General features: G+C 41.7%; 4 protein-coding genes across 6 annotated transcripts; 3 read left to right on the forward strand and 1 right to left on the reverse strand.

Moving 5' to 3' along the window:
• Positions 1–17954: 17954 nt before the first annotated feature.
• Positions 17955–78605, forward strand: VSNL1 (visinin like 1; the record flags this gene model as incomplete). Of its 2 annotated transcripts, XM_082672265.1 has the most annotated exons (3): positions 17955–18116; positions 73687–73902; positions 78408–78605. In XM_082672265.1, 3 exons carry the CDS (start codon positions 17955–17957, stop codon positions 78603–78605), a joined length of 576 nt encoding a protein of 191 aa, XP_082528391.1. The 2 variants fall into 2 exon arrangements, with proteins under 2 accessions (XP_082528391.1, XP_082528392.1); XM_082672266.1 differs by lacking the exon at positions 73687–73902.
• Positions 78606–83853: 5248 nt separating this feature from the next.
• Positions 83854–155373, reverse strand: SMC6 (structural maintenance of chromosomes 6). Of its 2 annotated transcripts, XM_082672350.1 has the most exons (27): positions 155214–155373; positions 146506–146648; positions 143512–143629; positions 141379–141484; positions 135978–136114; positions 135268–135329; positions 132091–132171; positions 130738–130839; positions 127211–127330; positions 127010–127108; positions 123635–123781; positions 123285–123373; positions 122725–122889; positions 122139–122317; positions 120876–121080; positions 117257–117371; positions 110082–110242; positions 106538–106673; positions 105231–105311; positions 103951–104121; positions 99050–99187; positions 97918–98063; positions 96375–96500; positions 93399–93504; positions 89853–90005; positions 86606–86703; positions 83854–85749 (listed from the first exon to the last, which is right to left on the reverse strand). In XM_082672350.1, the coding sequence occupies exons 2-27, from the start codon at positions 146641–146643 to the stop codon at positions 85635–85637; spliced, it is 3294 nt and encodes a 1097-aa protein (XP_082528476.1). In that variant the 5' UTR covers positions 146644–146648; positions 155214–155373; the 3' UTR covers positions 83854–85634. The 2 variants fall into 2 exon arrangements, with proteins under 2 accessions (XP_082528476.1, XP_082528477.1); XM_082672351.1 differs by lacking the exon at positions 89853–90005.
• Positions 155374–155772: 399 nt separating this feature from the next.
• On the forward strand, positions 155773–190578 carry GEN1 (GEN1 Holliday junction 5' flap endonuclease). The gene is made up of 14 exons (XM_082672645.1): positions 155773–155952; positions 164690–164882; positions 165566–165752; positions 176652–176828; positions 177938–178048; positions 180359–180432; positions 181771–181862; positions 183198–183348; positions 183652–183688; positions 183779–183859; positions 184829–184959; positions 186456–186517; positions 188414–188554; positions 189115–190578. Exons 2-14 carry the CDS (start codon positions 164722–164724, stop codon positions 190431–190433), a joined length of 2724 nt encoding a protein of 907 aa, XP_082528771.1. The 5' UTR covers positions 155773–155952; positions 164690–164721; the 3' UTR covers positions 190434–190578.
• Positions 190579–224967: 34389 nt separating this feature from the next.
• Positions 224968–225534, forward strand: MSGN1 (mesogenin 1; the record flags this gene model as incomplete). The annotated part of the gene is made up of 1 exon (XM_082671972.1): positions 224968–225534. The coding sequence occupies one exon, from the start codon at positions 224968–224970 to the stop codon at positions 225532–225534; it is 567 nt and encodes a 188-aa protein (XP_082528098.1).
• Positions 225535–252905: the final 27371 nt, after the last annotated feature.

Raw genomic sequence — 252905 nt, forward strand, 5'->3', positions numbered from 1 at the left:
ACCCTCATCGGCTGGCCTGTGCTATGCCAACTTTGCTTGGATTTTTTTTTTCTATAAATTTATTTATTTTTGGCTGCGTTGGATGTTCGTTGCTGCGCGCGGGCTTTCTCTAGTTGTAGCGAGCGGTTAGTGGTGCGCGGGCTTCTCATTGCGGTGGCTTCTCTTGTTGTGGAGCATGGGCTCTAGGCGCACAGGCTCAGTAGTTGTGGCTCACAGGCTTAGTTGCTCTGTGGCATGTGCGATCTTCCTGGACCAGGGCTCGAACCTGTGTCCCCTGCATTGGCAGGTGGATTCTTAACCATTGCGCCACCAGGGAAGCCCTGATTGGATTTTTAGGTCATCTCTGCCTAAGAAAACCTTAACAATACTTCCCTGAATATGAAATACAGATAAGACCATCTCAGCTAAAAGAAGAGATGGGACATATTAATACCGATGTGTCCAGTATATCTGGCAAGGAATAACCAGGAAGGTGAGATGAAGAGGGAAGGGAACTATGTTGTGACAAAAGTAATTCAGGCACTTCACATACGTCTGTAACACCACACATTATCTTCAGAGCAAAACCAGTGAGTTCATAAAATTTCTCCATTTAATAAAAGACAGTGGGGCGTTGAGGGAGTGAACACTGTGCTTTGTCATCCAGCAGATCCGGGCCTTTATGACTCCAGCTCTTGAGCTGTTTGCAAACTCATTCTAACCAGGAGTGTTTAGCTGTCCCTGGCATCAGTCAGTACTTAATTCTAGGGAGAACACTGATTAATCAGTCAACTTGGTTAAGTTTAGGTCAGTCAAGACAGTTTTTAAGATGCTAAGCAAATATGTAATTGCTAAACATTTGAGAATTGCCTGTGTACTGTCTAAATGTGTAAGTCCTTTAAAAGTAAGGTATATGGGCTTCCCTGGTGGCGCAGTGGTTGGGAGTCCGCCTGCCGATGCAGGGGACACGGCTTCGTGCCCTGGTTCGGGAGGATCCCGCGTGCCGCGGGGCAGCTGGGCCCGTGAGCCATGGCCGCTGGGCCTGCGTGTCTGGAGCCTGTGCTCCGCAACTGGAGGGGTCACAGCAGTGAGAGGCCCGTGTACTGCAAAAAAATAAAAAATAAGGTATAGTTTCATTATAAAGATAGTCTTTGACAATCTGAAAACATTAAAGTAGAAAGAAATTTAAATCATCATCCTAATGTTCAAAGTTAATTATTGTGATAATTTGACATATTTCGTTCTGATCTTTTTCCTGTATGCCTACTTTCTTACATAGTTGTGGTGTAGCTACAATTTACCCTTTTACTTCTAAGTATTCCTTTTTAAAACCAATTCTTTTAACTATATATATCATGTGTTTTTCTAAAGTCATACTCCTCTCTGTTTTCTTTTATCTAGGCTTCTGCCATGCTTCAGAAGGGATTTCAGTTAGGTTTAGGAAATATATCAAGTACAGTAAAATAAAACAGAAAAAAAAAGTGAATTAGAAAAGAGATTTCAAAAAAGGAATACAAGGAAGTTTTTCTATGTGGCTTGGCAACCTCTCCTCTGTACCTTCCTTGAGTTCTTCTGGCCCAAAATATGTTTCTAGAGCCTGTAAGCTGAAAGAAACTATGCCTAGATAGTTGGCCAAGGATTGTGTTCTATTTTGGCAGTGAAATGCATATTTATCATTAAGTGGACTTTACTACACCGTTCCATGAGGCTGTTCAGAGTGACCTTTACAAAATTATCCCAATACTCGTGCTTACAGTTCTGGAAAAACAACCACAGCAACTACAAGCAACTCCATACTCATTTTATGTGCTTAGTACAATGGCAGGAAACCAGATGACTCAAAGAGTTACTATCATTCCAACTTCATTGATTCAGAGCCTCAAAAGATCAGAATCTATCAAGATTCCTTGCAAATGTTTTGTTAAACTGTTGTATCTAATATCCCCATTCACAGATGAAAATTGAAATTTTATAAAATCATTTTAAAAACACTTACTGCATGTCCATGTGGTAAAGGTGTTGATGAGCAAGACAGGGTTCCCATCTTCAAAGTGTTCCAAGGGTCTAGCAGAGACAGGCAAGTAGACAAGTAATTGCAATGCACAAAACTACCTTGAAAGTGCTAACTGCAGATGCAATTGTAGCACCAACAAAGCAGTTATAAGACTACGGAAATTAACTTGATTTCCATTTTGCTTTATGATACCAATTTGTGTATCACAAAAATGAAACCACTTGAGAATTACCAACGGAGAATAAGAGAAATGTATTTTTTTCCTAAACTTAAAATGGACATGCTTTAAATTATTCAGTAAACTTCTTAGAGTCTGGCACGATTTTCTCCTCAGTTTTCTGCCACATGTTTTCTTTGAAATGAACATGATTACTCTGTATAAGAGCTGGAAGAAAACATCATTATCCAAAATCATAATGGCGCCCAAGCCATTTGATTAGTTAATCTTCAGCAACGAAGTATACCTAGGAAAAAGTCAGTTGGGATTAGAGAGAAATCTAAATTACCAGCTGCTTTAAAGGAAAATATATTAATTTTTTATTGTGAAAAATTTCAAACGTACAGAAAAAATTTAGAGAATAGTATAATTATCCATTGACCTACTACCTAGCATTCAAAAATATTAATGCCATCTCATTTTGATATTATCATCATTTTTCTTCTCAGTCCCACTCACCTCCCTTCTTCCTCAGAAAAATCATTCTGTTGAACTTGGTATGCATTTTCTTCATGAATACATTTATTCTTTTCACTAAATATGTATATCTCTATAGTATCATTTTGGCTTTGTGATATTTAAGTAGATGACGTCATATTGTATGTGTCATTCTCCAACTCACTTCTCTCAAAAATATTTTTAAAGCACTGTTTTTATTCATATATCATTCATTCGTTTTGACTACCATATAGTGTTTCATCATGTGACTATACTTCAAATTAAATTACTCATTCCCTATTCGATGAACATTTAGATTTTTGTAACTTTTTTTTTTTAATTTGCTATTGTAAACTTGTAGTGTACATCTTTTTCACATGTCCCCTTGTGTGTTTGTGTGAGTTTCTCTAGGATATATATGTCGAAATGGAATTGCTGGATTATGTTCTATATGCATCTTCTGCTATATTAAATATTGCCAAACTATTCTCCAAAGAAGATGTACCAATAAATAGTCCCATGAGCAATATATTAGAAAGAATTCATATTTTTTCTACATCTTTGAAGACACTTGATATCAGCATATTTTCAAAAAATATTTTTACCAAACTGATAATAAAAAAAATGGTCCTTTGTAATTTTCTATTTTCTTATTTTTTTATTGGCCATTTATGTTTTCTTCTCTGTAAATTATCTATTCATATGCTTTACCTATGTTTCAGTAGGATTATCTTTTCCTCATCCATTATTTGGAATTCTTTATATAATCTGAATACAAATCCTTTGTTATATACATTGCAGATATCTTCTCCTTGCCTGTCACTTATTTAACTTTATCCACGGTTACTTTTGTCTTAAAAACAGTTATTAATTTTGATATAGTCATATTTATCAACCTTTTACCATGATTTGTGCATTTTGTTTAGTTTTGGTTTTAATCCATCTGAAATATAATTTTGTGATTGGTGTGAGGTTGGGATCTAGTTTTATTTTTGCCCTTTAGACAATATTTTCCTAACACAATTTTGTTGAATATACTTTTGCCAGAATTTCAGATTAACTGGAACTAGGTAGGGTGGAAGGAATGATGAAGCATATACAGACATCTAAGTTTCTGACTTGGACTTGCAAACTCACGGCTCTTCCCTGAATTATTGAGACAGAGATGAGGTCCTGCCCCCTCTATTCTCCATTGCCTTATGCTTCTCTAGAAGATAAGTAGCTCATTTCTTCTGTCAGCTACTTCATGCTTTTGTTGATGGAATCTAGGTGTAAGTTTCATTCGAAGAGAACATTAGATTTGCAATCAGGAGATGAGGCTCTGGAACTACATCTTCCATAGATATTCTCTACACGCTTAGAAAAAGCTTGTGTCTTCTCTAGGCCTCAGTTTCTCATCTGGAAAAGAAAAGCATTCATCTAAACTAGGATCTATTTATTTACACTCTCTGGATCTCAGCCTTCTCAACTTTATAAGTGGGAGGATTAATTAGATTTTACAAAGATCTTTTCAAGTTCTCATATTTTAATGTAAGTTAAAATGGTAACTTATAGATCTCTCACCATTAACATTAATGTGCTACCATAGAATCTTGTACATTATAGAAATGTGTTATCACTCCATATTATAAATTGTAATTAAATTTTTTATATATTATTTATATCTTCCACTGGGTCATTGGTTTCTACAGGAGTTAAGAAGCTTCTTATTCATCTCCATATCCTGATAAATAACAAGGTTTCTGCACGTAGTCTGTTTTGTAAATCAATCTAACATTTTGTAAGTCAAAAAATAGTAATAATAAACAAATTGTTTTTGATAATTTCTTAGATAATTCCCCTCAATATTTTCTCTTCTCACTCTTTCTGAAACTCAGACTAGTAATATGTTTGATTTTGTGGAATAGTCTCTATTTTTCTATTTTTTCCTCACCATTGCCTGTCCTTTTGTCTGCACTTTTTATTGATGTGTAAGGAGGAAGACGGGAAAACAACTGACTTCATTTTTTCAGTAAATAGTTGTAATTATAATGTGTATTTAATATTGTATGTCTGCTTTTTCCACTTAACATATCATAAGTAATTTGCCATGTTTCAACATTGTATTCACAACTTTATATTCCATTGAGTAAACATGCCATAATTTACTATACATTTCCCAAGTGGGACATGGTTATAGTTCTAGAGTTTTTACCATTATTAAATAAAGCTGCAATAATTATATCCCTATATGCAACTTTTTTCTCTTGGATTATTTCTTTAAGATAGCTTCCTCTGGAATCAAAAGTGTTGATATTTAATGCTTCTTGATTTCTAGTACTTTCTAGTGGGTTGTACCAACATACAGTTTTACCATGTTAGGTTATTTGAACGATTGAAATTGGCCATTGATACTGTGTCTTTTGTTCTGTTCATGTTCATTGCCCAGCCTTCTGTCATATTCTCTTCCCATTTATTTTTAAGCACCTTTAATCCATAAATGACATTTATGTGACATATTTTTCACATTTTGATATTTGCCTTTTTTTCTGGTGTTTTTAGACTCTCTAAACTTTGAATTTATATAGTTATATATATCAATCATATACTTGATAGTTTCTGCCACTGCTTTTATGTTTAGAAAGTTTAATTTAACCATCATAAATAGGTTAAATATGTTTCTCTGGTTTTGTTAACTATTTGTGTTTACTCTGGCATGAATAATCTTTTCACATTCTCATCATTCCTCTTTTCTGATTCAAATGGTTTCCTTAATCACTGGTATTTGCTTTATATGTAAAGCTATATGTATATAATAGCTATTAACATTTTGTCTAGCATATTTTCAGTTTCTAATAGTTTGCTTTGACTTAATTTTATATTAAACTGTTTATTCCAAATGTTAGTGATGTTTTAAAAGATGTACATGGTGTGGTTCTGACTTACATTTTTCACTTAACTGCTATCAAGTGGTGATGATGGCATCCCTTACAAAATTACATTTCCTTTCCTCCTTGTTCTAAAAATCTTCCTTGATCATACATTAAGTAATTATGTGTAGCCAGATCTATTTCTAGACTCTCCGTTCTGTTATGCTGATCTATAAGTCTGTTTTTGTGCCAGTAAATCCTTCACTTATTTGAAGAGAGCTCAAATTTCCTCTCTTGAGTCTTTGCTGCTGTAGCCTAGACATTCCCAGCTTCTTCAATTGCTGCCCTTGTATTTAGCAACCAACCCCTGCCCCAACACCCTGGGGGCCAGGAGATAACCGACCAGGACTCTCACTACCCTTAATTTGCCTCACTTGGGTAAAGAAATGCATAGATCAGGGCAGCACCCAGGCCAGAAAGGAGAGTAATGAACCCTTACATTGAAATAACAGTTTCTGCCCTGGAAAGCACTTTCTTGTTTCTCATCTCCTTTAATAAGGCGGAATAGCTAACAGTGGATAAGCGCCTTCCAGGATTCAAATCCCACTGTTTTCTTACTGTGTGACCTTGGGCAAGTTTGTTAAATTCTCTGAGCCTTATTTTCCTTGACTGTAAAATGAAGACATACATGGTGGCTACTTCATTAAATTATTGTAAACATGAAGAGCATAATCCATGAACACATGGTAAGTACTTACTAATATAAGCCGTGATCATTACTGCTAAAATATTGATTATGTAAATTTATTATTTCATTTAACATTTTGAGATAGTTATTAACATACACAATTTAAAGTTGAATGAATGGGATAAGGAAGGTTCAGTAACTTTCCTAGAGGCACCAGCTAATAGAAGTGCCAGAGCTGGGGATCTCACCTCATCTGACTCCAAGGTCCGTGCTCTTTTCTGTAGATGACACTACTGCTCATCATGATGTAAAGTACTTAGAACTAGTTCTCTGAGTTCTGCAACAGTTATGTAAGTGAAGCTGTAAATTCTTAGGTAAAGGTGAATGTAAGGTTCAACTATATGATCATCTTGAGATTTCCTTTTGGTTTCAACATGGAAGGGCATTAGATTAATGGGAAGGATAGATATGGTTTTATCTTAATCTACAAATTAGCTGACGTGGAAACAGATTCCTTCAAACTAAGTATTACTCAACCTACTGCTCCAAGTGGCAGTGACATAGGCCCAGAAGCATTTGTCATCCCCACGGGGTGCCAGAGGAAGCAGCACTTCCTTTCCTTCAGCACATGTTACCTGTGCTCTCAGAAGGCCCACGGCCGGGAGGGAGGCGTGTGGAGGATGCCACGTTAGCAGCCTGTGCACACAACGGCAAAGTCAAACAGAACCGGAAGGTCTAATTTTAGCCCTCTCAGCCTTGGCATTGTTCCTTTTAGCCAAGATATTTTTCATGCACCACAATAAAGTGCTTTGTTCCAGCCTCACTGGGTACTTCACAAAGGCCCAGCAAGGACGGGTTGAGCATGATTCAGAGCCGGAAATACATCAAAGCCAGGAACCTCAATGTTGAGGGCCAGCTCTCCTCTGGCAAGTTTTGGTAAATACGCTCTTTCCAGCTACCTCCCAAAGCCCCAAGAAGGAGTGTGCGGTCGCCTCTGCTTCTCTAGCTTCTTTGTGAAACTTCAGTGCTGCTCATCAGCAGGTGTCTTTGCTCCGTCGAGCCTGGGATTTGCACGTCACTCTCTCTCTTCATTCCTGCTTAACAAAGCCCACTTCTTTCCACACGTCTGGGTCTTGTTTTCTTTCCTGAGGTGTCCTGGAGAGCGCTCTAGATGAAGAACTAGAAACACTTCCACAAGTTACAAGCTGCTTCTATGGTTTGTTCCTTACAGTGACCCGGTGAATTAGGTGAGGCAGAAACTTTCATAAAACTTTTGGAGATGAGAAAAATGGAAGCTCGAAGAAGAAGCCAACTGTTGCCAAGGTCACACAGGAAAACATGGGCAGAGTTGGGACTGTACACCGGCTCTTGTGTTTTAGGAAAAGGCATGGTCACATTAACCTGTCAAAGCACAGAAAATCCACACAGGTCGTTTGGCAGGGCCCTGGGAAACTTTTCCCGAGGATGTCAGTGGGTTTCATGGCCCAAAGTTCCAGGCTGAGAACCCAGGACGGTGGTCTTTACCTTCAGGCAAATCACCGTTTCCTATTTCCTGGGAAAATGGCAGGGAAGCTTGATCCCAGACACATCCAGAGATACCATTGTTTCCAAAGCCTTTGTAAGGGAGGAAAAGTAATTTTCCTTCTACCCTCTAGGTTCTTGGTTAAGACAGATTAACTGGAGAAAAACATAAGTTTAATAACATGTATAACTTCTTATACAAGTGAAATATCCAAAAAAATGAGTAACTCTCTGAAATGGTCCAAGCTATCCCCTTAAATACTAACTTCAGCTAAAGATTAAAGAAGATGTTGATGGGAAGGAGAGCCAGATGTGAGACCCTATCAGGCAAAGCACAGTAAGCAAGGGTATGGTTGTTATGCAGATTTAAGTCAGTTACCTTCTCCATTGATAAGAGTTCCTGGAGATTTAGTCATCCTCCTAAATTCTGTTCAGAGAGGGAGACACCTTACAAATGGAGATTTCCCTCATAAATGTAGATGTCTCCTTCAGAAGGGTAACTTCTCAGTTTTCAGAGATTCTCCTATGTTTGCTGTTTATTAAAAATAATCAGCCTAAAATAATCCTTATGCGAAAGAGACATGTTCTGAAGTGGCTAATTCTGCGCCCCTTCACCTTCTGAGGTCTTTCCTTTGACCTTCAAATAGATCCCTCTCTGGACCTCATTGGACAATCCGAGATCTGACCTTAGGCACCCAGAAGTTATGATCTATGGCATTATCATCTTTCTCTATCTTTGAATTTTCCATCTTTTGAGTTTCAGTTTCAGTCATTATAATGAACACTGGATAGTGTGTTGACATTGACAAAGCTCTTTCCTATCTTACACCTTGTGGTAACACATCTGAGATTGGGATTGTTATCATCAATCTCACAGATGGTAGAATTGAGCCTCAGAGGGGTTTCCCAACAGGGTAGATGCTGAGGGTCAGAGGCTCTGACACACAGGGCTCCCCTCCCAACACTGTGTCTCCTCATCACTGCTTCTCCATGTGCCAAGATGGGGGAGGAGGCAGCAGACCCGAGTGTCTCCTGAGCTTCTCCCCCGTATTCATCCTTTCATCCAGAGCTAACCAGGGTGGGCTTGAGAACTAAAGGTCTTTGGCCTACAGGTGAACCCTGAAATACTGCTGTGAATTAACTGTTTGAAAAAAACGTGGCTTTAGTTGAAAGCACCACAAAAGTTCTCTTTCCAGGATTCCTGAGACTGTTTGTGGACCAAAGACATTTTGTTTGTTTGTTTGTTGAAATTATTTATGTACATTTTTTTCTGATTACAATGTTATATGTGCACATTATAAAAATTCCAAAATGATACGGGGGGGAGTGAAATATTACCATTATACTGCCAGCAGTTACAACCACTATTAATACTTTGATGTACATTATGTACTTTCCCAAATTTCTGTGCACACTAACTTGAGCTTGTGTGCATATAAAGTAAAAGCAGGGCGATACTACGTGTACTGTTTTGTGACTTGCTTTTTTACTTAACAGTTTATTGCAATTTCTTCTCTCCTTTCTTCTTTCTTTTTTTGGACCTCAAGGGTACACTTACGTTAATCATATTCTTCCGTTCGTGGCACACAATCATCATTGTTTATATAAAGCCCCTCTTATGTTTTATTATGTTTTTTATCTTCTGCACTCACTTCCATTCTCCTCCGTTCTATTGTATTTAGTATATGTTCTCAGGTGTTTATCCTTGAGAATATACAGTTATTTTATGTTTGTGTGTTTTAATTTAAATAAATGACATTGACCCAATACTAGTTCATACCAGTCAATGTAGATCTACATTACCACTTCTAATGGCTTCATCATCTCCGTTGTATAGTTCTACCAAAATCTATCTAACCAGTTTCCTTTGATGGACAGTTAGGTTATTTTTTGAAAAGGTTTTGCTTTTAATTGTTTTAAACAATGCTGAAGTAAACATTCTTATATATATATGTCTCTGCAGGTTTGTGATTATTTCCTTGTGATAATTTTGAAGGACCACTTTGTGAAAAATCCTTCATCCAATTTTTCATTTTTCAGTTCCTAAGGTAGTTTTGTTACTGATTCCTGGAGCTCCCCCCTCCCCACATCCTCTTTCTCTCTCTGTCTCTGTCTCTCTTTCAACACTTTGCTGGTCTCTCCCTAATGGCATTTAGCACAGTCAGCTTTGATCTCTGTTTCATAGGTTCTTGCTTATCACTCAGCTGATAAGCTCTAGCTCGTTGTTGACTGAGATCACATCATAATTGATTCAACAGCGTTTCCTGTGCACCTGTTCAATGGTAGGCTCTGAACTGGATGCCAAGGTGAACGTGACAATCACGTTCCCCTTGAGGAAACCCAGGTCTGGTGAGACAGCAGACATGCCTTATGGTGACCGTGCCATGGCAGGTGGCATGGTGACAGCAGTGTGTACAAGAGTCAAGGTGAGAAAGAGGAAGCCAGACAAGAAAGTCACAGGAGATGATCCCCGTCCGTATCTGGAGTGTGGATTGGAGTTTACTGGAAGATCAAAGTGGACCTGATGGGAACTGCCCTCACAGCAAAAGGAACAGCTAGTAAACAACCAGAGAGGTTTGCGATGATACAGGAAGTTGAAGCATAGGGTGGGAGCATGGGGAGGGTGGACAAAAGGTGGGGTGGGGACAGAGTAGGTCCTGGTGAGGATTGGATTCAGAGTAAGGATAATGGGAGGCCACTGAGGGGTTAGGCAGAGCAGTGATGTGATTGGATTTTGTGGTTTAAAAAGGTCATTTTGGCTGTAGTGTGGAAGATGGAGGGCAACACCGTAGAGGGGAAAGCAAGCGAGTTAGGAGGCTATTGCAGTCATCGATCATGTCCTGCACTAAAGTGGTGGCCACAGAGAGAGGTAGATGAAATTTGAGAGAGAGTCAGGCAGTAGAATCTACAAACTACTTAACTGGATAATTGATTAGATATAACCCCCAGGCTTATAAGGGACCCTGGGCAGGTGGTGGGGCCATTTACCCAGAGAGGAGCACAGGAGGATATGCTGAGTTTGATACGGTTGTAGGATAGAAAAGTAGAAATGTCTAGCAGGTAGACGGATATATTCTCTACTATTCAGGAAAGGCCTACCATAGAGATTTGGGAACCACATTTATCTTTGTAATAGATGATAATATTGAGTAAAAGTTTGTTACATAAGTGAACAAATTAATTTTTAGTATCATACTTCCTTCAGATAGAGCATTTTACTTCTATCAAGTCACCTTTATCTGAGAATGTCAAAGTTCTTTGTCCTTAAGGCCCACCAACGTGAGTTAAAGTCTTTTTTAGAATTACTGTACAGATAAGCATTTAGGAACATGGTAAGAGCAGATGGTTCTCAGAGGGGAAAGACCACCAGCCTAAGAGTCAGAAGACTTGAGTGACTGTGCCACTACTGGTAGACACTTGAACATGTCACTTGCCCCTTGGGATATCCAAGTCCTTACTCTGGGGGCAAGGAGAGAGCTTGCACCACTGATGCTCCAGGCTGCTCCTAGCCCTGGGACTTATCTTGAATCCCCAAGGATGTAGTCGGTGCCCCCTGCCTGTTTTATGCTTGTAGGGTAGGATCTCCACTGTCATCCCAGGAGGTTCCCAGTTGGAGGGAAAGTCATCAGAGAATGCCACGAGAAAGCCCATCTCCCCTTTTCTGAAGCTGTTCTAGTCCCCAGAGGTGGCATGAAAGGCCAGCCTGTGATCCACACTCTCCCTGCCCCCTGGGAAGAGCTGCTGGGGACTTGTGAGCCCTCGGCTTTAGGGGGATGAAGAAGAGAAGAGCAGAAAGAACCAGAGGGCCAGATATTTGCCTTTATTAGAAAAGAAAACCCCACGCAGTGTGCTGGGGAACTTTGAGGCTTAATTTTCACGGTTGTTTTAACAGTCTCTGGAAACTAGCAACCTAATGTCATGTGTTTAAGGGATCCAAGAGGGTTGGTGATGGGGATCATTTCAGCATCCTGGCACAGAGGTAAACATGCCTCCTGGCTTACGGGCTATGTGTGTTTGGCGTGGGGACAGCACACTGTGAGGGTGGGAGGGTGGGACCGCCCAGTTAGGTCAGGAGACTGGGGTTCTCATCCTGGCTGTACCATCAGTTGCCTGTGTGATATTGGAAGACCTCAGACTCCCCAACTGAAACCAAGGGGCTTAAAACAGAAGAACCCAGAGTCAGATCTTTACAATCTTTCGTCTTCCCTAGTTGTGTGATTTTTAAAATCTTAATGCTAGACCCCAGACAGGATCTTGAAACCATGTCGAGGATGCCAGATGGAAGGAGTGAGGAATCGGAGACAACTTGGGTTATGTTTGTGCTGCTTTGGGTGTTTTCTCTTTAGACCATCTACCTTGATTTTTATTCATGTTTTTCATCGGTGACTCCCAAGTTGACTGAGAATCATATTCACCTGAGCTGCTTGTTAAAAGTACCGACTTCCCCCTAAGGGAGGGTCTCATGAAGCTGTTTTTTTTTTTTTTACGTACGCGGGCCTCTCACTGTTGTGGCCTGTCCTGTTGCGGAGCACAGGCTCCGGACGCGCAGGCTCAGCGGCCATGGCTCACGGGCCCAGCCGCTCCGCGGCATGTGGGATCTTCCCGGACCGGGGCGCGAACCTGTGTCCCCTGCATCGGCAAGCGGACTCTCAACCACTGCGCCACCAGGGAAGCCCCAATGAAGCTGTATTTTTAACACAATAACCAAGGATGATTCTTGCACTTAGGCAAGTTTGGGACACAACTGCTTAAGGGTTTTCACCTGGGGACCAGCCACAGTTGAAGTTGCCTGATGCAGGTGGGAATTTGTCTCTCTGTCCCTTGTGCTCCCCAGCTCTTTCTTGGCTGTGAACATTCATCTCTCCAGGCCCCATATTCCAAGAGGTGAATGTCTCCTGCATCCACTTCTGAGCCCTTCAAGGCTGGAACCATGTCTTCTCTTTACACCCCACCGTGCCCAGCACAGGGCCTTTCTCATAGACGATGCCTATAAATGTCCACTGAACTGAGTTGCCCAGAGAGTTTCTATCTGCCTCAGTTAACCAGACCGTCAACCATCATTGGTACAAATCCATGCCTTTAAGGACAGGAGGAGAGGAGATTAGTGAGAATTTGTAGAAACGTGTCACAGAGAAGACAGCATTGGAACTGAGCCTTGCAGAGGGAGTAAGATTTGGGCCAGTGGTAAGGAAAAGAAAGGGGGATCCAGGCAGAAGTCTAAGCACAAGCAAAGCCAGGCTCTTCCAGTTATTCTCATGTTCAGGTGAGAATCCCAGAGCCCAGAGAGAAGACCTGATATATTCAAGGCTGGCCCAGGTAACTTGACACTAGAACCAGATCAACTCCATTCAAGACTCCTTCCATACCTGGCACTGTTGTGTGTTCCATAGGCCTCCCACCTGAGCCCCTAAAGCTCTTTCAACCTCTGCTCTGAGCCCTATTTCCGGGACTGTTTCCCCATCACTGTGCTCATCCTGCTGTGTGTCTGCATGTGTGGTGGTGCCACCCCAACCCAGCCCCTAAGTCTTTCCATGAATCTCACCCAGATTCAGCCAGGCTGATGGTCCAATTACCTAGGAGAAGCCAGGTGTGCTGTTCTGTGTGCCTCATCGCAGGCAGCAAGCCTTGGTGTGTCCTGAGAAGCTGGGCTTAGGTATCAGAGTAGGCAAAGGACAGGCTCAGGGCAACTCACACACACACACACACACACACACACACCCCACATATATATTTTATTTGAATCCTCTTTAAGGCCAAAAGGGTCTGTGGAGGAAAGAGCTTCTCGGACCTCCTGGTGGGTCTTTTCTCCCTTCCAGGAAGTTTCCCAGTTCTCAGAGCATTCTTACATGTTTTGCCTCTTCTGCTCTAGAATCCTGTTATCAAGACAGGGTAGGAAATGGATGAGAAGTGGCCAAACCCAAGGCAGGAAGACAAGTTAAGTGGTGGTTGAAGAATCCAGGCAAGAGATAAGAGCCTTTATCAGGAAACCAAGGAGGTTTGAGACATCTTGTTCTCTCTGTACTAAGCTTTTTACTAGCTAGCTGAGCTAGGGTAAATTATGTATTCTTTCTGAGCTTCAAACTCCTCGTCAATAAAAGAGATGATAATGATCTCTTTCTTACAGCATTGTTATACGGGTAAATATTGTTACACAAAGGCCTTCTGTGAACTGCAGTGTATAAAAATGTGGTCTTCTCTTGCCCATCAGAACCCTTCTACCAGTCCCATTTTGTGCCTAGCGCTGAGTCTCTATGACAACTCAAAGCATGAGAAATTATTTGATTTGGGGCTGGGCTGGCCTTTATCTCACAGCCTGGAACCCTAGCATAACAATAATACATTCTGGTATCTTTCCCCTCCCTTAGGTAACACATGCTCAAGTACCACCGGTTTTCAGTTAAAGAATGCAGAGCCAGCATGCACCGACTCTTTTGAGACAAGCCAGGTTGACATCTGTGACTCATGTTTTCATACTTAGAAAACTTATGCTGCCAATCAATGAGTGGCGGGGGCACAAGGACCTTAAAGATCATCTTGTCCAACTCATTTTTCAGTTGGGGAAACTGAGCAACAGGAAAGGAAAGGATCTTGCCCAAGATCACAGATTTAACTAGAAATAGAGTGGGCATAAATCCTTCCCATTATGTCATGAAATCTTTTGGGGAACATGTTAAGCTTTACTGTCATTTTACCCTTTCTTTCATCCCAGTCTCATAATGAAAGAAACTACTTGGCCCATGTCACTGCAGCCCCAGTACGGGGAGGACATCAATTCATTTATCAGACATAACTAAGAATCACCTTTATGCCAAGTACTGAGGATGCTGAAACAAAGGCACAGGCCCTGACTTCAAGCTATTTAGAATTTAATGATGAAGACAGACAAGGAAACAATCTCTAGAAGGTCAGGCTATTTTCTATACAGTTACATGAAACATTCCTCCCATCTGCTGTCTGCACTTTATACTTACGATTGCATTGACTCTCCTCATGTATAGATTATTATGAGGCTGATTTTCCCAGAAAGAAACATACCAAATCCCATAATGGGTCTAATGAAGACCAGTGACAAGGTCCTTCGTAGTGGCTCACGTCCCATTCATTCATTTCCTCAAAAAATATTTGTTGAGCATCTAGTATGAGGTACCAGGGTGCAAAGATAAATAAAAGCAGTCCTCTCAAGCAACTAACAATCCAGTAGAGAAATCAGTAAAGATCATGGAAGCTTTTATAAGGGAAGGGAGAGGCCGAGGACAAAGGATGCCTAAGTCAGCCTTGGAAAGTCTGCAGAGATTTCACAGAGGAGCTGGCACGTGAGCTGAGACTACTTAAAGAAGGAGAAGAAGTGTGCTGAGCAGATAAAGGGGGGTGACATTCCAGGAAAAGAAACAGCACATGCAAAGCATGAATGTGTGGAAGCATGCAAGCCCTGGGACCTGTAACAGTTGATTATTACTGGCATATGAAGTGAAAAGACAGGTTGGCAGAAAATGAGGCTATGAGTCGGCAAGACTGTGGCATGCTAGCAAGCCGGGGCTACATCCTGTAGACAACGGTGAGCTGTTGAGCGTTTTTGGGAGAAGATCACATGCTGAGGTTTGCATTTCAGAAATTCATTCAAGCAGCCATGCAGGTGGCAGGTTGGAGTAGAGAGCCCAGGCAGGTTGGAGTAGAGAGCCCAGGGAGGATTATTAATCCAGGCAAAACCTGATGAGGGCGGTGGCAGTGCCACTCTGAGCCAGGTCAGAACTTGATTTTGTACATGATTCATTTCCAGGCATACCTGAGTGATGGTGCTGACCATGACCTGTAACCAAGATGCATGAAGTTATGCATTTGAGTCCCCCAAACTGTGATTCATGGTGCTGACAATGTTCCCCTTGTGTAAGAGACCATCCTCTCCCGGGTCAACTGAACAGTTTAAGGCATCGCAATGATGTGCAGAGAATCCAAGCTCCCTTGCTTAAGAGAGAAGCTGACACGTTGACCTTCTAAAGGCTCTTGGGGGAGGTGGTTTTTAATAACCCTTAACCCCTTTTCCCATCATTCATACAAACTCACTTCTGAGCTTGTGGTTTTGGTAAATCTAACAGGCTTTTCCAAACAAGAGCTTGGCAAAGTGATCCCTCTCTCATCCCTCTTGCAGCGCCAGGAAACGCTAATTCAGCCTCTCAAACCTTCCTGCTTTCGCGGTTCCTGTTCCTTCTCCTGCAATGCCTTCCAACCACCTGTCTGTCGGTGACTGTGCACTAGAGTCTCGCAGATCCACGTTCAAATTTTAGCTCCGCCACTGGTTAGTTGTATGATTTTGTACAAGAGAGCTGCCCTAATTATTTTGCTGAGTTGTCACAGGGTTAGAGGTCAAGGTTGTGAAGTGTCCATCCTAGTGCCTCCCCCGCAGCCACTCAGGGTTCAGTAGCTATTATTATTAGGTGAGAGTCTAGTTCAATAATGAAAATTTGTAATTCTCCACTGAAAAGAACAAAGAGAAGTACTGAAAGGTTGGTAATACATCTTTTGATTATCAAGATAACCATGAATTACCATTTTCTTACCCAGATTAATTAAACCTGACACCTGAGTACCCACTTGATTTCCATATCCAGCTGTGGAATCCCACAGTAACTTATAATTAAGAGATGGTTTTTAATCAGAGACTTGAAACTTGAAATTAAGAGCAAAAATATGTAGAGAAACTCCATGAGAAAGGGCATAGTTGCAGATCCTCAGGCCCTTTTATCAAGCAGAAGAGTTTGGAAGCAAATGACCATCTAAACAGCATCTTTTCACCACGCTGTGTGCTTCCGAAGAAGCAGCTCCCCCTGAAAGCAGCAATAGTGGTTTGGTTTCATTATTTGGAAAGAATTGTTCAGTGTTAGGGCAGGTTACTGACAATGGGTGTGGAATCTGTTTTAGAAGAAGGTAAAAAAATAATAACAGGGTATGTGGTTAGATTACCCCTTCTGGGCTATTGCAAGTATAGACCAGCTGAGAGCCTAGCAGAGAATTTGTCTCAAGCACACTGAAGGACTAGGTCCACTTGGGTAAATTCTCCAAAACCTAACTCTGTCTCCTCTAACAGGACTTTACAGATCTTGCGATACTTTCCTTGTTCTGTTAGTAAAATCACTAACTTGACTTTTTTAATTACTCTGTGGTTAATTTGTTTTGTTTTAATTCTTTTTTGTCACAAAAACAACAACATTAAAGGCAAATTTTTAAAAATCATCTTTAATTTTCCTGCAGTAATAAAACTGTTTTAATTTTGGACTTTTTTTGGTCTTTGTTTACCTACGTATTTCTTAATTAGCCATTACAGTAAATCTGAAAGAGTTTTTTTTTTTATGTGTGCTTTATCGAGAAAGAAATTGACGCTAAAGCAGTTAATTAATATTGCTGTAAGCAACACATAAGGTCAATGGCCAAATCAGGGATAACTCTAAACCTATGCTCTGTCCACCTACTGTGGGACTGTGATGTTGGCCACACAACCTGGCATATAATCAATGTATTTTATATTTTATTTTATGCACTATTATTTTGACTTCCTGGCAGTAATAAGAATAGAATGGAATTATGTCAACTGAAATTCACTAACCAATCTTTTTAAAAAAGCCATCCAGAAGTTGTCAACACTGAAGGCAATGTTGTAGGAAGTTTCTGAAGATGAGAAGAGAGATAGAGAATTAATGAGACTAGTAAAAATGATCTGTTGGCATTTGAAAAAGAAAAAAACAGCAGAAACTTTGGAACTAGAACAACGCATTCCCTACCATTGCTGATCAGATTTCCAAAGCCACTTTTCCATCATTTGGCTATAAGTCCTTCTTACCGTTCTTGTCAATAATCCCACTATATATCCCTGCAAACTACATGTAGAATTAGGCACCTGTGCAGTAAGTGCTAATGAATCATAATTTGTAAAATGAGAATACAAACATCTTCCATGTACTTTACATGAATAGCATAAAAAGGGATGTTGGCTTTCCATGTGGGAGTCAGTGCTGTTAAAAGATGACACATGATGGAGGAGGATGAACTCTACAGCCTTTTGAGAAGTCTTTTCTGATCATCTCTTTTCTAGAATATCAAATAGAAGGAAACAGACTTGGGGAGACTTTGATCAGACACACTGGAGGGACTTCTAACCACAAGGGACTGCTCAGAACTCTAGCTTGGTTCTTAATCAAGCTTGAAATGATCACAGCCACAGCGCTAATTGCATTAATTCGCTTTTCATCAGGCAGAATGGGGAAACAGAATAGCAAACTGGCCCCCGAAGTGATGGAGGACCTGGTGAAGAGCACAGAGTTTAATGAGCATGAACTCAAGCAGTGGTACAAAGGATTTCTCAAGGACTGTCCAAGTGGGAGGCTGAATCTCGAGGAATTTCAGCAGCTCTACGTGAAGGTAAGTTGTTTTTCAACGTATTTTTAATCTTCAGGCCAGAAAACATTGTCTTCATCACATGTAGCTTCACATGGAATTATAACTCGAAGTAGCCAATTTGTTTCAACTCTGGTGGTTTTCCACCCAAAAAGAAAAATGGTCATTTTTAAAAATGCAAAGGGATGTGTTTTGTTCCAGACATAAGTCAAGCAATTTCTGAACAAGAGTAACTGTTCAGTCAAAACACCAAACAGTTCAGAGGATGATAGCATCTGGTAAAGCACAGTAAAAATCTCAGATAATAGCATTTGCTGATGATTATTGACAGGCGGCTAATTGCACCATTGTTTGGCTTGTTAAAGGTATCTGTACCTCTCTCAGTTAGCGAGAAAGTATGTGGGAGGGCTTTTGCACCCAGAAAGTCCCCTTATTTGCAGGTAAGAAAAATATACAGATCTCCACAGCTTTGCATTTAGAAGGAAGTAGGGAGTTCTGGTATACATCAAGGTCTACCAGGATGGACTTCTATCATTCTATCAAGGTCTAAAATATGGACTTTCCCCAGGATTTTGTACTGTTTAGAAGTTAACATTCCCCTGGACATTAGATAAAACTGTTCCGTGTAAGGTATAATTTGTACTGCAGTGGTATTGCTTCGGTTTGTCTGAGTTTATCATTTGTAGTTGTTCTAGATTTGGCGTGATCTAAGACATTCCATTTTGTTTATACTTCGATAATGTGAGGCTTGTGGAAAAAGTGTTTCTCTTTTAATTACTCTGTTTGTAATTGTTTCTCTTTTAACTTTTGCTGACTAAAATACCAAATAGATAATAGTGCTCTTATCATTCAAGTGCAGCAAGTATCAATTGGAGCAATATGAACCATCCACAGGCATAGTATGTGCATGGGATGATTATATAAAACATTAAACAGTGTCGTTCTCTCTTGAAGTTGAACATCTCATATAGCCTTTGCTCCAGCAATTCCATCCTTGCATATGTACAAGAAGGAACATGTATAAGAATGCTCATAGCCGCACTGCTCACAATACCAAAACTGGGAAACAACCCAAACACCCATCAAAGGGAGAGTGGAAAATAAACTGTGGTGTACTCACGTGGCAGTCAAAACCGTTGAACTGCAGCAAAACTGAAACATTAAGTGCAAAAAGTAAGTCTCAAAATACTTTAAATTAAACACAGATAAGATAAAAATATGTTTTATAGAACTACAAATAAAAGCCATAACATCACACGAAAAAGAAAGCAAGAGAGTGATGAACACAGGATTCAAACTGCATTACCCAGCCTGCAGTTACGATGGTTACATCCAGTGCATAAGAGGCAAGGGATGAGACGGAAGTTTAGCCACATGGTTAGATAGATGGACGGATTGTGTCAAAGTCTTAGCTATGGCTTTGGGTGCTCGGTTTGCAGGTGGTTATTGCATTAACAAAAGCTTGCTAATCCTGCATGAACCACTAATGAATGTCAAGAATCCGTGATTGTCATTAATCCAGTGCTGACCACCTGAGGGCTCAAGGTATTTATAACTATCTTTTTAAATGTGTGTAGAAACGTACACAAAAAGGGGTACGTGTGCATGTTATAAGATTACTGTGACACTTCTAAGAATATCTGAGTAATTCGTTTTTAGATATTTTACATGGAAGCACTGAGAAACGCATTTACCATTCAATTGACAGAAATTGCTTTTGCTGAGAAGTGGGATGGTATGCATTTTCCTAGATTTTTATACAACTCACCATAGTTTTCAAAGTCACATCTTCTACCATCTTAACACCCAGAAGTTAGCCTCTGCCTCAGAACTGTCTTCCCTCAGCCCCAAGGGAAGTACAGACAAATGAGATTTGTCAAAGCCACTTTCCTATCAGTAAAAGCCATGCAAGCTGTCACTCTGTGTTTAAGAGAGCTCTATGTGCCATGCTTCTCACTATTTGTTCAAAGTGAGAGTGGTTTTGCCTTTGAAGAAATAGTTCAAATGCAGGAAAGGAAGTATTTTATTTACATGCTGGAAGTACTCAGCACTGAAAATAAAATCCACCTCAAGCTAAGGGAGGGGTGTGTGTAAGCATCAAACATCCCTCAGTGTTTTATGGTACAACTGAGGTATATGTACCAGTATCAACCCCTACTCCCCCCTCCCCCCAGAGTGGATTTTTTTTTTCCAGGAAGGGGATATATAACTTTGTGGATGAAGGTTAGATTCTTAGCAGCCTCTTAACAGCCATATTTAAACTCAGCCTGTGCTCTTGTATCAAATAGAAAGTAGGCAAAGTCCTCCTCTCCTTCCAGAGTTGTCCAAGGACAAAATACAAAAGAGAATCGCAGAGGAAATATGCCACATCCACAGGAAAAAAAAAAAAAGAAAGAAAGAAAGACAGGTCTGTTAGGTTAGAAGGGAGAATAACAGAGAAAGATGTGTATTATGTAATAAGGCCCAGGAGAAGGGCTGAGAAGAAAAATCTTCCTTTAATGCAGCTTAAAAGTACAAATGTTCAGCAAGACACAGTCTTTGTCTTGGTGAATAGGCACTTTTCAGTAGTTCCTTCTATCTCAGTGTGGACATTGAGACATCCTGGAATCCAGCTGAGTGAGCAAAGCCACCGGTGGCCTCTGCCCTCCCGCCTGTGTGGTCAGCCTGACACATCTACTGTCACTGACCTGATCCATTTTAGGCTCTGGGAGAGTCACCTCACTGCGTGGAGTCCGTTCTGATGAGGGTATGGGGCGACAGGATAACGGGAGAGGCCCCCCCTGCAAGGCCAGGGGCCACAAACCCTCAACTTCAGAAGCCTTTGTATCCAAAATATAAAGGAATTCCATTAAGTCTACATGTAAAACTGTCTAAAACTAAGGTTCAGAAAAATGAGGTAATTTGCTCAGTGCCGCAAAATGAGTGAAGTTCAGGACAGACATTAAAGACGGGTATGCTGACGTGCACTGCAGCACATGGCCCTGCCTCTCGACTGGATTCCCCTGGCAGCCCCTCATCAACCTCCCTCCAAGCCCCTCCACCATACAGCTGCTGGAGTGGGATTTGAAAAACACAGTTCTGGGCATGGACCTTCCTAGTTTGTTACAGGTGTTACCGAACCAGGCTCCTTTGCCCAACACGCAGCAAGCCGTACGCTGAGATGCTGAGGTTTGTAGCAGAGAGTTTGTTCACAAGGCAGCCAAGCAAGGAGACAGGAGAAGAAGCCTCAGATCCACCTCCCTGAAGGCAAAAGGCTTGAGATATTTATGGGATAAAGAAGCAGGGTGGTCTTAGGTGTGGGGAAGGGTGATTGGAGGTGGGGAAAGTGTGAGGTAATCGGCGTTCTGAGCAGGAATCTTGGGTTACATGCTTCTTCATGGGATGCGTGTTCCGGAATGGAGGCTCTTAGCATGGTCTGAGGGTAGAGTTTTTGGCCCTCTGACATCAAAAGGTCATTCATCAGACAACCGTGCAGGCCCAGTTTTAGGCTCAGTGGTCCCATCCAGCTTTTGTCAGCTTGACTAGACAGGAGTTGACTCCAGGTTTCTGGAAAACAGCTTAAGTGCCTGTTACTCTAGTGACCCATATGTCAGAGGCATTATCTATAAGGGTGGTTAAGACATCTTGTGATATATTACCTAGCTACGTGAAGCTTGGAGGGTATGCAATTAAAGAAGGAAAAAGAAATAAGCAAGCTTAATCAGTAAAGGCAGGTTACAAGCAGAGGGGTTTTTAACAAGCTGTTCTCTTATCTGCTGTTCCGTAAGTCAAGGATTTCTGTTAACCCTATGGGGCACGGTTTCACAGGTTTCATTCTTTAGTCATGTAGAGAATCGTCACCTCACTTAAATCAACATACGACCCAGTGGCTAAGACAGGGCCTGCCACAGAGCAAGCATCAGTGTTGGTGAGTGAATTGTATTGAATGCTGGCTGTGTGTATCCTTCTCAGGAAGCCCTGTGGTGGAGGCATATAGAAGTGACTATATAGACAGTGATCCTGCCTGCTCTCCAGGATCTCACAGGCTAATTGGAGAGACACAGTTAACCACAACACAAGGCAGAATGACATAAATGCTTGTTGGTGGGGCACGAGTGGAAAATAGAGGTTATTTCAAAATGGGATATTAAAGTAAGAAGTTAATTAATGCAGTGATGAAAGGAAGACTTTTCTCCTGGTCTTTTAGAAGATAAAACGTCTCTGAGGGGCTTCCCTGGTGGTGCAGTGGTTGAGAGTCCGCCTGCCGATGCAGGGGACGCGGGTTCGTGCCCTGGTCCGGGAGGATGCCACGTGCCGCGGAGCGGCTGGGCCCGTGAGCCGTGGCCACTGAGCCTGCGCGTCCGGAGCCTGTGCTCCACAACGGGAGAGGCCACAGCAGTGAGAGGCCCGCGTAGCGCAAAAAACAACCAAAAACGTCCCTGAGTAGATAGCTTTTACCTTTGACAAACTTGGTACCTGTGAAAGGTGCCCACCCACCCCCAAATTCATGTGTTGAAATTTTCATCTCCAGTATGTCAGAATCTGACTGTATTTGGAGAGAGGGCCTTTAAAGAGGTAATTAAGTTAAAATGAGGTCATTAGTGTGGGCCCCAATCCAGTATGACAGGTGTCCTATAAGAAGAGGCAATTTGGACACAGACATGTACAGAAGAAAGGCCATGTGAAGACACAGGGAAATGATGGTCGCTACAAATCAAAGAGAAGCCTCGGAAGAAACCAGTCTTACCAACACCTTGATCTTGGACTTCTACCCTTCAGACCTTTTATTGTTTAAACCACACAGTCTGTGGTACTTTGTTATGGCAGCCTTGACAAACTAAAAACAGTACTCGTTCCTTCTCTGTTACAAACTTCTCATGGGCAAACCCAGAGCCCTCTGTATCTGGTATAAGCACGCCTTCTGTCAGGAATGTTCTAACACTCCTGGCACACAGAGAATGTCCACGTTACTGCAGACGTTTCATCATCCCAACCACAGTACCACTGCTGAGAGGTTGGGGAGAGAGATTTTGCATTTTGTCACCAAGAACCAAGTACCTGATTTTTTCCCCCATGAGAATTTCCTGTTTCCAATAATTATAAGGATTGCCAAGTTGAGATCACAAATTAAGATTGAGAGTTTGCAATTTGAACTGTATTTTCAGGGAATTTTTAAATTTAATCTTAAAAGAAAACCAGCCCTGCGGAAGAGCAAGCAGCTGCACGAGGGAGGAGGTGTCCCTATCCCAGGTCCTCTTCCTTGGAAGGCTGATACCATTCCTGCTTCGTTTAGTCTCTGTGACATCAAAGCCAAAGAAACCAAGTGACAAACCGGGCGGAGTCCTGCAAAGCACTAAACGCATTTTATTTATTTATTTATTTTTTTTTTTGCGGTACGCGGGCCTCTCACTGTTGTGGCCTCTCCCGTTGCGGAGCGCAGGCTCCGGACGCGCAGGCTCCGGACGCGCAGGCTCAGCGGCCATGGCTCACGGGCCCAGCCGCTCCGCGGCACGTGGGATCCTCCCGGACCGGGGCACGAACCCGCATCCCCTGCATTGGCAGGCGGACTCTCAACCACTGCGCCACCAGGGAAGCCCCAGCTATTGTGTTTGAGAGCTCCTCTGCATAGTGTTGGCAGGAGGCCCACCAGATTGAGCATATTAGGTTGAAACAAAAGTACAATGAAACAAAACAAAACAAAACAAACAAACAAACCAAAACCTCTTGGCAGACCTGCTGAGATAATCTGGAAAACCACCTGTTGAAGATAAAGCTCATACCCCCAGGGCTCCTGCCACAGGTCTCCTGTCTCATTTCTCCTTCTCTTCTCTCTCCCTCCCTTTCGTCCCTTCCTTTGTGATCATTCTGAAAGTGCTTTAATCTGACAGCTCACTTGATTCTCACCATGGCCAAGGAACCAGACTTTGGAGGTAGCATTTCCTTACTCCAAGCTGTATGGGTTGGGAAGTCAGCAGACTTGACCAGGGCTGCAGAGGGGCCAGCAGTTGAACACCTGGCCCACCTTGCAAGCAGCATTCTTCCCTCCTGCTGTGCTTCCTGTGGCCTCTGGGTCACATGCAGGAACAGGCATCTGGGAGCTTCTCTGATCTACTTTGCTGTGGAGCAGATGCATCAAAAGCTCTCTTGTTGCTCCATTTCAGCCATCCTTCTAGGACCAGCTCAAAAGCTTCTCCCTGGAAGAGCCGCCTTTGATCTTCCGACTCTCAAAGCCAGAAGAATCTCTTTCTCCTCTGAGTTCCTAAGACTTTGGTTCCCCACTTCCCCTCACCTCTGTTAACAAGGACATCATAGTTTTGCAACACAATTCTGTAAGCTTTTCTCACCTCCTCTCTAGGTAGAGCCCTTCTTCATTCCCCAGAGCCCACACTGCTATGAGTGTTTTGCCAGAATACACTTAAATGGGATGTGGTTTAATCAGAAGGCTGGATGTGTACCTGGCTCTACCATACACTGGTCGTGTGAACTTGGGAAAGTCTTACGCTTGAAGGTTGTTAAATAAATCAACAAACCACTCTGACCCTCAGATTCCTCATCTGTCAGATGGAGAGAATATTCTGAGCCCTGCTTCATCATGCTTGATCTTAGGCACCTGGGCATGGAAAGTCTTCCAGATGCCAGACAGCCCAGTCTCTTGTCTGTGGCATCAAGCGCTGGCTCCCTTATCAAATATTTTATCCAAAGAAAATGTGACAGAGGTGAGTATTATCGCTTCTCAACATCTGATTCAAATCAATTTTGAAAATGATACTCTTGGCTCAAGAAAAGATTTTTGGGTGATCGGTTTTCAGGGATTCAGATTCTGCTTGTTCATAAGAGGTAATTAGGAGTACGCCTTATTAAAAATTTGTTGGGCAGAGCTATATACAGAAGCATTTTAATTCCTTTGGGAAATAGACATTACATAAGACACAAAATGTTATCCAGATTGGGCTGGTGAAGACATTGCAATTTTTAGTGAGAACCTGGGAATTCATTTCCATTTGGAATGTTTGCCAACATGATCTAGGCTGCACTTCAAATTGAATTAATGTGGAAAACAAGAGCTGGGGTCTGAAATCTCAAGGAAGAGATGACAATAAAGTTACAGTTCTGGGGAAACAGTGTCCCATGTGAGGCTCCAAAGACATTTTATTACAGCGAGATTGTCTCAGGGAATAGCTAGCTACTACCCGCGTTAGGGCATTTATCCCAGAGGGGTGGAAGTGATAACCTTCTCCTGTCTCAACGGGTGTGAAATTATTTTGAATGGCTTCCACACCTTGGGATTTTGCTTTCCCATGATAGGGCAGGTGTCAGTTAGAGAGATATCAGTGGCCATTGCAGCCATGCCATCCAAAGGAATGCTCTTAGAGGATACCTCAGCTTCTGTGTCCTCAGGATAAGGTTAGAAAGAGCACTTTAAAGTCTCTCAGTCCACCCTGCCCCCATTTTACAAAAGAGGAAACAGATGCCCTGGAGCGGGGAAGGCTGTCTGAGAACCTGTTTCCTAATGGCTCCAATTAACATCCAAAAGGATGTGTCTCAACTCCAGCCTGATTATGAGGTTTTGAAGCCAGAAGGACCTGCTCTCCAGTTAGCTATTCTCTTCAGCTAATGATTAAAGGACAATACATTTCTAATTGGAAATACAGGGCTGGACTTGAAGATAAAAAAAATCATATCTGGATCTCTTCATGTAAAGCTGTTTTACATTATTGGATTTTTCTGACCCTTTGAAAGGGTGATAGGGCTTGGCTCGGGTATCATTGACCCACCTTGGTGGAAATCATTTCCTCCCTTCCTGTGGCCTATTTAGCACCTGCCGGAAGATAGCTCTCTGTCTTACTGATGATGCACTCCAGTGTCTCCACTTGGGATGGTTCTTGGACCCTCGTCTGTTTCTCTCCGAGACTGTTATGGAGCTTAGCGTCCCCTCCTTGTGACAGTGATGATGTTGCTGTGAATTGTGTCCTGCGCTGGGCTTTAAGACAGCTTCTCCCCTCGCAGATGCCATGTACTCCTCTCGTCACAGTGGAGAGATTGGGGGGGAGATGTGGTCAGCCACAAAATAGGCCTAAATCCATCTACGAAATGCCCAAGGACCTCCTTAGCTATTTTAGGGGAATCCTTTTGTAGATAATCGTCCATAGTAGCTCCTAGCAGCCACCCACCTTCAACAAACACTACCGAGCAGTATCTATAACAAGTCTGTAGCCAAGAGCGATGGAGGATGCAGAGTTGGAGTCAGACTCCCTCACTCCTTTAAAGAGCTTGCAGCCTAGTAGAACAATCCCTGTAGATAGCTAAAAGATCGTAGAGAAAGTGCTATCTGTCCCAAGACTCGTGTAAATATTCTAACGTAAGGAGTTTCTATATAAATATCTTCACTGAAGATTTCACGATGCCTTGAAATATAGGTCGGATTTGCCCCTGCAAGGATGACAGTCCTAAGAGGAGGGACAACCTAAGCAAGGGTGCAGGGCAGGGAGGCAGGGGAAGGTGTGGGAAATAGCAAGCCACTGTGTTGGCTAAAATGTCGGATCACCAAAGAGGTATCAGGGGAAAAGTGAGGTTGGAGATGTGAGTGGGCCCCGGTCACAGAGGGCCCAGACTGCCAGAAAAGCTTTTAAGTCCAGAATGTTGTAGACAAGGCAGAGAGATGGCTTCCTGCTGGGATTTGGTCGATGACCATGGAAATTCTGGTGACCTGGTATCGTCTTCCTCTTAAAACAGCATAATGACAGTACTAGGAGGGAAGAATTATTTTTCATTTCCCTTATAAATGGTCCCCGTGACTCAGTGGGTGAAGCTGCAGGAGCTCGCAATGTGCCCTTGGACGAATGACTTACATCAAAGTTGACTGAGTTATTCATCAAGTATTTACCAGCTGTACCTTGTCTGTGCTGCACTAAAGCCTGAGGGGAGCAGCAGGTAGGACACTAATGGAAGTGCAAGGCCTTGTGGGAAGATGCAGCCTTCCAAGCAGATAATTGCAGTGACAACCCAAGAGCTAAGTGAGGTTATGGGTCAATCAGAGCTTTGAGAGTTCAGGGGAGGGGAAGGAAGAGAAAAGGCCCGGGAGGGGCTGGCGAGGCTTCCTGGGCAGGGAGAACAGGGGCAGCACAGGAACTGGGGGCTGAGGCCCCAGGAGAGACTTAGACAAAGAGGGTAAAAACGTTTTGCCTCCACAGAGCTGGTGGTGAGCAGTAGGTGGGCAAGGCCCTGATCTTGGAATGGTTGGCACCTCCTGGAATGCTCAGGGGGACTTGGAATTTTCCTTCCCATAGTCCTTCTGCTGGGGCAGCCTCTCTGCCTCCCCACTTTAGCAGCAGAGGCTGACCCCCGCCCACAAGACTAGTCCTGTCCTGTTGTCCTGGCCCAGTTTCCAGCCAGAGCTGCCTGCTCTGAGCCCTCCACTCACTGAGAAAGAAGTGGATTAGTCAAAACTTTTGGGGTGAAAACAAAGACACTGGGTGATCCAGGAAGACCAGATGGGTCTGGCTGTTACAGGCAGCATCTGTGCCATCACACCCCACGGCCACATCTTCTGTAGATGAAATTCCTTCTCTCTGAAGTAAAGAAGCAAACTCAGTGTGTTCTGACTTGAAATGAAAAACAAATGGGTTGTTTTATCAGGGCAGTTCAGAGCGTGTTCAGGGAAAAGTGCAAGATGGATGTGGTCCTGTGTTTTTGTGTATTTTTTAAAATGAGTTTATTTATTTATTTGTTTGTTTTGTCTTTTTGGCTGCATTGGGTCTTGGTTGCTGCGCGCGGGCTTTCTCTAGTTGCGGCGAGCGGGAGCTACTCTTCCTTGCGGTGCGTGGGCTTCTCACCATCGTGGCTTCTCTTGTTGCGGAGCACGGGTTCCAGGCGCGCAGGCTTCAGTAGTTGTGGCTCGCGGGCTCTAGAGCGCAGCTTCAGTACTTGTGGCGCACGGGCTTGGTTGCTCTGTGGCATGTGGGATCTTCCGGGGCCAGGGACTGAACCCGTTTCCCCTGCATTGGCAGGCAGATTCTTAACCACTGTGCCACCAGGGAAGGCCCGTGTATGTATTTTTTACTAAAGGGCATAGAGATGTGAGCTGAAGTTATGTATATTATCATTTGGGGCTTGGATCCCTCTCTCCCTCTATCAGAGACCCAGAGAGCAGCTTAGAACACGTATTAAGTAAGAGCTGAAAAGGCAGCTGCTTCTGTGGAAGGAACGGCCCTGGAGCTGACTCTGCAGTTTGAACCCAGGGTCTGCTCCTAAGAGCTGCGAGCTCTTGGACGAGGTCCTCCACTTCCCTTATCTTCAGCTTCTGCCGCTCTTAGATAATTCTTCATATCTACCTTACAAGTGCTTCCACTGAAGGTGCTCAATTAATACTCAAGGTCACTTTCATTATTACTGGGGCCCTGGGGACTGATGAGAAGAGTGCAGGGGTGAGGAAGCTGGCCTCTGCGTGCCAGAGGGATCCTTCTGGGTCTCTTCGCCTCTCTGCAGCCTCAAGTCACCATTTGCCCCAGGACACTGTCCCTCCCTTGGGGGGAGAGCTGTCTTGGCTTCCATCGTGTGAACCAGTCTTCCCCAGCACGCCCTGCTGGCTGGCAAGGCATCCTGCCCCTGTGGAGAAAGAGGGGCGAAGGAGGAAGAGAAGAGATTGTCCCCGGGCGCGGGTGCCAGCGGAAATTCTCCCAGCGGTTGGGGAGGGAAGCCAGCAGACGGGAAATTCTCTCCCTCCCTGTGCTTCTCTGCTGCGGACAGTAACAGCCTCGAAGGTGCTACACTGACTCCAGAGCAGAGCTCTGGGAGAAGAACACGTGGTCCCCTGGACCGGGCACCCTGGTGGGGTGTTTGGGGTGCGTGTACAGCCCCCTCTGAGGGCTGAACTGGAGGAGGATCCCATTTGAGACAAAGCGAATTAACACTAGATATCGACGTAGGTGTCAGGGACGGTTTCTGTTGTCCCTGTGCAATCCACACATTTACTGCCTGCTCCGGGGGACTGTCACACCCTGGAGGTGAGTAGAGAAGGGGCACGTCGTCATTACAGCAAAAAATACAGTAGAAACCAGGCACTTATGTCCTTTCTAGAAAAAAAATCAAAGTGTGACTAGATGCATAGATGAACAATGGATAGATGACAATAGCCAACATTAACTGAATGCTTATCGAGTGTCAGGTACTGTTCCAAACACAGCATTTTGTGTATATTAACTCGTTTGATCCTCACAAGGGTGTATGAAGTAGACATTATTATTCCCCCCATCTTACAAATGAGGCACAAAATGGGTAATAACTCTCCCAGGGTCACATGACGTTCACACCCAAGCGGTTGGGCTCCATTGCCAGTACTCTTTACTAGGTAGATGGATCCCTGATGGAAATCTCAGGAGGAGACCTGATCCCTACTAAGAAGGGTAGTTTGTATAGTTTACCTTCCTATGGTCTTTAATTGAAAACATTCAAATAAACAACTGGTGTGGTTCCAGATGACTTCTAGGCAGAGTGAAGACAGGTGGAAGGAGCAAGGAGTCCAGGGGTCTGTCGGACGGAGGCAAGTTCTTCAGTCTCCGAGTCTGAGTTTCCTCGTCAGACAAGGGAAAAGGCCGGGGTACTTGTGAAGCCCAGCATGGCAGAGGGTCTGACGGTGCCTGCATTTCCGGTGCGAGAGCTCCTTTTCAGCAGTGTCAGAGTTGGGTCGGTGGAAAACCAGGGAGGACTGACTATGTATACGAGGGTAGAGAAGCCCACCCGCCACGAGGAATTACAGCTTCCTTCTCAAGCTGACTTAATGACTACAGATTATGGGACTGTGCCGCCTACTGCCTGGCACTGACCAGAGAAGACACAGGAGGGTGGCTGGATGAAATGAGGTGTCAGATGTTGTTGGTTATATACCCAGTGGCCATGGTCCTCTTCTTACCCTTTCCTCTCTGGCCGTGGCCTACTTCCCACTGCAGAGACCAAAAGTCCAGGTCCATCTTGTACCTGGGATGTGGACATGTCACCCAATCCTGGTCAAAGGGATCTGAGAAAAGCTCTGCTGAAAGCTGGGGAGGGTTCTGGAAAAGGATTTCTTCACTTGTAGAAAGACCAGCATGCTGGTGTTTGTATAGTGTCTGCATGGGATCCCTGGAATTGCTATAGCTAACTGTCAGAGGCGAAGGAAGATACTGATTCCAAGCTGAAGGTGGCAGAATGGAAAGATAGAAAGAACCTGAGCCCTCGGTGGTATCCCTGAGCTGCTGACTAAATCCTAAAACAGTATCTGGACCATGCGTTGTATGGGATAATTAACCCTCTGTGGTTTGGGCCATCTTTGGTTGGTCTTCTGTTCCTTGCAGAAGAAAGCATCGTACTTAATACAAAGGAGAATGGAGCTGAGAGCCAGGAGCCCCTGGTCCTGGTCAGGACTCTGCTGCTAATAAGTTGTGTGATTCTGGGCCAGTTACAAACCTCTCCGAGTCATAGGGTCTCAATTTATTTATTTTTATATTATACTGTTTTATTTTATTTCATTTTTTAATTTGTTTTGGACATGCATGAGGTACGTGGGATCTTAGTTCCCGGACCAGGGATCAAAGCCACGCCCCCTGCAGTGGGAGTGCTTAGTCTTAACCCCTGGACCACTTGGGGGAAGTCCCAATTTATTGAAGAGGCAAGTAATCCCTGCCTTACCTCCTTCTCAGAACATTTGTGAGACCACATGAAACATTTTTAGCCCCACTTCCTCCTTTGTTCTGAAGATATAGAAATGAATAAAATATGGTGTGGATAAAAATGAATGAATAAATAAAATGAAATAAAATAAATGGATAAAATGAATTTTAAAAGACAGATATGGGAACAAACTCCATGTTCTGTGGACAGAAGAAAGGAGTTCAATATGGCTGAGCAGAGAAGCTGAAGGGACCAGAGATAGAAGGTAAGAGGTAGACGAGCTAAGCACAGCCTCAGTTTCTACCTTTGAAAGATGATGGGGAGAACCATATGACCTCTTAAGTTCTCTTCCAATGCCAAGATTCTAGAAGCCAAACGGAGCTGTCACTAGATCTCTGCTAGATGTGAATGTCCCTGTACCACATGTCACATGGCATCATAGCAGTTTTCCTGCCCAACTACCCTCAGGGGCAGGGACTGTGTCTTACTCATCTCTGTATCCCCAGCAGCCAGTAACAAAAACTAATTGGCTAATAGAACAAGTTAATAAATGAATAAAAGACTCTGTCTTATAGATTCACTGAAATTCATTTTAAAGAATAAATGAAAGGAATGAAACATTTCCTAGCGTGTTATCCAGAATAATAAACCCACAGAGATTCATAATGAACCATTTTGATATAGTATGTTTAACTAAACAGGATGCAACATCATGTAACAGGGTAACATATCATCCCCATTCTCAGAGTCAAGTGGCTAATCTTCTTATGAATATGTGAGGCACTTTCCAGCAAGAGAGTCGTCATGAATTTCCTTAAATACTATTTTTCCCAAAGATGAAATGAAAGGCTAAAATGTAAAACTCAAGATGTCTAATATGAAAAAAGCTACGTGATGACTTGAAAAGTAGGCTGCTTACGTTTGAGTTTGTAGTGAGATTGTCAAAAACAAAACAACAAAACAAAACTGTGAGAACTGGAAGGATTTTCTTTTAGAAGAGGTGCGAGGGATACCATAAAAGACGTAGATGGTCTCTGAAAATAGATGGCTGTGTCTGCTTTCTAAGTAAACCTCACTGCATAGTCAAGGTAGGACTTATTTTTATCCATGTTCTTTTAAAAAACTGTGACATGTCTACCAAGGGCACGATAGATGATGACACTGTGTTAAAGCTAATGCATTGTGGCTTCACAGCTTGGCCCCAGTAAAATCTCTTGCAGACTCAGAAGCTGGTGCTTGGAGACATCTTTCAAGATGACACAGCTGGGTTGCCAGGGTAACTGGCTGGATGAGGCTCTGCCTGGCTTTGGGAGAGGTTACATAAGACAAGACCAACAGGGAAGAGTTAAGGGATGTCCTGGAGTCAAGGGATGAAAAGAGTTCAGGATGAGGACATAGGACCTGGTGGGGACATTTGGCAGGGGATAGCGTTAGACACCTGGATCAGCCACCTAAATGGAAAAAATCTTAGATTCCTGACTGATGAAGAATGCTCTGGGTAACTGAGGATTCCAGTTGATAGAGAATTCATATAATATATAAAAGCTAAGATCATTTCCCTAAGAATCAGTCTCACCATTTCTTTTTAAGATTTCAAAGATATTGAAGAAGATGCCCTGTTATTTCGTGTAAATGTATTTGTTTATATGGGTGCCTTTGTTAAGATAAAAGTTCAACTGAGTGTGACAGAGACTCACCTGGTTTCAACACGACTGAGGATTATTTTTCTCTCGTGGGAAGTCCAAGCTGGCCTGGCAGCTCTGCTCTGCAAGCCATCAGGGACTCAGTCCTCTCCTCTCCTGGTGCACCTTCCTAGGATGTTGCTCTGATTCACAGGACCCCAGGTGGCTCCCCACAGCGTCGCATTGCAGCTAGTGGAAGGAGAAGAGAAGAGATGGGGGAGTATACCCTTCCCGTCAAGGGCAAGACCCAGAAGTCGCATATATCACCTCAGCCATATCCAGAGCTTAGTCTCACGGCAACGCTTAGCCACAAGGGACACTGGGAAAGTAGCCTTAATTTTGGATGGCCGTATGCCCAGCTAAAAAGTCAATCATCCTGGAAGGAGAGAAGACCAGATATTGGGAAAAGCTGGCAGTCTCTGTCCAGAGGGTACAGTTTGGAGGCTCCTTTCTGTCATCAGCCTCTCTTCTAAGGTCAGGTGCAAGATGTGAAGCTATTTGAGCTTCTCTGTGGTTGAGATTTGAGGCCATGACAAGCAGAAGTGGACTCACTCTGTGTGTGCTTTGGTTTTACCAAAAGTGTGTGATGCCATTACCCTATTCTGCTGCCTGGGCTGGACCTCACTACCTCCCCAGGGCTTTGCTCTGTCTGATGCACCGGGACTTGATGGAAATATCATCCAAATAGAGTGTTAAATGTGGCCATAAAGGTACCAACGATTAGTCACTCTGTATGCTGCAGGCAGTGGGGTTCATTTTTTAAACATGAGAAACTGTTGTCCATAATTTGCTAACGCAAGAAGCCCCTGTCACCTCTACCCTTTTCCTGTGCCTGCTCCGCAAATCTTTATCCCCACTGGGGCGCCTCTGCAGGACGTTGCGCTGGACTAGTGGACCGTGATTAGTGCTTGTGTTTCTCTCCTTGTGTCAGTTTATTTGCCGGCTTGACTTGAATATCACGTGAACAGTAGGCCTCTGGTGGCATTAGGCAAATGCAGCATCGTGTGAAGGACAAACACCTAACAGTGGGTGAGAGATATTGAGACATAGGACCTGTAATCACATTCATTGTAAGATTTACTGATGCAGAATGACTGGTCTTTGTATTCCTCCCATCTATCCATTCATCCATCGGTCCATCCACCCATCCATCTAGTTATCCATCATCCATCCATCCATCTATTCATCCATCCATCCATCCATTTATTCATTAAAATGCCCTACAAAAGTACCAAATTAGGAACTTCCCTGGCAGTCCAGCAGTTAAGACTCCTCCCTTCCAATGCAGGGGGCGCGGGTTCTATCGCTGGTCGGGGAACTAATATCCCGCATGCTGCACAGCACGGCCAAAAAAAAAAAAAAAGTACCAAATTAAGAGCTGGGGATACTGAAATGAACCAAGAGCCATGGCTCCTATCCTCAGTGAGCTCAGTCAATGGGAGAGATTGTCAAGTAAACTGGTATTGATTAGACAATGAGGTAAATAGGCTAGAAGCAGTGAAAAATGGGTAGTGCTTGGAAGAGGATCTTGGGGGTCGGGGGTGGCTTCCCAGAAGAAAACTACTGGAGCCACATCTTAACATACTGAGCCGGTTGGCAATGAAAGGAAGGAGCTCCCGACAGCGGCGAGCGTCTGCAGTCTCTCTTTTTTCTTTTTTTTTTGTCTGAGATTTATTTCTCCCTAGTCCCAGGCCACAAAGCCAACATGCAAGGCAGGATCCTAGATACTTCTCAGCCACACTAAAAATACATACATAATCTAACGGAAACAAGCACGCTGGCAAAATGTTCCCCTTCCTGCCCATTAGTCAGCCTGTTATCAGAACAGCCCTGTCAAGGACCCAAGAACATGACGTTGGGTTGCAACGTGTCATTGATAGGGCAGTGGAAGCATCCGGGTGACAGGGCCTTGGCGCTCCGTCTCCACTGTGTGTGTCCAAGGAATCTTCCTCTGAACTCTAGCCAGGCAAGGGCCACAGCCCAAAGCCTGAGCTATGCTTGCTTTGATCCAGTAGTGCCCGCGATGGCTTTTTCTCCCGAGGAACATGAAAGTCTTTGTTTCATAAAACAAGCAGTTGTGTCTCTTTTCCGGTCCTGATGGCAGTTTTCAGAAGAGAAAAGGGAAGGGGGGAGGGAGCTAATATTTACCGAGTTCCTACTATGCGTCCAGTAGATGCTATGAGAGAAACCGAGGCGACAGAACCCCCTTGGAAGCAATAATGAATAGTAACAATAGCAAGGACGAGTACAATAATAATAGCAAACACTTACATAGCACTTACTATATGCCAGGCATTATTTTATGTATGTTCTGTATATTAATCCACTTAATTCCTACAACAGCCTTTTGTACTAGGTACCCTTACTGGCTCCATTTTACAGATGAGGCAACTGGGCACAAACAGAGAGTAGTAACGTGTCTACGGTCACACAAACAATGAACTGGCTAAGCTGTATACAGCCTTTAACTTTGGAACCCCCAGCTCTGGCTTTCACTGTGTGACATTGGACAAATTACATAAACTCTCTCAGCCTCAGTTTCTTCAATCTCAGTGTTGGAGGTAGCGATGCTCGGTCGTGTTCAATCATTATGCCGAGGGCCCAAGCTTGTGTGGAGATAGAATGAAGGGTGACCGTGCCTGTAACAAATATGCAGTGGAACGTTCATGTACGGCTGCTCTGGGGTTGGCTTTATCCAGGAAGTGGGGCGTGAACTGGACCAAAAAGTAGACTTTTTCAGGTTAGGATGAGGTTTGGAGGATTATTCTGACGAGGACAGGGGTGGCTCCAACTGTGAAATGAGCCAGTTTTGAGCCCAGCATCTCCCCTTCCGTTTCTCTGTGTCTTTTTCTCTCTCCCCACACTTATCTATCCATTCTTGCTATCCCCTCATCCTAACCTGATCCCCAAATGCTTCTAATCAATTTATTTATACCAACATATCAGATTAGTGTGTACATCATGCTAAGAGATTTATATCAATAATTTAGCAGGAAACTCAAAGTAATAATGGTGAGATTTCAGGCCCTGTAGAAGGAACCTTTTTTATGTGCTGGAATGCACAGCACATCACACAGGTGAGCATCACAAGGTAAGATGTTGTTGATCATCAGGGATGGGAATTGCCAAGCCTTGTGCTTCACAACAGAGGGGTGTGTGTGCGTGTGCGTGTGTGTGCGTGTGTGTGTGTTTGTTAGGGGCGAGAAAAGGGACGGGTGTTTTGAAAGTCTTTGCCTTCATTGACGTTGGCTCCCTTCAGCAAAAAAAAATCTTGTTGCAGCGCGGTTCTTTGCTGGGGCTGAAGCTCTCAACCCTGAGGAGGGAAGCAGAGGGTGGGAGGCCACAGAGGATGCCTGACACCCGTGTGATCCCTGTGGCTTGTGTGGGGGACTGATCAGCAAGGATCTCCCTTCTCAAAGTGTCCCCAGTATAAAGGCCCCCTTCTCCCTCCACAGATATCCCATCAGTCCTTCATCAGAGGACCCCGAGGGACAGGTGAGTGTGAAGGTGGGACTCAGATTAGTAGTTCCTGTGGTTGGGAAAATCCAAGTAGACATTCAGTCCTACCAAACCTTACCGAATGGATCACCCCAAATATGCCAGAGTGACGACCCTACAGCCATTGCAAGGGCATCTGCAAGAGGCCAGGGAAGCCAAAGAAACGAAATGCTTAGCTCCTAGCCTCAGGGGTGTGCATTCTTGATTACTGTGTGCCTGCTGGAGCCAGCCCCTCCCTCTTCTGATTCAGTATAAGGGAGGTGAGATCAACATCTCTACTGTGAAAAAGCTCCAAGATGACTCTGAAATGCATCCCACTGGGTTTTTTGTTTGTTTGGTTTTGGTTTTGGTTTTTTGCGTTCGCGGGCCTCTCACTGCTGTGGCCTCTCCCGTTGCGGAGCACAGGCTCCGGACGCGCAGGCTCAGCGGCCATGGCTCACGGGCCCAGCCACTCCGCGGCATGTGGGATCTTCCCAGACCGGGGCACGAACCCATGTCCTCTGCATCGGCAGGCGGACTCTCAACCACTGCGCTACCAGGGAAGCCCCCCACTGGGTTTTAATACAACACCGATTGGGGACAGATGACTCTGGGTGACAGCAGTTGTTTCATTTCCCAGAAGGTGGGTTTTCCCATGCTACAGTTCATTCATCCACTCAGCAAAGAGTTCCCAAAGCCCTTCTCGAAGCCAGGCCCAGGCTCAGTCCTCAGTGCTGAGGACACAGAGGTGACTGAGACACTCAGTGCTGCATCGGGGGCCTACGGTCTCTTCCCCGCCGCCCCTCAGCGCCCCACCTCCCCTTCCTTCCCTTTCCTCCCCAGGCCAATCCCCTTCTTTGTCCTCGCCCCCAAATCCACTACCTTCACTGTTTCCATCTTCCCCTCCCTTCTCTCGCTTTCGGGAGCTCAGCCTGTGCACGGCAGCATCCTTGCCCTGTGATCCATCACAGTCTACTAATGGCCAGGAAGGGCAGCCTAAGTGGAACAAGAAAGAACATGACCATGTGACAGTACCTGCTGCAGGAGTGACCTCTCCAGTCTTCAACAGGAGGTTATTCAGTGAGTGCACAGAAGATATTAACTGAGGCAGAAAACAGGAATTGTAAAAACCAAATTGGTTGAAGCATAGAGTGAAATTCCTGGAAAGCGTTTGATGAATTGGACGTTTGTCTACATTCCTCAGATCATTATGGCCAGATTCAGATGATGGCCACGGGATGGTAAACAGAAGCAGCCCAGGCAGCCGAGTGAAAACTGGGCTGAAGTTTAGCAGACCAGGGTTCTCGTTCCAGCCCGGCCACTGACCCCCCGAGACTGGAGACCAGACAGACCTCGTCTCTGGGTTTGTTCCCTCATCGTGAAAGGTGTCAGGACTAAATAACCTCTAAGGACTCTCCTTCTTGGGACAGTCACCCAGTGTTTCCTTTGGGTTGAACTCCCTTCTCGCTCATGGCAATGCCTAGGTGCCCCCCGCTCTGCCCCACCGCATGCAGAAGGTGGGGCCCTATGCAGGAGGATGCTCGGTTTTCCCCTGAGCAGGACAGAGCTGCTGGTCCACAGCTCATTGGCTCACTTCACTTTCCATCCTGTTGCCCAGAAGCAAAGGATACATCTTTCCCCCACCAGTTATTCATTCATTCATTCCACCCAAACTTAAGTAGCACATGTCATTTAAATGGCTCTTTGTGGGGTGATCAAGACAAAAATCAATCCAACAAGATCCTGCCCCAAAAGAGCTCCCAGTCCCTGGGGTAAGGGAGAAACTGTTAACTCTGTAAGGCAAAACCCACTCAGTTCCCTTCAACAGGGAAGTCACAAAGGTTTGGAAAGTAGGGTGGGAGCTAGGAAACATGATGAGGAGAGGCTGTCAGAAGAGATTTCATGGAAGAGGTTGCATTAGAGCTGAACCAGGGTAGAATTTCCCCAGGGTTCTGCTGGGGAGGGTATTGCACCAAGTATTCCTTTCATGTGGGCAAAGCCCCCTGGGGTATAGCTGAGGCCACGAGAAGACTTGGTGGCCTCTCTCACTACCTTTGCTTTTGTGGCAGCAGAGAAGGGGGCGCTGAAGCGGCACTTCCTGCTGTCAGTCTTCCTAGTTGGGGGAAGCACTGGCTTAACAATGTTCAGCAAATTACATAGTCACCATGAATCCTGTTGGCAGATTTTGCCAGCGCTGGGCACCAGAGAGTTCCTCTGACAGCATAATTACCCCTCACTATGAGTTTGCCAGTTGTCATTTTCCCAAAAGCTTTGCTTAACAGTCATCAGGGAAGCCAGGCTGATGGGCTCCACATGGCATTTCCTTTGGCTTTCTCATCCTGTCCTTCTTTTCCTCCAAACCCATGCCACTTTGGCCCTGCCTCACTTGCTCAGCTCTGGCCAGCACCCAAGGGGGCATTGACCCTCAGGATCAGGTCCAGAGCATTTTGCTTCCTAGCAGAACCCACCAGGAAGAGGCTCTCCGGGTGCTCACTTTGCGTGATGCCTCCCCATCAAGGCCATTCATATATTTGCATCTGGAAGCATGAAACATGTGGGCAGTTATGAAGGACCATCTCACGGAAAAATGCAAACCTGCTTATCGGTGAAACAGAGGAACCAGGCTCTTTAGGGTCAGATAGGACTGGGTTCCAGTTCTGAGTGAGCCTGTTTCTTCATCTGTAAAACAAGAATAACCTCACAGAGGAGTTGGGATTAAGTAAAAATGCCTAGCATAGCACTTGCATTTAGGAAGTTACCAATACAGCTCAGTTTCTCCTTTTTCTTTTCAGAGGGAGGAGAGATTTTGTGTAATTTTGTTTATGCCCTCTTTATAGATTACTGAGTACATACCAACTTCATCTTCCTTAAAGATATCCCATGATATCCTACCTTTCCTCAAAAGCCTCCTCTATCCATGCTATATCATTAAGTGAAAAGAGCCAGTTGCAAAACACTATACAGAGAGAGATGTGTAGCAGGATCCTAGTTTTGCAAAATGTACACATATCTCTCCTCACACCCCTCCTTCTTCATGGTGTTTACCTTCAAGAAGTGGGGCTGAGGGCTTCCCTGGTGGCGCAGTGGTTGAGAGTCCGCCTGCCGATGCGAGGGACACGGGTTCGTACCCTGGTCCAGGAAGATCCCACATGCCGCGGAGCGGCTGGGCCCGTGAGCCATGGCCGCTGAGCCTGCGCGTCCGGAGCCTGTGCTCCGCAATGGGAGAGGCCACAACAGTGAGAGGTCCGCGTACCGCCAAAAAAAAAAAAAAAGAAGTGGGGCTGGTGAGAGTGGGCCCTTCACTCCTTACTTTATATACTTTTTTATGGCCTGAAAGTTTTCACAACACACATGTATTTCTTTTCATTTTAAACTAATCTTCAAAACAGCAACATAAGCCCTTCTAAGGGGTCCCTTTGTGCACTGGAAAAAGTACCGATTCCATTTTCTTGCACCGGACCCATGTCTCAGTTACTTGGCTATGAGTAACCAAAAAGAAACAGAGGCTTAAATAGACAAGAGTTTATTTTTCTCACATAAAAAAATATATATATATCTCTCTGGGATTTTCTTGGCCTTGCCCTCATGGATGCAAGCTGAGTGCTGCCGTTCCAGGCATCACATCATTATTCAGATCTGCCAGAGAAAGGGAAAGGGTACCAGCTGCTTCAGTCCTTTTTTATCAGGAAATCGACAGGTTTCCAAGAAATGCCTCCTACCCACCCATCTTTAACAGACTTACCTTCTGTCTCTTTGGCCTAAACGCTGTCACATGGCGATGACGGTCACGATGACGGGATGACGCTGCCGATCATGATGATAAAGCAAGGAACAGGGTTGTCATGATTAGTGTTAGTCCAGGCGTCATCCAGTGCCTCAGGCTGGGAACACTGATGCTTTGAACAAAAGCCAAGTTAACAAAAACCCTGGGAAGGGAGAGTAGGAGGTGACTTAGACTATCTGCTGAAGGGCCCAATAACCTTCCTTTCTCACAGCATTGGTCCGTGCACCAGCCAACACAGGCAGCTTAGAGTCATGAAACAAGCTTCAATGTTGCACCTCCAGCCCTGCACTCAAGGTGTTCTCTTGGCCTGTGACACGCTCCCTGGGGAGGTCCTGGTGAAGGGAACAAGGCGCTCACATACTGTGAACATCATCACAGAATGAAATCCAGCAGCTACACACTGATTCTTGACTCCGGGTGGCCCTGCAGCCAGCCCTGTGGCTCCTGTCGGGCTCTCATGGTTAATTGATAAACTCCAATTTATTTATTATGAAGTGTTACGAAATGACATAGTGTAGCCTTGCCCCATCAACACTGCTAGCTCCCTGGACCCTCTCTGCAGCATTGTCCCACAAAGATGGGGAAGCACAGAGGGAACATCTCCAAACACCCCATGCTGATGAGTAGTGCAGTGCTAGGTGGCATGAGCTGACGGAGCGAAGTGAATTTGCTTTCTAAATGCACCCTTGGCCAAGGTGAGCTCCATGTAGACCCTGGATTGGATGACCGTTACTTGTGTGTATGTCTCAACTTCCCTGCCTGACTACAGCTCCCAGAAGTCAGGAGCTAGTTGAGCATCCTTAGAAAAGTTAACTGGTCCGTCAGGTTGGTTGGAGGAGTCTCTCCTGCTTTGTATTATCAGGGCCCCAGAGTCCATTCTGGCCAGGAGCAGGGCTTCAGAGCTATGACACGGTCCCCAAGGAATAAATAGCTCCATAAATTGCACAGGGAGTGAGGTCCTCGGAACTCAACAGCAGGGGGTCTTCCAATGGCTGGTGGCAGGAGGGTGGATTTATTGCCCATTCTTCTGCCTCATTCACTGTGGAATGGGACACTCCTCTGAGAAGAGCGGAGACTTGGAATAACACAGAGAGCAGCATCTTTTGACACCCAGCTGTCCCCTGGGGCCCCCCCTCCGAGTATAAAAGGGTACTTTTCAGGAACACTAAGAAATAGCCATCAACCTGACTGTTCTTTAGCTCCACCCCAGTCTTTAAGTTTATTGCCTCCTGGTGAATTTGATCTCACAGTTGTTCCAGGAGCTCTCAGGCACTCTCCTGGGCAACCCCCCTGTTCATCATACCAAAGAGGAAACGGGGGCTCAGAGGGAAAGGACTTAACGAGGAGATCTTGAATCCCGTGCTCTGCCCATTGTACCTTGCAGCCTCCTATCCCTGCTCTCAAACCAATTTCCTGGCTTCTAGAATCCATGCAGTTAATTTAGAAAGAGGGGAAATAGCAGAAGTGCTCCAGCCTCGTGGTAAGCTGGACCCTGTCATGATGAGGAACTGCCAAGCACCGGGAGATGACTGGATTGCACAGCACCAGAGCTGTGCTAAGGGGACAGTGAGCAGAAGCCAAAGGATGATGTTTCCATGGCAACTGCCGTTCATCCTCGGCTTGCCGGGGTTGGGCATTCTGGAGTCGAGCAGGGCTGAATTATCGCCCCATCATATAATATTTTTTTCAGTTTTGAAAATGCCTTTGTCTACACACACACACACACACACACACACGTGCACACACACACCTGCACCTCTTTCCTCTACCTTTGCTCTGGGAAGGAAAAGCTTGGTTCTCAGTGGTACATTTCAAGTACGAATGTAGCTTCCCAGCACCAGACAGCATTCAGCAACCTGGGGAAGAGATGTGGGGAGTGGGGGATGAGAGAAGTGTGAGGGGGACCAGCTATTGTTACGGTGCCTAGCGGTCAGAGTTTGGTGGTCATCGTTGCGGTCGCTGTTCAAGATTGTCGTCACCTGGTGTATCGGTCTCCTACTGTTGTGACAGCAAATTACTACAAACTGAGTGGCTTAAAACAATGCAGATTTATAATCTTACAGTTCTGGAGGTCAGAAGTCTGACACGGGGTTCACTAGTCTAAAATCAGAGTGTCTGCGAGTCTGTGTTTCTCCTGGAGGCTCTGGGAGAGAATCCTCTTCTTTGGTTTTTCTCCCTGCTAGGGGCTGTCTATATTCCTTGACTCATGGTCCTTCCTCCCTCTTCAAATCCAGAAGTGAAGCATCTTCAAGTCTCTGTCTGCTTTTGCTTATGTTCTCACATCTCCTTCTCTGACTCTTTTAAGGACCCTTGTGATTATATTAGGTCCATCCAATAATCCAGAAATAGTCTTCCCATTGCAAAATTCTTAACTTAATCATGTCTGCAAAGTCCCTTTTTCCATGTTTGTATAACATATTCACAGATTTCAAGAATTGGAGTATAGACATCTTTGGGGGAGGTATTATTCTGCCTGCTACATCCAGGCTCTGTGAACGTGGGTTTCAATAAGAGTGATCTTTCCCACATATAGAGTACCTAATCTGTGATAAGCATGCCGTGAAACGTTTATGCATATTAGCTCATTTAATCCTCAGTAAAGCTCCACAAGGATGGTGTAATTTTCCTAATTTACAAATGGGGAAGTGGGTTGTAAGAAACTCAGTGATACACGTAAGCACATGTCTGGAACTTAGTCGTCTTGTATACTTGTAATTTTTTTTTCTTTTTGGTCGCACTGTGCAGCCTGTGGGATCTTAGTTCCCTGACCAGGGATTGAACCTGTGGCCCCTGCATTGGAAGCATGGAGTCTTAACCACTGGACCACCAGGGAAGTCCCCGTATAACTGTTACTTCATACTTATTGAACAGCTCCCCGTTGCCCCCTCCCCCAACCCTGGCAACCACCATTCTACCTTCTGCTTCTATGAGTTTGACTATTTTAGATACCTCGTATCAGTGGGATCATTCAGTACATGTTCTTTTACTACTGACTTCTTTCACTTAGCATAATGTCTTCCAGGTCCATCCATGTTGCTGCATATGATAGGATTTCTTTCTTTTTGTAAGACTGAATAATATCCCATTGTTTGTATATACCACATTTTCTTTATCCATTCATCTGTCAATAGACGTCTGAGTTTCATGTTTCGATTTTTAGAAGGAGACATTTTAGGAAGTATAATGCATATTTCACATAAATAAATAAAATGTGAAAGTTCAAACTCAGCAGCCCCTGAGTCTGCTGAGGCCACAGGTATTCTCTACTCTTCAGTGTACACTGGAGCAAAATCTGAGCCTCAGACCTCAACATGCCCAGTCAGGATGATTTTCTCATATCTGCCTTTTTAGAAAAGGTAGGAAGTAGAGTAGCCCGGTCACGAACAATATTAGAACGTCTTGTCCTGACTCCCATCTGGTGCTCCTTTTATTTCATCAGCTGCACTTTCCCACCTGAAAAATGAGGGTGACTCATTCATTCACTGAGTAAAGATTTATTGGGCACCTGCTATGACCAGGAACTGTACTAGACACCAGGGCTTCAAAGACGAGTTAATGTCAGTCTTAACAAAAAATTAAAATTAGATGTAGCTTAGACTCTTGAAGAACCCAGGGATGTTACTGGGCTATTCTAGCACGCGGTGTGGCGCCATGTTGGAGTCCTGTTTGGGGTGTTAAGAAGGCGTGGAGGAAGGGCACCCCAGCTAGCTCGAGTTCAAGCTTCCTATGTGAGCCGAGTACTGGAAGTTCTGTAGGAAAATTCCAGCGGGTAGGAAGGCATCAGAATGGAAGCTTTCCATGTAATGGGAGAAGCATGGAGGCGACAAACCACCAGCCAGACATTGGGAGGCACACTGGGAAGTACAAAAGTATAGTTTACCAGAGCAGAAAGTGTTGATCAGTCAGGGAGGGCACTGCTGTATGAACGGGATAAACCCTGGAGAGGTGAACAGGCCCCTTTTGGAGTAGTTGGTTCTGGCAGCAGTGTGGACAATGGGTTGGCAAAATGAGAGGGCCAGACTGGAGGCTACAAGGCCAGCAGCCACTGGCCAGGTGACCCAGGTGGGAGGTGGGTGGGGCCTGTCTCCTCCCTGGGGGAAAGTCAGCTGAGCTCCCAGGGGATTTCCCTGCATGGAAGGTTTTCAGGATGGAGGACTGTCTCTGGTTCTGGCCTGGGATCCCTCACCCACAGATCAATCCTGTAATTAAAACCAAGGGGCCACCAAAAGAGTGCAGTCATCTCCGCTCTCCTGGAAAAGTGGGCGGCTAGGTGAGTAATATGCTAGTCATGATATTATCTTTTGAGGCAAAGATTTTCTCGCCCACCATTGTCTTTTATCTAGTGCCATTACAAATAGATTCCAAGCCTCAGAAATCAAAGAGAGTGTATAGTAAGAAATAGCAAAGGTCATACAACGTTTCCTTGCTTGTGTTATGAAAAAGCACAGAGAGTAACTTCCGATAAATTCAGGAAAAAAGAAGAGTGAAATCTCTCAATTTAAACTCACTGGGGAAGGCTCATTTGAATCTTACGTGGTCCCTAAGAAATGGAATTATAATCCTCTCACATCTAAGCATAAGAAAAGCGTAAGAGAGTATTTGTGTAATCAGATGCCAATGAGTAGAATAAGGCAAGTGAATATGAATATATAATAGACTGGGTTACATAATGGTGAGTCATGACAGTCTGGCCATTTTCATATACAGGAATGAACTTGATGAAGGATAGCTTTCTTAAAACAATATCCAGCATCTCAATTAATAGGGAATCTCACCTCCCAGGTAGCCCTATAAAAGTCAGCAGTTTCTGGGGAGGCTGCTGATTCCTAGGTTGGATTCTTCTGGACAGCTGGGAGGCCTGGGAGGAGTCACAGTGCAAGAGGGTAATCGGAACAGATGAAGTCTTCATGCAGTCTCCTCGCTTCTTCTGGGACCCTTTTTGCCTCCCCCTTCCCCCCACCCATGACAGAAGTCAAACCCAGAGGCATCAAAACCGTCAACCTCTTCCAGCTCATCTCTTAATCCAGCACCAATCTCACCTCTAAACATAGATAAAAAAACTTCCATGAATCCTAGTCAGCAATATTTAATGCATATTAAAACAATCATTCACCACTCAGTTCTTTCTTCCCCCAGGAGTTTAAGGATAGTTTGGCCTTAGAAAAAACTATAAATACTTTATAATTATACCATTTTTTAAAAAAAAAACCATGTAATTATTTGGATAGATTCATTTAAAAACAACATCATCTAAAAGAAACAATAACTAATAACTGAAGGAAATTCTTCAATTTGAGGAAGGTTCACTGTCATAAACCTACATTGGTATCATCATCTTTAATAATAAACAGTTATTAAAGTCAAGACTGAGGAAGAGACACTCATGATCTTTGACTACTGTTTTATTTTTGTTATGGAAATCCTCCTCCATCCAGTAAGACAGGAAGTCAGCACTAGTATCATAAATTAAGAGATATATTTATCATTATTGAGGGGCCATGCCCCCCCAAAATCCATGAGAATCAACAGAAAAATTTATATTAATAATGATTAATTTTAAACTAACTTAGACTGGATCTACGTTATAAATGTAGTCATTATATTTATAATTTTCCTATATACCATCAATAATTAATCAGAAAACCTATTATTGATAGAAAAAGATAACACTTATAATAGCAATAAAATAAAATACCTAGTGGCAACCTTTAGAAAAAAAGTGTGGGACTTGTATGAGGAGGGACATAAAAAAGAGTTAAGTAAATGGAGTTAAGTAAATTGTTTAAATTAAATAATAAGGAAATAGAAGTGGATGTTAATTGCCTGGATGAAGGGGTGATTTCTAAAAGTAAAAGTAATGGAAAATATCTGTTAGAAAATATCTGTTAGATTCACAGTTTGACTATATACAAATTAAAGATAGTGTAGCTCCAAAAACACCTCAGGCCAAATTAAAGGCCAAGAACCAACTTACTTAATTTAAACAATCAGCTCTTTAATTTATCTGGAATTTATTTAGTGTCTGATGGAGGGAGGGGATCTGAATTTCTTTTCTGCTCTCTCCCCACAAAATACCAAAACCAACAAAGGACCCAGCGGCCTTTAGTCTGTGATGGCGTCTGATCACATGCTACTTTCTTATGTAGGCGAGGGGTTGTTTCTGACTTAATTGTGCCATTTTTCTGTGGTGGGCACCAGTACCATACTGTTTTAAGTACTAAGGAAACTAAGGAAATAGAAGTGGCTGTTCATTGCCTGGATGAGGGGGTGATTTCTAAAAGCAAAAGTAGTGGAAAATATCTGTTAGAGTCGTAGTTTGACTATATACAGATTAAAAGTAGTGTAGATTCCAAAACACCACAGGCCAAATTAAAGGCCAAGAACCAACTGGAATTCTGCTGTAGAAACACCTTGTGCTGAGTTACCATAAGGACTAAAGGAGCTGATCAAAAATACCGATTTCTGCAAGGCAACTCTTAAGAAAGGAAGCGCTCAAGTCTCCCAGACTTGTTTCTGGGCTAAGGCCATGGTTGATTTAGCTGATACGTGGCACACCCAGTGCTTTGGGGAAGCCAAGGCTGTTCGTGGACGGATACCTCCAGTGTGTGGTTATCAACTGGTCTGTAGCTTGCTAACTGGGTAAACTTGGATGAGTCTCTCTGCCTCCCCTGTGCCTTTTGCCTCCTGTGGAAAATGACAAATGTGGTAGGCAAAATAATGCCCCCCAAAGATGTCCGCACCCTGATCCCTAGAGCCTGTGAGTACGCTACATTATGTGGCACAGGAGAATTAAAGTAGTGGGTGGAACTGAGGTTACTAATCAGCTGACCTTAAACTAGGGGGAGAATCCTGGATCATCCAGGTGGGCCCAATGGTATCACAAGGGGTCCTCAGAAGTAGAAGGGGGAAGCCGAAGAGGAGATCATAGACGTGATATAGGGATTCCACCAACCATTGCTGGCTTTGAAGATGGAGGAAGGGGCCCCAAGCCAAGGAAGGTGGGCAACCTCTAGAAGAAAAAAAAAACGGCAAGAGAATGGATTATCCCCTAGAGCTTCCAGAAGGGAATGCAGCTCTGTCAACACCTGGATATTAGCCCAGGGAGACCCATGTCACACTCCTGACCTCCAGAAGTGTAAGATAACATATTTGCATCGTTTTAGGACTACACGTTTGAGGTATTCGTTACAGCACCAGTAGGAAACCAGGGCAACAAATAACACTCAGATGTATAATTAAGATATTTTCAATGAAAGCACCTGTGTGAAATGCTGCTATGGTGATCAGCATCCGGACGCTCAGCTGAAACTACCCTGGTTACCGTAACAGTGGCAGCTGTAATGAGACTCAGTACTGGTAACCAGATTTCCTGAGGAGTCTTGAACTCCTTGACTTATAAACGTGAAGCCGTTTTTTCCCCTTATAATCCCACGTAGCAACCATGCTACTCTGTCCTCTCGTAGTTGCTCTGACAGCGTCTTGGCAAGATTCCCTAAGTTTGCAGTCACTTTCCGTTATTAGAACAGACTCATTTCAGGTATTTGGGACTCAGTCCTATTCATTTAAAAAAAATTCCATCTCCATCTCAAGTCTGGATCTCCTTCCTTCTCCTACGCTTCTCCGCAGCGTAGGCTGACCTGTCTGTGGCTGCAGCTTCTAGTGAGGGGGACGGGAATTTTCAATGATCAGCTCTCGGCAAAGCACTCCTCCTGCCTTTACGACTAACTAGCTCCTCCGCGTCGTCAGTACATTAGGGCGGGAGAACACAGAGAAAAGGTAGTCCCCTCCTTACTGCACCTGGCAGGTTACAGTCCTCTCCTGGGCTGATCTGATCTAGCCCATTGATTGACCCAGGCTCCTTGAAGGATGCCCATGACTCCAGTCGGCTTCCCCAACAAGAACGGAGCTTATGACTATGCGTGCGGTGCCCCTAAGCATTGGTTGCCCCTTGGGAGTCGTGGATTTCATGCTGCTTTCCTGTGGGGACTCAGGTCGTACTCCCCCTCAGCCACCGCAGGCCAGCTCTCACGCTAGTGGGCACGTGCCGGATCCATTGTCCAACCCCCCTAGGAACTAAGAACTGGAAAAGGGGGACCGGAGTGGGGAGCATGCAGCCTAGGCAGTCTCTACCACATCACGTGTCTGCAGTGCACAGGGGCCACTAAGGAACCGCCTACACGGCACTCACCCAGGGCACAAGATGTCAGTCTTTGCTTTACACGGAAACCACTGTTCTTTTGTATTAATTCCCTTGGAACCACCCACTTTATTTTAATTCAATTAATTTGTGTATTTTTTTCTTGAAACAGAAACTGCTTTATTTTTTTATCAATTTTTTTATTGAAGTGTAGTTGATTTACCATGTTGTGTTAATTTCTGCTTTACAGAAAAGTGATTCAGTTATATATACATTCTGTTTTAAAATATTCTTTTCCATTATGGCTTATCACAGGATATTGAATATAGTTCTCTGTGCCATATAGCAGGACCTTGTTGTTTATCCATCCTAGATATAAAACTTACATCTGCTGCCCCCAGCCTCCCACTCCATCCCTCCCCCAATCCCCTCTCCCTTGACAACCACCAGTCTGTTCTCTATGTCCATGATTCTGTTTCGGTTTCATAGATAGATTCATTTGTGTCATATTTTAGATTCCACATATAAGTGATATCACGTGGTATTTGTCTTCCTCTGTCTGACTTACTTAGTATGATGATATCTAGGTCCATCCATGTTGCTGCAAATGGCATTATTTCGTTCTTTTCTATAGAGTCAGCCACTTTGATGGAGAGGAGGGGAAGCATGGGAGGAAAGGGCTCAGACTCTCAGCTGACCTGGGAGACCGTGGTTGGATGCAGGACTGGTTCTTGGATTAGCCCCTTCTCTCATACACCCCTATCAGCATATGGCTGACCCCAACAGCCAGCAGCTCTCTGAAGTTAGAATGAGGAGTGCTTAGCACCTTTGATTCCCAGTTCGGGGCATTGGCCACAGTTCCAGGACACCAGGAAAAATCTGTCACTGGCTAGAAGCTTCATTGGATTCTCGGGAGAAGCCCCGGGAAGATTCATCAATGTATTCACATGATGAAGAACTACAGCACTCTTAAGCCAGCCCCACTTCCAACTGAGTCTGACCCTTGCCAGGGCCTGCTGGGTCCAACATCCCTGCCACAGAGACTCAGGATGGGGGTAAGCTCCAAGCAGCAATAAATCAATAAAGGGTTCTTTTGCCCAAGGCCTACTGTTTCTAGCCTATCCCAGCAACTCCACCCTCATTTTAACAACACTGCCTCCAAACAGCTTCGTGACCAGAGTTCAAACCCAGGTCCACGTGACTCCAGACTTGGCCCCCTTCTACTACGCCACTGCTGTGAACACACTGGTGTTACTTGAGGAGATTAGGGGAACATGCCTCAAACACTCAGACATATTTACACGCAGACAGGACTGTAATTGCTTCCAGGGCTCATTCAGTTATTCATTCTCTCGATGAGGCGCCTATCTCGGGCCCTGCTCTGTGCTTTGAGGGATACAAAGAGAGACAAGAAATGACCTTTTCCCCAAAACAGATACCTACCTGTAAACTAAGATACACTAGGCTAGGAACCCTAAGAGAAGTATAAATAAAAGGTTAAGAAAGCGCACATCCAGGATAGAGATTATAACCTGAGTCAGCAAAGGCACAAGAGTGTGAGCTGAGGGCAGCCCTGCATCTTCTCTCTGTCTCTATATTCGACTGAGTCTAGTACGGTGTCTGACACATATTGGATATCTAACCTCTGTTCAATTAACCTAGCATTGGAGGCATATGAAGAATATGAATAAAACAAATAATTCAGTACGTCTAGGGTACAGCATGGAGAGGAGAGAGCGTGTGATGAGAGATCGGTACCCCATTTTGAAGGCCTTGGAATGCCATGCTTGGGAGTCAACACTGTTTTCCTCTGGGCAAGAAGGGGCAGGAAAGATGTTAAAGAGATCCGAGAGGTTGTGAAATGTGTGTTATAGAAAACAGTGCCCTTGGGTGGTGATTAAAGGCAGGAGGTCTGGGAAAGTAGTTTTGTTCAAGGGAGAGAAGAGATTTGTGACGGCTGCAGTAATCTGTGTTCGGATATGGGTTTCAGTTTTCTGGAACATCTTTTAAACGGTGTTATCGACTGAAAGAAAAACACACAACATAAGAGTTGTGAGTTATGTTTTCTTCTTCAGCGTCTTGCCAAGGACTGTAATCCAGGAGACAGCCTCTCAGTAGCTCTGAGAAACTGCTCCAAAGAGGTAGGGAAGGAGCCAGTATATATATATATATATATATATATATATATATATGAATTGTTTTGGTTAGGAAATCCATGTAGTCAAGTGTACATCTTGATAAAAGATGCCTGCTAACCACAAAAACATATGTCTCAAGTTAATGATTTCAGTGCTTTTCTATGTATGGGAAGATGCAAGAATCTGGGGTCATTGAAATTCTTTCAGAGAGATACATCAAACTATCTATGGGCCCTTTTTCCAAAGCACAGAGAGCTCCCTCCTATTTTTTCCATCCTGAACTCCCCTCAGGGCACACTGTTCCTGGGTTGTGACTTAACCCTTTGTAGAACTGGATGATGAGTGACACTCTTTGTTCCTTTTTTGTTCACAGTGTTAAAAGAGAAATTCACAATCCCACAGCCCTGGAACAGGCTACCCACCTCTGGGGTGCGAGGGAGGTTACCATAATATCCAAAGTCGTTGAGTTTAGAAGGTCAGGGAAGGCCCTGGACCCTGAGCTGGATGCGAAGCTCGGCCTGCTGCCCGGTCTGTAGCCCCATCAGTGACTTGGGGGTGCCAGGGCTCAGGAGTCAGCTCTCTGCCGCCCGCCCCAGGCCTAGAGGACTCGACCCTTCTCTCTGGGTCCTCATGCTGCCCTCCTCCACAGACACGGAGCCTCAGCTCCATCTTGTCTGAACTTCAAAACTCCTGGCTCCCTCTGGACAAGGGGAATGGCTGCCTTCCACGCGGAGCTGAGAGCCAGGCGAGGCTTCAGAGTGCCGGTCCTTCCCCTGTCCCTGCATTTCTCTTGGGTATCTGCCCACCTGGCCCCTCTCCCAGGCATCCAGCCTGAGGCTCTGGAGCTGCCCCCTCCCCTCAGTCTCCATCCTCCCCCAGGCTGGGTTTTCAGACTGTTCTTAGGTCCCATGATGATCAGGGCGATTAAGTGACAGGCTCAGAGCCAGACAGATCTAGGATCCAATCCCAGAGCTTCAGCTACCAGGCCCTGGGCAGGTCACCAAACCCTCGGCTCTGTCCCTGTTATATGGGGCGACATCACCCACCTCCAGGGTCAATGAGAAGATGCAATGAGACGCTTACATAAAGCACCTGCCCTAGGAGGTGGGCTCAAATTAGCAACCCTTCTCCTCTTGTCTCAGAAAAGGCCGCCTGGGTCACCCCTGCTGAGATCTAGGCTGGGGCAGTCCTCCAGAGAAAGACATATTTAGTCCCGGGGCAGGATTCTCTAAATTCCTTCCCTATGTATGCCCTTCCAAGTCCAGCAGTATTGACTTACCTGGTAGTGGATTACAGCTACCCCTGGGACTTCCAACCCAGAGTCTCTCTTGGGTTGTTCCGAGAACTCAGTGCCTCCACTCCAAGCTTCAAGGCCTGGAGCTCTGTGAGAAAGGGAGCTGTCTGTTCACGGTCCAGGAGCCTGATCCATTGGGCAGGCGTAAATAAGCACAAATGGACGCTCTTAGTTCTTGGATAGGAAGATGCAGTACTGCAGAGATGCCAGCTCTCCCTAAATGAATGTAGCAGCGCAAAGCAAATCCCAATCAAAATCTCATTGGGTTTCGCTTTGTTTTGTTGTTTTGAAACTTGACCTAATTATTTTGAAGTTCCGCTGGAAGAATATATTTTCAAAATAATCCCAAATAGAAGAGTAAAGGGAATGGTTGCCACATATTAAAATTTATTATAAGCTTGCAAATAATTCAGGCAGTATGCTGTTGACAGAGGAATAGATTGCCTGACAGCCAAAGAAACAGAATAATAATTGCAAACATATGCCCCAGGATATGGGGAAAATGTGGCATTTCAAACAGGGAAAAATGGACTGTTCATTAAATCATATGACAGTTGTCTACTCATTACATTCACAAATGTGACTGTTCAAGGGTAACTGAGAGAGAGAAAGAGAGAATTAGAAAAAAATGTGAAGGAATAGTTTAAACCTTAGTGTGGGGAAGGCCTTTCCAAGGATGACCCCCAAGGGACTTCCCTGGCGGTCCAGTGGTTACGCCTCTGTGCTTCCACTGCAGGGGGCACGGGTTCAATCCCTGGTCAGGGAACATCCCACATGCAGCGCAGCCAAAAAAAAAAAAAAAGTATGACCCCCAAACCAGAAACCATTTAGAAAAGTACTGATGGATTTGACTACCTAAAAATGAAAACTTCTGTATAGAAAAAAAAAAAGAAAATTATAACCACACTTACTTACGATTTTCTCAAAGGAAATACAAAAGATATTTAAACTTACCAGGAATCAGAGAAATGCACAAATGCTTAGATAATAATGTGATATCATTTTTCTTCTACTAAAAGAGGAGAGATGAAGGAGAAAGCTCATATCCGGTGCTGACAGAGATGCAGGACAAATTAACACTTCGGTTAACTATCGGAGTGTCATTTGGCAATATGCATCAACATTAAAATTTGTGTACTCTTAACACCAGCCGTCTATTTTAGGAGGTAACCTGATCAATTTTATGAATAAAAAAAAATTCACTAAGGTTTTCATGACAGTGACGTTTTAAACAATTGTCCAAGAGTTAAGATTTGATTAAAGAAAATTACAAAACGTATTGACCATGAAAAAGAGGGTCATACATTTAAAGCCACTGGCATGAAAAGATTTTTATGGCATATCACTTAGTAAATAAACCTAGTTTGAAATTGCAAATATACATGCTTATGTGTGTATGTGCGTGTGTGTGCAGAACTGTACATAGACATATACATAAACAATGGCTAGAATGAAGAAGAGGCTTTTTGTGGGTCTGATTCACTGCTCTATCTCCAAAGCATGAAACATAGTCAGTGTTCAATAAATACTTGTTGAATCAGTGAATGAACTGTGAATAACGGCTCTCTCTGAGTGGCAGAGTTTTGGATAATTATTCCTTAATTGCTATGTTTTAAATTTTTCTTTATAAATGTGTTTTTTCTTTATAGTCAGAAAACAAATTGCTGTTTTCCTTGAATGAAAATAAAAGTGCTTTTCTAGAAACATCAACAATGAATCTCCTTCAGTTATACATCGAGCACAGCAATCTATGGAGAATTATAAAAGAAATGTGGAATCGAGCTTGTAAGAAGTTCCTCTTGGTTAACTTCATATAAAGTTACAACAGAACTGTATATGACAGATGTGGGGGAGGGCTTCACCCATTAAGTAGATCAAGAGCTATTGATTGAATATCCACTGTACTGCAGGCACTAGGGACACATAAATGAGCCAGGCACAGCCCTTCTCTGGAGGACCTCACAGCAGAGTTGGAGCAGGTGTATATAACAGATCGTGACAATGATGAGTGTCTGGTACACATTGATACAGGCAGGGCTCCGTCATCCCTCAGAGGGTAAGCTTAGGTGGGGAGAGTGTGGGCTCTGGGCTTGAAAGGAAAGAGCAGTCTGGGAAGACAGCTCAGAGGAGGTGACCCTTGAGCTGAGTGACAAAGGCCTAATGGGAAGCCGCAAGGAGTGAGAGAGAAAAGGGATACTCCTGGCAGTGAGAGACGAATTCGAAATTACGCTTTGGGAGGAATTTCCAGTGGATCATACAGGCATGGAGTGCCCAAGGGGTGGGCTGGTAAATGAGGCTGGAGAGATTTGCAGAACCCAGGTCCACAAGGGTCTGTGTGACTGAGCTAAGCGGGGTGACTTTGTTCCTGGGGCTGTGGGAGCCTGTGGTGGCGAGGACATCAAAAAAGCTTTCAGTAGAGACCTGAAAGGGTTAGATTTGCTTATGGATTAGCTCGTTCCAACAGCAGGGCGGAGGCAAGACTCAGGGCCGGCTTCATGGGTGTGCGGCCAGCACAGCGGCTCAGGACTCCATGCTCAGAAGGGCCCGTGCTCGGTTTAATGCTTAATCGTTGTTGAGCAAGGGGCCAGCATTTTCACTGTTCTCTGGGTCCCACAAATTATGTAAAAGGTCCTGCCAAGACCAGAGGCCAGCTTTGTGTTGCAGTGGAACAGAAGAGAAGGCAGTCCAGGCTCTCCCTCCCACAGCCATTGTATTTAAGGGTCTTCTCAACACAGTGTACGTGGCAGGAGCAACAAATAAAATGGCGGTGAGTGGTCTTGCCTGGGAAGATGCCCTGCGGTGCAGAAGTGGGAGAACTGAGTCCAAGGCACACACTTACTGTGGCCCCCCTTCTCCTGTCCCTACACCCTCATTTCACGTCTGTGTGGAAATCGGGATCAGCCTATAGCAAGAATGAGGTTCTCCATAGGAGCTGGGAGAGGAGGGAAGACAGGTATTTTTGTGTATTTTTTTGGGGGAGCACAACTACCAAAGAAGAGAAAACTTGTCACCTCCCTGCTCTCCCGTCACTTAGCTCCCACCCCCTACCTTCCCACCTCCAGCAACCCGTGCTTCCCTGCTGCTCCCCTGTTGTGCTGGGGTCCTGCTGCAGGGAATGAGTCCCAAAGGCAGCGCGCTGGTGGGCAGCTGGGCCTGAGTGGGTGGGAAGCTCACCACCCCCATCCCCAGCTCCTTTAAACACACACACACACACACACACACACACACGTGGCTCTGGGAGCATGAGGGTTTGTTTTTGTCACCATGAGGGTTTCCTTCCACACATCTCAGCGTGCACCAGCAGCTTAGCAACAGGCCGTTGGGCAGAGCTGGGAATTAAATGCCTCTCTGGCTGCTGCAACCGCAGGTACCCCAGTGGGAGGAGAAAGTTCCTGGGGAGGGACTTGAGCTGAGGGCAGGGGTGTGCGGCCGCCAAAAGGACACCCCCGAGACGGTACAGTCAGGGCGCTGGTGCTGGGCCAGGAATCTCAGGAACCTGCCGGGAATGATGCCCCAGAAAATAGAATGCTGACAGAAAGCCATGGGCAGCGGGGAAGCTGCGGGGATGGCTGATAACAAGTGGCAGGCGAAATGTAAAAATTCATGAATATCTGCCTTTATGGGATTTGCCTTGGCAGGATGATCTGGGTTCGGGTCATCATTCTGGCCACCCTAAACGATTCCACGCTGGTTTGTGGCTCTTGTCTTTGGAGCTTAAGGTCAAAATCTCTCCCCTAGGAGTCCTGCCTCTGGTATAGCAGCGGGGCAAAAGGGATCAGCCCCAGGGCTCTGCAGGTAGATTTCCTAGGTTCACACCTCCACTCTGCCATTTCCTGTGTGACCTTGAGAAAGTTACTTAACCTCTCTGTGCCTCAGCTTCCTCCCCTATGGGCGCTACCTCCTAGGACCGTTGTGAGAATTAAGTTAAAACAGGTAAGAGGACTTAATGTCTAGCTCACGGGTGTGAATCAGTGTGTGGTCGGTTACACTTCTCTGGGATGATAAAGGTACTTCTGGTCAGAGATGGCACAAACCGTCATGTCGACTCCAACACACAGACATCCACTAGCCTAAGGGCAGAAGGAAGAGTTGTAAGCTACCTTTTTCTCTTTTCTCTAGTGTCTTCCATGTACCTGGCACTGAACAAAATGCTTTATGTAAGCTAGTGCGTTAACCACCCCTGGGATTGGTCTTTTCACACCTGAAATGAAGCACCCTCCTCAAGGCCATACAGCCACTTCGCAGGTAGAGCCAGGGTTTGACGTGGTCACTACGGCTTCAGAGCTCCACTCATTCCTCTAAGCCAAGCTGTCTCCCCTACTGCTTCTCAGAGAAGGAAAAAAAAATTACTGATCTCTCCCGGGGGGTCAGGATGTGCTGAAGAGAGCTCCTCCCTAGAGCGACAGTTCAGAAACACTGTGCAAAGCCAGTGGCTTTACACCATGGTGCTCCTTGTGCATGTACGTGGGATGGGGAAGTACGAGTCAGGATTTTGGAGAAAGGAGAGATGTGACCAAGGTATGAAGGCATTCGACGCTGTATCTGGAATAAAGCTCCACACATCAGCAGGAGGCCCAGGCCAGCTGGCCAAGAAGCCTGGGGTGTCCGAGGGCGGGAAGAAAACCCAGTGACTGGGCCTGAGAGGTCACAGCCTTTTCTCAGAGGCTCACGGCTTTGCTGGTTAACACACAAACCCCTGCTTCCCTGACCAAGTGGACACTTATGCTATGACATATATATATTCCCAAAGTTCATTTAAAGCAGTAGCCTATACTTCTAGAACTTAGGTAATTAAAACACATTCTTTTGCAGCATACCCACTGTCCAGAGCTACAGGGTTCTGTACGGTAGCCATGAGCCACCAGCACTCAGAATATGGCCGGTGAGAATTGAGATGTGCTCCAAGTATACGACATGCACACCGATTTCAAAGACTCAGTCCAAAGCAATGCCAAATATTTCATTAATAACTTTAATATTGATTACATATTAAAATGATATAATTTGATGTGGTTTGAATATAGTGGGTTAGCTTAAATGTTATTAGAATAAATGTCACCTTTTTAACCTTTTTTAATAAGATATTATTTTTTAATATAGTCATTTCACATGACCTATGTGGCTTGCATTTGTGGCTCACAATATCTTTCTGTCGGACAGGGCTCCTCTCAGAGGTACTCGTAAGTGGCCCTGCATTTGGAGCGCGCTTTAGCAGTCATGAAGCACCTGCTCTTCTTTATGCTAGAATCACACAAAGTCAGACCCGGAAGGAGGAGCCTTAAGCCATTGGGTTCAGTCTCCCGATTTACAGGCAGAGAAACTGAGGCACTGGGAGCAGAAATGATCCTGGTGGTCCAGGGTCATCTGTAGACCCTCTGCTCCGACCCCGGCCCCGCTTCCTATACCCACACCTAGGGCTGCTAGGTGGTGGGTCTTTTTCAGCACCTCGTGCCCTGCGTGGACTCCCCCCGACTCTCCTCCCTTCCCCTCCTCTCCCCTCCCGTCCGGGGAAGGCCTGGAGGTCTTTCCTCCGGAGGCTCTGCATCTTTATTCATGAGCCTGGTGGAGGGGAGCCCAGGGAACCTGTCTGAAGGCTGCTCTCTGCTCTCCCTCCAGCCTCCTGCCCTCACTCCCCCCTCGGCAGGATCACCCAGGCTGACTCAGCTGCCTCACTGCGCATCTCCCCACACCGGCCCTTGCTTTCTGTTTCCCACACCACCTCCCGCAGGCTGCCCCCAGCACCCCGCAAATGCACACGCACCTCCTTACCTCCTGCTACCTTGAGAAGCCTCCCAGGCCCCACTCGCTGCAGCGTGCCTCCTCTCACCTCTCCAGGCCTGCCTGGGCCTCCTCCTTCAAATCCCAGATGCCCGGAGTTACATTCTTGCTTCTTGAAGTGAGGTCTGTGGACAAACAGCTTCTGCACCGTGAGCGTGCATGTTAGTTGTGAAGACCCCGCGGTCCCCTCCCAAACCTGCTGAGTCAGGATCTGCTTTTTTTTTTTTTTTTTTGGCCGTGCCCCACGGCTTGTGGGATCTTAGCTCCCCGACCAGGGATCAAACCTGTGCCCCTGCAGTGGAGGCTCGGAGCCCTAACCACTGGACTGCCAGGGAATTCCGAGAATACATTTTAACAAGACCGCCAGAAGATGCGCTTGCACAGCAGCCAAGCTCTGCCACAGAAGTGACAGCAGGGCACGTGTCAGGTCAGCACCATGCCCGCTGCAGCGCCTGGCACAGCGCTAAGCTGGCAGCTGATACTCTAGTGCAGAAGGGACCACTGTGTTGGCTCCTCATGGCTCTGGCTGAAGCCCACAGTCCCTGAGCGATCTCTGAGCGACTTGGCCCGTTGGGAGCTTCGGAAGGTCTGCTGACCTCACCTGCCCAGCTTCTCTGCTGCGTCTGTCTGACTAGAACGGATGCAGATGGTCTCCTGTTGGTACATGGTGAGGGTTAGAGACAGAATCGGGGTTTTGCCTTTTTCGGTGTCTGTGTTCCTGTGTTAAGTTAGATCAGAGGCATGTAGCTTGGTGGCTAAGAGTGTAACCGCTAGAGCAAAATGAGTTCAAATTCTGCCACTAAGTATGTGATCTTGGGCAAAGTAATATCATATCTCTGTGCCTCTGTTTACTCATCTCTGTAATGGGCTAGCAGTGGTACCTACGTCAGAGGGTTGTGAGAGGATTACGTGGGGAAACGTTGGCAGTGTGCTTAAACATGCCTGACGCATAGGAGGTGCTATAAAAGTGTTGTTAATTAAATCAGCATCTTTTGTGCAGATTTAGAATTACAGGAGTTGATAGGCCCTCTCGGGCTGATAGAGAGCTAATTCCCTCATCCTACACAAGAGGAAACAGGCCCGGGTTGCTCAGACCCTTTCCCAACATCAGACAGCCAATAAGTGGCACAGTGGAACTTGGACTCTGACCCTTGTCTGCTCCGGGGTCACGGCCTGCAGGACATGGTTAGAAAGCAGAGTGGCTGCAGGTCTGGCACCGGAGCCCAAGTTGCCTACCCTTCTGAGGCTCCTGCCCTTTGTCCTCATCGGGGTAGGAGGATTCTATCTGTGGCGCCTTCTGGCAAATTCTCCAGAGACTTCCCCTGTGTCCTGAGGTCCAATCTCTAAATTGATCCTTCTAGGCAACTGAGTCAAGAATCAGATGGCATTTGCTGGGGTTACTCCTCAGGGAGAGGAAATCAAGGAGTCTGAGTTTGGGAAGAGAGACTGCAGAGGTAGGCTCTGCCCCGGGGAACTGTGTCCAAGGCTGGCTCTCCTCCGTGTCCGAGGCCCTGCAGAGAGGATGAGAAATGGTGGGGGTCTGATGCCCGGGATTGGCCGCTCTTTTATGTGAGTTTTATGTTCCTGCTCTGTGTCCCCCTGAGTTCTGACTCTTGGTGCCTCTCTTGACCCTCCTCAAATAAACCCTCATCCTTCCCCCAGCAGGTTCTAGACTCCAGGTTGTAGTAAATAGGACCTCCTCCTGGAATCAGCAGCCCAGCAACATCTGGAAATAGGCATCTGGGAGTTTTCTGCAGGAATCTACTGCGATGGTCTGTTCTGCTCTTTCCATTCCTCTGCTCAGGGGCTGGCTGGGGAGACGGGATACACTGTTGCCCTGGGGGCCGAGGGAGGGCCCCGAACTCCTCAGAATTCTTCCTGTTACAAAAATTCTTTGCCTCATGTCAATTACTGGTTTTGAGCACATTTGCCCTCTGGTTAAATTGGGTTCTGTATGGGCTTGAAGGTAATCAAAAGAAGTTATAAATACACCAGGATTCATCCTACACATCCAGCAAGGCGGAATGAGTGCCCCCATCCCTGGCTGGCTGTGCACTCCCTTGGCTGCCTCTACTGCTAATTAACTTTGGGGGTGCCTCTCGGTCTGCCTCCCTAACCAGACTGAAATGCCCGATCACAGTTTATGCTTTTCTGCATCCCTCTCAGCATCTAGCCCAGCACTGGGCACACCGTGGGTGCACGTAGAGGGTGATTATTGACTAATAAACCAGTGAGGATACAATAAAGAGCAAAGCATAGGATTTCCCTTAAAGAAGGGGCAATTTTGACTTTTCTCATGGTGAGAATTCTAAAGGGAGGGAGACCTGAAAATGAGTGAGGAGTCTGGATTTCTACTGCCTGTGTCTTGTTTTCCATAGAAAGAGAACAGAACTTCTCTGGGAGTTTATGACCTTCTTGGGACAATATGCATGTAGAGTGACCTGTCGAGGACATAAATGGAAATTGCTTCCCCTGACCCATGGGGCAAAACCCCTTCTCTAGAAATGTAGTTCAGGACTAATTTTCTTCTCAAGTAGATGCAGTTATACAAGAACCATGAGCCAATAGTGGTTGTCTCATAATAAAGACTGCAGTCCCGAGGGACCCGTGACTCTAGAAAATGGATATTGTCACCCAGAGGACCAGAGAAGGGGCAGCTCTGAGAAGTGACCTCAGGATCTGGGTGACCCCACGGGGGTGGGGTAAGGTGGCTGTGTCTTTAACCTCCTTCCAGAGAGCCCACATGTGGAAGGCAGTTCATATTTTGGGCTGCATCTACCTTTTTTTTTTTTTTTTTTTGGTAGGCGGGCCTCTCACCGTTGTGGCCTCTCCCGTTGCGGAGTGCAGGCTCCGGACGCGCAGGCTCAGCGGCCATGGCTCACGGGCCCAGCCGCTCCGCGGCATGTGGGATCTTCCCGGACCGGGGCATGAACCCGAGTCCCCTGCATCGGCAGGCAGACTCTCAACCACTGCGCCACCAGGGAAGCCCTGCATCTACCTTTGATTTGTTACATCTGCTTGAGGGCAGGGACCGGATCTTGTATTTTACTCGTTGCCCCTCCTTCCCTTCTAGTTTCCTTTCTAGAACAAAGAAGGGAAGGTGAGGAAGTAAAGTAAAAAAGGTGATAAGTTGTTGCAAATATTTCCTGGTTGCAGCCAGACCAGACTCCAGAGGGGATGCGTTAATTTCTTCTTTCCTGCATCCAATCACAGGTGGGCCTGGTCAGGATGTTTCCTGTGAGCTTAAACAAAGGTATTTTAGCTTAATGCTCAGGCAAAGGGAGGCAGGGGTCCTGGAGGTGGGCCATTCTGTTACTTTAAGCCATAGGCAACATCCCTTTAATGATTAACTTGAAACAAAAGCAATAGAATAGAAAGGTTAAAGTAAAAGAAACAGACCCAGCTGCTGTCTCCTCAGGCTTGAAAAAGACCTGCTGTGCTGAGGCACGTGTTCATCCCACACCTCCTGTGTGCCTGGCCCTGTACTAGGCACCAAGGATCACAGCGCTGGGCAACACCAGGCCATTCCCTGCCTCTATTTAGCTTATAATCCACAAGCCATGCCAGGAACATTTCTTCACAATGATGATAAACGTTACCAAGGGCGAGACTTGGTGACCTGCACGTGTGTAATGGGGGGTTCCGACCTCAGCTCAGAGAAGGCGTTCTGAACGTGAAGATTGAAGCAGGGTCTAAAGAAGGAACAGGCATTAGCTGGGCTGGGGCAGAAAAGGAGCTTTCCAGACAAAGAGAAGAACATGGCAAAGGTCCCACAGCTGTGGTAGAGAGTCCCGCAAGGTCCCAGGTAGTGAAAGAAGCCCGGAGGGCAGAGGAGTGGACCCGAAACTGGACACGGAGACTTGCGGATAATTTTGTTTCTTGTCCTGAGAACAATTAGATGCTATTGGCAGTTATGGGAAGTGGACATGAGCCAACTTGGGTGTGAAAAGTTCCCTCTGGACTTGTGAGGCCTCGTGGGCATGATGAACCTAAAGCCAAAATCAGATACCAAGTTAATCGTCAAGGACACCCGCTTGACCGGTAGCCCTGGGCGTGTGTGCTGAGACCCCACCGCTAACCGCCGGCTCACCCAGGTGCCATCTGCCAGCATCAGGGGATGGGATGCACCTCGGCAGCCTCGAGGGGAAAACGGAGGGGAGGAAGCAGCCTCCGACCCCCGGGGGCCCAGCTCCTTGCAGCCTCAGAGGGCTTCCACAGGTGCCGTCCCCACGGCATCTCACGGCAATTCTATGTGATAGGTATCAGGTAGCATTGCCATGGTTTGTGGATGAGGAAACTGAGACTCAGATGGGTTAACTGACTTATTTAATATCACAGAACGAGACAGAACTTGGTTCACCTCTCACTTCTGCCTCTCGTGAGCCCGAGGTGGGTCCTGCTTTGTCTCAAGGACACCACACTCCTGCAGCCCTGGGGGGGAGATAGAGTATCGGCACCGAACTGAGCCACAGCCAAGGTCCAGGAGGCTGACTGCAGTCCTCAGACTCGGGCTTGGTTGGTACTTCTCCCTCCACAGCGGCACCTGCCCCAGAGCTAGGGGCCCCACCCCCCTGGCCCAGCCTTTCCTGCTGCCTGGAGATGAGGGGATGCTCCCTAGGAGGGGCAGGTGTTTGCCTCCTTTGTCCCTAATAGTGGGTGCCTGCTCCCTGTGGGCCTGTCGTGAGCTGGCCCAGCCTTGATGACAAAGACTGAGGCTCCCGTGATCACAGTGCAAAGCAGCAAGAACACGTGGGGAGGAAGAAGCAGAGGGATGGGTGCGACGGGCAGAGCCTTTCCAGATCCTGGTGCAGGAGACGGATTGCAGCTCCATCTCGGTGCTGAAGGCCAGGCAGACTTGGCAGGTGCAGGAGAGGCAGTGTCTGCAGACCGAGCTGGGTTTGGTCCCAGCCCACCCACCCCACTTAGTGGTATGACCTTATGGCAGTTACGTAACACAGAACGATGGCCCTCAAGTCCTAAACGTGTTGAAGGACCCGCTGGGGCAGCACATGAAGAGGACCTGCCTAGGGCCTCGCTCCCTGATAGGCTTTCATGAAACGATAACAACTATTCTAGTAGCAGGGCCTGGAAAGGCGGGACTGAGCCAGGCTACCCAGAGGAGGCCTCTAGCTAATTCCAGCAGAGGTGAGGGGAGATGACCTTGGAAGCAGAGTAGCGATATTTCAGGGGTGCAATAGAGAAGACTGTCACCGAGTCCGAGCTCATACTGCTCACTGCACCACAGGCCAACTCATCGAGAGACGAGTTGTTGGACAAGGAATAGTGACTTTATTCGGAAAGTCAGCAGACCGAGAAGGTGCTGGACTAGTGTCCCAAAGACCCACTTTGCTCCGTGTGGATGCTTAGTTTCCTTTCTAGAACAAAGAAGGGAAGGTGAGGAAGTAAAGTAAAAAAGGTGGTAAGTTGTTGCAAATATTTCCTGGTTGCAGCCAGACCAGACTCTAGAGGGGATGCGTTAATTTCTTCTTTCCTGCATCCAATCACAGGTGGGCCTGGTCAGGATGTTTCCTGTGAGCTTAAACAAAGGTATTTTAGCTTAATGCTCAGGCAAGGGAGGCAGGGTTCCTGGAGGTGGGCCGTTCTGTTACTTTAAGCCATAGGCAACATCCCTTTAATGATTAACTTGAAACAAAAGCAATAGAATAGAAAGGTTAAAGTAAAAGAAACAGACCCAGTGTGGAGCCAGATTTGTTCTTCCCTATGACCACTCCACCCTTGGGGAGGGGATTCTGTTGGTGGGTTCCTAAGCCAGACAATATAGCCTTCTGACATTTGAGAACAAAGGAAAACAGAATTGACCTGAGTGAGGACATTGGAAAAGGGGCTGTGTCTTGTGAGGGATTGGACGGCAGACCTCTCCACGACAGTGAGCAGCAGAGAGGTCTTCTGTCCTTTGATGCCATCATGAGCCCTATTTCAGGCAGACTAACGGGCAGAAACCTATTCTGAGGTCCCAGGGCTGCCCAGCATCAGCTGGGAGCTGGAGAGAGACCGTCCTCCTTGGCGGTCTTGCAGCCACTCCCTCCTGACACCACCACGTCAGCCGTCACAGTGGGGCAAGGCCATGCTTGTGAAAACTCCCCCAACCTGAAGGTTGGGCAGAGAACTTCTAGGGGACCTGCATTCTCCGTCAAATTGAGGTAGGCACCAGTGACACTGGGAGAGCGGATGGATTCATGGGAAATGTTACAATGTTTTCTCGGAACTTAGTACAACTTATAGAAGGATGAACTATACGCAGCAAGATGGTGCAGAGGGATGGAGTGGGGGATGGAAGCACAGTGTTTTGAGGCCATTTCTTAATGCAGCCACCTGTGCTGCACTGCGGGTGGAGGGCCTGGGGGTACAGACGCATATTCAGCATGAGGTGTCTGGGGTCATTCACCATCTCTTAAGGAAACAAACCTTTTAATATTCAAACTGGATAGATTATTGCAAAGATGGAAACGTGGGGCTTTGGTTCACTATCTGTAAGGAAAACCTCTGCTGTGGCTTTGGAACAGGCAGGTTAATTTGTGCAAATTCTCCTATTGCCTCCCTGGGGAGAGACACAAGTACACGAGCATTTCCTGGGGTTTTCTTCTCCTGCACGTTTGTCAGTTCCGAGTAAGGATGTGGAATACAGGGGCATACAGTGTAGGCTTGTGTAATCCCAGAAAGTTTCAGACTCTGAGACCTTTCCTAAACTATGATGAAGAGCAATGAATTATCAGTCGCCTGAATATTAGGTGGGGGAAGGGGACCACACACACTGAATTTTTGTTAAGTTTCAAACTCATAAGATCATCTCCATTACTCTTGTTTGTGGCTCTATACACTTGTATCGTAGTGTAATTTTATACTTGTGTAGTTGATTGATTAGTGTCTATTTCCCCCCCATCCTTAACATTCTTTGCATTTTTTTCTATTTTATTCAGCACCTAACACAGTGCTTGACACATAGTAACTGCTCAATAAAAGTTTGTTGAGTTAAAAGAATGAATGAATCATGAAAAAGATCCCTCAGTGGCATTTTAGTAATTTCCATGTAGTACATCATCCCGCCAGGAGGTGGCCACAAATACACACAGCCAAGGATTTCAAGCATTAGAGGCGATGGAAGCTGAGAATTACATAATGCAGCAAATTTGTTTCATCAGACGTGAACTTAGGTTTATTTCCTCAGCTAATACTTGATTAATAGAAACAGAAAGATGTAGCAGAAATGACCAGACAGATCTGCGTTCAAATCCTGCCTCTCCCATAGCCAGCCAGGCACCATGAGCAAAAGCCTTGACCTTTCAAGCTTGTTTCCTTGTCCACAACAAGGAACTTACGATGGCAAGTTTTGTTATAAGGATTAAATGAAATAGCACACGTTAGAAGTATTAGAAGTGAGTTCATTCCAGTGCTGCGTGAAAATCATGAAAGTATTCCAACAAATGACGAGGCCGACGAACATTTTTCACTTTCTACCTTCTGTTTTGTGTTCAGTGGTCCTTCAGCGTCCATGGGTATTGGTTCCAGGACCTCCACCAATACCAAAATCTCAGATGCTCAAATCCCTTATATAAACTGGCCTAGTACAGTCAGCCCTCCATAGCTACGGGTTCCACATCCACAAATCAAATTTCAAATTTCAATCTGCAATGGGTTGAATCCACAGATGTGGATACACTGAGCCAACTCCGCAGAGCATGAACAGTTCTTACTACTCCTCTGCAAAATGGCAACAGATTGACACAGTGGGAGGAGAACTTAAGAGTTTGCTGGACCTTTCTGAGTCCACGTTTCCTTGACCATGAAATGGAGCTGCGGATAACTGCTTGGCAGGAATATCGTGAAAGCTAATGACATAGCATAGATCATACTAGTCAATACAGAAGCCCCCTTGCCACGATTGCTTATTGAAAGTATGAATAATATGTAGGGACTTCCTTGTGGTCCAGTGGTTAAGACTCTGTGCTTCCACTGCAGGGGTTGCAGGTTCAATCCCTGGTTGGGGAACTAAGATTCTGCACGCTGTGCAGTGCGGCCAAAAATAAATAAATTAATTAGTTTTTTAAAAAAGAAAGTGATACGTAAGTTAAATGACATTAAAATATTCAGCTCTTCAGGTACTCTAGTAACATTTCAGGGGTTACTTCCCCACTGTCCTCAATGCTCTGTCTTTTTTTCTGTTTTATGCCCGGCACCTGACACAGTGGTTGACACGTATGGCCAGTGGCTGTCATTTTGGACAGTGTGGCTTATAGAATATTGCCATCATCGCAAGAAGTTCTATTGAACAGAGCTGGCTAGGTTATAACAAATGTCCACTTGGCGGTAACAGTTTTTAGCAGCAGTGTTTGGTCGCCTGGTTACCTTCCAGCTGACACCGACAAGGTAGTAGGCAGCACCTGCTGTTTGCAGGACCTGTGCTATGTGTTGTGCATACAACAGTGAGCAAATAGGTTTGTGTTGCGGGGATTCACAGTTCAATAATAGATACTAAATAAATAATCCCTTAAATAAATAGGTACGACAGATGGTGTTAAACGTCTGTCCTAAAAACCTGCTTCTCTGTTACTAAGTAAAAGAAAAGGCAGCCAAACCATCATCCCCTTGGGTTGCCTTGAGGATTTTAGGAGATGCTGAAGGTGTAACTGATCACAAGACTATGCAGCACTTCCTTAGGAAGGACTGTTGCCGAGTCCAAGCTCATACTGCTCGCCACACAACAGGCCAGCAAATCTAGAGATGAGTTGTTAAGGCAAGGAATAGTGACTTAATTTGGAAAGCCAGCAGATGGAGAGCATGGCGGACTGGCGTCCCAAAGAGCCATCTTCCCCAAGTTAGAACTCAGCCTTCTTTTATTCTAAAAGGAGAGGGGTGTGGTTGGTTGTCCCAAACTTCTTGGTGTCAGAATCCTTTGTTTTGGCAGCTGTCCAGGTAGGTCAGGTCAGGTCGTAATGTTCCTGAAAACTTCCAAGAAGACAAATGTTATTCTCTGTTCTGCAACTTTTTATCTTTATATGAATGGAAAAGTGTTACACCCTTAAAGGTCAGAGCCTTGAGAAGGGGCCGTTCTGTATATTTCAGGCTATAGGCAACATTCTTAACTTTTAGCAAAAGCAATAGAATACAAAAGTTAAAAGTAAAAGAAACGTCCAATATGGAGTCAGATTTGTTCTTCCCTATTATAGGACAGCCTCATAAAGAAATGAGTTCACTCCTTCATTCACCAAGTAATTATTGAGTACCTGCTGTGTGTGGATTAGGCAGGGAACAAAATAGCATAGCAGCCAGGGCTCTCTGTTCTCATGGAGAAAGACAATGAATACGTAATTAAAATATGTTGTATGGTAGTCAGCTTTTTGGAGAAAAATAAAGCAGTGAAGGGGGATAGAGAATTCTGAGGATGGGAGAGTTGACACTGTAATGAGGACTTTTAAACTATGTTTCATTACCGTTCAGCTGTAGTGAAAACCGTTCTCTTCCCTCACAGGAGCATGAATGCGTTTAGTTACAGCATTCCCATTTCACAGATGAAACTGAGCTGCTAAAAGAAGTGACACCACAACAAATACAAAGACACAATGACAAACACAAGACCACAGACCCCGTACTCATCGGGAATTTCTGGAGCTTCTCCCTGAGAGGCTCCAGGCAAAGAGCTGTGGGGCAGCAGAGATGAGCCAACTGCCTCTGTTCACACAGAACTCACAGGCCAGGAGGGACACAGGCAGGACCAGAACTTACTATGGTCTAAGGCAGAGGGTTTGGAAACATTCATCTAGAAATAAGTGATACACAAACCAAGCAGAGGGAGAGATTCCGTCCAGCCACGAAGGTTGCATGGAGTTGGAGCATTTGAGCTGGACATAAAGCAAAGGTGGGATTTCTTTCTTTTTTTTTTTTTTTTAAAATCCTACAGCTTGGCTTGGGTTGTTATTCTTTTTAAATTTATCTATTTATTTGTTTATGGCTGTGTTGGGTCTTCGTTTCTGTGCGAGGGCTTTCTCTAGTTGTGGCAAGTGGGGGCCACTCTTCATCGCGGTGCGCGGGCCTCTCACTGTCGCGGCCTCTTTTGTTGCGGAGCACAGGCTCCAGACGCGCAGGCTCAGCAGTTGTGGCTCACGGGCCTAGTTGCTCTGTGGCATGTGGGATCCTCCCAGACCAGGGCTCGAACCCGTGTCCCCTGCATTAGCAGGCAGATTCTCAACCACTGCGCCACCAGGGAAGCCCGCAAAGGTGGGATTTCTTGATGGGCCAAGGTGAGATGGGTGAGAGAGGGAAGGCTTATGAAGTATGACAGCAAAGAGCAGGTTTGGTGACACCTGGGAAGATAGCTGAGGCTCAGGGGCGTAAAGCAGAGGAACAAAACAAGAGAGACATGCCTGCAGGTTGGGGCAGTCACGAAGCGCCACACATACAGCAGGTGAGAAGTTTGAATTCAGCGTCTGCCGAAAGAGCCTCCAAGGGCTGAGCTCAAAAGCAGAGGGAAGCGGGACGTGCAATGTTGAAGGCACGTACCATCGGGTCAGGTATGGAAGCCCTTGAATGGCAAGCAAAGGAGCTTGCACTTGATTCCACTGAGGGTTCACGTGAAGAGAAATGACACAATCAGAGCCACACTGCAGGAAGGTCAGTGTGGCCTGGGTATCGGACCTGGAGGAGACCAGAGGCGGGAGGAGTTGGGAGACTGTGGTCAGAATCAACGGGGGGCGTGCGGGCTCTGGCCGAGGCAGAAGGGAGAGCAGGGCTTACCTCTGTGGATCCTCCCACTGGAAAGTGGGCGGGAAGAGGGGATGTGGAGAGAAGCAGAGGAAGTCTCGAGCCGCTGGGCCCTTGCTGCAGGGGGCTCACTGAATGAGAGATGAAGGAGGCGGTCCATGGGAACTCTGAGGCCACTTTCCTCAGCGGGGCCAGAGTGGGCGCAGGGAGCTTGCCCGTGACCCAGCTCTGCAGGCAGACGACCCCCACCGTCGGGCTGTGCCCACCTGACTGGGTTCTGCTGAGAGTCTGAGTGGAGGGTCCTGGAAACCTCTCCCTCCACCCCCTCCAGGAAGAGGAGGCAGGGGTGCAGCCCTGCTTTGCCCCAGCTCCCCACGACTGATGGCAGGTACACCTGGCAGCCCTCATTTCCAGGCATCCTGGGGAGGGGGAGTCACCAGGAAAGAAACATGTGCAGCCCAGAAGAATTATCTCAGAAACTTCTAGAAGTCAGTCCAGGGAATGCCATGGGACAAGGGCACCCTTGTCCTGCTTGTCAGCCAGCAGGAGGAGGCCGGCATGCATACCGGCCCTCTGCCACGCCAGACCTCCCCTGCAAATCTGCTGAGAAGCCCTGTCCCTAGAGCCCAACTAGAAAGCCTCGTTCCACTTCCTCTCTCGAGATGGGGCAGCAGGGCTGTGGGTTCCTTGTTCTCTACTAGTCTTGGCCCGAATGTGGGCTTGAGCACGGCAGAACCAGGAGACCTCACGGGGGTGGCCTTTTCTCAACTCCTTTGTCCTCGTTTCCAAGGTTCTCATCTTCGGAGGAACCTTCCACTGCAGGCTTTGCCGGTTTTCTGCAAGCAAAGGCTCTTTCACTTGGTTAACAAAGATTGTGCAGAGAACACGGAGTTGAGCGAAGCAAGGAATGTATGGTCCAGCAGAGGAAAGCCGCATGTACAAAGATAACTCGGATGCAAGGAGAGAGGTGTTGACATCAGGCTGCGTTTGCAGAGAAGGGCCCCGCAGGAGGTGGCATCCGGGCTTCACTTCAGATGATGGGGAGGAGATAGAACTGAGCAGTAGGCGAGGGTCCGACAGGCAAAGGGCACCATGTGGGCAAAGACAGAGACAGGAAAGCACAGGGCACTTATGATCCGCGGGTAATTCCATCTGCCTTCCACAAACAGGCGATCCTGCCCCAGTTAGAAACAGGGCAGGGGGACTCCCCTGGTGGTCCAGTGGTTAAGAATCCGCCTTCCAATGCAGGGGACGCCGGTTCGATCCCTGGTCGGGGAACTAAGATCCCACATGCCGCGGGGCAACTAAGCCGGCGCAACTAAGTCACAACTAGAGAGCCCACATGCTGCAATGAAAGTTCGCGCATGCCGCAGTGAAGATCCCACATGCTGCAATGAAAGATCCCTCATGCTGCAATGGAGATCCCGCGTGCCACAACTAAGACCTGACACAGCCAAATAAATAAATAAATATTTTTAAAAAAGAAAAGAAAGAAAATGCCTATACTTAGGCAGAATTTGGAAAAGAAAAAAAAAGAAACAGGACAGGCCCCTAAAATTCACTTGTGAGTTGGTTTTCAGCACCAGGGTGACATTTTCCTACGGACATCATGCTACACCTTGTAGCTGGGTCCTGGTCCCACCCGAGGCCAGCAGCCTCTAGAACCCGTTCCCTCAGAGCGTAACCAGAGCACAGGATTGTGTCTGTGGTAGGACGGGGACACAGGGTCTCACCAGCAGGGCCAAAATTCACCCGGGACGGAGGGTCTACTTTCTGACCCCACCTTCTGCTATTAGGCTCTGAGCCCCCCAAGTGTCAGAGCAAAAGAGCTGTGGGCTGCACAGGGGCAAGGACAGGACCTGAGAAAGCAGGCTGTAGGGAGTCCTGGGAAGACTGCCTCCAGGGCACTGGCCCAGCCACCCATCACCCCCAGCCAGGGAGCCTGGGGGACTGGCCAGCTCCCTGACACCTCCAGAATTAAGCCTAGGGCTCTGCTGGCCAGAACCTGGAGCAGACGCTGCTCCACTCCCAAACCCTGCCCTTCAAAGAGGAGCCTTCTCTTGGACACCCTCAGGAGGACAGGCTGCCCCACAGGTGTCAAACCCCAAAGGATTTCTCCAGGAACCATAACACACAGCTTCTGGGGTCAGAAGGGTTCCTGGCTTGGGGCCTGGATTCACATCAGCGGGCATTAATTGACCATTTGCAGCTGCTTCCCAGATGAAGATTTCTTTTCCTTTTAATGGAAATGTAGGATACACTTGATATAACATTTTTGACCAAAAGTAGAGAAACTCTGTGTGTGTGTATACATAGGCATAAAAGAGAGGCTGGAAATTTTTTGAAGACTAGCTATGTTAGATTATCTAATATAGTTTCTGAAAATTTTCATAACTAAATTAATTTTCTTTCAAATAAGTTGCTATGGGCTGAATGTTTGTGTGTCCCCAAAATCCATATGTTGAAACTTAATACCCAAAATGATGGTATTAGGAGGTAGGGCCTTTGGGAGGTGCTTAGAATCATGAGGGTGGAGCCCTCATGAATGAGATTAGTGCCCTTATAAAAGAAACCCCACAGAGTGCCCTTGCCCCTTCCACCATGTGAGGACACAGCAAGAAGCCGACAGTCTGCAAGGAAGAAGAGGGCCCTCACCAGTACCCGACCATGCTGGCACCCTGATCTTGGACTTCTAGCCTCCAGAACTATAAGAAATAAATGTCTGTTGTTTATTAGCTACCCAGTCTATGATAGTTTTTTATAGCAGCCTGAACTACAAAGATGTAAGTGAAATATATATAATTATATATATTAAAAATTTTCAACCTCACCATTCTTTTTTTCTATTATATTAAAAGGTTTAGATTATTAAGACCACCAAAAATTATTTCCACACCAATATTTAATGCAGGAGCTGAAGCAAAATACATTGAATTTTAAAAATAAAACAAAACACCCCGCAAGCAACAATACCCCCAAAATTCTTGTACTTCTCAGGCACTATTTTCCTCCAAGAGAAGTGAATATGAGTTCAAGACCCTGATTTCTTCCTACAGAGATTGAAGGGAGTAAGGCTTCATTTTTCTGTGATGATCCGTCCAGAGTTGAATTATTTCATCAAAAGAAGGATCATTCCCCTGATTAGAAAAACTTAAAGTACTCGGAACATGATAGGATGAATTTTTAAAGGAAATAACCCCTCCAGGTATCTGAGGGCTCTGGATCACACACTCAGTTCTTCCAAAGTAAACATGTTGGCTATAAAAGTCAGTAAATAGACCTTCGGCAAGGCATAATGTAACTTTTGTAGCTCAAAATTTACAATCGATTTTTTTCTCAAGGCCTTCCTGATCTAAATTAATTTTTAATATACTGACCTAAGGTGCCCAGTTATTTTTAGATAAAACTGTCAGATAGCCCTTAACTTAAAAGTCTGCTGTGAGGTAGGAGATGGGTAAAGGATTACATGGCCAGACACCTACATGGATGGAGAAAAATTATACCCAGTGGCCTCATGTCATTGCGTGTAGAAAGGCTGATGGATAAACATCCCTGAGGAGACTTGGGAATCCACCAGGGGACTCACTCTGCTCTGTTCTTGGGCTATTTCACAGGTACCGGCTCTGCCCAAGACCACTGAACGTGAAGCAGGGGACACAGCAGCAAACAGCACACCCCTAGAGAGAGGTGAAGACCACTCGCGCGCAGGGCACATATGATATTGAGAGAGAATAAGAAATACATATTTGGTCTTACCCCGCCCCCCCCCCCCCCCCAGGTTCCTGACACAGAAGCTTCTAAGACTCTTGGAATCTCTGGAGTGATAAGTGTCTTTTGTATGTTAATGAGATAACTGGTGGCTGGAGGACCCCTAGCTTCAGGACTGGGGCAGGGTTGGGAGGGGGTCTGGTCCCAGAAAGACGACGGCAGATTAGAGAATTGGAACTTTGAGCTCCAGCCCCGACCTCCGGGGAGGAGAAAGGGTCTGGAGATTGAGTTCAATGACCAATGGCCAATGATTGAATCAATTATGCCTACATAATGAAACTGCAATAAAAACCCTCAAACTACGGGGCTGGGGGAGCTTCCAGGCTGGTGAACGCATCCAAGGGCTGGGAGGGCGGTGCAACCAGAGAGGGCACGGAAGCTCCACACACCCTCATGCCCACACCTTGCTCTATGCATCTCCTCCGTTGGGTTGTAACCTTATGACAAACTGGTAGTAGTAACTAAAGTGCCTTCCTGAATTTAGTAGTAAATAAGGAGTCGTTCTAGCCAATTATCCAATCTGAGGAGGGGCTGTGGGAATCCTCCAACTTCGTAGCAGGCCTCTCAGAGGAACAGGTGGCAACCTGGGACTTGGGACTGCTGTTGAAGGTGGGCGCAGTCTTGTGGGACTGAACCCTTACCCTCTGGGGTCTGCCGTAACTCCAGCAGGGTCAGAATTGAATTGAACTGTAGGACACCCAGCTGGTGTCCGGCCAGTTGGAAAATTGGTTGTTGTGGGGGAAAAAAATAAAACAAACCTAAAAACCCACACACATTTGGTGTCCTAAGAGTTACGAGGAAAGGACAGTTCAGAGTACGTGAAGCCCGTAGTCACAGAATAAGTTCTTTGATTAGAAGAGACTGTCAGACTTTTACTTTCTGAGATTAATAAAATGATTCATGCAGTTTCAAGCCACTAAGTTCTGGGGTGGTTTCTCCCGCAGCAACAGCAGGCAGAACAGATCCTGGCATCTGGAAGTGGGAGCTACTGAAATACAAGCCGACGTCAGCTCCTCCCCGGAACACTTGCCTTGTCCTTGGCCCGCCTGTATTGGCTCCTGACATGAAATGTTTATTTTGCTTCTGGAGGGAAATTTTCTGTTGTCCGGTGTGCTTCTCAATGTAGGAGGAGTGGGCAGCCGAGCTCAGCAAGCCCCAGGTCAGGATGTACAGCGAGAACGAGGACACAGCCCAGAGGGGGCACGATGCTGGCCGTCTGTGTGTGGCCAGCCAGGCCCGCTTAGCAAGTGGCAACACCTACGCAGGAACAGAAGCACCAGTGGCATACTCAGGAATCTGCTTTGGATTTTGTATTTGCGGGATTTATTCGTCCAGAAACAATACACACCTTCTCTGCTTTAAAACACCACGTGGTGTGCTTTGGTTTGGTTTGGGGGATGGGGTGAGGGTTATTCTCTGGTTTCCTGTGCTCCACCTGGAAAATGTCCTTTAGCTTTGCTGGGGCAGAAGGTCAGGTATCAGACCGGGATCCCTGCTGTGTGTCACCGGCCCAGATGCACGTCTAGGGCCGGGGCCACGGCCTCGGGCTCTGTGTTCTCACCACCTGTGGGATCTGTCCCCCACTCCCCTTCCTGTGCCCATCCTCGGTCTCCTACAGTTCCCCATCGGCTCTGAGAAGTCACCTCTTTATGCCTCTCAGAAATAAGCCCAGTCATGTTCTATTTTTAGTGGCTCTTAAATGATCTGCCAAAAAAAAAAAGTGCCTGTAAGAAGGAGGCAAACCCCGGACCCTCACCCAGGGAGACCGTTGAGGGCTGGGGACGGGGGAGCTGCTGGCCGGAGGTCGGGGTCATGTCGCTCGGGCCCCGCGCACGGTGGACCTGGATTGTCACACCCGGAGGCACGTGGAAATCCAGGTAGCACCACCCCCTGCGGGAGAGAAGTCGGCTCCGAAGCCGCAGATGTGGAATCCTAGCGGCCCCAATCCAAGCCCCGCCAACCCAGAAGTGTCCCCAGCCTCACCCACAGGACAGAGCGAGGGGCCTGGGAGTGAGGACATCCGGGGCAGATGGGCTCCCTGGGCCAGCCCTTGGCCTTGAGCGCTGGGCCAAACCCTGTCCGGGCGGCTGGGAGAGCCTGGGCGGTGAGCAGAAAGCCAGCGAGCGGTGGTCTTTGACTCGGGCGCCTGTGATTCGTCCCCTCCCGACACCTGACCTTGGGTGTTTTGCTCTGTAGTTCTTCCCGTATGGAGACGCCTCCAAGTTCGCCCAGCACGCCTTCCGAACCTTCGACAAGAACGGAGACGGCACCATCGATTTCCGAGAGTTCATCTGCGCCCTGTCCATCACCTCCAGGGGCAGCTTTGAGCAGAAGCTGAACTGGGCCTTCAACATGTACGACCTGGATGGCGACGGCAAGATCACCCGCGTGGAGATGCTGGAGATCATTGAGGTGAGGCAGCGGCCCCTGGGGTGTGGTCAGGACCGGGGCTGCTGTGGGCACGGCAGGCAGACCCCTGGGAAGAGGCTCCCTGGGGCACAGCCCTACGGCAGCTCCCTTCCACCCCCGTCCAGGAGCCCTGCCAGGCCTTGACTTCTCCGTCCCTGTTCCCTTGCTCCGTCGAGGCGCTGGGAAATGTCACAGGTCCAAGCTGCTGGGTCCTGGCTGTCAATCGCCATTTCAGCCATGCTCACAGTGTGACATCTCCCATAAACGTAAGCCTAGTGGGTGCGAAGGATGGTATCAGGACTCAGTTTCTCCAGCCCTTGTGTTAGCTCTGCCCTTCTGGACGCTGCCCTCTGACTCAGACCAGCTCCCTCCACTGCCCATTCCTCCAACGGCACAAGATCCTGCCCGCGGCCCCCAGGTTCCCATCATTCCATGGGAACAGGCATCTTTCTCAGTTGCCTGTGCAGACGTCCCAGGACCCCCTGCCCACTGCCCTGACCTTAATCTTCCACACTCCTCCCTACACACCGTGCTCGAGATGCCTGGGCTTTCCTGGTTTTCCCAGAACACAGCCTCACGTGAGGGCCTTGATGTCCTCTCTCTCTGCCCAGGGCCCTTCCCCGGGCCTCTCACTCCACTCAGGGTTGTGCCCTCATCTCACCTCCCGGCAGGCCTTCCTCCCTGCGTTCCCCTCCCCGAAGAGTGCCCGTGCCCCACCCCAGGGCCATCTAACCTCTTACCATCATGATTTTTTGTCACAGCGTTTATCACCGCCCCAAATAACCTCACATGGTAGAACGCAAGCACTGTCAAGAGAGGACTCTCCTCACTCGCTGCTGTATCCCTAGAACCTAGAACAGTCCTGGAGCCTGGTGGGCACTCAATTACTGATGAATGAATCAGTGCCTTTTCACTGACTGACTGTCTTAGCGTGTGTGTCCACCTCTGCACCGACCAGTGTGACCCAAGGGGGGAAATGCACCACTTGCCGCAGGCCAAAGCCAAGTGTCCCATCCTGGAGCTGGCGTGAGGCCCCGTCCAGACCACAGAGCTGAGATCGGGGAGGGTGGATCCCCACATGAAAACTGGGGGCTGATGGGAAGAAACAGTAGCCAAAACCCAAGTGACCAAATCCCCAGATGACCACCATGCTACACTCACTCTCCTCCCCTGGGGTGGCTCCCCAGCGCAGTTCGCTCCTCCTGTGGCCTCTGGAGCCCTGCCTTCCACTTACCCACCCTCCCTTGGCATCTTTAGTCCCTTTTCTCCCTTTGGTACCCACTTACCTTCCCAAGTCAACTGGAAAACCCAGCAGCAGCAAGGGTCAGGCCTGGCGTTGCTGCTTTCCCGACTACAGGGCTTCGAGGGCACCAGAGCCTCAGTGTCCTCGTGAAAAAATAAAGGTAATAAAACGTACGCCCCAAGTCTGTGGTCACGATTCAGCACATGGCACACTTCCTCTCATGGAGGAAATGCTCAGTAACCGGCAGTTAGCTCTCGAGGCTCTGTCTCCCTTGGAAATATCATCCGCCTCAACTCTCAGCTTCTTTCCTTCTAATCAGCCGTGTCACCTTCATGTTCCCTCTGCACGTGGCTCCCCTTCTCCACCTCCGGTATTTTCACCAACTTCTGGCCCTTTGCACCCGCACCTGGCACCCTTTCTGGCCTCTAGGTTCCTTTGCTGAGCTACCTTTCCAGAACCAAGGTATCAATAACTGATACAGTCGTTACAGCATCTCTGCGCTTCAGGAGCTGCTCATTCATTTGATCAAAAGGCTTACAGAGCAGGTCCTCTGTGTCAGGCACAGGCACACAGATCTCTGACAGCTGGTCCGGCCAACGTCTGTTTGCCTGCACGTCTTCTCTGGCCTCACCGTCCATCCAGGGCCCCTCACTCTTGCACACGCACAGCTGGCCACTTTTGCTTCTACCATGCTTTTCCCCTGGAATGTCCTTCAGGGCTCTGGGCCCATCCAAATCCTCTCACACTTCAAGGTCTAGGTTATCTTGCCACATCCAAGAAGTCTTTTTGGCCCACTTCACCCCAGAGTTGCCCACCACCCTCTAGGCTCCTGTAGCCTGTAGTCAGCTTTTCTGCAGGTGCCAACCTCCTGCAAGGTGGAGGGGAGACAGACGTGAAGAGACACAAGTGCCCACCCTGGAGGAGCTCACTGACCCAAGGGCCTGTGTCCACACAGACGATGACAGCAGAGTGAGGCAGGTGCTGTGATGGGGGAGGGTCAGTGCGAGGAGAGACCAACAAGGGCCACGTAACCCCAATGAAGGACAGTGCATCTGCCCTGGAGTGTTGGGCACAGGCCTAATGGGTCCACAAGTTTTGGTTGAATAAGAGAGTACCTGAGACAGTTATTTCTTCCTGGGAAAGCACCTGTGATAACACATCCTTTTTTCAGAGAAGACAGTGCTACATATTTCGTTGCATGCCGGAGCACCCCATGAAGCACATGCGCCTACAGGGATTCCTTACATTTGTCAGGGAACACGTTCATATTTAGTTCTGACCCTGACATGCCCTTGGCCTAGGTTGGTGTGAAGTGTGAGTCTGCATCTGGCATGTCATTTTTTGGTTGTCATGTTCATGATCCCAATGCAGGGCTGCATCTTGGAGACGATAAATGAGAACTGGCCATGTTCAGAGCTGTTAGATGTGGTCCAGGGTGGACTTTGTGGGTTTACATTTCTTTTTGCCATGTCTTCATCAATGGTGCATTTGTCGTGCTAACAGCCTTTCTACCCATTGCTCCTTTAAGCCCTTTTCATTTCACCCTTCAGAGGACAGAGTGAGAGTAGCAGCTTGCATGCGGATGACCCATCTGTCTCTTTTTTAAAGTCCAGGCATGTCTGCTTTTCCCTCACATACCACTCAGGCTTCTAGGTTAATCAGGACCCCCTCTACCAATTGTCCCTCAAATGAAATTTCAATAGTCTGATTCTTTTTTTTTTTTTTTTGGGTGGCACCATGCTGCATGCGGGATCTTAGTTCCCCAACCAGGGATCAAACCTGTGCCCCCTGCATTGGGAGCACAGAGTCTTAACCATTGGACCACCAGGGAAGTCCTAATAGTCTGCTTCTTTTAAAGTCAAACGTCCTAGATATTTTTCTACCATAAATCAACACACTCTAATTACAAAAACGAGCAAACAAAATATATTTTATCTCAATAGACATCTTACTTGTTCAATGAAACTCTTGTTATGGTTTACTCTTTCTAACTGGCATTCTTTAAAACTTTATTGAGTTATAATTAACAGGCCATAACTTCACCCATTTTAGCTTTACAATTCAGTGATTTTTAGTAAACTTACCGAAGTATGCAGCCATCAGCGTAATCCAATTTTAGAACACTTTAATTCTCTCAATAAGGCCCCTCACGCCTGTTGGTGCCCCCAGACTCTGGAAACTGCCCTTCTACTTTGTCTCCATGGATTTGTCTTTCCGGACATTTCATACAAATGGAATCGTACAATATATGTTTGGCCTTTTATATCTGGCTTTTTTTTTTTTTTTGAGGTTTATCTATGTTATAGCATGTATCAGTATTTCATTCCTTTTTGTTGCTAAAATACTCAGTTTTACAGATATGTCATATTTTGTTTATCTGTTTAGCAGTTGATGAGCATTTGTGCTGTTTTCACTTTTGGGCCATTATTTAAAAAGCTGCTATGAATATTTCCCTGCAAGTCTTTGTGGAGATGAGCATTTATTTTTTTAAGGCACTTTCCTAGGAAAGAAACTCATTTCTACATTTAATTCCCATTTTGAGAATTAATTGTGCACAATTAATTGAACTGGAAAATGGAATCTTCCTACTCTGTTCTTTGACTTATGAACAGAGTCCCTGATTCACAGATCCCCCTAAACTAACTTCTTTCAGGGCTAAATTTTACTGGTCCACCTTGCTTGCTTTCTTAAAAGCTTGTAAATTGGGACCACACTTCACCTTTTCCTAAATCTCCAAGGAGTAGAGCTTGTTGCCTCTCATCTGACCTCAAACTCAGAATGTTTAAAACTGAGCTCGGGGCTTCCCTGGTGGCGCAGTGGTTGAGAGTCCGCCTGCTGATGCAGGGGACACGGGTTCGTGCCCCGGTCCGGGAAGATCCCACATGCCGCGGAGCGGCTGGGCCCGTGAGCCATGGCCGCTGAGCCTGCGCGTCTGGAGCCCGTGCTCCGCAACGGGAGAGGCCACAACAGTGAGAGGCCCGCGTACCGCAAAAAAACACACAAAAACTGAGCTCATCATTTTCCTTCCTGAACCTGTTCCTAATCCATTATTCTTGATCTCACCACTACCCTTCATAATCACTTCCTCCAGTCAGAAACCTGGGAATCACATGAAATTCTTCTCTAGCCAGTTGGTCATGAGACTCACACAGGTTTGATTACACCACTATCTTACTTAAAACCATTGAAGGAGTCCTTTGAAGTAGATTTAGATTCTTTACCCTATCATAGGAGAACTTTATGGTCTGTTTCCTGTTTTCCCAAGGCTATCTACAAAATGGTGGGCACCGTGATCATGATGAAAATGAATGAGGATGGGCTCACGCCTGAGCAGCGAGTAGACAAGATTTTCAGCAAGATGGATAAGAACAAAGACGACCAGATTACACTGGATGAATTCAAAGAAGCTGCAAAGAGCGACCCTTCCATCGTATTACTTCTGCAGTGCGACATTCAGAAATGAGCAGAGATAACACTATGGACTGCACAAAAGTCTCAATGTTCCATTCAGTCTGCAGCTATTAACACACACACACACACACACACACACACACACAAATATTGCTTGGACTACCTATAAATGGACTTGCTTCTTGTGTTTGAAACACTTGTGTGCATGAGAATGTCATTTGCTAATGAATTTTAAAAGCATATATTATAAAACAAACAACCTGCCACAATGTGATATGTGTGATATCATTTCATTAAAAAAAAAAACCTTTCTCCTCCAAAGCCTGGGCAGAAATGTGCTGCAAAGAGTTGTATGATTTCTTGTTCATGTTTTGCTAATGCTCGTGTCTCCTTGATTACATAATGTTAGTAGCACTGAAACCCTCACGGTAATGTAACTGAATTATAAGCTGTGTCACCATTCTCCTGTAAAATAGCACTGGACAGGCACACAGAGGGGCCCTTGACTCCTCTGTGTGGTCCACACACAAGAGCTTGTATTATCAGTGAATATAAATGTACGAAATTTGCATGCCGTTTAGGTTTGCCTTAATTCTTACCTCATTTGCATCCTATCAATCTGGAAAGAGCTGTGTTGGAATTAATGCAGTATAAAACTTAAAAACACTGCTAAATGACTCATTAATTAAATCTATCTATATATACATATACTCAAAGATATTATTTATTGAAAGTAAAAAAAAAGATGTATGTGTATTGATTTTGCTTGAATTTTCAAAGGCTTCCAAAGAGGTGGCAATAGATGTCCCAAATAAATTTATAACATTTGACTTTTTCCCTCAGTTCTTATCTCAGAATTTTAAATTTGAAACAGATGTTCATAATTGTCAAGGGTCAATAGCAACAACTTACTAAATTTACCTTTGAACACACAACTTGGGAATTCAAAGACTTAGTGACAGCTTCCCAATGCTTCATCCTGGCCCTCAAAAGAGGGACAGTTAATATGGCGTGTAAAGTTTAAATAAAACATAAAACTTACTCATTCTCAAAAAATGCTCACTATATGACAGTAAATGTTTTCTCAGTGTGACTGTGGTGCTTACCACGCGCTGTTTTACACAACTATGTGGAGTACACGTTTAGCTGACTGAGAAGCGTCCTCCAAAAGGCTGTCTTTCCAAATCAAAAGTGTACTCGTTGTTTTAACGGTGGAACAAAATCCTGACCCTTTTAAGCTGGAGGAAGGAAGGCAGAAAGATTCCATCAAGAAGTCTAAAGGCGGGCCTGCGTTTTCAGAACAAGCCTGAATGAGACCGTTTCTTTCTACAGTGCTGTCCAGTAGAACTTTCTAGGATGATGGAAACATCTGTACGTACACTGGCTACATGTGAACTTTGAGCACTTCCAGTTCAGCTAGTGTGACTGAGGGACTGCATTTTTCATTTTATCTTAATTAATTTAAATTTAATTTGCCACGTGTAGCCAGTAGTTATTGTATCAGACAGTACAGTGCTAAATTATTCACTTTTTATGGAGCGCCTTTTTTTCTAAATACTCCTCCTCTGTCTGTCTTAGGAGCATTAGATGAGACCACAGACCAGGGCCTGATGATTCCATTCATCCATTCAGCAAGAAACTGGGAGCCAGCAAACCTCCCCACAAACATTCAGGGCAACGACAGTACCCGAAACCCCGACAGAAACAAACTTCCGTCCCCAGAGAGAACAGTCCCAAGTGCTAATAGGATGTCCTGGTGCCGTTAACCCCTGTGCTTGGTGAGTCCAAAGTAGTGGCAGGGAGAGACGTTCTGTGCCTCCCAATATGCTCTCCTCTGGCTGAGGGCGGGGTGGGTTGAGGAGCTGGGGAGGCTCCTTGGAAAGGCATTTGGTTAAGTCAAGCTACAGGCGATGAATTCATAGCAAATTTTCACTGATCACCCTCTGTGCACCCAACACTATTCGTGTGGGAGGAGACAGACAATAAATGATAAACACACACACACACACACACGTCTAACTGTAAGAACTATGAAGAAAAGCATAGCAAATAAAGAAGGAGGGAGAGTGATGGGATGCAGCAGTGGCCACTTCCTGTAGGCTGGTTAGGTGACACTAATGGAAGACCCAAGTGAAGGAAATGAGCCACATGGGTACTTGGGGCACTTATGGAAAACAAACCCTTCAGCAGACTCACCGGTAAATAAGTAAATAAAATGTAGACATTGGGCCAGCAAACATCTTGTTTTAGTTCTCTCTGCTCTGCTAGTGTCGACTGGGGCAGGGTCCTGACAGCAGTCCAGCAGTACTGGTTAGAATAAGTGTACATATGTCCTCTGACCCGGCATGTCCACTCCTGGGTTTGTTGCCCCAAGAAGCTCTCACAGGAGGATGTATGGGGACTTGTCCCAGGATGTCCGTGACAGCTCTGTTTCTGGAGTGGGGGCTGGAGGCAACCTAGTGGCTCATGACTAGAGGACTAGGTAAGACGTGGTGCGTGCACCCTGAGGCGTACTAGGCTTCAGCTGGAAACTGATGTACACACAGCAACGAGCACATGTTTTTACAAGGCTGAAAGGGGAAAAAAGAAACAATAAAATCTATTGCACCATATAATATATATAAATGAAAAAGACATTCTCACAGAAGTACACAAAAGGCACATAAAATAAAAGCAAATATCACACTAGAATTGTTTCCAGGGTGTGCATCGTAACATCTTATCCCCAAAATGTGATGGCTTAAAGTAGAAGCAATCATTTTATCATTCCTCATGGCTTCTGTGGGTCGGGAATTTGAGAAGCTTCACCTGGATGATTCTAGCTGGGGGTGTCTCGTGCAGTTGTGGTCACATGGAAGCTTGAGCTGCAACAGGCGCCTGGAGCAGCTGAGAGTTGAGAGGGCCTCAGGGCTTTTCCACATGGGCTAGTTTGTTCTTCCTCGCAGCATGGAGGCCTCAGAGCAGTCATACTACTTGCCTGATGGTTCAGGTCTCCAGCACAAGTATTCCTGCTAAGAAACTGGAAGTTTCATATTCTTTCCTGCCCTATAGCCTCAATAGTCTATGAAGTAACACTTCTCCATCATTCTATTGGTTACAACACAGTCACAAACCTATTCATAGTCAAGAAGGAAATTAAACTCTATGTCTTGATAGGTTACAAGTTTCTAGAAGAACAGGAGAGATGTTTCCACCCTCTCTGGAAAACAATCAGCTACAGTCTGCCCTGTAGCCACAATTCACATCTCTTCCACATACAAAGTGCATTCACTTGCTCTGAGGCAACCAGAGAGGAAGGTGAGCCATGAACTGAAGGGTGTGTTTAACACAACTTCTGTAACTGAGTTCCGTTTAAACCACACCCACAACACCCTCAGCAACGGGCATCCTCAAGAACCACAATGTCCCTCCCAGCCTGTGGTCCCTTCAGAAAGGACCAGCTGTGGGCATCCTCTCATCTTTCAAGTGGGCCTGGGTTCTATCAGTTCCACCTTATACTCAGCTACTATTTTGGTCTCTTTAACTCCTGCTGCTGTTCTGAAAGGAAAATGCCCCCGAATGTCTTACTTTTATTCTAACCTGAACTCTTTCTGTGTTTAGAAGACAGTTTCCATATTTCCTCTTTTTTATTTCTTAAATAACTCTAAACTGTTTTTAAAGGGGAATCATATTGCTTTAAAGCTTCCTTTTCCCTGTAGTTCCCTCATTCAGAATCACGGTCTCTAGATGAATAACATGAACCACTTTCTTAAAGAGGCCAGAGGCTGATTTCCTCCACACCGTTAGAAACCATGTCAGGAAGTAAAACACACGCTTAAATAGACGTCTTCAGAGAGCCTTACCGCACCAGGTGTGTAGGGGTTTAGTGAGAAAATGACAGTCAACTAGAGCTTCTAAATAAAATGACACACTGTTCCCTTAGGTCCTTTTGTGTAAGCGATTCAGTTTCCCAAATATTTTGGGCATGCAATTTGGGTTCTTCCCAGCATTTTGCAGGCGAAATATAGATCTCTAGACTTTTACCTTATGTTACTGTTTCTCAGGTTCTTACATTTACCAACGTAAAGTTACCATCAAATACCCGATTAACTAAATGGTTGTCTCAAACGCTGCCTGCTCAGATCAGAGCTGCTGTACGTCTCCCCACCAGCCGTCCATCGCTCTCTTCCACAGCCGCCCCGCATCTTCCCTAGCTCTGGGAATGACACCACCACTCGTGCGGTTTTTCAGGCCCCAGACCCCAGGCCAATGATCCTTGATTCCTCTCACAGCTCCGCAGTGCAGCTGACCCTTGAACAGTACAGACTCAAACTGTGCGGGTGCACTTATAGGCGGATTTTTTTCAATAGTAAGTATTACAGTGCTACCCCATCCACAGATGCGCAAGGGGGACAGGAGGAACCGCGTGTATGGAGGGCCAACTATATAAATTAAACTCGAATTTCTGACTGCCCTATACCTCTGTGTTGTTCAAGGGTCAACTGTATTCTCATCAGCAAGTCTCACTGCCTCTGGACTTCGAATCTGAACACTTCTATCTCGACCACTCTGGTCCAAGTCTCCATGACCTCTGACCTGGATCACTGCGAAAGCCTCCAGATGGCTTGCTCGTTCCATGTTTGCCCAACTCTAATCCTAACCTATTCACACAGCAGCCAGAGAGATTCTTTGAAAATGAAAAAAAAAAAAAGACAAATGTGATTAGTTTTAATAAAACAACATTTAAGTAATATTGTTACTCATACTGATCATCGACACTACAGATTCAGGGATTGCATTCTTCTGAAGTATTTTCCAAATTTTCCCTTCTCCCTTCCTCCCATTCCCTGGTGCCTTTTTTTGTGTGTGTGTGTGGTACGCAGGCCTCTCACTGCTGTGGCCTCTCCCGTTGCGGAGCACAGGCTCCGGATGCGCAGGCTCAACGGCCACGGCTCAGGGGCCCAGCCGCTCCGCGGCATGTGGGATCTTCTCGCACCGGGGCACGGACCCGTGTCCCCTGCATCGGCAGGTGGACTCTCAACCACTGCACCACCAGGGAAGCCCCACATTTGTCATTTTTAAGAACGATTTTAATCATGTCTAACCCAAAGTTATGAAAAGGTAGGATTTAAAGGTCCAAGGAAGCATTTCTTCCCCAGGATTTCACGACTCAGTTCAGTCATTCCTGCCCTGCTGATAAAACCAGGGGTGGAAGAGTCATCTCTCTGAAGTATTCAAGTCACTATTCATGAAGAGGCTTGATTCTGTCCATTATAATATCTTCCCCAATTCACAAAAGGATGACTTTAACTACAGGTAAATTTAAAGTTTTATTTTTAGAAGTTACACATATTTCAAAAAAGCAATTTCTTTTTATTCTAATTAATATTACCATTAATTAGAATATTAATTGAAAATATTTTCACTTACGATAGTTGAAACCCAAACTTTGTGAGGCCAAAGCAATGAATCATCTTCAACTCAACAAGAGATGCCTGGATACCTGAGGATTCTACTTCCCATTCTGTATTAAGAAGCACAACATTAAAAAACTACCACAAAGTTTCAGACACTGAAATTGTTTAGCGAATAAAATGTATGCATTTGGTATATTCTACTTCATTTTTTTTATTTTAAAAAGCACATGTATGTTAAAATAGTTTTGATACAAATGAATTATAAATGTACCTTTAAAAAAATCAGACTTTGTATTGTTCGTGGAGGATGTTTAAAACATGCGGCACACATTTTCTATCTCTGTAAATTCTTAGATTAGAAAAGCACAGTTTCTGGACTTCTCATTTACCAATGGATCTCAAGTTAAGATTAAATTAGACTCTCTCCCCTCACCAAAAACAAAATCCAGTTTTTCTCAGTAACTACAGAAGTGTCGCTGCTTTTAAAATACTGTCTTTTTCTTAAAATACTTCCTTTCAATTTCACAAATATTTATTGCTAGCAATATAGGGAATTCTTCTTGTTGGTATCCACGTCTTTCTAAAAAGGTCAGCACTAATCCTAGTATCAAACGTAGAGAATGCAAGCAGGAGTTCTACTCATGTTTTCTTTTAAAAAAAGTTCATAAATACCATTGCTTACAACAGGCTATATTTTATCATTCTAAGGAGCACACTTTTGAACAACTCTAAAATCAGGGTGTGTCTTATAAGGGAGCTGTCCTCTGCCCCGATTTCCCCAGCCCTCTCCTCAGCCTGGTCTGCACAGTCCCTCTGGCCTGTGTCCTCTCTCGGCTGAGCCAGAGCTTGAGACGCTTTGGACTGCAAACTGCGGGACTTTACAGCAAGCAAGCAATCACGCTGCAGGTCAGGACGCACCAGTGGGTCATAACCCAGTTCCGACACAGGCTGGACACTTAGTAGGGTGGATGATGGTTAAGGGACTCAGAGAAAGGCACCGTGTCAGGACTGGCAGTGCTTTAGTAAAGCTCCGAGAACGTGCCTTAACAGAGAGCATCTTAAATGTGATGAAACACAATAATTAAAACTACCGTCCCAACCTGCAATTGTATCTCTAGGGTTAAAAATGACCTGTGCAGGGATTGTGACCAAAGTTCCTACGGTCCTGTGTAGGTCCCTCCTCATTAATAAGCACAAAACAGACAATGAATCTATTGTAGACTGGTCCCTGTTCACAGCCCGCCTGGGCGCTGCCCCACCCCCTGCAATGAGAATAATGTAATATTCTGGAAAAGCAAAACTAAATATAACCGGGTGATCAAATCTTTATTTTAATTCTTACAAAATACTATAGAAATGAACCCAAACTAAACAGATATGTACATGTACATATGTACAAAATTTTAAACTTCTGAAAAAGAATCTATAAAAGTAGATGGTTAAAATGAAAAACAAGCAAACTTAAAAAGATTTAAAACCAGTACTATGAAGTTGACTTTCTCAAAGCAAAGTAATTATAATTTTAAATTGCGGGCTGTGGCCGGTCTTCTAGGCTTATCGTGTCAGATACATGAGTGAGTCTCCGCCGCAGAATGTCTTCAGTTTCATTTTATTTCCCATAGTCCCGGGCGTCTCCCCTTACACGTCTTTCAACATGAGGGTGTGGCACAGTCAGCCACAGTAAATCAACCCCGGTCTTCTTCTTCTCCTTGAGACACAGGTCGGAAAGGCAACGTAGTTTGTCCTCTTTCAGGGTCAGACATTCGAAGAATTCTAATCAGTTTACTTGCTGGAAGTGAACTAGAGGAGGCAAAATTAATGATTCCAACTTCCAAGAAGATTTTTTCATAAAAAAAAAAATTCTAATACTACCTCATGAAAATATAAGTCTAAATGGATGCTAATGGGGGGGTATGTCTGATATCTGGAATTCTAGGAGAAATATAACTTGCAATAGGGAAATAAATTTTCACTTTTAAAAATTAACTTCCTGCTAAATGCCATGGGTTTTCAGTTTGGAAAAAAAAGGAAATGAAGGAGATTTATGTATCAACTATCTCTAACTCTTATTCTTCTTGTCTAGTCAGGAAGGAGTCACCTGAATATTTCCAGTCATAAACTTGAGTACCCATACGATCGAGGGACCACTTTAGAGAAAGAATATCAACTTTTAAGTGACACAGAGCCTGACACTATGGAGGTACCTAATAAATGCTGACTGACAGCAGAGCAGTGTTCTCCATTTAGGAAGACTGCTACTTTTCAGTTAACAGGAAAAGAATCAAGACTAGGGAAATCATGAATCGCTTCTCCAGTCGAAGCAGAATTACTAAAATTACTTTATATTAGTTGGGTCATGATAACCACAGAAGAGCAGATTCAAAATAGAAATATTAACAAGTCAATAATCATATTCAGTTAAATTGCCTCTGTTAATGGGAGATAACACAAACAAAATTTTAAATATCTAATATGGGAAAACTACATTCGATCTCTGGAACTAGATTAGGGGTTAATTTTTCTTTTGACTGGTCATTTGCATTTTAAAATTGAGAATATAAAAGATTTCTCACCCCTTTTTATATACTTGATATATATATATATATATATATATATATATATATATAAAATTCATAGAAGAGTTTTAAAAAGTTACCTCATGCTTTGAGGGGTAAGCAGGATGAACTGTCTGAAGCGCTGGGAATCTGCCATCTTGAGTATCATATCCATCGCAATTCTCCGGTTAACCATATCCTGGAGAACAGAGGCAGAAGTCAGAGTTGCTGCTGTGTCAATCATGTTCCTGTGAAAGGAGCATTCTACTGGTTGTTATGAACCCCTGGATTTTTATCCAAGGATCATCCATTATCTTATCTATGATGCCAAGCAATTCATACATACTGTGAAAGATAGTATCTAAAATTATTAGGGGAAAATAACTGAATAACATGTATCTTCCAGGAATTCCTATAGTCAGAGTATAGCCCCTTGCCTCAAATATACTTAACAATTAAAATAATCAGAAAATAGTCAAAAGATACAACTAGATGTTGCAGAGTGAATCTAATTTCTACAGTAATATTCAATTACTCAGGAGAACAGGATCAAAGGTGACCAGATTCAAACTTACTAAGTCTCTCAAGTTTTCCCTCAATGATTAAGGTGTTCTAAAAACTCTGTCCCATCACCTTCTACAATTTGTACAATGTGAGTCAATTTGAATTCACAGACTAATTTCTCAACTGAATCTTTAAAATAAGTTAAACAGCACATCCATGTATAGGGAAAAAATGCTTGGTTATAACAGGTTTTGACTACAGGAATTAAACTGTGTGCTTACATTTTCTGAGTTAAATAACAAAAAACAAAAATCCAAGTACCTCACTCCTCCCTTGAAAACTCCTGAAATTTGAAAACACAGACAAATGAAACCGCATGTGGCCGTACCGTATGGCGTGGCGGTTTAGAACCTGGGCTCTGGAGACAGACAGGGGCCCTGCACCCCAGCTCCACTGCTCAGTGGCTCTTACTCTATAAATTCTTCCATCAGGCATATCCCTAAAGTCATCTAACTTAACGTTAACAGGAGTGACCGGAGCTTGCCCAAAGTGAAAACTGTCCTTTCAAAACAATGCCTTGGGGAAGCCCATCATTTAATAGCAAAGCTGCCAGTGCACCAAGAAATAATTATTCATTTCCACTGGATTGGTTCTCGGAACTTGGGTACATTTTTCTGAATAATTTCAATGAGGCAAAATGTCATTCTGACTAAGAACCTGTAAGTTTCTGAAAGAGAAAGAAATTGTTCCGAATTAAATTTGACTTATAAGATGGGTGATAAGTCTACATAATAGCATTTTGGACAAAAATATTATATGGAAAGAGCAATCATCTTCTACGATTTGTGAATCAGCTTTGAAGCCAAGTCTCAGAGGAATTTCTAACTAATCTTCAGCAGTTACAGCATAGAAAAAAAAAAAAAACACTGAAGGATTATATAGCACTTACAAATATGAATTCTGATTCGTAAATAAGCATTTTCTAAATCCTAATTATGGGCTAGGCATTAGGAGTTAGAAATATGATTAAGACAGAGTTGACAACTTCAAAACTGAAAATTTGGTGGGTGATTCAGACATGAAAATAGGGGATTGCAATAGAATGCAAAATATAGAAATATAATATATATAATAATAAAATGTGTATGATATATAATATTAGATGCTATAAAATATAAAAATAATATAATTGCACGAGTGGATGTCAGGTGGTGCTGAGGGAGCTCTGAGAAGTCCCTAATCCTGCCTGGCAGGGTGGTGGTCATGGAGGCTACGTAAAGGGGACATCTGAACCGAGTCCTGAAAGGTGAGTCAGAGTGCGACATACAACGAAGAAGAGCACAACAGGCAGAGGCGCAGAGTCTGGAAAATCACAAACAGCTCAGTCCAGCTGAAAAAGTCAGCGGCTACCGTATCATGAAGGGTTTCAAAGTCACCCTTTGGAATTAAACCAAAGATTTTCAAGCAAGTGAGTGACTACAGTTAGATTTATTTTAGAACTATAAACCTGGCAAGACAGTGAAGGAGGAACTGCGAAGGGGCAGGATTAAAGTCTGAGAGTGTGGACAGGAAGTGATGACAACACGTGAGAGGCGAGGACAGGAGAGGTAACAGGAAGGAGCAGAGGGCGGGCACCAGGGAGATGCTTGAAACGAGAAGAGACAGGGGTCAGACTTCACGTGTAACGAGGAAAGAAGAATCACAGATAAATCACTGGTTTTGCAGTTAGGTGTTGGGTTGGAAATGGCAATTTGCAACTAATCAAGGAAAAGAATTCAGGAAAAGGAAGGCTTGGAGGAGAAAAATTCAGACTCAGACACGCTGAGTCTGAGATGTGGGTTGTTCACTAGATGAGGTCTCACAGGTAGTCGAGCACACGGGTCCAGAGAACAAGAGAGATGTCAGAATGAGATGCTTAGCTTTGGGAGGGATCCAAACGTAGACAGCAACCTGTGGGACTGTGTGTGTCTGTGTGTGGGTAGAACATGATATCCAGGAAAATTAACACCACTATGAAAAACAAAGAAGACCTCAAACATTTAAGGGCACCCGAATTAGGGGAGGCAGACTGGCGCACGGAGAACGAAGAGGAGGTAAGAAGACACAGTTTAAGAGATGGAAGGTCAGTCTGTGGTGCCACATACTTCACCGAATTAAAGTTCTTATGATTTTTGCTAAACAAGCTTTGCTGGAGTATATTGTTGTCTAAACCCAGATTACGGTAGATTTAGTAAAGAAGGAGGCATGAAGCAGTAAGGAGAATGCTTCACAGCTGCTTTGGGAGGCCCTATTGTGCGCCCGCACCATAGTGAGCACATTACAGATAGGACCTCACCTTACAAGGTAGGAAAGGTTAATAATCTATTCTATAGATGAAGAAACTGAGGCCCAAAGAGGATAGATATCTTGCCCAAAGTCAGCTGGGGAACTGGTGACAGAGGTAGGTCTCAATCTTCGGTTTTTTAACTTCGAAGTCCAGTGTCCTCGCTCCCTCCTGTTACACACACTGCTGTTTTGAAAAGTGTGGCTGCGCAGGAAGGGAGAGAACAGTGGCGAGAGTCAGGGAAAGCAAATGTGGGGAACTGTTTATAATTATGTGTAAAAATGGAAGATGGAAGCAAACTGGGGAAAAGGCTGCAAATCCAGGACAGGGTCCCTGCCAGTGTGGTATGTTAGCAAGGGAGAGAACTGGAATTCTTTGGTTCTTCTCTTATCACTTATCACAGACAAAACTATCAGAGCAGGATCTTTTCTGTTATGGGTAAAACTAAGAATGAATTGCTTCCTTTCAAAATATACATTTCAAACAACCAAAAAATTAGAGAATTTAAAAGTCAACACTACCATGTAGACATCAAACTCATCCAGGCATCTGAAAGGAGATTCAGCAATGGACCACAGAGAAAGAATGAAGCAAACTGTGGAAAAAGAACGTTCACCGCCAGATAAGGCCCTCATGTCATTGAAAGCGGCTTTGTTTCCCTCTCCAGGCTGAACCTTGAATGAGTTGACAAAAAACAAAGTATAGGAAAAAAACAGATTAATTTCTTTACAAAAAAGATTGGCTACCATTAGAAAGGATGAGTTTATAGTAAAAAAGAAGATTAAAAAAATCATTTAGTGACTTGGAAACGACAACTATTCTATTCAAAATATTTTAGAGTAAAACAGTGAGCTGTGTAACGGTGGTTTCTGTTTTATTGTGAGAGAATCAAACTGAAAACAGTTTCTCGTCATAACCAGATCTCACATACCAAAAGTCCAAAGGCTTAATAATAAAAGTACCAACGTTAGTCCAGTTTCATTTTTTGCATGTAGATATCCAGTTTTCCCAACACGATTTATCAGAGACTATCCTTTCCCCATTGTATATTCTTGGCTCCTTTGTCAAATATTAGTTGGCCAGATATGCCTGGGTTTATTTCTGGGCTCTCTATTCTGTTCCATTGGTCTATGTGTCTATTTTTATGCCAATAGCATACTGTTTTGATTGCTATAGCTTTGCAACATAGCTTCAAATCAGGAAATGTGATGCCTCCAGCTTGTTCTTTTTTCTCAAGATTGCTTTAGCTATTAGGGGTCTTTTGTGGTTCCATACAAATTTTAGAATTGTTTTTTCTTTTTGTGAACAATGCCTTTGGAATCTCGATAGCGATTGCACTGAATCTATAGATAGCGTTGGATAGTATGGACATTTTAACAATATTAATTCTTCTGATTCATGTACAAGGGTTATCTTTCCATTTATTTGTCTTTTCTTCAATTTCTTTCATCAATGTCTTAATAGTTTTCAGTGTATAGATCTTTCACTTCCTTGGTTAAATTTCCTATGTATTTTATTGTTTTTGATGCTATTGTAAATGGGATTGTTTTCTTTATTTCTTTTTGTCAAACATTTTAAGTGCCAAGTTAATCTTTTGTTACTTGAATTCTAGTGACATCTAGTGGTTAAACTGCTTTCAAAGTAATTACTGAGTGTCAAAAGGACACAGGACCAACTTAAAGAGGCTCACACTGGCCAAAGAGTAACAGCAGCAATCAACTGAAATACATAACTCTCTTTTAAAAGTTTCTCTTAGTAAGTGTTCATGGGAACAATATAAAAGTAATTAGGGAGATAACATTTTCATATAATTTCCTAAGAAGACATTATATGTAACGTTTGAAGGAACTCGATTTCATTTTAAGAGAATTCCAGATATACATATATGCGCTCAAGTTGAAAAAACAGAGCACCAACCAGTTTTATCATATGTGTTTTAACAGATATACAGCTTCACGTATTTTCCAAAACACTATTTGAAAAATTATTTGGTTCTCAAGTGAGCATTCACTTGTATTTTAATCTTCTAAGGGTTATAAAACATTCGGAATTTAAACATACACTGAAATTTTATATTTACCATCTGAAGTCTGAATTCTCTATGAAAATCCAAACACAAAAGCAACATTAACATAAGCAGTAAAAAGCCAAGCAAAACCAAACACACACACACACACACACACACACACACACACACACACACACACACACACACACACACACACACACACACACACACACACCAGAACAGTAAGAACTAAGAAACAGGATGCAGTCTTTTGCTCCCAAACTGCATCTTGTATCATTCTAATGAATTAAGCCCCAGATAAATTACGGAGATCTAAATTTTATCCCTGGCCTATTAGTAAACCTATCATGGGACTTCTGCCTCAGTTTTCTTATTTGTAAAATGAAGACTAGAAAACTTGAAGATTCTTAAAGCAATAATATTCTGTTGAATAACAGGGATGATAATGTCAGAAAATCTAGTTTCAGTTGTCTTGAACAGCTATGGCTCTGGGGATAAATTATCCGAACACCTAATATTTTCTTTTACTAGAGTATAATTTTTACTAGAGTATAATTTATATACAGTAAAGAACACAAAGCTTAAGTGTTTAGCTCAAATAATTCTGACATATACGTACACATATACACACACACCTGGGTAACCACTACTCAGATCAAGACAGGACATTTCTAGCATCTCAGCAGATTCCCTGTGTCCTCTCCCGTCAACTACCAACCCCTAAAAGGTAACCACTATTTTGACTTTAATTACTGTAGATAAATTTTACTGGTTTTTGAAGAGTTCTGAAAAGTGGAATTGCTTTAATAGACCCTGCAAGACAGGTTTCTAAATTAGTTCTACCAAATTATACTCCCACTAGCAAGGTATAAGCGTTCTCAGTCCACAACCTCACCCACACAAGGTATTATCAATCTTGTTCATTTTAGTCACAATAATAGGAGTGGGATAGTAACTTATTATGGTATAAACTTGTATTTCTCTGATGACTAGCGATACTGAGCACTTTTTCATGTGCTTATTCACCACTTGGCGAATTAATGACTTTTAACCATTTTTAAATGTACTGTCATTCTTTTTCTCAATTATTATTATTCTTAAAAATTTTTAGATGGGTTCTTAGTTGCATATCTGTATGGCAAATTATTACTTATTCTAAGTATTAAAATGGAAGTATAAAATTTATGGCAACTAAGAATAGTATACAAATATTTGAAAAGTTTGACCCAATTATTTAGAGTGAGTAGCTGCTTTTGACCTCCTGACTCACTTTTTTTTCTTGAGGTATGCGGGCCCCTCACTGTTGTGGCCTCTCCCGTTGCAGAGCACAGGCTCAAGATACGCAGGCTCAGCGGCCATGGCTCACGGGCCCAGCTGCTCCGCGGCATGTGGGATCCTCCCAGACCGGGGCACGAACCCGTGTCCCCTGCATTAGCAGGTGGACTCTCAACCACTGCGCCACCAGGGAAGCCCCTGACTACACTATTTTTAATGCTATATCCCACACTCCTCCTTTAATGCATGTGACTGTGATAGAATCCAGACACACAGACTCCATAATTTGAAAGTGGTGGCTTCCTTTATACAAAAGAGGCTAGATCTAGGGATACCTTCCAAAATAAGTAGCACAAAGACAATTACATGGGGTCAAACATTCTTTGAGTAATTCTCTTCTGGCTTCCTATAGTGGGGCCAGAGAATACACTTTCTATAATGTCCCATGTAATTTAAAATGCTACATGAATTTTAAAAAGGAACCAGTGGAGTTTAAAGAGAAGGTAAATATTTATCACTGAAAATAAAATTCCTAATTATCACCATAAGAAAATAATGTGGCTGTCTGGGGGAAAAAATAAAAAGCTAAAGTAATGGCTTTAGTCAGTAAAATCAATTTAATTTTCAACACTTTGGCAAAAACTATCTTTAACTTCAAAGTAAGTTATTTTGTTTTCCAATGACAACAGATCAAAATATCATCAAAAGAAATGAAGCAGCTAATTCTCTTAATGACTAACACGCAAAGAGTTAAGATACTTACAGATATAGTAAGAGTTTCATTCTTGTGGTCAAAATTCATTTTTCCACAATAGGCCCGCTGAGATAGTAAGTTGTCAAAGTACAATTTGCATCGTAAAGTCAAACACCTTGAAAAAAGAAATTGGGCATATTAAAAAGATTACAGAGATACAGAACTGTATATTCAGCATGATCTTCACACCAGCATGTAAGGCCAGATGAAAATATGCCAAGATGTTAACACTGGTGCCCATTTAATAGGTAAAATTTTAGATGATTTTTGCCTGTGTCTTTATATTTCGTTCATGTCTCCACATTTTTACCACTTCATTTCCTTTTATAATAAACAAACATGTATAAAATGAATAAAGATGTCATCCCACATATAATGAAACCCATTATATTACAGTCAGTCCATATGAATGTATCAATCATTCAACTAATTTATATATCACCCTAATACAGAAGACATGAATCTTGTCCTTGAGAGGATTAAACTCTAGTAGTGTTAAGATAATGGGAAACTGCCTATTCATTTGCCTGTCTCCTCCTAACTTTACAGTAGCAAAAAGGGCAAAGGCAATCTCTTAATCATGTTGTACCTGTAATACCTTACGCACTGTCTAGCACAACGTGAACTTCACTTATTTGTCATATGGCATTCTGCTGTAAGGAAGAGCTTTCCCTTCTTCCTCATTTATTTACTTACCACCTTTCTGTTTATAAGGACGCAGTCACAGATTCTTATTTTATTCACTGGGTTGTCACCCATTACTGTTCTTATTTATTCTGGTCTTCAACTTGTCCCAGCTTTTGACAGTGGAGCCCCTTCAAGCTGCCTATGTCCTTTTATCATGACTCCACATTTTGCGGGGGCACTTCCTTACTTTCTGGCATAGCAAGAGGCTCATCTATACCTTCCCTGCTCTGCTCCGGTATCATCAGCCATTTCTCAAAGGAGCCTTGGTTCCTTTTGTTGCGGAATGGTATTCAGAATATAAGATCTAGGTGACAGGTGACTGGCTATTTTTCTTGACATCTTTGCTCCTTAATGAGTCTAAGGCTCCTTTCTTCAGAATAACTATCGTTTTATTCTTTTCCCTCCCAATTCCCTTCCTAAACTGTATTAAATCTCCACATTCGAAAATACTGATAGTCTGAGTTCTCTTTTGCTGCCACAACTATTGCTAGCTGGTTTTCAGAATTTTCTGTTAACTTTTCTTTCTTTCAATACTGATACGTATTCTTCAATTGCTTCCACTCATGGGATGACTAAAAGAGACTGTCCTCATAAAATGGCAAGGTTCTCCAGTGTAAAGAGATAAACGATTTAAAAAATTTGACCATTTTTATTGTTCTCCCAAGATTGGATAAACAATATAAAACATGTCAGTGGTGAAGAAACATATCAAGATAGAAAACTAAATAAGACCAATACCTTTACAGAAAATATTCTAAAATTTTCTGAATAATAATATGAAAACGAACCCTACTGCTTCTGGAAAAGACACAGTAATAGGCATTAGATTTACTCTTCTGCGTGAAACAACTAGAAAACTGGACAAAGTCTATGAAACAAGAGTTTTTGGACTCTGGACATCAGACATCGCAGACAGTTCCAGTCAAAAGAATCTCTGAAAGATGGGAAACAAACAAATTGAGCCCTGTGAACGCCCCCAGTTACTTTTATGTTGAGAGTAAAGGGGAGTGGAAACCCAAGCAGAGTCCAGAAGTCTTCCTGTTTAGGGGTCTGGGGCGGTCAAGGCACCTCCGGTTCACGAAGCAGCACAGAGAGAGCTCCAGAGGACCACAGAGGCGGGAGGGAGAGCCTCAGGCTGAGCACCGTCCTCCTCAGTGTCCGTGAGAGGATACTGCCCGAGGCTGGTGAGAGGAACACCCAACAGAACCAGAAACAACCCCCGAGGTCACCCAGAGCCAGGAATAGTTCATATTCCCAAAGGCGTGAGTGGAATAACCTCACAACATATCAACAGAGGACCCAGAAGAACCCAGCTGCACAGGTAGGAAAAAAATCAGTCCTTCACCAAAGCCTGCTCTGGTCCCACCTAACAAAACTGCAAGGCAGCCTCAAAAGGATAAAAGTAAAAACTCTTTAAGTCAAGTCCTAATAGCATGCATATAAAACTGAAATACACATTTCAAGAACTAAGCTATAGTTCAGTTAAGGAATACGGTCAAACATGCAAAGCCCGTTTCTCATTATGGCTTTATTTGAATTTCCCCATACGTACTAGAGCTAAATTTAAAAAAAAATTCTATAGTCCTAAGATTATAATTTTTGGTATAAGTAGTTAAAACGCATGTTACTGAGGGAATGTCATGGGGAAAATAGAGGTTAGGTGGAAAGACTAGGGCTGCCTTGGATCCAAGTATATCAAAGGGCAACCCTACCCTATAAACTGCCCTTTATTTCTGTTGCTTGTGATTTTAGCTGAGGTTAACTTATCTCTGTCAATCTGCACATTTCTGGGTATATTAATGACGTCCAGTTTTGCTGATCCTGTATTCATTCATTCAACCAATACATATCAAGTTTCTACTATACTTCAGGCACAGCGGTAGGTACTGGGGATACAGCAGCAAACAAAACATAGATTCTGCATCCATTCTAGTAGATCATGGTAATCAACTGAGAAACTGCCTTAACACGTCCCATCAAAACTCGTATGCCTTAAGAACATGCAATGTCCAACAGTGAAACAGTCTGTTAACAGAACCAACGAGCTTCCAAATGACCCATTTGAGCATAGACTGAACAGCCATCTATGAGTTATCCAGTAAAGCATATCTAATGCAGTTTAAGTTTAAAAAGCTCACTATAAAAGTCCCTTCAAATCCAGGATCCCAAGCACTACCACCATTTCTCTTCTGAATAAATCATGCAAGTGCTTTTAATTTATTATTTATAAGCGAGAATGTGAAAACGAAGAAAAAACAAACATGTACAATATGTGGGAATATTTTTTAATACACTTACCTTCTAAATTGTTGATACGTTTTATATCTATGGGTCATTATTTCTTCCAGTAATTTAATAAACCTTTTTAAAGTCCTTACTTTGTTATCCAGATCAAGATAGGTTTCTCTTGCTTCTTGATATTGCCTATTTTATGGAAAAAATGTTAAGTAAATAAATGCCATTCAATGAAACATAAAGTAAAATCTCAAATATATTTAATAGGAAGAACAGGGAGTGCAGGGAGCTCTGAGAGGGCCCAGCAGGATGAAAACACATACTCATATCATCTTGCCTTTGCATACAGAAACACTGAAAGCATATTTATAAATTAATTTAATAAAATAAAATAAAAGTGAAAAAATTCATTGTCTGCCCTTTCACATTATATTTTTAAAACATGTAAGGTACTACCTATTTTAAAGAAAAACTTGTTACTATTTTTGTTTCTTTCCCTTTTTCCCCAAAGTTTGTGAAAACAGAATTGAGATCACTCCTGTTCCCTGCCTTTTTTAATATGAAAAATTCTTCATAAAGTTTAATAGCTATAATTTTCTACTGTAATTCAATCATTATCATCCAGTTATACAAGATTTCTAATTTTTTAGTGTTATACAAACTACTATGTATAAAATAAATAAGTTACAGGAATATATTGTACAGCACAGGGAATATAGCCAATATTTTATAATAACTATAAAGGGACTACAATCTGTAAAAATTCTGAATCACCATGTTGTACACCTGAAATATAATATTGTAAATCAACCATATCTCAACTAAAAAAAATACTAATGCTGCACTAAACATCCAAGTACAAATTGTTTTTTTCATTTTGGATTATAACAACAAAATTACTTGACCAAATTGAAATTTTTAAAGGCGTTTAACATAAACTACCTTAAAACTTTTCAGAAAGACTAATAACAATAACATCTAACATATTATGTATCCTATACATTGTTTATTATGGGTTATCTCATTTAATCTTCATTACAACTCTATAAGGTAAGTACTATAATTATACCCATTTTATAGATGAGAAATTTGAGGTTCAGAGCGATTAGATAACTTTCCAAAGTCAGTTTAGTAGGTAACAGAATTGCAATTCAAACTGAGGTACTCTTGCTTCAGAACCCGTGCTCTAACTAAACTAGAGCTTCCATTTTCACAAGTAATATAAAAACATCCATTTCACTGAAATCTCACTGACATGAAATATGTGTTCTTTTCATCTTGATATATATGAAAATGGCTTCTAATTGTTTTGCTTTGTATTTCTTTGATTACTTCTGAAGCTGAACATCCTCATGTCTATATGAATCTTACAGGTATAAAAATGGCAACTATGTTAAAATGTCATTCTGTAATGAGTTCTGTAATAATTCCGAAGGAAAAATGTTTATTATTAATAATACATGTACGAAAGGCTAGTTTAGCTATAACTATATGCCATAGCAACACTTTACCCAAACTTAAGATTTATATATAAATGTTATTTTTTGTCTCACTATTACGTATCTATGGATAATATCATAAAGTAGAAAAGCGAGCAATCACTTACCTCATTATTTCCTCTCGATCTCCATGACTAGCATGTTCTGCCTGTATCTTTTGTCTTAATCGATTAATTTCTTTGTCTAGAATTGATGCAGATTTTTTTACTTCTATCCGCTCTGGGCAGATTTGTCTTGCTTGTGACATTTTCTCCTAAGATAGCAGATGTTTAACTTTAAAACTCTTCTTTGATATAACAATTCACTGTACTACTTGTGCCAAAGTATGCAAAATAGAATTCTGAATTTATGTTTAAGAAATGTATCTTAATTACATTTAATATCATTATTGTTCTAAGCTTTATATTGAGAATACGGTCCAGAGTTGTCATAATCTTCAAGAGAAAATTACATTGGTGTACACACTTTAATAATTTGTAAGAGCTCCATAACTTCCTAGTGAAACAAATTTCAAGTAGCAGTTATGAAAGGTTTGGCATCCAGGGTGCTGAGGTCAGACATAGCATTCTGTGTGTTTTAGGATGGATTCTGAACATCAAGTAGTACTGAAAACACAAAGACCCTCGTGTTTGTAACATATCAAACATAGTATTTATATTCATGACCTTTGTAGTACAGTAAGTTTTAAACAAGTAGGGAAATGAATTACAGAGTTTAAATCATTTTCCTAAGACATGTAAAAGCAAAGCTGGAATTCATCTCTTTTAGGTTAAACCACGGTTGCCCTCAACTTACTCTCCTCTAAAAACAGGGCTGCTGCTTTCAGTTGTCAACAAACGTTATCTAGTAAGTGGGAGCTGAACTGCAACCCAGCTCACACCCAAGTTACTCAGAGGCAGGGGAGCATTTTTCTGACATAAAGCTGTATGCACTTGCCAACCTGGGCATTTAAGGAACTATTTCAGTGGAGGGCGTGCCATTTTCCAAATCACTCAGTGACACTACATGGGGCCGTGGCAGTGCTGCCTAAAGTCCTCTTCATGTTGATCTAAGAAGTCCCCACACTGAGAGTCCCTCAGTCTTTTCCTCTGTTGATTCACTGAAACAGCTGTTACTTCATACAAAACAGATAGTCATCGGACAACATGTCTATGTTTGGAAAACATGACATTAGGAAAACACACTTTAATAATCATGACTAAGGGTGTAAACAAAATATTAAAAAAAATGATGGATAACCTCTAGTTCTTTTTCTTTCATATCTAATTCTCGTTTCTTTTTATTTAAAGTATCCAAGTGTTCTTTTTGCTTGTCTTCATAATGCCGTTTTCCTCGTTTTTGGTTATCCACTTCGGAATCAGCAAGGTTTAATTCATCCTGTTTAAATAAAACCAAAATAATCTATAAAGATTGCTTTAAAAAATTATCAGCATAGGTATAAACTAATTGACAACTCAATAAAGTGGACAGGATTATGCTGCTTTAAGAGGCAAGTGTTATTAAGTTCATATCCATATGTTTCTGAAGAGAAGTGAAGAGTTTCCCAAATTGAGAAGTCACATTATCAAATTAAAGTTCTTGTATGAAGTCTCCATACCTTATGGTGCGCTCAACTTTATTTTGGTAAACAAGGCAGTTTCCTGGGAAGCTACGGTAGCCTGAAAAGACTTAAAACAATGCAAGTGTTGTATATTACAGAGGTACCTGACAGAGGAAACCTGGTTTTAAAAAAAGGTGAATTGGGGTGGAGGAGGAAAAGATGTGAAGAAATTTAACACTGACTTATTTGGTCATCATTTCTGGAGGTGTAACCTCATAATTTTGAGAACAAAATATAATTGTAAAGAAGCTATCCCAAGTTCACTTTAAAGGGAAAGAGTAGTAAACTATAAGGTAAAGATGCGTATTGGAACGCACAGCAACCACTGGGAAAAGAAACAAAAAAAACAAAAATTGTAGCTAAACAAACTAGTAGCGGAAATTTTAAAAAGGAACACTAAAAATTACTTGGCTAATCCCAAAAGAAAGAAATAAAGAGAAGAAATACAAACAAGAACAAATAACAGCTAACCATTACTTTTAAGACGAAATATCAACTGCTTTTTTTTTTTTTTTTTTTTTTTGCAGTACGCGGGCCTCTCACTGCTGTGGCCTCTCCCGTTGCAGAGCACAGGCTCCAGACGCGCAGGCTCAGCGGCCATGGCTCACGGGCCCAGCCGCTCCACGGTATGGGGGATCTTCCCGGACCGCGGCACGAAGCCGTGTCCCCTGCATCGGCAGGTGGACTCTCAACCACTGCGCCACCAGGGAAGCCCAAAAGATGATTTATTAAAAGTGCTATATTTAAAATAATATAGATGAAAGAGAAGATCAAGAGCTCTGGAAAAATCCATCACTCAACTCTTCTAATTACTCAAAATACAGCTCTAATCACCGTAAAGATGCCAACGCTGAAGACACATGAGAAAGGTTAAAAAAATTAATTCATGAAATGTAAATGGAAACAAAGCAGTATTTCTAAATGTTAAATATATCACTTTGTACCTGTGATTTTGTGTTCATGTATAATTAAATTAGTAGACCTAATGTCAAGTACACATTTTGATTATTTTGCCTAATAATTTCATATATGAATGGCGACTAAAATACATTTTCCTTTGTTACTGGATTTTTCTCTTGTTATGGGCATCTGCCTTCTATCTGAGTACATGCAATAAACAAATGTCTTTAAAGGAGGCATAGCCTGGTGAAAAGATTTTATTTAGAAGATGATATATATATATATACACATAGCCACCAATTGCGGCAGCTTTCTCAAATACTGATATACAGATTGACTTCTTTATCATCAATTTGGATGTTTTAAAAAATATACAGATTTCCAAACTCCACCTTTGGAGATTCTGTTTTCGTAGGTTGAGAATCCCTGAATCTCAATTTTTAAAATGGCTCTTGATTTAATAACCACCAAATTAAATTTTAGTCGGTCTGTTTTTTGAGCCTAGTACTGGACATACATGCTGTGATGATCATGTTCACCCTCAAGAATCACGGTTATAAGGAAAAAGAAACGAACGCAAACCAAAACAACAGCATCAAGGAAGACAAAATATTTGGAGATATCCCAAAAAGAAAAAGAACATGTGAAGTATCTAAAAATTGCAAGTATTTACCTCATATAAAAGAATAGATTTAGGCTATTTGCTGACCTAAGAATACAATTTACTGCATCTTGCTCGTACTGCTAAAAATAACTATCACTCAAGGTAGACACTTAATAATATACAGCTTTTATAGCAGAGTTCTATTAAAAATAAAAACATTGTTATATGGAGTACGGAGATACTCTGTTCCTTTACTTTGAGGAGAATAAAAGAAAATGGGTGCAATGTATATAGTAGGAGATACTACAGTTAGAAATTGCAATACCTCATGAAACAGAATGGTTAAACACTAATTTTTCTAATCATTTTTGGTAGAATCTTTCAAAATAAGTATGTCCACGTTTGCTTTAGGGAACCAAATCAGCTTTCTAGAGCCAAAGGGGTCAATTATATCAGGGCAGATTTGTGCTGCTTAATCTTTTCTCCTAGCAACTTTAGAAAGGGAAAGACTTGACTTATAAAATAGGATGAAAAGAATTTAATGTTCTTTTCTCCACGTTTATCATGGCTTTTGACTTGTCCTTATATATTTAATAAATTTATATCATAGGTACCATCAAATTTAAAACTAAAAAGGAACCAAGAGAGTATTTCTTTTACTTTCATGTTGTTGATGGTGAAACAGAGACTTAGAGATATTAAAAACCAGTTAGTGACACTCATCCTGGTTTTGGGGTGAGGACTAGGTTGGATTAGATCTAAAATTAATCCTGATGTAGCCCTAAAAAGTTCAGCCTTTAAAAAGATAGGCTGAGATGCTAGAAGGGACAGAATCACTGAAAAATTTTATTCTCTTTGATGCCTAAATAACCAATTTTAGTTACCCGACAACACTGGATAAATTGCTACAGTATGTATTATAGCCACTTGCTTCATATAACTCTACATCAATTATGAGGTTTTAAAAAGCTATAGATCATTAGATCTTGGAATTTTCAAAAGCATGGTCAGCCTCAATCCAAATAAACACTTATTGTCTCTATCAGAAACTGAGAGGCCCTCCTACTCCAAAATGCAGACCATCATTTTTGATGTAGGTCATGCTCCCTGTACAAAAAATTTAATTTGTGACTAAAGCATTAAGTTTGCAGTGTAAATCAAAATAAACTGTTCAAAGGGAGAAAAATACTGAAATCTTATGCGAAGATTTCAATGACTACATATTTGAACAGAGTATTCCACTCCTCACCACTCCTCTGACACAAAATGAACAAACATCCTGATAGCAAACAGATTACATTTAGAAGCTGCTAATATATCACAAAGACAGTTTCTGAGGAATTAAATTCTTTTGTTAGCCAAATATTCTTGGTCCTGTTGTTAGCTATTGGGATGGCTATTGGGATGTGATAGTGCAAAGGAAAACCCTCTTGGCTACTGGCTGACCGCATGCAGGTTTACTGAAGGACTCGTCTAGCTTTCACTTATTTGCAACCAAGGCAAAGAACTTAAGACCAAGAATTCTTACTGCCTTCTGCCCATATTTTCCACTCTTGAACTTATCTACACACTCCCAATTCCAGGAGTTGCATTAGCCTACTCGTCCCTAAAAGAACAGAACACAGCTTATCCTTCATTTTTTGTTTTTAATTTTAAGCTATCTGGGACAATTCAGGTGCTAATTATTTCTTTTCCTATATTGTTTTAGCATACTTTATCATTTTGATTTTAAGTTTCCCTGCTCAATCCTTCACCCATTTAAAATCTTCTTTTATCTCATCTTTGTTTTAACTTCACTGCTCTAATTTCTGAGTTTTGAATTCTCTCTCTCCTATTCCTGACAATTTTCATACTTATTTTATTTCTTCTTATTCAATTTTCTTTTAAAAACTAATTTTGTCTTCTTTTTTATCTTGGACTTATTGTGTTTTTAATTCTAATTTCCTGTAGTAACTACTATTTGTCTTTTTCAATAGTATCCTTAATACTTTTTTCCTTCCTCAAACTTTATTATTAAAATTTTATATTCTTTTTAATCAGTAATTTATCAGTCTATTTTCCCACTTTTTATTCTTATCTCAAATAGAAAAAAGTAAACCACCTTGCATTACAATAGCAGGCAGGAATCACAGCTCTATGGAAAGCAGCTGTAGAGAGGCCACCGCAAACAGAGGAAAGTTGTTTCTGCTCGGGTCCTCCTCTGACTTCCTTTAATAAATTATGTTTTCTAAAATTGACAATGGAGACAATTACAGTAAAGTTCATATGCATGCAAATTCTTTAAAATTTTTAAAATGTCTAGATACATTTTGATTCAAAGGGGTAATTTTCCTGCAAAAAAATGGGGGTTATATCGTCAATAAACCTTTCTCCTCTTAAAACATACTATTAATTCTTCTCAATGTCTTATAAATAAAATTTGAGGTTTCGAGAATAATTGAGTTATTCATAAAAATGAGAATGATAATAAGCTACCTGACAACAAAGCTATTAAACGTGGTGAAATTTACAGAATTTAATTGTTAAATAACTTTATTTCCCTAATTTGGTTCCAAAAGTATGTGCTTTAAAAAAAAAAAAAAAGGCCGATTGAATTCTAGCTGGAATATAATGCAGATATGTTAATAAATGGGAATTGGGTAGCATTTTATTTCAAGCTGGCTTTTATATCAACTAATTCTTCAACTATTGCGGAAAAGTGGGACAAGAGAACAGATAAGCACAGAAACAGTATGGACAGATAAGATGTCCTGCCTCTAGTTCTAAAAGAAGAAAAAAATCTCACAAAATAAAAAGGTAACAAAAGCTGTAACCTTCTGGGGGGTCAGAAATTTGGCAATTTATTCTCCTTAAAGGCGTGAGCAGAGTGTTTAATTCTACTTGATCTAATGACGAAAAGCTGGTTTACAGCCCGGTTTTATACAGCTACATTTACAGTTAGCCATAAATTCTGTTGAGGTAATATCTAGCCGGTATATAGTGTATATAAAACTGAAACATAAAAAATATATATAGTAGAGTAACAATAATACATACCTTAAGTGGATCTGCTAGCTCTGATAGCTGATTAATTTTCTGTTTAATTGCATCATACTTGTTTTCCGCTTCTATTTTCAGACTTTTAAAATGTTCCATATTCTCTTTTTGTTGTTCCATGTTTTTCTCAACCATTTTCATTTTGATTTTATTTTCTTGAGCTTCATCTTCCTGGCAACATTTACAGAGCATACAGAATTAATTAAAACACTTTTAAGTAATCAAATAGAAAAACAGTACAAACAATTCTAGAAGAGGAGAAACTATAGGCTACAAGTAAATCAGATTAAAGACAAATACAAAGAACAAATTATGATATTTTCATACTCTTAATGGTAAATTAGGAGGTAGAAGAAATAGGTTCAAAAATAGAAAAGGATTACATTTAGAAGACAAACTACATTGTGCTTGAGGTCATAATCAAAAGGGGTAACTTTTATTCTATCTACTCACTTTTTCTTTCAAAATATAATGTATATAAATATATATCTTATGCCAGACAATGTGTTAGATGCTGAGTAAACAAAAATAAACAAGACACAGCCCATACCTTTAAGAAATTTAGTCTATCAATAAAAGTAATGAAAGCAGAAAAACACTGAGTGGAAAACCAGATTACTAATAAAAAATGAAGACAAATTCTTATTAGAGTAAAGCTCCATTGGTGCAGGGACTTGAACTGTTTTGTTCACTGTTGTGTCCCTCAGCATTTAACATGATGCCTGGTAGAGAGGAGACAATTGGTAAAAACTGATTCATTTTAACAAGACTCTGCAATCTATCTAATTCGCTACTTATGGTAACCCAGAGAGCTGAGCTGAATGTCATAAAAAGATGTCTAAGAGAAATTAAAATAGAGTAATAAATATGCGGTGAATTAAAACCATTAACTTGGAAAAAAGAAAATAATGCCAAGAGGCCAACTTCAACTGACTAAAAGATATCACTAATATTGATACTGATTAATTCTGAAAAAAACTGCTAGGTAGTTTGGTTTGAAAGGGCACTATTTACATAATAAACTCTGATAAAGTATTATTTCATGTATCAACAGAAGAAGACAAAACCAATTACAATGCATGCAAGTTACATATACAAAATATTAAGGAACTTGAAGGCCATACACCAGGTAGTTTCTACCTTATTTGTAAATGGATATAGCAATCATAAAAAGTAGCCTCAAAAAAGGATTTTTTTATAAAGCTGAGAGTAGATACTCTTAACTTAAATGACAGATTTCTCCTTTAACATTACATTTAAATTGAGGAAAAGAATCTTACCAAGGTTGCAATATCTACAGACTGGTGTTCTTCTATATTCTCAAGTTCCCGAATTTCAGAAGTACTTCTTCTTATTTTCATCTTTTGAAAAACAGTATTTAGATTTTAGTAAATAGAAATAAATGAAAAATAAAAACCCTGGGCAAGGATGTATTAATCAACAAAGTTCTACTCTGCTTTATGTTACAGAAGGATTCCATAGTTAATGAAAGAGACATATTAGTATTAAATGAACCAAAGAAAAGTATGTATAAAGTCTGCCTTGATCACCATTATTGCTAATCCACTCTCATGCAAAGCAGATATAAGTACTCCACCTTAGCATTTAAAATGATGACAGTGTTGAGTCCACAGAGAAAGTACTTTCCTGAAACATCCAGTCTCAAGTTATGGAAAGATTACTCCAGTGGTTCTTAAAGTCCAATCCCACTATCTCCTGGGTGTCTCTGAGACTCTTTCAGAGGGTCCATGAAGTCAACACTATTTTCATAAAAACACTAAGGCATTATTTATTTAAAAGCCTTTTTTTAAAAAAATTTATTTTATTTTATTTATTTTTGGCTGTGTTGGGTCTTTGTTGCTGCGCTCAGGCTTCTCATTGTGGTGGCTTCTCCTGTTGCAGAGCACGGGCTCTAGGTGCGCGGGCTTCAGTAGTTGTGGCACGTGGGGTCAGTAGCTGGGGTTCGCGGGCTCTAGAGCACAGGCTCAGTAGTTGTGGCGCACAGGCTTAGCTGCTCTCTGGCACATGGGATCTTCCCGGACCAGGGCTCAAACCCGTGTCCCCTGCATTGGCAGGAGGATTCTTAACCCCTGTGCCACCAGGGAAGCCTGGCATTACTTTTTTTTTTAAGACCAATTTTACTATGGATTTCTTACAGGTGTACAGGAGGTTTATAACTATGATGTGTAATATTGCAACAGACTGATTACAGAAGCTGATATGACAGTTCAGGTGAATTTTATTAAACCAGATGTTAGAGATTTTAAAAAATATAAAAAACGTCAATCTTTTTACTAAATCTTTTTGGTTTTGGAAAGTAGTTATTTTTCATAAAAATGTTATTTATGCTAACACATAATGTACTTATTATTTTTAAATGAATTAATAAACATTCTTAAATTTTGCTTTAATTTTTAATAACATGAATACTGATAGATAAAACCCAAACAAGCAAAAGCTCTTTTAAGATTGTAAAGGGGCTTGAGGCCAAAATAGTTGAGAACTATTCGTCTAACTAAATGAATGTTAAGACCTTAAAAATAACTTGGAAATGATTAAGTTGAGAAAACAAATGATGTTTTTTTACCTTTAACTCTTTATAATGCAGTTGGCACCTTCTAAGAAGTTCTTCATTGCGTTTAATATCCTTTTCAAGGGCAGACAAATGTTGCTGAAGATTTGATATCTGGGCTTTCTTATTTTCAACCTCATTCTCCAAGTCACTTAATAGAGAAGAGAGGGTAAAAAAATACTTTAAATTTACTTCTGAATATTACAAATATTTAGATCTTTACAAAGAAAACCCTATTTTTAATAGCTTTTTTGCAAAACCTATGCAGTTAACCAGTTCTCTATTCCTACCACGTAATTCAAAACATGAAAATACAGAGATTTCAAAAAACATCTTCTAAACTGGAATTAAATTTTACTTACTTCATTAGTAAGTATTTATGATTTATCTGTGGTAGGCATTGTGCACAGTGATAGGCAGAGGTAGAAAAAAAATTAAGGCATAAAGGAATCAAACAAAAAGGCAAAACATCAGGAAATAAACCATAACATTGAAATGTGAACAGGACACTGCACTATATGTCCACAATACGACGGGAACCTAAGAGTAAGTCTGGGAGAAGTGACAACTGACTTGTGTTCTCTGAAGTTTTCACCAGATGGACCACCTAGAGAAGATGGAAAGAAATACACGAAGGCACAAAGAGGTGAAAAACAAATAAGACTGAAGGTCAGTAAAACTGAAGGTCAGCTCAACATTTCCTGTGGTGAATAAATGCTATGAATGTGTGGGGAGTGAAAGGGAAGGAGAGGAGGACAATGAAAAGAGGTGGAGGGAAAGGTCGGCAGATGCCAAAGCCATAAGGGGTCTCTATGCCAGCAGAGGCAACTGTCTTTCAGAAGTGATCTTTTCCTGTTTCACTGACTCTGTCTTCTAAAACTCTGTGCCTGGTGGAAGAGAACCACCTGTGCAATTAAGAACAACTCTTCTCTGATAAAGAGAGTACGCCAGATTTCACTAAGATGCACACTTTTCCACATTTTAACATCTCTGAATTCTGAAATTATCTTCCAGTCCATGGTTCAACTATCAATACTTTTCTTTTTTACTGGTATATAAAATAACAGAGCATCTTAAATTTGATGAACTATTAGAACCGTGCTACCTTGTGGAATTCTCAAAATTAAAAACAAAAATCAATGATGTTAGCTGAATGAATGATAAACAAATGAGAAAAAGAAAAAGAGGAGAATAAGTGTGGTATTTCTGGTAAAAATGGAGCCAGAGGCAAAAACTGTTTCAGAGCCATCTTTCATCAACAGGAACCTGCCAGTGCTGAGTTGATGAGGGTATAGAAAAGCCTACTTCATATATTCATAGTGTGGGAGGGGGTTAGGGAATCAATTACTCTGTAGTCATTTGACAATTGCTATTAAATGATCAACTTATATAATAATAAAATAAAATTTAAATATTTATTTTAATAAATATTAAGGCTCATTTAGTATTATTAAGTGTTAAAAATATTAGTAATTGTTTGATGTTATTAAATATTTAAAATCAGGTCATAAATTGTATGTTAATAAAACAATGAATTTTAAAATTTTTAAATTCACACATTCTTTGACTCAGCATTTTCACCATTTAGAATTTAATCTATGCACATACTTTCAGAAGTATGCCATGATACACATGTGCGTTCTCACTGCAGCACTGCTATAGTAGGAGAAAACTGCAGATAACACGTATGTCCATCAACAGGAACTGGTCAGGTAGATTATGGAACAGCCATACCAAGGGGCAGCTCTAAGTGTCCTGATATGGAACAATCTCCAAGATATAATATTGAGACAAAAAGCAAGACACAGAAACCATATGCGTACTTATACACAGCACAAATGGATGAACCTTGAAAACATTATACCTAAGTGGGGGGCAAAGGACTTCACTTTTCATTGCATTCATTTCTGTACTATTTGAATTTTCTCACCATATGCCTATATTACTTTTAATCATTTTTAAAATGTCAACAGGGACTGTGGAGAGATGGAATTATAAGCTACTTTTGTTTTCCAATTTATATTTTCTGTATTTAAAAAACACCAGTGAATTATTTTAAATTTCCAAATATCAGACAACTATCATACTGGTTCAGGTCAAAACAGATGACACAAATATCATTTAAGTATCATGATAACTTAGTACATTTTCAATCAATAAAGTTTATCAAGGTGAGAAACAATTTTTAAAAAACCAATGTTCACCTGGCTTTTAAAACAAAAGCTCTGTCCACTACACATTGATGCAAATATTTTAGCTAAAAATGAAGCCAATTATTAACTTCATAAGTAAGTCTTAAACCATTACTACTAAAATGCTAGAATCAGGGATCCTGATTTGCTGCTGATACACTTACTACCTTTTCCAAGAATGTCATACTTTTTTTAAAGATGTGGAACACAAATGCACAAGGCATTTTTTGTTGAAAGAAAAAGCATGAATTACACACAGTAACATTACCATGATATTGTTTATACATTTACATTCATGTTTGCTTGAGTACTATATAATTTAGTCTTACCCAGTTAAGAATTAGAGGGGCCTGATTTAAATGTCATGGCACAGCGGACAAAAATTTATCACTTTACAGGTCACTTTTATACAGGTACGTTCAGACATTGATGAATTTTCATCTATCCTATCACAAAGATTCAGTGTCAATTTAAAATGTGTGTTGAGTGCTGTAATAACAAGTTGCAGATCATTCAACAGTTTTCTGTTGCTAAAAAAGAAATTTTACTAAACTTCCCAATATCCACTATGGTTATTTTGCTTTATGCTGCTCTCATAATCATACAAAAATAACTAATATAATTTGAAAATCAGATATCTATTTTAAAAAAACCTCATTTCCCCCTATCTATAAAAGCCATTTAGAATACTTTCACCTTTACTCAGTTTTCTTAGATAGTGCTTTTACCTAAGTTCTATGTTCTTCTTCTTGAGGTCTTCTAGGTCACTAATTCAGCTCCACCTTATCAATTCATCAACTGATAGTTCAGTTGGGAAAATCATGCTTTTTTCATACCAAAAATTCTTTTTGCACACGTTTGAATCTTATTAAGTACCTTTAGCTTTTTGTTTGGCTTTTCACTGCATCTCCTCTAGCAGCTCTATCTCCCTAAGCATTTGATCTAACGGTGCCGACTGATTTTTCTTCTAGAACAGTGTGACTCAAAGTACCAGGCAGAGACACAGCAAGGACCTTGAGCCAGAATGTATACCCAGCACACTTGTACTCTCGCTGAGAAAAATCAGCAAAACTAAACAATGGTATAGTGATGTAGCTGATTTACATTCTGAGTTAAGCTCCTTACCTCCTTGCAGACAGGTAATAATCAATGTGCAGACCAGCTCATCAAGCCCAGAATACTGTCATCAAAGTCATGATGGAAAATAACCATCAATCTAGAATTCTACATCCAGCTAAATGATCTTTTAAGACCAACAGATCACTCACAATTCTTCACTGACATAACTACTAATAGAGTAATATGAAAAGAAATGAACCCCAAAGAACTAGTGGGAATAATACAGTAAAGCTACACTGGACACTAACCTTATTTCAGAATCCACATCTCTGCTGAGAAACTTAGGTCTTGTATATTCAGATGAATAATAACGCCCTGCAAAAACTTGATCACCATCAGCAGTAAAAGCTTCTCTACAATTCTTGGGTGGCTTTTGGGACTGCATTACTGCACGAGCTACAGAATTATTCTAAAAAAACAGAGGGGAAAATACATTTTAAAAATATGCCAAAGCGTTTCTGTTGTATGTAATTTCAAAATATTACCTAAATTACCAAAAATTTTGGTAATAGGTATTACCAAAAATACCTATTCAAGTATTTTTATTTAAACATTCAAATGAAATAATTCCATGAGAAAAATAAAATAATTTAAAAAACAACTTTCAAGATTCAAAGAATTAAACTATTGAGTCTTAAAAACATAAGAAATGATGTTTTATGACAAACTGATATTTTTTTTGAATTTTATTTATTTTTTATACAGCAGGTTCTTACTAATCATACATTTTATACATACCAGTGTATACATGTCAATCCCAATCTCTCAATTCATCACACAACACCACCACCTCCCGCCCCGCCACTCTCCCCACTTGGTGTCCCTACCATTGTTCTCTACATCTGTGTCTCTTATTTCTGCCCTGCAAACCGGTTCATCTGTACCATTTTTCTAGGTTCCACATATATGCGTTAATATACGAAATTTGTTTTTCTCTTTCTGACTTACTTCACTCTGTATGACAGTCTCTAGATCAATCCAAGTCTCTACAAATGACCCAATTTCGTTCCTTTTCATGGCTGAGTAATATTCCATTGTGTATATGTACCAAATCTTCTTTATCCATTCGTCTGTCAATGCACATTTAGGTTGCTTCCATGACCTGGCTGGTGTAAATAGTGCTGCAATGAACAATGGAGGGCATGTGTCTTTTTGAATTATGGTTTTCTCTGGGTATATGCCCAGTAGTGGGATTGCTGGGTAATACAGTCATTCTATTTTTAGTTTTTCAAGGAACCTCCATACTGTTCTCCATAGTGGCTGTATCAATTTACATTCCCACCAAGCGTGCAAGAGGGTTCCCTTTTCTCCACACCCTCTCTAGCATTTGTTGTTTGTAGATCTTCTGATGGTGCCTATTCTAACTGGTGTGAGGTGATACCTCATTGTAGTTTTGCTTTGCATTTCTCTAATATTTAGTGATGTTGAGCAGCTTTTCATGTGCGTCTTGGCCATCTGTATATCTTCTTTGGAGAAATGTCTATTTAGGTCTTTTGCTCATTTTTTGATTGTTTTTTTTCTTAATATTGAGCTGCATGAGCTGTTTATGTATTTTGGAGATTAATCCTTTGCCCGTTGATTCATTTGCAAATATTTTCTCCCATTCTGAGGGTTGTCTTTTCGTCTTGTTTGTAGTTTCCTTTGCTGTGCAAAAGCTTTTAAGTTTCATTAGGTCCCATTTGTTTATTTTTATTTCCATTACCCTAAGAGGTGGATAAAAAAAAATCTTGCTGTGATTTATGTCGCAGAGTGTTCGTCCTATGTTTTCCTCTAAGAGTTTTAGAGTGTCCGGTCTTACATTTAGGTCTCTAAATCATTTTGAGTTTATTTTTGTGTATGGTGTTAGGGAGTGTTCTAATTTCATTCTTTTACATGTAGCTGTCCAGTTTTCCCAGCACCACTTATTGAAGAGACTGTCTTTTCTCCATTGTATATCCTTGCCTCCTTTGTCATAGATTAGTTGACCATAGGTGCATGAGTTTATCTCTGGGCTTTCTATCCTGTTCCATTGATCTATATTTCTGTTTTTGTACCAGTACCATATTGTCTTGATGACTGTAGCTTTGTAGTATAGTCTGAAGTAAGGGAGTCTGATTCTTCCAGCTCCATTTCTTCTCCTTGAGATTGCTTTGGCTATTCGGGGTCTTTTGTGTCTCCATACAAATTTTAAGATTTTTTGTTCTAGTTCTGTAAAAAAATGCCACTGTTAATTTGATAGGGATTGCACTGAATCTGTAGATTGCTTTGGATAGTACAGTCATTTTCACAATCTTGATTCTTCCAATCCAAGAACATGGTATATCTCTCCATCTGCTTGTGTCATCTTTGATTTCTTTCATCAGTGTCTTATAGTTTACTATAAGTACAGGTCTTTTACCTCCCTAGGTAGGTTTATTCCTAGGTATTTGATTCTTTTTGTTGCAGTGGTGAATGGGATTGTTCCCTTAATTTCTGTTCTGATCTTTCGTTGTTAGTGTATAGGAATACAAGATTTCTGTGCATTAATTTTGTATCCTGCAACTTTACCAAATCCATTGATTAGCTCTAGTAGTTTTCTGGTGGCATTTTTAGGATTCTCCATGTATAGTATCATGTCATCTGCAAACAGTGACAGTTTTACTTTTTATTTTCCACTATGTATTACTTTTATTTCTTTTTCTTCTCTGATTGCTGTGGCTAGGACTTCCAAAACTATGTTGAATATAGTGGTGAGATGGACATCCTTGTCTTGTTCCTGATCTTAGAGGAAATGCTTTCAGTTTTTCACCACTGAGAATGATGTCTGCTGTGGGTCTGTCTTATATGGCCTTTATTATGTTGAGGTGGGTTCCCTCTATGCCCACTTCCTGGAGAGTTTTTATCATAAATGGGTGTTGAATTTTGTAAAAAGCTTTTTCTGAACCTATTGAGATGATCAAATGGTTTTTATTCTTCAATTTATTAATATGTTGTATCACATTGACTAATTTGAGTATATCGAAGAAGCCTTGCATCCCTGGGATAAATCCCACTTGATCATGGTGTATGATCCTTTTAACGTGTTGCTGGATTCTGTTTGCTAGTATTTTGTTGAGGATTTTTGCATCTATATTCATCAGTGATATTGGTCTTTAATTTTCTTTTTTTGTAGTATCTTTGTCTGGTTTTGGTATCAGGGTGATGGTGGCCTTATAGAATGGGTTTGGGAGTGTTCCTTCCTCTGCAATTTTTTGGAAGAGTTTGAGAAGGATGGGTGTTAGCTATTCCCTAAATGTTTGATAGAATTCACCTGTGAAGTCATCTGGTCCTGGACTTTTGTTTGTTGGAAGATTTTTAATCACAGTTTCAAGTTCATTACTTGTGATTAGTCTGTTCATATTTTCTATTTCTTCCTGGTTCAGTCTTGGAAGGTTATACTTTTCTAAGAAATTGTCCATTTCTTCCAGGTTGTCCATTTTATTGGCATAGAGTTGCTTGTAGTAGTCTCTTAGGATGCTTTGTATTTCTGTGGTGTCTGTTGTAACTTCTCCTTTTTCATTTCTAATTTTATTGATTGGAGTCGTCTCCCTCTTTTTCTTGATGAGTCTGGCTAATGGTTTATCAATTTTGTGTATCTTCTCAAAGAACCATCTTTTTTTTTTTTTTTTTTTTTTGCAGTACGCGGGCCTCTCCCAATGCGGAGCACAGGCTCCGGACACGCAGGCCCAGCGGCCATGGCTCACGGGCCCAGCCGCTCCGTGGCATGTGGGATCCTCCCGGACCGGGGCACGAACCCGTGTCCCCTGCATCAGCAGGCAGACTCTCAACCACTGCGCCACCAGGGAAGCCCCAAGAACCATCTTTTAGTTTTATTGATCTTTGCTATTGTTTTGTTTCTATTTCATTTATTTCTGCTCTGATCTTTATGATTTCTTTCCTTCTACTAACTTTGGGTTTTGTTTGTTCTTCTTTCTCTAGTTCCTTTAGGTGTAAGGTTAGATTGTTTATTTGAGATTTTTCTTGTTTCTTCAGGTAGGCTTGTAGTGCTATAAACTTCCCTCTTAGAACTGCTTTTGCTGCATTCCATAGGTTTTGGATTGTTTTGTGTTCATTGTCCTTTGTCTCTAGGTATTTTTTAATTTCCTCTTTGATTTCTTCAGTGCTCTCTTGGTTATTTAGTAATGTATAAAATAACCTCCATGTATTTGTGTTTTTTACATTTTTTCCCCTGTAATTGATTTCTAATCTAATAGCATTGTGGTCAGAAAAGATGCTTGATATGATTTCAATCTTCTTAAATTTACTAAGTCTTGATTTGTGACACAAGATGTGATCTATCCTGGAGAATGTTCCATGCGCACTTGAGAAGAAAGTGTAATCTGCTGTTTTTGGATGGAATGTCCTATAAATATCAATTAAATCTATCTGGTCTATTGTGTCATTTAAAGCTCGTGTTTCCATATTAATTTTCTGTTTGGATGATCTGTCCATTGTTGTTAAGTGAGGTGTTAAAGTCCCTCACTATTATTGTGTTATTTTCGACTTCCTCTTTTATAGCTGTTAGCAGTTGCCTTATGTATTGAGGTGCTCCTATGTTGGGTGTATATATATTTATAATTGTTGTATCTTCTTTTTGGATTGATCCCTTTATCATTATGTAGTGTCCTCCCTTGTCTCTTGTATGTGTCCCTAGGTCTGAAATGGGTCTGTTGTAGACAGCATATATATGGGTCTTGTTTTTGTATCCATTCAGTGAGCCTGTGTCTTTTGGTTGGAGCATTTAATCCATTCACGTTTAAGGTAATTATCGATATGTATGCTCCTATTACCATTTTCTTAAATGTTATGGGTTTGTTTTTGTAGGTCCTTTTCTTCTCTTGTGTTTCTCACTTAGAGAAGTTCCTTTAGCATTTGTTGTAGAGCTGGTTTGTGGTGCTGAATTCTCTTAGCTTTTGCTTGTGTGTAAAGCTTTTGATTTCTCCATCAACTCTGAATGAGATACTTGCTGGGTAGAGTAATATTGATTGTACGTTTTCCCTTTCATCACTTTAAATATATCATGCTACTCCCTTGTGGCTTGTAGAGCTTCTGCTGAGAAATCAGCTGTTAACCTTATGGGTGTTCTCTAGTATGATATTTGTCATTTTCCCTTGTTGCTGTCAATAATTTTTATTTTTCTTAATTTTTGTCAGTTTGATTACTATGTGTCTTGGCGTGTTTCTCCTTGGGTTTACCCTGTCTGGGACTCTCTGTGTTTCCTGGACTTGGGTGACTATTTCCTTTCCCATGTTAGGGAAGTTTTTCACTATAATCACTTCAAATATTTTCTCTGGTCCTTTCTCTCTCTCTCTTCTCCCCTGGGACCACTGTAATGTGAATTTTGTTACATTTAATGATGTCCCAGGGGTCTCTTAGGCTGTCTTCATTTCTTTTCGTTCTTTTTTCTTTATTCTGTTCCACAGCAGTGAATTCCACCATTCTGTCTTCCAGGTCACTTATCCGTTCTTCTGCCTCAGTTATTCTGCTATTGATTCCATGTAGTGTATTTTTTATTTCAGTTATTGTACTGTTCATCACTGTTTGTTTGTTCTTTAATTCTTCTAGGTCTTTGTTAAACATTTCTTGCATCTTCTCAATCTTTGCCTCCATTCTTTTCCAAGGTCCTGGATCATCTTCACTATCATTATTCTGAATTCTTTTTCTGGAAGGTTGCCTATCCCCACTTCATTTAGTTATTTTTCTGGGGTTTTATCTTTTTCCTTCATCTGGTACAAAGTCCTCTGCCCTTTCATTTTGTCTGTCTTTCTGTGAATGTGGTTTTCCTTCCACAGGCTGCAGAACTGTAGTTCTTCTTGCTTCTGCTCTCTGACCTTTGGTGGATGAGGCTATCTAATAGGCTTGTGCAGGTTTCCTGATGGGAGGGACTGGTGGTGGGTAGAACTGGGTGTTGCTCTGGTGGGCAGAGCTCAGAAAAACTTTAATCCTGTTTTCTGCTGATGGGTGGGGCTGGGTTCCCTCCCTGTTGGTTGTTTGCCCTGTGGCGACCCAGCACTGGAGTCTTCCCAGCTCTTTGGAGGGGTATTGGCTGACTCTGGGAGGGCTCATGCCAAGGAGTACTTCCCAGAACTTCTGCTGCCAGTGTCCTTGTCCCCACGGTGAGCCACAGCCAACCCCAACCTCTGCAGGAGACCCTCCCACACTAGCAGGGAGGTCTGGTTCAGTCTCCTATGGGGGTCACTGCTCCTTCCCCTGGGTCCTGATGCGCACACTACTTTGTGTGTGCCCTCTAAGAATGGAGTCTCTGTTTCTCCCAGTCCTGTCGAAGTCCTGCAATCAAATCCTGCTAGCCTTCAAAGTCTGATTCTCTAGGAATTCCTCCTCCCATTGCCAGAACCCCAGGTTGGGAAGCCTGACGTGGGGCTCAGAACCTTCACTCCAGTGGGTGGAGTTCTGTGGTATAAGTGTTCTCCAGTTTGTGAGTCACCCATGCAGCCGTTATGGGATTTGATTTTATTGTGATTGCACCCCTCCTACCATCTCATTGCAGCTTCTCCTTTGTCTTTGGATGTGGGGTTATCTTTTTTGGAAGATACCAGATACTGGTCAGTTCCAGTGTCTTCCTGTCGATGACTGTTCAGCAGTTAGTTGTGATTCTGGTGCTCTCGCAAGAGGGAGTGAGCACACGTCCTTCTACTCCGCCATCTTGAACCAATCTCCCTGATAGATTTTATTTTTAAATTCTAATATTGCTATCCACTAAAGTTAAAGATTTTAAGTACTTTTTCACATGAAAATATTTACCTTAGAAATCTTATTTTTCATAGAAAAATGAAATTTATTTTTTCTAAATGTCTTTTACACCCTAGAAAAGATGTGAGTGAACAGCAAATTCCAATAAAAGATTAGTACACTGAATTATGTAGGGAAAGCCTGGAAATATTTAGTATTTTACTTCCTAGAGGAAGTAAAAAGAGGATTAGGCTTAACTGAGGCCTAATCAACCTTCCTTGGAACAGACCTTTACAAGAGGACTTCATTATTTTCTTTCAAGTATCTGTCTAAAATATGAGAGGGCCAAGCCCACAAATAATTACAATATGAACTTGCAATTCACATATACACATTTGGATGACTGATGTCATTGCCTCTCAGGTTCCATTAATGAGAAAAAGAGACTCTGTTTGTATTCATTACAGATTTGTTTTGAATTCCCTTGTCCCTTCTCAGCAAATTTATGCCAATAGATGAAACACAAATATTGGTGATCTAATCTAACAAGTACATATCAATAGAAATATGTACACTGATGAAGAATAAACAATGATTTATTTTACAGAACTCAAAGTTTTTTTAAGAAAAAGAATTCATAAAATATCAAGTACTTAAGCAGAATAGGAATTTATATAACCAGCCTCAGTTTAGGAAATTTAGAATAATATAAAATACAGCAAGCATCTGGTCTTACTTTGATCAGCAGCACTGTCTCTATGCTTCTCATGTCAATTAGGCTATTTGTGACAACTGCATTATTTATTTCTAAAGCTGTCAGAACTGTTGGGAACTCTGGATGACAAGCAGCTCTAGGAGACAAAAATATATAAGGATTAACTTACCAAATGGTAATTATATATGTATATTTTTAAAATGGGTGATGAGATGATGGATAGTAACAAGACATGGAAAATATGTGATAACGTTTGAAAACATCTGTAATAGGTTTATTTTATTTTATTAGCAAACATTTATATATTACTATGTGCTAGGCACTGTTCTAAGCATATTATAAATACAGTTGACACGTGAATAACACGAGTTTGAACTGCATAGGTCCACTTATATGTGGATTCTTTTTCAACGAATACAGTATGCACTGCAATATCCATGGTTGTCAGAATCAGCAGATGCGGACTGTGGCTACAGAGGACCAAGTATGGGGCTTGAGCATCCACAGATTTTTATACCCACAGAGGGATATCCCTGTGGAAACCTGTATTAGCTCATTTAATCCTCAAAACAACTATATGAGATAGATAATATCATTCGCTCTTTTTTTTTTTTTCCCAAATGAGCTGCAGCGAGTTTAATAAGTTCCCCAATGTCATAAAGGTAAGAGGTCAGGCTAGGATTTAAACCAGGCAGCTCAGCTCTAGAACCCAGCAGATTCTCAATCATTATGTTCTATTGCCTGTTATACTTAATCATTACAATTTTCTTAAATCTTATACTCTATCATACAAACATAAAAGTCATTTAATTAAAACACATTGGGAAAAGGCAATGGCATTCTTACTGCTTTCTTAGTTCTAGAATTCCAAAACAAAGAAATATCTTTGTATATATGTTTTCCACTTATTCAGTCATTAATTCAACATGTATTTACTGAGCACCTACTATGTGCAAGATGCTGTTCAGAGGATAAGGAGATAGCAGTAAACAAAACAGACTATATCCTTCTCCCCATGGAGCTTACACTCTACTGAAGGAAGACAGAAAAATGAAGAAAAAGTGGCATACTGTGCTTTTTCACACAGAAAGTGTCAGGAAAAGCCTTGCTAAAGTGTCAACAGGCAGACACCTGAGGAAATGGGAGTTACATTAGCATAATGAAGAAGAGCATTTCGTGCCCAGGGAGCAGCATTTGCAAAGGCCCTAAGAGGGCTGTTGGAGAAGCCGGGAGGCCAGTGTGCTGTGGTGGACGAGCAGTGCTGGGAGTGCTACTGGACACAAGGACAGGAGAGATGGCAAGAGGACGGGTCATGTGGGTCCGAGAGGTCGCAGTTAGGCCTAAAGAGGATGAGAAAGTACAGGACAATTTGAGCAGAGGAATGACATGGTCTGACTTTACTCTGGCTGTGATATTGAAAGTGTGGATGGAAGGGAACCAGAAGCAAAACTCACTTGAGATATGATAATGGTGTGAACCAGGGTAGCACTGCAGAAGTGTTTAGATCCTGGATACATTTATAAAGTACAGCCAGTAGGATGTGGGATGGCAGAAAGAAGTCAAGGATGACTGAGGTTTTGGCTTGAGCAACTGAAAAATGGAGATGGGGATGACTATAGGAAGAGCAGTTTTTAGGGTGGATCTCAGGAGTTTGGCTTTTAGATATGTTAAGTTTCAAATGTCTTTTGGACATCAAAGTGGAAAATATAAATTGAATGTACTATATTCTGGAGTTCAGAGGAAAGAGCCCAGCTAGAAACATAATGTGGTGATCATCAGTGTATGGACTATATTTTAAGCCATGAAACTGGATGAGTTCACCCAGGAAGTAAGTGCTGGGAGTAGGTGCACATGGAGAAGAGGTCTGGAACACTGATACTGGAGGTTCCCAAGTGAGGAGAAATAAGCAGAAGACATTACAAAAGAATACCTAGAGATGTGGGAAAACAAGAAGAGTGACATCCTAGGGACCAAGTAAAAAAAGTGTTTCAGGAAGAATTAAACGATCAGCTGAATCAAATACTGCTGGTAGGTCAAGTCAGCGAGTGGGAAGGAAGGACGACAGGACCAAGCCAAGCAAGGCTCACTGGCGCCTGGACAAGAGCTGCTCTGGTGTGTGATGAAGCTATAAAAACTTGACTGGAGTAGGTTCAAGAAAGAAGGGGAAGAGAGAAGTTAGTGACACAGACAACTCTTCTGAGAAGTTTTTCCTGTTAAAAAGAGGCAGAGAAATAGGATAGTAACCTTAGGACAGAGTTCAAGTGGAAGTAAAAACAAAGATAGGAAAGAATAGGGGGTGGGCGCTCTAGAAACATCAAGCAGTGCCAATGAAACAACGCAGGGAGTGAGGGGAGAGAGGATAGGGAGCCCGAGTCTAAGAGGGAGGGGACGTGGAAGGGGCTTGTGGTGAAGCATAGGCTCTGGCCAGTCCGCTGAAAGCACAGGTTTCTATGCTAGGAAGGAGCAAGTATTTTCGAGCAGGCACATGCCACTGCTAGACAGGCTGCTCCCACCAGCTTGCTCTAAAGCACCCAGTCACAACCACCCCTTCCTTTTGCTCTACTTCCCTGGGATGCACTTCATATTTAGTTTATATCACAATTAGTTTTGCCTGCTGAGAGATGCTGTAACATCGGTCGAGGAAAACTAAAAGTAGGAAGGAATAGTAGCAATAATGTGTCAGTAATGAGACAAGGAAAGGACAAGTATGGAATAGGCTCACTAAACAACATAATGTAGAAAGCCTAAAGAGGACGAGAGAGACAAAGGAAAAACCGCACATCAAATTCTAGGCGAGCACGGTGAGCCTCACTGGTAAGAGGAATTATAGGACAAAATGATTTGATGATCCTAATTAAGCTTAGAAGAAAGCTTTAATAAAAACGTGATTTATAAAGCCAAGTCAAAGGAAAAATATCACAATCAAATTAAATATAGAAAAAACACGCTTAAAATGAAGGGCATTTTCAATGTTTCCAAATATAAGGCAATTGAAAAAAGCAAAAACTGGATTTATAAGAAAAAGTGGAGTGGGAGAGAAAAGAAATTTTAAAACAATCTGTTAATAGGAATATATATATAGGAATATATATACATAGGAATATATATATAGGGATATAGAGAGGACTATATATATATGTAGGAACACACACACACATACACGTGTATCTTTAAAAGTAAAGTGATTAGCTAGCCAGCAGCTAACAAAGAAGGCGATTTGGGTATGGTGCCCTTGAGGTTTGTTAGGGTCATTAAAGAAAACAATCACAGCTCTTTATGGAATCTGTAAACCACCCAGAGCACTGTGAGCAATGAGTGCCAAAGTTCTTCCCTACGCCCTCCCTCTTAACATGGCCAGGTCTGCACCATTTCCTTCTTCAGTACAATTTCTAAGCCACACAACGTCGACTTCCCAGTATGTCTCCCCAAACAGATCTCACGTGAGGACCTTAAAGGCAGGGAGTATCTCTCATTTATCTATGTATCTCCAATGCCTAAGATTCAAATTAAAGACGTGGCTTGATGGAATTTTACAAATCAGGAGTGTAGATATGGTTAACATTAAAAATGTTTTAACTCTTTCTGAGCTTGCACGTAACTAAGCAAAACCAGAAACAGTATTTAATTACTGATGCCTTACCTGTGTCTTACATCATACACCTCATCCCGAAACTCAGAAACTATTATCTGTGGCCGTGAGGTCCCTGGTGAGTAAAACCTTTTCATCAGTGCCTGAAGCACTCTTTCATCAGCATGATTATGGCAACAATAGGCTTGCAGAAGTCCTTTCAAGCAAGATTCAATGGCCAAAGCAAGCTCAGTGTCCCGAAGACGAATGCAAGCGCCTAAAAGTGAGAGAAAATTATTAAAAGCCCATAAATACTTGAAATGTTAATGTAACCATCTTTATAATAGTTCATAAATGACTTTAAAATATTTTCATATGAAGCAATTTAAATGATATTATAGATCTCATTTTAACCAAATGGGAAATACCCCATCCCACTGGATACACTGGGGAGAAAACCCACTAAATCCTGTGAAAAGTTGTCTCGCTCTGATGTAAATCAACAGTATTTCTCCTATGGGTATATATATATATATAAAATACTATTCCAGCCTCTGAATGGTGTTTTGAAAATCAAGCCAAAAGGGTTATAGACTCTTCACTATTTTCTGTAAAACTGATTAATATTGAAATTTTAGATTTAGAGAGGGAAAAAAAAACCTCATCTATTGAAATGGATCCTGGTATAGAGGTACATGTCATTTAAATGAAGAGACATTACTACAATACTTAATACAGTACATAATACTGTACTTATACAGTACTTTACTAAAAAAGTATACTTATAGCATCATTTTCACCTAATGATGTACAGAATTAGAGATAGCTCCTCAGAACTCAACTGATTTTTTTTCTCATGTATATATGAGGATAACTAAATAACCTCAGGCTTATAGTTGAAAGAGGACTTAGAAGTAATGTTGTCCAAACCTAAATAGAAACTTAAAAAGACAAGTCATTTTATCAAGTTTTACACAAAACTCAGGTGATTGGCCTTTTAACTATATCTTGATATCACTGAATTTTCCTACTAATCAATTACATGCAAATTAGTTCATTGATTTATTCATTCAAAAAAATAAAAAGCAGATTATTCAACTCTATAATTACTTTTCCTTTTCCTAAGTTCTCTTTCTTTTGGCTTTTTTATGCTTAAAATATACAAAAGGAAAGTTTAAAGTGATTTTATCATTTCTTAAAATATGTACAAAGTCTACATATAACTACATGGTTCTTCGATAACAGTGTTTTAAAATTATATTCAACAGACTCCTTCCAGAAAATAAAGATGTACTTCTAATTTTTATTATATACTGACTAATTGGTGACAAATACCTAGAGGGCCTACAGGTTTACAGGTGAAACGCCCCTGTCTGTAAGCATCATCTATGGCTTCCAGAAGAGCTGGAACATGAGGGCCAAATCTTTTCAGTCGATCAGTTTTACTGTCTTTCAATTCTTTCAGTTGCCTCTGATTATAGTTCAGTGTATTCTTCACATCTAACTCTTCTCTCCTACAAAATACACGTGGAAAAACAAAACAGATATGTGATACAGTTAAACAGAAATACTCAGTCTTTTCCCCTAATACCTGCATACCAGTGAATGACGCAGCTGCCCTAAAAACTAAAAGCGGATCTCTTCATTTGAAAACAACTGTGTTACCAGGAAAAAATAGTCAGAAGACCTCAAAACTTAGCATGGAAAAAGAAAAAAAGCAGTCGTGACAAGGACTAGAAATCCCAGAAACTGTCCAATTCTACAAGTTTAAGAAGTCTTATTAGGAAAGTGATTTTAAAAGATCCCTTATTATGAGGAAGAAGAACAACAACAAAAAAAACATGTATTCTCTTTTCATATAAAGAGGAAAACTAGATGATTTTCAAATAACTGAAAAAAGTATAAGAATGTGGACACTTACTTAATTCTGGTATGTTCTTCTTTGTCCTTTTCTACAGCTTGCTGAAATTGTTCGATCTCTTGATTGACTGAACTTTCTTGATCCTGTAAGAACTTTACTCTTTCTTTTAACGAAGATATTTTTTTTTGCCTTTCCAACCGTTCAGGTTCCAAAGACTGATCAGCACTAATGGTAAATAATACAAAGTGGAAAATATTCAATGAAAAACCTAACATTTAAAAAACATAAAGCAGGGCTTCCCTGGTGGCGCAGTGGTTGAGAGTCCGCCTGCTGATGCAGGGGACACGGGTTCGTGCCCCGGTCCAGGAAGATCCCACATGCCACGGAGTGGCTGGGCCCGTGAGCCGTGGCCGCTGAGCCTGTGCGTCTGGAGCCTGTGCTCCGCAACGGGAGAGGCCACAGCAGTGAGAGGCCCGCGTACAACAAAAAACAAAAAAAACCATAAAGCAATGTGATAAAATTCCTTTAGCAATAATACAGAAAATAAAATATTCCATTTCACCTGGATTACTTTATTACAAAATGAGATAACTATGAAAATTGCAAAGTAACTATCTTACCTTTTTCTTAGTTCTTCAATTCTTTTGCAAAGCTGCTCATCATCTTTCTTTAATGCTCTATACTCGTTTAGGGAATGGTTGTATAAAACCTAAAAAAAAAAAATCAGACATACTTTAGTAAAATGAAAAACAAATACCCCATTCAAGACCACTTTTGCCAAATCGTCAAATCAGAGGGTGAATATATGCAGAAATATATTTTTAAAACAACATACATATATGGCCATATGAAATCATTATATTTTTTAAAGTCTGAAAGCAACACAATTACAAAAATCTCTACTTTTAAAAATAAATGAACAGTATTTATAGTTGATATGCAATTTTTAATACTGGAAAAGTTCTCTCACCTCAGCTTCATTATAGGCCCTTTTCTTAGAAGTAAGATCTGCTTTCAATGCCATACATTCTGGTGCTCGTGCATTTGTCTCTTGACTAATCTTTTCTAGTTTATCTTGAATATCCTTGTACTTTTTTTCTGCTTCATTAAGTCTGACCTTTAAGAAAATAACATCGTTGGAGCATATTTTATTTTTCTCCAATAAACAGAAAAAATAAAAATATAATTGTATATGGTTCACATTTCAAATAAACTTAATTTTGCTCTAACTAAACTCAAGACATTAATTAGGTAAACAAACATAATTATATAAAGTGTTAAATATGTATTTTTTTAATTGAAATATTGTTGATTTACAATATTATGTTAGTTTCAGGTGTATAGCAAAGTGGTTCAGTTATACATATACATAGATATATATAGACAGGTACATATCTATGTATCTATCTATCTATCTATTCTTTTTCAGATTCTTTTCCATTATAGGTTATTACAAGATATTGAATATAGGTTCCCTGTACTATACAGTAAGCCCTTGTTGTTTATTTTATATATAGTGGTGTGTATACATTAAACCCATACTCCTAATTTACCCTTCACTCCTTGCCCCTTTGGTAACCATAAATTTGCCTTCTATGTATGTGAGGCTGTTCCTGTTTTGTTAATAAGTTCATTTGTATCATTTTTTAGATTCCACATATAAGTGATATCATGTAATATTTGTCTTTCTCTGTCTGACTTACTTCACTTAGTACGATAATCTCTAGGTCCACCGATGTTGCTGGAAATGGCAGTTATCTCATTTTTTATGGCAGAGTAATATTCCACTGTGTGTGTGTGTGTGTGTGTGTGTGTGTGTGTGTGTGTGTGTGTGTGTGTGTACCACATCTTCTTCATCCATTCATCTGATGATGGACACTTAGGCTGCTTCCATGTCTTGGCTATTATAAATAGTGCTGCTATGAACACTGAGGTGCATGTATCTTTTTTAATTAGAGTTTTCATCTTTTTTTGATATATGCCTAGGAGTGGGATTGCTGGGTCGTATGGTAACTCTATTTTTAGTTTTTTAAGGAACCTCCATACTGTTCTCCATAGTGGCTGCACCAATTTACATTCCCACCAACAGTGCAGGAGGGTTCCCTTTTCTCCACACCTTCTCCAGCATCTATTATTTGTAGACTTTTTGATGATGGCCATTCTGACTGGTGTGAGGTGATACCTCATTGTAGTTTTGATTTGCATTTCTCTAATAATTTGAAATGCTAAAATATATTTTAATTCCACATTTAGCTTTCCAATAAATGTGCTATCTTCTGGGGATACAAAGATATAGTAACAACTGTCTTCAAGTAACACAATTAAAGGGAGACAGACACAGTTTAGCAGAGAAACAAACATGCAAATAGATCATGCAGTTTGGCTGCAATAATGCTTAAGTAGGGTATGTATATTTGTAATTGTGAAAGCACGAGGAAGAATTTATAGGTCTGTCAGAAAAAGTTAGGGATGCCTTCAAAGAAGCATTTGAGCTGAAACTTGGAAGATTACTCAAAATGTACCAGGAAAAAAGCTGGGGAAAGGTGTTACAGGGAGTTGGAAAAGCATGTGGAAAGGCATTAAAACCATTTTAGGAATTAAAATTATTTCTGGAGCTTGAACTGAGAGGGTAGTGGTGGGAGATGAGATGAAGGGGTAGAAGGGCTTTGAATTCCATGATCAGCTTACAACTTAAACCTCTAGACAACAGGGAAACAAGATACCAAACTATATGTAAATCTATAATGAAACTATATGTAAATCTATACGTACAACCACTTTGGAAGCACATGGAAGGCAAGGTAAAGGGAAAAATTAAAGGAAATGATGTCAGTAAGAAGTTAATGTAATGTTCTGGGACAAAAATAATTAGGGACCAAAATGTCACACTGAAAACAGGAATAGATTAGAAGGGAAAAATATGAGAACTATTTAGATCAGAGATCAGCAAATTTTTTCTAGAAAGAGCCAGATAGTGTATACTTCAGGCTTTATGGGCTATAAAGTCCCTGTCACAGCTATTCCAGTAGAAATGCTAAGTTTGAAGTGTCTGGAACATTTAGGTAAAGATGGGAAGACAAGTATTTGAACCAAGTGCTCAGGATAAAAGTTTGATTAGGAATACAGATTAGGGAATTGTCAATATGTAGGCTATTTAGGAAACATTATATAGAATGGTAGTATAGTTCTGTTATTAAGACATCAGTAGTATAATCTTTATGTTTTTTATAAAAATTGAAGTTGGTCTAGGTGCTTTACAAACTAAATATAATTCATCTATCTTCAGTTTAAATTAGGTTAATACAAGTTTAAAGTCTGCTTTAGACACTGTTTCTTCAGAAACCTTCCCTTCAATAGTTATTCTATAATCAATAAACAAGCATATACTATGTGAAAGGTTTTATGTAAGGCATGGTGGGAAGGATATAAATATAAGATAGTCCAAACCCTCCAGAAATTTACCATTTACTACATAGCATGGCCAAATACTTAAGTAGAGCAAATAGCCACAGAACTAAATATCATCCAACCTCAAGATTTTCCTTTCCCCACTTGAAAAAAAAAATGAGTGTTTATTACTAAGACTGGATTTCATTTTTAGACTGGGGAATATCTAAAGAGGAAAGCAACAAGGTCTTCCCCTATGACAAGCTAAGAAATGAAACTGAGAAGAATTGAATGAAAATTTCAGAATATTCTCTCAGAAATGAAAATCTAAGGTGAGAGAGGTGGGTGGGGTTGAATTTCCATTTACTACCTGAAGAGGGAATATAAGAAATTCAGCCCAGAGATCACTAAGTAAATGTACTGTCTTCACCATTTCTGTTACTTTTACACATTCATCTATTACCTTTCACGGATTAATGTTATAACCCTTAAAAGGAAAAAGACTGGCCTGCTTATCTTAGGGGTAGACAGGAAGAAGTAAGGTGGGAAAGATTACACCCTGTACTACAACTAAGCCTGGGAGTCAGAAGCTCGTAAGCTAAGGAGAACAAAATACTAAGATGTAAGTCAGTCACACTGAGTACACTGGGGCTCCTATAAAGAAAGAAAAGGCTAGGAGATCTACTTCCAGCACGACGGCAGAGAAATTCCACAGTGGTGGCTGTACAACCCTGTGAATATACAAAAGAAACAATGAACTGTAAATTTTAAATGGGTGGATTGTATGGTATATGAATCATATCTCAATAAAGCTGTTAACAAGAGAATGGCAAGGTAAATACAAAGAGCAGGGCTGCTCTGTGCTACAAAGGTCCATGTGGAAACCCTCAACAGAAAATTGCTCCCTTTACTTACCCCTCAACCAACTTCTACCTCTGTATAAAAAAAATATAATTACCTGCTGTTCTTCCGTTTTCCTCTCAAGTCTAGCAGCACGATCTTCTCCAATTTTGATGTTGTCTCTGATAGCATTCAGTTGTTTTTCAATTTCATTGACCTAAAAAGAAATTATATAGCAAGTCACATATAAGACTAACCACAACCAAGTATATTCTGTATATTACAAATATGTGTGAATAGGTAATTAAGTGAAAATTACCACTGCCCAAGCCATTTCATGTTTCAAGTATTCCAGATTGGTCTTCATTGTACTTAAGCCAGCAATACTCTGAAAACGTTCTTCTTTCTCCAAACACTGGCGCTTTAGTTCAGTAAGTCGCTTAAAAAAAGAAAAAAGAATATATTTCTTAACAACATTGAAGAAACAAGACTTTCCGCAAATGTATTTCTTTTGAATACTGCCTAAACAAATACTGAAAAAGATGTGCTAGGAAATGACTTCTTTAATTAAAACAAAAATAGAAAATATTTTTGGTTCTTTGGTATACTTTTATTAAGTACAATCACTTTGTTAATTTCTGCACTATAAAAATGACCAGATACTCTTCAAATGAAGAAGAGCAAAGGAATAAAAGTTTCAAGACCACACAAGTATAGACAAAACTCAAGTTTCTATCAATTCCCTACCTGATAGACAGACTGGACTGTTCTCCTGGGTGAAGTATACCCAGGATCCATTCCAATGATAATGGAAGGCTCAAAAGGAATTTATTTCTAAAAATCAAATGTTACATTTTTTTCTTATCCAAGTTTTCTCTTAATAATTAATCAATAAAGCAAAAACCAACTCTAGTGACGTATGAACAGCTTCCAAAGCTGCACACCTGGGTTGACAGCCTCTCCTCTTCATTCATGGTTTCCATGTTCAACTAGGGTCTTCACTATGGATCTTAGTGTGTTTCCCTATCCAAGTCACTTTCCCATTCTTCAGGATTATTTCAATCCATCATCACTCTCTTCAAACCTCATATAACTGCCACCCTAATCCCTTACTCATTCTCCCTGATGCCTATTTCACAGAATTCAGAAGCTATCAGAAAGAAACCGTCTCCAGTGTTCAACAACCTTATATATAAACCTAAAGCAGTCTTTTCCTCCTGCTAAAACGGAAGAGGTGGCTTCATTATACTTAAGTCCAGTGCCTATCTCTTACTTACATCCTACTCACCCCCCTTCTGCCTTCTCAAGAGGTCTAAATTAGTTGATTTTTCATCCCATCTTTTTCATCTTTTTTCCACTTAATCCTCCTCACTGACTCCTTTCCATGATCACATTTAAAACTTTACTTACTTATCTTTCCAATTTACAAACAAAACCACCAATATCCACCCCTGGATACCACCTCTTCCTCTAAAAGCCGTCTTCCCTTTCCACCCAAGTTTCACGAAAATTATCTCTAGCTCTTCAATTCTCTCTCTGGTTTTCAGCCCCACAAATCTGGCTTCTGTTTTCACCACCACCCTACATGTCCACAGAGCACTGGCCCAAACCATTTCAAAGCTCTTCTCTACACTACCACTGCCACTACCCTAACTTACATCATCATCATCTGTTTGAACAACGGTAATACCTTCCTTACTGATCTCTCTGTTTCCTTCCTTACAGCAGTTCACTCTCTTCTGCAGCAGAGTGATCTACTAAAAATATACATTTAATCAAGCCATCCACTTCCATGTGTTGTACTGCCCTTAAGTTCTACAAAGTCTTCCACAATCTGGCCTCTTAACTCTCATGCTTGTGTTCTCTACTTTAGACAATGTAGAATTCTTTCAGCTGTTTAAAACCACCACATGCTCTCTTGCCCAAGACTCCATCCATGCTTATTTCTTGGAACACACTTCCTCACTCTCACCATCCTTTGCCTGGTATTATTCACCCTTCAGTTCTTACCTTAGACATTACTTACTTAACGGCTATACCTCTCCCACTGCCCCTGCCTTGTCCCTAACCCCTGTTGCCAGTATCCTATTAAGTGCTTTTGCACAAACTAACTTTGAACTCCTTTAGTAGTGCTCACCATAGTCAATTATCTACCATCTGCTTTCTGCTGAATAGTTAGGTGTACGACCCCAAGAATCCTGGTATGTATTTGCCATTATATGGTCATGACCAAAGCCCAATGCTAGCAGGCACATGGTAGGAACTTAATATTTGATGGCTGAATGACTTCCAGTTTCTAATCTTCACATTCTATTTCTTTTTTTTTGACTTTTTCATTTGTATCTCCCACTGTATCCTTTTTTGTTGGCTTGGGGTTTTTTGGTTTGTTTTTTAAATTTTTATTGAAGTATTGTTGATTTACAATGTTGTGTTAGGTCACATTCTACTTCTTAAAGATTAAACTATTCAAATCCAGAGCTTATTTTGAGAATGTAGTGCATTTAATTAATTAGGAAGAAATTTCATATTAAGTGCATATTATGCATAAGCAACTCTGATACATGATATAGGGATGTGCTTCTTAAACTTCACAAAGTATCTTCAATCGCTTATGACAAAGTATACCATGAAGAAAGTGGGTATTTAAACACCAAGCTGTCTGAAGCAAACAAATTTCTTCAAAGTCCTGATTTATTGTTTTTAAAATAATAGATGTTAATATATACTATGTACATTTGCTTGAATATACAATATTTCCTTTCCCCAATAATAACACTGACATTCCAATAACACTGATACTCCATTATCAATTCTGTGGTTTATAGTACATCCTTGCACACTATCACATACCCCAGGTTTGAAGAAATAATGTGGGGAATAAAAATAAATATACTCATCTTTGCTTTTTCAGTTTTCACTTAATGAACCATGTAACTATAAACCCAGTTTTAAATATGTATGCCTCAAAAACTTGAAGTAAAAAGGTCAGTGTAACATCTAATAAAGTTGACTTGGGTCAATCATTAATACAATTCTATCTCAAAAGAACATGCTAAAAAGTTGCTGAAAGCAACTGACTGTATAAAACTGATTAAGGGACAAAAGAAAAAGATACAGAATCATACAAAAATTGGTGGGACTTAATGTACTGGATGAACAGCTGAAACATAAAGCCTTATAACTCTGAGATCTCTGATTATCAAACAAAGGTTTGCTCTTCAAGAATCAGAAGAAGAAAGTACAAGAACAAACTACAGCAGATGTAAAAACAAACCTAAGTAAGAAAGTCACATTGGCTCGAGTGATTTCAAATTCAAGCACATTCGCATGGCTGCCAAGCTGGTGAACACTGATGGGACAGCTGCTACCAAGCTATCAGTGCTTAAAGAATGCTAACATTCTACCAGTGTAATGAAAGAGTTATCTATTGTATATAATGATAAATGCATATTATGTTTAATACCAACTTGAGGCTTGTGCTTATTTTCCCATCAAAAGAAATATAGTTTTTAAACTACTTCCGAGTGGGAATCAGTGATATCTTATTGTGGAACTAAGGGATAAGTATGTTAGATACTACCCTGTCCTCTACTTTATAGCCTCATAGAAGAATTAAGACATGGACATACCCATTATTATAAAACAAAAAAGTAAAGGCTAATAAATACCCTGAATGTACAAAATCACACTTGTTATGGTTGATAGAGTACTATAAAAATGTTACTAGTTTTATATAGATATACATATATAGATATGTAGGTATGTAATTTTACAATACCATTTACCTGATAAGTACTATAGGAATTTGACTGATCTCTAAAATAACTGCATTAAGTGTTTACAAACCTCTTCTCCTTGATTTATCTGCTCCTTTGTTCTTTCTTTGGTTTCCATGATGTATGAATAATCCTCCTTCATTTGTTCCAGTTGGGTTGCTTTCATAAAGAACTATATCAACAACAAGAAAAACACAATTAGGAGTTGGTAAACTTCCACGGGACTATGAAAAAAAGAAGAATTTGTTCTCTAAAAACTTTTAGACCAATTATGTAAAAAGACATTAAAAACATACTTAAGCAAGTAAATAAATACATTGGGTCTCCGTTGCTGCACGCGGACTTTCTCTAATTGTGGAGAGCAGGAGCTACTCTTCATTGCAGTGTGCAGGTTTCTCATTATGATGGCTTCTCTTGTTGCAGAGCACGGGCTCTAGGCACACGGACTTCAGTGGTTCTGGCATGCGGGCTCAGTAGTTGTGGTGCGCAGGCTTAGTTGCTCCGCGCCACGTGGGATCTTCCTGGACCAGGGCTCGAACCCATATCCCCTGCATTGGCAGGTGGATTCTTAACCACTGTGCCACCAGGGATGTCCCAGTATCCTTGATCTTAATGCATCATAATTTTTTAGCATAGGGAATACCAAAACCCATTCAAAAGTCACACTGTAAGCTGTAGTAGTAGTCATATATTTTGTTGGCTTTTTTAAAAGTTTTAAATAGGGGCTTCCCTGCTGGCGCAGTGGTTAAGAATACGCCTGCCAATGCAGGGAACACGGGTTCGAGCCCTGGTCCGGGAAGATCCCACATGCCGCGGAGCAACTACGCCCGCACGCCACAAGTACTGAGCCTGTGCTCTAGAGCCCGCGAGCCACAACTACTGAGCCCGCGTGCCAGAAATACTGAAGCTCACGCACCTAGAGCCCGTGCTCTGCAACAAGAGAAGCCACCGCAATGAGAAGCCCACGCACCACAACAAAGAGTAGCCCCTCACTCACCACAACTAAAAGAGTAACCCCTCACTAGCTGCAACTAGAGAAAGCCCGCGTGCAGCAACAAAGACCCAACGCAGCCAAAAATAAATATATAAATTAATTTTTTAAAAAGATTAAAATAATCTAACGTTTAAAAGTGATTATGTATGTTTGGGCAATCATTCCCTTGTATTTCCATAAAGATAAATTTTGGAATTCATTCTCTTTCAGAATTAAAAGCAAAGAAGTTAAAGCAAGGTTTTACCAAGAAAATTATACTTACATCTTACTTAACAAGTTCCTAAATTAGTCCTACAATATTACTCTAAATAGTGACTTAAAAAAATCCTCGATATTTACTATGTGACCAAGATTAATGTTCAGTATAGATGCCTAATCTATAAATGTATTCTTTTTGGTTAGGTTTATGTTTACTTTGGTGCATCTTACTTTGTATTTGTCTCCCTCATTTTTAGACTGCAAGAACTGCTTGCTCATCTCTTGCGTTAAGACAGAAACTGGATTATCTACCTGAAACAAACAAACAAAGAAATGATTATCTTTAAATATTTCATTTTAATTCCTTAAGAGAAATGAACTAAAATATCCATTACAAGTGACCTGAGAGAAAATATTTCAAAATTTCATTATATTAAAATAAATATCAGTACTACAGCCAAAATTAAATATTCTGCCATTACATGAGGGCACAAGCACAAGAACTTTCTAAAGAAGTGTGTTTTTTTAGCACGTTTTCATTCCTTTCACTGGTTTTGTAGAGTACCACTCCTATGCTACTGGTTAATCATCAGACCACAGAGCTGGAAGAGCTCTAGCATGAGAGTCAGCTGACTTGGGTTCTTAGTTGGCTCTGTCTGAACCTCCTATGTAGCCGCAGGCAAGTTAGTTATTTCCTCCAACTAAACACAAGAAGTCCAACTCAGTCACTTCTAATCAGAACTATAATGACGAGTATTGTTTATTTTTTGTACAGCAGTTCTTCAGAGTTCCTATATCCTGTCATTTCTTCATGAGGATACCGTAAAACAAATGGAAACACTGGGATCATTTCTATCTTTTGAAGGAGAAGTCATTTTAAATAAGCCATTACTTGAATTAAACTACCTCTGGCTAACAAATTAAAGTACAGTTAAAATAACAATATAATAACAGTTCAAAGTGGAGTTGAAAAAAAAATTTTTTTTAATTCAACTTGTTTCAAAAAGATTCAAGTTCATTTCTCATTTATATCTTTGGTGTTAATAACAAAGTAATTTATATGTTAGAAAATAATCTTGTTTACAAGGTATAGAACAGGAAGGACCACTATAAAGGAAAAAGTGCTTAACTCCTTCATTTACCATCTGTACAATACTGATTGTACTTTATTTAGTATACCACTGGTGAAAACCTTTCTGTTAAGCAGGATTTTGGGTCTTATCTTCTAAGATGATAAAAAACATTTATGCAGTTATAAAGACACCTCTACATATCACCTTTTTCTCAGACCAGAAGCTGATTGCCACGTATTTTTTTTAACAAGGTCTGTGTGGTATCTTAATTGCACACAGTATCTGACTTCTTAAAACTAAGACCTAATGCACTAGCTTTAATGACAGACATTTTATCACCAGCTGTGGATTAACAGCTTCACCAAAGTTCATATTCTTTTTTCTACAGCCTCTGAAATGGGGCTCCTCGTTTCTATACTACTCCAGAGATTATTTAAAAATCTGGCATCTTTACCCATCAAGACCCTGGAGTAAGCAAAAGGCAAGCACACACAAGTAAACTTCAGAGAAAAAGTAAGAAGAGGCACAGGGGACAAATATAATCAGGTACTTAAAGACATTAAACACTCTCCTTCCTCCTGGTAATTCTAGGCCAGCACTGTCCAATGGAAATGTAATGCAAACCACACATATAATTAAGTTTTCTAGTAGCTACATTAAAAAGATAGAAAGAGACAGGTGAAATTAATTTTAGTATTATATTTTTAATCTAATATATCTAAAATATTATCACTTTAACATGTAATTAGTATGAAAACTGAGTTACTCCTTTGCATTAAGTCTTCAACCTCCAGGGTGCACTTCATACTAGAGCACACCTCCATCTGGACTACCCACATTCTGAGGGCTCAATACCCATCATACGTGGTTAGTGGTTACTCAGTAAGTGTAGCTCTAGACCTTTCATATTTTGATCAATGAACTTGAACCTTTAGTTAACTGAATTGTACAAGAAGAGGACTAATGGAGTTATGATAACAATCTTCAAATATTTCAAAAGAAAAGAAACATATTTTATATTCCCCAAGGAAGTGGGAGCTTAGAGAAACTGACTTTATTCAACTTTTCCCATTAACAACAACTTTCTAATAAACACAGCCACCTACAGACAGAATCAGCAGCCTCAGGCAGACGTCATTTCCCCACTACTACCCACTCAAGTACCCGCTGAAGGAACATCTGGTGGAGACTGCGCACAGGGTAAGCATGCAGTGTGATACTACACTGGATGCCCTTCGAGACTTTCCCAACACCTGTGAATCCATACACTGTAACTTTTGGTTTTCCTGATTTTGCTTAACAAATTGACCTGTGTTCTAGTCTCAAATTTATTTGCTGTATCTGCTTTTCTCCAGATTTTACTAATTATTTTTCTGAACCTGTGCTGCCCAATATGCAAGCTACTAGCCACATGCAGCGCTTGACACTTACGTAAAATACAATAAAACATTCGATTTCTCAGTCACACATTGCAGGTGCTCAAGTGGCTAGTGGCCACCCCATCGGACACCATAAGACAGAATATTTGTACCATTACAGGAAGTTTTTCTGGACAACCTGTTCTAAACCAAACTGGGAAAGAGACCCATACTCATAATTATTCTTTTTCCTTGGTGACTACTCTTGGTGTTCTTAATCCTGGAATAAGGCAGGGTGATACAATGGGTAGAGCATTAGAATGGAACAGGGATGTCTGGATCCCAAGGCAGGCTCAACCAGTACCCACACCTAGACAACTGTAAGTGCAAGTTTACTTTTGCTGGCTCCCAGTTTCTCACCTACAAAATAAAGGGTCCAGATTAGATGACCTCCAAAGACGACTCCAGTGCTAATGTTATAGGACTATATGAGCCCCATTTCCAATTATTCAGTCAAAGTATCTTAGCAGAATGGAATCAAGTCTTGTCTCCTATAGGTATGATGAAATAACTCCAAAATACATAAAGAAATGCTTTCTTTATATGGCTAGAATAAACTTCCTTTCTACAAAAATTTAGCAACTGAGTTTAGGAAACTATGATGCTATTCTGACTTGGACAGCAGAAAGCAAAGAAACTTTATAACATAAATTTGATTAACATAACTTTTGGCACATACTAGTATAGACAAGATATTCTTGTGTGTTCTGTCAAATTAAAGATGTTATATTATATATTGAAAGTTCCTGTTGAATTAGGAAGCCTTAAGGAACTTCACTAACCATAGTTAAATATATTTGTCCTGTGGTCAATTTACTTATATGAGGCCATTTAAATTCTTTCCACACCACAAATGAAACCGCATAAAAAAGTAACCAGTTGTATTTATTAATCTGAAACACAAATTTAGCAATTACCTGTATGTTAAAATGATCAAGAATTCCAATCAGTTCTTCTTTCCTAGTGGAAACCAAGGCGCCTAGTTATGAGAAACACAAAATGACCAGACTGTTTCTAGGGCAATAATACGTTTTTAAAAATGAGCAATTATTTATAAACATAAATGTTAACTAGTTTTCCTGATGTCATCAAGAAAGGTACCACTGCACATACACACATCTGAATGAACTGGGGTGACACACTTGTTATGACACAAGTACGCAGGAGGCAGAAGCACACAAATGCAGTGGCAGGTACTTCTCTTCTTCCTATAGCTAAACATTTCCTTTTCCTTCTCATCTGTCTCTTTAGTAACTCTCCACACCCACCTCCTCTTCTGTTATGTCTTTTTCTACTTTTGGCTAACTTTCTCCTTCCACATGTGACAGAAACTATGGGGGTGAAAAGAAGTCTACAAGTGAGATCAAAATGACTTATCACAGCCTGCTTCAAACAGACCCAAATTCTGCTAATCATGCTTTTGCTGTAGAATGCCCTGTGGTAAAACAACTATGTGCGGATATATACGTGTGTGTACACATACATGCAACCAACCAATGCTCTTGCAAGAAAGCAGTTTCAAGAGATGAGAAGTGTCCTCTCAATGATACCAGCACAATCACTTAACTCTTTTTAACTGGATGTTTACTAATACTTTATATGAAATAAAGAGAAATTCATAGCAAACCTGTTTCACTTTTCAGTTTATAAGATCGACTTCCATCCATGCTGATGTGCTGTTGCACAATTATAGAGTCACCGTACACACTGGCTCTATAGGCATCATCCCCTCTGTTCCTTAATGTTATTGAGATATCTGCTGAGCTAAAGCAATAAGGTTAAGCTAAGTCACATGAAGGTACAGGGCAATTATAACACTAGGTTACCATAATTTTAAAAACCTCCAAGAAATTTGGCTAATTCATTTGAAAAGCAGCTTTATACCAGCAGTTGATGGCTGACAGGCTACTACAGAATAATGTTAAAGATACTAAGGAACAAAGTTGAGAAGAAGAGAAACTTTATAAAAAATAATTGACTATTTTATCCATAACAGAAATACATTTGCACAAAATCCATTTAAGTTTTGGTTGTTTCACATCATGTGGATAAGTTACACATTTTCCCAACCGCTATGTATAACCAATATTACACTGCCTGACTATGCTAAATTATATAATAAAGCATCATCCTGACAGCAGGCCTCTAAGAAAGATGCAGTAAGAATTAAAGTGAAGTTATGTATTTTCTAAGAAAATCAGAATCAAGGGAAACAACTTGAATTCTTCTATTACTTGGCAATAAAAAAAATGCTTAAGTATTTGATATCAAGAGATGTAAACTAAATCTCAAAGCTTCTTAAAAATTTTATTGGTATTACAAAATAAACATTTTTAAAGTTTTAAAGACGTCTGAAGCATTTACAGCCATGTATATTTTAACATATTATGGGGGGGGAAGAATTCATCTTTATTTTTCTACTCTAACTTCTGTTCAAATAAGACTTTGTAGAAAAATTTTTTAAAAATTAATGAAGGGCATTAATAAATACATACTTATAATTTCCTTAAACATAAAAGCAGATAATACTTCCTCTGGTTAATATAAATATCTGCCAAAAATGCTAAAGTCCTTTAATGCAAAATTGCTTTAATTGGTAATTAAATGATATATTTAACAGAATAAACTTGTTTTCATCAATTTGGAGTAATCATACCCCAAAATTGTTCCTATTTGCAGGAAATGTAGGTAAAAATACTCAAGATGAATTTCACTGTTAACTTACACTTGGTAGACACCCTGAAGCGTGCTCAGCTCTTGCGCCCCCGTACTTCTGTGCAAGTGCCCTCATAGAAAGATGGCTTAGCAGCCGTTATCAGCCCCCATCCCTCCCTCCACAGATTGGGCTAAATATAGAAAGTGAACGCTAACTGCGCCACATTCCCTTCTTTAAAAATTCAAATTAAGAAAAACTAGTAAAATCCAAGTAAGGGCTGTACTTTAGTGAATAATATTGTACCGGTGTTAACCGTGTAGCTCTGATGAAAAGTGCCTCAGTTGTTTAAGATGACAACATTCAGGGAAACTGGGTACAGGCTGTAAGGAAACTGTACTATCTTTGCGATACTTATGTAAATCTAAAATTATTTCAAAACCACAAGTTTTTAAAACAAACTCGAATCAAGACACATCAAGTGGAAAGGTGGTGATTCCTTGGAGATACAAAGTTCTGAGGCCTCTGGGACTAGAGAAACCAATTTGGGGCATTATATTCTGATGAACAAGTATAAAGCTTGCAGAGATGACAGAGAGAAGCAGAAACACAGAGCAGATAAGCTCTTGGGAAACCACCTGGACAGACTGGCAGAGACACATAATCACAGATACTGGCTGTGAATCAGAGACACAGAGAACTCGAGAGCACTTCCTTCCATGCGCAGCCCCACACACCAAGACAGTAAGACATAAACGCCTGCCCACGAAGACACAGAGTACCAAAGACCTGAAGAATAAGAAAGAGCACACACGCTCCAGAGGCAGTGAGAGGGAAACACATTCACACACCTGCATGCCTGTCACAGGAGAGGGAGGGAGGAGGGCACAGCACAGAAGTGCAGCCGCTGAGGAGCGGCAGGGAGGTGGTGCTGCGGCTCTGCTGCAGCACACACCCGCAGCACACACCCGGCTAAGGAAGGAAGGGAGACAGAGGCCTGGAGACAAAAGACACAAAGAAAGCCAGAGACACAGAAAAGAAAGACCTAGAGACCGAAGATCTTTGGTTCTGAGTCTCTCAGTTCTGGTCACTCATGAGATCCAATTACGCTGCCTCACTGAAGTTTCCAAGATATATATATATCCCTGCATCTTTATGATAAATCTCTTCTTCTAAAGCTACCCTGAATGTTTGCGGGGGGGGTGGTGTTTTTAAACAGAAATACCTAATTAAGACAAACATGCTCCTGAAAAGTTGTAATCAATGAGATTTTTGAAAGCTTTCTGGGCTGATTCTAATGAACAGCCAAGGTTGAAAACTATTAACTAAAGTATATGATAGGGGAAGGGCAGCTGGCCTACAACATGGAGCAAACAATATTTATTGCACTAACTAGTATGATTACCTAGTATTAAGTGAATGCACCTCATGAAAACATTTTAAAATGAAAGTGACATCTCCCTTGATTAGCAAACATCTACTTTGTTATTTCCTTCCCAGCTACTCCTTGCATTTGAAAGCTATCTTTAGTATTGTGAGAGCTTTGGAGGCACTGGTATCCTACTGCTATATGAATTTAGTAAATATAAGAAAGGCAAGTTATTCAAAAAAATTAAAGCTTACGAAAAAAACCCTCCCAACAACTGCTCAAAAAATCTGTACAAGGAGACAGGGCTAACTGAGCTGAGACTAACTGCTGTCTCCCCACCTACTAATGTGACTGCTGCTGAATTGGGGTCAACAGCCATAGAGCCCAGTGTCTGTAAATAAAGAGACCCTTTAGTGAGAAGAGAGACTGTCACCGAGAGTTCCTTCAGAACGACAAGACACACACAAGAGGCGCCACCGTAAGGGTGTGGCTTCTTTCTTAGCTCCGGGAGAACCTATCCGCACAGAGATGGCTGGTAGCATCAGGCACTGATGGGCACGAGGAACAAGGAACAGGGAAAAAGTCATGTACAAATAGGAGGCATCTGTTCCTTCTCTGCGTGGCCAGCTCATCTGCAGTAAGTTCTGTAACCTTGACTAATAAGTCAGGAACGTACAGCAGGAGCTTTTGTCCCCCCATAACCCACTCCCAATGCCACAGCTGATGTCAGAAACAGGCCTGCGGCCAAGAGCCCAGTGCCGCCACGATAGGATTAGGAAGGCCGAGGAGGGAACGGTAAAGGAACCGGTTGAAGAACCTGAACAGCTAGGGGTCTGAGACCTCGGTCACTGGAGAATTCCATCACTGTCCCTGTACCACTCACTGCAAAGCCTCAGTGGATAAGCAGAGGCTGGAGCGCCAAGTAAAGAGCCTCCAGGCACAGTCGTCTGGTTTCTCCTAACCATATTGGCAAGCGTCTCTAATGGAGGAGTTGAAACCCTCTACAAAGGTAGCCCGGAGCCCAGGCGTCACAGATGGAGCGTGTAATGTTTCAGATGTGCGGGAGGGACAGAGTCCTGAGGACCACCTCAAACCTCTGCCAGACGGAAAGACGTTCCTCAGGAAGAACGGGACAGCCTCATAGATTTTAGATGCAGAATAGAACCGAAAAGCTCGATGAGCTGATTCTGTAAAAAAGTGATGACAGAATCAGAGACTATAAAAGAAGAGAAATTTTATAGATACCAAATGTTTTAAATGAGGAAGGGGAGGACAAGAGGAATAGTAATGGGTTTGGAAAAGCTCATTTTAGCTATTTTTTTAGACGAGGTCAGTAAAAAGGAGGCTGAGCTCAGGTTAAAGCTTTTAACTGTTATTAACTCTGTTTAAAATATTTTAATGTTCCTATCTACAGGCAGCTGTGTCCTTCAAAGTTGGTGATTTGTGTAAGCTAGCCTTTATTTTTCTTTCTTTTTTTAATGGTATTCCAAGGACACATCTCAGAAAGAAGTTTCTGCTTTCATCCAGCTACTTCCCATATGGAAAAAACATTTAAAATCTTTAATTGAGACATAAACCCCTTAATGGTGCAAAAAAAAAAATTTCTTCCTGAGGCTTCTATTTGAAAGATCAATGTGTTATCTAGCTAGGAAGACTAGGTAACTATTTGGACAACTAAGAAATGTAGAGTTCAGTATAATGAACTGAAGCAGAGTTGAGACCAGTGCCTTAAAAGTGTTAAAATAACTAATTTTTGACTTCAGCCATAATTTTGTTTGGAGACTGTGGAAGAGAAGACCTTGCTGGACTGGCGCCCAAGTAAGATAAGGAGAGACAGAAAATAAGCTGGAGAATTGTTACTAAACGGTTCTTTTTCAAGGCCATACAGCACAGAAAATGATTTTTTCTGTATCTTTTCTTCCCTCCTCCTGAGTCAACTTGGAACGCTGGCTTAGGGTTAAGATTCCCAAGGTTTCTGAGAGATACATAAAAAACCTGCAATCCTGACTCACATCCCGTCCGCGTTCTATTTTTTAGAAATAAAATGGAAAATGGGGGAAGTTAAGTGGATACAACACTGAGCAGGAGGAAAGTCTGTTACATGAAGGAAAAAAAAAAAAGGTATCACTGTTAATTATCAAAGTTCCAGAAGTTCTGGGCACTGGGCATGTGAAAGAGGAATGAATGGGCAGCGGGAGTGGCCTGACTCTGGGAGCTGGTATGACGGAGCCTGGGACGTGCAGTTGTTAGGAGACACGAGGATCCCTCAGAGGTTTCTGAGGCAGAATTAAAAAGAACAAGGAGATCAGCCTGAAGAGTTTCCTAATGGGCAAAAGGTCACGAGTCTATGATGACGCAAACTGAGCAATTAATATATAGTTACGTGATGGCAAACTATAACAGAAAGAAATACAAATGTAAAGCCACCGAGGGTTGTCATATGACCATTCACCAAGGGTCAAGATGGACCCCAAAGAGACTCGAGACTGTGGTCCTCAAGTCAAGCTCACTGGTGAACCCCTGAGCAAAGGATATAAAGAGACAGGTGGAATACTTTTTTGAAATTCTTAGAGCTGGAGGCAGCAATTCTGTTTAGGGACACCTTGGCTGGTCACTAACTCTGCCTTAGCCCACATCATAGCGATGTGGACTTGCTGAAGCTGGGTTTGGGTCAAGAGCCAGCAAAGTCCAATATTTATAAATATTCCTGTAAACAGAAGTACGCAGATTTATCACTGCTCGTTTTTCCAGAAAGGTAACAGAAACGAGTGTCAGTGGGCAGGCACATGGCACTAACTGACACAAGCATTCTGTCGGGAGAGGTGAACAGGCAACAGTGGGCGATGCTGGCAACAGGGGGCAAGAGAAAGGAATGAAAAGATATGATATCGGTGCTTCAGTTCCGGGAAGCCAATTCATTTCCTACCATGTCTACTGAATTGGGATTCTAAAGAAGCTGCTTCTTATTAAAGAACTGAAAAATACACATAGAAAACAAACACTTACTTCTGTCCGTCTTTCACAAAACCTTTCAAAGAAGATCCTCGGTTAGTAGCAACTGCTTTTCCACCAAGACCAACTATAAGAGCTGTGAGTACTGCACTCTTCCCACCTAAAGAAACAGGTGTTGAAGAAATCACATTCATTAGAGGGAGAAAAGAGAAGTCTGACTCCTACAATTTGATGTAAAAAAATTTCTGAAATAAAGCATTATACTTCAATTATAATTTTTTTCCAGTGCCAAAAACAAACAAAAAGTTGTACATATCATGAAATATTTAGTTGTTGCTATTAGAAAAAAATCAGTACATTTCAGGAATCAAATCTTTGCCACTAATAAGGCAATGGAAAAAATGGTTGATACCTTTCCAACCTAAAACTCTCATTGTGTCATCTTGGCCCATCAGCCTATTAAATGAATTTATCTTTCTAATTACCCATATACATTTAACTCATCTAATTTTTCTTACATCCTAATTTAATTAAAATTTACTTTTTCCATAAATTCTCAGAAGCCAGAAACTATTTTTAACCTTGAATGCAAGCTCCAGAGGGACAGGACTGTTGTTTTTTATTCATTTGCTTTATCTCCAATATTAGCCCATAATAGGCACTCACATATTTACTGAATGAATGAGCTTAAATATGAAAAAATTATCAGTCATATAGACAATGTTTTTACATAATATTTTGACAATTATTATTCCTAATTTGAATATTACTCACTTGCTAGCTCTTTGAAGAGTATACTTCTTTTTACCCTAACAGACATAAAATATCACAAGCTAAAATTCCAAAATCTTTAACAATCATGGTAACCATTTTCTCAACTCCACAATCAACCAAATTAATCAACTCTTATCAGCTCATCATCTTCCACAATATACTCCAAATCAACCAAAGTACACACTGGTTAGCCCAATTCAGTTCCTGGAATGCCTTTCAAGTCCCTATCCTACCTCTCTCCTTTTTCTTCATTTCCAAATTCACTGCCTCCACCACTTGCGAAGTTATATTAATAACTTCGCTGTTTCAGGAGTGAAGATCTAACCGCAGAACCAACCCACCAGTCTGTCTTTACTTCTTGTCCTGTTTGACCTCCCTGTAGCTCTGGTTCCTTTGTCTATCCCCTCCTTCTGAAAATACTTTCCTCTTGACCGAATAGAGTAGGGAAAACAAAGAACAACAACTAAACAGACTGTGCAGCTACCTGTACTAGTTTCATGTTCTAGCACGGCCACCAGCTGTGGACCCTGGCAAGCTCCTCTCCCTCTGTACTGGCTCAGTCAAGCAGCCAACACCTCACATCTGGCGGGGGTCCACTACAAAAGCTACCTAACTGGTCTAACTCCTATGTCTTCCCCCTTCTAATCTACTCTCTACAATGTGGCCAGTTTGTTTCACAAATCTTCACCGTGTCACCTCTATACTCTAAAACTTTAACTGCTTCCCCACTGACTTGTGAACGAAATCCCCAAATATTTATCATGGCAGTCAATATCCTCAACATTACCTACAACTGATTCTCCAGTGTATGCTTCTGCCCCTCCCTACCATGTATGATATGATAAAACCCTATGAGGTTGTTCACCTCTCTCCATATACATCTGCTTCTACCCCTCCCAACTTTTGGTGATGAGCAATCTTTGCCTGGAACATCTCAGCTTCTTCTTCCCCAAAAAGATCTAAAGAATTTTTCATTTTTATTCAAGTACCACCACAAATACCACCTCTTCTTAAAGCTTTCATTGGCCACAACCGTAAGAATTAGTTTCTTTCAAGTTTGGATTCCCAAGGCACTTTATTCACGCTCTTACAACATTTAATAGATATAAGACACAGGCCTGCCTCAGTTGCAATGAGGATAGCTTGCCTACTCTTCTGTGGTATGAATTCCAAGGTACATAGATTCAGAAGAATAAGCAGGAAATGTTTATCCCTGTTGCATAATGAGCCTAAAGTTAACTCATTTCTTAAAGTGCAGACTGGCAGGCAATACTGAAAAAGTTCATGACCACAAATCAGAGGTCTACACCTTAGATTTATCAGCGCTAGTAGTCACCTATTTTAAAAAGTTAGTGCATTCTGATCTCAAGGTACTGTTCAAAGTCAAATAAGAAGGAGGGCAAAAGCACTTACTTCCATTATTGCCAACAACAAAGTTGACATTAGAACCAAATTTAAAGGGTCCAAGCATCGAATGACACATGAAGTTTCTGAGCTGAATACTCTCAATGATTCCAACTTCTGCTGCTGTCTATTAATTAAAAAAACGAGAGAAAACAATCGAATTCACTCACTACAATCAACCAATCATTTGCTAGAAGAGAAAGATTAGCAGTGCTACCAATGAAAAATGTTACAGAAAGTATAGTGGTTATTTTTTTGCGGTATGCGGGCCTCTCACTGTTGTGGCCTCTCCCGTTGCAGAGCACAGGCTCTGGACATGCAGGCTCAGCGGCCATGGCTCAGGGGTCCAGCCGCTCCACAGCATGTGGGATCTTCCCGGACTGGGGCACGAACCCGTGTCCCCTGCAACGGCAGGCAGACTCTCAACCACTACGCCACCAGGGAAGGCCAGAAAGTATAATTTTAAATGTTAACTTTAGTCAAAGAGTAAATGCTATTAAATGGAGACCTTATATGATTAACCACTCATTCTAAAGTCCTTATAGGATCTAATAAGTGTATCAAGATTTCTTAATACGGACAATACCAACATTTGAGTCAGATCATTTTTGTTGGAGAGAGGCTGTCTTGTGCATTGTGAGATGTTGAACAGCATCCCTAGCTGCTACCCACCAGATGCCAGTAGCACTCTCCCCCCACCCTAGTTGTGACAACCAAAAATATATTCAGACACTGCTAAATGTCCCCCACTGAGGGGAGGATATGTAATTATAATTCTCATATTGTGAATATATGTCATAATTAAATTAGAGAAGGTTTATCAATGTTTCAAGCAAAAGTTCGGCACAGAGTGGTCAGACTTCGTAGTTAAAAATACGAAAATAAATCAAACATATTTTACCAAACCTTCCAAACGTTTTTAAAGAACACTTAACGTCTCCAGCCTTTTTAGTCATTTATTTTAAAAATCCCTGGCTCTCTTCTACTAGACATCAGCTTATTAAAAAGCAGAAAACATTTACATCCTTGTATGAGTAGAATACTGAAAATCGTGGTTGAAGACTTTTTAAAAATACGTTTTATTTTGATCTAACTGAAGACTCAGATGCAGTTGTAAGAAATAATACAGAGAGATCCTGTGAATCCTTTACCCAGTTCCTGCCCAAGGTGACACCTCGAAAACTACAGTACAATACCACAACTAGCATATTCGTATTGATACAGTGACGATACAGAAGATTTCCATCACAAGTATCCTTCACGTTGTCCTTTTAGAGCCCCATCCACATCTCACCCAATCCACCCCCTCCTTAACACCTGGCCCAATTATCTGTTCTCCATTTCTGAAACACTGCCATTTCAAGATGTTATATTAGTGGGATCACACAGAATGTAAGCTTTTGAGATTGGCTTTTTTTTTTGCTCAGCATAACTATCCATTTTTGCCTGTATCAGTACTTCACTGCTTTCTTTTGCTAAGTAGTATCTCAGGGTACAGATGTACCTCAGCACGCCTAACTACTCACTCACTGTGTGACATCTGGATTGTCAGTTTTGGACTATTACGAATAAAGCTGCTATGGACATTCATGTATAGATTTTTGTGTGAAGATAAATCTTCTTTTCTCTGTGACAGATGCTGGCTTATATGATATAGTTGCATGTGAAATTTCTTAGAGAAACTGCCAAACTATTTCCCAGAGTGACTGTATCATTTTACATTCCCACCACTGAACGATCCAGTGTCTCTGCATCCTCACCAGCATATGGTGTTGTCACTTTTCTTTTTTTTTTTTTTTTTTTGCAGTATGCGGGCCTCTCACTGTTGTGGCCTCTCCTGTTGCGGAGCACAGGCTCCGGACACGCAGGCTCAGCGGCCATGGCTCACAGGCCCAGCCGCTCAGCGGCATGTGGGATCCTCCCGGACCAGGGCACGAACCCGCGTCCCCTGCATCGGCAGGCGGACTCCCAACCACTGCGCCACCAGGGAAGCCCGGTGTTGTCACTTTTCAAAAAATTTTAGCCATTCTGATGGGTATGCAGTGATATCTCATTGTAGTCTTAATTTGAATCTCCCTGATGAAACATTATGCTGAACATCATGCCATGTGCTTATTTGCATCTGTATATCCTCTTCTTCAGTGAAATGTCTCTTTATGTCTTCTGCCCATTCTCAAATTGGATTATTTGCTTTTTACTGCTGAATTTTGAGAGTTCTTTATACAAACAAGATATTAGAACTTTGTTAGATATGTGATTTGCAAATATTCTCCTGGCTTGACTTTCCATCCTTATAACAGGGTCTTTTGCAGAAGAAAAGTTTTTAATTTTGATGAGGTCCAATTTATCAATTTTTCATTTAATGGTTTGTACATTTGATGTTAAGTCTAAGAATTGTTCCTGAATGCTAACCCGAACCTGAACCTGAACCTGAACATTTGGTACAATTCTCCAATCAAACCAACTGGAACTGAAGATATCTTTTTGGGGAGTTTTTAAATGATGAATTAAATTTCCTTTATAGTTACAGAGTGATTATGATCTATTTCATATTGAATGAATTGTGGTAGTTTGTGCTTTTCGAGGAACTGGTCCACTCTTTCTAAGCTGTGAATCTATGTGTGTAGAGTTGTTAACAGTATTCCCTTATTATCCTTCTGATGTTTGCAGAGTCTGTGGTCATATCCTCTGTTTCATTCCTGATATTAGTAATTTGTGTCTTCTCTCTTTTCTCCCCTTTGTCAATCTTAGTAGAGGTTTGTCAATTTTATTGATCTTTCCAAAGAACCAGCTCCTTGTTTCGTTGTTTTCTCTACTAATTTTTTCTAATCATTAACATAAACTTCAAAATTAGTGAGATGATTTTATCTCAGCTTTTTAAAATTCATATTACTTTTCCTCTGCAGAGACCCAGCTCCTGATACTGAATTAAGAATATGACATATAAACCAGACATGAGAAACATGCAAATCAAAAGACATAATATTGTAATTTTGCACTCACCAAAGCAGAGGTACCATTAGTGAAAGAAACTGTACATTCATCTTCGTCACCATCTTTATCAAAATCACCCAGCTCTTCTTGTCTTGGTCTTTTGGCATTTCCAGGAGAGAAGAAATTTCCTTCCTTTCTTTTGGCCATCAGGTCTAAACAAATATTAGGGACAATGAAGAAAATCATGTATAGCATCCATAAGATTGTTCCATATACCTTAAAAAACTAAACAAAATCAGACAGACAAAGCTTAAGTTTTAGTATTATATCCATTCATATTTACTTTAAAAAGTTAGAACTATCATCTGCATGGAGGGAGGGGGCCGTGAGCCAAAAGATGAAGGTGGTCACTAGAGGCTGGAAAGGCAAGGACACAGATAAGTCAAGAACCTCCAGAAAGGAATGCAGTCCTACTGCTCCCTTGATTTTCGCCCAGGCAGACATGTCAGACTTCTAACCTACAGAAGTATAAGATAATAAATTTTTGTTAAAAAAAAAAAAAAAATCTGCATTTGCTACACTAGTTGATTTTACTTCAGAATGATTTATGACCCAGGTTTTTACTCATATGGGCCTAAGTGTTTTAACTCCTAAGCTCACAAAAGGTAAAAGATCTTACTTGTGAAACTGCGGATCTATTGATAGAGACGGCATAATGCCTCTGAAATGATTCCAGAGCAATCATCCAATTTTTATAACTTATAAATGGTGAACCACATAAAACTAATTTTAATTATTTTCCCAAAGAAGCATATTTGGAGCAGTGCTGCCTAGCATCAATAGTGTCCCTTAACTCTCCTCCAAAGAATCAGCCCATGCTGATTGCCTGTTTTTTTGTTTTTGTTTTTTACTGATATACTATAAAATTTATACCTAGAAAATGAACATCATCAAGATTTTCTAAACATATGAATGCTGCATCTCAAGTCAAAGCTGATGGTCTTTGATTGAAATTAAATGGTTGACTACTCCAAATGTTGCTTTCATTTTTCTCTTAAAAATTCACTTAGAGATCTAAAATGATAGGTACCCAATAACTGTTTGCTGAATAACTGGAAAGAAAAATCCACAGCATAGGTAATAAAAAATTTCTAAGATGTAAGAATATGAAAAATAGCTCTACTCTCAACCCATTTAGGTGCCCCTAGTGCTATACTATAGCAACCCTGTTTGTACCAGGTACATGGCAGCGGTGGGTTAAATGAGATTTTCTCTCTCATGCATTTGGATTGAAAGATTCAAGTCAGTTCTCAGTAGAAGAGAGGAAAGCTCCACTTGCTGATGTACCTGCAGGGCAAGACAGCCAAGCTTAAGTGTGTGTGTGTGGGGAGGCTGGGGGGCTAGTGGAGCGGTGTTACAAAGACGGCATGTAGTAGACAGAGAACAGGGAGCCTAGAGCAGAGATGTGAGAGGAGGGCAGGCGAGACAGACATTCGTACAGTGTTTAATTTTTACCCACTGCTTTCTTAAGTTACACTGACAGAACCAATTTTGCAGAAACATCAAATGTCTATACATACTGTGTTGGAACTGCTTTGGGGAACTATCTTTGACAGGTTTTATTGTGACAATGCATGCTTCATTAAGTGAACTGGGTAGTTTCCCTATCGTTTTTTTTTTTAATATATTTATTTTATTTATTTATTTTTGGCTGCGTTGGGTCTTCATTGCTGCGCGCGGGTGAACAGGGGCTACTCTCCATTGCGGTGCGTGGGCTTCTCATTGTGGTGGCTTCTCTTGTGCGGAGCATGTGCTCTAGGCATGCAGGCTTCAGTAGTTGTGGCATGTGGGCTCAGTAGTTATGGCTTGTGGGCTCTAGAGCACAGGCTTAGTAGTTGTGGCGCATGGGCTTAGTTGCTCCACGGCATGTGGAAACTTCCCGGACCAGGGCTCAAATCCGTGTCCTCTGCATTGGCAAGCGGATTCTTAACTCTTAACCACTGCGCCACCAGGGAAGCCCTCCCCATCCCTTTTTTTTTTTTTTTTTTCTTTTTGCGGTATGTGGGCCTCTCACTGCTGTGGCCTCTCCCATTGCGGAGCACAAGCTCCGGACGCGCAGGCTCAGCGGCCACAGCTCACGGGCCCAGCCGCTCCACGGCATGCGGGATCCTCCCAGACAGGGGCATGAACCAGTGTCCCCTGCATCGGCAGGCGGACTCTCAACCACTGCGCCACCAGGGAAGCCCACCCTCCCCCATCTTTTTAATGCTCTGAAATCACCACTCTGGCATGACATTGAAATGTTTTCTGAAAGTGAGAAAGAACTAAGCTTAAAGCTATTAGATATTGGAGACTATTTTAATTTTATGAAATCATTTCAATTTCTTTTTTGTACACTGGTTATTACAGGTTCATTATATCTTCCTAGAACAAGTTTGCTATAATTTTATTTTCCAGAACACTGATAATTTAAAGCTTCAAATTTACTACACAAAATTACCTTGTTTTGTAAAATCCTCAACTGTGGTCATGACTCCTTTCACATCAATTCTATTTAATTAAATTTAAACTTTTTTCTCCCAAAAGTAGTTATTTGCGTTTTTCAAACCTAGTTTTTCTTTAATGAAAATATTTTAATGTTTATTCATATATTTTTATACAACCAAATATAAGAGATATGCAGTGGGGCTGGAGTTTAGTCTCTAATTCTTTATTTCAAAGTGCAAGTTAATAAAAGCAATCAGACATCCACTTTCAGGAAGATGGAATAGATGTAATTTTCCCTATTCTCCCTGCTTAGTAAAACTAAAATCCTTGAAAAATATATACTATAAAACAAACATAAGACGACTCTGAAGGAGGCAGATTGGCTAGGAACCACGTGACCCAAGGAATGACATCGTGGTAGTTCCCTGAGTTTTTGTTTGCGTCAACTATCCCAGACTTGGAGAAGCCAGCAACAGGGGAAACACCAACGGGTGCAGGGGAAAAACAAAAATGCCTAATGAGGGCTTCCCTGGTGGTGCAGTGGTTGAGAGTCCGCCTGCCGATGCAGAGGACACGGGTGCGTGTCCCGGTCCGGGAAGATCCCACATGCCGCAGAGCGGCTGGGCCCGTGAGCCATGGCCCCTGAGCCTGCGCATCCAGAGCCTGTGCTCCGCAATGGGAGAGTCCACAGCGGTGAGAGGCCCGCGTACCGCAAAAACAAAAAAAAAGCCTAATGAAAGCTTGCTCACTCTAGACAAAGGAGCAGGAAAAGGGGAGCCTAACAAGACAGGAAACTTTTAGACAATAATCACTCTACTCCAGTCAAATATCACTAAAAGAACTGTTGGCCCTTCCTCTTCCCCCCCAACACCAGCAAAGGCCAAGTGGGTAGCCTGGACTTCCACCCTGGTGAAGCTAGTTTCAGAGAAGGCTGTGTAGGCCAAGTAGGGAGCCATGATGATGGCATCAGGTGGAGAACTTAGATGTCCACCCCCAACAGGAGGTAACAGGATGCTACTTACTCCCATTCCCCCTTGGATGGTGTCAGAGGAGGCCTTTTACCACTGCCCAGAAAGGTGAGGAGGCCACCCCACTGCAGTGTCCACGTGGGGGGCTGAAACTCCCACCCTAACTGAACAGCCACCGTAAGCTATGGAAAGAGCTCTGGTAAAGTTTTAGATGTGAGTCTTTGTGTCCATGGCCTAAAAAAACCATAGGGCAGCGGTTCTCAAAGGTTGTGGTGTCTTAAAAAGTACCAAGGACCTCAAAGAGCTTTTGTTTAAATCTACCAATATTTACCATATTATAAATTAAAACTGAAAAACTTTTAAAACAAGCAACATACAAGTACACATTCTATCAGTCGCCAGAGCGATGGCATCATCACATGTCTGTAACCTCTGGAAAACTCCATTGTACAGTCACAAGTGAATGAACATGACAAAGGGAAATAACATCTTACAATAATTATGAAAACAATTTTGGTCTTGTAGACCCTTTGAAAGAGTCTCATGGATCCCTGGACCACACTTGGCAAACTGCTACTGTAGGGGATACTATAAGCATGTCCATGACACAGTGCCATAAAGGACAAGGCATAGCTACCAGTAATAAAGTTAGGGCAGCAGAGAAGAAGCCAGCCATAGAATGACTGGTAGACTTGATATTCAAAATGTGGTCCAAGGACCATCAAGCAGCCATCTGCATCTCCGAGGAACATATTAGATACCCAGAATCTCAGGCCTCAATTTAAACCAACTGAATCTGAAGCTTCATTTTAACAAGGTCTCGGGTGACCCACAGGCACATTGAAGTCTGAGAAGAACTGTTGTAAACAACATTAAAAAACTTGGGACTTTATCCTATCCTGAAGGCAATAAGGAACCTAATTTATCATGATAAATCAAATACCACTTAAAAGGTATATTAGTTAACATCCAAAGAAGGACACTTAACAAATGCCTTTTGAGACAGTACTAGTGTTACAGTCACAATTACATAATATTCACCATCTTTTTTACAAATAATGTTTATTTTGAATCTCTTACACAAGTCAGAACTTGAAAATCAAACAATTCTCAAATTATTTAATAGCAAGAATTAATGTATATTAGTTTCAGCTTGTTGCTAATTTAAGTTCCCTAGAATACCATCAGGCTATTATTTTCCCAACACTCCCTTCTTTCCCACCCACACCTCTATTCCTTTCTCAATTACAGTAATTTATTTATTATAGAAGAGCAAAGAAGACACATTACTTTTTGGTTTTCCCAACATTAAATGCTCTTTTAGACACTGTTTTTATTAATGCTTAATACATGACCTTGCAGTTAGCAGACACATCAGCTGACTGATTTTAGTATTTTACCATTAGAAAATGGTAGTTTTTCAGGTAAAATTGGGGGGAGCAAGGGGCATGAAGGTAAATGTGATTAGCTCCTCACAACGAATGTGAGATTCTATACAAGACGGAAGACAGTGTGCTACGTGACAATGATGTTTTTTATTTGCTGTGCTTAGCCTGGGATTTGCAGTTTGCTGTTAGGTTGCCATGGTAACTTGCATCTAACAGACACTGAAGGATCCTACCTTTTAAAATAGGAATCACTTTGTAATTTAATGATAATGGATTTTTAAAAACACACATGAATGTCTTGAGAGTTAATTTTAGGTTACAATAGTAAAATTGTTTCTAATAGGCTAAAGAGACATATAAACAGATGCAAAGAAAAACACTTTTAATATCCTGCAATATATAAAAATAGAAAAAAAAAACTCCTCTGGGATTTTCAATATATCCATAAAGCTCTTCATGGTCTTTAATATTTGTTTATTTACAATAAAAAAATTAAAATTAAGGGACATATCATTTCCCCCTCGCAGAAAGCAAACTCCATCAGAGCAGGAACAGTAACAAATATGCAGATTCTCAATAAAAAAAAAGTTCAAGAAGAAAAATCAATCACCAAGGGTTAATTACAGCAAGCATGTACATAGGAAATTTGATAGAGACCAAAAGCATTTTAACAAAGGACTAGAAATTTCTAAATTTTCAAATTTATTGTGAGTATGTAGTGATTCACACTTCCCATTCATATCAAAGTAGGGGTTAACAGCAGTGAGAACAGTCATAACAGAACTGGAATTATTAATAGAAAACAATGGTCAAGAAAAGGCAAACTGTTGCTGCTTCTGAATCTGCCATGGACTACTTACCTCATTCCCAATTCCACTTCTCCCACCACCACAGACAAATTCATTCTGCATTATATCACCTCATTTTTAATGTACTGAATTAATTAAGCACACTACTTGGAATATATCATGAAGTAATGTGAGATGCAATAGATAATAAATAATATAAATAAGTGAAAAAAGTCATTAGGCCATCCATCAAACAATTCCAGATAAGCAAAACTAGGAAGTACTAAGCACAGCACTTCAGATAATAAAATGTGAACACTCAGATTTATGTTTTAAAAAATCCCTGTGACCTCAGTATAGAAGACAAACGAAACAGAGAGAGTAAGAATAGGGGCAAAAGAGACCAGTCTCTAAAGGATAAGGGGTGCTGAACAAAAGCAGTGGCATGCACATCAATGTTCACTGCAGCAATATTTACAATAGGCAAGATATGGAAGGAACCTAAGTGTCCATCAACAGATAAATGGATAAAGGTGTGATACACACATACACACACAATGGAATATTACACAACCATTAAAAATGAAATCTTGCCATTTGCAACAACATGGGTGAATCTAAAGGGTATTATGCTAAATGAAATAAGTCAGACAGAGGAAGACAAATACCCATATGATCTCACTTATATGTGGAATCTAAAAAACAGAAGAAACAAAACAAAATGAAAACAGACTCACAGATACAGAGAACAAACGTGTAGTTGCCAGAGGGAGGGGTTGGGGATGAAATACCCGAAGGGGATTAAGAGGTACAAACCTTTCCTTTAATCCTCAACATCCTTCTAAGTATTGTCCTTATTTTACAAAAGGGGATATTGAGGCTCAATTAAAAGATACTCAGACTTATGTAGCTATAACTTAGCAGAGCCTAGATCCAAACCCAGGTTGTCAAAACCCAAAGTCAAACCTCTTTAATGTCCAGGTTCCTCATGGTATGAACTGAGTTTAACCAAGTTTGACTATTTATAGGCAGTGAAATTGGATATTAAGCTGTTCATCTTCTTGTCCATCCTTCGTTAATGTATAAAACTACATAAAGGATTATAATGTGATATGTCCCTCTAATATTACTTATTCAAGCCAATTAAAACTTGGGCTTGCTTTATAGAATTTTACCTTGTGTTTAATTTTCGGAAACAACCTTTACTCTTAATACTAAATGCCATTATCAGTAGACTGAGCAGGTTTGGAAAGGAAGGAGGATAAATAATACATTTATGTTGTTTGAAAACACTGAGTTTTAAGTGCTCCTGAGATAGAGAGGGCATAGGCAATAAAATATACTCTGCAGTAGAGGCAGATTTGGGAGTGGAGCTAAGAAAGCCACAGGAAGTGTTCTGAATTTGGTCACCAGGGAAACTATGTTTAGTGAGAAAGATGTATCTCATTAACTAGTGAATCCAAAACACTAACATTAATATAAGTATCTACACTTGACCCTCAGTCATCTGGACTTGTGTGTGTGTGTGTATATATATATATATATATATATATATATATATATAAAACTGTGACATTTAATTATGCCTTAAATATAATGCATACTATTGTGGTAAAATTTTGAGTTATTTATTAATTCCTGAAAGTAAGCCAAGTACGGCTTTGATTAATTTTCCTAACTTAGGTCTAAATATGATAGTCAAGATTTAGGCAGGTTTTACACAAAATTCTACATCCAGGCACTCAGTAAAATATACTCTGTAAAATAAACTTTTGAGAATGAAACTGGTTTTTCACTGTAACCACTTTAATATGCCATTTGTGCTGACTTTTGCCAGGCTCAATTCTAAATACTTCATACTAATTATAGACAGGTACAGAGATAAAACTCTAACTCTCTCTCTCTATCCCCCCACCCTCACATATTTAAGAATCCTGTGAGTTAGGGACCATGTTATTTTCTCCAATTACAGAAAAGGAACTGATATTTGCAGAGGTGGTACCGACTTGTCGGGGGTCACATTAACACTGGTTCTGTCTTGCACAAAAACATGTTTTTTAAGCAATATTCTAGTAATCTCCAAACTTCTTTGTACTTACAGCCATTCAAGAAAAAAAAAAAAACAACACAACTGTAAATACACATTCTCATAGGAAATTATTACTCTGCATATTTCACACAGTAAAAGAACGAGATAAAGTAAATCTAAGTAGTTCCAATATGGTCCCTCTCCACTCATGCACCCATGGAACTCTCTGCAAGCAAGTGCATGTGCCAGTGAACATTTTAAAAGACTACATAGCAGACGTCTAAAAGCCGTCAGCGAATTTGGACTCTTTTTCTTTTGAATATACATTCCAGAGTAGCTTGTCTTCAAAACACTCGCTTGTAATCGTCTCCTCATGAAATATACAGAGCAGTAAGCACTCACATAAGTTCTGTCTTCAGGGTTTAAACAGCAAATAGTTGCTCTTTCTAGGAATTATCCCAGGATCCTCTCAAGCCCTTTCTCTACCCTTGAGTCCTGTGTTCCGCAATTCCCAATAGTGATTCTTCTCCAGCTCATCTCCACGAGAAAATCAGGGAAAAGAAATAACATCATAAAACCTCCAAACATCATAATTTAATTCTTCCAGGTACAGAAGAGTTTGCGTTCTCATGAAACTGGCATTTTAGCAGCAAATCCAATTTAAGTAATACTTACATACATCTCTTAAACATTCTTAAGTTGCTACTTGCGAGGTACCATCAAACGGGTGATAAAAGCCCGATTCCCGAACCCAACCTCACCCCCCGACCCTTATACCCCCCAAGCCCCTCGTCAAAGCCTAAAGGGCCGTTTTGGGCCGCGCGCCGGGTCCCGCAGCCCGAGCCGGCATTGGCAAGCCTCGCCGCCAGAGCCGCTCGAGGGCGGAGCCCAGCGGACACACGGGCAAGTTTCCCGCGGCTGAGGGGACCTGTGCCGCCTGCGGAGAGGGCGAGAAGATCCCCGCCGGCCGTGGGCCGGGCCGCCCGGGCCCCCTAGACACTGTAGCAGCTTCGCTGACCCGGCCGCCACCAGGTGGGCTGGGGGCGCCAGCTACGAGTGCGGTGGAGGGGCATGGACCCGCAGCAAGGGAGAGCGACGGCGCGCGCCCTCACCCTACCTCGAACAAGTCGAAGTCTCCCGAAGGAACCTGATCGGCGGGGCGGCCGTGGCGCAACAGGACGCTAAAGCCACCCGAGGGGCGTCTCGGCGTCGGCCGGCCGCCGTCGGCCCGCGGGGTTCTGCGCGCCCACAGCGGGAGAAGGCAGCAGCCCGGCCGCCCCGGCGCCCACCGCGGGACACTCCGCGCCTGCGCCCCGCCCCCCCTCCCGCCGGGACTCCGCCCGCGCGTGCGCAGTTCGGGGTTTTTCGCGCCACTGGAGTCTAAGAAGGGCCGGAAGTGCCCCTGGGCGGACGGAGAAAGCTTGTAGAAGCTTAGGGCTCGGCGATAGCGGGACGCGGGGAGCGGGGCGGGTGATTTGCCTAAGTGAAAGTGAAGAAAGCTCGGAGCCCCAGGACTACAGTTCCACCCATGCGTACAGCGACCGGCTGGGAGCCCGAGAAGCCGAGCGTACGGCCGCAGTCCCGGAAAGGGGACAGTCACTTCCCGGAAGAGGCGGGGCCATGGACGAGAAGGCACCGAATTCGAAGTGCTCCCCAGGAGCTTTCCGGGGCAGGGTGCTAGGCGCCAAACGGTCGACTTTGCTTGGGGAAGGAAAGAGAAAGTCTTTCCTTTTCTTTTTCTTATTTTTTGAGAAGAGAAAATTTAGAAACTTGTAGACAGCAGTAGTGAAGATTCAGGCCAAACTGGTAAATCACGGAAGGGCGTCTTTCAAAACCAAGGAGGAAGGGTTGGCCCGGTAAGTCCCACAGAACGGTGGAGAGACGGCACCGCCCGGGTCCGTCCACTGGCTCCTTTGCAGTCTGGGTTGGGGGCGAGCTCTGTGTTCGTGTCCCTGTCGCACCCGCCCCCTCCTCCCAAAAGGCTCCCTTTGGGTCCAGGAGGACAGCAGTCCGAAGCTCCCGGCCGGATTCAGCCCTGCTTTCCGAGCCCGGAGTCTCCCAGTCCCTGCGGTTCGCCCCGGCGCGTGGGAGCTGTCCGCCGCGGCTCCGCGCTCTGGCGGCCGTGCCGAGGCCGCTGGGTCCCGAATGTCCTTCTCCCGGGCACCGTGGGGTACACTCCCACGCCTGGTTCAAGGCCATCCTGGGCGAGCCTTCCCTGATCCCCTTGGGCACACTTGGGTGTTCCTCTTTTTTGGTGTTAACTTTGTGTTTTGGAAATACTTCCATTATAGCAGTTATCTTAAGGCATTGTGGTTGTTTATTTACAATCTTTCTTTCCGCTGGCGCGTGCCTACATTACAAACCCTCTCAATAAACATCGGAACTAAAGAAGTTTAAGGTCCTTGGCTTAGCTTTCAGCGCTTTCTCAACCCGACATTAAGCTACCGCCTCTGTCTTTACACAGCTCTTCACGTGGCAGCCCTTCACGTAATATACTTTCTATACCCCAAAATCTTCCTTTCTAGATGGAAAAAAGGGGGATTTACTGCTAACCCAGAACACCCCCGAAGAAATTGATGTCAAACTTCTGGTCTCCAGTAAGGAAATTCCTACCCTTTTACTTCTAAAGATGATCAAGTATATGTTCCTTTCCTGGCCTTTGCCATGATACACATATGACATAGTCAAAATAGGTGAAAACGCTACGACATCTGGCCCAAGTGGTCCTTGTGGGTAAAAGATGGGAAGCACAGCTGGGAGGTCTCTGCTTATATGTCACTTCTTTTAAGAAGTCTTCCTTGGTGCCCTACACTAGGTAGGATACCTTCTTTAGCTCTATTTACTCCTATAGTTCTCTAGCCTTACTTCTGTGCCTGTACTTGTCACATTGTTATAATTCCCTTTTTATCTCTAATCTCACCTAACCACGGTCCTTAAATGCAGGGCTTGATCTTTCAATATTGTATCTCCAGCACCAAGAAGAATTCTGGTAAATAGTAGGCATTTAATAAATATTTATTAATAACAAGTAATTTAAGCCTGTGTTATATTATTCTTCAAAGTTTAAGCTAAATTCATATGAAAATAAAACTGAAGAAATAATAAACACAGCATTAATTACTGAAATTACGTGGTAAGTCCTATACAATACAATCCTGAATTGAAATAAGCTTTATACAGTTTACCTAACTTTATATGAAATAGAGTCATCTGCATGGGAATTGGGAAATTTAAAGTAGTTCCTGCTTTATTGTTAAAAAAATTTGTTTCTAATGTTTCTGCTTAAAACTGAAATAAAACTGGAAAGCTGTTAGTTTAATAAAATGTATATTTTTGCATATCAAACCATTTACCTCTTTTATGTTCTTTAAATTTGATTCATTAGTGGAATTAGCAAGGTTCTGTGCTTTTCTCACCTCATTCAGTTTTATAATTAACCAATAAAGCTTATTAGCTTTTAAGGAAGTTTTAGGAGCATAAATTGATTTATGGGTACCATATGGTTACATCAAAGGATTTGGTTTCGTTTTAACCTGAAGGGGATTCTTAAGCTCTTTTTTTAAACTAGAAATTCATGTTCTTTCTACCAAGAAATAATATCTGAAATAGAGTGATTTGTTTTTAATACCAAGCTATCAGAATTGTTGATGAGATTCGAAAGACATCAGAATCTTGTAATTCTTTTGGTTTAATACCTCTCATTTTGTAGATGGGTTAAATGTCCTCCCAAGGTTGTACAGCTAGTCAGTGTATATCCAAGATCAAAATTTTAGGTTTTCTATCCCAAGTCCAATGCTCTTTCACTAAAGCATATAAATTGAAACCACTAGTAGGCTATAAAGTTATTTGCTATGGGTTGTTCTGACTTCGTTGATTCACATAAGTATTCTTGCATCACATTAGTTCTTAAGAACTATATTAGGAGACTTTTTAAAATATATGTAATATACATTGATTGCATGAGCAGATTGATGTCAGTGAAATCATTACATTATGAAAGATAGGAGAAGAGACTCACTAAATCTTACATCATAAAAAATTTCAAATTTCACCTATTAAAATAAAAATGGAAGATAAAATTATACACAGTTTGGGGTGAGCTTGCTATGTGTAGTATTTTTAAATTTTACTTAATGCTGAGCTATTTTCAAGCAACCTTTTCAGGTTGATCATGACCTCATGCAAGAACCATCTGTTCTATCTTTGAGTGTAGTTGTACTTGAATATCTTAAAAGTTGTTGCATTCTGTCGCCTTTGGGAACTTTAAATGCTTTTACAGTCTTACCATTGCTACTTAACATCACTTCAAAGGAAGGGCTGGTGCAAAGAAAGTGACAAGGAATGGGAAATAATAGATCGTGGAAATAGACATTTTAGATTAAGTGCATCCTTAAAACATGTTATGGGGAGTTCCCTGGTGGCCTAGTAGTTAGGATTCTGGGGTTTCACTGCCGTGGCCCAGGTTCAGTCCTTGAGTGGAAAACTGAGATCCCACAAGCCACACAGCACAGCCAAAAAAACCAAACACACACATGGTGTAATTTTTCATAAGATATTTCCCATAATTTTACCCTTTCAGAACTATTGAGGTATTTGTTTAATATTCTGCTTTACAAGTGATTTTCAAAAGGAGCACAAAGACCTTAGGTTGTAGATCTATTGAAGATAATCCTAAAATAGTATTTTAAAAGAATGTATTACATTTAGAATGCTTTGTAATTTTACATTAATATTTTTTGCATTTTACAACTGACTATAAGATAGCACCATAAATGAAGTAAATTAACTGGTAACAAACAGAAGTTATGTCACCCTTAAGGAAATTCACTGTCCATTACCAGAGAGATGAAGATTTTTAAATATGTTTTAGATTTTTAAATAATATCATTGTGGCTTCTATGGGGAGGATGATTGCGTGGGTGGCAAAAAGTAGAAGCAGAGAGGCCAGTTAGCAGACTTCAGGCACTAGAAGAGTATCTTTAGAAACGGGGATTTAAGATGTGTTTTGGAGACAGGGGACTTGTTGATCAAGTTGCTGTTAGAGAGTGAAGTAAAGAGAACAATCAAGAATGACTGCTAGGTTTCTGGCCTGAGCAACTGGATATTTGGCAATGACTAGGGATAGAACAGTTTTGAGGAGAGATGGTGGAGTCAAGAATTACATGCATATTATGCATCTATGTAAAGTAGGAGATTAGATGTTCTTATCAAGAATTTGGAGAAGTTGTCAGATGATGAGGGATAAATATTAAAGAGGGAAAGTGAAGAGAAGTTTCTTCATTATAGAGTATTCAAAGGAGACTCACCTCTCTGACTCTAAAAATGATCTTCCTGTGAGTCTTTCTGTTAACTTTCTAGTTCTTATGCCTGCCACCAATCCTTTAAATAGTGTTGCTTGGCATAGTTCTAATATTATTTTTTAGTTAAGACTATATAAAGTCTTGCAGTTATTCAAGAAGGTCTAATGGAAATTCATTAACGGTAAGTTACCAAGAGAAAGAAAAAAAAAAAAGACTCATTGGGGCATGTTAGAGACAGAGGCTAGCTCCTAAAAATTGTCCCTTGGGTACTATCATTCAGAGAAAACAGTGGAGAAAAGCACGTTTCACAATAGCAGCAATTCTTTCATGGTTATGAAAGAAACATAGCAGAGCATTACTACTTTATAGGAATATGCTTGGGGGACACGAGAGATTTTTTTTTTTTTTTTTTTTTTTTTTTGCGGTACACGGGCCTCTCACTGTTGTGGCCTCTCCCATTGTGGAGCACAGGCTCCGGGCGCGCAGGCTCAGCGGCCATGGCTCACGGGCCCAGCTGCTCCGCGGCATGTGGGATCCTCCCGGACCGGGTCACGAACCCGTGTCCCCTGCATCGGCAGGCGGACTCTCAACCACTGCACCACCAGGGAAGCCCCGACACGAGAGATTTTTAACCTTTTTCAAATGCATTTCAGTAGATATATTGGGACTCTAGGTCAAGGTACCAAAGTAGTTTAAAAAGGAATTGGATGAAGGTGGTCAGAGGTACAAACTTCCAGTTATAAAATAAATAAGTACTAAGGGTGTCGTGTACAGCATGATTAATATCATTAACATTGCTGTATGTTATATGTGAAAGTTGTTAGGAGAGCAAATCCTGAGTTCTCAACACAAGGAAAACATTTTTAAATTTTGTATCTTTATGGGATGATGGATGTGGTAAACTTACTGTAATCATTTCATGATGTACTTAAGTTAAATCATTATGTTGTACAACTGAACCTTAAGCAGTGCTGTATGTCAGTTGTATCTCATTAAAACTGGAAGAAAAAAATATGGTGACCAGGAAGACTGTCAATGAAAGAGACTTTTTTTTCCTAGAAAATGTCACATAACTAAGGAAAGTGGAGAAGAGAAAACCTTAGCTCAGAGATAGTAATTTTTACTTTCTGGGACCTAAATGATAATTTTGTTACAGACCTTTTTTTCTTTTTGCCTGCGTTTTTCATACTAGTTGTGCTTAAGCAGCCGTTGTTACAGTTTTGTAGTCTTTGCTCATATTATAATAAAGGAATAGCCAAAATAGATGTCCTAGGTACATATCTGTTCAGCTGCCAGTGCTAGTTGTTCTGTAACATAACCACAGATGCTCATTCTTTTTTATTTATTTATTTATTTGTTTATTTATTTATTTATGTCTGCATTGGGTCTTTGTTGCTGCACGCGGGCTTTCTCTAGTTGCAGTGAGCGGGGGCTACTCTTCGTTGTGGTGCGTGGGCTTCTCATTACGGTGGCTTCTCTTGTTGTGAAGCACGGGCTCTAGGTGTGCGGGCTTCAGTAGTTGTGGCACATGGGCTCAGTAGTTGTGGCTTGCGGGCTTTAGAGCGCAGGCTCAGTGGTTGTGGCACACGGGCTTAGTTGCTCCGCGGCATGTGGGATCTTCCCGGACCAGAGCTCGAACCTGTGTCCCCTGCATTGGCAGGTGGATTCTTTACCACTGCACCACCAGGGAAGTCCTGGGATGCTCATTCTTTAAACCAGGTTTATTTCTGACAAAAGAAATTAAAATAACATGAATAAGTTTTAAATGTAATGATCATATTATATTAAAGACATTACTTATGGGCTTAGTTAAAAGCCCTCTTTGTCTTGCTTAAGGGATCCAATCTGTGGGAATCTTAAAATATTAATAGAATCAGTTTTGGGTTTATTTTTATTTTTCCAGGCATGGCTGCCCCAGTGAATAATATATTCCGTTAAGATCCTTAAAAATGTTCCAAATGTGCTTGAAATAGAGGACTACAGTTTTTTGTTTGTTTGTTTTGCGGTATGCGGGCCTCTCACTGTTGTGGCCTCTCCCGTTGCGGAGCACAGGCTCCGGACGCACAGGCTCAGCGGCCATGATTCACAGGCCCAGCCACTCTGCGGCATGTGGGAACTTCCCGGACCGGGGCACGAACCCGTGTCCCCTACTTCGGCAGGCGGACTCTCAACCACTGTGCCACCAGGGAAGCCCAGAGGACTACAATTTTTAAGATTGAGTCTACCTCATTAGTGTTTCTCCAATTTTTTTTTTCCATCACCCTCAGAAGGAATACAATGTACATCACAGTCCTATACATGAATATGTGTTTGTGTGTGCCATGGTAACACTGCACCATGCAACAGTCTTTATTCTTACTATTCACTTATATATGTGTAGTCAGCTTATGTAATGAAGCATTAGAGACATGGTAGGAAGGATTGAACTTTAGACATGGAAGGGCCAGAGAAAAGATGCGCCTTGCCTAAGACCACAGAACTCATTCCTAGGCATTCTGGAGGAAACCAGAAAAAATGAATCTCTTATCCTTAAAATAACATACTGAAGTCATATTTGATATTCAGGTACTCATGAATATGTAGAACATTGCTTTTTAATTGACCCATGAACTGTGTCCATATTTCATTACTTAATATTTAGGCAAGACATAAACCATCTAAAGATTTCTAGTTTATTTGCCCAACCCTTTATAGATAGGGCCACATTCTTTAGCTTTTTTTTTTAAGTTGAAAAGTAATACAAGCATATAGTTATTTTAAAAAATAAACAACACAAAGAGTAATTTTCCACATCTCTCAACTTAAGTCATCCCTAATAAATAACCTATTTTGTACCTGTTTTCATTTCAGAACTTGGAGATTATTTCATCAGTTCAGATAGATGCATCCATTGTTATTTGCTGCATCATCTATTCCATTGTTTGAATATACCATAATTTGCTTAAAGATATGTCTGTTGTGCTCATTTGGTTCTTCCCAGTGTCTATTATAAACAATGTTACAATGAATATAAATCTGTAAGCACTTAAGAGCATATCTTAAAGTAAATTCCTAGGAGAGCTATTGCTAAATCAGGAAGATACCTGCATTTAAAAATTTGACAGCTAGCGTCAGGGTCAAATTTAAATGAACCAAGATCAGTTATAATAAGGTTCCTCCAGAGAGAAGTCGCTTAATTTCCTTCAGTAGCAACACATTCCAGTATCCAGAGTGAGTCACAAATAAAAGGAAACACAATTATCAATAAGAACTTCCCCCTCAAACTTTCTATTTCTGAATTTTATATGTTGTGGTGGTTAATACTTTATTTTTTTCTTTTCTTTTAAATTTATTTATTTACTTATTTTTGGCGGCGCTGGTCTTCGCTGCTGCACGCAGGCTTTCTCTAGTTGCAGCAAGCAGGGGCTACTCTTCATTGCCGTGCGCGGGCTTCCCACTGCGGTGGCTTCTCTCGTTGCGGAGCACGGGCTCTATAGTGCAGCCTCAGTAGTTGCGGCGCACGGGCTTAGTTGCTCCGCGGCTTGTGGGATCTTCCCGGACCAGGGCTCGAACCCGTGTCCCCTGCATTGGCAGGCGGATTCTTAACCACTGCGCCACCAGAGAAGTCCTAGTGGTTAACACTTTAAAAGGTTTGTTTCCCTTCATAATAATGCTTTAGGGAATACATGTGCCCCCAGCTCTTTTTCCAAAATTTACTACAACTTTTCACTAACAAAGAGGTAAAATCTTGACTCTGAATCCATGTCACGGTGCCACCCACGTTCAATCTGTGGGCCTTCTTGATGTGCAGTAGACTATAGTAGCACTGGAACCCCATTACTACCTAATGCTTTCTTCCCTGTATTTAAATCTATAATTTTCCTTCTAAAGTGACATATCGGCAAATATTTGTGCAGCTTTTCATAAAAATGAGTGCACAAAGTACTACTTAGAGTTACACTGACCACGTTTAAAATTAAGATTCAGAAAAGCTCCGAGAAAATGACAGATAGCCGCATTTCCAGCATTTATTTTCTTTGTAGCCATGTACAATTTGAAAACATTTGCTTTTACTATGGACCCTGTTAAAGGAACAGACAATACAGTTACATTTTATTTAGAATGGGTTTACATTGTGGTGATAGCTTTTTGTCTTAATATGTCTTGTATCCTACCTTGTGTTTGTAGAGTGAATTAAGGTCATTATTCAGATGATACATAGTCAGACATTTACATAGACTGAATCTTCAATGCAAATGCTACATAATATTTTTTATCAAATAATAACAAAGGAAAAGAAAAACAGCTATAGATGTTTAATAAGGAAAAACTGGCGTGTAGAAAATACCAAAGCAGGTTACAATAGCAGGGTTTAAGCAAATTTTGTTTTTAAAATGTCATGTACATAGAAAAGAGTTTAACATCAGTTTTCTTTGGATAGTGGAACTATAGGTGATTTTAAAATATTTTTCTTTTAAAAGATTTTTTATTTTCCCACAGTGAACATGCATGACCTTGCAATTTAAAAAGCCAATGCTCTTTAAAAAAAAATAATAATAATGTATTCCTTCAACTCTTCCTTTTCTATCTCCCCCCTCCCTACTTTTCCATCAGTTTTCCTTCCTTAATCTTTTGTGTTTTTTTGTTTGTTTGTGTGTTTGCATTCTTCCTTGCTTTTGTCTTTTTGTTTTTCCTGATTATGATAGAGGACTAGTCCTATTCTCTCTTTAGGTATGTAAATCAAGGAGTGAATTCTCAAGAAGACAAATATGCATTACCACATCTGTGGATTTTCTACCCGTCTCTGCATTTGTTAGCTCTTATTAGGTGGGAGAAGCCAATTACCACCTTTTAAGATGGAGGTAATTTTTCCTTTTATTTTCCAAATTTCATGCAATACTAATGTGACCATGTGAAAAATTTTATTCTCAGCCACTGCTAAAGACTGCGTGGAAAAGAGGAAAGAATGAGGAGGGACAAGGCAGCCCTTGACATTGGTTACATTAGGTTTAAAAATAACTATTTTTCAGTACTATAGAGAAACATATTTGGTGACATGAGTGGATTTTAAGGACAAATTCAGCATGCTATAATCTGTTAATAACTTTTCATCTGTTAGTTGTGTCAGTGTTTTTGAAGCCACTAAGTGTATTACCACCATTTTTAATGTTTCAGGTGTTCTTGATTCATTCCGAAGAGCTGACCAGTGGAAGAAATAAGAATACTCTTATTTATGAATCACCCCACAGTAGCTCAAAATACACTGTTTGAATTTCTGTTCTGAGCTTCTGTCTTTTAACAATCTTTTGAAAAGGGTGCCTCGAATAACAGCAGATAATCACCAGGATGGGAGTGAATGACTTGTGGCAGATTCTGGAGCCTGTTAAACAACACGTCCACTTGCACAGTCTTGGTGGGAAAACCATTGCGGTTGATCTGAGTCTCTGGGTATGTGAAGCACAGACAGTCAAAAAAATGATTGGGACGGTCATGAAGCCCCACCTCAGGTAGAGTAAACGTGCTCAGAATATAAATAGATGATTGCGTAAGCAGTGGGTGTCTTGGTTTTGTTTCCACTTCATTTCTTTTGTTGTTGCTGTTTTACATTTTGAGATTTTAAAATGTATCAACGTGTCTCGATCTGCCATCTCCATATTGATAACACAATTTGTACATCGTACCCTTTGAGCTTCAGACTCGTAATACTTGGCTGCCTATTTAACATATCCGCAAGGATGCTTCGATGACTAAAAGCCAGAAATTTGGGAGCCATTCTCCCCCTGTTTTGTCCTCCACACATCCAGTCCATCAGAAGTCTTGCCAGTTCTACTTCCAGAATATACCCTGCGTTCACAGACTTCTCTCGATGTCCAGAAGCACTGCCTCAGCGGATGCCAATATCTCTTATCTGCCCTGCTGAGATGAAATCTTCGCTAGTTTCCCTCCCTCCTCTCTTGGCCTCCTCCTCCAAACCAGCTTCCACATAGCAATTAGAATAATCATAAATCTTCTTTGCTAAAAGACACACAGTGGTCTCTCAGTCCAGTCTACTTAAAATAAAATCTTAACAAATAAAATGTTATTGCATATAACATTTTATATTAATGTTCTTGCCATTATGTCATACTGCTGTGTTGACTTCTGCTATCAATATATGATGATTAATGTATTATTAACTTCTATATTTCAGGAACCTATTTTTTCGTATCTCATATTTAACGCTAATGGATGTAAAACTGGTGTTCGTTATGGAAGGGGAACCCCCAAAGCTGAAAGCTGATGTCATAAGTAAGAGGAATCAGATTCGGTATGGATCTTCGACAAAAACACGGTCTCAGAAAACAGGGAGATCACATTTTAACTCAGTCTTAAAGGAGGTGAGCATTCAGATATAATCTAATAATTCTGATTTGAATTATAGAGTATACTTTACTCTGATAAAGTTTTTCGTTCAGTATCCTTAATACTTATTAACTTTACTGTGACTAGAAGGACAGTGTGAATAGAGAAGAGAGTTTAAGTTTTGGAGTGAAACTTACCTGCGTTCAGATTCTGACTAGCCATTAGAAACTCTGAGACAGTGGGCAAGATTTTTAACCTGTCTGCCTCGTTTTGTACTGTGTAAAATAGGATAGTAATACTTTACAGGGATATGGTAAAAATTAGAGAAAATATATCTAAAACAACCGGTACATAGTCAGGACTTAATATGTAACATTTTATGACATCTTCAGCACTTAAAGAATTCCCAGGATAGAGGTCTCATTAATTCATACTTTACTCATTCAGGATTAATGAGAGTTCATAGACAGAATACGTATTTGGCTTCCTTTAGGGCTTTGTAATTTTAAAAAGTACTCAGTTATATTTTAGTATATTTATACGTTATAAAATATATATTTTTATAAAAATTTAAAAAGAAATCTATAATACGATAAAGTAAGTAAAACAATAGGAAGCTATTATTATCTTGTCTCTTTATTTTTTTATTTTTAGCTGCGTTGGGTATTCGTTGCTGCGCGGGAGCTTTCTCTAGTTGCTGCGAGCTGGGACTACTCTTCCTTGCAGTGTGTGGGCTTCTCATTGCAGTGGCTTCTCTTGTTGTGGACCACGAGTTCTAGGCACACGGGCTTCAGTAGTTGTGGCTCGCGGGCTCTAGAGCACAGGCTCATTAGTTGTGGTGCACGGGCTTAGTTGCTCTGTGCCATGTGAGATCTTTCCCGACCAGGGCTCAAACCCGTGTCCCCTGCATTGGCAGGAGGATTCTTAACCACTGCGCCACCAGGGAAGTCCCCTGTCTCTTTTTTAAGGGTATATGTTTTTAAAAATTGCAGTAATCACGCACAAATAATTTTTATCTGGAGTTTTCACTTAACATACCCATGTTTCCCTGTTGCCATATTCTATTCAAAATCATTACTTTAATGATGGTACAACATGTATGAAGGTATGAAATCATTCCCCATGATTGTATATTGTATTGTATACTGTTTGCTTTTTAGTTCTTCTCTATTATACAGGAAATTATGATGAACATTTTTTTGTAAGCATAGCTTTTTCTTGTGATTTTAAGATAAAATTACCCAAAGTGGGATTGATAGACCAAAGTTTTGGAGTGATTTTATAACTCTTGCCAATTACTTTCTACCAGTACAGGTATGAAATAGGCAATTTCATTGCACCCACAAGATTATTGGATATTAGGAGGTTTATCTTTGTACTATTTAGTATGGAAAATCGAAGACATTTCTTTGTTTATATAATATGTATAAATACATATAATACATATTTAATATGTATTGTTCTTTTAATGGTGAGGTTAAACATTTAACTTAGTTTTAGTCTCTCTCTGGGTAATGACCATCATATCCTTTCCCCACTTACCTTTTGAGGTTTTACTTTTTCTTTTGTTCATATTCTTTATATACTAAGGAAGTAAACCTTTTATCTTATTTGCTTTGAGTTCCTATCCCTGTTTTTCTTTTTAATTGTTGTTTAAAATTTTAATTTCTTTTAAAAGGTATTGCATAAATTAAAAAGCATTTTTCTCCAGAAATTCTATTTTCTATTTTTATGTGATTAAAAATAATAATTTTCAGTTAGTGACTATTCTACCTTAATGACTATCAGTAATTGAAGAAAATATCTGTACTGAATTCTAATTATTTCATGTGTAATCAGTTCCTGGAAATATCTATGGTTTACATACTTAAGGCATTAAATACCCAGTATAACGCAAAAAGATGTTTTATGTTCTTTTGAGAAAATTGCTCTATGCCTATTTCTTTATTTCTCTAATTGTGGTGTTCTTAGGCATTTTGTATTGGTTCAGTGTTGCCTGCCCATTAATCATTATCATATTTTTGTACACTCAGTCACTAAGCCTTACATTCTCCTAATCTACTGCCATTTTTAGTTACAAGCCTGAAAAGCACACATTAGTCCTCCAACACAACCTCCAGCCCATGTGATAGAGACTTAGGGTAGAGAAAATTGCAACCAACCTCATCACAAATTCTGTGCTGGTTTTTGAAAAGAGTTGGAACAGAATCTGAAATGACTTTTAAACTCTTGTTGTTTTTTATGAAAGGATACTTTTTATGTATGGGTAAATTAGAAACAACTATGGTGTTGCAGTAAAGCAGCACCTATAACAAAACTGTCTCTCTAAAGTCACCCAGCCAGAGTTCTGAAAAGCACCTTTTTTTTTTGACATAGTACTTTGTCCTTCTGAACCTTGTCCGCCTTGGGCAACATCTGGCAGAGGTTTTTATTACATCATAAAGCATGCAAACAATTAGTCAGTTAAAGCAAAAGAGATGATCTTTTTTCTGTCTCTAGAAACTAGGTAAATAGCCTCTTTTCCTCACCATATCCAGTATTCCTCAGTGATAGAATGAGAGTATCACATATGACAAGAAAGAATGCACTAGGCTGTAAAGCTAAACTATAAGCTACTCAGCTGGGTTAAATTCATAACGCCAAGAAAACCGCAAATTGATATAAACATCCTGTACAGACATTTGACTTACTAGGAGCACTCCAACAACGGGCCCCTGTGTGGCTCCCCGTAATGTGAGAGTTTCATCGTATAGGGGAGGTGATAAGAAGTGAACTTTAAGGCCTCAAGCCAAAATTGTGTAATAGCGTCTTCTTTGGAAGAGCTCATATTGGGAGGACCATCATGTGAGAAGGATTGCTGTAGTTTTACAGATGTAAATGTTAATGTGATTAATTATTATTATGTCAAGATATTTCCAGACTCTTGAGATAATAGCATTGAACAAAACAATGAAAATTGCATATTCATTACTTTTAAAAGTACTTTTTAAATTAATTTTTTAATCGAATATGGATTACTTTTTAATTGACATTAAAATTTTTAGCTTTTCCATACAGAAAATTTTAAACGAATACAAAAGTAGCCCATCACCAATCTTTAACAATTATCAACTCTTGACCAATTTTGTTTCATCTATACTCCCACCCACTCCTCTACTCCCACATATTTTTTTTTTAACATCTGTATTGGAGTATAATTGCTTTACAATGGTGTGTTATTTTCTGCTTTATAACAAAGTGAATCAGCTCTACATATACATATATCCCCATATCTCCTCCCTCTTGCATCTCCCTCCCACCCTCCCTATCCCACCCCTATAGGTGGTCACAAACCACTGAGCTGATCTCCCTGTGCTATGCGGCTGCTTCCCACTAGCTATCTATTTTACATTTGGTAGTGTATATATGTCCATGCCACTGTCTCACTTGGTCCCAGCTTGCCCTTCCCACTCCCCGGGTCCTCAAGTCCATCCTCTACGTCTGCGTCTTTATTCCTGTCCTGCCCCTAGGTTCTTCAGAACCATTTCTTTTTTTTAGATTCCATATATATATGTTAGCATGCAGTGTTTGTTTTTCTCTTTCTGACTTACTTCACTCTGTATGACAGTCTCTAGGTCCATCCACTTTACTACAAATAACTCAATTTCATTTCTTTATATGGATAATATTCCATTGTATATATGTGCCACATCTTCTTGATACATTCATCTCTCATTGGACACTTAGGTTGCTTCCATGTCCTGGCTATTGTAAATAGAGCTGCAATGAACATTGTGGTACATGACTCTTTTTGAATTATGGTTTTCTCAGGGTATATGCCCAGTAGTGGGATTGCTGGGTTGTATGGTAGTTCTATTCTTTAAGGAACCTCCATACTGTTCTCCATATTGGCTGTATCAATTTACATTCCCACCAACAGTGCAAGAGGGTTCCCTTTTCACCACACCCTCTCCAGCATTTATTGTTTGTAGATTTTTTGATGATGGCCATTCTGACTGGTGTGAGGTGATACCTCATTATAGTTTTTGTTTCTTTGTTTGTTTGTTTTTTTGCGGTACGCGGGCCTCTCACTGCTGTGGCCTCTCCCGTTGCGGAGCACAGGCTCCGGACGCGGAGGCTCAGCGGCCATGGCTCACGGGCCCAGTCGCTCCGCGGCATGTGGGATCTTCCCAGACCGGGGCATGAACCCGTGTCCCCTGCGTCGGCAGGCGGACTGTCAACCACTGCACCACCAGGGAAGCCCCTCATTATAGTTTTGATTTGCATTTCTCTAATGATTAGTGATGTTAAGCATCCTTTCATGTGTTTGTTGGCAATCTGTATATCTTCTTTGGAGAAATGTCTATTTAGGTCTTTGCCCATTTTTGGATTGGATTATTTGTTTTTTTCATGAGCTGCATGAGCTGCTTGCAAATTTTGGAGATGAATCCTTTGTCAGCTGCTTCGTTTGCAAATATTTTCTCCCTTTCTGAGGGTTGTCTTTTCGTCTTGTTTTTGGTTTCCTTTGCTGTGCAAAACCTTTTAAGTTCCATTAGGTCCCATTTGTTTAATTTTGTTTTTATTTCCATTTCTCTAGGAGGTCCTACATTATTCTGAAGCAAATCCCAGACATAATATTGTTTTAGTATTTCAGTACCTTTCTCTAAAAGATAGGGGCTCTTAAAAAATAAAAACAGGTCCTGTCTGAGCAAAGAACAGACGCCCTCCGGCGACCTACACGCACAGGCGGGGCTAAATCCAAAGCTGAGCCCCTGGGAGCTGTGAGAACAAAGAAGAGAAAGGGAAATCTCTCCCAGCAGCCTCAGAAGCAGCGGATTAAAGCTCCACAATCAACTTGATATACCCTGCATCTGTGGAATACCTGAATAGACAACCAATCATCCCAAATTAAGGAGCCCTGTGGATGAAAGGCTCTTGGTGCTGCAGCCAGGAGTCAGTGCTGTGCCTCTGAGGTGGGAGAGCCAACTTCAGGACACTGATCCACAAGAGACCTCCCAGCTGCACATAATATCAAACAGCAAAAATTTCCGAGAGATCTCCATCTCAACGCCAGCACCCAGCTTCACTCAACGACCAGCAAGCTACAGTGCTGGACATCCTATGCCAAACAACTAGCAAGACAGGAACACAACCCCACCCATGAGCAGAGAGGCGGCCCAAAATCATAATAAGTCTACAGACACCCCAAAACACACCACCAGACGTGGACCTGCCCACCAGAAAGACAAGATCTAGCCTCATCCACCAGAACACAGGCACTAGTACCCTCCACCAGGAAGCCTACACAACCCACTGAACCAACCTTAGCCACTGGGGACAGACACAAAAAACAACAGGAACTACGAACCTTCAGCCTGCAAAAAAGGAGACCCCAAACACAGTAAGATAAGCAAAATGAAAAGACAGAAAAACACACCGCAGATGAAGGAGCAAGATAAAAACCCATCAGACCTAACAAATGAAGAGGAAATAGGCAGTCTACCTGAAAAAGAATTCAGAATAATGATAGTAAGGTTGATCCGAAATCTTGGAGATAGAATGGACAATAGAATGGACAAAATGCAAGAATCAGTTAACAAGGACCTAGAAGAACTAAAGATGAAACAAGCAACGATGAACAACACAATAAATGAAATTAAAAGTACTCTAGATGGGATCAATAGCAGAATAACTGAGGCAGAAGAACGGATAAGTGACCTGGAAGATAAAATAGTGGAAGTAACTACTGCAGAGCAGAATAAAGAAAAAAGAATGAAAAGAACTGAGGACAGTCTCAGAGACCTCTGGGACAACATTAAACGTACCAACATTCGAATTATAGGGGTTCCAGAAGAAGAAGAGAAAAAGAAAGGGACTGAGAAAATATTTGAAGAGATTATAGTTGAAAACTTCCCTAATATGGGAAAGGAAATAGTTAATCAAGTCCAGGAAGCACGGAGAGTCCCATACAGGATAAATCCAAGGAGAAATACGCCAAGACACATATTAATCAAACTGTCAAAAATTAAATACAAAGAAAACATATTAAAAGCAGCAAGGGAAAAACAACAAATAACACACAAGGGAATCCCCATAAGGTTAACAGCTGATCTTTCAGCAGAAACTCTGCAAGCCAGAAGGGAGTGGCAGGACATATTGAAAGTGTTGAAGGAGAAAAACCTGCAACCAAGATTACTCTACCCAGCAAGGATCTCATTCAGATTTGATGGAGAAATTAAAACCTTTAGAGACAAGCAAAAGCTGAGAGAGTTCAGCACCACCAAACCAGCTCTACAACAACTGCTAAAGGAACTTCTCTAGGCAAGAAACACAAAAGAAGGAAAAGACCTACAATAACAAACCCAAAACAATTAAGAAAATGGGAATGGGAACATACATATCGATAATTACCTTAAATGTAAATGGACTAAATGCTCCCACCAAAAGACACAGATTGGCTGAATGGATACAAAAACAAGACCCATATATTTGCTGTCTACAAGAGACCCACTTCAGACCTAGAGACACATACAGACTGAAAGTAAGGGGATGGAAAAAGGTATTTCATGCAAATGGAAACCAAAAGAAAGCTGGAGTAGCAATTCTCATATCAGACAAAATAGATTTTAAAACAAAGACTATTAGAAGAGACAAAGAAGGACACTACATAATGATCAAGGGATCGATCCAAGAGGAAGATATAACAATTGTAAATATTTATGCACCCAACATAGGTGCACCTCAATACATAAGGCAAATACTGACAACCATAAAAGGGGAAATCGACAGTAACACATTCATAGTAGGGGACTTTAACACCCCACTTTCACCAATGGACAGATCATCCAAAATGAAAATAAATAAGGAAACACAAGCTTTAAATGATACATTAAATGAGATGGAGTTAATTGATATTTATAGGACATTCCATCCAAAAACAACAGAATACACATTTTTCTCAAGTGCTCATGGAACATTCTCCAGGATAGATCATATCTTGGGTCACAAATCAAGCCTTGGTAAATTTAAGAAAATTGAAATTGTATCAAGTATCTTTTCTGACCACAACGCTATGAGACTCGATATCAATCACAGGAGAAGATCTGTAAAAAATACAACCACATGGAGGCTAAACAATACACTACTTAATAACGAAGTGATCACTGAAGAAATCAAAGGGGAAATCAAAAAATACCTAGAAACAAATGACAATGGAGACACGACGACTCAAAATCTATGGGATGCAGCAAAAGCAGTTCTAAGAGGGAAGTTTATAGCAATACAATCTTACCTTAAGAAACAGGAAACATCTCGAATAAACAACCTAACCTTGCACCTAAAGCAATTAGAGAAAGAAGAACAAAAAAACCCCAAAGTTAGCAGGAGGAAAGAAATCATAAAAATCAGATCAGAAATAAATGAAAAAGAAATGAAGGAAACGATAGCAAAGATCAATAAAACTAAAAGTTGGTTCTTTGAAAGGATAAACAAAATTGATAAACCATTAGCCAGACTCATCAAGAAAAAAAGGGAGAAGACTCAAATCAATAGAATTAGAAATGAAAAAGGAGAAGTAACGACTGACACTGCAGAAATACAAAAGATCATGAGAGATTACTACAAGCAACTCTATGCCAATAAAATGGACAACCTGGAAGAAATGGACAAATTCTTAGAAAGGCACAACCTGCCAAGACTGAATCAGGAAGAAATAGAAAATATGAACAGACCAATCACAAGCACTGAAATTGAAACTGTGATTAAAAATCTTCCAACAAGCAAAAGCCCAGGACCAGATGGCTTCACAGGCGAATTCTATCAAACATTTAGAGAAGAGCTATCACCTATCCTTCTCAGACTCTTCCAGAATATAGCAGAGGGAGGAACACTCCCCAACTCATTCTACGAGGCCACCATCACCCTGATACCAAAACCAGACAAGGATGTCACAAAGAAAGAAAACTACAGGCCAATATCACTGATGAACATAGATGCAAAGATCCTCAACAAAATACTAGCAAACAGAATCCAACAGCACATTAAACGGATCATACACCATGATCAAGTGGGGTTTATTCCAGGAATGCAAGGATTCTTCAGTATACGCAAATCAATCAACGTGATACACCATATTAACAAATTGAAGGAGAAAAACCATATGATCATCTCAATAGATGCAGAGAAAGCTTTTGACAAAATTCAACACCCATTTATGATAAAAACCCTGCAGAAAGTAGGCATAGAGGGAACTTTCCTCAACATAATAAAGGCCATATATGACAAACCCACAGCCAACATCGTCCTCAATGGTGAAAAACTGAAAGCATTTCCACTAAGATCAGGAACAAGACAAGGTTGCCCACTCTCACCACTCTTATTCAACATAGTTTTGGAAGTTTTAGCCACAGCAATCAGAGAAGAAAAGGAAATAAAAGGAATCCAAATCGGAAAAGAAGAAGTAAAGCTGTCACTGTTTGCAGATGACATGATACTATACATACAGAACCCTAAAGATGCTACCAGAAAACTACTAGAGCTAATCAATGAATTTGGTAAAGTAGCAGGATACAAAATTAATGCACAGAAATCTCTGGCATTCCTATACACTAAGGATGAAAAATCTGAAAGTGAAATCAAGAAAACACTCCCATTTACCATTGCAACAAAAAGAATCAAATACCTAGGAATAAACCTACCTAAGGAGACAAAAGACCTGTATGCAGAAAATTATAAGACACTGATGAAAGAAATTAAAAATGATACAAATAGATGGAGAGATATACCATGTTCTTGGATTGGAAGAATCAACATTGTGAAAATGACTCTACTACCCAAAGCAATCTACAGATTCAATGCAATCCCTATGAAACTACCACTGGCATTTTTCACAGAACTAGAACAAAAAATCTCACAATTTGTATGGAAACACAAAAGACCCCGAATAGCCAAAGCAATCTTGAGAACGAAAAATGGAGCTGGAGCAATCAGGCTTCCTGACTTCAGACTATACTACAAAGCTACAGTAATCAAGACAGTATGGTACTGGCACAAAAACAGAAATATAGATCAATGGAACAGGATAGAAAGCCCAGAGATAAACCCACGCACATATGGTCACCTTATCTTTGACAAAGGAGGCAGAAATGTACAGTGGAGAAAGGACAGCCTATTCAATAAGTGGTGCTGGGAAAACTGGACAGCTACATGTAAAAGTATGAGATTAGATCACTCCCTAACACCATACACAAAAATAAGCTCAAAATGGATTAAAGACCTAAATGTAAGGCCAGAAACTATCAAACTCTTAGAGGAAAACATAGGCAGAACACTCTATGACATAAATCACAGCAAGATCCTTTTTGACCCACCTCCTAGAGAAATGGAAATAAAAACAAAAGTAAACAAATGGGACCTAATGAAACTTAAAAGCTTTTGCGCAGCAAAGGAAACCATAAAGAAGACCAAAAGACAACCCTCAGAATGGGAGAAAATATTTGCAAATGAAGCAACTGACAAAGGATTAATCTCCAAAATTTATAAGCAGCTCATGCAGCTTAATAACAAAAGAACAAACAACCCAATCCAAAAATGGGCAGAAGACCTAAATAGACATTTCTCCAAAGAAGATATACAGAGTGCCAACAAACACATGAAAGAATGCTCAACAACACTAATCATTAGAGAAATGCAAATCAAAACTACAATGAGATATCATCTCACACCAGTCAGAATGGCCATCATCAAAAAATCTAGAAACAATAAATGCTGGAGAGGGTGTGGAGAAAAGGGAACCCTCTTACACTGTTGGTGGGAATGTAAATTGATACAGCCACTGTGGAGAACAGTATGGAGGTTCCTTAAAAAGCTACAAATAGAACTACCATATGACCCAGCAATCCCACTACTGGGCATATACCCTGAGAAAACCATAATTCAAAAAGAGTCATGTACCAAAATGTTCATTGCAGCTCTATTTACAATAGCCCAGAGATGGAAACAACCTAAGTGTCCATCATCGGATGAATGGATAAAGAAGATGTGGCACATATATACAATGGAGTATTACTCAGCCATAAAAAGAGACGAAATTGAGCTATTTGTAATGAGGTGGATAGACCTAGAGTCTGTCATACAGAGTGAAGTAAGTCAGAAAGAGAGAGACAAATACCGTATGCTAACACATATATATGGAATTTAAGAAAAAAAAAATGTCATGAAAAACCTAGGGGTGAAACAGGAATAAAGACACAGACTTACTAGAGAATGGACTTGAGGCTATGGGGAGGGGGAAGGGTAAACGGTGACAAAGCAATAAAGAGGCATGGACATGTATACACTACCAAACGTAAGGTAGATAGCTAGTGGGAAGCAGCCGCATAGCACAGGGAGATCAGCTCGGTGCTGTGTGACCGCCTGGAGGGGTGGGATAGGGAGGGTGGGAGGGAGGGTGACGCAAGCGGGAAGAGATATGGGAACATATGTATATATATAACTGATTCATTTTGTTGTGAAGCTGAAACTAACATACCATTGTAAAGCAATTATGCTCCAATAAAGATGTTTAAAAAAAAAAAAACAATTACAATTTCAGATCATGATAACTGCTATGAAAAAGTAAAGCAAGGAAATGGTTAAAGAGTGGCTGGGGTGAGGGGTCTGCCGTTTTGACTCTTCTGAGAGGTAGGAGGTTAAAAAAAAATAAATAAAAAAAATAAAAATAAAAAAATAAAAACATAACCACAATATAATTTTTATTATTGTATCCAAAAGTTGAATACTAATACTTTGCCATTAAGTATTCAGTGCTCAAGTTTCCAGTTGTTTCTTAAATGTAATAAGTTTTAAAACACCTAAACAGCTACTATTAATATTTGTGATATAGAAGTAAGTCAAACACTGAAAAAAGCAGCAATACAAATGTTCTTATATTTGTTGCACCTACTTTTTCTTTTCAGTGTCTTGACATGCTGGAATGCTTAGGAATTCCCTGGGTCCAGGCTGCTGGAGAAGCTGAAGCCATGTGTGCTTACCTCAATGCCAGTGGTTATGTAGATGGCTGCCTCACCAACGACGGCGATGCTTTCCTTTATGGGGCCCAAACTGTTTATAGAAATTTCACTATGAATACCAAGGTATTTTTTCTTTCTCTTTTTCAGCATTTGTTTTACACACTACTTTTTTTAAAGGGATTAATTCTTGGCACTTAGCAATCGCTAAGTAAAATGTTTACTGTTACTAAAAATATCAGTGCCACATAGTTCATTCTCTTTGAAATATGGATTTCTCTCCTAAGGGCTTGACTTGTTTCACAAGGTTTAATTCTAAATCAGTTTCAACTATATATTATAAAATTGCATACACTATGTATTGCCTTGACCCAGAATTTGCACTTTTAGTAAGCCTCAAAAACACCTCCAAATATGCAAGGAGAGATATACAAGGATGTTAACTGCAGCATTGTCACTAATTACAAAAATTTGGCAAACACCCAAATGCCCATTGATAGAGAATGGCTAAATACAGCCACAGTTCTCATGGAGGGAGGTAATACATGGGACATTTTGCTTGTAATTATTCAAGGTTGGGCAAGGGAGACTGTGGACCTTTGGTGGATTAGAGCCAGGGAGACTAAACCTCTTGCCAAAAAAATTCTGGTATCTTTCTGAAAATGCTCCCAGTATTTCCATTGAGAAACACTGCCTTAGAGTCCATCTAATGTAAGCAATCATTAAAAAGGTATGTATTATTGATATTAAAGATATCCAGTTATATTAGTGGGCAAGAAATACTGCAAAATAGTATTTTTATATAATCCTATTTTTACTTAAAAATAGAGTAATAAATATTTGTATGTATGTGTCAAAGAACATGTTTCTTAGAAGGATATGCCTGATGCTGTTAATGATAGTTAACTTCTGATGATGTAATTACAATAATATACAATTTCTATAATATACATTTTACAGTGCTTAATTGTACAAGATGAAAATCTACTTTTGTAGACACCAGAAAACAATAAAGAGGAAAAAATGACTACTATAGTTAATTTTTTAAAGCCATTTTTGAAATTATGACTTTATTTCCAGATATTGAAGTGTTAGATTTTATGAAGATTCTGGTGATCAGGATAATTTTAAACTTTTAGGAATAAACATTTAGAGACAGCTTTGACAAATTATTTTTATAATGTTGTTTTTGTTTAGATTTTTGAAGATGAAACTGAATCTGTTCTTTCTTCTAGGACCCACATGTTGACTGTTATACAATGTCATACATCAAGAGTAAACTAGGTTTGGATAGAAATGCTCTGGTTGGGCTAGCAATACTACTTGGCTGTGATTATCTTCCAAAGGTATGCTGAAATTGCCATATTTATTTACTATTCATAATGGGGTTTTTTTGATACCTTACATGCTGCATAAATATGAATACAATATCATTTTATATAATTAAGAACCTAATTTAGAATATAGGTGTAATAAACTATTCAGTAACTAAAATAATCAGCATTTCAAGTGGCATTAAACAGCTTGCTCATCATGATACTGAATGTTATAAATGAGAATAGAATCATAACTAGTACCACAGCTTAAATCTCAGTAAACCATTCCTCTAAGAGATTCACATTCACGTTTGACTATCCTTTTAGAGAAATGTAGGAATTACTCTTTCCTTGTCTTGTGCCAGTATTAGTTTCTATCACTGTCGTCTGAGTTTTGCATCTCCATTTTAGCTATTTGTGCACATGCTCAGTGTTATTGTTACTGTTGCTACGCAACATGATTATTGGGTTAAGCCATTCATCCTTCCGTGCCTCTTAGCATTGCACTGAGTTTTGCTCATGAAAACCTTTTATTTTATATCTTAAGATACACAATATAGGGCTTCCCTGGTGGCGCAGTGGTTGAGAGTCCGCCTGCCGATGAAGGGGACACGGGTTCGTGCCCCGGTCCGGGAAGATCCCACATGCCGCGGAGCGGCTGGGCCCGTGAGCCATGGCCACTGAGCCTGCGCGTCCGGAGCCTGTGCTCCGCAACAGGAGAGGCCACAGCAGTGAGTGGCCCGCGTACCGCAAAAAAAAAAACAAAAAAAACAAGAACAAAAAAAAAGATACACAATATAGTTCTCTGTAACAGGTATAATAGGTGAGGGATGAATTAAGAATTACCATGATAACCACATTCATAAATATGATGTTTAAATATATAAAATGACTTGTATTGTAGCTCCTACTATTTTTATATAGTCCTGTTATTATGTCCCTGCTGATCATCTTTGTATCCTTACTAAACCCCTCATTATACTATAGACTCTATCCCCAAGAGAAGTCTAAAGAAGGATGACATACAATTTTTTTTCACTAGAGCTTGGGAGAGGAAAAAATAGTAGGATACTAAAATTATTAACTGTAATTTCTAATCTGTGTCACCAGTGACCAAATAGAGAAATCAACAATTTTTTTTAACTAGTAAAAAAAGAAAACAGGAGGAAAAGAACTGTTAAACAACATAGAAAATAATTATTATAGTTCTCATTCTGAAATAGATTTGTTTCCCATATGTAATTGTATCATAATTAAAGTCTAAAAACAGCTCAGTGTTGAATATAAGAAAAACTTTGCAAACTTGAACTCACAGAAACCAATTTTAGCTGCAGTGGTATTATACACTAGCCTTACCTATTTTGATTTTTTGTTTCTTTGCAACCAAAACTGCTATCTATTTATATCATTGTACTTATTGATCTTTAAGACTCTACTATCATGATTTGCTTAAAAAAATTTAATATATAACTAAATGCTAATACATGAAGGGTGACATACAAAATATCCAGCAACTGTTTTACTAAAGACATAGGCTGTAGAGATGGAAAATGCTTCTGGATACCCTCTGTTGTGCTATGTGTTACCCTTTTAGCTGAATCCTGAGTGTAGGTGGGTTGGAAAGGGAATTCATTTTAAGGGAGAGACCCCTTTGCTGGCAGGCGCTCAGGGTACATGGGCAGTGGCTATTTACTAACAAGTTTAGAAGTATTTTAACACTGGTATGTCTCTCCTGATGCATATCGGCTAAAGAACAGCCTTGCTTACAAAGACATATTAATAAACTGTTATAGGAACTGGAAGACTCAGTGTAAACCAGAAATTGTCATGTGAATATACATTTATTTATATATTTTTTGTGTAGGAAACTTAATGCTTATTTTAATTTTCTTAAGTTATTAATTTCAAGAGTTAACTTGGAATTCTCCTTTGTTCTCTTTGGTTGTTTGGATCTTTAAATATTATATGTTCATATAATCAAATGAACATGCCTTTTCCTGATTACAGATATAACAGAAAGTTAGGTCAAATTAAAATACTATCAGAATAATTAACATAGAAAATGAAAGCCCTCTAAAATTCTGTTCCTCCCTCTCCTAAAATAAACAGTCAGTGGTTTTTTTGTTTGCATAAGTTAACAATATAATTGTTATTTAACTTACAAACCTAAATCATACTGTATGCTATTCTGCAATTTTCATTTTACACGTAACAATGTGTCTTGCACACAGTTACCTCATTCTTTGAGCTACACAATCTTACATTGAATGGACATCTCACCCTTCATTTATCTATTCCCTAGTGATTAACGTTTGAACTTCTTTTCCCACTTTCTGAAAGGGAGTCCCTGGAGTTGGAAAAGAGCAAGCATTAAAACTTATAAAGATTTTGAAAGGACAAAGTTTACTTCAGAGGTAACTAAACATTACTTTTTCTTGTGACATTAGTCTTTTATTCTTGTTGAACTTAATAGTGAATACAAAAAGTATTGTGCTTTCCAAAAAAAGGTTTTGTATTTTTGAGATGATCTGTATTTTTATTTAAAATCAGTTATTTTATTTATTCAGAAGTTTTCCAAAGAAAGCTGAAAAGTATATGTCCTAAGCCATATTTTGTTTTTTTTCAATATTATTAGCTCATTACAAACACAAGTAGTAAGATATCAAATGCGTTTATTTATAACCATGGGCATTTGCCACAGGCTATTTTAGACCATTTCATCAACAAATAAAGATAAACTAACATTAAATTAATTTTATATTTTAAATTACTTTTTATATAAATACTTTGATACTATATTTTTCTATAAATGAAATGTCTGACATGTTGCAAATATTTAATAACACTTGATCAAAAATTTTTCTTGACTGCCCTTTGTTCTATAGCCACAAATTTAGTAATACGTTAATTCTAATGAATTAACTGTACAATCTGAGGATTCAAGACAGGATACAGAGTATATTAAAGTTTACAAACTGTGCTATTTAGTTTTGAAAGCATGTCAGTTATATTTACTTGATGAGGGCAAAGTTTTATAAAAATTAATATTTATGATGATAAAGTATAGAATGAATAAAAAGGAAAGGAACTAGGACTCTGGGAGACTTAAAATAGTCCTTGCCTCCAGTAGTTATGAGATAGTGAGTACATGAAAGGAAACATTAAGTGGTAGAAATGAAGAAGGGGTGACCATGAGAAAGATTTCAAATAGCCATGCTCTTTCTTTTAGTGCTTCTCTTTCAGCTGTAAAGCTACTGATAGATCTAAGACTTTAATAAACTCCTTATTAACATCAGTGATGACTGTTTTCCAAAGCAAAAAAGCAAAGGTATACTTTGGCTTGGGGGTGAGTTAAGGAATCATTTGGGAATTGTGAAGAATAAAATAAAAAGGGAAAAGCAAGCAAATGTGGCACCTGGCTAACTACAAATCATTCTTATTGAGACAGTTTCAGCAAATATGTACTTTTGGCAACATTTTATAAAATGTTTGCCTTCACGCTTGAAAATAATGAGATTACATTTTGTTATAATTATCTGTCATTCCAATTTTTATTAATTTAGACTAAACTTCCCCCTAGTTATTTTTAATTTTTTATGTTTTTATGTCCCCAGACTGGGACAGCAACTTTACCGCCAAAGGAAAAATAAGTAGGCAGGTGGAAAGGAACAGAATAGCCTGATATTTGAGAACATGGCATTTTGGTGACCTTATTATTTCTTTATTTTTTTTAATACCATTTTCTTTTAAAGGTTTAATCAGTGGAATGAAAAATTTTGTTACTCTAATTCACAACCAGCAGTTGTTAGCAAACTGGCTCATTGCTCTGTATGTTCCCATCCAGGTAAGCAGACATAGGGAATGATATCTCTAGGATATTATTGTCTGATACCTACGTTTTCATCTCTGTTCTTATAGTACTTTTTACATACCTACCTTCCTTACCAGATTGGGAACCCTCAGTGTCAGGAGTTGTGTCACATACACACAGTAGGCACTTGATAAATATTTATTGAATGAAATAACGTGATGTAAATGATAAATATAGGATATGTGCAGTTTCGAACTATGTTATCAGATTACTTTGATCCTAAAATTATGTTTTCAATATAGAAATCCATTTTAAGGAAAAAAATTGTACTGATAAATCTTAGGGAAAAATGGAAGTGAAATCATTTGCTTATGTATCAGTGATTTATATTCATATATTTAAAGAATTCTTAACTGTCCTATAGTGCATTTTTATTGTGTGTGAAGATAGTGACTTAAAACTAATTTCTAATACATGTTCACTGTTAAGTAGCTTGGACCCTGTTCATTAGTCTTGATAAAAATATGATGTCCCTGACATGTATGTCTCTGACATGTACTGGGTTAAAAAGGCCTTTTGCTCTCAGGAGAGATTAAGAGATCATGTTAGCTCATCTTTTAAAAGAAATTCTGCTTTATCTATTTGTCTTAATATGTTTTCATTAGCCTTTTAAAATGATAGATGAAACCATGGAAGAGATCAATGTTTTTATAGATAAAATGCCATTCTGTAGTTTTTTTGGTACCTTATAAATGACGATTTAGGTCATATCAGTTATGTAGGTTCTTTGTGTTCTCAAAAGTGTTGAAGGTAGTCATGCTTTCCTTTTACTGGGCACTAGGACCCCACACCCAGGCCACAATCAGAATTTATGTTCCAAGCATAGTTTAAAAATAGCTATATAGTAACTGAGAGCTAGCCACTAGCAGAGGTAATTAACTGCTCTATTCTTTTCATATTCTTATTAAAGAAACCATTTCATGAATTATTCTATTAACTAAATAATGTTTTACTAATAATGTCCATTTTTCTTGTATGTAGCTACCACATACACCACAGTTTTCCATTTGAGATTATTATAAATGTATAATTTCATATTACAAATTAACACTTTCAGACAGAAGGGTAATTTACAGAAAAAAAATAGTGTCATGTGATAGTAATAGCTAAAGATCTACTTTATCGTAAGAATTATTATTGTGTTCATTACTCTATTGGGCCTAAATGTATTGAAACCCTTCTATATGCTAGGCATTGTGCTAGGCAGTATTTGTTTTTGAAAATTTGGTTAAGGGCAAAAAAAAAAAATGTACATAGAAGGTAACTCTAAAAAGCAGTGAAAGTCATACTTTTTGTGTCTCCATGAAGGTTCACCTAAGGATCATGAACGTAATGGATGCAAATTATGTAAAACTGATCGATATTGTGAGCCACATGATTATGAATACTGTTGTCCTTGTGAGTGGCACCGAACAGAACATGAGAGACAACTAAATGCAGTGGAAAACAGTATTAGGAAGTAAGTTTTTTGTGCTCATTGTTTCCTGATGTGGCCTATTTATACACCTGTGGTTGAATTATTTCCGCATAACTTTCCCCCATGTAGGTTAATAACGTTTCACAAAATCCTTTTCTAGATTTTGTTCAAAAATTAGGCTATCTTAGAAGATAGTAATTTAATAATGTTTCATCGAGAAGCTTGATGACTAGGATACTATACAAGGACACTTTCCATTAAATGAGAAGAGATTAAATGGATGATTTTAGAGTCTATCTAAAATTGCCTGATTGTATTAATAACATGTATATAACTTATTTTCAGGAAAGCTTGCAGTTGTCAGGGATTCCCATTCCATGAGGTAATGAGTAATAATTCAACCGTGTGTTTATCTCAGAAGCTTTTTTTAAAAGTTTGACATGTCAGTTGCTATTCTCTGTTCTCTTGCTAGGTTATTCAAGAATTCCTTTTGAACAAGGATAAATTGGTGATGGCAATCAGGTACCAAAGACCTGATTTATTATTGTTTCAGGTATCTGAAAATAAACTCTTATTTTACAGTGTGGAGTTGGATACTAGGAAGATAAGAAGGGGTAATCACTTTGACTGATCTGAGAGGAGTTTGAAGTAGATGGCTCTTGAGTGCACATGTGTTTTTCAGCATTTACATCTAATCTTCATTCCTTTGCCACACAGTAACTATACTTTGCAGCCCATAAGACAAATCACAATTATGCTGTTCTTTACAAGACACCTTAAAGACCATGTACAGATGTATTGTATTCAGGGATATGTTGGGGGAGGGATGCTAATAACCAGAGAATGTAAAGATCTATATTGTTATTGTATATTATTATGGAAGACAGTATATTGTTATGGAAGACAGTATAGTTTACAAGTGCATTGGGATTTGTAATCAGTGACCTAAATTTAAATTTGGACAGTCCGTCGCTTACCATGTGACCCTGGATATGTGTTTTCCTCAAAATAGAAATAATATTACTTATCCTGTGAAGTCACTATGCAGATTAAATGAGATTATTTATATTAACCCCTACTATAGTAGCTAAAGAAACAGAGTGGCTCAATAAATTGTAACTACTTGTTGCTTGGCTCTACCAACAACAGTAGTGATAATGGCAACCAACATTCATTGAACATTTAAAATTTGCTGTTATATTTACCACATTACGTGTAATCTTCCCTAACTTTATAATGTGTGTGCTGGATTATATTTTACAGAGGGAAAACCTGAGGCTAAAAGAGGTTAAGTAATTTACCCGAATCTAGGAAATATTCTGGCCTTCAAACCCAGAACCCTCACGCTTACATCATTGTGCCATATTGCCTCCTTAGGAGGCTCACTGTTCTTTCTGGGAATATTCTCATTGATACAACTTTAACTAATGTTATCTCTTAAGGAAAAGATAATATCACCCTGAGAGTGCTGTTTGTCTCCAAGAGATAACAAGATCTTGTTTTATTTTTATTATATTTACAGAGATTTGCTCTTGAAAAAATGGAGTGGCCCAATCACTATGCATGTGAGAAATTGTTGGTACTGTTGACCCACTATGACATGATAGAAAGAAAGCTCGGTACAAGGAACTCTAATCAACTACAGCCACTTCGGTAATATAAAGAATTGTATGAATAAGTCCCTGTGTTTTCATTGGAATATCTTATCTAAAATATTCTTCTTAGTATCTTCAATAGTGGAATATATATCTCTTTGTTTTATAAAAATGGAGGAAAGGTCTACTGGAATATTAAAAGCTTATTCAGGGCTTACAGTCAAGATAACATAGTAAGTTCATGCTCTGACACACTTCTCTGCCTCAAACATGTAGTAATAATAGACTATTAAAAGGAATAAATATAAAAAGATATAGATTAACTAGATAATTATTTCCGTGGACCAGAAAGGGGACAGAAATGTAAAGTGAATGGAGGGACTGAAACTGAGAATTGGTGGCTCTCAGTGAAGGGTATATGATTATTCATTGTACTCTTCTTGAAACTTTTCAAAATAAAAAGTTTGGGGGAAAGTATTAAAGAAAAAAGATAAGCTACAAAGGAGTGACAGTCTGCTAGCATACATCTTTCACGACAATAGTAGATTCCAGAAGATGATGGAGTAATATTTCAAAGCTTTGACTAAAAATAATTGGCAACCCAGACATCATTAAAATTATTCACTGGTTGGCAAGGCATTTTCAGACATGTGAAGACTAAGAGTTTTCCATTCACAGACCCTCATCAAAAGCACTGTTAAAGGATGACTTCAGCAAGAAGGAAAATGAACTCAGGGGGAAGATGTGGATAACAACTAACAGTGGCCAGCATACAAACTGATAAAACATGTTTAGCTAATTTAATAAATGGAATGGAAAAAATTTGTATATAAATATCTTAATAATGCTTGATGGTCAGTATATGATGATGATAACAAACTAAAACTCCCAAAGTATGCATGTAAACAGTTAAGGGTAACCACTAAAACATTAGAAATACAATCTCTGTCTTTAAAACCAATACCTAAAATAAGAAAGTAAAACTATCAAACCGGAAGAATACAGGAAGGTGAAAGGTGGAAATAGCATAGAAAATCTTAATAACCAAAAACACAAAATAAGATGTATGAATGAATCCAACTGTATCAGTAATCATAATAAATGTAAGTAGATTAAGCTCATTATTAAAAGACATTATATCAGATGAGTAAACAAAATTCAACAGTAGTCTGCTTTATAGGTCATGTGCACAATAAGACTATGTTAAGTTTGAAAATAAAGAGATTTAAAAGATTTAACCAGGCAAATATTTACCAAAGTGATGTAGCAAAATTAACAGAAGCAAAAAAGACTTTAAAACAAAAATCATTATTATGGAAAAGAGGAACACTGAATAATAAGAGGAAAACTCTACTGATGAGATCTAACAATTATAAACTCTCTCTTTTAAATAACAAGTCAAAGGAATAGCCATACAATAATTCTTAAAACATTTTTAGAATATTAGTAAAACAATAAAAATTGATGGGAATTGAATTATTCAATCTACAAATTGAAAATTTCCAAATAACTCATGCAATTAAACCTCATTAGTGAGTTTTTTTTTTTTTTCAGAATTGTTAAAAACCGAATCAGAAATGGAGTTCATTGCTTTGAAGTAGAATGGGAAAAGCCTGGTATGTATACACTTTAAGCAAAATTTATAACATTTGGTCATGTATGTTTAGCAAATATCAAATACATAGGTAAAACATATGTATGTATATAAAAAATAAAGATGAAAATATATCACATACACCAAGGATTAATTTCATAGTTTACCTGTGCTATGTAAACAGCCGTTGACTAATAGTAAATATTTAAAACTTAAGTAATTTTATTCCAATGTCTTAAACTGATATTTCTTTTGTAATTAATGTTTACGAAAACAATATGGAAATAGTTTTGATTTATATTTCTCAAGAAAATACTGCTACAAATGGTCTAGTCGTTGGATTTCATTGTATAGCTGGGTCTAAAGAAACCAGGGCTGCTGAAAAGCACCTGGGGGTGCTCTTCCTCTCCTTTCTTTACTCTGTTTAGTTTTCATGGGAATTTTTTTTTTTTTTTTTTGGCTGAGTTGGGTCTTTGTTGCTGCGTGCAGGCTTTCTCTAGTTGCGTCGAGCGGGGGCTACTCTTCGTTGTGGTGCGCGGGCTTCTCATTGCGGTGGCTTCTCTTGTTGCGGAGCACCGGCTCTAGGCGTGCGGGCTTCAGTAGTTGAGGCTTGCGGGCTCTAGAGTGCAGGCTCAGTAGTTGTGGTGCACGGGCTTAGTTGCTCCACAGCATGTGGGATCTTCCCAGACCAGAGATTGAACCCGTGTCCCCTGCATTGGCAGGCGGATTCTTAACCACTGCGCCACCAGGGAAGCCCTTCATGGGAATTTATAATGGTCAAATTACTCTTCTCTTCTACAGGCAGAAATACAGTGAACTCTGAATTAGCTCCAAAACTGAAGGCAAGGAAAGCACAGATCATTTAAAGGGGAAAATAATACCAAATTCATTTATATTTGGCTTTGAAATTAGATTGTATAATTACATGTGAATGAGTGAGAGAACAGATTTGAAATGAAATGAAAGTTGTAAGTAACTTTGAAGAATTAAGTGATAAAGAATTAGATAAGTCGTTCTAAGCAATAATAGGAAAATAGCTAAAGAATTTTGAAAACTGTTTAGGAACAGATCCACCAACTGTAGTAGATTTTCAGGAAAGACAATGGCATTAACCCAGTTTGGCAGTGCGTCTCCTTTGTTAAGAACTGAGGATTGGGTGCCCACTTTCACTTATCCTTGTAGGAGTCATCCCTTAAGGGAAAAAATGTACCCCACGCTACTTTAACTAAGAACTAATTCTAAGTTCACTTGTTTCCATTGTTTCTACTTTAAACTCATCAAGGAATAGTTTCATTATAGTTTGGCTTCTTATGGAGTTTTCCCCTCATATAAGATAAATACAAGAATCTAGTCTACTATTTACATATCTTATTGTAAGTTTACGTATAAGCATTCTCATTTTCACTTATCAGGTGCTTGTGAGTCCAGTAAGCCCGGGTGTGTCCTCGAGAGATTGATAACCTTTGAAACAACAATCTGGAAAATAGTGATAGTTTTGATGACCATTTCAATTCTGTCCTTTTCAGAAGCTACCACTAAAGAAAGCCAATGTTAAAGTTTTAGGAAATTGTTTCCATTCTTTATCTGAAATTTTACACTTATTATATGAAATTAAAACAAACTAGCCTTATCTAAATAAAGTTTCCTAGTCTCTAAGCTGCTCCTACCATCTCTGAAGCAAGAGAAATTTAAAGTTCTAATTTAAAAGGAACCTCTTTTCAGCTCTTCCCAGGTGGAATAAAATCACTTCTGTATTAGTATCAACAGATTATTAGAATAGCGGTGTTATAAAGCAAGATTTGCATCAATTATCCATTTGTGAATGACCTAGTTGACTTGGTAAACTGAAGTTACCTGGAAAAATGTAATATTTCAAATCTGTAATTAAAGCTGTTTTATTGTATTTTTAATCCTTTAGAACATTACTCTATAGAAGATAAACCTGGAGAATTGGTTTTACAAACAATAGAAGAAGAATCATTGTTTGAAGCAGCTTATCCTGAGATTGTTGCTGTTTATCAAAAACAAAAGTCAGAAATTAAAGGCAAGAAACAAAAAAGTAAGTATCACATTTGATAACTATTTAGGCTGCACACAAATATTACAAAAGAGCAACCTGTCTTATTTGAATCTATCTTGTCCAGATTTTGCTGAAAGTTCTGTAAAATCAAGAGTAAGGATTGTACTTTTTCTTCTTTGTCTCGACACAGTTTGTTCTAAAATCTAAAAGCCAAGAATAGACCATTCTGCTCTGAGTCTGCTAACTTAACTGACTGTTAGTAATTATAATAACCACTTATTGAGCAACTAGTATATATAACATATTTTGGATTATAAATACATTTTCTTTATTTCCCAGAACTCAGTGAGGAACTTACAACATTATTTTATAACATGCCACTCAATTATAACATTGTTTCCAAAATATAATATTTTATAATATTTTATTAATAATTATTTTGTTATAATTATGTATAACACAATTTTCAGGAATGCGCTGAGACAAAAGGCAAAAATTGATCATACAGAAGATTTCTGATCTGAGCTTTTTAATTTGTTTACCCATATTAGGAGAATAAAATAGATTTTAATTGTATTATATATTTCTTTTTCTTTCAGGCATGAAAACTAAGTCTAAAGGAAACAGTTTGCCAGAATCTGATGATATGATGACTTTGCAATCACACATGACTTTAAAACCCACATGTGAAATCTTTTCTAAGCAGAATTCCAAGTTAAATTTGGAAATTTCCCCTGATTCTACATTACCGCAGGAATCTACTGTGCCATTGAATACCTTGCTTTTACCTGAAGATGCTCCCTGTTTGAATACACAAGAACAGTTAATATCTTCTCCAAGACCTTTGGCTGTGCAACAAATTAAAGCTGTCAGTAAGTCTCTGATTGCAGAATCTAGTCAACCCAGTACCTCATCCCTTAATATATCTGCAATTGCTGATCTGCACTTGAGCACCATTGACTGGGAAGGTACTTCTTTTAGTAATTCTTCAGCTATCCCAGGGAACACTTTTGCTCATGGTGTAAAATCGGAACTTGAAACAGCTATCCCTGATAGCTTTAAAAATATTACAGAACAATTGTCATGTGAATCAGAATGGTGCACTACAAACATTAATAAACAGTTCGATTGGGATCTTCAAAAGACTGATCCTGAAGAGCACCTACTTTCTGGCATTACTGATTTACATCTTCAGGATTTACCTTTAAAGGAACGAATACATATAAAATCATCATATCCTCAGAATAATGTACAACCAGATGATGATCTGAAAACATTGTCCCTACTTACTGTACAAGAACACAGTATTGCTAATAGTAGTTCTGAGTGTCTATCACATCTTTCCAAAGATTTTCTAGGAATTCATTTGCAAAATGAATCTAGAAACTGTAAAGTCCTAAAAGGAAACCAGCTGTTTCCAGAAAACTATAAAGCAAATACTTCTATACCTTATTCTGTCAATAACCCAATAGTAAAGACCTCCAATGTTAGAATTGGACCACCAAATACTGCTTTAGATTATAGTAGAAAAGTTGATGGGCAAACCACTCGGAAAACTGTAATGAAGAAGAGTGTTTGCCTTGACAAACATTCCTCTGGTGAAGAAATTATCCCAGAGTCTGGGAAAGCTAAGTCCACAACTCAAAAAATGAAGCAGAGTTCTCAGAAACATAGCCCAGCCCAGTTCAAAAAAAATGATGCCAACAAACTGAGTAACCCTAAAGCACATATTAAAGAAACTGAACAGTGTGTCCCGCCTTATAAAACAGCTGGAAATGAAGAAACCCATTTCCAAGATGCAGCAAAATGGGCTCTGAGTTTTCTACAGTGTCATAAGGAAAAAGACGTCTCTGGTACCTGTTTGGATAGTCCTCTTCCTTTAAGTCAGAGATTAAAACTAAGGTTCCAAAACACCTGAAATTAAATTTAAAATATTCAAGTATAACTTAGTATTCTAGTACTGTTGGCATTAGCAGAAGCAGAAGGAAGGTATCTAGTTAATGTATAGTAGAAAAATTTAACGTGATTCTATATGTTGTGAGACACTTGACATTTTAATCAAAACTGCAATAAAAAATGTTACCTAAAACTTTGGTTTTAAAAGACGATTCTCTGCAGTGAAAACTTCAGATAATGTATATTTTTATAACATACTTTTTTCATTAAAAAAATCTTTATTGATTATTCTTAAGTTATATCCTTAAAATGTTAGTACACTACTAGAGGAAATGCTCCATTCATTTGCTCATTTTTACTCATTTCTTCCACAAGCCCCTAAAGCATTTTTTGATAGTCCAGCTTGTTCCCAAGGGATAACTCTTTATAATTGCCTGCATTCTCACAACATCTTCTGTTGTGCTTTTCTGAGAGTTATATTTGCTTTCAATGTGAAGATACTTTCAGCTGCTCTTCCAGTTTCAGTAATCTTATTCTGTTTTGTGATGGACAAAAAAATGGAAAAGGAGGTTGATGATCAATATATATAGTGAAAATCATGGTTGTGGTAGCTGAATAAACTGAGGAAATCTACTTCTTACATATCCCCAGAAGTCCACAGGATGCCAAGTGGAAAAAGATTTGGAAAATAGAATGTATAACCAGAAGAGGATTAGGAACTTGCTCAGGGTCATACACGTAATTAATAGTGGTATGGGAACCAGATTTCTTGCCTCTCAATTCATTGCTTTTTCTGTTAAAATTTTTCTTCGATAGCACTTTTTTCTTCCCCTTCTGTTTTAACAGTGCATCTATACAATATCAACTACAGCACCTCCAAATATTAAGCTATTCATTTATTTATTTAGCATTCAAAAAGTCTAGAGGGAACCCGATTGGAAAGATAAAAGTAAAACCGTTGCTGCTTGCAGATGACAAGATCTTGTGTTTATGAAATTCTGAGGAATTCACTAAAAACTATTAGAACTGATAAATGAGTTCAGCAAGGTTGCAGGATACAGGATCAATATATAAACATCAGTTGTATTTCTATACCCTTCTAATGAATAATACTAAATGAAATTAAGGAATTCTTTTTACAACAAAAAGAATAAAATACTTTGGAATAAATTTAACAATAGAAGTACAAAATTTTTACTCTGAAAACTATAACATAACGTCGAAAGAAATGAAAGAAAACCTAAATAAATGAAAAGACATCCCATGTTCGTGGATCAGAAGACTTAATATTAAGATGACAATACTCCCCAAACTAATTTGCATATTCAATGCAATCCCCATCAATTCTGGCTGATTTCTTTGCAGAAACCAATAAGCTGATTCTAAAATATATACGGAAAATTAAGGGATACAGAATAGGCAAAACGATCCTTAAAAAAAAAAAAAAATGGCAGGACAGGACTTGCCCTTCCTGATTCTGATTTCAAAACTTACCACAAAGCTACAGTAATGAAGAATGTGTTGAATGGCATAAAGGTAGACATATAGATCAGTGGGATAGAACTGAAGGTCCAGAAATATGTCCTCACATTTATGTTCAGTTGATTTTCAACCAGGGTGCCAGGACAATTCAATCGGGAAACAATAGTCTTTGAGCAAATTCTACTGGTACAACTGAATATCCACATGCAAAAGAATGAAGTTTGATCTCGACCTCATACAATATAAAAAAACACACAAAAATGGGTCAAAGACCTAAATGTCAGATCTAAAACTATAAAACTCTTAGAAGAAAACATTGACATAAATCTTTGTGACTTTGACTTAGGCAAGGGTTTCTTAGATATGACACCAAAAGCTCAGGCAACAAGAAAAAATAAATTGAACTTCATCAAAACCAGAAACATTTGTGTTTCAGGGGACATCATCAAGAAAATGAAGAGACAACCCACAAAATGGGAGAAACTATTTGCAAATCATAAATGTAATAAAGGGGCTTATATCTAGAGAGACTCATGTAAAGAACACTTACAACTCAATAATAAAAAGACAAAAGTGGGTAAAATATCTGAATAGATATTTCTTCAAAGAAGACATACAAATGGCCAACAAGTGGATGAAAACATTCTCAACATAATTAGTCATCAGAAAAATGCAAATCAGAACCACAAAGAGATGCCACTTCACAACAAATAAAATGGCTAGAATCAAAAAAACTTAAAGTGTTTGGTGAGGATGTGAAGAAATTGGAACCCTCATAACCTGTTGGTAGGAATGTAACATGGGTCAGCCACTATGGAAAAAGACTGTTGGTTCCTCACATGGTTAAACATAGTTACCACATGATCCAGCAAGTCCACTCCCAGGTGTATACCCAAGAGAAATGAAGACACACCCACACAAAAACTTGTAAACAAATGTCCATAGTGGCATTATTCACAATCGCCTAAAAGTGGAAACAACACAAATGCCCATCAACTGATGAATGGATATACAAAATGTGGCATTTCAATACAACGAAATATTGGCAATAATAAGAAATGAAGTGCTGATACATATTACAATGTGAAGTTAGAAAACATGCTATGTGAAAGAGACCAGTCACAAAAGACCATGTATTACATGATTCAGTTTGTATCAAGTGTTCCAAATAGACAAATCTGTAATATATAGAAACACAAAGTAGACTCATGGTTGCCAAAGGCTGGCAGGGAGGGGAGGTTGAGGAAGGAGAAGGGAAATAACTGCTTGCAAGATGGGTTTTGGGGGGAGTGGGTGATGATGAAGATGTTCTAGAATCGATTGTGAAAGTTTGAATATACTAAAATCATCGAATTCTCCAATTTAAATAGATAAATTCTGTGGTATGTGAATTATATCACAATAAAGCTGTTTTAAAAACAAAAAGAAATTGTGGAGAGTTTTACCTGTCCAAACTCTTTAATATCTAAAATGTATATAGTCTAACTTCACTGGCGTATATGCACTGCCATCATTATTGTCTAGATTTGAAAATAAGTGCAGAAAAGTGAAGAGATTTTTTTTCCCAAGACTGGAGATGGAATTGTGTTTATCTAGTATTTATTTCATTATGCCATGTTGTAAAATTAGGATCAAATTTGGAATACATTTGAAGTTTTGTGCTTTTCTGAAGTTATGATTTTGGGTATTTTTTTGAAAATTCTACTAAAAATATATAAAATACTTTGAATCAAGTGTAACATTGTTTTAGAAAAGTGTCATGTCTGCAGAGCACTTAATATATATAAAATCTTACTGGGCAAGGAGAGTACTAAATAAAGGCAGTCAGTCCACTGCTCTCAAGAAACCCACCTATTCTAGCTGAACTGATATGTTTTCTAAAACCTAGTGATTTTTTGTATTGATATAAGTGTATACCTTTGAACAACGTGGAGGATTAGGGGCACCAACCCTTACTCCCCACCCTGCACAGTCAAAAATCCTTACAGAGCTTTACAGTCGGTCCTCCATAATTGCAGTTACACATCCCAGACTCAACCATCCACAGATCATGTAGTACTGTAGTATTTATTTATTGAAAAGCATTTCGCCTAAGAGTGGACCTGCGCAGTTCAAACCTGTGTTGTTCAAGGGTCAACTGTATTTACTTTTAAGGTAATACTTCTGTGTGGTTAATTAAAAAGGTGAAACAGTACAAAAATACAGAGAGTGAAAAAGTCAATCTATCTTTAATGCTCAGACTCCAATTCTTGCATCTAGAGGCAAATACAGTTTCTAATGTCTTGTAGATCCTTCCAGAGGTGTTCTGTACCAACATATTAATGTATCTTAGAAATTTCCCATGTCAATAAATATGATGTCTCACTCTTTAATGACATCAATATCCCTACGTGTGTATCTGCGCAGATGCCTAGAGCTATACAGTAGATGTGAATGTCATGTTTGATTTTAACTGTTGATAAATGTACAATTGAAACATTTTTAAATCTCTAGGGCTAACTAAACTATTGAAATTCAGATATGTGAACTAAATCATATGAATGCTTTTAAAACTCATATTTGACTTTGCTGTAAGCTTCCTCTTTTAAAATTTTCCCATATGCCCTTAAATAGTTAAGCATAATTGTAAATGACATGAATTTACACATGAAAATAATAAATTTACTTTGAAGACCTGACGTTAGAAAAAGCTGACAGTATGGCTACCAAGAGTGTTATTTCTGTGGTAAAATCACATTTTAGAATTTGACCAGTTTTGAACTAGTACAACATATTTTTAGTAATCTCAATTTTAAGCGCCCATGTAATGTAAGTTTTTAATTTTTCGAGGTATCATGCTTTTGACATAAATTGGACATTAATTACTTCGTAGGTGTGTGTACAGCTCTAAGTTCTGAGGTTAGAGTTGTATAAAGACCCAATACTCTACATTGAAGGGGATGAGTATGAAATTTTACTTTGGAGTAATTAATTTTGTTTTGAACTGCTCACCTGATCCCACACCCAGTCAATTTATGTTCTCAGAAATAAACCTAAAGACTCGATTCCTTTTTCACTGACTTTTTTTCTTTTTTGAAGTTTAATTTACATACAATAAAATCCACTCATTTTAAATGTAAAGTTTGATGAATTTTGGTAATTGTATACAGTTGTGTAACTTCCACCACAATCAAGATATGGAAAAGTTCCATCACCCTTAAGTTTCCTTATGCTCCTTGGCAATTAATCCTCTCTCCCAAGCCTTGATCCCAGACAACTGGTACTCTTTTCTCACCATGGTTTGCCTTTTCTAGAATTTATATACATGGGACCATACAGTATATAGTCTCTGTGTTTGACTTTCTACTTAGCATGTTTTTAAGACTTATCTATGTTGTCTATATTAATATCTTGTTCCATTTCATTGTAGAATAGTATGACATAATATTAATATACCATATTTTTTTATTCTTTCATCAGTTGATGGAAAAATGGGTTGTTTTCACATTTGGGCTATTATGGATAATGTAGCCATGAATATTCAGATATAGGTCTTTAGGTGGACACACATTTTCATTTCTTTTGGATAAATATCTGAGAGTGAGATTGCAGGTTCATATGATCAGCATATGTTTAATTTTTTAAGATACTACCAAACTCTTCCAAAGAAGCATTGTGTTCCCACCATAGGGGTTTCAATTATGCTACATTATCACCAAAACTTAATATTGTCAATCATTTTCACTTCAGTCATTCTAATTAGTGTATAGTGGCATCTCATTGTGGCTTTATTTGTCTTTTCCTGATAACTGGTGGATTAATTATCATGTGCATATTGGTCATTCATATATCTTCTTTTGTGAAATTTCAATTCTTTTTGCCAATTTTTAAATTGGGTAGTTTGTCTTCTTGTTATTCAATTATAAGTGTTCCTTATTTTTTTCTAGATACAAGATGCGTTTTGCAAAAATTGTATCCCTGAGTCTGTCATTTTAACTGTGTCTTTCAAAGAGCAAAATATTTAAAATTTTAATGTCTACTTTATTAATTTTTGTTTCCAGTGGCCTATTTAAGATATCTTTATCTAACCTAGTGTCCCAGATATTACTTCTGTTTTCTCCTACAAGTTGAATGGTGTTTACCTTTTATGTTTGGGTCTGTGGTTCATTTCAAGTTAATTCTTGTGTACAATGTGAGGTAAGGATTGAGGAAAATTTTTTTCCCATACAGATATCCAGTTGTGCCACCATGATTTGTTGAAAAGACATCATTTCCCTCATTGAATTACCTTGGCTCCTTTGTTGAACATCAATGGACCATGTAAGAGTGGGTCTATTGCTGATGTATTCTTTCCATGGATCTGTATGCCTTTCATCACTCCAATATCACACTGTTTTGTTTTTTTGTTGTTTTGTTGTTTTTTTACATCTTTATTGGAGTATAATTGCTTTACAATGGTGTGTTAGTTTCTGCTTTGTAACAAAGTGAATCAGTTATACATATACATATGTTCCCATATCTCTTCCCTCTTGCGTCTCCCTCCCTCCCATTCTCCCTATCCCACCCCTCCAGGCAGTCACAAAGCACTGAGCTGATCTCCCTGTACCACACTGTTTTGATTACTGTAGCTTTATAGTAAGTCTTGAAATCAAGTACTGTATTTTTGTTCATTGCCTGTATTTTTTTGTCAAGATCACCAACTGACCTTCGTGTTACTAAAGCTAATAAACAATTTACAGTCTTAAATTTAACTTTCTGCAGAATTTGGGACTATTGAACTTCCCTCTTTCTTGAAAATTTCTGTTCTCTTGTTTTGCATGTCAACACTGCCTCTTGGTTTATCTCCCATGTCCTTGGCTATCGTTTTAAACTCCTCATAGGCTTAAATATCCATGCTCGTTAAATACTTGTGTTCCTTCAGTTCTCTCTCTGGCTCTATTCTCTCTAGATATTTTCTATACTCATGACTTCAACTGCTTATGTGCTTATGACTCCAGATATAGATCTTTGGCCAAAGCTTCTCTCCTACTCTATAGATCTGCCCATTTTACCAATTTCTGACATCACCAGGGATGAGTACGGTAATAGAGATGACAGAGGCTCTGAGGTGTTCAACACCCCTAACCCGGGATGTAGTTCCAAGCCTTGCTGTAACTGGTTCCTAGTTCCAAGTGAAGTCATTTGGGTAGTGTACATTCATTCAACCCAGAAACATTTATTCAGAGTCTAATGAATAAGTATTACACACATCAAATGCCAAGGGCTGCCAGGAAAGACAAAGTGGAGTAAAGCCCGATTTTTACTTTCAAGGAATTGACAAGCTAGAGCAAGGTAGGGCAGTGTGGTGTATTTGCATCCAAGAAAAAACTCTATTGGCTAGCACAGAATTGTTAAATGAACGCAGTAGGCAATCAGTATTACAGGAATCTTCCAGAGGAGGGAAGATTCTTTTAGCAAACGAAAAGAATTTGGGCTTTGAAGTATAGGCAGTGCTGGAGCAGCACTACCAGCAGAAGATATTTCAGTGGATGAGGGAATAACTTGAAGTAACCTTGACACAGATTAAAGAATGAGAGTTGGCATGTTTAGGGAATGGTGAAAAAAATCTTTCAATTGTGGAGTTATTTGGAACTCCAGTCTCTAGAGAACAAATTGCTATGCAGGCAAAGGAATCACCAGGAACTGGGGAAAGTAATGAGGAATCTGGAGCGGAAAGCAAGCTAGGCTATTTTAGGGCAAAGAGAAAAAAGAAATATAGCAAAGAAACTGACCAGGATGCTAAAGGATTCTGAGTGTATAAACCACATATAAAAGTTTATGTGTGTCCTTTTTGACCCACCTCCTAGAGAAATGGAAATAAAAACAAAACTAAACAAATGGGACCTAATGAAACTTAAAAGCTTTTGCACAGCAAAGGAAACCATAAACAAGACAAAAAGACAACCCTCAGAATGGGAGAAAATATTTGCAAACGAAGCAACTGACAAAGGATTAATCTCCAAAATTTACAAGCAGCTCATGCAGCTCAATATCAAAAAAACAAACAACCCAATCCAAAAATGGGCAGAAGACCTAAATAGACATTTCTCCAAAGAAGATATACAGATTGCCAACAAACACATGAAAGGATGCTCAACATCACTAATCATTAGAGAAATGCAAATCAAAACTACAATGAGGTATCACCTCACACCAGTCAGAATGGCCATCATCAAAAAATCTACAAACAATAAACGCTGGAGAGGGTGGGGAGAAAAGGGAACCCTCTTACACTGTTGGTGGGAATGTAAATTGATACAGTCACTATGGAGAACAGTATGGAGATTCCTTAAAAAACTAAAAATAGAACTACCATGCGACCCAGCAATCCCACTACTGGGCATATACCGTGAGAAAACCATAATTCAAAAAGAGTCGTACCATAATGTTCATTGCAGCTCTATTTACAACAGCCAGGACATGGACGCAACCTAAGTGTCCATCAACAGATGAATGGATAAAGAAGATGTGGCACATATATGCAATGGAATATTACTCAACCATAAAAAGAAACGAAATTGAGTTATTTGTAGTGAGGTGGTTGGACCTAGAGTCTGTCATACAGAGTGAAGTAAGTCTGAAAGAGAAAAATAAATACCATATGCTAACACATACTTATGGAATCTAAAAAAATAATAAATGGTTATGAAGAGCCTAGGGGCAGGATAGGAACAAAGACACAGACGTAGAGAATGGACTTGAGGACACAGGGAGGGGGAAGGGTAAGCTGGGACAAAGTGAGAGAGTGGCATGGACATATATACACTACCAAATGTAAAATAGATAGCTAATGGGAAGCAGCCGCATAGCACAGGGAGATCAACTCGGTGCTTTATGACCACCTAGAGGGGTGGGATAGGGAGGGTGGGAGGCAGACACAAAAGGGAGGAGATATGGGGATATATCTATATGTATAGCTGATTCACTTTGTTATAAAGCAGAAACTAACACTTTTATTCAAAAAGAAAAAAAAAGTTTATGTGTGGGTTCATCAATTCACACACATTAAGTACCAAAGGTGCACCCAACCTGCATAGAAGGGAAGGAAAACAAGGACAAGGAATTTTAAATCACTGGGCAAGGGACTTCCCTGGTGGCACAGTGGTTAAGAATCCGCCTGCCAATGCAGGGGACACAGAATCGATGCCTGGTCCGGGAAGATCCCACATGCCGTGGAGCAGCTAAGCCCGTGTGCCACAACTACTGAGCCTGCACTCTAGAGCCCACAAGCCACAACTACTGAGCCCGTGTGCCACAACTACTGAAGCCCACGCACCTAGAGCCCGTGCTCCGCAACAAGAGTAGCCCCTGCTCGCTGCAACTAGAGAGAGCCCACGCAGAGCAGACAAAGCCCACGTGGAGCAACAAAGACCCAATGCAGCCAAAACATAAATAAATAAAATATATAAAAATAAATAAATACATCGCTGGGCAAGGGGAAAGCTAACATTTCTTGAGTACCTACTATGAATGTGCAAAGTAAGGTTCCTTACAAGATTTTTTATCCTCTCAACAACTCTGTAAGGACTGTATTGCAATATTTTGTGCCCCCAGCACGTTGCAGAGTTTGATTCTTTACTTCACTAATTCTTATTTACTGATCAAGACTCAGTGTAAACATGGTCTTCCCTAAGAAGGGTTTATATAGCTTCTTATGGATCTCTACTAGTTCCTCTACATATCTAAGATATTAGCTATAAGGAGTTTTGTGTTGATTGATTTGCATTTTTGTCTCGGGCACCAGGCTGTGAGCATCTTGTATTTCTGAATCTGTAGCATTTAGCAGAGGGGCTGGCACAGAAAGCGTTCAGTGAATGCGTGCTGATTGCCTGGTAATGAATCCAGGGTCTTAGTTCTTCCACTGACTGTGGAGAAAGAGCAAATCCATTTGGGTGGTTCCTTGATCACTGGTCCCCTTTAGTCATTTTAAGATGCCATGGTGAGATGCCTTGCTTTCTGAAGGTGGGGGGCTAAATCACCTGCTGACTGTTCCTGTTGTGCTTGTAGCACTTAGGGTAAAACAGCTTAAATAATATTACTGAAGTCAGCCTCCTTTCATCTGCAGATTAACGTGGCAACGTTTATCACCTTCTTAGCCAGGAAAAGCTTTTATCAGGCTCAGCTAACAGCTCGCATTAGCCTCTTGCAAGGACTTGCCACATTGCCTTTAACCTGAGATGCTGCAGAGTCAGCCCAAACACTCCAAAATGTGGAACCTTGGCAGGTGATTGCCAGAATAAATAGCTTATTTAGCCCCAGACCAGATAAATTCAATAAATTGTCTGTTTGCCAATGGAGGGCAGGGTCATCAGCAAGGTAGGCTGACCCTTCTGTGGGCAGAATGACTGAATATTTTGCTAATATTTGGAAGAATTCTTTTTGTAAGCACTAGAGCAGAACTTCTTTAGTGGGGATTAAGTGTCTGGGCTTCCTTAGCATTATTTTGTGCCAACACCTGAAAAGGAAGATATTAACCTCCCAAATGGCAAAAGGTGCCTGTGTGTTTAGAATTCTCTGATCAAAGACCTAATGAATGAATTCTATAGTGTTTGCATCATCATAACTTGAATCTCTTCATTTACCACTCAATAGATGCCTGCCTTTCAGCTGTGAATGACGTCTAAAAGGGCTGTCCTTTGACTCCACAAACGAGAATGAGTGATTTATTCACCATCCATGTGAAGATAGACTACAAATCCTTTGCCTTTTTGTCTTGTTTTGTTTTAAACCAATACTGGCTACAGTAACTGCTCCAAAGTAATTATTAAGGCTTAAATCATTTACATTTTTATTAAACTGAGAATGCTGATTCTGTGGATGCCAGATGCCAGGAGGCTTATTTTACAGGGTTGTGTCCAAAGACAGACGTCTCTCATCCAGGCCCTGTGAAGGCCCCACGACTTCACAGCTGGGATAGTTCTACGGGAGGTGTCAAAGGACTCAGTACAACCAGGTTGACATCCTGTGAAACAGACCAAAGGACACTCTCTTTAACCCGGGAGGCAGTGGTCTGAGTAATTGTCCTAGTTCTGAAGGCGACTAGCTGCCTTGGGCAAACCTTCCCAGGCTTCACCTTGCTTCTCCTCTTGTAAGTGGGAATGATGTTTCTGCCTCTCTTTGCCCTCATTTATACACTGAGGACAGATGGCTTTTGAGAGACATATCTTAATGTATAAATTTAGCATTACTGATTTTGAAATGCTAAATCCATTAATGGTCCACAAATGATGGCATTAAAATGTGTTCCACTATAACCTGTATAATTTGTTTTGAGAAGGCAGTTGTCTCTAGTTTACATATGAAGAAAAGAGAGGCAAAACATATTGGGCAGTAAAGAGTGTGAGGAGGTTCACACAGTGATGCAAAGTATTAGTGAATCTTGGAAAAAGAGAAATGACGTATATTGCTTGTTTACTATTATGCCCACCCACTTTACTGATTCTTCAAATTCCTCCTATATGCCCCTCAAAAACTCTGAAAGGCAGGCACTTTTATCCCCTGTTTATATATGAGGCTAAGAGAAGCTAAGGAATTTATCCGAGGTCAGAATCTATTAAACAGCAGGACGAGGATTTGAATCCAGAGCTAGTGTAACTCCAAAGTTTCTTTGGCAAAAATTAAGGCTTCTGTATACTCCACATTTATCTAAGTCTGTGTCACTTTTAAAGAAACTATCCATCGGAGAGGTGCAATGACTTCTACTAATCTTATTTATAGGCAACTGGCCACTAGGTCAGAGTAGTTCAGAATCCCAGAAAAGCAGTATTGTGAACATTCAAGACATGATCACAAAAGTTACTTTAATTTTCAGAATTAAAAAATAATTATCACAGTTAACACTTGGGGAGGTTGGGGATTTTTGTATGTGAGGAAAGAATAGCATGTGAGGGACAGGCAGGACACCAAATATCCCAGAATTTTTGTCCCCTTCCTTCAAAGCTCTAACCACTAGGGCCAGATATCCTCTAGACGAGGTTGTCTGCAAGTTCTCAGTAGAGCATTAATTAAGAGTGTCTCCTTTTTAGCATTCATCTCTGACTTGAATCATCTTTGCACGGTGCCTAAAATGGGCCAGAGGCCCCATGATAATCAAATCAGTTAAGCACATTTTTTATGAATCTTGAAAGCAATCGAAGGGAGTAAAGCAACTCGCCTGTGGTCACACCGTTAGTCCAAACATCTCCTCCCAGTTGTATTGCTGCCTCCAAAGGGCAGGTACCATCATCTGTTGCAGGAACTCCTAAAAGCGCCTTCTGATTGATCTTTGCTTCAAAGCACTCACTCCCTTCCTTCGTAGTGCACACATCAGCCAGATAAATAAAATGCAAATCACTTTCTAACAGCCCTCCTGCAAATCTTCCCATCCCTCTCAGTCTAAATTCCACAGTCCTCTACAGAGCCTGGAAAGTCCTCTGTGGCTGACCCCTGCTTGGCCCCCTAGCCTTGTCTCCTGCCTCCTTCCCCTAGCTCACCTGGCTCCAGCGCACTGGCTTTCTTTCTTTTTTTTTTTTTTTAATTTTAACATCTTTATTGGAGTATAATTGCTTTACGATGGTGTGTTAGTTGCTGCTGTATAACAAAGTGAATCAGCTGTATGTATACATATATCCCCATATCCCCTCCCTCTTGCGTCTCCCTCCCACCCTCCCTATCCCACCCCTCTAGGTGGTCACAAAGCATGGAGCTGATCTCCCTGTGTTATGTGGCCGCTTCCCACTAGCTATCTATTTCACATTTGGTAGTGTATACATGTCCATGCCACTCTCTCACTTCATCCCAGCTTCTTAGACCCATGGAACTCATTCCACATTCCAGCTCCTGAACCCGCTGTTCCCTCTGCCTGGACTTCTGGCGGATCTCTGGATGGTAAGCACCTCCACACCATTCAGCTAGAACTTGTGTGACCACGCCAGCTGAGTAGCGGCCTCACCTCCCCACTCCAACCCCACTATTTTCTTTACAAATAATTAGATTTTGTTTGTCTCATGTCATTAGAGCAGCAACACAAGAGAAGAAACTTTGTCTTGTTCTTTGTTATATCCCCCGAGCTTGCAGCAGCGTCTAACACGTAGTGGGCATTTAATACATCCTTGTTGAATGAATGAGTGGATAAAGTTAACATTTGAACCCAAATCTTCCTGAAGCCAAAGCTCAAGCTTTGACCACCAACATGCTGCAATTTTTTTTATCATATCATCATTTTATTTCAAGAGTCATCTTCTTATACTTTTCCCCTAACTGTCCTCATCCAATCAACACCACCCCCCCCCCGCCATTTTTAGCTGGAAGGTTACATATGAAATAAGTGATGTGCTGCTTATATTTACCTGAAAATGCAAATGCTGCAATCTGAACTCGAGGTGGATTCAGTCCTGGCGAGGCATGGTGCAGAGCACACAGGAATAACACCCGGTCCTTCTCTTCAAGATGTTTATAACTTAGTTGTGATACCAGACTCTCTGTTCTTGAAACAACAGGTTCTACAGATAAGTGCGGGGTGAAAGGAGTGGGACCAGAATGCGGAAGTGAGTGGTCAGCAGGGACCTAGGTGGTCCTCAGAGGCTCCCTAGTGGTGAGTGACTTGATAGGAGGCTTGAACGGCAGATGCGGTTTAGAGCTGGGGAAGGAAGGCTGTCAGGTTCTTGGATAAGGTGAAGTCAGGTGAGTTTGTCCAGGAAGAGCCCGTAAATGATGTGTTTTAGGGCATTCCAGGCTGGACACATTTGTTAGATTCTTTTATGTTAAAAAAACCCAGTCACCCATTACGTACAAGTACTATTTCATGAGAAAAACAAGGCCAGCAAGGGAAGAGGAAAGGAGAAAAGGGAGTGAGGTACCATGTTCCTGACTTAGGATGGTGGCGGGGGACCAGGACCAGGCACACGGTGTCACATAATTATTGGCTCTCTTACCCCTGAAATTCTCCTCTGTAAGATTTACCTGGAATTTCATTCTTTCTCCAGAAATAAATCACCAACAGGGACTCATATGAGGAAGCCACATTTTGGGGGCAAAATGGAGGGAAAAGCTGCTCTGCAGTATGATGTGTGCCCAGGTAGGGGCTGCACAGAGCCCTGGCCACTGGCAGACGCCATCCAAGCGTTTCTCAGAGGGCCACAGCTGCCCCTCATGAGCATTCCCCCTCAGAGGGGATGCCCCTCCACCTCCAACCATGGCTCCCAGTGACGTGTAGATAAGGAGATCCCTGAGGACTGGGTCAGCAGCTGGTGAAGACAACTTACGATGCCCAGAATTAACATCCATCCATCCATCCATCCACTTATTCATTCAACAAGCAGATACTCTATGCCAAGTACCAAGCAAATTGCAGGGGCTATAGTAAGGGTTAGACAGTTCCCTTGAGGAACTCATGGTCTATCCACAAGGAAAACCTTATGCAGTTAGTGTCTTAACTGTCTACTCAGGTCAGAGTTGAATGAAATCCAGGCTTGGCTACAAAATCACACCAAACCAAACCAAAACACTTCATGAAGGGAAAAACCATACGTAACATTTTTTTCTCTCAAGCTCTTCCCAGAAAGGTGATAACAGAAGATTTGGTCCCAACAGGGCCACAGACAAGGGATTTGCATTTTAAAGTTTGACAGATATTTATAGGCCTTTCGATCTCCTTTCTCCCCTCTACCCACCCACCCCCAGCCTTGCCTGCCTTCCCCACTCCCAGTTCTCTACACTGTCCCAGGTACAAACTTGAGAAATGACGGCTCCAGGCCCAGAGGTTTCTAGGACATGTGCCCTGGGTGCTAAGCTCATACTCAGATTATAAATAAACCTCCTATTTATTGAATACCAGCTATATATTGAGTACTTTTCTTAATTTCTAATCCCCACAACCTCCCTGCAAGTTTTGTTATTTACCGTTTTTGTTGTTGTTAAGGGAAAAGGAAAACGAGGCTCAGAGAGTTTAACTAACCTGCCCCAAATCACGGATAAGAAGTAATGGCAACAGAGTTAAAACTCAGGTCTGTGCATCTCCAAACCTATGACATTTTCATGAAGCCGGCCCGACTCCAGTCACACAGCCCAGTTACGGTAGGCTACTTAGCTGAGCTCCTTCTTGGAAAAGGTTATTCTGCGCTCCAGTTTTCTTGCTGGTGTCATTCTGGAAACAGCCCAATAAACGTCACAATTTGATTTACTCGGGACAAACTTGCAGCTGTCTTCCTCTGCAGCTCTTCTTGGGCTCTGAGATTTTTCCTTTCCTTCTTCTACTCGTCTTTCACGCAGGCCTCTGCAGCCCGACAGCTGCACGGCTCGCTTTGGAACTGTCCTCTGCAGGCCCGTAGGATTTGCTGAACAGAGCTGCCTTCGGCCCCAAAGAAAGCCTGTTGGAGACAAGCTCAGAATCTCAGACCCGTAATTTTTTGCAGCTGGAAAGGATCCTGGAAAACATCTAGGAAACAGAGGTTCCGAGAATAACTCATGCGAGGTAGCTGGCGTCAGATTTATGAGAATACCTGCTATGTATTTGCTATGTTAAAAGTGAAAGATAAAAGAAACAAATCACATGGACGCCTCCACGTGCTGGCTGCTTTGTCTTATTTAATCTCCACTACAACCCAGTGAGGTACAATTAATTATGATCCTCATGTTACGGGGGAGCCCTGGCTCAGAGAAATAACTGACTGAAGGTTCCACAACGAGTAACTAGTGGAAGTGGGATCTGAACCCAGGCGATGGTAGGACTGTACAGAGCCTTCCTTTCCACGGCAGGCGGTGGGATGTGCTGAGGAGCCCAGACAGTATCCTGGCTGCTCCTGTGCTGAATTCAGAGCAAACAGCAACAGGACAGAGATGAATGCCATCATTTCGTGGATTTCTTGGGAAGTCAAGTCTAGACTGAGGTTACCTGGTGTTCACCAACCACCACCTGGGTGGTCTTTTGACCAGTAAGGCCTCCCCTGGAAACAAGGACCACTTGCCTACTTGCAGCCTCTCCCCAGACTTTCTGAGACTGTCTGCTACAAATCAGAAGGTTCTGCAAGTTCCCTTCCTCCTTGGAAAATCCATCCCCCACCCTCAAAGAGGAGGCCTTAGAAGTGCCAAATTGGGAGCCATAAGAAAGTTGTCGCTAGTGCCAAGTCTTCCTGTCGAGGTTGAGAGATCAGGTTCAAAGCTCAAGCCGCAGCTTCCCCACCTTCTCTCCCCATCCTGTCTCCGATCCTGAGAGGGGACGCTTCTTCCCTTCCCCCACTGCAGTTCCTGTAAACGCCTCTGGATCGTGTTGTGCTGAGCTGCGGGTCAGACGGGGGGTCTGAGGCATCCTCTCTGCTCTCTCCAGATAGATGCCATGGCAGAGGCTCCTGGGACAGCTCCTCTCCAGGAAGAATGGCTACAGAAGCAGAGCTCTCCATTCCTGAGCACGGGGTGGGTTCTGGTGCGGATTGGGCTGCTCCTAAGAGAGCTCTTTTCTGAATACTCGCACTGACTCTGCAGCTGTGGGTCCCAATGTTCAGAACAACATGGGTAGGAGATGACGCTGGTCCAGCGGCTTCAAATCTTACCCAGCAAGCCCTGGCTCAGCCCCAGCTGCTCTTAAGGTACAACTCACAACCCATGTCTCCCAAAACATTTTTCTTGGCCATCCATCCAGGCTAATCTCCACTCTCCTCAGAAATGAGATACACCCACACGTAACTATCAGGAAGATAGACTGTCATCGGTGGCATTTAGTTGTGCGACCGGGGACACTTTTGACCTCAGTACGTAAGGAAACTTTTCTGCATCTTGGTATCACCCATTCTGGAGGAAAGAGATGACCTGCTAATGACCGTGTTACTGATGGCCCTGATTTGGCATCATTTCGCTAGCTTGCAGTGATAACATTTGCTAGCTTGCAGTGATGATATTTTCTCTTTCCAGAAAGCACTCAACATTGTTATCAATCCATCCAGTAGCTCTTAGCCCTTTTTCAGTTATGCCAAACCTATAAAACTTTTTGAAAACTTTTACCTACCAGTAAACTTTACATGGGAACATACGTGATTATTATTGCGTGCTATATTTGACACCCTGAAGCCCATCTCTGACGTCTATCACACTGCTAACCTCTGTTCTAGAGAGAGAGCATCCTGGTCCAGGGACCTCGTCTGGTTCCTTGTGTGTCTCCAGAGTGTAGTGGGGTTTCTGGTGCATAATAGATACAGTACTTGGGAAATGTGGGTTGCAAGTTGAATGAATTAACTGATCTGGGAGTGAGTTTGTGAGAGCAATGCTGGCTTGGTGATAACCCCATGAAGGAGACCATTGCTCTGTTGGCCCAGTAAGAGTGACATTAAGTGACACTGTGCATAGCTCAAGGGTAGTCCCCAAGGCTGCACTTGGGTGGAAATGAGAGAGGGCAGGACAAACAAGGTTGACAGCATTGACAAGGGAAACACCTTGGGATGGCACGGACTGGAAGAGGTGCCAGGTGAGTACCCTGGGGATTGCAAACCTCCAGACCAATAGTTCTCAAATTCAGCCTTCTTAGGACTTGTCTGAAGGGTCTGTTATACAAACAAGCTGTTGGATCCCACCACCATAGATTCCGAATCAGGTGGTCTTTGGATCACACTTAGAGAACCACTGCTGTAGATCAGAGAAAGATGTAGAGACTGAAGAAAGAAAAGAAGGAAAATAATGTTGTTTGGGGCACAGATCCATTCACCACAGCACGATAAGGATAATGAATTTCTCTCTCTCTCTCCCTCTCTTTCTGTCTGTCTCTCTCTCCTTTACTCTCATTCTATCTCCTTCTTTTAATCTGCTGCAGCTATAAAGAGCTTTTGAAAGTTTATGACACATTGTCCAGAGTGACCAAATATTAGCCTGCAGAGTTGTTTTTTTTTTTTTTTTTCTGAAATCACAGCTCTGGCAGAGGCTGGTCACTGAGCAGGCAGGAGCCACTCAACAAGTTCCTCACGTGGTAACAGGGAGGAGAACAAGCCTACAGAGACCTCCACTTTGGCTCCCACGAGGGGAAACCAGCAGACCCACCCGGGACATGAGCTGTTTTTCCGAGCTCTGTTTTTCAGGGGCTTCTCCCCGAATGACATATAACGAGAACAGAAGGTGCCAAGGCTGCCTCTAGCCATGGATTGTGGGAGGCCCACCACAGCTGGCCTCCCAGAGGCCCAGAGTTGATCATTTGCACCTGGCATTTCCAAATGCAGCTTCCCAGACTGGAATCCTCAAGCTGTGGGGGGAGGACCCATGGAGCTTTGTGAAATATGGATGTCTGGGCCTCACACCCTTGAACTCTGGCTCAGAAGGATTGCGGTGATCCCAGGAACCTGCGCTCTTTTAAAACCGCCAGGTATTTTGGATGGGCAACCAGATTTGGAAACTTTAGGAGGACTCTAGCACCACAACATCTGTTTCAGTCCTCCAGCCAGCTGAGATCAAAATTCCCATCCTAGGGCTTCCCTGGTGGCGCAGTGGATGAGAGTCCACCTGCCCGATGCAGGTGCATGCCGGGAAGATCCCACAGGCCACAGAGCGGCTGGGCCTGTGAGCCATGGCCACTGAGCCTGCGCATCCGGAGCCTGTGCTCCGCAACGGGAGAGGCCACAACAGTGAGAGGGCCGTGTACCACAGACACACAAAAAATTCCCATCCTAGATCTGGTGTGGATGCCTCCAGGCCTTTCCCCTATAATCTCATTTTAAAACCCAGTTCTGATGTCACTTTTTTCAGGAAGCCTTCCTGGGATGTCCAGCTGAAGTTTATTTTCTCCCCTTCTCTCTCCTCCATGGCACATTTCCAGTGTCTTTAATGACACTTTATAGCATGACCCACTCCTCATATGACATTTGTCCACCAGTGCTGTGCAATGAAAATATAATGCCAGTCACATACATAATCTTTACTTTTCTAGTAGCCATATTTTGCTTCATGGAAATAAATAGGTAAAATTAATTTTAATAGCATGTTTAACTCAATATATCCAAAATGTCATTTCAACAAGTAGTAATATAAAAATCATCAACGAGATTTTTTTAAATCACACTGAGTATTTGAAATCTGGTGCGTATATGACACTTAGATCTCATTTCAGCTTTGCTTACATTTCAAGTGCTACATGTGGCCACATGTGGCAAGTGGAGGCCATACTGGGTAGCACAGTCCTGGTTCTTTGAGGGCAAGTCTGTGACTTTGCCTCTGGGTCTTCAGAAGCAGAGTCTTTCCCCGGACCCAGTATAGGAGCTTAGAAAGGGTCTGAGTCCATTCAAATACAAATTCCTCCTGGACCAGATCCTTTGGCTTTGTGTGTGTTTGTTTGTTTGCTTTAAGGCACAGTATCTTTGTAGATGAGAGTGGTTAACGGGTACATCCGGAAAAGGGAAAGCTATCCGGAGCAGGTTTCATTTAAGAGGACTGAGTATTGGGAGAAACCTGGGGGAACAGGGCATTCATCAAAGGGAGCAGAAAAAGGCAGTGGATCCCAAGGGGTAGATACCAGGGTAACTTCTCCATCCTGCAGCGCGGGATCCAACCTAGCAGAATCGGGCGATGGTGGCTCTGAACCATATGTTCAGTCTCCTTCTGCAGGTTACCTTGAGCTGCCTGAAGAACACCACCTGCCAGAGGATTGGATTGAGGTGTATGTGGTCAGTTAAGTCTCTAAAAAAGAGCTGCAGCAAGAACGTGTTCTCAGCAAAGATGACTTCTGAAAACACATTGAGCCCGTTTATACCTTGGCCACAGGCTTCCCAAGAAAGTTCACTGGCTTACCTCATAATTCACTCATAGTTGGGTCAGTTAAGAGAACGGGCTACCACTTCTGTCCAAAAGGAATTACCTCCAAGCCAGTGCCTACAGATACATGATCATAGCTTCCCAGGAAACAGATATGTCCTGAGGAAATCAGAGTTCAAGCCCCTTTCCCTAGATCCTCTGAGTTCAAATAATCCATGTATAGAGGTACAGGGACTGGAGTTCGGTACACCCGCCCACTCCCTCCAAGCTGCTTGTCACTAGCAGTGTAGTAAGTTTCAACCAGGCATCTAAGGAAGAACAAACCCTTGGTTGGACCGTATCGTTCCTAGGTGAGGCTTGGGATATGGTAGCAAGAGCCCGGCCTTTGGAGAGGAACACCCCGTTCTCCAAATGCCAGCCCACCCATTTATTTGGAACATCTATCGTATTAGAACTGTTAATTTGTACACTTCCTAGAAGGGCTTTTCGGTGTTTTATGCAAAGCACTGTAACAAATGGTTAAGATCTTGGCCCACGAGCATGTGACTTCCAGCAGGTTACTTTTCCTCTTTTAGCCACAGGTTTTTCACTGTGAAATACGGGTACTAACAGTCCCTACCCCCTAGGGCTGTGTACTGCTTAAACCAGGAGATAAAGTTCTAGTCAAAATATATGGAAAGTGCCCCATAAAATTTCATAATGATTTGAAAATTCAACCCAACATAAAACAGGACAGTTTAATGTAGAAAAATGAGTTTAAAAGAGTAGAGAAATGGATATTTTCAAGCAAGTGGGCACTGAATACATATGATTACTGCAGTAAGTGATGGGCATCTGAGGGTAATTAGAAGAAAGGAAGCCTGTCCTCTTAGTGTTCAGCTTACAGTCTAGTCCAGTGGACTGTACCATAGGAGGATAGCCTTGTGTTAGCCCATGTAGCACCCACTATTAACACAATAGAGGCCACCACCACGGGGTTGACTGGTAGAGTAGACCAGAAAAAACACTTTGCCTCTGGAGAGGCAATGGGATTGCACCACTCACCCCAGGCAGGAAAGCTACACCAGCCCATGTATAACAATGGGACGAGCAGCCTGTCTTCTAAGGAGAGTGAGAAGGGAAAGTCCAAACTGAAGGAAAGAGACAGGTGAGAAGGGAATAAGAAACTTTAGTGAGAAGTAAGCTGGACAGTAAGAATATCAAAAGAGAAAACAGACCAAGGGCTTATCAGCAGGCACAGTCTCCAAAACATCGGAAAATGTTGCTAAGATCCATAAGATGACAACAGCTTGCAACGTGGGGAAGGGATGGGAGGGGAGGGAGAGGGGGAGTGGGAAACTCATCTCCAACCCCACTGTCTGTTCCTTAGCACAGACACTCCCAGGGCTCCCCGGCTCTGCCAAGATCACCCTTCTGCAGAGCTGATCACAAATGCTGATGATTGAAAAGTTGTGCAGTCCTCAAAGCCTCGGCTTTCCATTCCTAAGAATGCCCAGGAAAGGCTAGTTTAAGACACTTACCTTCTCTCTGCCTGGCTTTCTCACTTGTGCTTGCCAAGGCTGGTCTTCCTACAAGGAGTAATTAGATTAAATCTTTGGGATGTTTTGAGCTGCGAGAAGGGAGAACACCAGCACGTACATACAGGCACAGTTATTTTCACAGGATTCCATTTCCTCTGTTCTCTTTGAATTCACCTCCTGGTAACAGCTGTCTGGCTCCCTAAAGCAGCAACAGCTGCAATAATGAACCCACCATTTGAGCCTGTGGATGACACCGGCTCAGCCCCGAAATGCAGCTGTTCTTTAATGCCTGATGTCTTAGCCCTCCCCAGCTCTAGACAACAAAGAGAGCCATTCGTGAACACCCCACATCTCAAGTTTTCATATGGGGGATCCCCTATTCCTTTTACCAGTGGCACAGTTTCTTACTTCTGCCACTTATTGGTCGTTTGACTGAAGGCAAGCTCAAAAAGCCTCTCTAAACCTTAGTTTCCTCAATTCTCTGATGGTGATGATAATATTACCCACCTTGTCATGTTGTTTGTGAAGCTCCAAAGATATAATAGATATGAAAATCTTTTACATGTTATAAGGCAATATTCTTGTATTAGGTATTATTAAGGTCCTTGTTTCTGATTTTAACAAGTGAAAAATTATTAAACAATATAATACACTTCTGAATAATAATAAACTTCTGAATGGGCTGTCAGTATAATAAACTTCTGAATTGGGCTGTCCGTATACATGGTCTCTGAGGAGTGGAGAAATCATAGAGGTTTCTGGAGAAGACACTTGGCCCCGCAGAGGGACTGGTAGAATCTGAGAGGTTAAGGGAGAGAGAGAGAGATTTGGGTGAGGGACACAGCCCAGGCGAAGGGTGAGAGAAGAAAATGTGGTCTACTGACAAAGTAGGGCCATCCTGGAATGGGGCAGAGAATGTGCCTGAGGACCAGGGGGTTGGAAAGTTGGGATGGTCAGGATGAGCCAGAACATGGATGGCCTTAAATGACAGGCAGAGATGTTATCAGAAGAGATTTTAATAGCATGAAAATGTCAAGCCCGGGAGGTCACTCAGTCCTCCTCCCTGCCTCCAAGGGTTTATCTCTCTCCAAAAATCTAGGCAAAGGGCCTGCACTGGACATGCTCTTGGCTTCCTGGAGCCAGGCTCCGTAGCTCTTGGAGCCCTGGAGGTCTTCTCTCTGTCCAAGTGAGCAATTCCCAGCTTCCCTGCTTATTAAAAAAAGAGATTACTGGGCTCCAGCCTAGACTCATCAAATCAGAGCTTCAGGAGAGGGGCCTAGGAATCTTCCTTTTCAAAATAATTCTTCCTCTCTCCCCAGGTTCTTCTTGTTGTCATGGAAGTGTGGGAGGTGTGCATGTGAGCTATGTGCCATGCGTGCTAAACGTGGAGCCCCAGAAAGGACTCAGCAACCTTAGCACATCCTACTAGTTGATGTCCTAGTGTCTTGACAGAGTCCCTCCCTCCCTCCCTCCCTTCCTCCCTTCCTTTCCCCTGTGGGGATCTCAGGGGCTGTTGGAGGATATATTTTCACTTTGTGATTATTTCACTTTCGATGCTCCTTTTTTGTATTTTTAATGGGAGTAGCAGCTGGACCATCCACCTTCCCACACCCACTGTCCTCCCTGCTGTTCCCCCGGCTGCCCTGGCCCTTCCTTCCTTCCTTCTTTCCCTCCCTCCTTCCGACTTTGTCTTTTCTTTCTTTCTTTTTAAATAAGTGGACTATCCAGTTGCTTTGATTCAACTTGAGGGCAACTGTGGTCCTCAAGTCTTTGTACTGTACACTATACATGGACCTACTCAGGCCAGCCTTGCCTAGTCACTGCTTTGAAAATTCTAATTTTTAAATTAATAATTTTTTGAAACTTAGAGAATACTGACAACTATAAAGTATAGTTACTTTATAATAGCAACTACAAAAAATTGAAATTTCTTTCCATGTATTAATCTTCACAGCAATCCTGTGAAGTAGGTGCTGTTATGATTCCCGTACTACAAATAGAGAAACTGAGATGCAGAGAGATTAAGTTACCTGCTTAGGATCATGTAGTTACAAAAGTAGACAAGTCAAAGTTTGGACCTAGGAAGCCTAGCTGCAGAGTCTACACTTTCTAACCATGACACTAGACTACCCCTCAAGAAGAAAGATGAACGAAGAAAACTTACCCTCAATTCCTATTACCAGAAGTAACCACTCAAACACTTAGTCTTTTTCTATTAAAAAAAAATGTAATTGTATCAAAGTATTAATTTCATATATCTTGCTTTACAATTCTAATATTAAATTATAGTTCCTATATTACATGTTCTTCATAAATATGGTTTTTATCCACTATATAGTATGCCATCATATGGAGAGGACATAATTTATGTAGTCACTGCTTTCTTATTAGATGTTGAGGTTGTTTCTAATTTTTTACTCTCATAATACTATGATGAACTTTCTTGCCCATAAATATTTGACTGCAGCTTGATTTAGTTCTATAGAATAAAGTTCACGTGTCAAAGAGACTTTTAAATCTCAAATGCATTCTGCAGACTTTAAAATATAAAAAAAATCTAACCAGTTTACCCTCCCACAAGCAGTGTGTGGGAGGGACCGTTTCCTCACCCTCTTGCCAACTTTGCCCATTTGGGAGGTGAAAAATGGCCTCGCCTTGTTGCTGCATTTGCATGTCTTTGATTAAGTGAGGTGAACATTTTCTTCTGCGTTTGTTAGCCGCTGGGTACTTCTTTTGTGAGCTGTTTATTTATGCCCTTGTTCATCTCCCCAAAGGCAAGCTTGTGTTTTTCTTGTCTGTATGAGTTCTTCATAGCAATATCCTTTTGAGTCATATTTGTTGGAAATATTTTCCCACGTTTGTTCTTTGCCTTGTATCTGCCTTTTAGGTGTCAATTAACTTGCAAATATGGAAGTCTGAATTGAAAATGGTCCAAAGGAGGGGCCAGAGTTTCTGAAAATGAGCAGACTCATTACACAGATATCTTGCTAAAAACATTGAGTATTCATTTAATACCAGGAGTTTTGGCATCTTAGTCATTGGTATTGGCAACGACTAAAGAAGAAACTGCACTTTTCTGCTGCTCAGGCTGATAAAAACAGAGGGAGATCCTTAGAGAACAGCCTCAGTGCAAATTGCTTTCAACTTTTTTGACATGGGTATTAAAATGCCACCCCAAATACCAGTGGTAATAAAGAATCCAACTTAAAAGGGGGAGTAGGTGTAAATGTAACACATGAGATTTTTTTTTTTTTTTTGGAATCTTGCTAGACTGGTGCTGAACAATCAGTGGTGAAGCTCTCAAAGCTGCCTCTCCTTCCTTGTGTGGAAAACCCCAGGCTATTTGTGGACTAAATATTGACATGAGATTTTGAAACAAGACGAACGGCTCATATTCCCTTGCAATAGGAAAACCAGACACATTCTGCCCTGCTCCTCTCAAGGGAGAATTAGCTTCACTTCCTCTATTTATTACCCTCTTCCCCTGCTCTGATGTTCCTCCGCCCCACACATCACATGCCCCTCTCTGCTACCTTCCTGTCCTCCACCGAACTGCCCATTTTGTGCAGACATGGTGACTGGGTATTTATCCCAAATGAACACATTTAGTCATATATTCAAAAGAGAAGGTGGCTCATATTCTGATTAGAAACCATAGGGACGGGGCTTCCCTGGTGACCCAGTGGTTCAGAATCTGCCTGCCAATGCAGGGGACACGGGTTCGATCCCTGGTCAGGGAAGATCCCACATGCCACGGAGCAACTAAGCCCCTGCGCCACAACTACTGAGCTCTGTGCTGTAGAGCCCGCAAGCCACAACTACGGAGCCCGCGTGCCGCAACTACTGAATCCCACGTGCCTAGAGCCCGTGCTCCGCAACAAGAGAAGCCACCACAACGAGAAGCCTGCGCACCGCAACGAAGAGCAGCCCCCGCTCGCCGCAACTAGAGAAAGCCTGTGCACAGTAACGAAGACCCAACGCAGCCAAAAATAAAATAAATAAATAAATAAATTTATTAAAAAAAAAAAAAAGAAGAAAGAAACTGTAGGGACCCCACAGGGACATGGCTATTTGGGAATAGCCTTTTTAAGGCTTTTTTTAAGAGAAAGCCACACTGCCTTGGCCTCCACCTACATTCATTCGGCCAAGAAAGTTCACCCAGCACTTGGCTGTGGAGTGGGTTGGTGAGTGAGGACCTTGAGCTCAGGTCATGCAAGCGCTTGAGGACAAAGAAATCTTAGACACTTTTGGGAGCAAGGGTGCTACTCTACCCTGTGACACCGCTTAGCCAAGGGGATGGAGATAAACATGGTTTCAGGTCAGGAAATCCTCCTCAGGAACAGCTTGAGAAGTCTGCACGGCTTTTCTCTTTCTGTCCTAAAGGATTTCTACAGTTTAGCCTATTTATCTTCTGTCTCTCATCTCTCCTACGAAGTCAGCCATAGGATTTCATTCCTATTTTTTTTTTCTGCTACTTTGTCCTCGTTTAAATACTCAGCTGGTGAAAGTCATCGATGTGCACATTGCACAATGCCTTGCAATTTATTTTTAAGAAGATGAAAACAAAAAGATTACCCTTTGGCTTTCCAATGAGCCTCAAACTCAAATCATGAGAGCCAGAAACTTTTATTATTTTCCTAGTTTGTAGAGAGAGTGATGGCAGTGACGTGAAAGCGATGCTGGGAAGAACCATCACTGGCTTCGCTAGAACCCTCACAGGCTTCACAGCCCAGGAGGCTGCGTCAGTAACCAACTAGGAAACTGCTACTTTTATTTCTCTTTACCAGCTCAAGGGCATAGGAAGATACCACATTGCACTTAAGTGTTTTCTTTAAACACACACCCAGACACACACACACACACACACACACACACACACACACACACACCCTCTGCCCCATGAGAAGTATCTATTATCCAAATGTGAGCTGGGCGCTAAGGTTGTGAGATAGGGCAAACGGTCCAGGTTTTTAACTTAGTCCCAACTGTGTTCAAGCACCGTCTGTGTCCCTTGCCAGCGGAAAGGCCAGGAGCTAGCGTGGACAGTGGGGTTCTGTGGGGCTGTGGCTAGGATAAGGGACTGCGGATTATACAAAGGTCCGGGGAGTGTGTAGACCCCAAAGGCCAAAGACAGCTTTTGAAACCAGGGCCCACTGAGTGTCGGCGTGCCAAGCACAGGCCTAGAGGCAGTGAGGGCTGGAAGTGGCTGCGTGACTGAGCTGTGGCTCCGGGGGTGTCTGCTGCACAGGTGTTGGGTAAGGCTGGGTCTCCAAAGGGGACGCTGGGTCCTGTGAACCTTGGGTGAGGTCCTGAGCATCTGCGCTTTGCATCCTCTCTTGTAAACTGAGGATGATGCCTACTTCACTGGATTGTATCGAGGATTACGTGAGAGTGTAGGCAACACCTAGCACAGAGTAAGTGTTGTAAGTCTTCAAAATAGGTGTTATTGGACTTCCTTGGTGGCTCAGTGATTAAGAATCCGCCTGCCAATGCAGGGGACACGAGTTCGAGCCCTGGTCTGGGAAGATCCCACATGCTGTGGAGCAACTAAGCCCGCGAGCCACAACTACTGAATCCCGCGTGCCTAGAGCCCATGCTCCACAAGAGAAGCTGCCGCAATGAGAAGCCCGTGCACCGCAACTAAGAGTAGCCCCTGCCTGCCGCAACTAGAGAAGCCCGCGCACAGCAATGAAGATCCAACACAGCCAAAAATAAATAAATAAAATAAATAAATTTAAATAAACAGATAAAAATAAAAAAGACATTGGTGACTTACAAAAGAAAAGCATCTCTTAAAAAAAAAACTAGGGGCTTCCCTGGTGGTGCAGTGGTTGAGAGTCCTCCTGCCAATGCAGGGGACATGGGTTCGTGCCCCGGTCCAGGAAGATCCCATGTGCCGTGGAGCAGCTGGGCCCGTGAGCCATGTCCGCTGAACCTGCGTGTCCGGAGCCTGTGCTCCGCAACGGGAGAGGCCACAACAGTGAGAGGCCCGCGTACCGCAAAACAAACAAACAAATAAATAAAATTTAAAAAACTAGCTTTAGAAAAAAGGTGTTATTGCTGCTGTGATTGACGTATATACATAAAAGTGTTTTATCTATACAAAAAGAATTCTTTCTAAAAATTTCAATTATAGGAAAATATGTCTACATATCACCCGTACCTGCTTGATAAAGATAATTTTGTGGCCTAAGTCTAAGTAGAAAGTGGTATGGGGTGACAGAGGCCTTTATTTTGGAACTGCAAACCCAAAGTTGGAAAACAGTGGCAAACCTTCCAACAGGCTCCAAGGGGACTTCCAAACCCCTCCCTCACCTGCCTCTTCCCTCAAGATGTAAAGTCACTTCCTGGAGCTCGGTGCTTCGGAGTCAGACTGCCTGGGTCTTGACCGTGTCTCCTCCACGGGTTAATCTTGTGACTTTGGGCCACTTTTTCAACTTCTCTAAGCCCCAGTTTTTTCTTTAAAGGATTTTTTGTAAGATTTAAATGGAATAAACCATACAAAGCACTTAGCACTAAATACATTTATTATTATTGTTTCATCCCTGGGATAACTGTGTATGGCCAAGAAAGGGAGTGCTTCACACACACACACACGCACGCACACCTGACACTCCTTTTAGACTGTAAGAATTATGCCTGTTCACTAACATGGCAGAGAGGAGTGCCTATCTTATGTTAACATCTAATTTAGGAGTAAGGACAGCAAGTCTAAACCTACTTCGTGTTTTTAGCCCCTACAGTGCCAATCTCAGGCGCCCTGTATTGTCTACATGATTGAATGGTACCATTCAATCAGGCTTCTCGTATTTACAGAGTTGAAGTTCAAGCTTGGGTTCTGGCTTCAAGGGCACTACAGGGACCATCATGCTGATGTCTCTAATTCTTCTCTGGTGTTCTGGCCAGTGGTTAAAAGTCTGGACCCAAGGCAGCCTGCTTAGGGTCGAATCTTAGGGCTACCAGTCATTAGGTGTGGGGTCCTGGACAAATTACTTAACCCCTCTGTGCCTCAATTTCTATTCTGAAAAACATATGTTATTGAAGTATAGTTGATTTACAATGTTGTGTTAATTTCTGCTGTACAGCAAAGTGATTCAGTTATACATATATGTATTCTTTCTCATATTCTTTTCCATTATGGTTTATCACGGAATGTTGAATATAGTTCTTTGCGCTATACAGTAGGACCTTGTTGTTTATCCATCCTATAGATAATAGTTTGCATCTGCTAATCCCAAACTCCCAACCCCTCTCTCCCCTCCTCCCCTCCTCCTTGGCAACCACAAGTCTGTTCTCCATATCTGTGAATATTTCTGTTTCGTAGATACGTTCATTTGTGTCATATTTTAGATTCCACATATAAGTGATATCATATGGTATTTGTCTTTGTGACTTACTTCGCTTTAGTGTGATAATCTCGAGGTCCATCTGTGTTGCTGCAAACTGTGCCTCAATTTCTAATATTAGTCAAAGAGGATTGGTGATGATCATGGCATATACTTCATAGGGTCGTTTCGAGGATTAATGTGAGTTGACCTCTGTTAAGCACCTAGAATAAGACCTGGTGCAGCCTTGGCCTCCAGGCATGTTCCACTCAAACACGTCCTCCACAAGCAGCTGGAGTGATGGCTCTAGGGTTCTGCTGGCCAGATCCGGCCTCTGCTTAAATTTCATCGTGATGACTACAAGCTCCTGTCATCTACAAGATAAACTCCAAGTGCCTTATCATTGTGAACAAGGCTCTCCTCTCCAGCTCCAAATGACTCCCTGGGACCATGGAATGACTGGTAGTTTCTTGCACAATTCATGCTAGGTCTAACCATCAAGCAATGGCTAGAATGCTCTCCTCCAAACTTTCACCTTGTTAAAAGAGCTCTACTTTTAAAGGAACAGCCTTTTAAGAACCCACAGGAATGTTACTTAAAAAGCAAGGCTGCAGACGTCATACCTTACAGAAAACCCTCCAGATTCTTTATCGTGGCCTCATCTGTGTACAACTATTTCTAAGATTTGACCCAGGTTTAGTCTGCCTCCGATGGCTCTCCTCTTGACGCTAATATCACTTTCTAGCCATCCACCAGTGTTTGGACCGCCACTGAAGTACTATGGGTGCTAATATGGCAATGGGGACACAGAGGGCTCCCAGGGCTGCCACATACAGTTGTGCAGGTGGTGCCCTATGATTCAATTTATCATAGCACTTACACGTGGTTTTATAAGTATTTTTACTTCTCTATCTCCACCCTCAATACTCTCAGCAACACAAAGAAAAAAAGTTTTTAAATTTAACTTTCTGTCCTCCGCACCCAGCGCAGTACTTGGTATGCAGCACGTAGCAAATTAAAACCCACAGGCTAATCCCTGATTCCTTCTCAGCTCCCTGTGCCATGCTAAGACCTGGCAACATAATCATCCATACCTTCAAGGAACGGCGATGTAATTGGAAAAGTAAGTTAGACTTATGTGACTAGATAACTAGAACATCAGGCACTAAGTGTTAGTAGTGAATGAATGGAGTCAAAGCTTCGTACTGTCTGTCCATCGGAGAAGGGAGAATTTCTAAGAACGGAGGAGATGGGATGTGACCCAAGCCTCGCATCTTGTAGATGCTCCCGTGACTATATCACATGGATGATTTCTTCTGGGCGGCAGTGTGTGTAGTGGAAGGAGCCTGGGACTTGGCCTTTGTGCCCTTAGGTTGCATCCTGCCTTTTCTGTCTTCTCGCTGTGTTTGCTGGGTCTCTTTCTGAACCCGGGCTTCCTCATCTTTCGAGGGTGGTTTATAACCTCTACCCTACAGAATTGCTATGAAAATTAAGATGAACTAGTGAATCTAAAACAGATGAGTGTAGGGAATTCCCTGGTGGTCCGGAAGCTAAGACTCCAAGCTTTCAATGCCAAGGGCACGGGTTTGATCCCTGGTTGGGGAACTGGGGTTCCGCAAGCCTCATGGAGTGGCCAAAAATTAAAAAGCAAAATAAAATAGATGAATCTCATTTTCTGCACACAACAGGAATTCAACAGAGTTAACTCACATTTTAACTAGACTCCAGGCTTGGATTTTTTTTTGGTTACTGACCAGATTCTTATTTATTGAAGGCTTTTCTGCAGCATCCTGGGAGGTTGCAATCCATCTGAGCCTTCCCACTGCCTTGAGCCGATGGCCCACACCGACTGCCTCACGTGTACAGGGATCCAGGAAGTCACAAGGGAAACAGACCCTCAGCCTTGCTGCTTCTCCAGGGTCTGGTGGCAGCACTATTTCTCAGGAGATAGGCTTTAAAGTGCCACTGTCCGTGCTGCTTTATCTGCTGTTACAGAGCATATGGCAATATTGATTTTATAGGTAAAGTAGTTATTTTTGTTAATCTTGGAAATATCAGAACATATTCCTATAGCCCTTTACATTTTCCAAAGGGAAGCTTCAGTTTTCAATCTTCTTAACTTCTAGCAACAAGGTATACAGGACGGTCCAAATTTTCACACAAGGAAGGCAAGGTCCATAAATGAACGAGTCACTCAATGTTCCACAGTAGAGTAGGGTCAGAACCCAGGTGCCCCGGGTCGCAGTTCCAGACTGCTGGGCTAAATTTAAAGTTCTCTTTGGCAGTGGTACCACGGATGGGGTGGTGGTGGCAGTGGGCAACCCCAGCACAGAGTAGTCATTTTATTATTGTCATTGTTTGGAATTGACACTACATAGCAGTGATAAAACACAGACCAACTTGTAGTCAGCTTATCATTGTTTCTAAATTATCTATAGGTAATGCACCCCTTTATTAGGTAATGCATCCTCCATCAGCACTGGAGGCTGATCGACTCTGACCACCCACCCAGGGTAACCATTGTTCTTTGGTAAAGAACTCTGTCTAAATTGGTTTCATCTAAAATTATCTATCTATCTATCTATCTATCTATCTATCTATCTATCTATCTATCAGGTTGCATTTGAAGGAGGGAATTTTGATTTCTAAGCAGAGGTGACTTGAGGTCAAAGAAAATGGGAGAGATGCATGTGTGACTACAGGTACTGCGGCTCTTCTCTTGACTCGAGCCATCACGAATTGACCGAGCGCAGTTTTAAGCTTTTCGGCATACATGCAGCATACCACGTGTAGACAGGGTGAAGGTGTGGTCTCTGTGAGGTCAGTATCAGTATTTCAATTCTACAGACAAAAGCGGAAGCTAAGAGAGATGCATGAACACGTCCAAGGTCACAATGACTCAGGAGCCAATGTAAGGTTAGTCTGACTCCAATGGCTGCATTCTTGTAACAGTACCACATTCCATCTGTCCACCAATGTCTGAACAGCCACTAGAGTACTAAAAAAATGCTAATATTGCAAAGGAAACACACCACAGAGGGCTCCCAGGGCCACCATTTGTGGGGTTGAGCCCTGCAAAGAGGTGCTTGGCCAGAGGTCAGTGGCGCTGGAATAGGTCCAAGCTCTGCATTTTCCTAGCTTGGTGCCGAGAGGCCTTATGGGCTCGCGGTGCTATGGGACCACTGGTAGTTTCAGACTCCAGCACTGAAGCAGCCTAGTGCCTCCTGTTTCCAGTTGATTCTTTGAGTACTATTGTCAATTTCCTGGAAGTGGCTCTACCTGGCCCTTAGATACAAAGTTTACAATCACCTCCGGCTAGTGTGACATGCCCAGTTGTCCATGCCTCTGTCATGACTGTTATTGGGGCCATGACTGTCATTTCATTCCCTTAGAAGCTTGTCATTCTGAAAATTAGACACCAAACCACTCATTAATCTGTGTAGCAAATCCTGGGTCCTTCTCTATGGGTATAACTACAGTGAAGAGTTTACTGTAACAACCTGGGATCTGAAAGCTGAGACAATCTGTACCCGTATGTGACTCTTTGGAAAAGAGGACCAGGAAATTTTAAAGTCCTCTCAGGAGAATGCCTTGGGGTTGGAGACTTCTTTTTAATGTGTTACAATCATAGTCACAATAGCTTATAAATTGTTTTGAATGAATGACATTTAAGTTCATATTAAAATATTTATTCCAATAACTCAGTACTGTGGGAACTATGCATTCTGACTGATATGAAAGCTTATCTATCACTTAATCTGTATTAGCTTCAAGGGAAGAAACATGACAGCTCTGGGAGTCAGGCAACTTTGGCTTTTCTATTCCCATCTTTGCCACAGCCTTTCGGTGTGACACTGAGCGAGTCATTGTCGTCTCCAGAATGCAACTAAAAGGATGGACTCAGTAGTCTCTAAGTCCCTTCATGGGTGTGATCATGGGTTACTTCCGATCAAGTACCATGTTCACACAGTAACGTGTTGCACCGCATTTTAAAGCTGGATGGGGTTTTAACGATCCTCCGGTCTACACTCCTCATTTTACAGGTGCTCTTTGCAAAGTAGAACAGATGCTATTATCCTCCTTTTACAAATTAAAATCCTCAGGCCCTGAGGGGGTGAGTCATTTGGTCTAAAGGAGGGTGAACTCTAGCGCATATTCCCGCTACACCACACTGTCAACGAGGCTTTACTGGGTCCAGTTTAGTCTTGTCCACTTTCTGTGGCCTGGTCCTCAATGCAGATAGAAAAGCACCAACTGGCATGTGCTCAGCTATAGGCCTTCGCATGCTAACAGCGTTAGGCTGTCCTGGGCCTCCATTTTCCTCTGAGGGTGGAAATGCTTCATTGCGGGGTAAATGCAAGTCTGGTTCTGGTTTGTTTCTTACCAGAGTGAGAGTCTACATTGACAAACATGGAAACCAGGCAGTTTTCCTTGTTGTAAGAGCAGGTTTCTGGGTGACCAGGGTCAGGGGAGAGAGGAGTCAGAACCCAGTAAGTCGTTCTGGTACTGGTTAATTTGACCGTGCACATACAGTAACAACGAGAACAAAACCTACATTTATTAAGTGTCTATGTATACCAAGGATTTGACAGATATTGTCTCATTTAGAAAATGAAATTTCCGAAAATAGAAGTTTAAGAAACCAGCAATTTTAGAAAGAAGCTTTAGAAAGGGAAAAATATGATGGCGTCTGGAAGCAGAAATGGTCTTACGTGGTTTAGAATACAAGGCCTGAAAGCCCACGGTGACGGGGACCACCACATCCACCTGAGGTCTGCTGAGACTACCCTTCTCTCCGAGTCACAGTCATGTCACCTGCCTCTACCGAAACCAAAGGGTTTTTTTTTTTTTTTTTTAAGGTGGGCTTTGGGGTCTTAAGAGGGATCTTGGGTCAACCACTTCCTAGTGGCACTACCACTTCCTACCAGGGAAATCTTTACTGGTTCTTTTAAGCTCTTAGAGCCTCAGTATTTTTATCTGTAAAGTGTGTTTTGTTCTTTTTTTAGATAAAGGTTAGTTATAACAATATATAAAATTCCTTGAATAGAATCAACAGATTCTAGGCTTTCCAATAAGAGTTGAAGGGAGAGAAAGAGGAGAAGGGAAAGGAGAAGTCATTTATTACATTTATTATGTTTCATTAACGTTATTATTCTTCAAGATACGGCTTAGGGTCTTTTAGTAAATGGCAAAATTAAGAGCATTCTTCCACAGATTACCTGCTTGAGATATTTTCCCCCTGAGCCAAGCTAATTAAAAAATACCACAAATGTTCTAATTACACCATTGACATTTCTTTTCGGTAACTGCAAAGGGACTTTAATAACCATGTTAAAGGACACATTAATATGAAATGTAACTCACTGTGAGTCTGATGTTCCTACTAATTTCTGGAATTAGTGGCACAGAGAATAAGTTGCATTTGTGGGACAAATGGGGAATCTGAGACCCCCTTTCCAAAGCACAGGGTCTATCTCTCCGAGCATTAGGAAGTGAAGCAAACTAGCAAGACCATCCAACTTAACACATTCAGCGGCATTTGGAGCTATGGTGGGGAAAACAGGCTCCCTAGTTAATTTCACACTTCCTCTATACATTTCAAAAAACAAGGTGTGACTCTGCAGCTGGATATTCAAAAGACCTTCAGAAGGCTAAATGCCAGGTACTTTCCAAACTTCCCTGCCCTAAAGGAGCTTTCTGTTTCCCCGTGTCTGTTTGCTGGGGGAAATCCCAAACTGCTCAGTTAAAGCTAGGGCTTTAAGCTTCTCGAAGGATATTTCCTGCTCATTATGGCTCTGGGTTTACTGGAGCTGTTGGCTTTTGTCATTCTCGGTGTAGGAATGCTGGGGGCTTGTCTGCACTCTGCAAAACCCAAGGAAATTTGCTAAAGAGGAAGGAAAGGAGGAAACGGGCGTCCAAGGTGTGCCTGTGTTCCCTCCTCCCAAGAGCCGCATGCAGTAAGAGCCGTTGTCTGCGTTTGACAAATGAAGAATCCAAGCTCAGAGGGGTTACCTTGTCCCTAGAGCACACCGCTTCTCCAGCATTGCACCCCCTCTGCTCCGAAATCTCTAAGCGGTCGTGGCCCCTCTGGGGCACTCTGCACCTCTCCACCAGGCCCCTCACCACCACTTCCTTGCTGCAGATTGCCCTAGGTTTGTTTTTCTTCGCTCCCTCATTAATGAGTTCCACAGGACATGCTAAGTCTAGTTATGCAGCTTTAATTGGTTTAGTTACAACAAGATAATTCCTTTTTTCTTCTCTCAGAGGCCTTTCTGTTTAAAGACATTTTAGCTGGAAGATGCTAATTATCAATGAGGAGAAAGTGACACCTGAAGAGTTCATTCTCCATCTTGGTCCTTGGTTTCTCCTTTGAACTCCCTCTACCCGGCCCTCGTTCCCACTTCAGCACTTCTCCCCGACCATCATAAAAGAGACCTCTGCCCTGGCCGGGCGGCAGAACTTTCCTTCTCACTTGCCACGGAGTCGTTCTCTCTGCAGTTGTGTCGCAGGCATGGACAGCCTGCGTGAGACCTTCCTCAGCCTCGAAGATGGCTTGGACTCCTCCGACAGCCCTGGCCTGCTGTCCTCCTGGGACTGGAAAGACAGGGCAGGGCCCTTTGAGCTGACCCAGGCCTCTCCCACCCAGAGCCTCTCTCCGGCCCCATCGCTGGAGTCCTATTCTTCTCCTTGTCCGGCTGTGGCTGGGCTGTCCTGTGGGCATGGAGGTGCCAACAATGGGGGCGGCGATGACTGCGGCGGCCTTGGGACTGGCGGCCTGGTGGAGGTGGGCTATGATATGTTAGCTTTCCAGCCTGCCTATCTGCAGGGTGCTGGTGGCCCCAAAACCCCGAAGGGCACCAAAGTCAGGATGTCTGTTCAGCGGAGACGGAAGGCCAGCGAGAGGGAGAAGCTCCGGATGAGGACCTTGGCCGATGCCCTGCACACCCTCCGGAATTACCTGCCACCCGTCTACAGCCAAAGGGGCCAGCCGCTCACCAAGATCCAGACGCTGAAGTACACCATCAAGTACATCGGAGAACTCACAGACCTTCTCAACAGCGGGGCCCAGAGCACCTGAGCTCGGCCCAGGGACTCAGGGACTTACCACCCAGCCCCCTGGGTGGGGGCAGAGGACCTTTAAAGACCTGGACCACCTCACGGCACAACAGCACCTGGTTATCGTTATACAGTGAGCGTGGTGACCTTGTTGTCTGAAAAGTTCTAAGGGAATTCCCACTGGACTAGTCAGGACCACCAGAACACTTAACTGACAGTCAGCAGGTACTTTTGCTTCCAGTTTTCCCACCATTTCTCAAGAGACTTGCCCTTTGCAAAGAGACAGTTGGCTTTACCCTTTTCTGTCTGTTCGAGGTATTTTAAAGGGTCAGTGATTTCAAATGTATTTTTTCAATCGTGTAAAATTGTTACAATTAATCTTCTCCTGCCATTTTGGGGGGGGGTAGCTTTCTTTCTGTTGCTAACTAAACCTGTATTTTGTACGGGATCCAGGGTGACACCTGGATTCTTACTTAGAAAGATTAGTGTCAAGTAAAGGGCTACAGCGCTCCTGTTTTATTTTGTTCGTGTGCGTGTGTGTGTGTGTGTGTGTGTGTGTGACTAAAATCAGGCCTTTGCTTTTGCAGGGAACAAAATCACTTAAATGCAGAAGAAATTAGTGACATGGTAAATAGAAACTCACAGGCAGACAGACTACATTAAGACAGACTGGAGAGTTTAAAGACCAGCCCCTTCTCTCTTAAGGGAAAGAAAAGGAGGCTTTACAGGGCTTTTGGAGCCAGAGGAGGAAAAGGGGGAAGACTCAGCATCACAGCCAGGGCTTGAATAGAGCTGGGAGGGTGGGCTCTCCCTGAGCCAGGCCGGGTGTGAATATGACCTCACTGAATCCCTTCACTTACTCATTTCTCAAATGAAGAGATTGGCCCAAAACTCTAGTTTGAGTCTAGAGATAAGTGAAAGGGTCAGGATTAGAACTCAAGTCTCTGTCTAACCCTCCAAAGGGATTCATTTCTTTAGCCATAGCTCCTTCTCCTACACCTCCCAAATCACCTCACATGCACGCCCGCACAAACACACCCCCTCTTCCCAGTACCTCATCTTAGGGTGGTGACTGTAGCGCCCTCAGCTTGGCTGATCTGATGGCACACGTCATTGAAAAGGAGGCTTGGAATTAAGGAGTTCCTCAGAAACTAGTAGGCTTTTTTGTGTGTGTGTGGTACGCGGGCCTCGCACTGTTGTGGCCTCTCCCGTTGCGGAGCACAGGCTCCGGACGCGCAGGCTCAGCGGCCATGGCTCACGGGTCCAGCAGCTCCACGGCATGTGGGATCTTCCCGGCATGCACCTGCATCGGCAGGCGGACTCTCAACCACTGCGCCACCAGGGAAGCCCTAGTAGGCTTTTTTAGGGCTGAATTTTTCTCCCAATTGTTATTAACCAGCTGCTTTTTTTTTTTTTTTTTTTTTTTTTGGTGAATTGTCTCCTGTCATTTTTTCTACTGGTTTTTTTCTTGTTTTTAATAACAAATTACAAAGGCAGTAGGTGTGTTCACAATTTAATATATAACTTCTCCACTTTCTTTGCTGATACAAACGTATACAAATAAATATAGGTGTATATACATTTTTTAAGAATACCTTGAATTCTGAAAATTGCTTTTTTTTTACTTAGCAATATATAGTAAAAGTCCTTCCAGTTTAACACAAATAAATCCGTATTGTAAGTACCATTATTTCTTTGATTTTATAGATGAGGAAATTGAAGCACAGACTTGCCCTAAGTCACACGTGAAAAATATAGGGGAAAGTAGAGGTTCAAACAATGTTCCATAGCACAGGTATGCTATGCTAAACACAATTTGTTTAATTAATCACCTTTTGAATGAAATTTAGGGTTTTTTCAGTTTTTTATTACCAAAAACTGCTGTTAACAAACATCACGGACAACTAGCTTTATCCACTGATATTATCATTAGCTTGAAAATTTCCCAGAAATGGGATTCCTGGATCAGACTTGTGTGCTCGCACACTTTAAATTTAAATAGATACAGTTAGGTGTAGAAAAGTTCGTAGTTATTTACACTTGCCCAACATTATGGGACAGAAGCAGTTGGTCCACGTTGTCCCTGGATATTATCAATCTTCTGAAATTTTCAATGGATTCAAAAAGGGTTCTGCTGTTCTTGGGTTAATTTTAATTTCCCTGTGTACAATCTGAGATGGCTCACCTTTTAGAATCTTTTTGTGACTGCTGTTCATTTCGGTTCTTCTATAACTCGCCAGTGTATGTCCTTTGCCAGTTTTCTAGTGGGTTATTTATCTTGTTAAGAATTTGGGAGATTTCTTTGCACAGTGTACGTGTTGAAGATTTTCCTTCCAGTTTCTCATTTTGTTATCATCTTTGTGTATGGTATCTTATATTTATGATTTTGATTCTGATATCTTTTGTTCTTTGAAGCTTTTCATTTGTATATGATCAAATCTCTCCTCTTTTTTTTTAATGGCTTCTGTGTTTCTTCCCTTTGCTTAACTTCTCCCAGTTCCAAGGCTATCCAAATATTTTGATTTTTCAAATATTTTAATATTTATAAATGGATCTTTAATATACCTGCAATTTATTTTTGTCCATAGTGCAAAGAAGGAATCTAACTTTATTTCTGATTAATCTTCTTATAACTGCAAAATAAGTATAACTTGTCATGAGGGGTGGTGGGTGACAGTGGGGAAGAGCTGCTAAAATGTCATCCTATGTATACAGGTCTTTGTCTACTTCTGATGTATTTCTTGTTGATGCCTTAGAGGAGAAACTAGAAAATGTTGAATAATATCAAGATTTTCTTCAAGGGATTCCACCCTGTGCATGTACAGGTGTTCACGTGAGCATGTGTGTGTGTGCAGATGTGTGTGTATTTGTTCCTTTGTGTGTGTGTGTGTGTGTGTGTGTGTGTGTGTGTGATGTTTCATGTGTCGGGGGAAGAGAATTAGAGAGGATAATAATATGGGAAAGGGAGTGTTCAGCCTTTCATCAGCGTCTAGACCAGCTGGTATTTTCCTTGCCATTTTAAAGAGAGTGGAACCCAAATGTGCTTGGCTTTTGATTTTTTCTTTTTTTTTTTTTTTGCGGTACGCAGGCCTTTCACTGTTGTGGCCTCTCCCGTTGTGGAGCACAGGCTCCGGACACGCAGGCCCAGCGGCCATGGCTCACGGGCCCAGCCGCTCCACGGCACGTGGGATCCTCCCGGACCGGGGCACGAACCCGTGTCCCCTGCATTGGCAGGCGGACTCTTAACCACTGCGCCACCAGGGAAGCCCAGCTTTTGATTTTTTCAAGCTCAAGCTTTAAGCATGGTTTATACATCGCTTGAATAATTTTGGTTGCCCTGGGGACAAAATACTGTGGATGGGTTAGGAGGTCCTATCTTTAGTTTCAAAAAATTCTGGAAAGCCACCAACTCAACTACTAGGTGGGCTTGCCCTCAGGACTCCGAAGGTCCTCCTCAGAGGGGAGGCATGCGGAAAGCCTGGAGTAGGTGACAGTTCCCTGGTCTTACCGTCACCACCTGCAGCCCTGGCAGGCCGTCACCAGGAGAGGCAGCTGCACGTCAGCATTCAACTCCGCAGTAATCCCCAGTGAAGTCATCTCCGGAGTGGGGAGGATAGCTAGCTGGACCGGGTCCCTGATTCCTCTAGAAAGCAGTTAAAAGCAGTTGGCTCAAGCCTAACTCAAGATTAAGTTATTTCTGGTGCTTGGCTAGGGAACCACAGTTTGTGGGCATCCACCGTGTTGTGGTCAGAGTTTTCACACTCATAATTTCATGTAATCCTCCTAACCGCCCCTGGGGGTGGACGTTATCAGTCCCGTTTTGAGGATGAGGAAACGAAGGTTTAGGACAGCTAAATGGTGTAAAGCCACGCGATTAGCTGCGGGCACGTGGTTGGCTAGTTGGCAGCGGGTGAGTTCAGCTCTAACTCCAAAGCTCGGGCCCCTCCTGCAGAATCGCGCTGCCGTTTCCTCCAGGCGACTCTGTGTGCCCTGGGCTGAGCAGACAGAGAGTTTCTCGGCAAATGCTCATGCCCAGACTTCTCAGCTTTGTCTCTGCCTCGCCATCTCTGGGGCCCTCATTTCTTTTACTGTCTGAAGCATTTCTGAAAGGGCTCTTCATCTTGTCCTCTAAACTATTTCCCTTTGAACTTCTGCCTCTGCCCCAAACATTTCCTCCAAAATTCCTTTCACCTCCTTGCTGGCGCCTAGAGTCCTTCTTAATCCACAGAGAAACCTGACTTCTGCTGTTCATTTGTGTTCAATAAAATGTTCCACAATTCACACCAGGCTGAGGTTTCTTTGTTCTTCTTGTGGTTTAGGCCGCATCAGCTAATTGGGAGAGAGGTCAGAGCTGGGGTGGGAGAGAGCCTTAGCAAACTGACAAGTCGACAGAATTACCCTTACTTTAGGACATCTTAAAAAAAAACAACAGCAAAAGAAGATGCATATGCAAGTGAGTTTTGGAGCTGCCGCTCTGCGCTCTCATTACAGTAGCTTAGTATGTTATGTGACTCCCCTGAGGCGTTGTTTGATTCCCATACAGGCTCCAGGCTGCAGCAAGGAGACTGGACCTGGGCCTTGACCCCTGTGGGCGCAGTCCAAGCTGGCTTGAAGGCAGCAAGAGCTTGGCAAACACCTCTTGTCCTCCTGCTGGGAAGCCAAGATAACCTCTACCTTGCAATGAAATACTGAAGACTAAGCAGTGCCTCTTAGAGCAGCGCTGGATGGATTTGCTCTTATTATTTTGGTTCCAGAAAGTCCCAACCCTGAGGAGGAAGAAAGCAAAAATCTTCTGAGAAGCCTGGGGAGAAAGCACACTTATTTGTTTGTCTCTTGGGGTTGGGGCTATTGACTCTCCTTTCCTTAGCAGAGTCTCCCATTAAGTTCTTTCTCATATAAACTCTATTGACTTCTACTTCTCTTCATTAAGTTAAGTGGGGAGCCCAGCAGGGCTGGAGGTCAGGGCTGTGCAGGAGGGAGGAGAGTTTAGAAGGCACCGCACAGGCTCTTCCCAACTCTTCCCAGTAGTTGTAGATTCATCATCTGAGGTGTCAGTCTCAGGGGCAAAGACTCAATATACTTTTTCTCTTTTACTCTTAACAGCCAACAATAGGAGATCACTAATATTAGCCCATTTTGCAAATAAAGACACAGGCTCAGAGAAGCCAAGTCACCTTGCGCAAGGTCACATAATTGGTGCAGGGCTCAGGATTCCACCCAGGGCTGCTTGACTCATTGTTTTGACAAGACTAAGCTCCAGGTGCTGGAAATGCAGCCGGGAACAAAATAAGACACAGCAAAGTCTCCGCATTCAAGCCTCTCCCACTAGTCTATGCTCTCATTTGAAGAAGGTTTGCATTTGCATGTTCAAGCAACTTTATAGGATGTACAGAGATCAGGGCATATTTTAAACTGTGATACCTTTTCTACTCTCCTCCCACATGATATAGAGCATGGTCATTCTTTCTCTCTCTCTCATAGACTGGAATGTGAGAAAAGTATGGGAGTTTGGTAACAAACTTGGGGCTTTTGTATGCCTCCAAAGGGATCACAGATCAGATTTCAGAAGTACTTGTTCCTAGGGACTACAGTTTACACATCATTTCCTTCAGTTTCTTTTGGGTGCAAAATGAAAAAATGGAAAATGGCAATCATAATATTAATAATAATGGCACAACAACGAATACTTATTGTGTGTTTACTCTGGGTAAGGCACTGTTCTAAGTACTTTGCATGAAATAACTATTTTAACCCCTTATGAATGAAGAAATAACTACTTTACTACCCTATGAAATAAGGACTAAAGTTTTCCCCATTTTATAGATGAGAAAACTGAGGCACAGAGAACTGAAAACTAATCCAAGTTCACGCAACATATCAGCAGCAGACCCAGGAATCAAACCCCAGCACGTTCCACACCAAGCCCTTACTATTACACCAGGTGTGTCTTTATATTGGTTTAGTGATTACAAAACATTTCACATACATTATCCTATTTGATTCTTTAATTCCTACTTAACCTAATTATATATGAAGTTGAACAAGGATTATTATGTCCAGTTTACAGATGAGACTATTAAGGCTCATAATGACAAAATATCGTAACTAGGAATAAATGGCAGCTCTGGTACCAGAATCCAAGTGTTTAAACTCCTGGTCTGGTACTTTCTGGCTAAACTCTTCTGTCTCCAAAGGAAATCTAGTTGTGCCTTAAAGCCTGCCCCTAAGGGGATCCTCATAACAACAGAACAACAAAATGTGCTCTATGGTAACATTTTTTCAAGTGGGTTTTCCATGGAACCTTTTCTGAATTTTTGAATCTCATCAGTGTGCACACAAAACAATCTGTATCTGCATGTAAGGAAGGGTGACGAAAGCCTAAACCCTTGAACAGAATTTTATTCCCCTTCATAACTCGAGAATTTGCATCCCCAAGAGATTCCCATCCCTGTTTTTACTGCACATCTAATTACTTCCTAGCAGAGAAAGCAGGTGACATTTAAGTAATTTAAGTTCCAGGATTCTAACACACATCAAAAGCCTAATATATTCTGGGGCAGCTGAGAGTCAGGCAGTGGGCTGAATACCCCGGCACTGAAACAGAGGGGAGATATGCAATAATGGTGGGAGCTGCTAGACCAGATATGAGGGCTAGGGAAGGAGACGGGAGTCAGATTTCAGCGGCAGCCCTTCGGCGGGCGGCGCAGATGCAGAGCAGAGGTGCACGCAGCCCAGCAAGGGAGAAGGACAAGTAAAGAGATGAAAGGACCCGATGCCCCTGGCGGGACTCAGGGAAGGCGTCACACAGGAGGAGGCTCTTGAAGTTGTCCTCTAGGGAGCCAAGGGTATCCTGAACAGAGGAAACAGCGTGCGCAAAAGCACAGAGGTCTGAGAAAGCGCTGGGGTTTGGGGATCAGAAGCTGGCTGGTTTGGTTGAAGCTCACAGGGTGAGTTTGGCGGGCAGGGAAGGGAGATGGACAGGATAGCGGGACCGGGAGGCTGAGGGCTTGAACCTCCTTCCAGCTGTGGGGAAACTGACTCTCAACATGAGAGAAGCCTCTCTCACCCACAGCCTAACTCAGGTGGTTACATAACCGTGTCCCGATCAATGCACCTGGCATAGAACATCACGCACTTGTAATGAGCAATTGACGATGTGATCCACTGGCTCAGTTACTAAATCCTCAAGTTTTTCTTGTTTTACTTCTTCTGTTGTACTTCTTTACATATCCACGAAGAAATCCAGTCTTTAGTGATATTTCTTAAAATCATCTTTCCACTTCTGCTTTTCCTGTATCTCACTCATATTTTATTTTTTCGAAAAAATCTCCTCCCCACTTTTGTCCTTCCCCCCTCCCGCTCTCCCCACCATCGGCCCCTCCCTCTGTTCTGATCACACCCGTCCAGCTCTAGAGCTCTCCTAGGGAGGGAAGGGGGAGAAATGAAGCAGATATAGCCAGAATCTTCTTTCATCGCTAGGTCCAGTCAGGCAGTGTTCATCCTTTGCTGCTTGTGAGCATAGACCTCCATGCAGCGTTGCTTGCATTTAAGGCCCCTTTCATTTTTTAATCATTCATGCAGTATGGGTTATCAAGCATATGTGAAGCTAGCTGAGTACTAGGCCTTGGAGCAAGAAGTGGGTGAAGGGTGATCAAGATGACACAAATTGAACACAAGTCACCTTGTGCTCTTTCTTAACCTACATGATCTCATTTAATCCTCATAATGACCTTGTGAGGACAAAATGTAGTCTTCGTTCTCAAGAAGTTTAAATGGAGTTGGGGGAGACAGGCCTGTACCTGAATAAGCATATACAGGCAAAAAATAAAGCGATAGACATTTTTAAAGGGTGCCTAAAATCAGTGGGAATAAGGGAAGGAAAGAGGGGTTCTGTTAGACGGGGTACCTGGCTTCGTAGGTTAGCTGGCACTGAACTTGAATCTAGATGGAGAAGTGGAAACTTGATAGGGCACAAGGGCAGTTCGAGAGAAAAAGAACAGCAAAAGCAAAGGTCCAAAGGCAGGAATCAGTGAGAGACGCGGTATGAGGGCACCTGGGCCGAGACAGAGAGTAGAGAGTGAGTTTGGATACAGGTTACAAAGGGCCCGGATGCTAAACTAAGGGGTTGGACTCAGCAAACACCTTTGTTCTGTAAGACTATGTGAAGATGATGAATTTATTCGCCGAACAAGAGTTGATGAGCTGATGGCATGTTTCTTGGCCTGTGTTTGGTTTTTGGGAGAGAGACAGGACCCCAAGCCTTTGCAAGCTTACGCTCTAGTGGTGGAGGAATACGATTCCATGATTGGTTGAGAGGACTGTGGCTCAGAGAGTGAGTCTGGAGGGGCATTCTCTGGGGATTGGAAGCGCAGGAAGGAGGGGTTGAGGGGTTACAGAATGAGAGAGCTGAGGCTGGAGGGCTGGGACGGACACAGAAGGCAGAGCATCCCAGTGGAACTGGAGAGGAGGGTGAATGAGGGACCAGGAGAAGTGGCGAGAAGGGAAAGGTGGGCCCTGCTTTGGAAAGCTCTGGACAAGCCAGTGCAAAAGACATTTCCAAATTCTGATCCGCCCGTGAGCGTTCTGTTGTTCCTGAATGTTCGCTTCAGTGCATAACTATCAAAACAGAGTGCCTGCCGAGTGCTTCCACATCCGAACACACTCCCAGCAGGTCTGTGAGGTCGATGCTACCATCCCCATTTCACAGACGAAAACGAGGCTCAGAGAGGAGAAGCAAGTCTTTGCAGTAAAGGGCTAATTGGTTCCAAAGCTTCCCCAAGCCCCCACCCCCCCAGCAGCATTACCCTAATTCAGATAAAGAACCTGAACGTAGAAACTAAAGAGTGATGATCACACGGGAGGGATGATTACTCAGGAGGCTTCTGAGCGTAGCACTATCTGTGATTAATTCTTAAATGATAAGCTTCAGGAATGGGGGAGGGACAGATGTATTTCTCCATTTGCAGCGAGTTAAGGAAATGCAAACCCCGACCTATTTTGATCTTTCAGTTTTCTTGTTTAGGGGGTGACCCAGCGGTTTAAAAAAGCATGCACATCCAAGTAAAACGCTCCAGTCACTTTTCGGGCTCTCTGGTTCTTGCAAAAGAGGTCCTTTCAGTCCGTCCTGCTCCGGTGTCCCCTTGCCCCCGCCCCTAATCACCGCAGCGGGCGAGCCTCCGAGGGGCTCCCAGAGCGGGCTTTTCACGCTGTTGACAAGGCTGGAGGCGCCGAAGTGGGCCCCTGGGGGGCCGCAGGGACCAGGGGCTCCGTCACAAAGGGCTCTAGTTAAAAGGAACAAGAGGTGCTGGAGAAACGCCATGGCCTTGTTTCCTGTTTGTTTGGTGTTTGTGTATTTCAAATACCAGGAAGGAGCAACAGTTTCCATTCCGGAGCCCGGAGTACGTCCAACAACGCCGAGGACCTGTAGCCCTAGGGCAGCGCGTCTTTGCGGAAGCAGGAACCCGAGGCAGATCCTATTTTCCCCACTTTTGTAATTCCCCGTCCATCCTGTGAACGGAGGCTTTTTTCCTGAAATGCTGAGGTCAGTTTCCCTACCCACCAGGCACCCAGTCGCTGCTTCCAGACCCACCTGCCCTCGGGTATCTGAATTGGGCGGCGAGGGGACAGCGAGCCCTGTCCCCGCAGCCCGGCTCAGCGCTCGCCCGGCTTCGAGGGGCGTCGGCCGACTGTTCCGCTGTCAGGGAGGCCCCTTGGCTGGAAAACAAGGAATCCATTCAGAAAACGTTATTTCCGGGCGAGTAGGCAATCCTGCAGACCTGGTCCTGGACTGAGGAGAGGGAAAAGCAGCGCAGATGCGACCCTCAGCGGTGCTCAAGCGTGAGCCTGGGAGTGGGAGGGGGAACGAAGGCCACGTCCCTTCCTCTCAGCCAGGCTCTGAACAGACTTGGTGCCAAAGCAGAGGGACAGCTTTGTTTCGTGGTCCGGGAAACGGAGAAGCCTGGTGGTTTAGTAAAAAGTGCTCTGCTTTGGAGTTCCTTAGCAATGCCTCCAAAGTCACAAGGTTCATAAACTCCAGGTAATTGTCTTATCTGCAAAATGGGGGAACAAAGCTTACTTCATGGCCAGGAGCGAGAGATTAAATGGGACAGTGACATGCACAGTGATGGATGAAGCGAATGCTAATTTCCTTCCCCTTAAGTTCAGGAGCTCTGGTGAATTAGCTGACATTTTTCTCAAAAAGTTAAATCAGCAAGCTCAGCAGAGGAGAGTTGGCAGGAGGTGAATTTCTTGTCCCCAATGGGGCAGCAGGGGGTAGGTGGCCTCATGATGGCAGAGACTGGGCTGGCAGTCAATGATCCAGCCTGGAGGCAGAGACCCAAACTAAACTACAGAAGGAAGCTGTTACCTGTAATTCAGTCTTGAAATCATAGTATTACTTAAAATATGTTTCAATTCATTTCATAGCAAAATAAAAAAAATAAAAAGTTCAGACAGTATGGAGGAACTGAAAATGCAAAGTACAATTAGCTTTCCTCCTTGTCTAGACAACTACTACACTTAAAAAAAAATTTATTTATTTATTGGCTGTGTTGGGTCTTCGTTTCTGTGCGAGGGCTTTCTCTAGTTGCGTTGAGCGGGGGCCACTCTTCATTGTGGTGCGCGGGCCTCTCACTATCGAGGCCTCTCTTGTTGCGGAGCACAGGCTCCAGACACGCAGGCTCAGTAGTTGTGGCTCACGGGCCCAGTTGCTCCGCGGCATGTGGGATCTTCCCAGACCAGGGCTCAAACCCATGTCCCCTGCATTGGCAGGCAGATTCTCAACCACTGTGCCACCAGGGAAGCCCTACACTTTTTTATTCTGGAGTTTGCCTTATGATTTTAAATGATATATATGAAAGACCAAGAAATCGGCATTTACTCTTTTTCAAATACTGCGTCTCCTAATTATTCCATTTTTTTTATATTGGCAAGATTTATAACAATAAATCTTGTTTTCTAATTACAATGAGTTGTTCTGTGTTTTATTCATAGGTTAAATCCAAAAACTGAAAACTGATAAACAGCTTTTACAACATTATTCAGTAAATTTTATGCTGTGAATTCTTAGTCATAGTAGAAGTTAATGGTGTGTTTGGAGCCTAATGGAAGCAATATAGCCACGAGTCTGCATGATACATAGGGCTTCAGTAGTTGTGGCATGAGGACTCAGTATTTGTGGCGCATGGGCTCTAGAGCACAGGCTCAGTAGTTGTGGTGCACAGGCTTAGTTGCTCTGCGGCATGTGGGATCTTCCCGGACCAGGGACTGAACCTGTGTCCTGCCTTGGCAGAGATTCTTAACCACTGTGCCACCAGGGAAGTCCCTAGCTGAAGAGAATTTGATAAGTGGAATGTACATCTAAATGATTTATTCAGAATGTAACAAAGGGGATTTCTCTGGTGGTCCAGTGGTAAAGAAACCACCTTCCAAAGCAGGGGATGCGGGTTCAATCCCTGGTCAGGGAACTAAGATCCCACATGCTGCGGGGCAACTACTGAGCCTGCGTGACTCAACTAGAGAGAGAAAACCCGCACACCACAACTAGAGAGAAGCCGGGGAGCACCGCAACGAAAGATACCACACTCCTCAACGAAGATCCTGCTGCAACAAAGACCCGATGCAGTCAAAAAAAAATAAAAGTAACAAAGATGCAGGTGAAAAATGTGAACAAAATGAGACATGGAAAAATAAAGGTTTAACACATGTCTAATAGGTGTTCCAAAAAAGGAGAATGGGTAAAGTAATATATGAAGATACAATGGCTGAGAGTATCCTAGAACTGATAAAAGACAGGCATCCTCAGATTCAAAAAGTATTACTAATCCTGAACATAACTCTACTTGGATATAACATGTTAAGTCAAAGACATTCTTGCATTTTAGTAATTATTCCTGCTTAGGAGTCTGTGGTAGTCTCAGGTGAAACTAAAGCATTCTTTACTGCTCCAAACTGACCATCCAAAGCAAAATTAGTGAGGAGAGAAATTAGGCAAAAAATGAGACAGATGGAACAATATGGTATGCCTAATAATCAGCTTTCATCCATAGATTTCTTCGGTTGTGAATTCCTTGTTTAAGAGTTTTTATTTTCTCATTCATAGAGTGATATAGCTACTGTGTCAAGCATGGAGCTTTACGTTATAAAAGTATAAAAATATCTTACCTATTAATTTTTCAGAAGAGAAGGGATAACTAATAGACAAGCCTTTCATATAAGCAAGGGTTTGACTGTCTTTCAAAAGTAACTTTAGTGAAGCAGCGATTCTGGAAGGACTTACCTCCTAGGAGAGTACAGATTATATCTGGAAGAGATTTCCAAAGTGGTTTCAGAGTAATGAAGGAGGGGGGTTAAAATATCATTTTCTATTTTGTGGTGATTTTGTCCTCAATCCCACCCTGTACACAGGTTCTAAAGTCTTCACGGTTGTTGTCTAGTTGGCCTCAAGGGAATGTGGGCAAATGAGAGCTAGCAGGTTATGCAGTCAGTTCTGACACCAAACAAAAATATTCATACAAGAGGATTCAGAGTCTTGACTCTATGAGTATATGAAGAAAATTTACTCTTTAGTTTAGGTGCTAGAGCTGATCTGAGCCTAGGTGATGTCTCAGTATTATGTATTTAGCTCTGTAACTTTCTTTCTAGTGGTTTGATGAAAGCCTTTGGATAAACTGTTACCCATAAATTCTTTCAAATGTAGATAATGTAGCAAATCTGATTGGGAAGAAAGAAGCTTCCATAATGACTGAATCATCATAGGATGATAAAAAAAAATTAACATGGAACCATCAAATCTCAACATTTACCTCAAAGGTCATGGACTCTTTGGGTAGGGGTCCAACTCCAGCCCTGAGTGGTGCTTGTGTCTGACTCAGCTGATGTCCTTTCCCCAAGAAAGGGCTTGGGGAAGCCAAGGGTGAGACTGCTAATATATTAGTAACTCGGGGAAGATCCCGAACTCCAAGCCTATAGCCACTTCCAAGGCTAAATGTGCCTTAGAGGGCTTGGGTCACACCTGTACACAAGTGTAGTGGTTGAGGAGAGATGCCCACACTCTCCCAGTGGTCCTACAGGATGCTGTAGCCACACTGGGCAGCCAGGGCCTCATCTATTTTTCTTCCTGAGCCAAACTGGTCTGAATAGAGCCCCAGACACCTTCTTACCCCCTTCTCCCTATTCAGCTTTAGGTGTCAGTCTACCAGCCCCCACTTTATAGATGAGAAAAATCTTGCCTAAATTACACAGCTAAGGAGAGATGGAGCCAGAATTCAAACTCAGGCACTTGACCCAAGGCCTGGACTCTCAGTCTCTCTCTCTCCTTTTTTTTAAATAAAAATAGAAATTTTTGTAGTCTCATTGACCCCATCTCCCTCAGCCTCCAGGAAGTGTCTGGTATAATGTAGGTGCCCAATTATGGCTGTTAAGGAATAAGTTACTATGATGTGGCAGGGGCTCTGCTGGACCCTTGACAAGTATTTCATCCATGCATCTCCCTCTGCAAAACACATGACATCATGCGTCTGCAACTTCTGGGGAAACTGAGGATCACACGGTTAAGTACCCTTCAAGGTCACACAGCTAGTGAACAACAAAGGTGAAGTTAAACGCAGTTTTTAGCGCTCTCCATGATATTTTGTTGTTTCTATAAGACACATAGCTCCTTTCTGAAGTGTGGGCTGTTCCTTATTGGTAATAGGCAACTGTTTATATACATAAATCCACCCACATGTGAAATCTGCCAATTATGCTATGGCTAGAGGGCTAGGATTTAGGGAAATACTCTACAGATGGCAAATCAGGGCTGTGTTGACACCGAGGAAGCCAGGAAGTACCAGGGATTTGTGGGAAACAGGAGGCCTTGCTGAGCTCTACTTGCAAAATAGGCAATCCTTTGGCATGATTAAAACCGAGTGAGATAACGACTCCCCCTTCCCCATGAGAATGAAGTGTAGCCAAGACTGTCCCCAGATGACGAGGCTCACCAACCACACGCAAGTCCAGATACTGCCTCTGCTACGTGCAGACTCCGCGGCTGTTCACATGAGGCTCCCCACATAGTCCAGGGACAGGAAGCTACGTGAAGCAAAGACAAGGGGGGCGTTGAGCCTCTGAATATCACTTTTAGCCGTGCCATGCCCAGGTGGACAAGAAAAACCTCATCAACTACCTGTAACAGGAGCCCCAGGTCTGAAAACGGAAGCTCCAAGAAGAATTAATCTGTGATCAAAGACAGCACACACTCCACTGCTAAGTCTGTACTTGAATGCCTTCCCCCGCATCCTGCTTTGAGAGGCATTGAGAGAAATTTACCAAACAGTGTCAGTAAGAGGGCTGGGCGGGTGAGGAGAGACAGAGATAGACAGACAGATATGCATACACAGACACAGACACAGACACACACACACGCACACACACACGCACATACAGACAGATGCAGAGAGAGAGAGGGAGAGAGCCATATCGAGGACAGGGACTAATCTTCCAACTCGTATTTTCAAATAGCCGAGAGCCCTGAGGTCCTGTGGCCTCTCTCAGCTGCAGACCTACAGTAAGAGCCAGGTACAGTTGTTCACCTCACGGCAAGACATGCAGCCAGGTACAAGATGAGGCCCAGCCCAGACTTTTGGCCTTTTATCTCTGCAGACAAGCTCTGCTTTCTGCTTGGCCTGTCAGCATGGTCCTGTCCTCACTGGGGCTTGCAATCACTAGGAGAATCCACTATAGCGGCCCTTCCCCCTCTTCCTAGAAACAAGGCAGGTCCAGAACCGCTGCCCTGCAAGGAGGCCTCCGCCATCTGCAGACTCCTTCCCAAGGCTTCCCTTTCCACAAACACTGAATGTTCTGGAATGTTCCACAAACACTCCAGGAGAGGCCCCCAAGTAGGGCTGCCAAATAAAATACAGGATACCCCGTTAAATTAGAATTTCAGATAATCTGGGGAATTTTGCAATTATTATAGTTGCAATATTTAGGACATACTTATGGTAAAAAAGTATCCATGTTTATCTGAAATGCAAATTTAACAGGGCATCCTGTATGTTTATTTGCTAAATTGGCACCCCTATTGCAAGGTCTTGGTTTTGCTGAGCAGAAAAGGAAAACTAGGATGAGAAAGAGTATATATTTATCCAAATTAAAAAAATGTTTTCTGCAGCTTTTGGTTCGATGTGCATATTAAATGGGTAGCTGAGAAAGACCTGTGAGATATTTGGCCAAGACTAAACGGAATCAGCCTGGGAGCGAGTGAACCTGCCTATGTGTGTACACATAGAGAACACCTCTCTCCTTATTGGAATAAGAACTTTCCATGGCAGGAATCTGTCATGGGTTACAACCCTTTTAATGAGGACCTGCTATTTACCAGGGATTGTGCTAGGGACTGGGGATATGGGGGTGAAGTTAATCTCCCCTGGTAACCCAGCCCCTAGGCTGTTGTGTGAGATCTGAAACGGGCTCCTGCACATGGAGGTCAAGGAGAGACCAAAGAAGGGGCAGATCACTCCAGACCGGTAGGCAGCAGGTTTAATAAGCAACGGAACTTACATACCAGGCTTGTCTTGGGAGGCTACAACACAAGTGGGTCACCACACCTGCCCCCAGGAATCTTAAAAGTTTATATAGAGGCCTTAATAGGGTTCAGTCATGTACGTCGTCCAGATGGTCTCAACAACACAGGGCTCTGTCAAGTCTCTGTCATTGGAAACGATTCCCACTGTGGGAACAGTGGGCAGAGTGTACCTTCCAAGGACAGGGAGGGGTGAGGAGACTCTGCCCTGAGGGCAGTGTGAGCATTCATTGGGGGGAACTGCGGCAGAGCCAGAGCCATTCTGGATGAATGTGTAAAATTGATCCAAAAACCTCTGGACACTGTCCCAACTGATATCCTTCAATGATACCATTTCCAGGGACAGGAGGAAGCTCGAATTTGGCAGGTCTAGTATCTCAGGGCTTTGGGGTAATGAAAGTGCTTCATTCCTGGTCTTGACACTCATCAGCTGTGTGACCTCGGGAAGATTACTTAACTCTTCTGAACTGAGGTTTTTTTTTTTTTGTTAATCTGTAAAATAGGGATTTATTGTGTCACAATGTTCTCATGTAAACAGTGCCTGGCAAATTAGGGACACACACTCAAGAAAGTCTATAAGAAACTCCCTTCTCTCCTTCCACCTCCAACTTCTACTTGGAAAAATAAAGATTCCCTAAATGTGTGTGTGTGTGTGTGTGTGAGAGAGAGAGAGAGAGAGAGAGAGAGAGAGAGAGAGAAAACTATCCAGTGTAAAACAAGTGATCGTTTCTCAGTATTTTAGCAAGTTTTTCAATACTTTGCACAAGGAATTTCTTACATTAAAAAATGCCCAAGAGTAGCAGAATTAAATTATCTTGGGCAGTTAAGTGAGAAAAGAAGGACATAGATCTTCATACATTCTGTGCCCATGGAAAGCCTACTAGGAGTAAATAACAGAATCGTAAATTGAGGATTTTTACGTGTAGGATTAAGAGAAATTTGAATTTTCGGAGGCTGTAATCCCGTGCAGGTGCAATGTTAGGAGTCGGCCACAGGGCGGAGCCTGTGCCCCTCCGATGGCTTTTAAGGGGCGCCGCGGAGATGCTAGTGAACAACTTGAACGCAGAGAGCAGAGTGAGACCTGACCGTCCCAGTTCCTGGAAGGGCCCCAAACTGAAATAACACCTGCCCTAAGCCCTCCTTGATAACATTCGCTGGCCCCATTTAGCGAGGGCGAAGTGCCTAAAGGAGGCTGGGACTGAGAAAGGCATTCTCAGATCTGAAGGGTGTAGCTCAGGGGCAGGAGACCGGGCACCCTCTGCTCTGTTGGGATACGTACGGCTTTTCCTCTGGCCCCTACATATCTCTAGGAACCGAAGTGCAAGGCAAAGTCCCACAGCACGGGTCAGAAGCTGGAGGCTCCTGGAGATTCGGGGAGGAGACTGAATGAAGGTGAGAGATTCAGGGAGGAGACTGAATGAAGGTGAGATTGGGCACCTGGCTGAACAGAGATGCTGCAGATCCACCCTGAGCCACCTAAGCGAGAAGAGCCCTGGGGAGAGGCGGCGATAAAGCACACACACACACACACACACACACCACAAAATGCTTGTTTTTCCCCCTTTCTCTCCTCCCTGCCCTAATATAGGGAGGTCTTGCTCCTAGAGAAGAAAGGGGGCTGTTGGGAGAGAGCAGTCACGCCTTCCACTCCTAGGTGTCTCTGACTTGGGTCCCTTCAGCCTCAAGACCAGCCGGGACCTGGGGAGTGAAAGCTGTGCATATCGCCTGTTTGCATCTCTTATTTCAAACTATCCTGGACTTTTAACAAACACAACTACCTGACAGGTTGTGGCATTTCCCCGGTGTCACTAAGGGCAAAAAAGAGTCATTTGACGGGATGAGGTTGAACTGATGATTGGAAAAGAAATCCTCTTCAGGTTTATTTTTGAGTCGAGGCTGACCAATAAGCCTCCTGGCCTCAGTTTTCCCTTCTTTAGCCACTGCTGGGCAGTGCTCTTTCCGCCGCTGCCCGGAACTGAGGAGAGGGGCAGGGGGCAGCTCAGGGGTAAGCTGCAGTGACAGGGGGCACAGTCTGCCCTTCTAGGGATGCTCCTGCCCTAGATCGTCCCATTTCAGATTACGTTGATCAATAAATATACTCCTGCGTGTTCTCTGCAGACAGTTTCTCTTAAAAACCACATAAGTGGGTGAGAAGAATGCAGAGGACATTATAACTCTCCACAGACCCTTATTCCAAACCTTCCGGGCTCCCAGCACAAGGACGATGCTGCCAGCCCCTTCCGTCAGGCATCTTGCCTCCACTTCGGGCCTCCTGTCCTCTCTCTTGGTTGTGAAATCCCCAGAGGATGGTGGACTGTCAGCCTCAGTGATGACTAAGCTGGTGTCCTGCAGGGCGTGTGTGTGTGTTCAGTGTATGGGGTGTGTGTATGTGTATTGCGTGTGTGTGTAATTCACGCAGGAGCATCACATGTATGAGAGAGGAGAGAGCATCTCCTCCAGTCACCTCTGTACAGGGGAGAACACTGGAGCCGCAAGAGGGAGGCGATTAACCCAGGATTATCAGCAGTCCTACTAAGTGCAGTGGGGAGACTGATGGAACGGGTTTTCTGAGGACCCTCTACTCAGGGGCATGAACACAGAATAGTGCCGTTTCTTACAATCACTTTCCACAACTGGAATATGGCCAGCCCCCTTCGCCACATCCTGGGCAGATTTCACAGGCTCTGGTTATTTCCTTTGATTCAAACTAGTCCAGTCCAGTTCATGATGCCAACCTCACATGTGGTTCAGAGTTGTTCTTCCGGCCCATTTTAGGTCACTGCCATGCTCGAAGGGCATGGAGTAGGGAGTGGGGCATGGCCTCCCTCTCCTCTTTCTCTTCCTCTGTTTCTCCTGCCTGGTCTAGTCTTTAATCCAGCAGAGTGTTGGGCAGGGAGGTGGAAAGTGGGCAATGGTGTGCTGGTAAATGTTTAACAACCAGCTCCCTGGAAAAGATTCCCTGATCTGCAAAGCTTGCACATTTCCGTGGAGTAAATGCCCTCCACCCCCCCGCCCCACCCCCAAGGCTGATTTCAAGTTAGTGATGTGGAGTCACTGGAGGTTGAGTTGGGAAGAGATATGAGCTGGAGTGAGCACACCCCTGGATGAAGGATAAAGGGCTGGTCTCTACCTGAGTGGGCACAGATACAGTCTTCTCCCTGCCGACCACCACTGCTGCTCTGGCTGACACTGATGGCTCTGATAGCTTCAGGGGGCTGGGTTTTTAGTGGGCCCCCAGGCTCCCCACTGCTCAGTCCCTGCCCGTGGGAAACCTTACTCTTCCCTCCTCCTTTTCTCCTGCCACCAGTGCCCAGTTCAGGGCCTCTTGCTGATGGAGTCCCTCCCTGGGGGGGAGTAGCTGCAAGATGGCCCGGGTTGAGCTGCATCCCATAGTGTCTGCCCGATGCCTGGCCTCAGCCTCTGGGGAAACAGCACATCCCTGACACAACAAACCACAGGAAGGCGGGGAGTTTGGTCCCTTGTATTGTCCCCACCCCCGCTTTTTCTGTGAACTGTTTTTCATTGTCACAACAGTTCCGACACCAAATGTATGGGTTTTCCACTCCAAGCAATTCTCCAGTTCTCTGTAGACATCAACTGGGTCAATTCAATTCTGACACAAACTACTCTGCTTCCTTCCATCACGTGAAGACACAGTGGGAAGATGGCCATCCATGAACCAGGAAGCCGGCTCTCGCCAGACACCAAATGTGCTACCACCTTGATCATAGACTTTCCAGCTTCCAGAACTGGGAGAAATAAATTTCTGAGCTATGCAGAGAATTTTATAACTGTATGTCATTCAACATGGGTTTTTTTTTTTTTAGAGAAAGTTGGATTCCTTCACGAGAGAGGTGAGCTCTTCAACACCATAGCAGAGTTAGTAGGAGGACATGAGCAGACACTGGATCTGTGGTCCAGCCTGGACAGCCCCAGGACAGCAGTGTGGATGCTACCAGTTTCCTAAGGGTACAGATTGGTGTGCATATGTTGAGGGTCAGGGTGGGGCGGGGGCATGCAGGGGATGAACTGGTAGGAGACAGGTTACCAGATTTAGCAGAAGCAAAGTATCTACACACTATATATGTGTGTGTGTATGTGTGTGTGTGTGTGTGTGTGTGTGTGTAGAGCAGTTATAGGCTGAAGGTTTGTGTCCTCTCAAAACTCATATGTTGAGGCCCCAACTTCCAATGTGATGATAATTAGGTTTGAATTAGTTCATTAGAGTGGAACCCTTATGATGGGATTAGTATCCTCAAAAGAAGACAGAGAGCGTTCTCACCATAGCACATACCAAGGAAAGGCTGTGAGCACAGAGAAAGAAGACGGCTGTATATAGACCAGGAAGAGAGTTCTCGCTAGGAATCAAATCTGCTGACACCTAGATTATGAACTTTCCAGCTTCCAGAGCTGTGAGAAATAAATTCCTGTTCTTTAAGCCACCCAGTCTATGATATTTTATATTTATATATTATATTGATATTTTATTTATTTTATTTATTTATTTATTTATATATTATATGATATTTTATATTTATATTTTATAGCAGCTAAGTGGACGAAGATATATGTGTGTGTATATATAAAAATAGATATACACAAATATATATGTATATATATCTATATATGTATAAAACATTTAATTGGTATATATATATACCAATTACATGTTTTTAGTATAAATATCACTATGCAATATTAGGTGAATTTTCTAAAAGAATTATTCTCAGAGAATGATTTAAGGAAGCATATTAAAGAAATCAATGACATCATATGCACGTCTTAAATTTGCATGTATTCCTACTCGTATTTGAACACAAAAAAGTCTGAAAAAGTAAAATGTGTGTGAAGTACTGGACACTATATAAATGGATTAAAAATGTACACAAGTTTGGATTTACCCTAGTCCGTTTGGCAGAGGGTCAGTGGTTTTCAGCATTAGATTTTAGACGTATCACTAGATGAATTCATGGTTGGGGAAGAAAAGGAACATCCTTAGTTTTTTTTTTTTAAGAAGATTATGATGATGATTTTTTCATTTTGGTCTTCTCCGGAGCGCCAGCCCTGTTCTAGCAGCTAGTTGAGAGAATTCTCAGCAATGGTAACTGTTTGGTGATGCTTGCATATTTCATTTTATATAGAAGGAGTTGGAGGGCTGTTAGAAATGGTTCTCTGAGTGCCAGCCTGCCCTGAGGAGCCAAAGTTGGTACTTTCTGACAAGTGTGAATTCTCCAGCTGAGAGATCTGGAGATCTCTGCGATCTGGAGATCGCTGAGTGGCAGGCAGTTTTCTAGTTGGGAGTGAGCTCTGATTGGTAAAGTTTACTTCCAACACCAAGTGGGCTGGGATCACCAACACAGAGAACTAAATCCACTGGGACTGGTGTTCAGAGGATAGTTTGGACAATTTGAAAAGAGTAAACTAGGATTACAGGTTTCTCACGTGGAAACAGACTGCCCAGGTGCCTGCAGGGAGGCGATGGATGGATGGGAACGTCAGCCTCTGCACCTGCTCAGGAGAGAGATGAACTGAGGTCTGTGAGAAGCAGTCTGAATTCTAATGAGTGGCTAGACAAGGATTCCACGTTGAGGTTCTCCTGTCCTGCCAGGCCCACCCTCAGACCCCTGGCATCGCTTCCAGGGAAATGCCTGGGCCATCTGGAATGGCAAAGGGACCCGTCTCCCAAAGAAGGGGGTATGGCTAACAGCCATGTTGGAAGGAACCAGATATTATTCCCAAGTTGTGGATGAGAAAACTTAGAATTTCTCAAGGTTTTAAAGGTAGCAAGTGACATTTTAGATTCATGTCAACTTCTGTAATTATCCATACATTTTTATGGAGTCGGCTCTCCATATTTGTTTCTCAGTTGATTTTCAGATAGAATGCTCACTTCTTGAGAGCAGGGAATAAGTTCCTTCATCTTTGTGTTTTCCAAAGTCCTTAGCACAACATGCAGTGCTGAGCAAGCTCTCAGAGGACTGGCCTCAGAGCCAGGGGGTGAGTTCTAGGAGACATCAAAATATACAAGCAGGGGGCTTCCCTGGTGGCGCAGTGGTTGAGAGTCCGCCTGCCGATGCAGGGGACGCCGGTTCGTGCCCCAGTCCAGGAAGATCCCACATGCCGCGGAGCGGCTGGGCCCGTGAGCCATGGCCGCTGAGCCTACACGTCCGGAGCCTGTTGCTCCGCAACGGGAGAGGCCACAACAATGAGAGGCCCGTGTACCACAAAAGAAAAAAAAAAAAATATATATATATACAAGCAGGGATTGAGTCAATTGATACACTCATTTAGGGGAACAGCCCTGGAGAGAAGACAGAGGCTCAGGTAGGAGCTTAACTCATACTCTCATGGAAGTATCCCCCATGAAGGTGAGGCCTCATGAAGTCCAAATTGTCCCCCCGCCACACACATCAGGATTTTCCTTCTGACCCTGAACCCACATGGGGGAGGGAAGGGCATCCTCCTGTTGCTGCTTGGCCATGTGCGCACCTCTATGGTCAAGGATTGACTTACCGAGCTTTCTTGCGCTTACTTGTTATGACTCAGCGTTCTACTTCCAGTTCAGGATACAAGGTTATTGAAAATAACTCATATCATAGTTTAGTGCTCTGATGAAGGAGAAATCTGGGGCTTTCACAATCTCAGGGAACCACCGGAGCTCTCACCGTGTGTGGATACGAGAATGTACCTGTGTGTGGCTGTGAGTGTGTGTGATGCATATGTGCAACTTCCTGAGAGTATGTGTGTGCCCCATGCAGGTGTGCGCACGTGACTGTACAGGCATGTGGATGAGGGTGCATGTGGACTCAAGTTCTGTACAGCAGATTTACAGTCCTAGAAATCTACCTACTAGTTCAGAAGGTAGAATTTTCTAGACTTTTCAGTCCTAAAATGACCTAAGCCCAAACATTGATTTGGGTCTCCTGGTTGTGAAAATACCTGTGATGCAATGCTGCACCACCATGAAACTTGACATTCCAGAAGCTAAAATAAATCCTTGAATTCTTGAAGGGTCTTATGTTTTAAAAAATCTCATAAGATCTTTAGGAACTAAATAAAATAGTAACTAGGTATAATATTTTTTAACATTAAGTATTTGTTGTATCAGTTGAGATTAGAATTGGTTGCATTAATACACATATACACACATAGTCCTACAAATAAATTGTTTATTTTTCTCTCAGGTAAAAGAAGTGTAGCCCTTGACATTGATATAACAGCTCTGTGAACTGATGAGGGCCCCATATTTCAGTAGCTCACACTCCACCATCCCTAGGATGTAACTTGTTCTCTTGGATCAAAATGGCTGCTAGAACTCCAGCCATCTCATCCACAATCTAGACAGGAGTTGGAGGAAAGTAGGAAAAAGGGCATACCTACTCTTTTAAAAGAGACTCTCTGGAAACATCTTCAAAGACCACTTGGGCTTACATGTTACTGTCTAAAAGTTGGTACGGCCACTCTAGTTGCAAGAGAGGCTGGGAAATATAACGTGTTTGGTTAGGGATGTGACTGCCCTGTAGATAAAAATTGAGTGACACAGCGGCAGTCCCTATCACATTCTCTAGCGCTCGTATTTCTCAATTATATTATCCTGCTAAGTTATCGTCACTCCCTGCCTGGTGCATAAGGCAGGCGGTATCATCCCTCTGAATTGTGAGCTCTTGCAGGGAGGGACCCTGTTATCAATCATTCTGATCCTTTCTCTTCAGCTCCCTTCTGTAGCTTGGTATCTGGCATATTATTCAGCTCAAAATCCCCATTTTACAGGTGAGAAAACTGAGCCAAAGGGAGATGGGGTGCCTTACAATGCCATTTCAATTATGAGTGACAACATTTCTTGTTATACTAAGAAGAAGAGAGATCATTTTTCTATGTGATTTTTCCCTTCGGCAAGGAAAACATGAAACCAGTCAGCATGAGGTAGGTCCTTGCAGTAGGCTTCCTTCTCACATGACTTCTAGCAGTGTCCCAGCCTCTGGTGAGAATACCTCCCGCCCGTGGCTACATTCCCCTTTGTTTTCTTCTCTGTTGGCGTGAACTTCTACTGGAGCAGGCATGATGATACGTGCTTTACATATATGATTCACTTTAATTTTTTAACTCTTTGAGATAGGTGTCTGTTCTGATCACCTCCTAGTCACCATATGGGTGAAGGAGGGATTCCCCCTCCCCCACTAAATATGAGATGGCTGAACACATAACCCCTGACACTGGACTGGTGACGCTGACTGCAGGTCATTGCCCACATATACTCACAGCCCTGGGGAGGAAGACGCCACATGCCAAGCAGGGCGACACAGGGCTGCATTCAGGAGCGGTGTAAACCAGCGGGCTTTGAGGTGACAAGAAGATAAAGTGACTCTTGCTTTCCACAGGAGGATGTTATTGGTTAGTTTGAGTAGCTTTGTGAACTGGCAGGGAGGTGAAACCCATTAGGCTGAGGACCTAGTGGAGTAAAGGTGGTCCAGCTGATATAGGAGAACCAGCCAGGAGGGAAACCTTCCCCATTGGGTGGGGGCACATCTGACCGGAGCAGGGGAACTCATGGCTAAGCTTCTGCGGACGTGTGAAGTTCAACAATGTTAAGGCAGCACATGGAATCTCATAATTGGGAGGTACGGTGCAGTGTAATTATCCCCATTCTACATGGGAGGAACTGAGACCTGGGGAGGATCAAGGTGAGACAGCCAGTAGAATGCTGAGTTTAATACCAGAAGGCTTTTTCCCTCCTTGATATTGCTGTGTATCACATCATTATCCTATTTGAACCCGACTCCCACCCTCTGGGGGAGCATCTTTCCAAGGACGAGACTGAGGGTCAGAGAGAGAGGTGAAATGCTCCAAGTCACCCAGTTAGAGTTAAAACTCAGGGTGCTGAGTCCAGGGCGCTTCACCTGCTGGCACAGCTGCCTGTGGTGTTGGCCCTGAATCGGGAGGGTGGTCACAACCTGCTGGCTCCCATATCTCTGCATAGCATAGCGTAGGACATGACCTTGGGGCTGCAGATGGGAACATCAGCAGTGTTTCTATAGCTCTGAGAATTCCTTAAGGACGGGACGAGAGACTGGACTGAACTCTTCAGGTTAGGGTGTTTTTGTCTGTTTGTTTTGGTTGCTCTGTGGAGAAATAATGACTAAGACCATCAAATTCAGCATATGCATATCCAGGGGTGATATTCAAAATACTCATCAACTGCTAGAAAGACTGTCAGTTCTCACTGGGTCAGGCGTCAACCCTTAGTTGGTGGACGGTGGACATTTCTGGGGGCTCCTGGAGAAGGGGCTGGGGCAATGGGAAGGATACTCAGGAAGCTTGGGGCAGGGCTCCTTACCAACAAGTATAGAAATATTTCAGTATTTCTGTATCAGCCCCCTCTGAACTCTACGACCAGCAATCCTGGTAATCTAGTACCACCCTCAATTCTTTCCAGGTCCATAAGGTGATACGTGTGAGGCTCTTCATCCCAGTGTTTTTTATGGTGGTGGGGAATTTGGGCTATTCTGGGTACCCGTCATTGGAGAGTGGATGACATACACAGTAATAAAGTAGAGATGCACACAGACCAACAGGGATGGAGGTAAAAACCATCCCGCCGTGTGGAATGAAACACATGAGAAGATTGAGATAAAGGACAAATGACTATTTGCATGAATTTAACATGTATGCGTTCAAAACAACCATACACATTTTGCAAGGGCACATGGAAATGAAGACGATCAACAAGCTCATTAGAACGGCAGCCTATGGAGAGCGGGGTGACAATGCAATGTGGAATGGGGAATAAAGGCAAAAGAAACATTCAGTGTGTGCTAATGATGATAATATGCTATTACTGAAGAGTATAAGTAGCCTTCTGCAGCCAAGGGAAGGAAAGATAAAGGAAAGAAAGATGACTCAGTCAGTCCAGCTGACCCACACGCATAGGTCACTGGAACTGCATTTAAAGAGGAAGAGTGGATGCATGCAAGAGTGACCTGCTACTTACTGCCAGCAGAGCAGGGCACTTACTTCCCATCTCGCTCCTCCAGAAAGATCTTTTGGTTCCTTCTCTCCACCATATCTTGATAGGGCAGAACTGCCTCCAAATTATTGTGATAAGAAGCTATGATTTTTTTTTCAAAAGAAATTTTAATAGAAAAGTTCTCCTGTTCCAGCAACTGAACGGGTCACTTCCACTGACATCCCATTGGAAAGACCTCAGTCGTATGCTCTCCCCTAGTGACATGGGAAGCTTGGACATGTAGACTTTATCCTGGGCAGCAATGTATCTTGTAGGATGACCAACTGTCCTGGTTCACCTGGACAGAGGAGGTTCTTAGGACACTGGACTTTCAGTTTTAAAACTGAGACAATCCCAGGAAAACCAGGAAGAGTAGTTCACCCTACTACCTAGGTAACCATTGGAGGTACTATTACTGAGGAAGTAGAAGAGAAAAGATCATGGGGTCGTTCCTAGCAATCTCTGTCATGGAGAAACTCTCTACTCTTCTAGCTGTAAATAAAGACTAGACCCTAAGTTCCATCATACAAATGAAGGATTATTCAAACAGGTGCAGAATTCCCCCAGAGGAAAACCCACCAGGTTGACATATCCGACCTTTGGTGCCTCTGAATTTGCTTTCCTGCCCCTTCCCTGAAGTGTGAAGCCCTGTCATCCATCCATCCATCCATCCATCCAATTACCCACCTTTTTATTCTTTTTTTTTTTTTTTTTTTTGCGGTACGCGGGCCTCTCCCGTTGCAGAGCACAGGCTCCTGACACGCAGGATCAGCGGCCATGGCTCACGGGCCCAGCCACTCTGCGGCATGTGGGATCTTCCCAGACCAGGGCACGAACCCGCGTCCTCTGGATCGGCAGGCGGACTCTCAACCACTGCGCCACCAGAGAAGCCCCACCTTTTTATTCTTAAAGCAGTCACAGAACATCTGTAATGGGCCAGGCTTTGAAGGTACTGAGCTGAATAATACCACATAATATCAGCCTTCAAGGAGCTCACAGTTTAATAGAAGAGACTCATTCCACGCAGGAAACACTACTACAGGAGTATAACTGTACAAAGTATAATGAACCCAGTGGAAGGAGCAACTAAACATGATTTGTGGGTTAAGGGAAAGTGTCACAGAATGGGTGATAATGATATTGGAGGTTGAGTTGGCATTTGCCAGGGAGAGAAGGGGGCATTGTAGCAATAGAGTGTAGGTAGGGCCAAGGCTCAGAGAGCACACAGTGAGCACAGGGGAGAGAAGGAGCTAATGTGTCAGGTTGGAATGTGAGCGGAGAGTGTGTGTGTTGGGGTGGCGGAAGTGTAGGAATGCGTAAGATGGAAAGAAAATTGTGAAGAGCTTGACACTGGCTAAAATGATAAGTTTGGGCCAGATTATGAGCGATTTGGAAGTCCATCCCTTGGAGTATTTTTATGACCTGACTTCTCAGACAGAGCCTTTACTGTGCAAAAATGTATTGACAAGTGGAATGCAGTATGTGTGTGCCCAGAGCCCTTGACCATGGCACAGGTGTTCCATGGAACTCACCTTGGGAGTCCTCAGAGGATACCTCCAAGTACCTAGGAGAGTGTTCCTTTGTGCCTGGAGACTTAAGCCATATTCTGTCACAGGGTTTTTTGTTTTTGTTTTTTTTCTTTAATAATGTGTAAACGGTGTCCTTTTATCTGTAGAATTGTAAAAATTTTAGAAGTGGCAAGGACTTTGGAGATCATCTAGTCCAAACCCAAACAGAACTGGAGAGGAGATATCACTGAGATGTTCAGAGGCAGAGGTGGATTAGAATTCAAGTCTTTGAACTTGAAGATGATAAATATTTAAGGCAC

The sequence above is a fragment of the Grampus griseus genome, assembly GCF_964374135.1.
Source record: "Grampus griseus genome assembly, chromosome: 15".
Classification (NCBI taxonomy): Eukaryota; Metazoa; Chordata; class Mammalia; order Artiodactyla; family Delphinidae; genus Grampus; species Grampus griseus.

Bases quoted from the DNA above. Each gene is read 5' to 3' on its own strand.
- SMC6 (XM_082672350.1), bottom strand. From the start codon at position 146,643: ATGGCCAAAAGAAAGGAAGGAAATTTCTTCTCTCCTGGAAATGCCAAA. The intron at 127,109-127,210 runs GTAATTTTCACT...ATTTCTTTTTAG, and splicing joins ATGAAATGGCTTGGGCAGTG to GTCAATGAAATTGAAAAACA. The intron at 122,318-122,724 runs GTAAGTGTCCAC...TGTATTTTGTAG, and splicing joins GAAGAACATACCAGAATTAA to GAGAGAAGAGTTAGATGTGA.
- GEN1 (XM_082672645.1), top strand. From the start codon at position 164,722: ATGGGAGTGAATGACTTGTGGCAGATTCTGGAGCCTGTTAAACAACAC. The intron at 178,049-180,358 runs GTATGCTGAAAT...ACTTTCTGAAAG, and splicing joins GCTGTGATTATCTTCCAAAG to GGAGTCCCTGGAGTTGGAAA. The intron at 181,863-183,197 runs GTAAGCAGACAT...GTCTCCATGAAG, and splicing joins CTCTGTATGTTCCCATCCAG to GTTCACCTAAGGATCATGAA.